At 30.5% G+C, this 288358-nt stretch overlaps 1 protein-coding gene across 3 annotated transcripts; it reads right to left on the bottom strand.

Moving 5' to 3' along the window:
* Positions 1–61646: 61646 nt before the first annotated feature.
* Positions 61647–284115, bottom strand: LOC142331813 (neprilysin-11-like). Of its 3 annotated transcripts, XM_075377944.1 has the most exons (21): positions 283812–284115; positions 241398–241600; positions 175201–175297; positions 159008–159095; positions 123367–123467; positions 120293–120352; positions 119260–119421; positions 118055–118138; positions 110004–110476; positions 104316–104432; positions 100230–100374; positions 94136–94253; positions 86811–86907; positions 85420–85596; positions 84572–84675; positions 79989–80047; positions 77156–77204; positions 75605–75672; positions 71657–71787; positions 68971–69138; positions 61647–65423 (listed from the first exon to the last, which is right to left on the bottom strand). In XM_075377944.1, the coding sequence occupies exons 3-21, from the start codon at positions 175223–175225 to the stop codon at positions 65250–65252; spliced, it is 2400 nt and encodes a 799-aa protein (XP_075234059.1). In that variant the 5' UTR covers positions 175226–175297; positions 241398–241600; positions 283812–284115; the 3' UTR covers positions 61647–65249. The 3 variants fall into 3 exon arrangements, with proteins under 3 accessions (XP_075234059.1, XP_075234058.1, XP_075234061.1); XM_075377943.1 differs by lacking the exon at positions 241398–241600; XM_075377946.1 differs by lacking the exons at positions 175201–175297; positions 241398–241600; positions 283812–284115 and adding an exon at positions 162973–163222.
* Between the last annotated feature and the right edge of the window lie 4243 nt (positions 284116–288358).

Raw genomic sequence — 288358 nt, 5'->3', positions numbered from 1 at the left:
GCAGTATACATATTTTATTTTATAATGTAAATCTATGCGTGCATAAACTTACTCTCAATTATTTGCAGAGTTTCAAATATTAAAAAAACCATTGTTCTTTCATACAGGATAATTGAAAGAGCATGCAGGTGACAATTTTGTACATCGTATAATTTTTTTCAAGTTTTTTGAAACATAAACATATAAATGTATAGCCTATGACACTCAGAAACGTAAGGATAACAATGTGGGCACATATATAAACCAGTTCAACTGTTGAGCTTCAACAGTGCTAAAAATCAGAGGATTGCACTGTTAACTGTTTTTTGAAAATACTATCTGCCTTCAAAAAACTACACAATATGTAAGGAAAGTTCATATATTGACTAATGAATCTTGTGCTCTAAAGAGAACAAAGGAGTCAGTCAACAGGAACTCTGAGGTCTGTAGCGATAGAAACAAACCTGCAAATCTACTTAATATTTTACATTAATCATGTTTCCAATTTGATATTTATGCTTAACAATAAACCTGAAGAATAAGCGTTCTAGCCATTTTCAATAGAACTACAAATATCAAAGTAATGATCTTTTTTGATGAACAATTGTAATATAAATTCTAAAAATGCTGGACTACTTAGTAAGCGGTATACTATGATTTATTTTATAATGTTGTAAATCTACTCCAAGGATAAATTTTCATCAAAGAATTAACTGTTACAATAGGCAGAAAATAACTGGAATCAAAAGATACGAGTGTGCAAGAGGAGTTTAGTTCTACTAGATCAAATTATCATTAGAGCTGATAATTATTTTACCCTAACAATTTATCTAGGGGCTAATTTATCATAAGCCCTAACAATTTGTTTTGCATATTCCAAACGTGGCCTGCCTATACAATTTTTTCCTTCCACCTGTCCTTCCAATATTAAAGCGACTATTCCAGGATACCTTAGTATGTGGCCTTATAAGTCTGTCTCTTCTTTTAACTATATTTTTCCAAATGCTTCTTTCTTCATCTATTTGTCGCAATACCTCTTCATTTGTCACTTTATCCACCCGTCTGATTTCTAACATTCTCCTATAGCACCGCATTTCAAAAGCTTCTAATCTTTTCTTCTCAGGTACTCCGATCGTCCAAGTTCCAATATTACGATAAAGTTTATCCGTTTTGTAAAGTAATTTAAAAAAAAAAAGATTCTAATATTGCTAATAGCAGATAAAATTTGTCCAGTTATATTTATTCTCTCCCCCCCACCAAAATAACACATCGTAATTGAAACTGGACATTGATATAGTTGCTAGCTATTTTAAAATCAGAATGTCTATTTAAACATTTCTATCAGTATAATTATCTTCTATTACTAAATAGTTTTCTTCATTAAAATCTTTTTCTTTTCTTATTTTTCTGCTTGTGATTGGACCTCCTAAAGATTACTCCATCCTGTCCTGACTTCTTTTTTTTCTAAAATTCTTTCATTCTTTCCTTGTTAGGTTCATCCACTCTTTCCTTTTCTGTTTCATTGAAAATTTAGATTCATCTACTAATTTTATTTGTCAAAAATTATTTCATCAGAAATATTTAATAATTTTAGATCTTTTCCAGTTTCTTTGAACTAGCTTATTTTGTACTTTTCATAAAGTAATTTTTTACTTTTACTAGATTTTTCCTAAGAAATTCTGTAGGCTTTCCGAACTACATAAGACTTCAGGCAAAGCTATTTGCTTTTTAGTGTCTTAATTTTGCTTTTTTGGATAATGATGTTTTATTGTATCTGTTTCTTTAAAATGATAAGCCGCTTCCATTTTTTTTTTTTTGCTTTTATTCCTTCTTTTTGTATGAATGGCTTTTTGACATTGTGTCAAGAAATCACTAGTACAATTTTCTTTTTAACTAATAACTTTCAAAATGCTGTTGTAAGTGATAATCGAAATTTAGTGATGTTTTGTTACAGTTTTATTCTTAAGTCATTCCCTAATAGTTTTAGACTAATTTAAACAATAAGAAATTACAAATTATTTTAAAAATCATGTAAAACATGTTTAAATAATACTTTCTTCACCTACCTAACTTTACTTCACCTAATTTGATTAAATCATATTTAATTAAAAACCAAAAGAAAATTTCAGTTATTTATGATATAAAAATCTCATGAAATTAATTATACAGAATTTTAATGGGAAAATTATAATAGTACTCCTGATAATAGTAGCTTTTCATTGCTATGAAAAGGATAAGTTGAGTTACAACAATAATATAGTAGAAACATTAGGTTGGATTTATATATTAATCATTGGTACTACATTTTTTAATGTTAATACTCAAATGGATTCGTCAACAGGATAAATAAACAAACCATTAACAATAAACAAACTGGAATTATTAATAAAACTGTTAGCTCAATATTTTGATCGGTTTAAAAACCAAAGGTTGAGTGAATATGTCAATCAACTTGAACTATTTGGAGTAGTTGTATTAGAATTTTTTTTTTTTGTCTTCAGTCATTTGACTGGTTTGATGCAGCTCTCCAAAATTCCCTATCTAGTGCTAGTCGTTTCATTTCAGTATACCCTCTACATCCTACATCCCTAACCAAAAAAATTACATCCCTATCCAAAAAAATTTGGATTTTTTGGCCACTTTTGGTCCGGTCAATTGCAATAAAAATGGGAGGTGCACAACTAGATGTTACAACAGTCCTAAATTCAAAATTTCAACACACTACGGCTAATCGTTTTTGAGTTATGAAAGACACCAAATATCTTTACAAAAAAATCTGATCTGAGCACCACATGACTTCCTTGTACGCTTACTAAATTACATATGCACATTTTTTTTTTTTAAATAAAAGTACATTAATTTTTATTTCATTCATAACTGCTAATATCTTTTTTTTATTACTATTATTGAATTATTATTTATCGTAATTTTTTTACAATCGGAGGTTAATAATTATTATAAATCAAAATATTTAAATTAAAAAAAAGTTTAAATATATATATATATATGTGTGTGTAAAGTGGGATTCGTCCCGATCTGCCTTCCCCTTGTAAGATCCAAATATGTCATTAATAAAAAATTTATTTGACTATAACTGTAGAACCAATAAAAATAAGTACCACTTATGATATATCGTTGAAAGGCTCTCAATGAGGGCTTATTACTGGTTCAGTCGATTGCAATCAAAATGAAAGGTGCACAACTAGATGTTACAACAGTCCTAAATCCAAAATTTCAACATCCTACGACTAATCGTTTTTGAGTTATGCAAGAAACATACATACGTACAGACTTCACGCGGTAACTAGTCAAAATGGATTCAAGGATGATCAAAATAGATATTTCCGTTAAAATCTGAAAACCGAAATTTTTCGCGATCACAATACTACCTTTACTTTGTACAAGGAAATAAAAAAAGGAAAAATGTGGTACCCCCTTACCGAAAAAGGATCGATATTTCAACTTAACATACTACAAACTTAACGAACACTCGCTTTGCACGCTAACCTTGACTAATTAACAGTAATGTTTTGATTATCATAAATAATTCCAATATTTACTGAATTTATTATTTAAATACACAAAACATTACTGTTAATTAGTCAAGGTTAGCAAGTGAAGCACGCGTAGGTTAACTTTGTTAGATTATATTTATAAAATAAATGGTTATATTGGGTTTTTTCTTCTACCAGGTTGTTAATATCAATATTTCCTTTTATTTTGAGTTATTTCCAGGTGAAAAAATGTGGAAACTTTTTTTGGGGAGGGAGAGAAACGAAAAAGTACCCAAAAAACGAATAATACTTCTTTTACTGGTGTTTCACATTTTTCTATCTCCGCCTTTGTTTTCTAAGATTTCTTCACGTTTTTAAAAACTTATTTACAACAATTTAGTAATTCGTAACCGCATTTAAAAATCTTTGTTGACGTATCATTAACTTTTTAGCTGTCTGAATGAGATTTTAACTGTAAACTGCTTACCTTGGTACTGTTAATTCTTAAGCCTTCGCCTTTTTAAGGGAAGAATAGAATTTAGAAAAATAATATAAATCCTGAAATTTCCGAACATTATCTTTACCAATAATCGTGCATTGAAAGGCATCGTGCTGCGATTACATGTAAGAAATCGTGGCAGTCCTTTCGCATCTGTAAGAGAAAAAATTAAACGGTCTTTAATATGATCAGTAACATTGTAAAGTATTACTAAAAGTAAGTATTTCATTGTAACTTAAAAAATTACAAAAGTAAATTGGCACTTGCGCACTTTCGGTGGTACCGCAGTTTGAAAAAATTTTCAAATCTATAATTGATCGAATCTAGACCTATTTTAACATTTGAATGTATTTAAAATCTATTCAGATATTAAAAACCAATATAACCTATACTCTTTTTCTTTTCTTTCTTTTTCCTGTTTAGCCTCCGGTAACTACCGTTTAGATAATACTTCAGAGGATGATATGTATATGAGTGTAAATGAAGTGTAGTCTTGTACATTCTCAGTTCGACCATTCCTGAGATGTGTGGTTAATTAAAACCCAACCACCAAAGAACACCGATATCCACGATCTAGTATTCAAATCCGTGTAAAAATAACCGGCTTTACTAGGACTTGAACGCTGGAACTCTCGACTTCCAAATCAGCTGATTTGGGAAGACGCGTTCACCACTAGACCAACCCGGTGGGTAATAATAACCTATACTATAATTTTTGTTTAAATACTCAAAACATTACTCTGTTAATTAGTCAAGGTTAGCGAGCAAAGCGAGCGTAGGTTAAATTTGGTTAAATTATGAGTATATTTGTATAATAAATAAATGTAAATGGTAATATCGGGTGATATTAATAATAACAAAAACGTTTGCCGCTTATAATTATAAATACAAATTAACCAACTTACCCTACGCACTAACTCCACGACTAATTAATGATTAGTCGTGGAGGAACCCCATTTACGGACGCCTAAGCAGTGTCGGGCTCGCTAACAGGTTCCGCCAGTTATAACCAAGGGCGTATGTATACCTGCGCACTACCGACTAAACCTCCTCTCCTGGCTTCCCCCTTCCTGGGACTGCTTATAGAAACATTTCAACAAAAGAAAGGGGAATAGTCCACAAACACAGTCGTAACAAATCGACAAATGTCACACACCACACAAACAACACTACTTGAAGCAACACATACAGCACGTCAGCTACAAACACCGACAACATCACACAAGAACCCTGCAGAAAACAGGACAAAGCTTCTAACACCCACAGCAGTCAAGACAAATATCTCAAATAGTCACACCACTTATCAGTGGCCACCATCAGACGCACGAGCAGAATGTGCCCGGCCTCATCCCACCCAGGCGACCCCCTAGGCACTCAGCCGAGAACTTTTCCGCCCCTGCGCCATTCTCCTCTGCGGAACTCTTCATATAATTGCAGCTTCCTCATGACCGTCCTGACGAATCTTTCCACAGTCTTTCACTGTGCCTCACCTTCTAATAAGATTCGTAGGGTATCTTCAGGGCGGAACATGTGCTCACATGTCTCAGGTTGCCGAGCATCTCTCTACGCTCTATGGCGAATCGTGGACAAAAAACAACACATGTTGGGTGGTCTCTTCCACCTCGCACTCCGGACAATTTTCAGATAGATCGAGCAAAACAGAATAAAACTTTGTAAACCTCATCGTGGAAATTGAATTCTTACATAAAGTTACCGACCCGCCATGCAAATCCTAACTTTAGCTTTAAATAAGGTTAAAGTTTGTGCGATCCACTTCTCAGTAAGAAATAATATGCTAATTACATAAATATTATTCCTTTTAATAGTAACATTTTCTGTTGTACATTATGTAAAATGTTTGGACCGTCTAATTACGTAGCAAATTTTCATGAAATGACTAAACCGATTTCATTTACAATCGAGTCAAATCACACTGTATTGCTCTTTCAAGTGTTTTAATAAAATGCTAATCTTGTATCATCGTTATCATTTATTACGTTTATGTATACCTTGTCTAAAATATAATACTACAGTATGTTTTGTGATTACTTGAAAAAGTAAAAAAAAATATACTAAAATGGGCTACCAGAACTTTGTTTTGTACCGGTAAATGAGATTCGTGTAAATTGGTTAGTAAATTAAATATTCTGATGTTTCCATGCATTTATTTATGAATATATAACATTTGTTAAGAAGTAAACGTTATTTTAATAAAAATTAAAAATTGTAATTATCTGGTAACAGATTTCTCCCTTTGCGCGTGCATGTACGTGTACGTGTGAATTCTTGGATTACTGATGAAGACAGTACACGTATAGTTCTATCCAGATGAAACATTACATTTGATTAAATAATAGAAAGCTTCATCACTCTTGTGTACCGTCGGTATATTAGTTTAATCTAGTTTTGAAGGTAGAATTTTATTTAATTTATTGAAAATACATTATTTGCGCTAATTTAAAAAAAATAATAAGATTGTGATTAAAACAAATTGTTTGATGATAAATAAATGTAATAAAATATTTTTTTATAGTAATAAATATTTTAATAAATACAAAAAAAAATAGTTCAATAGCCGATGATAAATATTATAATTTATAAAATTGTATAGATCATACGCTGATGGGAGGAGTATTTTGTAAAGACGAATTTTAGGGGTAATTATTATTTTTTTTGTTTAATTTTTTGTGGTATGTCAAGTGAAAAGATTTGTCAGTCGATGACTAATGCGAAGATGGTGTGAGTCTAGAGAGGGGGGATGATGGTGAACAGAACGGCCAGCTGTCTTTCTTCGCATCTGGCTGGTGGCTAGCGTCGGACATCACGCGTGATACAATTCAAATATAACCCTAAACATAACGGTCATTATTGGTATGCGAGGTAAAAATTATAGTCCTTTTCTTATATATACATCTGACATAATTAAATTAAATAAAGATTAGTCCATTATTTTATTCGAATTACATTTTATTAAAATACTAATTAATTTCCTTTAATTTCAATAGGTATAATAAAAATATTAGGATAACGTTTATCCGTTTTGTAAAGTAATATATAAACAAACATAATATTAAATAATAACAGATCTATTTTTTCCAACGTTATTTACAATACGACCTCGTATTATCCTACACGTGTATTTTAACGAGCGAGAAATATGAGGTAGATAATATTAGTGAGATACTTTAAAAAAAGCCAAATTCTTACCTAGAATCAAACCCGAGACCAGCAGATTTAGAAGCTACAAATATATCGACTGATCGGCCAGTTTTTAATATGATAGAATGTTGTAAACTAATTTATATAAAATGAAATAAAGCAATAAGGATAAAAAAAAACCTGAAAATTCGTAATTAATTCGATTACATTTAAGGTTCTAGTAAATAAAAGTATCAGACGGCCAGATAAATACAAAATATTGCGTCGAAACGGAAATGAAGTTCAGTCGTACAAATGACACCTTCACTTCTTTCACCGCAGCGAAGGCTGTATATCTACAGAAGCTGTAGTTCTATTCGTAATGAATATCCGAGTATCACTATTAAAAACAGCTTAAGTGAAAGATCCTGGGTTCGACTTTCATAACATGATCACATTTCAAAACACAATTGCATTTGTAATATTTATAAAATACTTCGTTTAGAATCAATTTGGTCTCCAAACAGTTAAATTTATTTAAACCTACTTAAAAAAAAAAAAAACATATTGAAGAACCAAGGTTCGAAATTATCGGCTTCGACCCATCTTACACATGCATGCTGCTTATACGTGTATTTAAAATATAAAATAAATAAAAAAATAAATAAATAAAAATTAATTAAAAACAAAAATAAATAAAAATTAAAAAAATAAATAAATAAAAATTAAAAAAATAAATAAATAAAAATTAAAAAAATAAATAAATAAAAAGTCGGTGTATGAGAAAGAAATGAATCGAACGGTTTATTTTATTCAGCGTTATAAACTCGTAAATAATTATTATAGTTAAAATGTGCTTTACGCAGTGGTGTAAGGGACGGCATTGTAGTTTAACCTTGAACTCAGTTTAACCTTGTACGTGTCATAACAAGGCGGGAATTGTAGCAGCGCGTCGGCGAGCAGTTCTGTCTATGATTGCAGTATGATTTAAAAAGTTATCTCACACTAAATTAAACGAATATTTACAACTAGTTTTTTTTTTTTAATTAATTTATTTTACTCGTATTGACAACATACAAAGTATACATTTTTTTTTCGTTTACTCAGGGCATCAGTTATGTATTGCTTCACAGGATGAGATCAAATGGCAATTTTGTAGCGTGTGAAAATGACATGCCTAACCGGGATTCGAACCCGGGACCTCCGGATAAAAGGCCGAGACACGATCACTACGGAGGCCGACAAACGTCAGTTACTATCACGCATTTTTTACATTGTTTTTTTTTTTTATTTTTTCATGTTATGAATTTTGATAATAAATGCCAAGCGTAACCGGAAATCGAACCTAGAATTATTTACTGTATAAAAAGAACGGAATTCAGACGAATTTCAGATGCAACGTCACCCATTTTAACAATAAATACGAGTAAGTGTTAAATAAAAATATTGTGTGTGTGCGCGTGCGCACACACACAATATTTTTATTTAACTCCATTATTCCTTAATTACACAACAGACTCAAAATTTAACAAAATACTTGTACATCACAGATCCATTCTTTGATTTCACCGACCCAAAAAATGTACGGGAAGAGTACTTTTTTTGGAGAAAATTTACTGCATTAGAAATTGTCAGGTCAATTGACATGCTTACCTAACAGTCAACGCATAATACATATTGAAATGGCAGCAGGACTCAATTTTCTGGGTTTTTTTATTACTACCGTTCTGGTTGACAAAACAATGTACATTTCATTTTACTTTATCAGATTAAATATATCACGAAATTGACTTATATCCAAAAGGTACTGGATCCGAATCCAGTTAATTTTTACGTACGAAAATATTAAACCACCTCGCTGTCAATTTAAAAAAGAAATCTGATGTGGACACAACATGACTTCCTTTCACGTCTATTAAATTACATATACACATTTTTTGCTGCACTTTATTTAAACTTATTTCATTTGAAAGTGAGATACGATCCTCTAATTCTTAAATAAAGATTTTTTTGATATTTTTTCATATAAATATATATATTTTTTGTTATTATTGAATTATTTATTGTAATTTTTTTTATAATCACAATCATAGTGGTTAATAATTATTAATAAATCAATATATTTAAATAAAAAGAAGTTAAAAAAAAGGGAGATGATGTCTGATTCGAACCGATGTGCCTTCCCCTTGTAAGATCCAAATATTTCACTAATTAAACCTTTATTTAACTATAACTCTGGAACTAATAAAAATAAGTACCACTTATGATATGTCATTGAAAAGCTCTCAATGAGGGCTTATTATTACAGTTAAAAAAATGTCCAAAATCCAAATTTCTTTGAATTTTGGGCTTTTTTGGACACTTTCGGTTCAGTTGTTTGCAATCAAAAGGGTAAGTGATGTTACAAAAGTCCTAAATCCAAAATTTCAACATCCTACGGCTAATCGTTTTTGAGTTAGCCAGATATATATGTACGTTCAGACGTCACGATGAAACTAGTCAAAATGGATTCAGGGACGGTCAGAATGGATATTTCCGTTTAAATCTGAAAACTGAAATTTTTGTGATTACAATACTTCCTTTACTTTGTACAAGGAAGTAAAAAGGTCTGTAATACTCCTTTCCTGCGCATGCGTTCCCGCGCTCGGTATGAGGTAAAAAAGGCAGTAACATTATTTTTTGTTTAAGATGCAGTCTAATACAATTAGTTACCGTCCTAACTTCGCACGGCTTGGTCAATTTTCAACCCTGCGGCACATTTATGCCTAATCATAACTTGGATAAATATAGAGATAAAAAATAATGCGATTAAGTACAATTTATTATTTTTATTATTTCAAATGAAAATAATAAAAAGCTATTGACGGAGGCGATAATTAATTAGTAAAATGCCTATAAAACCTTTATGACTTCAAATTACTTTCCTATAATCTTACTTTTATTAAGGAGCAGTCTATGGGGATAAATTCAGAAAAAACATTTGTGAACGGAACAGTAGAGGAATCGATAAGTATTTTAATTAACCGGTTTGCTGATTAGCTTTATTTTTTGACGAGTTAATAATTAGTAGATGAATAAAACAATGAAAAAATGTGAGCCTATACCAAGCGCAAATATAAAACAGAATAATAACACTTCCCGAACGAAGTTGAGCAAACACATTCGACGGAGAGTGGTAGCGTAAGTCAAATGCTAGCGCAATACGTCATTATTTACCGTAGACTGTGAAATTACATAACTAATAATTTCGTTATAAATACACGCTTGCTTAAATCTGAGTGTTGGTTCAACAAACGATATTTTTTTCAGTATTCTAATAATTATTTTTTACTTAGATTTGTCACCGCTTTTAAGCTGCAAAATTTTTGAAACATGGAGGTCCGAATAATCGACATTTTAATAAATATTAATCTCAGATTATATCTAATTTGAATCAGAATTAATTTCTGAATTTTTTTACAAGGAAATGTCTCTTATAATTTTAGTACTTAAAATAAGTAATAATTTATGTAAATTTTACGGATAAATGAAACACATAAGTCCGGTTAACTGAGAGATCGGATGTATAAAATAAGTAATTATTTTATTAACTGTACCGTACGACATAAAGATTAAAATAAAAAGAGATTAAGTAAAATTTCTAACACTACTACATAAACGACAAATATCACAAGTTCATTAATAGTTAGTTTAACGGTACTGTCAAATGAGAATATAACATCAATTTTAGATATTTTACGAAAATGGTAATCTTTTATTATCAGTAATAATAAAATTATAATATACTGAATCGTTATTAAATTAAAAAAAAAAAAAAAATTCACAAATATAATTTTTTTTTTATTCATCGTTCTTAATAGCTAGCTATACTTGACGGCAGATTTGTTCTATGTAGATGTATTGAATAAGACAAACGCAACGCAGCGATTTACCTGATACCGTAACGGGGCCAAGTGGGAAGAAAAAATCAGGTTAAATGGCAACATAGTATGTCAATCACGAAATGTTAGATCTGTGTTCATATGCAATCTCCCTATTAAGAATAGTATATACTGTATATTAAAAGAAGCGAACGGTTGTCAATTTTGAAGTAGTTTTCAGTTTCAGTAAACTTATCTGTTAATAAATAATACATTAATTTATTTATCTATTTACTTGTATACACACGTGCGCACGCAAAATTTTATTATATATATATATATAATTTTTTTTCTCACTCGAAGTCTGTTTTAGCAAAACCTTTGTAATATAAAAATAAAGACTGATAAAATTTTCTCATCTTTTTTTATAAACTTCCTTAAAATTTTATTGGTAGCTCTGCTCTTTTCCTACTGAAAAATTAAAATTCTCTACAATTAAGAAAAATATATATTAATAAAAAAAGTAAAGGCTTTACCATCATGAAGTGGAAAAAATTATTTTTATTCTCTCTCTCTCTATATATATATATAACATGTGTGTGTGGGGGGGGTATACGGAGAGAGAGAGAGAGTGAGTGAGAGAGAGAGAGAGAGAGTGAGAGAGAGCGAGAGATAGAGAGAGTGTGAGGTATACGTAGATATAGCTAAAAATTGTAAATGATACATGTACATTAATATAAATCATTTTTAATGAGTCTGATTAGGATTCGGATCTGATATCTTTGGATTAATAACCCAAGATCTGCAACTACACACAAAAACATTTATCTGGACAAAAATTATTTTTTTTAAATGCCAAACTTCAGACATCGTATTAACCAAAATTTCGTTTAAATGTTTGGATGGAAGTAATTATTTTGGAAATAAATATATATTTTATAATCGATTATTCAAACATTCGCGATTCGTTTAATTTTAAAGCAATGACCTGAACATTTTAATTTAATTCACTTATTTCTAGAAAATAGTTATCTGATTCAGAAATGCAGTACCTTAAAATTTATTTATTATAGTATACCCTTTTTTAGTGATCCTACGCTTTCTACAGGCTTTTTCATAATAACATAATGACTTTGAGTAGTTAATAAACACAAGCTGAATTCGAACCCAGGACCCGGTCTCTAATTTTCTTTTTGCGAAAAACATACCTTCTTTTTAATCGAAAATTATTCTTTAATTTTTTTTTTTTTTTAAATAAAGATAATCTATTTCTAATATCGGAATTTCAGTATTCTGCAAATATTATTTTTCTGTAAATCCCCTTCAGTGATCTAAGCTTTTTTATACCCATTTATTATTAAAAAAAAAATTAAGATGACAAATTTTATTTCTGCGTAGTTAATGATATCCAATGTGATAAATAGCCACAAAAAAAGAACACCACAAGCTGGGAATCGAACCGAAAACAAGGTCTCCAATCCTCTGTTGAAATTACGTACTTTTTAAATTTATAACTCCTGCGCAAGTATTTACTTACGCGTAATTATTTATATGGATCTTGATTTGCTGAGGAAAGGCAAACCTATGCTTGGAATCAAACCGAGAATCTTCAGTATTTTAGTCGGTTTTCTAGCAATTGAACTACCACTGTAATCGTCCTTTTCGCTTAAATTTTTTTTTAAGGAGAAAAATCGTTTTTAGTAATAAAAAATTAAACATATAGAATTTTATTTAGAAAATACGAGTACATCGATAAATTTTGCTACTTTGCTATTTTGCTAAAGAAACATAGTTTTTTGTAATTTCTTTATTTCGCGTCGTTTATTATTGTACGTAATGAATGAGATGAAATGGTGATCATATAAAATTGCCTAACCCAAGTTCAGAATCGAACCAAGACCTTCAGTAGATCAGTCGATCGTTATAGAACCCAACTATGTACTAATGTGATTTTTTTCTCTGTTAGATTAATTTAAAAAATAATAACGAACAAGTATAATGAAAAAAAATTCAGTCTACATAGATTTAAATTTAATTTACACCATTATGTAAGTTATATGAAGACACAATTAGTTTATCCTGGATAATCTCAAGATCTAACGGGCCGATCTCACAGAATCCATCATAATTTTAGATTTTCTACAAAACCTAACAGTGCGGTCGTAATGCCTCAAAATGAAAAACAGTTTTTTCATATATATTTGCGATGTATAATTCCTTCTTAAACACATAATTAACTAGATGAATCACGGCTGATAAGAAGAATTATTGAACCCGTGCCTGGAATCAAAGCAGAACCTTCGACATGTTAGCAGGTTGTTTGATCCAGACAACCTACTGAAGCGATTTTTTCGTGCCTTGTAATACACTTTAAAACGAAAATTCAATCAAAAAAATTATAGGTAAATATTTTTTAAATGTTACGAATAAAATTTAAAATATTTTAACGCTCGTTCCGAATATTTTCAAGGAAAAATTAATCTTCGTATAATTTACGAGTAATTTCTGTTTACATTATTACTTATGAGTAGTTATGAGATATTTTGTGACTGATAAGGAATGCCGAATGATGCTAGGATTCCAACCCAGAATTATCGGTATATCAGTCGATTAATTTACCAACCGATCGATCTAAGGAAGGTCATTAAATTTTTGTTAAAAATCATTTTCCTCTAAAAAAAATGATGGATATACATTTCCAACAATTTTATGATTTTCTTTTTAATTCTTAAAAACAGATAAATTAAATATGGAAAATGATACAATATAAAAACTCATAATGAATTATTTGTTGTATATATCTCATTGTACAAATGAGTGTAAACTGGGTTCTAACATTTTTAATCTAATAAATATTTTAAAATTAGAATATTTGAGTAGACATTAATTCAGTAAGTACAATGACATGCAGTTTATTTATTGTGTGTAAAGAACGGAATAAATACGGTTTTCGGATGTAATATTGCACTTAATAAAATCTTGGGTGTCTGAAATTTTATTTAAGGTAGCTTGAATTACATTTACGTTATACTGAAGTACGTTTCTTTTCAGTAATTCTAATCTTTTTACTAAAGAATTTCTGTTAAAAAGATTATTTAATTTACTCGTATTTTATTTGAATAATACAAACAAAGGATAAAACAAATGCAAATTATAGTATAAAAAATTGTAATAATATAAAAATTAATAATATTAAAAATATAAAATAAAACTCACCCTTAAACAGCAATAACAAATATCTCTATAGAAATATGCAAATTCGACGACGTTACAAGTGGGTTAGGTTAAACAAGTGTTCCATCGATGCACTAATTGTTCCTGGATTAAGTAATCTACCATGACTTCCCGCCGACAAGTACAACAGTGTTGCCAGATTTCATCAATTTTTTTTCTCTCATTATGCCTCGCCACACTACGGCAACGATCGTCAGCGGCAGACTTCCACCACTACTTTTATACAACAAAATTATCATGAAAAATTATTCCATTTAAAATTTGGTTCGCAAACTGTTTCATTCACCATTATTTTTACTTTATTGTACGAAGTAAAGGAAGTATTGTAATTGAGATACGTTTCGGTTTTCAGATTTCAACGGACATATCCTTTTTAACCATCCCTGAATCCATTTTGACTAGTTTCGTCGTGACGTCTGTACGAGTACGTATGTATGTGCGATTGTATATCGCATAACTCAAAAACGATTAGTCGTAGAATGTTGAAATTTTGGATTTAGCACTGTTGTAACAACTAGTTGTGCACCTCCCTTTTTGATTGCCATCGAAATTAAAAATAAAATTTTAATTAATAAAATATTTTGATCTTAAAGGGAAGGCACATCGGTTTGAATCAGACTTCATCTCCATTTGTTTTTTTTACCTTTTCTTTTTTTTAATTTAAATATATTGATTTAATATATAATTAACCCGTGATTGTAAAAAAAATTACAATACATAATAATTCAGTGATAATAAAAAAAGTGACAAAAATTATTAGTGAAATAAATGTTATGTACTTTAAAAATGTGTAAATATAATTTAATAGGAATTACATACGATATATATACATGTATACGTATACGTACATATACACAATACTCGTATTTGTATATGAATAGATATTGGTGAAACATCTGATTATTTAATATTAATTGAAAATATAATTTAAAATCGTATTATTTTTTGGATTTTCTAGTTTAATTTCTGTTTAATTATTCTGGAATTTTCTGTTTAATTTTATCCACATTAAAGTTAACTACAGAGTGACTGAAAAATAGTCCCTCACAAGAACAACATATACACTGAGGCATACATACCCGATCTTTAGTAGATTGCAAAAAATTCTTATCTCTTAGTTCATTGCTCCTCTGATATTATCGGACAATATTCTTCTTAAGTCGGAGTTGATCATCATTTCGTTTAATTGTTTTTGTTGCCAATCATTTAATCGCTCTATCGTTTTATATAATTTTTCCGCTCTTAATTAGTTCTCTATTTTTCAAATTTTCTCTCTATATTCATCATCCCTCTTAATATTTTTATTCTTTCCTTGTCTTAACGTTTTCTTTCTCTTCATATTTACCATCTCTCAATATTTTTTTTTTTTTTATTGTTTATTTGGTTTTAACATTTTCTTCCTCTTTATATCTTTCATCTTCTCCTAATTTTTCTTATTCTTACCGTATTCTAAACATTTTCTTCCCCTTCATATTCATTTTCTTCCTCTTTTTTTGAAATATATTTCTTCATGTTATCTTTCTTTTTCCTGTATGATTATTTCTTTTTTATTTTTGATTATTCAGCAAATAATCCAATAATAAAATGTGAATAATTTACACAGCTAGGTCGAAATTAACATTTGTAACCAGTATACAGGAGTTCACTAAACGGAATAGTTTAATTATTATTAACTTTTGTTTATACGACACAACAGAAATCTAAAACTTTTGTTAATCAGCAACTCACGAAGATACGAATAATACTGATCTAGTAATACGAATAATAAAAGGAATTTTACTCTGTTCTATTATTTCATGTAAGATTGTTGAATTAATAATTGTATAAATATTTTATGTGAATAAAAACTAATATTTCAGCAATTGTGTAACACTTTATTAATAAATTAGAGGATCGTACTCACTTTCAAATGAAATAAGTTTATATGAAGTGCAGCAAAAAATATGTATATGTAATTTAATAGGCGTACAAGGAAATCATGTGGTGTCCACATCAGATTTTTTAAATTTATTATTAATTTTGCACAAATTATATTATATATGCGCGCGCATATACAATTGTGTAATTATTACTCTATTTGTTTAAAGATCAAATCAGGGATTAAAAAGTTATATATTAATTTTTTTAGATGTAACATGACCTCCACGCTGTTACAGAGGTAGCTTCTTACCTGCCAGACTAAAAGTTTCGAATTCGCTACCCGGTTAGGATCTGGAAAATTTTGTAACAACGCAGTCCCTTATGACTTTAATAGTCATCAGTTGAAAAAGGTAAATAACAGAGCCACCCACATTTTTTATGATATAGTTTATAGAAACCAGGAATAGTACGTAAGGAGGTAATGATTAGTATTATATCTAAATTTCAAAGTTATATCTAGTCGACCTCCATATTTTAAGCCCGTCTACAATATTCAAATAAATGTATGTTGTACGCGCGTACATACACTCACAGATCTATTTATTAATACACTTTATTATAGATGTAAAGCCTAATTTAATTTTATTTAGATCTTTTACAATATATTTCGTTGTTTTTAAATAATACTTGGCTCTCAATGAATGAAACAATTTAATCCAAAAATTATATTGAAAGTCATTAAGTGACATGGAATTAAATTTTGTCGGATCTCGGATTTTTTTGGTTTTTTTAATCTATTTTGTCACCTCCGTAATAGAACAACCGAATGATATACTGAGGGTTTTGGGTTCGATTCTTGGCTTGGACGCTAGCTCATATGTTAAATGCTTATTTGGATATTGTCAATTAAAAAACGTTAATCATAGTCAGAAGAGTTTTACTCAGCTTGGAGAAAGGTCGCAGCTTTGTAGCATAATATGGTTACGCGAGTATCATTTTAGAATGTTCATAACGTTAAGACTGTGATTGACTCTTAGTTGACGCACAGAATTACTTGCGTAATGCTTCTGTTTCAGATCGCTTATATTCATATAAATACTAGATACGGAATCGATTTATTCTTCACACAGTTAAATTTTACTTACGTAAGAATCATCTGTAAATAAGTTGATAATAACAATTTTTAAAAAGAACCAATTGGATACGCTGGAAGTCTGGGGCTCGTTTCTCAGTTTAGACGTAATCTTATAAATCTACAGGTTAACCAGCCTCATTGTCGGCCTCCGTGGCGCGAGTGGTAGCGTCTCCGCCTTTCATCTGGAGGTCCCGGGTTCGAATCCCGGTCAGGCATGCCGTTTTCACACACGCTGCAAATCATTCGTTTCATCCTCTAAAGAAATACCTGACGGTAGTCCCGGAGGTTAAACAAAAAAATTAAAAGGTTAATCAGATTAAAGAAACTGAAGATACTGGGTTCCGCTTTGAATTAGAGGGTTTTTTAATATTTCATTCTTAGTTTGCACATAAAAATAATTCTTAAGGCGACAACAAATTCAAAAATAAATAAATAAAAACCATCAGGGTGAGAAAGTGAAAGTACAGTGTAAAGTTGCATGCTTTATTTTATATTTTTGACTTTATTTAATTTGTTTTATAAGATAACAGTCAATCGTGCTACTGCGTAAGGGATCTATAAAAGTGATAGACTCTGTTAACCTTGAACGTCGTAGTCGGTTGGAGTGAGGAATGTTTACAAAATAACTGTGTCAGCAAAGACACGCTGGCTAGATAGTGCGGCAACAACTTTTATCTTCATCACGCATTAAAACAAGTATTCTTTATGTATTTTATCTTAAATAATTTAATTATTTGAACTAGCAGACTCGCATGCTTCACTATGCTAGATTTGAGTAAATATAGATTAAATGAACACAATTGAAAGTTACATAAAGCATTACAGAAAGTTAAAATGACCATTACGGAACTTCACAAAATTTAACCTTTCCATTTTATCCTTTTCCCCTTCTCTTCCCCATTTCCTTTTCCCCATTTTCATTTTATCACGTTCTTTTTCCATTTTCCCCGTTTCTCTTTCCCTTATTTCCTTTTCTTTTACTCCTTTCAATTTTCTTTTCCCGTTTTCCCCTTTTTTTGATTTTTTCCTTTTCCGATTTTCCCTTTTCCTATTCTTCTCTTTCTCCCTTTTTCCCCGCGCATAAATCGGTCCAGTAGCTTTTTTAGTTTATATCGGACTACATATCGGAAACACTGAAATGGAATTGTAAAATATTTAGTACAGCGTAAACGATGGTAGATTGTCATTATTTAAGTAATCTTTTTACTACAGAATAAATTAAATATGGATAGGTTTTGTTTACTGAGAAATTTAACATTTTGTTTTTCAACAAATTTTGAAAAAGTTTCAGAACCAATTAATTTTTTTTTTAGCTCCCGATTCATCGAGGATATTTACTTATTATGTGAAATTATATATTTTCAAATAAGGTTATAAAGAGTTCCTAGACTACAAAATCATTAAACGCTACTTAATTCCAGTCAAGGTGGCAGTTAACAGCTTGTAACTTGTAAAGCAACAAAGTTAAGTATACCTGATTACTTTTTTAATTGTCATAATTTCTTTTCCTCAGAAAACCATTAAAATTTATTTAAGATAATGCAATTCTAATAGATAAAGATTAAAAGCGAACCAAATCGAACTGTCAGTTATAAATCCTATTATTTTTTTTGTTTTTGTGTGATAAAATTATTAATTACATTTAAAAAATACATTTTTAAATATATTATATTGAAAATAGTTTAAAAATATTTTAATATAAAAACTATTAACTTGAAAATTAAAACTAATTAATTCAGATTAATAAGGTAATAATAGTTAAAAAACCTAACAGTATAAAATAGCTTCTGAACGATACAGTGAAAAAAAATTGAAACTGTGGTACTTTGTACGTAGTGGTGATTGTGAACAGAGAATGGAACAGATAGCGTAATTGCTGTATGTATTCGATTTACTCGTCCATCCACCTGGTTCGCGCCGAAATCGTCAAAACAACTATGTGGGTAAGTTTTGCAGTCAACGAGTTGATTTCTAAATCTTTGCTTAACCATGATATAATCTATCTGATACCTTGCAGTATCGCCTGGCTTTTTCCAAGTGTATATTCTTCTATTATGATTTTTAAATTGGGTGTTGGCAATTACTAAATTATACTTTATACTCTTTCTTGCAAAATGCCTTATGTAGCTAATTACTGTCTCATTACTATTTACTCCACGAAGGTGCCAATTAGCTACAAATGCCTTGGAAGAAAAATTACATTAATCTGAAACTCAGTTATTAATAACTTTAGTTTTATGTTATTTTTTGTCATTCTGTTGATGAATAAATGGACTATGTATTTCACAATAGCATTATTACAAATTTGAGTTTCTAAACAAAATTTTTGAGGCTTACATTTAAATCATTTGTGTGAGGAAGTAAATCTTTAAGCACAAGTATTAAACATTTTAAACAAATCATAAAATAGATATATAGGATGGGTAAATCATTACTGAAACTTCTTATTCAGCAGCAATAATCAGTATCCCTTAATAATATTAAAAATAATTAACATGAAAATTAGAACTAACAACAAGCATCAATAATAAACCATAACTTTGTTCACGAACACAAAATATAATATTAAAACAGTAAAAGTTTCAGATATAATAAACACCAAAAAGTTAGGTCTAAATTAATTATAAACATAACATCTTAAAAGTTACTTATAGTTTTATATTACCTAGATAACACAATTAGTATGAAGTACAACTGTAAATAATTAATGTAAAGCCGGTTCAGAAACATTCACATAACGTACAATTAAGAAAATTAATTACAAGTTATTACTTTCTTTTAGTAGAAGACCATGACGCAAAATAGTATTTCATTATTCGCAGAAAACAATCAGTAGAGCTATCTAATTATTTCTATTAGTAAGCACTCGACTAAGATTATTTGGACAACAAATTAATCTACATAGGTAAATCGAATAGCCGTTAACAATAAAAGGACGCCAACAGTATACAACTATGTGCATTGATGTATTTAACGCGTTCTCTAGTTGCTTACGAGAAAACAATTTTAATCTGCCGCCATTTTGATGCATTTTTTAAAATCTACGCGGAAAAACTCAAAAGTTTTAAAAGTTCAAAAGTTTTATAAATGTACTAAAAACAATGTTATTCTGAAACTAATCAAAACCTAATAAAGAAGTTAGAAAAATGTAATTGTACTAGAAGTAACCAAATGTACTAGAGTAACATCTGCAAAATATATATAGCTTTTTCTTACCATAAAATTTACGTGAAATAGCAGCTCATTTTAACTAGAATAGGTCCTTAATAACCAGTACCTGGGAATTATACAATTCACCTTAAGGTTATTGCTTACACAATCTCCCACAATTATGCACTTACTTCTGTCTTCCAGATAATATGCAAACCATTGTAAAGCTAAGCCTCTAACTTCAGTACTATACCTTTTAAATAAATATAAATTTGATGACCAACTGTACCAAATGCTCACTCCCCTGTAACTCAAATTGACATGATTAAAAAATTTATTTTTGGATAACTAACCAACTTTTTTTAATTGCTTTAAATAGCAATTTAAAAAACTGAAAGTAGTAAAATGGACTGATAGTTGCCAACCACATCTAAAGATCCTGATTTATGAACTGGAATAACTTCTGCCGATTTCAGGGTGGAAGGAAATTTACCCATAGCAAGACTATTATTGTATATAGTAAATAAGATAGGGATTTCTTGAACAGAAATTCCAACACGAGCAGAAGAGATCTTATTGATACCTGGACATTTACCTGGTTTTAGAGACTATATATACATATAGCTAGCTTATAATATTTAATAGGATTTAAAAAATGGATTTAAGTGAAATGGGAGAATTAAAGTGATCATGATAATTCTGCATCGTTCTATCATTCTCATTACCAGCACTACTGATAACTTCATAATTATTCAACAATTCAACAAAGTATTTATTAAAAAAATATTAACAATTTCACCTTCATCAAAATCATTACCATTTATACATATTTTTGATAGTTTATTTGCAATTTAGACATACCAGTCTAAATATAGACTTATATATGTATAAGAGATTATACATCTCTTTAGCAAGGTTTATTTTTATTTTTTGCAAGTTATATCTTTCTCGGTTTTCCAGATATTAAAATTTTCTTAAATTAAATATTTAACAGATTTTCCTTCCATTTTCATATTCATTAAGCCTGTGTCACATCTCACATCAGCTGACTCTGACTTTCTTCATCCAACTTTTATATCTTCTAACGCTTAATTTAACTTTTTCTATTATCCTATATGTGTCACTTTTTCATCAGTCGACAACCAATATTATATTTTTTTTAAATTCATTATCATCTTAACAGCCGTGGGTTTTGTGTGGCATAGTGGTAGTATCTACCTTTTGTCTGGAGTTTCCAGATACAAGTCTTGGTCAGGCATGCCAGTTTTCACATGCTACAAAATTCATTACATCGATCATAGTGAAGATCTTATTAGGCCTGGACCTGGTACCTGTTTTTGCTGATCAAATAAAAGATGATTGCTGTATCACATTGTTTTTTTTAAAAAGTAATTTATTGAAAATATAATTTAGTTGCAATAACCTTAGTCTAGAGAACATAATTGTTTAAAGTAACAGAAAAATGCTTAACTGGTATAGATACTTTGTTTTTTAAATGTGCTTCTGTTGTAAAATGACTCATTCCAGTTAACAGAACAAATTTATCTGGTAAACTGTTTTGATTCTATGGTCAGATTTGTTTGTAATGTCATTTAAAATTATCCTGTTAAAGAGTAAATGATTCACTACCTGATTTTTTTTATACTGGAGTCCTTTTTACACAAATAGCAAGTATAAGAGGTAGAAAAAAGAACTCTAAAAGCTCTACAATTAGGGACTAGCCTATGTATATTTCTAAATTTTGCTAAATAGCCCAAAATTGATAAATATATGATCTTCCCTATTACCAGACGTTGAAGCTCATTGAATTTTTATATTGATTTGTTCTGTTAATAATTGGAAAGAAATATCTTTATATCTTCTTAAATTTTGAACTTTTCAATCACTCTTTGTGAATGATTTAAATAATGTAAAAGAGACTAAACATTCTCAAAGAAAAAATATGTTGGTCTGTTGTTATGCTATCATATGCAAATGTGAGTATTTTCTGTATTTGTCAAAACTTAAAAGATTCGCAGGCAAATGAACACTATCTAACAGTATGAAATCAACAGTTAATACAAAAAATCAAACAAAAACAAATCTTTAGTTAATACAAACTAATTTCTCCTCTACCACAATCAAAATGTTTACCTGGTGACCTGATTCGCAATTAAAAAATGAGCACGACTCACTAGTCTGAGAGAAAGGCATGTTTTCAACTAACAAAATCAAATTTTTTTTAAACATAAGTTCATAAATTTCTGCCTTACAGAAGTAATCTGTATTACTATTGGAAAGCAGAAATTTGCTATCGTTTGTTTTTGTAGAACACAATTAACTGTGAAGTATTACAAGTTTTACATTTATTTACAGTTTCTTTAATTATTACCATATACCATAGAACTTGCAATTATAATATGTATTGTATACATTTTATATTCAAATTTAACTACAGCTGAAATAAAAAAATCTGATGTGGATACCACATGATTTTCCTTGTACGCCTATTAAATTACATATATACATTTTTAAAAGAATGTAAAATTTTATTTCGCTAATAACTAATGATTTTTTCATATTTTTTTTTTAATTGTTATTATTTATTGTATTTTCTTTACAATCACAGGTAATAATTATTAATAAAGCAATATATTTAATTTAAAAAAAAAAATGTAAAAAAGAAAATGAAGTAGAATTCAAACCTATGTCCCTTCCCCTTTCATTAATTAAAATTTAATTGGCTATAACTCTGGAACCAAGGAAAATAAGTACCACCTATGGTATATCGTTGAAAAGCTTTCAATGAGGGCTTATTACTACAGTTAACGAAAAAGTCCAAAATCCAATTTTTTTTTTTATTTGGGGCTTTTTTGGTTCAGTCGACTGCAATCAATCAAAAGTGTACAACTAGATGTAGCAACAGCCCTAATTCAAAAATGTTAATATTCTACGGCTAATCGTTTTCGAGTTACGCGAGATACGTACGTACAGACGTCATGATGAAACTGGTCAAAATGGATTCAGGGATGGTGCTAATTTATATTCCTGTTGAAATCTAGGAACTGATCACAATACTTCCTTTACTTTGTACAAGGAAGTAAAAATAAATCCACCGGGTTGGTTAGGTAAATCAGCTGATTTCAAAGTTGAGAATTTTAAGGTTCAAATCCTAGTAAATGCAGTTACTTTTATTACAGATTTGAATACTAGATTGGGTATCCCGGTGTTCTTTGGTGGCTGGGTTTCAATTAACCATACATCTCAGGAACAGTTGACCTGAGACTGTACAAGACTACACTTCATTCACATTCATACATATCATCCTCTTAAGTAATATCTTATGGTGGTTCCAGAGGCTAAACAGAAAATGAAAGGTCCCTGTATCCTGGGGCTTTTTAAGCGATTTAAAAATATTCTGTTTGAATTTGGTACTTGCAATAGGTGAATGATGTGAACATGTTTAGAAAGAGAACAAAATGCAGTGTATGTTAATATATTATTGAAATACTTATTTTAGCTACTTAAAAAATTATGATGTTCTAAAAATATATAAACATGAACAAAATAAAGAATTGTGAACTACTTCACTAAACATAATTAGCTTTATTGTAGTAAATTTTGAAACAGTTAAGTGTACACAACGCTATTGCACACTCAGAACACCACCAAGTAGTTTCCTTCCTTCTAGCTTTCCCTAAGGCTGCCCTTGTTTATTCAGACCAGAGTTTACACATCTTTGCAGGGTGCACTTTTTTTTCTTTTGGGGTATATTCTAAGTGAAGTGATGACCTGCAAGTCTTTGTTTTTACTGCTGTTTATGTGGATTCCTGTGCAATAACTCCTGCCTTTTATCTTAAAGCCATTCCAATGAATATAATACATTTTTCTAAATGACAATTATGACTCAAGGGTAATGGTTGTGATTCCAACTATAAAATAAAGGCATTGGCAATAGACATCATAAATAAATGGAAAAATAATTTTCCCCACTATTTCATTTGCTTACATTTGAATGGTTAATATGAAATAATCTGGTCATTTCTATACACCCGTTTTATTTTTATTATAATTATATCAGGGTTTTTGTTTTTTAAAACAAAAATTAACATGTATCCCCAAAAGAGCACAGATGTACTTCACTTTCCGTTATTCTGTGAACTGAAGATAAGGATAATACATCTCTTGTGTCTTTTCATTTGACACACAGAAGATGATTTCTTATCATGTAAACATACTTTTAGTTTTTTGTTTACTAACTTTATTTTTGGCAGTTCTTTCCGATAGGACTTCCAGCTTTAGTATGTCACTACCATTAAAAATCAAAAACAGCTGGTGAGCTATAAAACCGGTCTGTGAATATATGTCCCTTGTCAAGATAATCAGAAAGAAGTCTTTGGAAATGAGAAATTATAGAATTTTTGTTATTTTTACCCGAGTAAATTTCAGATTGAAATTTACTTCCGCTACAACTGCAAACAATATATAGTTTTATGCCATAAACACGAAATCTTATCCTGCCTCTAAATCCACGTACCCCTTCATCAACTGTCAAATTTTCCCTTTATGAAAAGCATACTGGATATTCAGAGATCAAATGGTTAAAAAAAGACCTTGGTTCAGAGATTATTACTTGGTGTTCTTAATGTTTTAGGGTCGTGAATATCCATATTTGAACAGAAAACGATATAACTTGGCAATAAAATATACACCAATAATTATTATTTTTACTTACAAAAAAAAAAGAAATTATACAAAAATAAATCATAAATAATTACCTTGTTTACAACAAATTCAACACGACACAAACAGCAATTCTAACCTCAACACGGAAACAACGCCGTTACTCAACTTTATACTCCAAATTTAAAAAAATATCCGTCAGAGTGCGAGATAAAACAAACGAATCATTCAAAATAAACTAAGGAACGAACCGATGAAACCTAACACCGAATGCGATCTGTACGAAATTAAATACGAATGCCCGTGGATTTCATGTGCTCAAATCATTACGAAAATGTCGATAGCCCATTAAATCCATAGGCTTAGCATTGAAAGTGTAAAGATAGAATAAATTCTGACAGGATTTGAATTCAGACAATGGTTAATTTTGTAGTAGTAGTTTAATTTTGTTATTGGTGTTAAATTAACGACTATCTCGAGAGTGATCTGCAACAAGTAAACTGTATAAATGTGTGACTAGCATACATATATTTTTTCCTGGTAGAATTTTCACAAACAAAAATAAACAGAATGGCACATCACTGTAACGGTCAACATTCAAAGTAATCGGAAGATTGCTGGTTCAGTTGACAGCTGTCGGTTTACCTTTCTTTCTTTTTCTATTTAGCCTCCTGAATCACCATAAGGTATTAATTCGCAGGATGATATGTATAAGCGTAAATGAAGTTGTAGTCTTGTACAGTAGCAGATTGACCATCCCTGACATGTATGGTTAGTTGAAACCCAACCACCAAAGAACATCACAATCCACAATCTAGTGTTCAAATCCGTAAAAAAGTAACTGCCTTTACTAGGATTTGAACCTTACAACTCTTGACTTCGAATCAGCTGATTTGAAATGACGAGTTCACCACTTGGCCAGTCCAGTGGGCTAGGATACAGGGACCAGCCCAACCCCCATAGAGGAAGACACCCCCCTTGTGACGATTCCGGTCGCCACACCAACCCCTCCTTGTGATGCTAAAATGGACTGTAACAGAGGTCGTCTTTTGACCCTTTAACTGATTATATCTTCTGCGTATAAACTTACATTTGTAGTATAAATATGTGTTAATAAGTATTAACATATGTTAATATTTATAGTGTGAGATATAAACAATTACAAAACAATACATTGAAATACATAGCAAGTATTTAGATTTTCACACATATTATAAAGTAAAATATAGCAAGAGATGTTTTAAATCTTTAAGGACAAAGAGCAGTGATATTTTGTATAACTTCCTCATTAGTATTAACAGCATTAAACTGAACAAGAACGATTTCATAAGTAACAATTGTTCCAGCAACCTGAAATGAATAAAATTGTATTACTGAATCAGCCTAACTGGCTTGTAATAATTAAAATTATAAACTAAATTCTAAAATTATAATTAAAATTAAAAATGTTCAGGTACTATATGACATTTATTTTACTTTGGCAAGTACAACTTGTCTCTCTAGCTTCTTGACACATTAAAAAATAATATTAATTAAATGTTGTTTAAATTTTGTTTAAAATTAAGTAATTATTACTTAATAAAACTTAATAATATTATTTAATAATAAGTAATATTAGACTTAATAAAACATTATATATTATTTTTTAATAAAGAACATTTCTTCTTTGATATTTTTGCTTTATTAGAAATGACATAGAGGTTATGTATGTATGTATGTGTAATACAAAACATCTGATAATTGAACACCTGGCCTTGACTGCACATATTCTCTTTTTGGGGTACATAATTTTTCTTCTTTGGAGTCCTCAGTTGCTTGTTGTTCATTGATGTACTCTTTCAAAGGGTAATTGTAACCACCTATCCTTTGATATGTTAATTTTAGCTATAATGAAGACCCGTTATCTCAGATTGTAAATTGCAGATGAAGTAATGTTACAGGTTTAAAATTTTTTTTAGATACTAAGTAGATTAGCTGCATCTAGAATTATAAACCACTAAACTAATGTAATAATAAACTTTTTCTATTTTTCAGGAATTATTTTTTTCTTAATGGATATTTGTTCATGTATTTTCATAATTCTAGGTGTATTGAAAGATGAACAGAGAATGACAAAAAAAGTTATCTTCAGTAGTTAAAAATATAGAATTAGAAAACTGGATTTAAAAATTAAACAGGTTAAGCTTTGATCTTCTAGCTTTAGCTTTTTATTTCTGTCTTTTCGACTTTTTTTACACAACTTTTTCCACCTTGGTTAACTTGTTTACTTGTCAATCGTCAGTCTTTGTTAAATTTTTGTGATATTAAGAACCAGATTGATAACTAGAAGCTGCAGAACTTCACAATAGCTAATGTATCCATTTTTATATCATTGAATCATGCAGTCAGAAGTAAATGTAGTCAGATGACTCAGAAAATATTGAAAAATAAACACTAGAAATTGCAAAAAATGATTTAACTTATAATTAATTTTAGGCCATAAAAAGTTTGGAATCATCTCACCAACTCCATTGGTGGAGTTTTGTTTATTGGAATTTCGTTTTATTTTGGAATTTTGTTTATTGTGAATTCTGGTAAGAACAAAATACCGTATTGTTATTTTTTTTTGAAAACTCATACTGTTAAGATTCTATGCGTGTTCAAGCGTGTCCATTTCCATAATTCAATGTGCTATAATATAATATTTTTACAATAAACTAAGAAAGGGATTCACAGTGAAGAAATACATAGTGTACGTGGAAGAAATAAAAAAAAATACCTCAGACAGCACATGAACAAAAAATTAAAATTGAAAAAAATCATTGTTGACATTATTTTTCCTGAAGTTAGTGATGAATAGAAGTAATTAAATTGATTTGCATTTATTATATTGTAAGTAATACAACTGATGGATAATCCTTGTTTATATTTATAAATGTTCAATCATTGCTAAAAATTATGGTGATTGATTCTTTAAAATTAATAAAATTAATATTCACCTTTAAAAACCAGACAACTGAACTATTTCAATATCTCACAACTCAATACAATTCTTTGGCTTATGAAAAAAAAACCTTATTATTCTTAACAATACCAAAAAAATAGTGTCAAAAATAGGAGAATGTCAATCTTGAGGATTGTAAAGTGTTACATTGAAAAGTATCTGAATTAGAAATAATGAATTAAAAATAAATTAATTTGATTTGAGGCATTCAGGATTACTGTATCAGAGGACCACAAATTCAAACATGTAATAGAGGATACAGAGTGGAATGAGGTTATACGACAAAATATACAGTAATGAAGTGCTTCAAATCAAAGAACAATCAAATTTCTTATCAAAACAAACAAATATGTTTGTATCTTTATTGCTATGCATATGTGTTGTATTTTTAAAACATTAATGTAACATTCACTGCATACGTGAATGTTTGTTGATAAAATTGTTTGTGTTTGTTTTTAATTACATTTTGTTATACATTTTTATGAAAATTTGTATAATACTCGCTCCTACACCTAATAAAAAACTTATAAAATGTTTTATATTAGTTAACTTATATTAAGTTATGATAAATGTGTATTTATAAATTTTGAGAACTTTTTAAAGATAAAAAGATAAGAGGCTCCCATTGTTTATTTGTTTCAGTTTATTAACTAGTGTTTTTTTCCTGTTTTTGATTAAAGGACATTAGTGTTTAATGTCATTTGTCATTGTCATTAAGTAGTTGGAAAATACTGCCTCTTAATTTTATTTTGTTTTCATGTTTGATTTTTGAAAGCAATTTTGAATTGCTGACTACAGAAAAAGTTGAAATCCAAAGAAATGAAACATTTTTATTTATAACCCAATGAGAGTCTGTAAAGTCTTGTACAGATTCAGGTCGACCAAATCTCAGAACCTTAGACTTAGAGTTAATAATAGACAACCCACTGAGCTTGAAATATAATTTATCAAAAGTTTTTTTATGCTATATTTAGTTTTTGTCAGTAGTGACCAGATTAAGCCATCAGTTAAGATATATATCTGCAAAGTACTTTTGAATCTGTATATGGCTGCAATAATATAAATTTTTAGCTCTAAACCAGTTGTTTAGATTTTTGCTTTTAATAAGTGTAATGAGCTTGATGAGCTTATACCAAGGTTTAAATCATACTAAGGTACATTTTGATGTACATTAAATTTTCATTGAATGATAAACTATTTCAGCTGGACCAGCACTTCAGTAGAGATAGAATCCAGCTCATCAGCTGCGGAAAGTGCATTGCTTGCTAGTTTAGATTCCATAGCAACGATGCTAACAGCACCATTGCTGTTTTCATCACCTGATGTAAGCTTTCATCACCTGATGTAAGCCGGCGAATGTCATTGGCATCAGAAAGAGAAGAAGATGCCATGTCCGAGGCCTCAGACATGGAAAAGGCCTTCAGACATGTCATCGGAAGTTGAGGCCGTTCGCAGAATGGAAAAACGGTGCATGAAAGGAAAGCCTAGGAAGTAATCTTTTGGATTTGAAGTTATAGAAGAATGTTAAATTTTGAACTTTTTGATTCATGAGAATGTGAATCATTGAACCTTTTTTTTTGTTTTTTTTTTTTTGAAGTGGGGCGGGGCTAATGACCAAACTAGTCGATGCCCCTAAAAACCTCAAAAAAAAAAAAACAAAATTAATGTTATTTATTATTATTATTTATTATTTTATATTGATTGAATCAAAAAATGATATAGGTATTTCTTTTAATTTGTTTTAATCATAATGATTTTTTTAAATAAAAAGACAACACATAAAAAGGTAGCTTTATGTTGTATTATTTTTCATCAGAAATTTTGCTTGTAAAAACATCTTTATATATAAGATATATCAGAATGTATTTCATGGTAATTTATTATTACTTTATTTACTTACCTTAGAGATATATTTCAGTTATAAATTTAAACAGATAACTTCAATATTGATAGATTATACAAACTGGTGTGTAATATTTATGAAAAAGGAGAAGTTCCGTCAGACTTCAAAAAAAGTGTTATAGTCATGATATCAAAGAAAGCAGGAGCAGATAAATGTGAAGAATACAGAACAATTAGTTTAACTAGTCGTGCTTCAAAAATCTTAACTAGAATTCTATACAGAAGAATTGAGAGTAGAGTGGAAGAAGTGTTAGGAGAAGACCAATTAGGTTTCAGGAAAAGTATAGGGACAAGGGAAGCAATATTAGGCCTCAGATTAATAGTAGAAGGAAGATTAAAGAAAAACAAACCAACATACTTGGCATTTATAGACCTAGAAAAGGCATTCGATAACATAGACTGGAATAAAATGTTCAGTATTTTAAAAAAATTAAGGTTCAAATACAAAGGTAGAAGAACAATTGCTAACATTTACAGGAACCAGACAGCAACAGTAACAATTGAAGAACATAAGAAAGAAGCCGTAATAAGAAAGGGAGTCCAACAAGGATGTTCCCTATCCCCATTACTTTTTAATCTTTACATAGAACTAGCAGTTAATGATGTTAAAGAACAATTTAGATTCAGAGTAACAGAACAAGGTGAAAAGATAAAGATGCTACGATTTCCTGATGATATAGTAATTCTAGCTGAGAGTAAAAGGGATTTAGAAAAAACAATGAGCACACAAGAAAATTAAAATAAACAAGAACAAAACGAAAGTAATGAAATGTAGTAAAAACAACAAAGATGGACCACCAAATGTGAAAATAGTAGAAGAAAAGATTATGGAGGTAGAGGAATTTTGTTATTTGGGAAGTAGAATTACTAAAGATGGACGAAGCAGGAGCGATATAAAATGCCGAATAGCACAGACGAAACAAGCCTTCAGTCAGAAATATAATTTATTTACATCAAAAATTAACTTAAATGTCAGGAAAAGATTGTTGAAAGTATATGTTTGGAGCGTCGCTTTATATGGAAGTGAAACTTGGACGATCGTAGTACCTGAAAAGAAAAGATTAGAAGCTTTTGAAATGCAGTGCTATAGGAGAATGTTAAAAATCAGATGGGTGTATAAAGTGACAAATGAAGAGGTGTTGCTGCAAATAGATGAAGAAATAAGCATTTGGAAAAATATAATTAAAAGAAGAGACAGACTTATAGGCCACATATTAAGGCATCCTGGAATAATCGCTTTAATATTGGAGGGACAGGTAGAAGGGAAAAATTGTGCAGGCAGGCAACATTTGGAATATGTAAAACAAATTGTTAGGGATGTAGGATGTAGGGGGTATACCGAAATGAAATGACTAGCACTAGATAGGGAATCTTGGAGACCTGCATCAAACCAGTCAAATGACTGAAGACAAAAAAACCTCAATATTGGGTGAGTGTGAAGGCTTTAATTGCTGATGTATTTTAATGAATAATATTTTATACAGTGATATTTTGAGTAGGTGATTAAAATGGTCTTTACAAATAGTTGCATGGTTTCTCTAGATGGATTTTGATTTTTAACAGGTTGACCGCCACAACCTAAAGTTATGTTAGTGAAGTTTTTGCATGAGGGGTTATTATCATACCCTTCATGTAAAAGTGCCTCTACTGCTGTAAAGGGTGATACAATCCCTCACATCACCCAATAAGAGAAATGGACTGGGTATGTCCAGTATTCATATTGCACCAGCACATCAAACTGCATAAAAAACTCCAATGAATCTGAAAATGGCCTTACCATTAGAAAAGCAAGATTTTAGTAAATTTTACAACCCACTAAATCAAAGTAATAAAATTTTACTTAATCTCTAGGAATAACTTATTATACACAATAATGTTTTCATAAGTTTTTATCTTGTTGGTTAAGGACAATATAATTTTAATTTATAACATTTGTAACCTGTCAAAATGTATATTTTCTGTTGTGTTTTACGAGTTATTATTTATTTGATGCAGTTACAAAGTAGGGTTATAAACAAACATTTATGGTACTATAAGTTTTAGTAATTTAATTACTAATATGCTTTATCAAAACACATGTTGCAAAAACCTAAATAAATACAAAAATAAAACTAAATGAGTGATGCGCTATACTGTATTTTATATTTAATGTTCTACTGTATTCTTTTAGTGAAATTGTAGACTGGGATATAAGAAAGTATTTTAAATATAGTAAGAGCAGATTCAGTTATATATTGATGAACTGATCAGCAGATGCAAATTTATAATGATAATGCTGCTTACTAATGTAAATACATAATATTACGATGCTTATAGGCTTAAAAAATGGTGTACTGAATTTAATTTCTTATTTTTTAAATATCAAGTGTGCTTTGTCAACTCCGTCACTGTAAGGGATCTGTTAACCCCTCATATATTTTTAGTCATTACTGCTTAGTTATGTAAAATTTTGTATCTCTGGATGCTTTCCCATAAAGTAACATCATAACACATTTAACAACAGCAAAAAGAAAACTGCTAGTAAAATTAGCCTTCCAGATGATATTTCTCTCAGCGGTTTAAGATAATACAGTGGGGGTTGCTTGTCTACCTTTTAATTTATTAAAGCTGATCTATCTTTTTTAAATATATTAGAGATTTAATAAAATATGTTTCTGATTTTTAATCTCTTTTGTGGGCAAGTGTAGCGAGCATTTTCTATAAACTGAATTAAAGGTTTATATTTATGTAGCTAGGATTTTATTTTTTATTTTCATGTTATTTTCTGTATCAGTCATACAAAAATAACTAATCATAAAAATAATTATATATAAAATTAACTAAAAGCCCATTATTTGAATTTATTCCCTTAAAATGTTATTTTCTGTCTTGATTGTGCCTATTTTTGTAATGGATTAGTCATGGATAATGTTTGTCAATTGGTTTTAAACAACAGGAATCTACATGACTGAAATCTTAGCAATGTCTAATATTACTTTGCTTGAAATATTTACCTATGATTAAGTGGCCCCGTTTTGATAAAAATAAAGACTTTTGGCATTTACTTTCTCAGAAATGTGGTTTACAAAAATATACTTTAACAAATAATTTCAACTGATGAAAACAAAATTTCAGATTTCTTTCCTCTGAGTTTGTCTTTCATTCTGAATGGGAAATGGGAGTTCTACTATTTTTTTAGCAAATGTATTTTTTATGATTTACCGTCTGAGAATACATTTTAGTAAAAAATTTTAATTAATGAAATTAATTAAAGCAAACATTTTAATAACCTTCATAAAATATTCTTTTTCAAATTTCAGATAGAAGTTCCTACACTAATATTGCAGAAATATTTTTAAGATACTTACTTGTTGGAGATGTAATTTAGTTAAAAATTTCAGGGGATCAAGAATTAAAGAAACAATTCTTGAGAAAAAACATTAAAGAAACATTCCTTTTGTTGGAATTTTGATTAAAGATACTGTTCTGGTTAATAGAAAACCAATATTTGCTGAGGAACACAGGGTATTTCAACTAATCATTGTGTAATTTTTTTTTTAAATTTCTTCATTAAAAATATTTGACAAAGTGAATGAAAACATCAGAAATTTTTAGATTATTTATAGATTATTTTAGAGTTGGAAGAAAACAATAAATAATTCATTTGAATAAAAATAAATTATATAATCTGATAATCTGAAATATTCATTAGTAATTTAAATTCCATGAATTACTTAGAAAGTTTTAAATATACTTACAGTATTTAAAATATTTTAACAAAAGTAGCATTTCCTAATATTGAATTTAGCATATATAACTTTACATGTAAACAGTAATGTAATCATTTTATGAAGAAAAAATTACTCATTATAAACATTTTACTTAACATTTATAAGTAGAAATACAAAGAAAATAATGAGATGGTTGTGTTTGTTTTTCATTTAAAAGTTTCTCTATACATCGATCTATGTTAGAAATTAAGAAAAGCAAATTGTTTTTCAAGTGATAAAAGACGATTACTATATTTAGTTTTTAGCACAACCTTAGATAAAAACCCCTTTTCATGGAGGTAAGATGTGACAAAAGGGATTGATATTTTCAATGCTTCTGTGACTAAATTTCCATCACTTTGATGAGCAAGCTAAAATGTATCTAAATCTTATTGGCAGACATTTTGATGAGCTGGTCGTGAATATCAACTGGTAATTTAACAGCTGCTACAATATTTTAACTATTTCGATTTAATACTCATCTCTTTGAGAAATCATTAATACTCTGCCAATTGAATTTTTTTATGTTTGAACATGGCACTCTTACAGCAGATATAACGCAAGCAGACCAAATTACAAGGAACACATACACATCAAGTTGGTTAAATTGCTGTTTGGTAAATGTTTGTACACTTCATATATGCATATTCTTACCCATCGCATCAATGTAGCTAAATGGTTTAATTAGGTTTCATTGGATTGGGGTCGTAAAATATTTATTAAATATTTGTTTACTTTTTGGGGGTCGTGGTGCTAAAAATGTTGAGGATCATTTTGTTAAAGTAATGCTTGTAAAAGATCTTTTTGGAACTTATTATGCTGTTAATTATAATTTGTTTTGAAAATGTCATTAAATTTTAAAAAAATATATATTTTAAAAAGAGTAGTCATATTTTATAATGTTTATTAACAAGTAATTAGATTAATCCCATACAGAATACAGATAATATCTTCTATAATACACCACTTTGAGAAAAAAAAATCATATTAAGCTGTGAATTTACACTGTCTGCTACAAGTAATCTCTTAGTGACTATAATGTATGTAAAAGATACCAATGAAATTGCGTTTTCAGAGATTATTAACATTCAATAAAGAGTTACAGTGAACAGAGTAAAGAAGTACTACATTTGTATTAGATTGATATATTGTTATGAACTATCTGATAGACTCAGTGAAGAAGGTAATGAGGGACTGCTTTACTGTCCACTTCACAAAATATATCTAGCATGGATTTGCTCTTGAGCATATTTATAGCTTACGTAAGAATTGCTCCAGCTATAATGATTACAATACTAACAGACTAGTTATAAAGAAATTAGTAGTTATTTACTTTTGTGCGTTGTTATTAAATATATACATTTTTTTTTAGATTATAATGCCTTACAACACTACTGGAAGGAGATATGAAATAAATATAGAAAAAACCAAAGTAATGGAAGTAAGCAACCAAAAAGATTTAGCAAAAAGGACAAATGAAGAAAGAATAGAAAAAGTAAAAAAATTATTTGAGAACAATGTGTCCCCATAGGTGATAGAGGACTAAAGAGTACAATGGAAATAAAAGAAAGCTTAGCAATGACAATGGAAGCTTTCAGTAAGAAAAAGAAATCACTATGTAGTAAAAGTTTGGATTTAGAGGTAAGGAAAAGATTAATCAAACCTGTATAAACTATCTTGTTGCATGAAAGTGAAGCATGAAGCATACGTGGATGACAATGAAGAGGAAGAGGGACTGGATTGAGGTTTTTCAGATATAAAATTAGGAATAAGGAAGTGAGATAATAAAGCGAGGAATGAGGAAGTATTAAACAGAATTATGGAAGAAAGAGCACTTATGCAGAAAGTATACAAAAAAAAACCGGTTAGATCATGTGGTCAGGAGAAGTAGTATGTTGACAACTTCATCTGAAGCATCTGGATAAGCAGAATTGAAGCAAAGAAAAGGAGAGAAGTCAATAGGTGAGGTGAAGTTGGAAACTACAAGGGGATGAAGGAGAAGGATTAGGAAAGGAGTGGATGGAGAGCAGTGATGTAATGGACCTACCACCAGCAAAATATCAGAAGATGAAGATAATGACAACAGGTTTTAAATCAGATTAAACAATCTGTTAAGCATACATATACAATTTTATTTTACCTGTACTTAGAAAAGAAATTCCAGTATTGACTGTTCGCAGAATTGAAAGTGCCACAATTGTTGCTGAACCAACAAAAGAAGCAAATGTGTAAAACACACGTCCGCTTAACCAATAGAACCTGAAACAATTTTACACTAAATATATTTAAGATAAAAATTATCTTTTTTTTCTTAAAATCAAATTGATTTTTTTTTTTAGTGTATAAAAAATGTTAGCTGCTTATGAATGAACAATTCCTCAGAAGAGTGTCATGAACACTGTATAAGTTTAAACTTTTAAATAAAACAATACAGTAATGGAATTTATTGATATATATTCTATTGACATAATGATTTTTATAAATATTCAGGTCGTAGAATTGATCTGCGACATAAATGTTGGCTAAAACTCTCCCTAGAATTCTTACCTGAAACAATTTTACACTAAATATATTTAAGATAAAAATTATCTTTTTTTTCTTAAAATCGAATTGATTTTTTTTTTTAGTGTATAAAAAATGTTAGCTGCTTATGAATGAACAATTCCTCAGAAGAGTATCATGAACACTGTATAAGTTTAGACTTTTAAATAAAACAATACAGTAATGGAATTTATTGATATATGATTTTTATAAATATTCAGGTCGTAGAATTGATCTGCGACATAAATGTTGGAAGACAATGAGGAAGAACTCCATTCTGCTACCTCCACAACTGATCAAAAAGGTCTCTTTGTTGGAGTAAAGGATAAACAGTGTTCTGAGCTCCAGGTAATTCTCACCGCTGATGCCATTTTCAAAGAAGGAAGGGGCCAATGACTCCTTAGTACGTTACACCTTCCCAGACCATGATGCTGAGACTTTTATCATTATACTTGACTAGCACATTTGGATTAAGTGTACACCAGTAAACACAATTATATCTGTTTTCACTAATGGACAGGTGAAATTTGGCTTCATCAGTCCACACCACGCTCTGTTCCAACTGTGTGTCCTATTTCAACTTGGTGAGCAAACTCAACTCAACTCAACTCTTCAGCAAACTGCAGGCAGCAATCAGTAATAAAAAAACCCTTTTGGAACACTGGGATATGACACCTCTATCGCTACCATGTTAGTATAACTGGCTATATATTAAAAGTTAAACCCATCACAAAGTGCACTTTCACTAGACGTTACGGCGATTCAAACTGTCTACTACTTAGGCCACCCCATAGAAGGATGGGAGTAAAAAGTATGAGAGGTAATAAATGTTATAATTCCATGAACAGGACTGTTTATATGCTTTAAGAATGTAGTTTTAGAAATGCTAGTTAGCAGATGAAAAGAAGAGACAGAATTTGATATAATTATTGCTAATTATATGGATAAAATTTTGTTCAATCCATAAAATACATTATAATAAATATAATACTTATGTTTGCAAAACATTAAATGAATAACTCTATAAAGCAATTAAAAAAAAAACAAAATTTACCTTACTGATTTTGAATTTGGTGCTCTTACACCATGTACTGGTAATAAAGCAAAACACTGTGCCAGTATTAATAATGGTCTTAGTGTTACATGTAATGAATCTGGCACGCGACCTTCATCGTAATCATTTGCAAACAATTTTGGTATCATCAAATCTTGCATTTCTAAATAATCTCCTGGAATTTTACAGATTATTATATTTAACAAGATTAAATAATTAAAATACCATGGTAGGCTAGAAGTCAGTTTTCCCTGCCCTGCTGAATTAAATTCTGTAATCGGCAGGAAATTTTGACTTTGTAGTCGGTAACAATCAGTTGATATAACAGTAATTCAATTTTTGTATCTGTATTGAGAATAAGAACACAAAACAAGAACAAATTGTTTTAGGGAAAAACAAATTGATTTCCATAAAGAATTTCATATGAGATTAATTAATTTTCCTACTGATCTGTCAACATTCGTGCAAGTTGAACATAAGATTTGAAAATACTTTAGGCAAGGTTGTTCCACAATCTAATAGCCCTGGAACTTATTTAAAAGAAACTTATTTAAAGAAACCAACATTCTTCATATAAAAATGGTAAAAAATATCAAGTTTACAAAAAATTGTAAATGAAATAAAGTTTAATTGTTATCAGCTGAGTTTATTTCATGTACTTTGAAAAATTATTTGAAAAGAGTTAGAAGTTTGTGAAGAATTTATTCTAATATGAAGCAGGTGTTTATTTCTTTAGCTCATTAATATGGTCTGATAAATCACAAGTCAAATTAAATGGTTAAGTAAACTGTCATAATTTTTTTTTTTTTTTGTCTTCAGTCATTTGACTGGTTTGATGCAGCTCTCCAAGATTCCCTATCTAGTGCTAGTCGTTTCATTTCAGTATACCCTCTACATCCTACATCCCCAACAATTTGTTTTATATACTCCAAACGTGGCCTGCCTACACAATTTTTCCCTTCTACCTGTCCTTCCAATATTAAAGCGACTATTCCAGGATGCCTTAGTATGTGGCCTATAAGTCTGTCTCTTCTTTTAACTATATTTTTCCAAATGCTTCTTTCTTCATCTATTTGCCGCAATACCTCTTCATTTGTCACTTTATCCACCCATCTGATTTTTAACATTCTCCTATAGCACCACATTTCAAAAGCTTCTAATCTTTTCTTCTCAGATACTCCGATCGTCCAAGTTTCACTTCCATATAAAGCGACACTCCAAACATACACTTTCAAAAATCTTTTTCTGACATTTAAATTAATTTTTGCAGTAAACAAATAATATTTCTTACTGAAGGCTCGTTTAGCTTGTGCTATTCGGCATTTTATATCGCTCCTGCTTCGTCCATCTTTAGTAATTCTACTTCCCAAATAACAAAACTCTTCTACTTCCATAATCTTTTCTCCTCCTATTTTCACATTCAGTGGTCCATCTTTGTTATTTCTACTACATTTCATTACTTTTGTTTTCTTCTTGTTTATTTTCATGCGATAGTTCTTGCGTAGGACTTCATCTATGCCGTTCATTGTTTCTTCTAAATCCTTTTTGTTCTCGGCTAGAATTACTATATCATCAGCAAATCGTAGCATCTTTATCTTTTCACCTTGTACTGTTACTCCGAATCTAAATTGTTCTTTAACATCATTAACTGCTAGATCCATGTAAAGATTAAAAAGTAACGGAGATAGGGAACATCCTTGTCGGACTCACTTTCTTATTACGGCTTCTTTCTTATGTTCTTCAATTATTACTGTTGCTGTTTGGTTCCTGTACATGTTAGCAATTGTTCTTCTATCTTTGTATTTGAACCCTAACTTTTTTAAAATGATGAACATTTTATTCCAGTCTACGTTATCGAATGCCTTTTCTAGGTCTATAAACGCCAAGTATGTTGGTTTGTTGTTCTTTAATCTTCCTTCTACTATTAATCTGAAGCCTAAAATTGCTTCCCTTGACCCTATACTTTTCCTGAAACCAAATTGATCTTCTCCTAACACTTCTTCCACTCTCCTCTCAATTCTTATGTATAGAATTCTAGTTTAGATTTTTAATGCAAGGCTAGTAAAGCTAATTGTTCTGTATTCTTCACATTTATCTGCTATTGCTTTCTTTAAGTTCTTTTCTTTAATAAGTTCCTTTTACTTTCTTCATCACTATCATTCTTATATTTTCTACGTTCACCCATCAGCTGCAATATATCGTCTGAAACCCAAGGTTTTCTACCAGTTCTCTTTATAACGCCTAAGTTGGCTTTTGCTGATTTAAGAATTTCCTTTTTAACATTCTCCCATTCTTCTTCTACATTTTCTACGTTATCTTTTTTACTCAGACCTCTTGCGATGTCCTCCTCAAAAATCTTCTTTACGTCCTCTTCCTCAAGCTTCTCTAAATTTCACCGATTCATCTGACACCTTTTCTTCAGGTTTTTAAACCCCAATCTACATTTCATTATCACCAAATTATGGTCGCTATCAATGTCTGCTCCAGGGTAAGTTTTGCAGTCAACGAGTTGATTTCTAAATCTTTGCTTAACCATGATATATAATCTATCTGATCTGATACCTTGCAGTATCACCTGACTTTTTCCAAATGTATATTCTTCTATGATTTTTAAATTGGGTGTTGGCAATTACTAAATTATACTTCGTGCAAAACTCTATAAGTCGGTCCCCTCTTTCATTCCTTTTGCCCAGCCCGTATTCACCCACTATATTTCCTTCCTTGCCTTTTCCAATGCTTTCATTCCAATCTCCAACCATCATTAAATTTTCATCTCCTTTTACGTGTTTAATTGCTTTATCAATCTCTTCGTATACACACTCTACCTCATCATCATCATGGGCGCTTGTAGGCATATAGACGTTAACAATCGTTGTCGGTTTAGGTTTTGATTTTATCATTATTACAACGATTCTATCACTGTGCGTTTTGAAGTACTCTACTCTCTTCCCTATCTTCTTGTTCATTATGAACCCTACTCCTGCCTGCCCATTATTTGAAGCTGAGTTAATTAATCTAAAATTGCCTGACCAAAAGTCGCCTTCCTCTTCCCACCAAACCTCAATAATTCCTCACTCACTAGACTAATATTGGTGATTTTTTTAGATAGATCACCAACCATCATAGGATTTTTCTGTTGATTACTAATTTTGGTCCGATGAGTATTGGGAAAATACAAAACCACCTTTGCAGAGCCCATGCGTACAGAGGCTAAAGCTACATACAACTAGGTTCGTCCAGATGCCCAGATGACATCATTTGAGACTCAATACGTAGAGCCATCGGCCCATCGGCGGATGTTAATTTCCACCTTGTGTTACGGTTGCGTTTCGTAAGGTGTCCCAAGTGTAAGTGTAAAAAAAAAAATAGTGTAAGATGTTGTATAATTGTGTAAGGGTATATGTTGTAATGTTCTTGATGTGTAATGCATGTGTTTTGTGTAAAGTGTTCTCCAGCTCAGTGAGAAGAAAAGCTGTATAGGCTAAAGCCGTGGGAACACCAACCCCCAAAGTTTTAAAGAATAAAACACCCCGTCGTGGGTTATTTTCCAATAACAATAAATGTAATCTCAAGTTTCGCCTCCAAAGGATCAGTACCTTTTAGACAATTTGATACACACTCGCTCAAGCGCATGCGTACACACACACACACACAAAAGAAAGATTTAAAAAAGTCTTACCATATATAGATATAGCTGCACCATCATCAGTTTTTAAGTTAAATTTTGTTTCTGGTAATAATGTTGGCACAGAATCACCATTATGAGAATTATTATTATTACCACGATAATTACCAGTATTATTATTATTCGTTTGTTGATTTCTCCGTCGATTTTGATCAGGAATATAACCTCCATTCATATTTATATTTTGTCTATTATTGAAAAATATATTATCACGATTATTTATCATTTCTCGAATATTATTTACCATTTTTTATTTTATTTATTTTACATTGATTTATTGTGTTTAAAAAATATTTATTTTATTTAATGTTCGTATAACAGATAATTCTGTTTTGTAAATAATGATGTATAGAAATTGAATTAATAATATTACCGTTTTTTTTTTACAGAAAAGTCTTTTTAGGTAAATATTAACAATTTAATGTTATGTATTTGAAAAATCCTGAAAATAAAGCGAAAATGTTAAAACCAAGAAACCCACTCACAAATATACGTATATAAAGCGATTCAAGAGAAAAGGGAATTAATTTGGAAACTGATTCTACAGTTTGAAATAAGAAAAAAATTTCATAGACACAAATGTCTGAAAACGTTTTGTCATCGAGTTACAGCTAGCGAAAAATTTTGCCTGGATTTCAATTCCCCGGTAAAATGAGGTCATACTGAAATTTTTAAGGTGTTATATAACGAGTAAACCTGAATGTTTCTTATTTTTACCTGAAAAATAGAATAAAACTGTTCTCAGAACAATATCGCCCATTTTTTTTTTTTAGGTTTGAAGTAAAGTAGCTGCCAAGTAACGACGACGAGCTATGAGTGACGACGGTTACTAGCCAACGTATCTTGCACCAACCCACCGGGTTGGACTAGTGGTGAACAAGTCTTCCCAAATCAGCTGATTTCGAAGTCGAGAGTTCCAGCGTTCAAGACCTACTAGTTATTTTTACACGGATTTGAATAATAGATCGTGGATTCCGGTGTTCTTTGGTGGTTGGGTTTCAATTAACCACTCATCTCAGGAGTGGTCGAACTGAGACTGTACTAGACTACACTTCATTTACACTCATACATATCATTCTCTGAAGTAATATCTGAAAGGTAATTACCGGAGGCTAAACAGGAAAAAGAAAAGAAAATGTATGTTACTAAGAAATGATTAATCATGGTGTGCCATTGTTTCAGAGAACAATATTATAGCAGGGCTGATCATCAAGCTCGCTGTTATGTGACAGTCACTGTACAATAAATTGGTTAAATGACTAACAAATACGTATATATTTAATATTTAACATCGAAAAAATTTGATTATCAACATATGTCCGGAAACGCTTACTTTACCGGCTACCCGTCACTTTGTATTTTTAGCATAAAAATTTATTTCTCAGGAATGGTTAATCGTATCGAGCCGAAATTTCGTAAAATACTAGGATATCTAGAGGTTTACTTGTATAAAAATAATGGACACGATTTCTCAATCCACTTCAAAATAGCAGCCATGTAAACGATTTAATTATTAATATATTTGCAACCGCTGGTTTATTTAACTATTGTTTACACAAAAAAAATGTTAAGCATTTTATGAAAAAGAAAATTACACCTAATTTATTCATAAATAATAAAGTTATGGTTGAAGTGAGTCTAGATTTAAAAAAAAAAAACAGTTTTCATTTCCTCCCGAATAAAATTAAATAATTCAACACGATCTCAACTGGAATAATTTTATATAAATACTCTGTATGTAATTTAACAGTATGTACAAATGTTTCTAATCCACTCTCAATTTTGTTGATTGTCAGTTTCAGTATTAATAAACAGTTCAATTTAATAAAAAAAATTTAATCTAGCATCGTTTAATATTTGAATGTTTTTGTTCTTAATTTTTAAGTAATTTAATAAACGATTAATGTTGTTAGTATTAATGCTGATTATAGTGCTTATATTACAGTATATATATATATAGTGTACCATGAAAAAACGGAGAAACTTTCAGGACATGTTCTACTGGTGAAAATAATGAAAAAGGTTCATACAAAACATGTCTGACAACGCTTTGTTTTCGAATTACGGCAAGCGAAAGATTTCGCTCGGATTTCATTTCTTCTAATAAAAAGGAGCCCTACTGTAATTTTTGGGAATCAAATTAAGGAAAGTAAAATTGATGGTTTCTTATGTAATCTAAGCTGGGTAAAAAGAGAAAACGGTCCCACAACTGTAACTTCAGTAGTTTTTAACATGTCCGACGTAAAACACAAAATTCGTGTCAAAAAACAATTTTTCTTTTGAAATCTGTAATACAATAGCATTGTTAAATACTAATAAATTCGGAAGATTTAGTACAAAACTTGTAGAGAATTTAATTCTGAGGAGATTAATGTGAATACTTTTTAATATCTGAGGAGATTAATGTAAATACTTTTAAATATCTTTTTTTTTTATTGAAAGAAAATAGGTGAAAAATAAACAGAAAATCATATTCTTTATGTATCTAATAAAAATTCATCGGCGTGTCAGCATTTATGAACGAAAGGGTAATTTCCAACTCGTTCGTTTCCTATTGAACGCCAAGTAAATCATCATGTTAATGATGAACATCGTATGATTCAGCGTGGTCCGGGCACAAGTACAAAGCAAATTTCATGTCGCCCCGGTTTATAAAAAAACAAAGTGTGGCGCATCAAAAAAATCTTTATTCTTAACGCCTGCAGAAGGTTGAAAATTTGCGGCCACATCAAAGTACTGACCGCGCCCGATGTTGCTTAACTTCGGTGGTCAGACGACAACCGGTATATTCAATATGGTATGGCCGTTGGCTAAAATTTGCGGTTAAACGTCCCTAAACAACGCTGATAAGGTAAATTCAATTTTATTTGTTGATGAAGCCACTTTTACGAGAAACGGAGTCTTCAATTTTAAAAATAGTCATTTATGAAGCGAAGACAATCCACATGGTACTGTGGAAGCTAGTTTCCAACATAATTTCACATTAATGTTTGGTGTGGCATTATTTACGGCAAAATTCTGGACCATTTATTTTTAATGGAAACCATACGGGAAAAAATAATTTATCGGTGTTTTTTGGAGAATGTACCTTTACAAATTAGATTGTAAATGATTTTCCAGCACTATGGTTCAGAGCCTTATTTTTCTTCAGTAACTAGAAATCACTTGAATGCTAATTTCTTAAATTGGATTGGATACGGTGGACCAATCAATCGGTCACTACGGTCACTACGGTCACCTGACAACGCCACTAGGTTATTTCATTTGGGGCCATATGGAAACTGAAGTTACCAACAAAATATTTAAAACTAAAGAAGAGTTATTCATTAAAGTACTATTGAATTGGTACGAAACGATGATACGGAAAGCCACCGGAAATATTTTACGTCGGGCAGAGGGCTGTGTACATTGTAAAGAAGGGAATTTCGAACAATTAATATAACTGAGGTTTGTTATTCTGTTACCGTTTATCATTTCATATATTTTTTTTTGCTACATTGTATAATGTTTATTAGGTACAGAAAGTATAGTACGATTCTCTGTGTATTTTTCGTCTCTTTTGCCTCAATAAAAAAACTATTTTAAACGTTTTTTTTTTTACTTTTTATCGGCTATATTTACATTAATTTTCTCAGAATTAAATTCTCTACAAGTTTTATTACTAAATCTTCCGCATTTAATAGTCATTTAACATAGCTATTGTACTACAAACCTAAACAAAAACTTTTTTCGACACGGAATTTTATGTTTTACGTCGGATATCTTAAAAACTACTGGAGTTACAGTTCCGGGAACTGTTTTAACCTATTTCCCAACTAAAATTACATAAAAAACTTACAACTTTAGTTTAGGTCCCAAAAATTACACTTATTTTTATTAGAAGAGCTGAATTCGAGCGAAATCTTTCGCTAGTTGTATCTTGAAAAGAAGTGTTTCTTGTTTATATGAACGTTTTTCAATATTTTCACTAGCACAACCTGTCTTGAAAGTTTCTCTGTTTCTTCATGTATATATAGATATATACGAGGTGTGTGAGAAAAGTAATGAGATTTGTAACACTGCGAGCCATCTGGCATCGCTGTGTCTACCGGTCTATGCTAGACCGGTTTGTTCATCCCTTCCACATGCTCAGTACGAGTTTCAACTCCGTTCAACCAACACGTTATTTTTGACAGTGCCATTAGTGAAATTGTGTTTTTTTGTGTGTTACGAAAATGAAGCATCGGAATTTAGAGCGACGTGTGCAATCAAGTTTTGTGTTAAACTTGGGGAATCCGCGAGGATGACCTTTGAAAAGTTGAAATAGGCGTATGGGGGACATTGTTTATCAAGAGCACAAGTTTTCTGCCGGCACAAATTATTTTTGGAAGAGAATTTTGGAATTATTTCAACCTTCCTGAGCGGTTGAAGATCAATCCCCTCCGGAAAACCTTCAACTTCAAAAGCTGACGAAAACGTTGAGCGTGTGAGGGTTCTTGTGAGATCAGACCGTCGTTTGACAATAAGGATGATGAGTGAACAGTTAAATTTAAACACTTTCACTGTACGTCAAACTTTGACAGATGATTTGGACGTCCGAAATCGGTGCCGAAAAACCTCACAACGGAACAGAAGGACAATCGAAGAAACGTGTGTGTTGACCTTCTTGAGAGGATTGACAATCACCAAGAATTCTTCAATTGTGTGATCACAGGTGATGAATCCTGGATATTTGAGTACGATCCTGAAACAAAGCGGCAAAGCGAAGAGCGGCACACTCCGTCATCTCCTCGACTGAAAAAATGTCGAATGAGCAAATCAAAGATCAAAACCATGCTGATTTGCTTTTTTGACAGTAGGGGTATCGTGCATAAAGAATTTCTTCCTCCATGACAAACTGTCAACCAAGTGTTTTACAAAGGTGTGCTTGAAAGGCTCAGAAAAAGATTGATTCGCGTGAGACCAGACATTGCAGACAAGTATATGCTTCATCATGACAATGCCCCTTGTCACACGGCCATTTCCATCAGGGAATTTTTGACCTCAAAACGCATTCCTACGGTTCCTCAAGCCCCTATTTACCTAATTTGTGTCCTTGTGACTTTTTTTCCCCCGAAATTGAAACATGTCTTAAAAGGACGTCATTTTGGAACTCTGGAGAACATTCAAAAGACTGTAACCGACCAGTTAATAAAAGCCCTACCAGTTGAAACCTTCCAGCGCTACTACCAGGAGTGGGAACAACGACTTCACCGGTAGCTGCCCAAGGGAACTACTTTGAAGGGGATAATATTGTTGTTTGAAAAAAATAAAAACTTTGGTAAGTAAAAAGTCAGTCTCATTACTTTTCTCACACACCTTGTATTCAAATCTGTTAAAATGTATAACCAAAAATGTCTTAAATATATCAGAATATACTAGTGGCAACAGAGTATTTTTTTTTTTTTATTTTAAACATTCTTAAATTTTTTTAGGGAGGTTTTACCTTGGGCAAAAAAAATTTACTAGAAAGAGTTGTTTCTTCAGAAGAGAATTATGTCCATTATATGGTGAGTCACTTTGGTGATGCAAAGAAAAGTGCCACTTGTAAGACTGAAATATCATCTCAATTTCAATTTACTTTGTGAACTGATACACAGAAGTGTATTTGATTCAATAAAGTAATACAAAACCACTTTAGTAATATAATATTTACTATATATTACAATACTAATCTTAACATACTTACAATACTGATAATAAAAAACACTAGTTGAAGTAACTAGGCAAAGTAACGTGAATTTATTACAATATTCTTACGTAATTATTGAAATTTAATTTTAATTTTTTATAATTTAATTGAAATCAATATTCTTGTTTACTTTACATACATATATTGCGTTTTTCTTTATGAATGTATGTGTATACTTTTCTGTAATGAATAAATCTTGTTAATCAAATTAAATTTGTCATCAATAAAACCAAGCCGTCCCTATCACTTAAAAACATCTAAATAGAATGGTAAGCTGGTCATCATTATTAAATATTTATTCTGTGATAGAGTAGTAGTGTCTCAGACATTCATCTGGATGTCCTGGGTTTTAAACCCTGGTCAGGGATGGCATTTTTTGCATGCTACAAAATTCATTGTCATCCATCAATGACTGTAAATGGGCGTAAGTGTTGCTGTATAAACAAATAATTGAATTATGTCTGTATGTCTTCCTTTTTGAAATATTTATGTCAGAACAAGTTTTTAAAATATGAAAAGGGGCTCAAAAAAGTAAATAAAATGCAAATTTGTCATTTTTTCCTTAATAACATCCTAACCCCAATAGGGGAAGACAATCCTGATTGCCAAACCAACCCCTCCGTTCCTAGCCATAATGGGTTTTACCGGAGGTCATCTTCTAAATCCTCTAGACTTGATAACACAACAGTCCCGGTTTGACCTCTGTCATGATGCCACAGATGCAAATGGCTCAGTAGACATTTCTATCAGTGTATTATGCAACTTACAATCGCCTTCGTGTGCCCTCTTCCAACCATGACCACTTACTGTAACCTACAATCCTCAATTATCAAATTAACTGATTTGCGGAATTGCGATCCCTGCACCTTCCTCTAAAACACCAAAGGTTTCACACAAAAACTCTTCCCATATTTTTACTTCAATTAAACTATGCACTCAAATCATTACTTGACAGAGTCTGTAAACACCAAAAATATTATCCTCATACCAACAAACAAGTTTTGATTGCAACAATGACAATTTGGTCCTGCAATTCAGTTTGCTCAAAGAGCTCTTGATTTACTTAAAAACACAAGAAATAGATTAATAAATTTAATAAGCCTTTTATGAAAACACCCTATCTCTCTCTGCTCTGGTCTACCTTCATGAGCGAAGTCAATACCTACACCATACCGCACTACAGCTCCATCATAGAGTTCTCCACACATCCATTCTAATCCAAAATACTGAAAAGGCCCATGTCCAGAAAGAAACTGTGTAATATGCTGATTGGGAAATTCACCTAAATACCTGCACACTTCTCACATCAGGAAAAATACCATGCGTGTAATGGCCATCAGACTGATTAACACCTGATCTGCCATAAACAGAAACATTGGTTGTCTATTTCTTTTATGCACCAGAAGTAAGTTGGTCTACCTTCTTGGCATCATAACATAATTGGTGCTCACTTGCAAGAATATCAATGTGTTTAATATCAGAAATAACAACGGCCTGAAGAAAATGGTCCTGTAGGCATCAATCACAGATAAAAATAGGAGATCTCAACAAAATATTCAATAATATTTGTACCTCATTGGATGAGTCCAGACAGATGTAGTGTACAGCATTATAGCTTTGCATACACCTTTATATAAAACACATATGGTTTTGAAATTAAGCCCCCAATTGGGGTGAACTGCTCTCCAAATACCAAAGAAAGCAGAACAAGCTTTTTTGGCAGTGTATTCAAAAGTGCTCCTTGAATCGAAGATTCTCATCAAGGACATTCTACAGTAGGACATATCTAATTTGACAACTATTTTTGTGTCACACAGCACAGCACTTTGACATTAAAAAAGACCAAATGTCTTAAATTGTTATTTTTAAATAAATCACAAACTCATTTAAAAGATTTTCCTTTTAATTTATTTAAAATACTTTCTTTTACAGTATTTTTCAAAAGATGAGGATTTTAATAATACTAATTAAAAAAATCCTTGAATTTCCCAATTCTTTACATCTCATTTAATTTGAAAAAAATAATATGTACTTAAATAATTTCCGTTAACAACTACTAAATTACTAAATTGTTAATAATTTTGCTCTGATTTTGTTTATTTAGTATTTTCACATATATTTTCCTATTATTTTATATATTTAATGTATAAAAATAAAGTACTATTAATATATTAACTTGAAAAACTTTTACTATTTACTTGTAGTTTTGTTTTCTTTCCTTTAAGCCATCATGGGAAATTCTGAGACAGTTCCCTTATTACATCTAAGGAAGCATAAATATCTATTCCTGATATGATGTATGAAGCATGATATTAATTATGTACCGATCTGAAAATTAATTTTTTATTTGAACCCTGAATTTTCTGGATGAAAAACAGATAAAGTTTATCATTTATACTATAAATATATTTTACAACAATTTTTCTTTATGAAAGTTATATTTTATTTTTATACATATATTTTTTTTAAAGAAAGAAAAATTTGATTTACACATACCTTTACTAGTTTCTTCACATACGAGTAACATGATTTTAATAATTACCATATTTTCACACATTGTATCTTTATTATTTTTTAATAACTGATGTCAAAATATGTATTATAACATGAAGACAAAAAGTTATTAAATAATCAATAAAAAAAAAATACTCATCCAGTTTTATAGTTTTATCAAAATGAGGAAATAGATAACATGTTTACAAAACTGAAATTGATAAAAAATGTTTATATTTTTCTTTATGAAATAATAATAATATTCCTACAAGAAAAAGTTGCATAGAACCTAATCCAAAGACTAATTAATTCTTACGTGTTTTTTAAAGTATTATATACAGAATGAAGTGTTTATAATAAAAAAAATATGTTTATATGAATATGAAAAATTCTTGATTATCCACCTAATCTCCTGGATATCTGCTCATTAATTGGAGCTCAATAACAAATGGCAGCTGGGTAAGAAAATTAGGAATTGAAAGCATTAAAATTTAGTTGCATTCAGTTTGATCAACCTTCAGAATAATGACATAACTGCTGCATTTTTCTAACAATTGGTAGATTATCCTTTCTAAGATGTACTCCTATTGTAAAATTTAGATATCACTCTATAGCTTGGATCTTGCGATAGTTCATTAATGGTCCCTACAAACTTATATTTCAGAGTAGTTTTGTAATCTGTGTAGACAAGTCATATTCTTGTTTTATTGCTGTTAACAGAGTCTCTAAACTTGTCGCAATATTTATATATCCTATATCATGGTTTCATGTTTAAATATATATCTTTCAGACAAATTAAGTTGATCGTGTTAAGAAGACTGTTAAGAGTAGGGGTGCATAATTATAATTATCATCGCATGTATTTACATGCGATGATAATTATAAAGACTAATGGACAAAAAGCTGACAATGTAGTTGTAGGACTTTCCCGTCATGCAGCTAAAGTTGCATTCTAACTGTCCTAAAACTGTGGTTTGTTTCTGATATGCTTACCTATAAAGTTTTGCTTACATATAAAACTTAATTACAATTTTATTCATTTTATTTAGATATAATATTTTTACGTTCATTTAATTTAATGAATCTAACTAAAGCGCGCACACATACTTTATTTAATTTGCATGGTGTACCAGTGCTAGGAGTCAGCACTAACTAATGGTCAGCACTAATTAAATTAATGCAATTTCACTACTTACATAGAACAAATTTCACTTGTACAGTCGGCAGACTGGTGTAGCTGCAAGGCTTAACACACCAGCTACTAAGTTGACCAGGAGATTCCCGGTAGTTGAGACCCAGCCAGACCAAGTTACTTTTTTAAACTTATTTATTTATTATTATATAATAAATTATTATTATTTATTTTTACTTATTTATTTATTTATTTAATTCTATCGCTCACCTGTGATGTCACAATTTTAGCAGATGACTACAACAGCATTTTTTGGGGTGAGGGTGTGATTTTGCTAAATGTTTTTTTGCAAATATTGTAATTTTTTTAATTGTTAATAAATGTGCCTAAGAAAAATATGACATTAATTAGGCAAAATTTTGAGATAATGAGGGTGACCTTTTAAGTTGAAAATCTAATGGCATCAGTGACCCATATATAGAATAATCTGACCAAGTTTGGTCAAAATCGGTCTGGTAGTTCTGGAGATATAAGATGATTTAAAGGCCAATACCAAATACACTTACATTAACATCTGGAAATTTTTCATCCAGTGTTTTGGGTTTCTTAGGTGTCAAATGTCAAGATCTGGTGAATACCGCATATCCCCAAATTGGATCAATTACAATACTTTCCTTTCTAGATCTATAGCGTTATTTTGACACTAGTGCTATTTGGTTCTGCTATAGTACTGTCTAGACAGGAAATTAAAAGTGAATCGAAGCAGGAAAAAAACTTTTTTTACACATAGTCTTTAAAATGTTATATTATTGTATTTATTGAAGGTACGTGAAGAAATTTATTTAAAACTGTGAACTTGTTAAATGAAAAATTGAGGGTTTATAATAAATATAACACTTCTAAAACTTATGTCATAAGATTTTTTAGTCACTCACGTTGAAATCTTCAGTAAATGGTATTGTTCTCATCCATGCATCAGATTGCAAATCTCCTTTGAAAATACTGAAATAATGTCCATCACCAATAATAAACTGAATCACATTACGCTTAACAACCAACAAGTAATAAAGACAATAAATTTAATACCTTGGAGAAATAATACCAAGAAATAGAAATGAAAAACCAACAATCCGAAATAGAATCAATAAACTCTGACTTGCACAAAAACTAACATGGCTCACATACAAAAATAAATTCTCAATTAAGACAAGAATTAGGCAGTACAATACAGTAAAATAACCAGAAGTAATGTATGCATGTGAAACATTATTCAATCATAGAAGCAAAAATAGAACAGAAGAACTTCAGAAAGTGGAAAGAACAATTATTAACAAAAAATATATAGCAGATGGAAAATATTGACTTCTCCCTAATGAAATCATATATCAAAAGAACAAACCCTTACTGAACATCATGAGGAAAGGAATAGTAGTCATAGTAGCCTTCTGTAGTCATTTAGCAAGGCTCCTAGAAGAAAGGCTAACCAAGAAATATTAACCTACCGACAAAAAAATAAGTTAAAAGCAACTGGCTAAAAGAAATAGAAGATCTTAAGGAACTTAAAATTATAAAAGAACAGATTTTGAACAGGAAAGAAAAAATTATCCTTAAAAGTATGAAAACAAAATTAAAAATCAAAATTCCAAAACAAAGAAATTACAATATCACAAACGAACAGAGATTCCAGAAGTCTAAAAGAAAGAGAGCGTATTGGGCAAAGAAGAAAAATTCTCAGAAATGATTTCCAACATTGACTAGAATTGCTCCAATGAGGGCCTAACCATAAAAAAAAATATTAATAAAAAAATACTTTCCTAAAAAATTTCAGAGAGATATTTTGCTGATGTTCATACAAATATGTTTTTGTAATATAGAATTAAATATAGATTTACCTTCCTTAATATCTAGCACTGATAACTTCATTCTATACTTCCAGCTCACTTTTTAAATGCTAGAAAATTTTATACATTTTTTGAAGATAAGACAGAATGTTATAAAAAATAACATTAATTAAAATTTAATTTTTAAATAATCTAAAGGTATTACTTTTAAATAACAAAGTTTTATATAATTTATAAAATGATCTCCATTTAAAAAAAAACACTGCAATATTATGTTCAAATGACCTTTAGCTTTTGTGTAATTTTATATGCAAAATTGTATATATATTTATTTATAAATAATGTTTTTTTTGTTTTTTTTTATGATTATATATAACAATTATAATTATATGAAATATTAAACATTTTCATTGTAATATAAAATATTTTACCTCTTCAGTGTACGAATAAGTTTATGAAAATTAAAAATATGTAACAACACAACTGTAGCCGATTTGTAATTTGTAGAAATAAAGAAGGAAAAGGGACATATTTTAATTTGTTTACCGTAAATTGAATTTATTTATCTTCTATTTAAATCTTGACAGTTGTTTTACTTCACACAAAACTAACTAAATGTATTCGATAGATTTATTTATATTAGACATGATAAAAAGATTGGTGTATTGTTTATTACTATTATTATTAACAAAACACGCTAATGTCAATTTGTCGTTCTTATATATAATTTTGCATATATAACTGTTTCAATAAATATTTAATGTTTGTCGCATTACAAAGTGATAAATACTACTTTTACATGCATTTTTAAATTGTACTGTAATTTTATAGACATCAAAATGTATATTTATCATGTTACTGTTTTTTATTTTGACTTTTGTGGAGAAGTGATATCATCTGCACCTAATATCATAAAGGTTCTGCTTTAAATCCCAATCAGGTATAGCAGCTTTCGTATTCTATAAATCTCTACATAATATTTACTGTATCCTTCTTACTAGCTATTGATATAAGAACGTTACCATGTTTTAAAACCCATACATATTCTTTCCATCTAACCCTCAAAGAAACTGTAGGAGAATGTTTATTGAAAATCAATGCAAGGTTAAGTAATAAATAGTGTACTATGAAATGCTCAGTGACATACAGTTATAGGAGAATTAGCATCAAAGAAAAATATTAAGCTTAAAGACAGAGTAAATCAGTACGTGAATATATAACATCTAGTGTTGAGAACCAAAATTTTAATGGCAATGATGTCAGAGTAGCGCAGTTAGTATTGTAAGGGAGACAACATGTTGGGCTGATGATGTAAACTTCCCCCTACCAAAGCTTTCCACTGCTAAAGCAAAATTGTTCTAGTCTAAAAAGAGAGAGGAGTTACTGGTACTTGTACCACCATCTAATCTGACATTGCTAGAAATCAATGTGAAAATGAAGCAGATGATGTAGAGAATATTGAAGAATTTCTTCCTGTATATGATGAGAAATCCCTTCATTTAATTCAACAACGTAAACTTATTGATTCAGTTTGTGATTTTAAAGTTTACAAAGCAGCAAACTGAACTTCTGGGGTCTAGACTACAACAGTGGAATCTTTTAGCAGAAAAAACAAAAGTTACTATGTTTAGAGCACAAAATTAAACTCTTCCAACTTAATTTAATATGAGAAATTTTATTTTGTACAAATTGAATGTAACTTGTTTTTTATAAATTATTAGCAGCATATAATTATTTGTACTATGCAAGATTTAAGTTGTTATTTGAACAAAAATAATTTTGTAATAATGTAAATTTTTAATAAAAATATAACTGACTTTTATCACAATCTTTATAGGTAATTTTATTTATTACATATTAGCTAGAATTTGTTTAATTAACAACATCATTTAGTAGTACATATCCTATAGGTATCCATACTACAAGTAGTGAATTTAATTCTTCAGGAACTAAAAAAGTATTTGCAATCTTTTGAAAGATAAAACTTACTACTTCGTTACAAATTGTTAAGCAACATCTGGCTCATTAATGTTACAATTTAATTGTTCTAATGTAATCAAAACTTCAAAATATAATTTTATATTGTAATTTATTGTTTACACATGGTTTTGGATTTTCATTCAATACTTAAACTTGGTAAAAAAAAAGTTCTCATCCTATTAGTCTACTTAATCAATCCTTAACTGTGATAACTAAAATTCATTAAAAAAATATATATACAAATGGTTCTGAGTACATAAACATGCACTTAAAGAAATAAGCGCATAGCACCAATAGACTTGTATTCTAGGTTACAGGGTGGTAAACTAGGGAATTTGGACACTGCAGTTGTGAAAAATTACGTAAGAAAGTATTAATGAGTAGATACTTTTAAAGGTAAGATACTGTATGTATGATAGCGCTGTAACTACTTATTTGGGTCTACCAAAAATTAAAATATGTTTATATACAACAAGCATTTCAAGTCAGGCTTACATGAGTGAACCAAAAATATGGTTGCTAATATTTGGTAACATATCAGGCAGGTACAATGGGCAAAAACATGAAGTGAAAAACTTGCCAATTCAAAATATGAGAATGAAAAAGCAAGCATTGAATATAAATATGTCAAGTCCACTTATGGAACAGGAACTGAGTTTCGGAGATTACATAATAGTTTCCAGCTTTAGGGTTAACATCATTAAAAACTGTACTCCTAATAAAACTTAAGATGATGAAAACCAATCCCTGTATTGAAATGGATCATTGGATAATGTAGTGATCGATTCACCAGTAAAAATTGTAAATTCAGGCGAACAACTGAGGTATGAGAAAGAAAGAAATAACTAAATAGGTTAAAAGATGAGAGGTGGCGGAAATGTAATCCACAGTCGCTCATAACTCTCAGTATAACAATCGTTATTTAAAATACCGATTTCATTTTCAAATGATCAGATTTCAAATCCAAGCGGACTCCAAAACAGTGCAACTGGTTATTCTACTTTAGCAGATTTATCATCTAGTGGTGGAAGTCAAAAGGAATTATCCTTCTTTGACAACTGATACTATAATGAGATTCACAGTACTGTAATTCTCAATATTCTCCTGTAGTCGCTAGTTCTAGTGGTTCTGGATTTTCTTCTAGTTTGTCAAATAAGAGCAGTGGAACCGGTTTATATGGTAATGTTGGTTCATCAAACAGTAGCCCACAATATTCTAGTTTAATTGGTACTTCATCATTTAATTCACAAAACACAAATAGTGCGTCGTACATACGTTTGGTCTAATCCATCTTCTGCATCTAATCCTCAAAATACTATTGGCATTTCACAATATTCAAGTATGATTGGTTCTGGTTCAAGTACATCAAGCAAATCAGAATTGCTTTCTCTGAAAATAATGATGTTCATTATATTACCATCCCCTATGGTGAACTGGGTGAAAGTGACATTTATAGTGTTGATTGTCAATTTATATTTTGGGTGGCTTAGCGAGTTAATGCAGTAACGTATTAATCTCAGTTAACAAAGGAATAATTTATTTCATTTAATTATAGATTAATTTATTCTTATATGTACAATTTTTTATTAAAAAATTATAATATTTTATTTTTGTGTCAGTTTATTGTTTTTAATCCTTGACCTGGTACACTTCTCTATTTTTCTGATAATTGATCTTTGCAAACCATCAATGTTTATTAAATATATAAGAATAGGTACCAACATTTTTGTCAAATCCCAGAAAATTCAACCAATTTCTTCTAAATCAAAAGAAATGAAAGTTCCTAATGCATATTCTGTTTTTTCATTGTTAGTCAACTGTACTACCAACATTGTCAGAATATGTTAGTTAAAAGGTTTCAAATATTTAGCAACTTTATGTCATTAATATTCTTATAATTTAAGTTGAAATTACATTTCAATTCACTTAGTGTGAATTGTAATGAACGCAGTGATTACGTTCAGCTGTAATCATTGTGTCTATCTAGATTTAACAAGACAAGTTCTTCAAAACATTTTTGAGTTATACAGACTGGTCAAAACAAAGAAAAGTTTATTATTTTTCAAAAGGCTATTGGTGCGGTAGTACTGTGCATCATTTTTTAAATTCTGAAGAAGGGCAATGAAGACAGTGAGAGTGGAACTGATGTAAGTAAGAGCATATGTTATGGATATTCCTCCACCAAACACTGATACTACTAATTCATATCTTCAGCTGCCACATTTATAAAGTGAAAAAAATACTGATATTTTGCTATAATCATTATTTTCACGTAAAATTATCCATTTATAACCATGTATCTTTAATTCAAGGTAGGATCAATCAGGGAAGTGGATAATCAGATTTCCATACTATTGTTAATTTATAAACTAGTACACTTATCTTTACAACGAATCTTCATTATTTATCTTTTGTAGTCTCTCTCTATTTATCTACCTCTGTGTGTGTGTGTGTGTGTGTGTGTGTGTGTGTGTGTTGTGTGCGTGTATGTGTGTGTGAGCGTGTATAGTAGTATTAGTAGTCATTTTATATTGTGTACACATACACATGTGATCATCATATATATATCAAAAAAGAATTTAACTACCCTACACAGTAAGAGAAAAACTAATACCAATAGTTCACTTTGATGGGATCCCACATCATCAGTCGATACATAATTCTACAAAAACATCAACAAATAACAAAAACAAAAAAGAAATAAAAATTTAGAAAACATAAACACTAACAACCATAAAATTTGTAACAACACAACTCATTGCCATCCTGGAATGATGTCAACTACTGGTGTTAGTTTTTTTTTAGGTTTTTCCTTACTGTGTTTGGTGGTTAAGTTGTTGTTTTTGAATTTAATTCACACAGTGGTCAGTATGTTGGATTATTTGAATTTTCAGATATATATATATATATATATATATATAAAACTCATGTTAATCCAAGTTTCTATAAACTTAATTTCCAAGCACAACTACAATTAAAATAAAGGTATTCAAACACAAAATAAATATGCATATTTGAGTGCAGTAACTAACTAGTTACACACATTCACAATGATAAAAATGTTTTTTATATCACACAATTATTTTTATTTTTAAAGTATATTGTATACATTATTATAAAAACAGAAAGGAGAAAATAAACATATGAATATAAGTAAAATATTTTTAATATTCTATTACTGTACTACAGAGTAGCAAGGCCTTTCAACAGGAAAGGAGTTACAAGAATTTAGACTGTAAATCATAAACTTATGTTCACGTAAAAATGTTCTTTTTTGCAGTCCTACTTGGATACAATAGTGATATTCTTTCTTTTATTTTACAGTAAATTTACAAACAAAATCTTTAACAAAAACAATTTATTATTGTTCATTGTTTTAAGTACTACATTGTTTATTATTTTTTGGTGTTGAAAATTATTAGAATTTTAAATAATGTGCACAATCATCCTAGTACAGGTATTGTAATTAACTGCATTTATTATTTATAGTGTGTTAGTAAATTATCTGGTTACCTAGTTTGAAGGATTTTTTAACTCTAATTTTTTATTTTTATAAATTAATTTCCTACCTTTAAACCTGACTTTAGATATGGTCTTGCTGTCTAGTAAACTAACTGTTAAGAAGAATATATACTATACCACTAAGTGTTAAATTAAAAGCTCCAGTCATATTGACTAAGATGAGATTCTTGAGCCAAGGATCTCAGACTATGTGCACTTTCTGTAGGTAAACAGAAATGAGATGAATTAAAAACTAAATCAAAATTAGATATTTTTTGTTACAACTTAATTATCTTTATTAATTTTATAAAATCATAAGTTTTTTTTTTATTCTCCAAAAGACTCTTAGTCCGTATTACCTCAGTATAGAAAAACTGTACTGTATACACATATCAAGTAATGTGATTAACTTTCTCTTTAGAACAATTAGCTTCAATAATTTATACTGAGCACTTTGTCCATTAAGGTGGTAATTATGTTTACTTGGCTTGCAGTAGTCAACACAAAATTTGTATTTAACATGTTACACAACTTTTCTCACTGTAATTTGGGTGCTGATTTCATATATGCTATTGAAATTGTATTAGTAGGTAAAGGTTTTGTGGAAATCATAAATTTGTAAAAATTTTTATAATTAACACATTTTAATCAACTATTTATTGGTTACAATTAAAAATCTGTAAGGTTAATCAATTAAGGTTTCTGCATTTTTACTTTTAAACAATATGCATATATGCTTAATAAAGAAAAAATAAATAAATATATATACTGTATCATGATAAGTAGACGTGTCCAAACATGTGTGTATGATCACATCATACAGATATCTGTTGTTGCCTACTACAGAGCTAAAAATCTTACACAGTCTAGCTTCACTTGCCTATTCTGTGTGTTGTTTTTCAAAGAGTTATTGGAGTGTTTTGTTATATTTTCATCAGAAATAGATAGTTATTGTCAGGAATACAAAGTTCATGCTCAGCTCTAAAGCTGGTAACACACAGAGAGGAGTTACTTGTACTTGTACCACCATCTAATCTGACATTGCTAGAAGATCAATCTGAAAATGAAGCAGATGATGTAGAGGATATTGAAGAATTTCTTCCTGTATATTATGAGAAATCTCCTCATTTAATTCAACAACGTAAACTTATTGATATAGTTTGTGATTTAAAGTTATCAAAGCAGCAAACTGAACTTCTGGGGTCTAGACTGTAACAGTGGAATCTTTTAGCAGAAAAAAACAAAAGTTACTATGTTTAGAGCACAAAATTAAACTCTTCCAACTTAATTTACGATGAAAATTTCATTGTGCATTTGTATTCATGTCAATGGCCTGATGTAAGGGTTTGGAATTCCGCATATTTCCAAAGAATGGCGTCTTTTTATTGACTCTTCTAAAGTTAGCATGAAAACAGTTTTATTGCAAAATTGTAAAAAACAACCCTTGCAGTTATTAGTTTGTGAAGTCGACATGAAAGAAACATATGAAACTATTGCATCAATGTTAGAAGCAATAAAACACAAAGAGCTTACGTGGCAAGTTTGCAGTGATCTGAAGATTGTTGTGTTACTTATCTTGGTTTACAAGATGGATTTACAAAATATTGTTGTTTTCTTTGTCTTTAGGATAGTTGTGATACAAAAAGTCATTACCAAGTGAAGAACTGACCATCGTGGCAGAACTTTGTGGCTGGTTAAAAACAATGTAAAACATTTATCATTAATTGAGAGTGGTAAAATCATATGGCCTCCATTTCACATAAAACTCGGACTCAAAAAAAATTTTATAAATGCACTAGACAAAGACAGACCAGGATTTAATTATTTAAAAATAATTTTTCCTAAATCAAGTGATGGTAAGCTGAAGGAGGGTATATTTATCAATCGGCAAATCAAGAAACTCAACTTTTGAAATAAATTTAGGGAATGTAAAGTAGCTGCATGGAAGTCCTTTAAAGATGTTGTTGGTGGTCTTTTAGGCAATAGTAGAAAAGATATAAACTATTTTTCTTTGGCTAATAAGCTGTTAGAAAACTACTAACGATAGGATGTAGCATGTCATTAATTTTCCCACTTTGATTTTTTCCCTGAAAATTTGGGCTCTGTCAGCGATGAGCAAGGAGAACCATTCCATCAAAAAATTCTAACCTCAGAGCATCGTTACCAAGGAAGATAGGATCTTGGAATGACGCGTGACTATTGTTGGTTTTTGTTTAGAGATACTGATCAAACATTGTACAAGCAAAAAAGTTTGTCGACATATTTAAAAAATTAAAGATAAGACAATTCCAATGATTTAAACTTTAAAACCTTATATTTTAAAGACATTTTCAATGATTTAGACCTTTAGAAATTGTTATTTTAAAATTATATTAATGTATTTCAATTTATTTATATTTGAATAGATGAAAATTTAGTTGATTTAATCAAATTTTAAATGAATACAAATAAATAATTTTTTTTTAAATATTGATTTCACAGTGATTATGCATTTATTGGTAAATAAATTATATGTATCTAAAATGTGTGACCTATTGCATAAATTCTAATAACAGTTTTGAATTCAGCACCCCAAAGTTAGTTAAAATCACCATGTATGATTCCAGATACATAAAAAAAAAGTTTTTTTGTTGAATAGTGTTATTAGCCACGTTATTTGATTTTACACCTGTGATCTAATCTTCCCTTCCTTGCATTATTTCTAAAGAGAATGTTTACAGTACTCTTTTTAATAAAAATACTGCCATACATAATTCTTCACTAACAAACTAGTCTTTGAATTATAAAACTTTTAAATAATTTACTCCAAAAATTTAAAGTTTATGCCGCACTTTGTACATATAAAGTGCTGTGGATGTGCTAATATTTCTTGATTAAAACACATTACAGTTATAATAAAAGTATTACTAAACTTATTTATGATCTTATACAAAAGTTTATAACAGCTGTATTTTTATACCAACAAATAATATTTCACAGTTAAAATACTCTTTTAAAGACTACATCTCCTTCCAGTTCTTTACAATTTTTTTTTTTAAATCTTGATGTTATAATGATTCCAGATTAAGTTTAGATTTCTTTGTTTAAATAGATTAATACCCAGATTACAAGATTTTGGTCAACTGAGATCCTGCATTTGATCAGAGATTTCCATGTACTATAAATAAGGGTATGAAATGGACATCTTTCAGAAGAATTTTAGGACTAGGGCATTCATTAAGGGTGTAATAGCAGATATTATTCTGAAATTCTCATGGATTTTATTAGTCACTTAACAGAATTTAGAGATCAATAAATACATTTCGATGGGACACCATGTCATCAAAGCTAAAAGATCAATGGCATATTTTTATCATATCTTTAGAGGTTGAATCACATTGAAGGCCTTTCAGAACCCTCTTCAAATAAAGGATTTGAAATTAACAGATTAATTTGTAAGTTAAGTTAAGCAATTCTACTGAAAGAGCTTGAACAATTTAATACTCAGATGATTAGATGATTGGGAGGTACATATGAAGATTTTTATGAAATTTACTGATTAAAAATTTCAAGATAACTGAAATAAGTAATCCTGTATAAGGGTGTATAAGCTAACTTTTAACATTTATTTTTAAGTTGTTCTAAAAATATGTAATAAATCTAATTATTCTGTACATATCTATTATTTGTAAAGTCAAAGGCACAGTGATTTTTGAACATAGTTTATGACATTTTGTCAATATAGTTACACTTAATAAGTTCAACATAATAAAAGAATAAGGCACACACAAGCCAAATTAGGTTGTATAAAACAGAGATTTTCAAAAATATATTAACATATCAAAAGCTATAAACTCATAAATAAATATAAGCTATAATTTGTGATATGATATTAAATACACAGGTTACATAAAGTAACATAAACATGGTAACTAAATATGGAAAATATTATCATTAAAATAATACAGTTTATTCATACATATGGATATACAATTTTTTTTAAACTTGTTTTGGACATGTATGGTTTTAAGTACATAAATGCATCGCCACACATTTACATGCGAATAATTTTTAAAAGGCACAAATAAAGTCACTTATGATAATTCTTTTATTACATTTAAGAGCTCTAGAGCAAACATACAAACAAGAAATAATTTTTCTATTATTCTATGTATTGCTAAATCATTTTATTTTATTTTTAAAATAAAAAATTATTTTAAAAATAATAATATTTAAAAATAATGTTATTTAAATAATAATTTGTTATTAATTTGCTTACTGTAGTAATTTTAATAACGAATGAAAAATAAAACTAATTTGTTTCTTAATGACTAGGAAAACTATGTTCGTAGAAATAAAACTAACAAAAGCACAACAAAAATTGGTTGAATCAATCATTTCAAAAAAATTGTATTTTATATTTTAATAACTACTGTATATTTGATTTCTATTATTTAAAAAAATAATTGTTTCTTGCAAATTGTACATTACTTATCCTATCTACAAACAATTTAGTTAATTCAAAAAGTTTTTACACCCAATTATTTTGGTTGTTACTAATAATGTTAGTTTTTGTTTTCTTTTTTATAAAACATTTTATTACAGCACAGATAACACTTGAATATTATTTAAGTTTGTAACAATGAAATCATACAGAATTTTAAACACCAATGATGATTTAGATTCAGGCAAAAGTAACCACTTACAATTAGATTAGAATACATTTATTATTGTTCTACTACAATCAGTGCGTGTCAATTAGCAACACCGTCTCAGATATGGCACTGTCTCAAAATAAAATAAAAATACTTAAAGTTAATATAAGCTGGGGGTTAAGTATTTTTTTCAAAAAATTTCAATCGTTAATTATTTTTTTGTGTATAAAATAAAAACAAAATAATTGGAAATAGTATTGAAAAAACTTTATTTATAAAAATATTTTCTTTTTATCTCTCAAGGTAAATAATAAGTTTTTTCAGTTCTTTTTGGGGATAAATCTTTCTGCCTAATGCAATTGCATATGATATTTTGTGGAATAGAATTATTTTTAAAAATAATATCTTTTTAAAATGACCGATTCAATAATATCAAATATTTATTTATACGTGCTATGCATAATTACTCTAAGCGATCAAAATTTTATCTGTATTATATATAAATCTTAATGGGTATGCTGTACATGTAATTACCTAATATATTTATTTAACTATAATATGGCTTTTACATTGTAAACATTATAGATTATGTTACATGTCTTCAGAGAGCTATATACACAGAATATAATCAAATTATCTCTATATTAAGTAACTGAAATGCAATGTTTTAAATATTTCTAGCTATTATTTTTTTTTTACAACTATCAGTTTTAATTAATCAAGTTCAACTCACTAATTGAATTTGATTCAATTAAAACTGAATCGAATCACTCACTATTCGAATCAATTAGAATCATCAGTTTCAGTTTTAGATCTATTCCAATGATAAAAATTGTTGCTGGATTCAGACATGTTTTTTCAATATTTATTTTTTATTTTTATAATTAAAATAATATCTTCCTTACAATAGGACATGGCAATTATCAATCTTTTTTTATATGTATTTATGGATACAAAATGAGTTGAAAATGTAGATAAGAAACATTCAATTATTACTAGGAAGTGAACTAAAAGTTTAGTTAATTTACAAACCAATATTTTTTGACTGTTTACCAGGCCAGATTGTACATAATTATGGTAATGGTGATATTTAATATTACATTATGTAAATAATACTCTAATAACTAATTCACTTGCCATATTTTTATTTCTCAACTCCATTTTTTAAATTGTCTTACAACATTATGAAATGAAAGTAAAAGTAAATGCTACAACAATATTTTTCACAAAAAGATTTTTAACAACAAAAAAATACCTTTATTTTGTTAAAGTTGAACATGCTTCAATTTTATTTTACCTTTAGAACAAGCCACCATGATAAACGTATTCAATATTGAAGCTCATTTTGTGCCATGCATTTTTTTTCATTTATGGTGAATGTATTATCCATAAAAGACTGGATAATAAATTTAAATAAAAGATCATAATAATAGATGCTAATTTAGTTACTATAATCTAAAGGAAATAGCTAATACAAGAATGCATTTATTTGCAGCCAATGTGGGTAGACTGACCAAGATAGTTTTCCATAAATAAGCAGGTATTTGTTGAAACATTTTGTTAGTAATCTAAAACTAGTTCATTACTTTGTTTAATGAACTAACAGTAGAAGACGTAATACATCATGGAACTCATCATCACCACATTTTCGTAAAACAAAAACAGGTGAAATTACTACACAAATGCATGGTAATAATAAGTAATGTGTGAATGAAGAAATTGAAAGAGTTGTGAAATAGCTATATATACTTTCTCACATACACTCTCTCTGACTCTCTCTCTCTCTCCCGCTCTCATGCATTTGTGCATAAATTTCTCACTGGCTTATTAACGGTCTGCTTATCAATTCTTATTACTCAAAGAACAGTATTCAAATTCCCTTCCTAAATTATTACAAGAATAAAGACAGGGTTTTTTGGTTTTCTTTGTGCTTACTTATCACACATTTTATTATCATACAAATACTATATTTACATTGATTTAAAAATACTTTTATAAAATGGGTGTAATAATTACATTAAAATTTACAGATGTTATTAGCATACATTTCTCTGACACTAAAAAATGATTAAAAAGGGGGAAAATACACACACACATCTTAAAAAATTTAAGGCATACCTATGCCATGATAACTCATGTGGATCTTCTACAGTACCATTTACCATATAGATTAGGCTACACTTCACTTTAATTATGTTTCCAATAAAACATACAAGAAGCAAAAATTTCAAAACACCACAATCCAGTATATAATAATATATACACCACAACTACCAAAATATTAATGAGAACTATAGGAACACAAAAAAAAATTCTATAATTTATTAAATGCTCTATTTACTAAACACAACTAACTATAAGAATATTAGATAAAATTATTTACTTCAATAAAACAGTTTAAGTAGTACTTTAAAAGTAAAGCAAGTTGTTTTAAAAAATGCTGTTAACTAGTTTTAGAATCGCATAGAGATCAACTATCACATTGTTTAGTTTTTGATAAGCTGCAAAATTTAATGGTAATACAAAAAACCTACCTTGAATGAGAAATACATAATTTAATGTTAAATAATAATATTACTAAAAATGTTATACATTTATACATTACTTAGATTAAATAATAGTATTACTAAAAATGTTATAGATTTATACATTACTTAGAAAATACATTCTCAAACATCCACATTATCCATCTTACATACTTTTTTTGCATAACTACATTTGTTAAAGTTTTCTCCAGGGTTTATTACATTACAGATTAGGAACAATAAGACATTAACATTTAAAAAATGTTTAACTACAAAACTTCAAACTTGACTAGTTGTTTAATTATAATTTTTTTAAATTAATTATAATTAAAAATTAATATTAATTTGTTCCCTATTTTAATTAAGTTACATTATGAATTTAATATTATATTTAATAGATTTCACATTACACAGAATAAAATCTGGTCATTTATAAAATTATAATACAATCTTGTACTGATATTATTAAAATTTCAACAATAATTGCAAAAATTCAATAATAATATTATCACCACAAATTACATTTTTCTTCTGGATTCATTTCACTACCGACAGGACAATTCCAAACGTCTGAAAATTCTTTTGAATTTTTTGTTGTTGCTAAAACCCTTACATAATTAGGGCTATGTTCATCATTCAGTCCATAAGCTATTGATTTTGGTGTCCAATTTTCACACCATGCCTGCAAATAAAAACAATATAAATGAATTATAAACATTTTTTACACACTTACCGTTTAAAACCCCTGATATTGTACATATGTTACTCCTTCTCTTTCTGTCTTTCTCTTACATACATTACAAAATCATTAACAGCAAGATATAGTTTAGTCTGCAATAAAATTGAAATGGCCAACTGGAAATATTTCTTCTATCCTTTCCTCTTTTCAATAAGATTTCTTATAGTAATTGAGTTTTATGTTCATTTTTTTTTTATGTAGAGTTGTATGATTTTTTGTTTTTAAAATTTTTAATTTGAGATTTTAATGAAAGATGGATCCCTAAGAAAGACTGTCTAATTCAAATATTGGAGGAGTTCCAGATGATTTTTATCCTTTTTTCCTGAATTGATTGCAGCAAATTTATATATTGTATATATCCATGTACTTTCTTTTGTTTTCTTTGCTTTCTTTGGATTTTATTGATGACCAAAATAATGCAGAGATTATAACAGAAACAATACTTTATTTGCAGATGAGACTTATAGATTCAGTGAAAGAATGTATAATAAAAAGATTTCTAATTTTAATAAATTCTTGATCTTTGTTTTAGTGTTGTTTCTGATCTATGAAGTGAAACTGAATGAAAGAAAATTAAGCAAATACAATGTTATTTAAGATAACTGGTCTAACGTTCACTTAACTTTGAGAATGAATTCAGTGTTGTTAATGTGTATTCCTTTTAAGTTTAAAATAAATATCATTGCTGGCCTGATCATGATGGAGATATCACTGAAAAGGTTTAATAAATCTCTCTCAATTAGAGATCTACAGGTATTAGTTTTCTACTACAAATAGTTTTATTCTGTGACATTATTTGTCACATTATTTATTTTGGTATTTTTTTTATTTTTTTGGTAGTAACTCTGCAAGTGGTAAAGTTTTTAAAATCCAAAAGCAAGTTGTTGGCTCATGTGTGTATGTGTGCTGTTTTCGATACTCTCTTTTCTCTGTTTAGCCTCCACTGTAACCACCGAACTACTGTAAGATATTACTTCAGAGGATGAATGAGAATGATGAGATGTATGACTGTAAATGAAGTGTAGTCTTCTACAGTTTCAGGTCAACCACTCCTGAGATGTTTGGTTAATTGAAACCCAACCACCAAAAAACAGCAGCATCCACAGTCCAGCATTCAAATCCATATAAAAGCAACTGCCTTTACAAGGACTCGAACCTTAGAACTCTTGACTTCAAATGATCAGCTGATATTGCGATGAGTTTAACCACTAGACTAACCTGGCAGGTTTGCTTTATATACTGCTCTCATCTTAATATACAAGAGATGTGTTAATATACTCTTCCCCTTCCATGTGTTTAAATTTATGAGCTCTAACTTTTGTTCACTTAAATGAAAAATAATTTTGTAAAGTTTATGTTAACACAATTATAAAAATTAGAGAAGGAAAATTTATTTCAACTAAGCAAAGGCTTATACTATATTGATAAGGTCTAATCTTTAAGAAATTTAAATAATAACATTTTATTGATATTTCACTTAAATACCTTAACTGTAAACTTTACAAGAGTTATTTCAAGTATCCTCTGTTATCTCAAGTATCTTTTGTTAACTTCTTGAGAAAATTGTTGTGATGAAAATAAGGAACTTTAAAATATATGAATAAAGATTTAGGAGGTATACTGAGAAGTTAGCACATCATTTCAATATTATAACTGTTGACAGAAAATATATTTATAAACACATTACATACTCTTGACTAAATGACATATTACTAACTGACTGAAATAAACTGATAAATAGAAGAAATTCTTAAATCCCATTTACAAATAAATAAAATTCCACAACTAGATTATGGGATTTGATTGTTAAATAATCACCATTAGTAGATAATAAATATTAGCTAAAATAATGTATATGGAATAATTTTTACAATTGTATATTTACAGCAAAAATAATCACACTGATCAATATATATTACCTGTGATTATTTTCATTCTTCACAGTATAAAATGGCATTTTTAATGCAATGATTTTCATGAGAAACAAGATAACACTTATGCTAGAATCATACTGCAGAGAATTTAATTAGAATTTTAACAAAAATTCAATAATAAAAAGGAACTAGTTTGGAAATTTACTTTATTTACAATGAAAGAGAGTATTCATTACAAAATAATAATAGGGTACCAATACCTGGTAGCCTTTTAGAATTTATTATAAGTTTTGATTGTAAAAGGTTCATGTGGTCTTTGTTTTTCTTGAGATATGCAAGTATCAGTCCAAGTAGCAAGATTGAACAGTTTAGACTTTTTAATTAGATTTTCCATTATGATAATTATTTAACAATTGAAATACGCACGTGGGTTTAGATTTTTGTTTTTTTTAAATATTCAGTGTACTAAATAAAATTTGAACATCTGCCAATCAGTTGCAAAATCAAAATCAGCTCATTGCAATACTGTATGTTACTTGGACTGTCTAGGTACAAGCAACTCTACAAAGATTACCTGTACTGTATAATATGTCCCTTAAAGAGCTCTGCTCTTACTTCCTCTATTACTTCCCTTTACTACCTAAATGAGACAATTACTTAAAAAAAAGATATTCATGTTTACATCTAAGCGTTTATATAACACTATAATTAAGAGGATTTATAACATTATAATCAACAATGAACAGCATAGATGAAGTCCTACGCAAGAACTATCGCATGAAAATAAACAAGAACAAAACAAAAGTAATGAAATGTAGTAGAAATAACAAAGATGGACCACTGAATGTGAAAATAGGAGGAGAAAAGATTATGGAGGTAGAAGAATTTTGTTATCTGGGAAGTAGAATTACTACAGATGGACGAAGCAGGAGCGATATAAAATGCCGAATAGCACAAGCTAAACGAGCCTTCAGTAAGAAATATAATTTGTTTACATCAAAAATTAATTTAAATGTCAGGAAAAGATTTTTGAAAGTGTATGTTTGGAGTGTCGCTTTATATGGAAGTTAAACTTGGACAATCGGAGTATCTGAGAAGAAAAGATTAGAAGCTTTTGAAATGCGGTGCTATAGGAGAATGTTAAAAATCAGACGGGAGGATAAAGTGACAAACGAAGAGGTATTGCGGCTAATAGATGAAGAAAGAAGCATTTGGAAAAATATAGTTAAAAGAAGAGACAGACTTATAAGCCACATACTAAGGCATCCTGTAATAGTCGCTTTAATATTGGAAGGACAGGTAGAAGGGAAAAATTGTGTAGGCAGGCCACGTTTGGAATATGTAAAACAAATTGTTAGGGATGTAGGATGTAGAGGGTATACTGAAATGAAACGACTAGCACTAGATAGGGAATCTTGGAGAGCTTGCATCAAACCAGTCAAATGACTGAAGACAAAAAAAGAAAATTATTAAGAGGGGCAACTCTCAATAATAATAGACAACCATGTTTAAACAGTCTTCTTAATTTTTTTTATCAAATCTTAGTGAAAGTGGATAGCAAAACATTTACAATATTTAAAAATTATATGTTAAAAAAAATATATGTATATACTTACATGAGCAAATCCAATATAGAAAAGTTGATCACTTGTAAATTCTTCTAGCCCTGGTAACTTACGTTCAGTTTCAGGTTTTTCTTGTTTAAGTTTTTGAAAACCATAAAATGCATCTTTAAGGCCACCATTATCAGCTAAATTTTCACCTAATGTTAAGTTACCATCAACCTGAAATAATTCATTCAAAATAAAAAATAAAATGGAGTAATTATAGTTATAAGTATATTAATTTATAGTTAATTTTACTATTTGTTATGTTAATTATACTTCTAATTGTTAATGTTACGGAGATTAATGGTTTTTAATGTAAATTACAATTTTTAAATCTAACAGAAAGAAAAACTAGCAAAAATTATTAGAAAAGCATGCTAAATCATGTACTAGTATAATCACTAATTAAAATACTAAAATCATTAAGAAAAATAATGATTTAGTTATTGGTAATGAGTTGTAAATGCAATGTATGATGATATATAGTTACTGTTAAGTATTTCATTTTTATCTATGAATTCATTGATTTTGATCAAGGAAAATAATTATTTAATATAATATTCAGTAGATAATAGTTTTGTATTTTAACAGAATCAAACTAAACAGATTTTTAAATTGCTGTCATACTACTTCATATTTGTAAATTATTAAATTCACCAAATATGCTTAGAACTTATGAATAGAAATGTGGAATTAAAGTTTTTAGAGTATGAAAAATGCCCAAGCCTGACCAGAATTAAAACATGGGACCATCTGAATTGTCGACTCTCTCTTGTGAAAGTTGGCAAACAAATCTGTTAGTCTAAGTACAATTGCGTTTATGATAATAATCATGGTCAGTTGACTTACACTACTTGGTTAGTGTATTGTTTACTTGTTATTGTTTTAAGTCTTTTGAAGTTCCTTTAAAAGACCTTTTGTAAGGTTTTTTAGGTCTTACAAAAACTCTTACAAGAAATGCCTTTTATCACTGATTCTCACATTGCAAGTATCAGTAAATATTCTTTGACTGGCTAAGATACGTGTCTTTTTCTCAAAGAAATGAAACATTTCAGTCAAATGTAATAGACTAGGTAGACACAACCATTTGCTTAACACACTAGCTCCAATTCTATTGGGTAAATTTGTATTCTTGCTACAGTAAATAAACTTTGCCTTCTAATTCTTTACTTCTAAAAAGGAATATATGTGTAATGTTTACTGATGCAAACTGCAGAAGTGAAAAGTGAAATACTACTTAATCATTGTAACTTTGAAAAAAAACATTGGAGCATTCATGAAGTAGAGCTAAAATTCTAACCATAAAATTATCTAGACCTAGGTAATATTAAAATCATAAAGAAAGATTTTAATATTTCAAACGGAACAAAAAAGGAAATGATTTATAACTGACTACTCCATAGTAACATAAAATACCCTGACAAACCCCAATCTGTGGCTCTCTGTGGGTTGACTGCCTGGCACAATTATCCTCCTTTATTCTTCTTTGTCTAAATGATGCGGCAGATAGGTCAACTGCCCTACTTCCAGCCATGGTATCACGCTGGCAGATTATGGAAGACTGCAGGACAGCTGTTGTTACTGGACTCTAGTTATAATTACCCTATGAGCCAGTGCAAGTATTCACAGACTTGTTTCAAATCTGGGGATTCATAAATAGTATTGCCTTTGGCTGAGGTGCCCTTTCGTTAAAGTTAGGCTTCCTGTTTCTAATTTATTATCATGTATTTGTATATATATATTATAGATTGTAGCCGAATGGCTTAAACAGCATGTGGCACTTAATAACGTTATGGTAGCCCTGAGAAGGGCTATTGTTGTCAAATGGCTTTGACAGCTCGTAATTCATAACCTTGTGGTGGTCGTCGATGTATTGATAATTCACTCTTGTGACTGCGCTTTTATTGGAATTTTGAGAGTGGTGGGGCCACAGCGTCACTATGGTGCGAGAACTGCATGGTCATCTGCGTGGTGAGAGTGATGATTATACCAGCACATATGTATACTGTGAGTCAGCTCACATCTGAGTTGCTACCGTGTTCGTCTACCGATATTAAATTAGGCATATATGTGGTAACAATATATATGCATGTATGTATGTATACATATATATACATACACATATATATATGTATACATATATATACATATATATATGTATACATATATATACATATATATGTATATATATATATGTATATATATACATATATATATATGTATACATATATATATATATATATATGTTTTGATCATTGTAGGTCAGTCCCTGACTGACCTACAGAATAAAACTGGAAAAATTACAAAGCTAAAAGATAAAAGCATTAGATTTAAACAAAAGACAGACAAACGACAAAATACAACGAAGAGGGTGTTTACGGATGAAGAAAAGAAAGCAAGATCTGAACGGATGAAGAAATACTGGGCAGCTCGAAAGAGTAAAATAACACGCTTTTCTCAGAAAAGATCCAACTAAAATTGACTTAAGTGGTCCCATGTTGGCCGTAAAAGCATAATAATAATAATAATATGTTTTGATAAATGCATATATGCATATATGTTTTGATAAATGCAAGGCAAGACGGCATATAAATCATAAATGAAAAAAATAGTAAATAAACTGGTTAAAGCATATCAATCAAAGTAATTGCTTTAGTTATTATTAGTTATATCATTAAAACTGTCAACAACTTACCGACTGCTCTGCTTCTTCAACATAGAAGTCATCATATAGACTTATAAAACAACCCACTCTTTCATTGTAATTATATATAGTTTCGTTCGTCCACCAATCCTTTACATTTCCACATTTATCATATTTTCTGCCTAAAAATCATTTAAATTGAAATTTATTAGTTCACAGTAAAATATAATTAAATCATGATAATCTAAGTTTTGTGGTAGACTGATAAAGGCTTGGTTGTTTTCATATTACTCTTGATGCAACTCTCCAGGATCATGAACACAAGAGGCTCTCATATCTTATTTTCTTTCTTTATTATGACACCTCTGGAGAGTTAACAGCAAGTAAAATAACGTGTAGATAATAAAGAACAATTAACAAAATGAATATTTTGAGTCTGCTGAAATAATATAGATTTCCAATAAAGAAGAAAGGGGGAAAAATTTGAACACAGAAATGTTTATTAAATTAAAATTACTCTTACTGTTTTCTCTCCCACTTCAAATAAAAGAAAATAAATTTAAACATTTCTTTCTAAGATATAGAGTTTTTAAAATTATTACTTGTACAATGGAAACTTTAAAAAACCAGGTATATGTCAGGATTTTTTTTTTAAACCAGGTCAGGTTCTTTCATCCGGAGGTCCCAGGTTCAAATCCTGGTCAGACATGGCATTCTCACACACGCTACAAATAATCAAATGATTCATCTCATCCTCTGAGGTTAATCAAAATAAAAAAGAAGATATATGTCAGGATCTTCACTACAGATAGCAAGGCTGCAAATTAGCTATAAAACCAAAGAGCATGACATAGGTTATAAATCAATTACTTTACTGACTGGAATTCTGAAAATACTGGCTTAATCATATGTTAAAATTACTGACTTAAGTATATCAGTATAACAAACCTAATTGCATAATAAATATATTTTTTTTAAATTATATATATATTACTTTTTTTTAATTGGCCATCTTCTTCCAACTGAGCCACTGTAAAACTTGTGACAAAATAAAAACAATCTAAGTACTGTAAATGTACAATGTATAATTTTATTGAACTGCTACAAAAATAACATGATTAAAATAAAAAATACATACTACCATTGCATGAAAGTATATGGAAATGGATATATATATAAATACAAACATCTCACACAATTACAAAAAGCTTTGGTCTTAATAATATATATGGTAATGAGTTTGTGCATAACACTATTTAGAATATGAACATCACATATTTCAAGTAGAAAAAACTTTGGTCTCCAATACATATGTGAAATAACATAATGTCATATGATAGATATGTGTGCAATACTACATGCAGTATGAACATTTCATACTTATACTACAAACAGGATTTTAATAGCTTTGGTCTTAAAAACATACAAAATGTAAAGTCAATAGGTTTAAAAGAAGTTCAACAATTTTACTTCTGTTTGGATTTCTTATTAAAAAAGGTTGTAAATCAATACAGATCTCCTTTTTCCCAAATTTTTCTCAACTTTATTTGCATGATATTTCTTTTTGTCAGCTTGTTCTTTCATTCAACATTGTCAAACATTACTAGGGGAAAATTAGCTTCATCAAGATCCTTGTTGTTAATGGATTGTTTAAATCTTTCATTTGGTTTCTTCATTACCTGTTAGAAATATGTCTCTTTTCTTCTTCATTCCTCAGTTTGGGCAGATACTCTCTCTTCAATTCTACCTCCTTTTCAGTTAAGAGTTCTCTCTCCAATTATTTTTCAGCCACTTGTTGATTTTTCTCGTCTTCTCTTTCTTTTTGTTCTTGCACTTTATCCTTTGCTCTTCTTCACAATATAATGAATGGGCAAATGCATTGTGAGCAAGACCTAAGAATTCCTTGAATAAGATATGCCTTATCATCATACAGTTACTGCAAAGCCCCTTTCACATCCAAATGAGCATCAAGAGGCCTCTCCAACAGCCCTACTTGAAGTTATTATGAGCAGGAGCTTGAAAATCTCCTCACCATATTTGCTGAATCATGTAACAGTGAGAGGACTGCTTTTACTGTACAATCTTAGAAAGATTCAGCTACTTGAACTCTCCAGAAAATTTTGTCTTTTTAAAAAAAATGGTTCTAGTAGACATCAAAAGATTCTTTACGTTTAGGTTCTTCAGCTTCCAAACTTAGTAGTTTTCATTTATATATAAGAGAGATTCCTTCAAAATCTACAGGTAAAGTTTTAGTTATTTCAATTATGTATTTCCAGCTGTCTTATTTAATTCTTTCCATTTGTTGGATTCAGACTCCAAAGATACTTCAGTAAAGGTTTTGATATCACAGAAGCCTTATTGAAAATGTGATTACAAAAGTTTATTTACACGATAGTAAGTACTGTTTTGCTTGATGATGTTTGAATCATCTCAGAGTTCTTTCATACTACTTCTAGAAGCAATGTCTAAGATGGGAAAGTTATAGGTACTACGGTTTTCTTCTTAACAATGTAATAGATCCATTCATTAACCATATTACACTTTATTTATACTAGGGCTATTGTAACTCAGTACAAGCAAATAAAATGTAGTAATTTAGCATTATGTAATTTAGCCTTCCACAACTTTGCATACAAATCATCAATATTTGTTGAACTAATAAATGTTTCTAGCATTCGTGTTACTATCATTTCTTTAAATGCTAAACAGTACTTAACTGAATCTATAGTTTTTATAAGGTGCAGCTCTAGTGATTTCATTGAATCATAAAGTAAACATTTTCAATTTCACCTAACTTTTTCACCAATCTTTTTCTTGAAAGACGGTCCAAAAGCATCAGTTATAAGATATTGTGCTTTGATCCCAGAAAATGAAAAGTCTTTTGGAACATTACAACTGAACATAAAATCAAATGTTTCATGTGATTTTTACAAGAGGACAAGATGAAGAAATCATGGTAACAACAATCTTCATGATCTGAATAAGTTCTGCTTTACTGGCAATATCTTTAACATTGTACAACTGAAAAGTTTTTAACATCAGAAGAAGTGAATTCTTCTGAAACTGCAATATCTGGGTGAAGTGATGTTAAATAAAGCTGTAAAGAAATTTCCTGTTTGCAGTCATCTTTATGCTTTCACAAACAAGCATGCTATTCTGCAACTTCATAAAACATGATATATTGAATGTTTTTACACATAAACTATAAAGAACATATAGTCACTTTCTTTATAACTTCTTCCCAAAATATATCTAGTTTTATGAGCATTTTCAGCACAGTTCACTAGAAAAGTACACTTACCCATTTTTCAATTCTGTAATTAAAATGAATTTTTTTTTGTTACAAAAATTGTTAATTACAAGCATAGTTTTTAAACAGCATTTAAAATATTACTACCACCTGGAATTTAGATAATTCAGTTATAATATAATTTTTTAAAACTTAATTATTACTGTTTGAATGCTGCCAAGCTTCTGTTATCAAACAACATATTGAGCACCTAATGGGCTCTCAATTATGCTTAACTGCGTCGACAGTACACAGAAAACTTTATGTACCATAATTTTGTTAACAGACTACCATTTCAGCAAAAAGAGGTTGTGATTATTAATACTGTTTTGGTAGTCTCCGATACTCTCACTACTTATTCTTATTGTCCTTTGATTACACATTCATACATCAATGGCACCTTTTATTAAAACAGTATAAATAATCATCATCATAACTTGTTTTTCCATAACTGTTAGTTCACAAAGTAATAATAAATGAAGTTTTTCCATGAACATTTCAAAAATTGCACAGCAAAAAAATTTTAAGGCATAGTGCAAATTAAAAAAAAAATTAATCAACACCTAAAATAATGACTTCACTGAACAATTTAGTAAAATAATGACTTTGCTGACTAGTTTGCAGCTTAATATATAGCTTAAAAAATATATATATATATATAAATAAGCACTAGAAAAATATCATTAAAAGACTGAAAATTTTCTAATTACCTGTTATATCAAATGCATGAGTTAGTTCATGTCCAATGATCACACCAAGCGCACCATAATTTAATGCACTAAAACAAAATAAAAAGCCACATCAGTTTGAACAATATTAATATTATTGTACATAATTCATGGAATTGTTATTAAGTCCACAGACAAATTTGAGCTACTATGAACAGCAGTTACATCATATTAACAAACTAGAGTTAAAAGTTACTATAATAAAACTTTATAGGACCACTAGCACTTATCTGGGCTTCAAGTTAATCATTGACATCTACAATTAATTTGGCTAGACTAATCTAAATTAATTAATTATAATTTCTATGTTGTGTAATGCTTACCTTTCTTAGCTTCTTTCTTTTATCATTTGTTGACACATTTTAGAACCACTCCATTGTCAAAACTTATTGTACGCTTGAATACAATAACTTCTGACAAACTTACTGTGACTGATTTGACAAACTAAGTTTGTCAATTATTCTGTAAGTTTTGTAAAACTTCTTATAACTTGAGTACAGTAAGTTTTGACAATGGAGTGGTTCCAATACGCATCAAGTGATAAAAGAAAGGTAAGCAATATACTCAACATAGAGACTGCAGTGATCTTAGCAGAAAAGATAATAGTAATTACTATATTAACAACAACAATTAATTATAAATTGGTCTTTATACAACTCCTGCATTGTTGAGTAAACCGGGTAATTGTAAAATAGATATTTTTTCTTAGAACATTAATTTTGGTATCAACTTCTGTTGCATACATTCACTGCATCACTTGCTACTTTATATTTTATAATTTTAGACAATTTAAGGTTATCCATCACTATTAGCATTAATTACTAATATAAACTCCCACACAAAAAAATAATGTGACGTCAATCAACAGACTGATGTCACATTAAAAGGTTAGAAAGCAAAGAAATCATTTAACTCCTACATATTAATATACCGAGGAGTTAATGAATAATTTCATAGCATTACTGGTCTCGTATCTTCAGTAGTTTTCATAATATCTGATGTAAAACAGAAAAATTTATTGTCTAAAAACACATCTTTTACGTTTGTAATACAAAAAACCTTTGTTAAATGCTAATAAATGCATACAATTTATTTAAAAAACTTGTAAAGAATTTAATTCGTCTATAAAAGTAGCTGATATACAAAAAAGTTCTATATACTGAAAAGTTTGTAATACAAAAAACCTTTGTTAAATGCTAATAAATGCATACAATTTATTTAAAAAACTTGTAAAGAATTTAATTCGTCTATAAAAGTAGCTGATATAGAGTAGCCCAATAAAAAACAAGTTCAAGTTTAAGAAATTTGATTTTATTACTAACACTTACCGTATAAAAATTTTTAAATGTTATTAACTACAGAAAATTAATACGTGCAATTAATTCAATGTTAAAAAATGTAATTGACACACACAATAAAGTTTACAGAAAATAATGGCATTATTTTTTTTTTCTATTACTTTTATATAGCTTAAAACAAGTATCACCAAATGGCATATATGAGCGTATAAACTGAAAAACATTGTATACTTACTCAAGGCCCAAATTATAGAATGGAAATTGTAATATTCCAAGTGGTATAGCTGGAAAGAATAAAAAAAACATAATTCATGGGGAAAATCAAAGACTGAAAGAAAAGGTTAAATAATTATGACAAGTTATAAAAATTAAAAATTTCATTTCATTATTTGGTTTCATTTAATTGTTTTTTTAATTAACAAAGAGAAAGTAATAACACTAAGAAAAAAATAAATAAATAAAATAAAAATGTAAAATACAAAATAAATATTTAATAATGCAATAACAAGAATTTAGTAATACCAAAGTAAATTTTTAATATCTAATTGATAATATAAAATATTTATCTTTTCAAAAAATATTTAAGTTTCCTATTAAATATTTATTTTGAAAACTGCATGTATACATCAAGTAAATATCACATGAGATTTCCTTCTCTTAACACACACAATAAATAATATTGTAAATTTAACCCAAACTCATTGTCAACAGACCTGTTAATAGGGGACACTAAACATAAACAAAGCTTTTCATAATAGGTACATTAAAAAATGTTTCTGCAACTTGGAGTCATGACATTGCAAATGATGAACATTATTAGTGCTGTAAAATTCAATACAAATTATGGATACATAAAGCAACTTAATTTTTTAGAGCCTATGTTTGTAAAAAACAATAATTTTAATTAGTCCCAAAGTCATCATTACCTTTTTTTTTTTTACTATATCCGACACATTAGTATGAAAAGAAAGTTAAGCATTAAAGGTAGGGTTCTGAATTTCATTTAATCTTCTTTATATTAGCTTAATCCTGTCATCTAAACAGGATTACCAATTATAGTAATTAATTTTACAATTGATAGATACAATCAAATGTGAAAAACGTCATAAGAAGTTTTATTTCAGGAGTACACTTGAATGATATGAATTTTGCATCAGCAAAAAGTAGTCTTAAATTCAAGCCTGGCGAAGAATGGAGAAACTTATGTGGGTGGACGCATGAAGTAAAAAAGAAATAAATAATATTTCACACCATATTTTACAACTCTATTAACAATAACCAGAAATATTTTCTCAGTTCATTAATACATCAACAGGAGAGCTGAAACTATTGCTTTTCTGAAACTATTTGCTATTTGTCATTAAAAGACAAATACATTGATATAAATTACTTTTTACAGAATAATAGTGTATAACATGCTGATTTATTTATAACAAGCAGATTCAGCAATGGTTCGCTATTGCTAGATTTGAGTATATATATATATACATATATATATATACAGATTAAATGAACACAACTGAAAGTTTGATAAAACATTAAAAAACTGAACATTACAGAATTTCACAAATTTAACCTTTCACTTATAAAAGTCGGAATGTAAATAAATCCAAATGTGAAAACAGCACTACCTATCGGATTTAATTCAAACTACTCTCTAACACAGTAGTCTGTTCAAAATATCCCTAACTTTCTTTCTACTAGTCAGATCGAAGATTTCAATAGCTTTAAACCTTCTCCAGACAACATGGATCATTTTGCAAAAACCCGCACGTAAATCGGTCCAGTAGTTTTTTAGTTTATAGTGGACACACATACAAATATTGCCTTTTATATGTATATATATATATATAGAAGAAGAAAGTCTGTTTATGTATTAGTTTCATAAATATCTCGACACCTGTACCACCTAGCGAGTACAAACTAATTCAGAAACCTTGATGGGTGTGCACACAACAACTACTAAAGTTTCATAGCAATCAGATGAATGGTATAGGAATGCATACGGGTCAAACAAACAAACATTCATTTCTATATATATATAAAAGATAAAATAATATTATTTGTAAAGAACTATTAAACTTTTATTAGGGTGTTAAATTTTTTTATACATTAGTTTGTATCAACAATAAGTTTAAATAGAATTTGTAAAACCATGTTATTCTTATTTCTACCACGCAGGTGTGTGCAAGTTGGGCTCTATATTAAATTGTTTATGATTAAATTAATTTATATTAAATTAAGTTAAAAAATGTTGAATTATCAACAAAAGAAAAATTAATAAACATGTCTTATTTATTGGCTGATCTATAAATTCATATTACAGTTTTATGATAGTTTATAGAATTTATAAACAATTAAACAATCTCTTAAACAATTCTCTTTCAAAATTGTTATTTGTAAAATCCAGTAAAATGAAGATAATCATATAAACAATTTTTTCATTCATATACACATCATAGCCTACTTAATTATTCCCACACAAGTACTCTTGTAATGTATACTCATAATTACTTAAATTCTTCATCACTCATTGACTAATATGAAGAGAAGTAAAATAAGCAACGAGTCTTACTTATTGTTATCTCTGAAGAATTCTGGTATTTTGCTTTTCTGTAAACATCAATTTTTTTCCTGTAAACACATTGAAATGTAAAATATGTATTTTATAAACATATGAATACTATGGCAAGAGGGATACTGAATTTAAAACAGCCAAATTAGACTGGTTTTCTAAAAGAAAACCAGGAATAAGATACTTCTTATTCCGGTTTTTTTCTTAATTGCATTATTTTGGATAATACAGTTCCAATAAGAAATTCTTAATGAATAGATTATATCAGTAGGTTTTATTATTGAACAATTATTAGAAAGATTGGTGGAATAGGAAAAAGAAGATATTAATGAATTTCTAATTAAAACTGGGTAGGCTAAGGGATGAAGGAAATAATTAATAATTTTTCTTAATGAGTTTCAATTTAAATTTTCAACATAAGGCAAGTGCATACTATTACTAAGATATTTCAAATCCAAATTACTAATCTATTTATATTTTATGTTTTACTTACCCATGGAATTTTCCTGTGGTAAATAAATAGCATTTACTTCTCTTGGATCAAATTCAATACTAAAATTAAGAAAAAAAATTTGAAAATAAAAATCAGTAAGTAGAGATGTTTCTTAAATTTAATTTTTTTTATTATTTAATTTTAGGGGACATCAGTTGTTAAAATTAGCCATTAATGAGTGCACTTAAAACTGCCATCAGCATGGTTGATCTCTAAACTTCAATTATCTAAAGAAACAAGGTTATTAACTGTGTTTTCAACTAAAAGCAGTTACCTTTGCTATACATACTTTCAGCTTTAAGAATCCAAACTCTTTTTCAAGCATTTTGAAACCTTGAGGTTGCAATGATATCTTAGCATCCCTTAGTATGAAAAAGATTTGTGATAAGAAAAAGGAAACTTAGAAAAGCCATTGCTTAATTTAAAAATTACTTTAAAAATTGTCAACAATTTTCTAATGTGCAATTAGTGCTCAGAAAACATGGATATTAAAAAAAAAAAGTAATGAATATCAGAATATAATGTTACAATCTACTATCGGTCATTGTGAAATTCATCATTTCACTAAAGAAAAGAAATACCATAACTTGAGTCTAGGTTCCATCAAGGAACCCAGACTCAAGTTATGGTAAGACTCCATGCACGAGTTAGGGCGTAACCCCCAGCAACTCGCAAACTCATGTTACCGGCCAAAGTCATTGCACGTGCTGTCAAGTGTTCGATGCGGGTTTGGTGGTCGTGATCACACTTTAACATCTGTAGTGACTTACCAGGCGTTCCTGGATACTCTGTTTCCAGATGCTCCGGAGGGTGAGGCAGAGGTCAGCGTTAGGGCGGGGGCTATGCCGTTCCCTGGCGTACGGGCTGTGGACCCCGTTGATATAGACCGAGTGGTTTCTCGAATGGCACTGAAAAAGGCACTGGGTATTGACCAACTTGAACCGGGTATATTATTCCATCTGCTGCCTATCATAAGAGAGCCGCTTGGCAGGCTGTTCTCGGGGTGCCTAAGATGGGGCTGCTTCCCAACTTGTTGGAAAGTGGCTTTGGTGAGTGCTCTTAAAACCAGGAAAGGATCCTAGTGTGGCCGGTAGTTATCGACCCAGCAGCCTCTTGCCGATAATTACCAAGTTGCTTGAAAGGCTGGTTGTGGAACGGCTCTGGGAAAGCACTGAGGTGAACAGTTTTCTAAATCGAGGCCAGTATGGTTTCTCGAAAGGGGTTGGCACCAAAGATTGCATCTTAAATGCACTTGCCGAGGTGGAAAGTGCCGACTGTAAATATGTTTTGGCAATTTTTATAGACATAGAGGCAGCATTTCCTTCCTTGTGTTGGAGTTCTGTTCTCTATGAGTTGGAACGCAGCAATGTTCCCATAGCCCTACAGGCCGTGGTATGTGACTACTTGTCTAATCGTACGGTTCTGTTTAAGGATGCGCACCTAGTTGTGTGCAAAAATCAGTTACCAGGCGAAGCCCTGCGGGCTTCCCCTGGTAACTGATCTGGGGAACTTCCCCGGGGAACTGGGAACTGGGAATCACAGCCCAGGCTTTCGACGATGACTGTCTCCTTTTAGTTCGTGGTAATTCACGACCACAACTAAAAGACCGGGCGCAGGTGGCCTTGTCAACCGCAGAGGGCTGGATGGACATTCAAAATTTAAATATTTCTGTGCGTAAGACGAAGTTTATGCTTCTCAAGGGTGCAGACAAATTATCGTTCAGTCGTAACCTCCATATCAAATATAAAGGCTGTGTAATCAGCCGAGTTAAGAGTTCATAATTACCTAGGTGTTTTGTTTGATAAAAACTTGCTGTTTATCAACCCTATTAGGCAAGTAGCGGCGGTCGCCGTCTCAGTTATGCACAAACTTAGAATGATTGCTCGAAAAAACTATGGGTTGTCGGGCGGTCAAATGTAGATTGTGAGCAAAGATGTCTTCGAAAACATGACCTCTTACGCGGCGCCCGTTTGGGCGCATAGGTTGGATATGAATAGAGCACTTCTTCAAAATTTAAAGAGTGTCCAGCGCAGAGCCTTAACTGTATGCACTGATGTTTTTAAAACAACCTCCTTCTAAGCTACCACCGTATTGGTAAAGGCTCTCCCAATCGATTTAGTGGTGAAAGTTTGGGCAGACATGTAGAGATTCTGAAGAGGCCGGAAGGTTGAGGTATTTGGGATGCGGTTTCGAACCGGGCCAGTACCGGATCGGAACAGTGATCACAATTCACCGGATCTAAATTTCGTTCAGTTGCCCATCTCCCGCCTGCGGAAGAGGCTGCGAGCCTCGCAATGGAAGCATGGCAGTTGGAATGGGACACCATGACTAAGGAAAGATCCATGTATAAGTTTATACAGGATTTGGGGGGATGGTATGCCTCGAACTCGGTTTTAAGGGCAATGGGTGCACAGGTGCTCACCAACCACGCTAACTTGAATCAATATCTGTTTCGGTTCCGCATGGCAGCTGATGAGCTGTGCGTCTGCAGGGAGGTCCAGTCAAATGAACACCTGATATTTGACTGCCCTGCTCTTGAGGAGGCCAGAGACCGGACCACCCTGGAATTTAGAGGTAAAGGGAAAAATTGGTCACTTAGAAGCGGCGAGTCAATGTGGTGAGAGCTGCATTGCTGGACCGAGTGGGAGTTCCTAGATGCAATTGCTTTGTTCAACCGGCATCCATAGTTTGCTTAAGGGAAAGACTCTTACCACATTGCCGTGGGAAGCTAACCCTGAGTTTGGCTGACCACCAGCCAATTATTATGGCTCCAACTGCTATAAAATGGTGAACAGGTACTTGCTGGCATTCAGCGACCTAGGCGTGGCAGCGAATCACTGCCTTGATGAAATAAATTTTATTATGGATGTCATATATATTTTTAGTAGTTGACAGGGTGTGCCTACCAATTTTAGGAAATATATGACAAGTAAGCCGATGGTGTATGGCACCGCACTTAGTCCACTCATGCTGTTAGGGAAGCTCTAGGAGCTATGTTAAGGTACTGGTCACTAAATTGTTCGAAGCTGTTTCCATTTGTGGCACAGACATTCGGTCTTATGCTTTAGGACGACTGAATGGAGTGGTGGCGGTAGAAATGCCAAGCAAACCAAAAGTGAAAAATAAACGTTATCATTTTCTAACACACAGTAATAAAATTTACTTTTTGTGTAAGTTATATATACACACACACACATACACACACACACAACTTTAGATTGAACAAATTGCCTCTGGAGTATGACAAGGTACCTCCATTATACTTTATTATCATAAACTATAAAAGTAAAAAATGAAAGAGAAGAAGAATAAAAACTTACAAGAAAGAAAAGAATATAAGTTGATCGTTATTAGCAAATGATGCTGTCATGTATGGAAGAGTGCAAGATCTGATTAATGAATGGAAATAGAAGATAAAAAGGAATTTGTTATGAGGTTCATTGAGGAATAAAACAAAGTATTAATATAGAATGAGGGGAAAAAAGATAAAATTAATATTTTATTGCATCAATAAGTTTACGGCATCCAAAATTTTACATGTCTGCAAGCAATGATTTCTGATTTGAAGACAAAATAGTCCACATTGTAAGTAGTATGGAGTGGAAAAAGAATGCAATCAAAAACTTCAAGCTATATATGTTGTTCCTATCTAGACAATTTTTTTCTAGATGATCAATTCTATTAATTTTATATATAGTAAATTAAGGTAAATAAAAAAAACTGAATTAATGTTAGTGTTTGATGAAGTAATACAAATAATTTCAGAATATTTCTACAAGTGAAAACTAACCAAAAACGACTGTAAACATAGTCCAAAAATGCTTTGATTTCAAATTAGTTAGCAAAATTTTTCCTTGATTTTTGCTCTGCTGGTAAAATGAGACTATACGGACTGCAATTTAAAAAAAATAAATTTGCATTAAACCTAAAAAAGGGTTTTATAGCAATAATATTTTGGGGTTATCAACAATTATCTCAGAAATTACTGGAAATGCAGTTCTGGGATCTGCTTAAAATATTTTAAAACCATCAAATATAAATATATAAAATACACCAGAAATATATAAACTATAAAACCACCAATTTTGCATTCTCGCAAAATCCTGAAAATTCAACGTAGTCTCATTTTATTGATGAAACAGAAATCACAACAAAATATTTTGCTAACTATAACTCAAAGATAAAGTATTACCAAACCTACATTCATATGAACATTTTTGTATATTCACTAGCGGACATGTCGAAAATACTTCCATTTCTTTTTGAGACATTTTATATACAATTGTATTATTTATAATGATTAATTTGCAACATAATTTCAAAGATTTGCATGGCAATGTGATATTATCATTTTTTATCATAGGAAAAATGCTAAGCCTGACTCAGATTCATTCCCAGGACCTTCCAAATATAAGGCTGAGATAATACCACTCTGCCACAGGTAGGCTGACTGTACTTCTACTATTTATGTGTACTGACTCTCAACATTATCCAAACAGGAATATTGTAAGATGATACCAGTACAACCATTATAATAACATAAACTTACTGTAATAATAAACGTAACTTAACAATATACTTACAATGAAAAATCATGGCTCATGTATAAATCTTTATACATGTTAGTTATAGTAACTTTAGCAAAATTAATAAAGTTTTCCATATGATGGTCTGTAGTGACATTCAACTGTAACAAAGATATCAAATCATAATTATTAATATTTTAGTTTATTCTATATTATTTATGAGAATTACCTACACATCACTAGAAACTCACAGATGTCTATGGTACAGTTTACAACTCTGATCAGTTTAGAAGTAATGACAGGTCTGCTAAGCTATGAAATTTAGGCCCCTTGGATGGGAAAATACTGGGAAATTACTGAAGACACAGGAAAGAAATTAACACCAGAACTGCTATAGTCTAGAAGCCAATCATGAGGTAAAAGTTAATATTGCACAATAAGGTAGGTCAAATTTTGTGAATGAGATCAATTACATGCTGCATTAGGATGTTTTAATGTAGTATTAAAAATTGTGTATCCTAAATAAAAGAAATAGGAAAGAATTAAAGTTTCTGAAGTGAGGATGTGGAGAAAAATGAAAAGATATGATGGACAATTTATAAAACAAATCAGATGTGCTGCAAAGTTTAAATGAAGAAAGGCAAATTCTTCAGGTCACCATTAAAGGGAAGAATAATTGGGTCGGTTGTATAATTAAACGGAAAGGTTTGATTAGTGTTTTGTTGGAAGAACAAACAGAATGAAAGAAGATGGTAAGAAAGAAGGAAGGAAAGAAGATGGTAAGAACAAGTCACAGAGGTCTAATAGACTAGACATACAGAATCTCATCACTGGTAATGACTATTTCTTATTAAAGTGGTTTATGACTAAGAATTGAATTAATGTATAGAAACAAATTAACTTACTTCAGAATAAAATAAATTTATTTCATCATTATCCAGAACCCAATCAGGAATTCCAATATTTTTTCGTACTGAATTAGATTTATCCAATATCGCAGTTTTGGTTTCAGCATCAATCCAATCTGCTTTATTTAAAGATTCTGTGAATGAAGATTGTATATAATCTATCATTTGACCAATCTGTAAAATAAAAATGAAAAATATAACTTTAAGCAATAACTTATGATTCTGTTAATTAAAGAAAAAGAATCATAATTTAAATGGGAAAAACATCTTATTAATCATTTACATACTTTTTTGTAACCAGTCAAATCAGAAAATAAATAATCAGTTATAATCAGCAAATTCTAATTAAATTATAAACAATCCCTAATTATCTTAACTGTATCCATTACATAATAACTTAACTGGAGGAAAAACAAACAAATCCACTATTTTTTCCTGGTTGTTTTAAAAGTTTGGTCAGCCAAGTTTAACTGAATATTTCTAAGAGACTTCAATAAAAGGATGAAGTTCTCAATTCAATCATTCTGTTTTTTTGTTTCGTTTCTTACTCTTACCAAATTATTATTATTTGTTTTAAAAAGTCTTCCCAGATAACAAAATGGAAGAGTTTTAAAATAAAAAATTATATTGCTAGTAAAAGTAACTAATTTAAAGACATTTTTCCCTCTTTTTATCATTATAACTTTTGAATTATTATTGTGCAATTATACAAAGGTTCCAAGACGTACACTTGAAGTCCCAGGCTTCAAGCTTATGTGGCGATGTCATCAAGCCCAAAAAAAAGAAGTAGGAGCGAATGCAAACTATATTGAAGGACACAAACATAAGAACTGTAATACATAGAAAGAAAGGTAAGTTGATGTACTTAATTGATACACCTTGTAATATCAGTAGAAAATGGTGTGAGAACAGCAGCATCATGGAGCAATGTGGATCCAACAGTTAATGAGAGATATGAATTTCAATCTGTATTTAACAAATCTGGTTCAGTTTGTCATTTTAAAAGTTTACTGTTCTAAATAATAGTTATCATTCATTAACCATCATGGCAAAAAACATTTAAAATAATAACATATTAATTTCCTGCTGCATATAATTTTGAAATCATAATTTTCCTTATTTTTTGTGGATTTCTGTTAGACATTTTTCAAAGTTAAAAAAACACAGACTATATTTATCAGGCTGTATAAGTTCATCTTTTGATGAATGAGTGCAGCCAAAGTGGATCAAAGTATTAGTATTTTGATTTTTACTTACAGACCTATAAAATTAAAAACATTATTTTTCTAAACCCATCAATATGAAGAAAGATATTATAGGTTCTAAGGTTTAGTAATTTTTTTTAGATATTCAAAATATTCTTAAAAAAATAATTAATTTATACCAACATCTGATTTTATGCTTTCAAGATCAACTCCTTCCACTGAACCAGCAGCTAATGCAAAATCCATTGTAATCCATATTATTTGCGAACATTGACTCTCTCTGTATGTTAAAATAAAAAAATTAAATCAATTCATAATTTTTAATATTTACCACACAACATACAAGAAATGATTAGTAAACATATAAATATTTATTTTCTGTTTAGCCTCCAGAACCATCGTTAAGATATTACTTCAGAGGATGAATGAAAATGACATGTATGAATGTAAATGAAGTGTAGTCTTGTACAGTCTCAGGCTGATCATCCCTGACATGTATGGTTAACTGAAACATAATATAAACATTAATCTTTAATATGGTATTATAAAATCAATTTCTTTTGTTAACTGCTGATTTTTTTTTTGGCAATATTATTTTTTTTAACATAAACATAAGAATTATTAAATGAAACTTCTGAACATTTTCCCTGTTTAGAGTTATATATTTAAGTACAGTAGGTACATCATTCAAAAACATTCAATTTGCAGACACGGAGTTAAGTATTGATAGCTAGATGAGATTTATTAAATAGATGCTGTAAAAATGTTTGCTCTTAATCAACGTATGTAATGGATGCAGTCTATTCCCTCAATTAATAGACTGCAACCACTACATTGTACCAACCTCAATTAATTGTACCAGTTAAACATGGATACTGAGAAAAACTTCTGTTTTTACATCAGTCACAAAGGGAAAACAAATTTCATTACACAACAACAAAAAAATAATTTGATATGTGACAACACTATCTGCAAAATTATTTCAATTACAGATTTTGAATTGTTGTGTTCAAAGAGATTTATATATCTCATCTCAATAGTTGTAAGTGACTGAAATAAGATTGGGATACCAGTCACTCTCAAAAGTTGCTAATATTTCAAGAACTAATAGCATATCATGCCAGACTTAAAGGTGAGAATGGTGTTTACCTTTTTTATTTGAACCTAAAAATACAAGTACAAACACATAAGTTGTTAGTATTCTCTGGCTATGGTTGTATGAAAATAACTATATCAAAAGCATTCTGCATTAATGCTTGTATAATTCTGTTCCATTGTAGAGCAGCTAGATGCTGCATAAATTAATTCATTTATATTAAATAACACTGGTTTCACAACTGATCAGCGACATGGAGTAATTTTAATACAGCTCACTTTAATGCACATATATCCTTAAGCTGTCTTTACTTTTATTCATGTTAAACAAACATTACGGTAGATTAACATAATATATAAAAGGATGGTTTCATTATTAAAAATTGTTTTGCAATGTCATCTGAAATATATAAAAAATAAACTGTTAGGTCATCCAGGTAATTCTTTTTCACCTCAAAAAAGGATAGTAGAGATGAACAACTTCTTGTAGCCGGGCTAAGTTTTTTGAATATTGATATATATCAATAGATTTACTTAAATATCTTATATTTTATATTATACAAAGATTTCTTCAGTAGCTGTGCAGACACACTCATCCAAGTATCTAATTTTGTATTTCAATTTCTCAAATTCTAATTTTTGACATTACTTACACAAAATAATTTACTATTTATGTTTTAATAAATGTTTAATTAATTAAAATATGTTAAGTAATTAATTTATGTAACATTTACACTGAATAAACCACCTTTTTTTCCTGGGCACACAACGTGTTGTTATCAGTGCCCAGGTACAAAATTACAGTAGTGAATTAACTATACTTAACTCTTCTTCCAACAAATTGGAGAATGACCAGTAAAAAGCATTTCATTAAAAACGGTAGTAAAAACACGAACACTGACATTTATCGAACAAACAAAGAGTTTCACTATTATTCCATCAAAGCCAAGAGCTTTGCCTCTACCAAAGTTACAAATTACTTCACGCAACCTAGCTTCAGTAACTTCTGAAGACAAAATATCCAAACGATGAGAAGTTACATCGTCCTGAACACGACTTTAGCAGTCTCAACCGCTAAATCAACAACAACAAATCATTCAATACAGCACGTAAGCACATGTTGGCAGCTTACGAGAAGTATTAAATACCTCTAAATCATATGAGCAAGAAACGCTTCGACCACCTCACTACTCTCTTCAGTACAATCACTATGTCATATCAAAGATTTAGCATTAACATCGGCACCAATAACAATTGAACCATGCTCAGACCGAAGAAGTTTTTCCCAAGGCTCAAGATGACTTTCATCAATATATGATAGAGGATCAAACTTCTTGGGATAATCCTCACGCCTGTGCCCCTCCTTACCATAGTGAGCACAAATGGAAGACTGATCACAGAACTTGGCCCTGTTGCCAAACTTGCAACACTTAAAATACCACTGGACATCGATGTACTCCCTGACATGACAAAATGCAAAATCGATGAACAGCCTATTCTCAATAATAAAAGCCCTCATCATAGAAGGGCCCACCTCAAACATTCATGGTAGCGCTCTGCATCGCACCTACCCATTTTAAACAAAAATCGACAATCTGACTTAAAGGCAGTTCTGTCCAACCTGATATTCTGCTATCTAATAAGAGTTAATACTGCTTCCTCTGCCAGATGACGGTTAATATCAAAAACTATTATCCTAGGGCGCCGCTTCCTTTTAGGATCGGCTCTTATATCAGATTTTTCAACATTTAGAGTCCAAAATTATTTTAGCTGTCTCCTTATCATCAGCTACAAGACCCTTCTTTGTCTCCTTCATATTCCAAATTCTCAAGTTCAACCTCTTCGAACGCAGGACAACTTTCAAGTCATCCCTCATCTCCTTACAGGATTTAGTAACACCCTCATTCATGTTGACGAACAAAATCTCTGGTTACTTTTGAGATAAATTATCATCTCTCTTGTCCTTTATAATGTTGGCATAACGCCTCTTCTGAATCTTATGGGGTTCAACGACCGACGTAAGAACAGTTTCTTTGACTATCAGTTCCTTTACTTAAACGGGTTTATTGGCCAACGCCTCAAACCTTTCTGCAAGGCCAGACATAAAAACCTTGAATTCCCTCATTTTTTGGAGTTACACTTGCTGAGGCACTTTTCGGTTTCTCCAAGAAGGCCATCAGCTGTTTAAACTGTTCCTCGAACACTCTCATCAAGAGCAGGGAGCCACCATATTTGCCGGTCGACTTTAAAAAATCGACAACAACATCCTCTTTCACACGTATGGAATTCCCTGTCTGGCTTCCATCCTCACTGGATGTACGAATTATCAATCCGCGTCTCCCGGATTTCAGTAGCCTTTATCCGCTTGAGCTTAGGTTTCTTTTCACTTTCGGACATGTCGCCAATTCAAACCTATCTGCATCACGCTATCTATATCAGAAATTGGGCAAGTGTACAACGCGTCAACTGTCCGCATCGAGCCATGGACAGCCGGAGGCCTATAAATCCTCCTGCTACTCGCCCACCTCTTAGCCTTTGTTGGATCGACTGCGCAAGAACTTGGCCAATTAAGCAATCACTCAATACCACAGATTACTGTAACACCAAGAAGAGTAGACAGATAAACAGTCGTTGCTACTCCTTCGCTACGCACCCTTTAGAACCTGAACAAATAATTTTAAAGAGCACTCGATGAGGTGGGTGCACGTCTAAATCAGACACAGATGTGATTGCACAAAAAGATACAAATGATGAATTTTGTTCAAATGTAAATTTTATTATGTGGATGTTACAAAAATTCTAAAATAACCAATCCACAAGTGTGTTGTGTACCGTTAAATGTCAGTCGCCGCGAACACAAACAGGTTCATCGATCCGCGTCATGAGATGTCAGTGAGTGAGTCTAGTGTAACCTATTCACAAACGACAAATAATAGCTTCTTCTCAACGGCAACTACTGAATGAAAAGCATCACGGTGATATAGTGTTCTTAAACAGACAAAGTTTATTGTCAATGGTAGCAGTCTGTTCATTTGCCACTCATCACAAATGAACTCATTTCGCGAATCTCCAATCACAAACGCGATATTTTCAACCGGCAATTTATACCTCATAAACTCAGGGCAGTATGATGATGATGATGTAAGTGAAACTGACCTAAACGAGTTTCAAAACGTGTTCGCTACATCAATTGGCGCGGTGACGAGGAAGCTGTTGCTTTCCAGTTTAATTGGCGCAGTGTTGTTCTGATCCACACATAGTCCGAATTTTTCTCCAAATAACCGATAATGGAGTTGTCCGAGAAATGGTACTGACATAATTGAGCCACGATTTCCGTTTAGCACACCGAAAAACTCATCGACATACAGCTCTCATATTGCGAATGGCGAAGAGCATTTCTGTCGTAGGCCTTCGATTTAAATTACGTAGTGCCCTGCGACGATCCCTTAATAAACTTCTGCAGTCTTCGTCCCACCAAGGAACAGCAAGCAGGATGCATTAGTTTTCCTGATGTTAGTGGGATAAATTCATCGAGTATCAGGTGTGTAAACATAGCTAGTTACCAATCCTGTCGTATTGAACAAAGAATCTTTGTATCCGCTCCAATCAGCTTTCTCAACCACCAATTTGAGAAGAAGATTCGGGCAAATCTCTGTTACCGTCTGAAAAAAACAATTGGTCTGTGATTGCTTCCAAAGAAGTTTCCGGACACACGGCAGGTAAGACATGGAAGTAAGAATGCTGAACACAAGGATTGATGACATAAACCTAGTGAAGATGTCATAAACGTGTACGATTCATCATTCAATAAACAAAGATCCAAGTTCTGCCTCGGTTGATCAACTATAGTACCTCAAGAAAAGCTTGATGATGAGCCCCACGATGGGCATTGAAATCCCCAATTGTATTAGACAGGTTATAAGAATCCGAAAAAACAGACTGGAAAGAACATCTTCATTGATATCGGAATTTGGTAGAATATATAAGATGCAGATGTTCAGATTAAATGGCGCTTTACTGAGATTGCAGGAATGTTTGTATCCAGCGGAATCCGCATGGCCAATATGATCTTTAGTAAGACAGTCACACCTTCTCGTCCTCTACCCTCAGCTGGATGGTCGCATCTCTCGCACACGTATCCGTGAAAATACAGAGGCGAGTCTTCATCCTGGAGATGGAGGTAAGTTTCTTGCAGACACAGTATTAGAAGATTTTCTTCTTTTAGCAGGATTTTGATATCCTCACATTGAGAACAGACACTGGAAGCAGCGTCGGGGTTTGGTATGTATATTTGTACACACACAGGTGGGGAGCCCCTTTTTTTTATTTGCTCAGGGACCGTCAGAGTAGAAAAAGTTATAATAAGTGAGGATGTTGGCACATCAATACCATTATCTTTCCTCATCATCCTCTGCACAGAACTGACTGACTGGGGGACAGTTCTTCTGATATCTCTTATGGTTCAATACCAACCAAGTCATGGCAGAAGATCCCTTGGCACTCCCTTGCTGGAATTTAGGGTATATATGACTTTGTCCTTCCCTGCGAACCTAAGGACTAGTAGCTTCTGACTCTGCTCATCATCATTCATTTCATTCAACAGGGTGCCACTATTTGTTTAATTGACTTTGCAGAGACACTCTCTAACTACACACTTATGAATTAAGAAAAATGAAACTTTTGCAAATAATTTACCTTCTTCCTTACATTTGACTACACAAACCATGTTATTGATAATTTAGCAGTCTTGTTTTATCTCTCGTTTCATCATCACCAGACACATCTTCGGCTGACAAGGTTGGTTAAAGCCTTTTTAAGCTCCCGGGTTTGTTGGGTTTTTCAAGTGAACCAGCATCCACCAAAGAAGTATTTAATGGAACAGACATATGGTTTCCACAAGTATGGCAATATAATGGACCACTCCAGCAGAGCATGTGCATACTGGAGCTAAGGCTGGATACAACTCGGTTCATCCTGGTGCACAGAGGAAATCGTTTGAGACTCACTACATACAGACATCCACCTATTGGCATAATAGTTTCCACCTAGGGTTACGGCTGCGTTTTGTAAGTTTTGCAACATCATCAAGTGTTACTGCAAGAAGAAATAGTGTAAGATGTTATGTACTTGTGTAAAGGTATATGTTGTAATTTGTGTAATGAATATGTATAGTGTAAAGTGTTTTGCAGCTCTGAGTGTTGTAGGAAGAAAAGTTACAGAGACTAGGGTCATGGGTATGCCAATCCTCAAAGTCTTAAAGAGTAAGATTCCCCATTAGGGAATAAATCAACTGATCCTCATTGTGAATACTAATATTTGTTCAATGAAGATGAATTAAAATAAGTCTGAACACAATATACACAACAATTAGTAATGCAGATGAAAGTAGTACACTTAGATCATTTATTTATTGATGAATGGGTCCTGATTCATTCCTCTTTATTATCATCTGAAGAACAAAGGGTTTTACTTTTGTTCAGTAATTTCAATTACTTCTCTTTCTTTCAATTACCTGCTATCTAATAATTGTAATTCACATATTTTCTACATTATTTAAACAATGTTTTTGAGTTGGACTTAAATTAATATTCTTATGACTTAATGACTTTGTATCAGAGTGAAAAGTTAATCTATAATCTAAGCTTTAAGAATTTTTACTTAATTATATCACTGAAACTTTCGTGTTTTATCTCTATGATAACTTGCAAAAAATTATTAAAGCCCAAGATTAAGATTAACATTTCAGAATCAAAATTTTAAATATTGAAAATGAGTTAATATCATTTGAAGTAAAATTTACAAAGTAATAAAAACTGATGGGACAGACAACAGGAAATGATGACTTGAATAATACTGTTCCTGATTCATACCACTGGAACCGTGATTATATGTTAAGGTAACTTGAAAAAATCTTTCACCAAGGATTACTACTGTGTTTAAGAATTCGGTATCAATAGACCACTCTACTTTTAGATTCAGTGATTTTATCTTTTTGTATTAAAATAAAAATAAAATAATATTATGCTATTATCAATAATGAATGTACTTTATGCGTCTTCATTACAAATTATAATAGTAATAATAAGTACATAACATATTTCTTCAAATATAGATTTTAAACAACACTGCAGTAGTTATTATCCAAAAAATAAATGTCAACAGGATAAAGTGCTATGGAAAATATTCTTTAACATTTAGTGATCAGCAGAAACCAGTTTAATAGCCATGGTTTTGATTACTGGAATTTAATACTTATTTTGAATCCTTTAATTTCTGGTATTTCATTTCTTGTGACAGTTTCTCCGTACTAATGAATTGTCCATTTTATAATACAACAAAATGGAGTCATAAGGTTGTAAGGATGCAGTTAAAAACTTATCATTAAAATTTATTTTCAAAACAGTTTTAAATACCTTGGCAAAGGCATTGATTCTCCAAGAGATTCAGTCAAAAATGTTCTCCTAATTGAACGAAGTTCTTCATTTGAATATGGCATTAGTGCAAACATAACATCCCACCATATATGCAACACTGAAAAAATGATTAACTATTGTCATTTTAAATTATTAATCACATTATTATTATTATTATTATTTAATTCACAATACAATTCACATAGTCTCTAGCACAACTTTAATGTAAAAGGGCAACATTTTTTTCATTAGCATTTATTGTTCATATCACTAATATTTTCTATCATCAACTATAACATGCAAGATATTTTTGTACTTTTTATTTTAGAAAGGCTACCATCAGACACTTAGTCAACTTAGATTTACAGGTTATGGAATCCTCAACACTGTCCTACCATATTTCACCAAGAATGTACTGACTACACTGAATATCCAAGAAATGTACTGTACATCCTGGTATCATCAACACAAAGCTAGCAAAGTTAGATCTACACCCACAGTACAAAAATATGGAAGGGTTCAAGAACAAGGAGAAGAGGTGAAAGGTGAGAAAGGTTCCTAGGAGTAGGCACCCATCCTAACCATATCTCCCCAATAGATCAGGATATTTTCATTCATCCTGACCCCATAGGAGAAGACAGGAAAGCTAAAGAGTTAAAACTATATTTGATGCTCTGGCTGCAGGTTACAAGAGGTTGGCCGCTGAGCTACCTGAGGTTAGAGAGGTGTTGGTGAGGGAGACTGTTCCCGCCCCTCTTCCAGTTCTACAGTTGGCAGTGCCTCAGTGTAAATGGTACACTGAGGTATTAAAAGAAAAGCAGGAGGCTAATTTGTCTGGCAGACAACCTGAGGTTTTGTTTGTTAACTTAAAACAGGGGGCAGGTACTAAGACTACTTTATGAGGGCATGGACAGGGTAGATGCCACTAATCTCTTGCTACAAGAATGGCAAGAGAAGTAGAATGCCGCTGCAACTAGGGTGAGGACAAAGAAACTTATTCCTGAGGTAAGACTCTGGCTGGGGAGGAAACACGGCGATGTGGGGTACTACCCATCACAATTCCTCTCCAGTCATGAAGGATTTGGTGTTTACTTACACAGGTTTAGAAGAAGGGAGCTCCCAAATTGTGTGAACTGCAGTTAAGAGGGCATCCCCTGGCACACCTTTTTCGAATGTGCATGATGGTAGGATCAAAGTAAGATATAACATACAAGAGATTACCGCAGAATCTACATCAAAGTTTATGCTGAGAGGTAAAGAGGAATGGCTGATAATAGAGAGATTCGTGGCTGAGATTATACAAGCAAAGAAGTCGGAGTAGTTACTTAAGATAAAAGAACATAACGACCGAGACACGGCTGCTTGAGCAGGGTTCGGGAACGGCATAGCCGGGTCCGGTATCCCTGGCCATAGTGGTTGCAGGTAGAGGCAAGAAGAAAATAAGCAAAAGATCCAGAACCGGTGAGCCGACCTCCCATGTCGGATGAAGGACGAGTTTCAGGCCATCTTTAAACAAAAGAAGTCGAACCTGAAAATTCGAAATATTAAAGAAACAAATAAGGGGTTAGTCGTCTTCAGATCATCTCAGAATCGCTCAAGGTCGGTAGTCCCGACATTAAAAGTCGACCCTAAACATAAGAGCTGCTCAAGGATTATTGTGTATGACATAGCTTGACGGTTATCTAAGGAATAGTTAATTCTTATCCGATAGCAAAAAACTCAAGATGACTGAGGATATATCCAAGTCCGAATGTCGACTATTATTCAAATCGGGTAGGAGCGAGTCTGAGCGCTACCACGGAATTTTCGAGGTTAGTCCGACTCTTTTTCACAGTTTCGTCGACAAAGGCAGATTGATTGTGGATTTTTCTTCATGTAAAATCAAGGAGTTTTTAGATGTCCAACAGTGCTTTAAATGCTGCAGGTATGGTCACAGGGCTAAGTTCTGTAATCATTCTGCAGTCTGTGCTCATTATAGTGACGAGGGTCATAAGCGGGGCGAGTGTCTGAAGAAGTCGGAGGATCCGAATTGTGCTAATTGCAAGCGTGTTAAGAAGTAGTCCAAACACTCTGTAAATAGAAGAATGTGGTTTTTATCAGAGGGCTGTTACTACGTACTTGAATTCTTCAGAGTTAAATGGTTATATTCGGGCAGTATATATTGTTCAGATTGAGCTCGGTGAAGTCGCTCTTCGTAGAGGGTTGGATGTTGTTTTATTGCAGCATCCATATATTATGTTCGGAGAACTGCCAGGTTTTTCTTATTGGAAGCGATTCTATCGTGGTTCTTGGAGCACGTCTGCTGTTGTGTGCAGAAGGGAAATAGATTGTATCTTCATTCAACAGCTCTCTAATAATTATTATGTTGTTCTTGCGGGTGTTCGGAACTTGCATCTATATGTTGCAAGTTCATACCTTCAGTATAGAGACCCTGTTGATCGTTATCTTTAGATCTGCGATAAAATCCTACGATTATCTGGTACCAGTCCAATTCTTACTGGTGCAGATGTGAACGCTAAGTCACTACGGTGGTATAGCGGCTTCACCGATGATGATGGTGAATTAATAGAGAGGTTTTTAGCCCAATACGATAAGCAGGTATTCAATGTACCTGATAAGTTGCTCACCTACGCGGGTAATGTAAATGGGTGTTGGTTGTTTAGTGGAACGAATATCGATGTTACCGTTGGTGGATTTATTCCTGCCAATGTCTGTAACAGGAAGGTGGTGGATGATTGCTCGAGTGATCATCTATTGATTATCTAAGAGATTTTTGGTGGCTTTAATGAGCGCTACCGATGTAACGTTCCAGTTCAGCGTGGTCGCTTCCTGTACAGGCAAGAGGACTGGAGAAATTTATTGACTTTCTTTCGGCCAGACTTCGAATTTTGGATCGGGGTCTGGAGTCATTGGAATTGGAGTACCTGACAGAGAGTTTGTCGACGGTTTTCATCGACGCCGCTGACTGTTCGATTCTCCGCAGTTCAGCTCGAGAGAGGCTTGCTCCATGGCGGATAATTGTCAGCCTTGAAACTGACTGCCTTGAGGCTCTCTGTCTGTAAGGAGAGCGTCTCCACGTGAGGGTGATACTGAGCGGCGGGCAGTCCTTGTTCCTGCAAATCGGGACCGCAGATCTCACTACATTCATAAGGTTCGTACGGCGAAGAGGGATTCCTGGCGTTCCTTTGTGCATGAGCAAGGGAACAAAGGTCCCTGGGAGTCGTATATAGAGTTTTGGGAAACAAACGAAGGAAGGATGTTCATCTGTCTGTCTTTACACCAGGCTTGGTGTGATTTCAGATATGTCTGGAATCTTGTACAAATTACTTGTCGATTTACTGCCTGATGAAGACGAAGCTGGGGAGACCGCATACCATCTGCGGGTACGGCGTGAGGTTGCTCATTTTTGTGGGAGAGTATTGTCTTTGGAGATTACTGAAGCTGAATTGCGTCAAGCCATCTGTAGTTGAGGTAGGGGTAAGGCACCGGGCTTCGATGGAATAACGGCAGAGCTCCTTGTTCGCTCGGTAGGGGTAAGCGTGAGAATTATCAACCGTATTTTCAATAAATTGTTGTTTGACGGATGCTTCCCGGTTGCTGGAAGAAGGGGATTGTTAAATAATTGTTTAAAGGTGGTGACAAGGATACAACTGTTAGTTCGTCATATAGACACTTACGTTACTACCGGTTATTGTTAAGGTCTTTGAGAAGGTTCTGTACCTTCACATAAATGAGAGGTTAACCTCGCATGGCTTATTGATGGAGAACCAGTACGGGTTTCGTCCCGGAAAAGGTACTGAAGACGCCATACTACGTGTGATGAGTGTGATGACGACCAGACAGATGGACTATGTCCTAGAAATTTTCCTAGACATTTCAGGCCATTTATCAGCTGCAAAAATGAGAATGCAGTGTGAATGAATTGCAGGTAATGCAAAATTAATTCAGTGATCGGGATGTTCTGCTTCGCTAGGGCAGCGATGAGGTAGGCAGCACGCTGTCCAAGGAGCTTTGTTTTGGGTGGTGGAGTTTGATTCTCTTCTGCGGCTGAGGTTGTCACATCGTGACTTATGTTGATGAATGATGCTTGAGGAGGAGGTTGAGTTCCGAGCCACTCAAACTTGCAGGATACTTGAGCTGTGGAGTCATCAACATAAGATGACTTTCAGCCCGAAGAAGACCACTGTGATGCTCCTCAAAAGTCGTTTGGCAGTGAGGCGGCAGATTCGTGTTTCGATGGCAAGTCGTGCATAAAATACACTCAGGCTCAAAAGTTTCTCGGGGTGTTTCTCGATGAGAAAGTGCAATTCAAGAAGTACCTTTAATACGTCGCGTGAAGGCCTGTAGTGCCTTCTTTGGTATTCGGCGTTTGGTCAATCCTGATTGGGTTAATTTTAAGATCATGAGTATCCTGTGTAAGTCTGTGAGGCAATTATGCTATATGCGGCTATATAACTTTCTGTATGTTTGTTCAAAGTATGAGTTGATACTCAGGCTCGATATTATCAGGTCGGCGCTGAACTGTCGAAATCAGTCCAAATGAATAATAGTTGAGAATTTCATACACTATTTGGCAAAAAAAAAAGGACTGCCATGGGCATTTAGAGTGCTGCCTTGGCTTTCCCGCGTTCTTCTTTTGTTTGTTTTGTAGTTGCTAAGGTTTTATTGTTGGTTTCTTTTATTGTAATTGCATGTTGAACTCACTTCTTTTACCTTGAGGTAGGTAATGGATTCCAGTTCCTTTCCTTATTTTGTTTACTCAGTCTTGTTTGAGATAACATAAGATGTGTTTTGTTTTTAGTCTCTTGTTTTTTTTTTTGTTTTTTTTTGGAGAGGGATAGTGGTACACCGAGGAGAATATCACATGTGGCATTCACATCGGTGGCATCCTGGCTAAGGCAAGAACAAGGCTGAGAGATGCCTTTCACCGAGGTTTCAAAGATGACCTCCGGTAAAGCCCATAAGGGCTAGGTACAGAGGGGGTGGTGTGTCAACCGCAACTGCAACATGGTGGGGTTTTTTTTTTACCATTAATTTCTTTGTCCCTTCATTTTACAAATTTATGCAACAGCACAAAATTGTTAGCAATCTCTAAAGCAGTTGGTAAAGATATGATCAGATATTCTTCCCAAGTTCCTTCCATTTCTACTAATACCAATATCTAGTGGTAAGATTATTTTCTACATCAGTTTAATACATTATCTAAAGAAGAGAATAATCATTTGTATAATAGGGTATACAATTAACAAAATTAAATAATTCTTATAACTATTCACTAAAAGGAAGGTGTTAAATTATAATTTCTGCAAATTTTGCTAACAACAAAACAATCATATTTTACAGTAACACAATTACATTTTTAACATACAAAATTATGTTTCTTTTTACTTTTTATGTTTCATAATAAAATAAAATCAGAGCTATTTAAAATGCTGCTTAACTTTCCAAGAATATAAATACAGGCTTAAAAATGTATTTCCTCACTGGACAAAAAATGCTAAATAGTACTTTTAACTTTTTTTAATGAAATTTTAAAAAAATCATAAATTCGTATTTTGGTGTTGGGAGTTACTGCTACATCTTCCTAGACATATACATTAACATCTGTTTTTATCCTGATAATGCCTCATTTAAAAAAGTTTGTTTTTTTAATTTACAGCCAAAAAATTAAGGGTAATACTAATATTATCCTATAATTTGTTTGATAATTCCAATGTTTGTTGCAAAAATAAAATTTTATGCAAAATATATTAAAGACATACACATTTATAAGAGAACTCAATGCATAAAAAAATTATTTTATGTAAAAGATTTTTTCACGTTTATTTCCCACATTTTATTTAACTAAACAATTCATTATACGCATATAACAAGACAGACAACCAGCCATAAAAATTGCTTCAAATCCCTTCCACCTAACCAAAGAAAAAGGAGAAAATGAGCAGCAAAAAGCTAATTCCTGCTTATTGTTCCCATATGTTTTTAATGATCATTACAGCCATTAGCAAACAACATTAAAAATAATTATAATTAGCAAAATCAACAAAAATATCTTAACTGATAACAGTAAATAGATATACCAGATGAATCTTACCAATATCATATTTTGTTTCATTAGCTAATACTTTTGATATTGCTTTGTAATACTCAAGACTGTACACAGACAGTTCTTCAGTATTAAAATCAACTGTAGTATTTACAAACGAATATATGGTGTCAAAATACTCTTGCCATTCTAGCTAAAATTAAAAAAAATTGATTTCATTAAAATGCAAATAATACATACAAAAAATAATGTATGTGAACAATGTGGGAAAAGGTAAAAGGAACTATAAATAAATGATGAAATAAGTGTAAGAAGTGGATTGAATCTAGAAGTATTGTTATACTGCTCTGGAACGAGAAATTATATTATTAATATTATAAGGCTAGTACAATCAATTCTATGCAACAATATTATTAATAACAAGAAAAAGGGTCTAGATAAGACAGTAAATTACAACCTTAGCATGAAGATAGGTCCACAGCTCCTTTTTTTTTTTCTAGAGGGGAGGAATATAATTTATGTACAGTGTCAGATACGCTAACAGGTTCCACAAAATGTTGTTGAGTGCGTATGTGTGCCTGTACCCTACCGACTAAACCTTCACCTCTAATAGTCCTTCCACTTTCTGGATACTGCTGTGTGGCATTACTTCAGAAAGAGGGAGCTTACCTTCCAGCATCAGGCATCAGAGTGACCATGGATTCACCGCATCCAGGCGACTACCACAGTTCAGGAGGCCCCTTCGACACTCACCTGGATCTCAATTTCCCCCCCCCCCCACCGAGGGTAGAAGATCCCACCTAGTAGTGTGTCTGGTCGCTACACCACCCCCTTCCGTTCCTAGCCAAGATTGGCTTAATCGGAGGTCATCTTTTCGCCCTCAAACTGATCACATTCCACAGTGTTCAGTCCGGACTCGTGAGATGCCACATGTGATGTTTAATCAAGTTTGCCTTCAAAGAAGACATCAGACACCAAACACTACCACGTAGCCCTCAGGAACTAACCTATAAGCCTACATGCGAAAGATTAAAGACTCCCCACCTATCACTACAAAACAAGCCCTAAAACCGTACGTACCCACAGTACAAACGAATGCAACAAGTAATGCCACGACAGCATATCAAACAGCCAAAATATTCCACGACGGCATACCGTTAAATTAAGCGATTGGAGTGCAGCCAGCGTGAAAAGAACAAATGTCCCAGAGGATCTCAAGTCTGGTCCGTTCGCGAGCGGAGTATAACCTCTAGTTTCCCACTTCAGCTCCAACTTTGAGGATCGCTTGGATTTTGCACTAGGTTGATTGCAACCAATATTAACTTATTAGCCCCATAATAAGTGTTCACTCCAATTCGACCAATCACCATGCTAAAATTAGTAATCACAACCGGGAGAGTGAAACACACCCGTCGGGCACGACCTCCATTGAAACTTAGCTAATCTAACCGTGGCACGGCGCCTAGCACGCTTACCTCTGGCCAATTCAACTGCTTGAGTGGAGCCCTAGCCACCCGAGATCCTAAACAGGACAAAGTACCCACAGACGCCGGCGCAAGTTAGAGGAGAAGTAAGCTAGTCAAGTACAAATACACAGCGGTAGAAACCTCAGGGAAAGCTAAAATTCTACCAGGTCCCACAATCAAAAACTATGGCACTCAGTCGAAGACTGAGACTAACGAAGATAAAAGAGCAGATCCACTCGATTTCGACGCGGAAGCGACTCTGCGAACAGAGTCTAAACCCGCTAGAAAGCCCACAGCCATCACCTAACTGTCGCCAAAGAAGCGATTTAGCATCGCAAAAGATAAAACCTTCAGCCCTCCGCATGGAAGAGGAAATGGATCATGATAACACAGAACAAATAGCAAATGGCCTGGCAGATCACCCAGCTTGTGATGGGTGCTGCGAAAAACAACCCCGAGACTCACAACACCAATAGAGCTAACTCTGCGCACAAAACACCAAGCTTCAAAGAGGGACTAACTATCCAAGGAATTGAAATACAATTCTACCGTACGTAAGTAATAGTCACAGTCCTTACTGTTGACCGAATGTTTGCACTCTTTGCGCAACCTTTTACAGTTGACGCAGGATGGAGCCTCGGCTTTCTGCGGACAGTCGTCGCGCTTGTGACCACAATGCGCGCAGATCGACGCATACTTTCAGAATTTGGCTCCGTGGCCAAAACGACAGCACTTAAAGTACTTTTGTACATCCACGTACTCCTTAACCCGACAGGACATTAAATCGACATACAACCTACCCACGGACACAAACTTCTTAACGAGACCAGCACAAAGTTCGAACACACCGTGATACCGCTACGCATTACGCTTACCAGTCTTGAAGAGTAGCCTACACTTTCCTGAAGTCGGCCTCATCCAGTTCGGTATTCTGCTCTCTGATGAGAGGCAGAACCTCCTCATCGGATAGCCGTTGGTCAATGTCATAAAAAATGACCCGGGGCCTACGCTTTCGCTTCGGGTCAACGTTAACCTCGAGCTTCTTTACCTCAGGAGACTCCGAGATGACTTGGACTGTCTCCTTGTCATTTGTAACCACTACCAGACTCTTACTGGTCTCTTTAATTTCCCTAATTCCGCGTTTTTTCCGATCACTACGAAGAGCGACCTGAAAATCCTCATTGAGTTGCCTACTAGTTTTAGTAGACCCCTCAGGCTTATTCACGAAGATAACCTCAAGAAAATCAAGAAGGTTGTCTAAACTTTGCTGCGCCGCAGCCAATATCGCAACAGAACTGCCACGTCTGCCCTGTGCAGCCTTGAATTCTTCGGCCGTTCGAAGAATTCAAGGCTGACATTAAAGTTTTTTTTTATTTTACTGTTCATAAAAAGCAATCAATCATTACTGTATTTTGTACCTTTATTTTGTTTACCGATCGTTTTATTTTCTTTTAATTACGTAAGATTACAAAAACTATTCAGTAATGCATTATACCAGAACAGTAGTTCTTTTTAAATGTAATAAGCCTGTTTTTATACGTAACTATGTAATTTAAAAGGATAGTAAATAATGCACTGTATTTTATTAGATACGTATTGTACGGTAGAGTATTTAAATTTGTATTATGCTGTATTTATAATACTGTTCATGTAATCTTAATATTAGAATAAAATTCAGAATAGTAAATCGCTTATTCCAGTTTAATAACTAAAATACACCCGTACACCGTATTTGTGTATAGCTCCAAATATTTAGTTAATGTCGCTTAATTCTTCGACCGTTCGAAGAATTCAAGGCTGCACAGCCTTGAACTTCCCGGGTGGGAATCCCTTCGTCTAAATCGGAGACCTCACTCTCTGAACATGCTTCCTTAGGTCATGTGCCAGCTTCTCGATCCTTCTCACTAGATCAATATATGGAATTTATAAGAAAATTAGTAAGAAAAATTAAGATAGTCAGAGTTGATCAAGCAGCAGCAGTAATGAATAGTGTGATTTCTTCAGGATTATCTGTTAAAGTAGTTCAGACAAGCAAGAATGAAATAATGAGAGTGGCATGGTGAAATAATTCTTAGAAGTGACACTACAGTGGAGAAGTTACACAGCTGAAGGAAGCCATGATGACAATGAAAATATATCATGATTGAATTATCTTTGATGAAACAGAGGCAGAATAAACATCATCAAGTATACCGAGGTGTGTATTGACAAGTAGATAAGGCAAAATCATAAAACATCGCAAAATCAAATAAATCTTTGTTAAAATAAACAGCGTCTAACTATAGTGAATGGTACTTCAGAGCACAAAATTTCTATATGAAAAGTAAAAGGTTTGAAGGCAAATCAGATCAATTTTATTTTAAAATGCTATCTCGTAGTGAGGAAATTCGGTCAAATAACAATCTACATGAACGTGATTCATAGTTGCCTACACATCTCAAATCAATAAAACTGAATGACATATCTGAAGACTTCTGGAATATTACACAAATCACACTTCAAAAAATGATGATCAATTCGCCTTTTTTTTTACATAATTTGTTAATGAATATCAATTAACTGCAATAACAAGTTAAACACTAAAATTCTACAAAATTTACATTTAACTGTGTACTAATAATTAAAATAATTTAAAAAGTTAAGGGTTAAGAGTAAATAGAATACATACTTTTGATGTTCGATTGACAGATTTAGCAGCCTCGTCTGTCTCATTCTGTAACTGTCTTACTATAATTTTACGAGGCTTTTCAATGTTTCCTCTTGTTATATTTTCATTGTTGGCAATCTGCAATCATTTAAAAATTAAAAAAAACAGTTTATTAAGAGATACAAATGAAATGTACATATACAGAGAAACAACAAATAACAAATCACTTGTGGAATTGAATATTTAGTATATTTCAGTGGGCTTGGCATGCTGATGATATCCATGGCATATCTGACAGACACACGCGCACACACACCTAGAGAGAGAGAGACACACACACACACACATATATATATAATATATATTGGTGGATTCCTGTTAATAGGATCACCAGTTATTCGGGCAGCCGTTTAATTGGGACAATTTTGTTAAAACAGAGACATATCGGTATAATTCACGTAAAATTACGCCGATTTAACGGTCCAAAATGCCGCTTATAAGACCCATTAGCTCGTTCGTTTCTTTCTTTTACTCCTAAAATACCACAATTTTATTAGTGATTTAAATCGCTTGACTGTTGTTGAATGTTGCATAGAGGGAGGTAACTTCCTTCTGTCACTGGTCATAAGAGAATATAGTGCGTGGTGGCATAGATGATCGTCATGCAGGTATGACGAAGCAAATTTTATTTTCTTCATTGCGAGTCCGTTGTTCATTGTGTATGGTGTTGTTGTTATCGTTTTTCCGTAATTAATGGGTCTCTTTGTTACAAACAAATCGCGTTATCCGGCTCAAAAATCCAATGGATCGAATTACTGTGCTTTATTGCACCAATATGTCTGGCAGTGACAAGTAAACTTTTTGTTATCGGTAAAGTAGGTAAACCACGATTTTTTATGCGGGTTAGAATGGAGAGTTTACCTGTGCATTACTATTTTAATAAAAAAGCCTGGATGATAAGTCTAAACTTTAGCGACTGGTTGAGTGCTTGGGACAACGAGTTACAGAAAAAAAAACCAAGAAAGATTTGCCTGTATTGATAACTGTGCTGCTGCCCATCCTAATGTAGATTTACGAAACATTCAAATTGAGTTTCTGCCACCGAATACAACGAATTTAATTCAACCGCTTAACATTGGACCAATAAAAAATTAATTACCGAAGTAAACTAATAAGTTATATTTTACAAGAAATTGAAGGAAATACGTTGACTTCCTCGGCTATGGCTAAAGATGTTAGTGCTAGTGTAAATTTGTTGCAGGCAATTCAGTTCGTAGCAGATAGTTAGAATGAAATGAAAAGGAGCACTATCAGAAATTGCTTTACAAAAAGTGGTTTAAAAGTCAATGTCCGTCGATGATGCCGATGACAATAATTACGTTCTTTTGCAGCACCAGGTTCAAAATTTTGAAGAGTTTTCAAATATAGACGGAAAAAACAATGCTTTGATGAGAATGAAACCGATGATATATAATAATTAAAAACAATACTGGTACTCAGTAACTGGATGAGAATGAAGAAGATGAAGACGAACCCTATTTCAAACGCTTATCTACACAAAATTCATTGACGGACTCAGCAGAATTTTATAAAAGAAGGCAGTGAAGGAAGCCCGCTTGAGATCTACGAATCTGTGCGAAATCTGTAGAACGGCAAGTATTAAAAGGGAGACGAAAAATTAAAAGAATCCTTTCAAAATATTTAAACAAGTAAGAGACATTAAAGTTTTTATTTTACTGTTCATAAATAGCAATAATTATTTTGTATTTTGTACCTCGATTTTGTTTATCGATCGTTTTATTTTCTTTTAATAACGTAAGATTACAAAAACTATTCAGTAATGCATTATACCAGAACAGTAGTTCTTTTTAAATTTAATAGGCCTGTTTTTGTACTAATTATATAATGTAAAAGGACAGTAAACAATGTACTGTATTTTATTAGATTCATATTGTACAATAGAGTATTTCAATTTGTATTATGCTGTATTTATAATATTGTTCATGTAATCTTAATATTAGAATAAAATTCAGAATAGTAAATCGCTTATTCCAGTTTAATAATTAAAATACACACGTTCATCGTATTTGTGCATAGCTCCTCATATTTAGTTAATGTCGCTTAATAGGACCAGCCGTTTATAGGGTCATTTAGCCCAGGTCCCGAAGTGGTCCGATTATACGGAATCTACTTTATATATATATTTTCCACCCATCTGATTTTTAACATTCTCCTATACCATCGCATTTCAAAAGCTTCTAATCTTTTCTTCTCAAGTATTCCGATCATCCAAGTTCCACTTCAATATAAAGCTATGCTGCAAACATATAATTTCAGAAATATTTTCCTGACGTTTAAATTAATTTTTGATGTAAACAAATTATATTTCTGAATGAAGGCTCATTTCACCTGTCCTATTCTGCATTTCATATCGCTCCTGCTTTGTCCATCTTTAGTAATTCTACCTCCCAATTAACAAAATATTTCTACCTAAATAATCTATTCTGTTTCTATTTTTATATTCGGTGGCTCATCTACACTATTTCTACTACATTTCATTACTTTTGTTTTGTTCTTGTTTATTTTCTTGCTGTAGTTCTTGGATAAGACTTCATCCATGCCATTCATTGTTTCTTCTAAATCTTTTTTACTCTCAGCTAGAATTACTATATCATCTGCAAATCATAGCATCTTTATCTTTTCACCCTGTACTGTTACTTCGGGTCTAAATTGTTCTTTAACATCATTAACTGCTACCTCTATGCAAAGATTAAAAAGTAATGGGGATAGGGAACATTCTTGTCAGACTCCCTTTTTGATTTCACTTCTTTCTTATTTTCTTTAATTATTACTGTTGCTGTTTGGTTCCTGTAAAATGTTAGCAATTGTTCCCTGTTATTGAATCCCTGTACTTGAACCCTACTTTTTTTTAAAATGCTCAACATTTTATTGATATATATAATAAAAATCATAAATAAAAAATTCTTTGTATACACAAGTATATGAAAAAAGCAAAAGTTTTCATAACTGATTTCATGAAATAAAAACAAAATATAAATTTCAGTAGAAATTTAGTTTATTTTGAAACTGTATTCTCAAAACACCAAATAAGTAATTTTCTCATAGTAAAACCCAAAAAATGAGAGTTTATTTACAGGGTAAAAGAAATATAACTGTTCAACTGAAGAAGAAATGTCTAGGTAACATCTTAGATGATTGGTCAAATGTTAAATTATGTTTATTATTCTTAAGCAATAATTTTCAGATATTTTGCAGAGTTCATTATAAAATAAACAGACTGCTTGTCAGACTGTATCTGTGTGGGTAATCTTAGTTGGTTTTCAGAAACAATTACATTATTTTTTATTTTTTATAAGTATTTATCTAATTATGATTGCTATTTATACATTATTTTTCAATTGAAATTATTTAGTTAAAAGCTTTTTTATTAGTAAAACAAGAAACTCTATATATATATATATATATATATATTTTATATCTGCCCACATACAATTATATCTATCTAAATTATAAAAATAAATTTAAACTGGATGATAAGATAATTTTTTCAATTTTTGAAGGATCTCATTGAAAAATTCAATTTTTTTTTAGTTACCGCACCTGTATTTATCAAAACAATCTGTGTACTATTATCAGCTCTTAGGATATTGCAAAACTGGGGTAGGTATAATATTGGCAGAAAGGAAATAGTACTTTTATCATCATCATCTATCACTGTTATGATAGTGTTGTTTTATAATTTTGTAGAATTCAAGTTCAAATCTCAGAAAAGTTATCACAACTCTCGACTGGATTGTAATAGCTAATTACCAGTATACATGTGATTAAGGTTTAACTAATAATACTCTCAGAAATTTTTCACTTGAGAAATCAAAGATCAACAATATAAAACATATTAATACTAGTTTCATTACCTAAAGAAAAAAATATAACATTCAAACTCAATTGAGTTTGAATATACATATTTATATATATTTGAAAGACAAAAGTATAAAACAAGACAAAACAATCAAGAGTACAAATTCAATAATGCTTTTTACCTAATGCTTATTGTTATTTCATAAAAGTGCTTTCAAGGGTTTCCCACATCAACAGTTAATAAAACTTTTTCTTTTTTTAAAAAATCACACATTAAACTTAAAACATTAACATAGTAAACATGTAAAAAATATGTAGTTATAAAAATTAAAAAAAAATTTTTTTGTGTGTAGCCACACATACAGTACTATAGAGTGGCTTAGAACCTACGCTCGCTTCGCTCACTAACCTTGACTAATTACCACCATAGGTTAAGTTTGGTTAAATTATATTTATAAAATAAATATTTATTTATTTATGTTAAACTCTATATCGGCCCATTTTCCACCGAAATCCGATTGACTACTTTGTTTTTAAATAAAGCTGTAGCTGCGGTGGCGTTAATACATAAGTACTCAGAAGAGAATATGGACAAATACAATAACGAAAAAAGAATTGATCTACAAGAATTGAACGAAAAGAATAAGAAATTACAGAAATTATACAGAAAGTCTTAACTTTCGTATGCATAGTTTTCACCCAGGTTTAAAGGTGAATTTTAGGCTTGTATGAGGAAACTATAATGTTGAAACATACACATGTGCTCACCAGAGTATGTGCATTCATGCATCTCTAGGCAGGCAGAGATATGTGATGCAAAGAGTACTTATTGTACATGATTTTTTTGTCGCTTTCTCTTTGGTATATATAATTTCCAGATGTGTAACTTTGATAAAACAATTTTTTTTTTAATTTTATTCATATATATATATATATATATATATATATATATATTTTATTATCTTTTATGACCACATAAGATCACTTTAGTCAGTCCATTATCCAACTCTCTTTGATGGGACTGTTTGGGCTTTGTGGTCCTCCCAGTAATTTTACATTCCAATCTTTGTGCCCTTTATAATGCTGAAAATGTTCATGTTGTAAATTTTTCGTGTGACTGAGAAATCAGTGTTTTTGTTATTGATTTACTTTTTTAATTTTATTTTGTCTATAGTGTCTTCTGGTATAAGGCCAATTTCCTTCAGATCATCTCTTATTTCTCTGATCCATTTGCATCCTTTCTTGGTGTTTTTCAAGTCAAGATTGTATTGTAGTAGCTGTTTCACACTTGCATCGTCATGATTATTAGCATTCACACATGTTGACAAGAAAAAATTTATGACAAAAACTATTTGTATTACAAAAACTTGTTATCATAGTTCTAATATCATTTCTGGATACCAACCAATCACGAAACACTACAAAGGTTAAAAATTTGTGGCAAAATTTTGCAATGATATAATAGGTCATGGGTCATACATTAACACATCCAAATTTGTTTACTTTGGCATTAGAGGGGTAAGAAGTAGATGGTAAAAACGATAGAGAAAACAAAAATTAAAATATAAATCAAATTATTGAGGAAATCAGGTGTAATAAATAAGTTGAAAATAAGAGCCATACTGAATGCCCTCAAACCTGTCAAACAATTGATGATTAAAAAATAGATTTTTTAACAGATTTTAACAAAATTGTGACAGCTCAATTTTCATTTTTAGCCAAACAGTTAATATTTTCTTACTCCAGAACTAAGTAAAGAAATCATGTATTTGTTCATAAAATCATAAGAGATATGTACTTAACATAAATTACCATTACTTAACTTATTACCTCTTGTATTTTGGAAGATAACTTATAAATTCTATCTGAAGTTTGTTGTATATTTTCTTCTGATAGACCTGTTGTTGCATTAGTTTTCTTTACAAAATATTTTATAACTATAGTAATAAAATTTTTCCAAGCTTTGATTGCATGTTCATCTTCATTTAATAATGATCTCTTAATTCTAGACTCCAGAGAATTAGATTTTATGCTTCTAAATATACCATGAATAGGTAAAATGTTGTCTTCATCAGGCGATGTAATGGTGATTCTATTTGTACTCCTGTTATAGACATCAGGAAAAATACCATTATAAATAAAAATATTTCTACCAGTGTTCAGCTTAACATCTGCAATTAATTTATTTATATTTATACGATTATCAGTATCAAAGTCTTTTTCACTCAAAGGTGGTACGAGCGGTAAACCAATGTCATCCAACACTGAAATCAGTGGATCTAAATCTAATTCTTCCATTGCTTCTGTAATTAAACAAAAAAAAATACAAATAGCAACATATAAATACACACATGCATGCACATGCATGAATGCACACACAAACACATTTAAATATAAAAATGATATTTCTAACATCCTCAAAAATGAATGAATAAATTAAAATAGCCAGATATCACTTCTTTCTAAAATTCCTCTTTGAGCATACTTTTTTTAAATCTCTGGAACCACAGTTAGGTATTGCTTCAGAGAATGAGAAGAAATATCAATTTTGTAGCATGTGAAAATGCCATGCCTGACTGGTATTGAAACTCTTAACTTCTGAATGAAGGGCCAAGACGCTACCACTTGCACAACGGAGGCCAGCCTCTTTGAACGTACCTACATAATTACATAAACTTATGTAATAAGTTTTATTTTGGTGATTTCTCTTAATGCACGTTTCTCATACATTTGTGTTTCATTTAAAATGAGGAAAAAAATTTCCATTTTCTGTTTATTTTATATTTATCTAGGCGAAACACAAGAAAAGACAAATCAATTCTAATTGAACTTGCAAGATGAACTTTCTTTAAATCTGATTAAAATTTTATTATCTTAACTTAAAATGTTTATAAAGAGCTCACACATCCACCATTATTTTACATAGTATTCCCAATCCTTTATAAAAAAAAGCATAGAATATGAGCTTGTTTGTTTGCAATATGTGCTCATGTTTTTACTTTGAAAACCAACGCGTACAACTTATGCTGTAAATAGAAGGGACATGAGGCTATTTGCAAGATACTGCTTATCTTTTTTTAACACTTAATTATTGTTTTGGTTAAACGAAAGGTTTGTGTTGAATAAATGCTCCTGAATAATCATATCAGCTTTGTTTCCGTAATTATATTATTTTTTAAATTTACTAATATATTTAAATAAACTGGACAGATACAAATAAAACATTTATACAGGGCAGACTTTAGCAATTTGCAGCTTTATACCTTAGAGATTTGGTCATTATCCTAAATTAGAATTATCACGATATTCCTAACCAAGGTTAAGATATTAAAGATATTCATTAAAGAAAAAAATTAATCCTTTTACTTCTTTTATTTCTGTTAGCATGATAGCAGAAAAAGATCTTCAAGTTCAGATGTATACACAAATCATGTAACCTAATCTGTAAAATATTTAATATTTTTATTAGTTTATTATTATTATTATTATTACTGTTTTAATTAGCTTAAAATAGCATATTCAGAGAACTTTTATGGGTTTTGATTGTTTAGTTTGTTTTACCGGATTGCCAAAAATTAAAAAATATGACTTCAAAAAAAGAAGTAACCTTTTTTATTATTCAAAATCTGCTAAAAGAATGAGAGTATCACAATCCTCTAAAACAGCTGAACAATTGAAATACTTGTTTCTTTAACTTTTGGTACCACCAAAATTGTATTGCTTCAGAGGATGAGAGGAATGATTTGTAATGTGTAAAAATGCCATGCCTGACTGGGATTCGAACCCGGGAGCTCCGGGTGAAAGACCGAGATGCCACCACTAGCGCCATGGAGGCCGGCTTATCGGTTAGCTGCTGACTGGGAGCGCTACGCCCAGACTCAAGTCATAGCTTCATCTACAGGAGGCGCATATCAAAGCTTCTACGTTATGAACGCGGGAAACGTTGGAGAATAGTTGTTATTTATCAGTATTATTTACATAACCATGAGAATAACGAACGCAGTGGGGAGGTAGGAGGCAGGGCCCCCCTTGGCTAGATGGGATGGGCAAGCGAATAGAGGCCTGACCGGCTTAGTCTCTCCATCTCCAATAAAAACACATGGTGCATTGGTTTGTTTGTTGTATGCGCTCACATTTTATTTTAGCTGCTATTGACACAGAGCAAACCACGTGGTGCGCTGTGCGGCTGTGCGCAGCCGTTGTTGAGCGCCACCACCTAAAGGAAAAAATTGAATTAACAACTGTATAATAAATTGTACGAGAAACAATTTATAATAAGTGTACTATAAACACTAAGATGTTTACATTAACATTTATTATACTTATTTTACATTTTGTTAAAAAAAGCTATTGTAGACTTAAGTTTTTGAAATTTTTTTATAAAAATATATAAGTATAGAAGCACCATGGTTCTTGATACGAACGATGTATATACACGTAAATAATATGTAAATATATTAATTCTTTTACTCAATTATATTTTTGTCACCATGGCAACTGAAGTATTATAAGTAAAATTACTGATCTTTTTTTTTCTTTAATGAATATCTGTAAAATATTCTCACAATATTCTCACAAACATGAGGATACAAACTCGTCAATGGTTCACAGGGCCGACCAACCACCTTTCTTGGCTAGACGGTCGGGCAAGCAAAGCGAGCCCTGACCAGGTGGTAATAATAATAAAAGTTATTATTTCTACTATTTGTAGCACAAAATCTTTGGAAAAAACTTTATGAAATGTTCAAACTGATGTTTGAAATAACATCAAACCACACTGTTTCATTTAGAAGTATTTTTAGCACTTCAATTGCAAAATCCACCATCTGTATGGTAATTAGTAATGGTGTTCAAGTGAGGCTAATTATGTACAAGTATAAAGTCCAAACCCACTGGGTTGGTCTAGTGGTGAATGCTTTTACCCAAATCAGCTGATCTGGAATTCGAGAGTTCCAGCATTGAAGTCCTAGAAAAAGCAGTTACTTATATACGGATTTGAATACTAGATCGTGGATTCTTTGGTGGTTGGGTTTCAATTAACCACACATCTCAGGAATGATTGACCTGAGACTGTACAAGACTGCACTTTATTTACACTCATACATATCATCCTCATTTATCCTCTGAAGTAATATCTGAATGGTAATTCCCAGAGGCTAAACAGGAAAAAGAAAAAAGTAAAAAATCCAGGTCTAGCACGTTTTAATACTGCAAGAGCAAGTATCCTACTTGTTAATATTTGTTTCTACATCGAATGACAGTACAGTTGATTCTATTCTGTACTTAAACCTATCATTCCCAATGACATCTAATGTAATGTACTTAAACTTAACGCAATTACTTTACAGTAATTAAAAGTAAAAAACTGTTCAGAAAAGCCCAGAATCCAAAAAGTTTGGATATTGGACCTGTTTTTAACTGCAGTAATAATCCCTCATTGAGAGCTTTTCAACAATATATCAAAAGTGGTACTTATTTTTATTGGTTCCAGAGTTATAACCATAAAATTGTAATTAATGAAATATTTGGATCTTACAAGGGGAAGGCACACTGTTTCAAATCAGACTTCATCTCCTTTTTTTTAACTTGTTTTTTTTTTAATTTAAATATATTGATTTAATAATAATTATTAACCTCTAATTGTAATAAATTTTTACAGTAAATAATAATTTAATAACAATAAAAAAATATTAGAATATATTAATGAAATAAAATTTTATGTACTTTTCATTAAAAAAAAAATGAGTAATGTAATTTAATAGGCATACAAGGAAGTCATGTTGTATCCACATCAGATTTTTTATTTATTTTATGAATTGAAGATTGAGGCAAAATGTAGCCAATCTCTGAACAATTCATTTTCTATATAGATGAAGTACTGCAAAAATATATAAAACATTTGTGTTGTAATTTGGACTCCAGAATTTATAGGAACACCCATACCTTGTTTTACACAATTCAGGTTATTAAACCTAATAATGAAAACCCTCTGCAATATCTTATTCAAATGGTTGCTAGGAGAAACAAATTTAAATTTTAATTGAAAAAGAACCTGAATAACTGAGTTGGGATATTTCCATTAAGTTAAAAAAAAATTATCATAAAAGCGCTTAAAAAAGCATTTTCAGTAAAAGAAATAGTTAAATTTAAAAACAGAATAATCAAACAAGTTTTATTATTCAACTGTCACTGTTATAATACATTATAAATTGGTGAAGTGGATGGTTGTAGTAAAACTGAACATTTTAATAAGCTAAATAGCACTATCAAATGGCTGTAAAGAGTCAGAAAGAAGAATTATTTTCTATAAGGTGATGTGGGTTCCAATTATATTTGTTAGATATTGTCAGTATTTAGTCTTATGTATGTTTCTTATGTATGTACCCAGCCATTCAATGAGCTAGATACAGAAATCAATGGCTGAATTCTCCAAATAAACCGAAAAGAGAAATGTTGATGTACATCAAAGGAATGTACTATTTAAATGATTAAGTGAAAGAACAAAAGAGAGTTTAGTTTGACTACATAAAACTGGTAAATTAAAAAAGAATATAGGTGTAATTTGGTGAAGATTAGAATAAATTCAGGTTGAGTCAGAGGGAGATGAAGACTTATTTTTTAATTAATTGGATGGCATAAGAAGCTTTGTTACAGGCTTTTAGTTATTAAAAATAAGAATAGGAAGGAGAAAACATAAATTGTAGTAATATCAGAAAGCAAATGAACTCAAAAAAGAAAAAGAAATCTTTAGGCATTTATGAATTTGGTCCCACAATCATTGTGTTAATCAATTTGGGTGTTTCAAAAAGGACGCAACCTCTTTGACGACGTGAATTTATTACAAAAATATTAATCTTAATAAAATACTTACACAACAACATCCAAATTACCTTTTATAACTCTACAATAGATATTCATAATGATTTCCTGTGATCCTGTGATGCACTGTTCGTACACGTTCCATAACATTTGCAGCCACTTTTGGTAATGTTTGAAATCTCACTTTAAATGTTAGCCTTCAATTCGTCCAAGTGTATAAGTATTGCTTTTAAAAACTATACATTTTAAATTCTTCCAAAGGAAAAAGTCTGCTGGTGTAAGATCTGGGGATCTTGGAGGCCATAATCCTTTTGATATTAAATGATAGCCTAAAAATTCCTATATATATCCAGCGTTTTATTGGCAGTATGACATGTTGCATTATCCTGCTGGAACCAACATTCTTTTAAATTTAACATGGCAATAAACTGTTCAATTAAGTTGCGATAAACCACACCACTTACACCTTCAAAAAATAAAGGTCCTGTTCCACGACGCTGGGAGATCGCACACTAAATACCAATTTTACACGCATATAATGTCGTTCATGAAACACGTGAGGATTTTCAGTGCTTCACTGTCGTGGCTGTTAGTGTGGCCATCCAAGTGAAACCGTGCCTCGTCGCTGAAATAAACATGATCCAAAATTTCAATACCGTTATCATCAACAAGAGAACGAAACCAAAGACAATGCTGTAAACATTTTCCATAGTCTACTTCTTCTTGTTCTTGAACGACTCTGATGCGATTGTAATTTTTTAGTTCCCCTGAAAGCTGTAGATAGTGAGAGCCCAGCCTGTGAAGATAAATTTCTGAGCAATTTTCTGGGTGGGCGAGTCAAATGTACTTTCACATCCTCCAGAATTTGTACTGTTAACAGTGATGGTCGACCTGTGTTTTTCTGATTGTGTACACATCTAGTCACATGAAATTTATTAATCAAATGCAATATTGTCGGCTTATTAGAAACTGAAGAATTGGGAAATTTTATCCGAAAATCTTCTTTCACTCGTTCATAAGATTTATAAGCGCAGTAAAACTCAATAATAAGCACACATTCATCCTTGGAAAACAAAATAGTTAACATAATAGAGACGAATTTATACCGGTATAGCACTAATGCATAAGGACATTTCACCTGTTATAAGTGTTGTAACCCTGTACCCTGAGTACATCTAACAAATAGGGAGAAACAAAATTTACTTATGCGTAACTTTTACACCATTAATAAGCCTATGTGTACTACTATATAAAATTTGCTATTTCATCTTCAAGCTACTTATGTTAAAAAACAGGCTCTTTTAGATTTTCTGACCTATTTATATAAAATTAAATTTATTTTACTTTAGACATCATATTATATCGTTACGCAGTACTAATTAGATTAACCTTAATTTCCTGCATATTCATTAATGTTCACTTAAATGTGTTCAAAATTGTCATTTATTTTGTACCAATTTAATTTATTTATCTATTATCTTATACAATAATTACTTTTATGCATTAATTTGGACTGTAACAACTTCTGTTTTTATTCATCAATTTTGCACTTTATAATGTTGCTCATCAAGGTTATTCAGTAGTTTCTCTTGATCTTTCCAGGCAAATACAGAACCACTTAATATTAGTTTTTAATCTGTAGTATAGAATAGCTAAAATCCCTGATGTCTATGTAATATATAACTAATAGTTCTGTGAACAATGACCTCACTCATTTTTTATTGGGTTTAACAAATTTAGTTCTACAATCATAACTAATAGTGAAGGTTAAGCCAAGAATAATATTACTAAATTATTGATAAAACCATAAACACTGCTTTCCAAAACACTTGTTACTGTTGCAGTGAGTAGATAATTCCAAATATATTTCACTGTTTTTATAATTTTTTTCATTTAAAAAATTTTTTTATTACAGAATACACAATAAATATTTACTAAGTAATATTACAAGGAGCAATATTTAGGCGATAACTCATTGACTAAAGCTAACAGTCACCACTGTTATCATCAGCTGTACTAGGCACCATTTTGAAACAAAACATTTTTTGCAAAAAAAAAAGAAACATATGACATACTGTATGTTCCACCTAATAACAAGGAACTTTACATTAATATTTAATAAAATTAAAAAAAAAAGATCTGTTCAGTTCATAACTGCATCACAGACAGAAAAATTGCCAAAGGTTGTTAGTAAGCTGTTAGAATAGACCCGCACTTAATCGGCCAATTCTGTTCTGATCTGAGTAAAATATCTGTCCTTTTATTTGTTGGTATTATGGCATTTACCCATTTCACAATAAACTTTTCAAAAAACAAATTACAACAAATGTTCAGCAGATTTTTTTTAAACTTTAATCAAGATTTCTGATCATCTAGTAGGATTTTTTTGGCAATTTATTAAAAGGCTTCAAAGAAAAATGATTTAAGTAAATAAAAGTAAAAATTAATTTTTTAATAAACCATTTTACCTTTTCATTAGAGATTTTCTCAGGCAGTTAAAGAAACTTATACGCTAGAAATTTCTGTAAATAAACTATATTGGTAATAACAAGATTATTAAGAATATATATATACTGTATGTATAATAATGTATAAGATGAACAGTTTTTTTACAATGAAAAGAACACAAATAAATTGAAGAAAAATACTGTAAATAAATAAAACATTTTATTCATTGCAATTATAATACAGAATACACTATAATATGATAAATGCATAATAAAAACCTTTGTAACATTTTATATTGTAATTATGCTTACGTGCCTGCTAATTATTATTTAAATGAGTACTTTTCCATTGAATAAATATTTTTTGTCAATGTATCATCTTCTAACATTATATGTACTATACACAATACATTACTTCTAACAATAAAAATGCATCACATCACATGCAATGGATCGGCTCAGAATTGATCGAAAACAGAGATTTACAGATTAGTTTCCAAATATCAAAAAAGGAAGACATGTAGAACACTTTTCAAGGGAAGGGTGGACTTACAAAGAAGGACTGTCCTCCTAAAGGAGGTCAGTTGACCAACTTAATAATATACACTTACATACCTGTATCCAAACAAGCCTGATACATCTTTCTTGCTTTCTGAAGTGCTAAAGAATCAGTATCAGAATTATTTCTCTCTAAAAATTCTGTAAAACAAAACACACAACAAATTATTTTAGTAATTTATTGTTACTTTATTTACCTTAATTTAATTATTTTTTAATAGATTTTAAAGGAAACAAGCATGTTTTATTTTCCAACTTATCCGATAGATTCAAAGACCATAAAAAAAAACTTTATATACTCGAATCTAACTATAAATTTATCTCATTTTATTATTTATTATCAGAGTACTATAAATTTTATCATATGAAACTAAACTATAATTTTTATCTTACCTTAACTGAACTACACGATCAGCTATTAAATAAAAAATTTTATTTTTTTACTTTAAAATAAAAGTACTATTCCGGTTTAAAAATTATCATTGTTAAGACCACTCATTTCCTCATTTTTATCATCTAAACAATTTTTTATATTAGATTCAATGTTTTAAACATATCTTACATCCAGACCAATAAAACATTCCATATTTCACGGTTGTAGGTCTATAAGTACAGTAATAGCCAATAAAATTACATCGTCACACCCAAAAATTTACTCAGAAAGCCAAAAGAATTCTCTCTTAATTAATATGGTAATGTACCATATTAAAGCAAATACCAAAGTAATTAAATTAAAATTCAACTCAACTGTGAAGATTTCAGGACAGTACTTTACTTGAAGAAGCTTAGTACACTCTACAATCATATGTATGTGACAGAAAGATAAGATTTATTCTTCCAAAGGAGGCCATTCTCTATAGTAGAGTGATGGCATCTTTTATCTTGAATATTCTGTGTTCAAATCCCAGTCAGACTTTGTATTTTTCATGTGGTTTAAACATTTCATATCATATTCCCTCTACCACAAATTTCGATGTTACGTGGTGAACTAACAATCTAACAAAAAAGGACCTTTTGGAACTAATTATATAGTTTCTTTTCTCAGACGTTAATAGTGGTCCCCAGTTATTCAACTGAACAAGAAAAGGTATAATTAACTCTGAAAAAATCTTTTGGAAGAATATCTAAAAGGTTTTGTGTTCAGTTAGTCTTAATCACAACTTATTAAAAAAATAAATAAATTTTAAAAAATAATCTGCAACATGAGACAAAAGTAATAACAATAACAATATTAAATAAACAATATTAATAATAATATTTACCAGTCACTTTGCCGAGTACTCTTTCACTTCTTTCTGAAAACCAATCAATGCTGGCACTACTAAAGGGTATTGGATGTTCATCATTATATTTACCACAAGCAAAATGATAAAAATCAGTGCATGGATCAATTGATTTATCTATTGACAATAATATGCTTGATGCTAAAAAGAAAATAAAACAGGAATTAATTAGAAAATATTCATACAAATATATTTCTAAAATTTATTAACGTAATCAATCATTTTCACATCCGCAGGTCTAGTATTCAGTCAAAAGATTTCTCAATACCCAACCACCTTAATTTACAATATTTTTTGACTTCCATAAAACATAATAATTTTTTTTCAAACCTCTTAGAAATTTGCTCAGAGTATCAATTCATAAGTTAAAATGATTTATTTTTTGTATAACTACATCTGACAACTTGCCATTATAAATTGTGTTTTATATCAACAAACTATTAATTATTTTTAACCAAAGGAATTAAAAATACTGTTATCAAATAAACATTACACGAATTGAACTTAACTTAATACTGAATATTTAAATCATCTTGGTTGTAGAAAGTATGATAAACCAATCCCTTCATAGGCAATACAACTGCAGTTGTTTATCCTCTTCCACAACCCTCTCGCTTTCATAATATTTTATCCCCTTTTCGTTGCATTGTTACTATAGGAATTATGCTAGTGCTTCCCTGGTTCCAATTGTGATCCCATGCTTACACCTTCTAGTACCCTGTTGGTAGCTACTTTCTTTGTTAGGACTTAACATTAAGACAACTCTCAATGTGTGTGGAACTAATTATGTCCTAGCCATGAGTTGGGTTGCATAAAAAGCTAAATCAGTCACAGAAGTGTTTATATATGGAAAAATCAAACTTCTGTTCCTTTTTAAATTAAAAGTTTAAATATAGTTGTTCATGTAGTTTTATGATAATTCTACTAAAAGTTGTTCAATATAATCGTTTAATAAATATTTAATTGATAAATAAAATAAATTAACGAAGTTAAATAAAATATGCATATTTACCTGAGTGAATACATTCTGGTGAATTACATAAATTATCTATGACACGTTGGACTCTGAAATCTGAAAAAATGAGGTTTTAAGAAAATGATCAGTATGTAATAAAAAAAATATCAATGAATAAACTATGTATTTCTTTATGTAATGTCAAAATGCTCCTATTTAACTTAACTATTATCAGTTAATCTTTATATTTAATTAATTTTTACTACTTGTACATGAAATTACTCTCATGTATTGTGAACTGAGTTGAGCATTATTGTAATTTAATGCAAACATGATATTTAGCTTAAGAATATATCCTGACACTCAATAACTGAAGTTTGTCGTCAATCAATTACGTTTTTAAGTTCATAGCAACTGAAGTTTATTAGCCCAGAGGGTAGAGAGATATTAAAAAAATTTTAAAGACCTTTTTCTGTCTCATACGCTTCTCAAAAGTTGTGTAATCATTTATAATTTTTTTATATTAATATTTAGATTTCATCTTTAAAAAGTGTTTGAATCTGAAATCTTCAACAGTTCTTAGCTAATTTGAACTTAAGCATTTTGGTCAAAAACAACAACGGTGAAATTGGGTGAATGTGAATAAGCATTTTGGTCAAAAACAACAACGATGAAATTCGGTTAATGTGAATATCATTCCTTTTGACAGGCATGATTTGTTACTACAAATTCAGCAGTAGCTTGAAAAAAAATAATAAGCTTATTAAATTTAGATTTCTTACTGTTTCAGTATTGATTCTGTTTTTATTTTCTTACTGAATTCGGCAATAACTTGCATATTTTTTACTTTCTCAAGTATTTCTTTGCTCAGTTCTTCATCTTCAAAATGTAATTGTTATAAGCTTCATTATCTTATATCTCTTACTCTTCCAAACAATCTAAATCAGATTCACAGGCATCTTATTCAAAAATTTTCCTGATGTATTTATTCTTTAGTCCCTCAATGTTAATCCTAAAAGTTAACTAAACAAATTTATTGCATATAATAAAAATTGTACAGTGTAAATCACAATGTGGAAACACAAACTTGAGAAAATCCATATATTAAAAATTACTACTCATCCCATATATTCACCCTGAGGTATGTCTCTTGAACCATGCCCATGTCCATACTTGATTATTTTCAGCTAATGTTTCCTGACAACTTCCATTTCACACTTTAGATGGTCTATAATTTTTAATTTTTTTCAATCTCTTTTCTTTGCATCTTCTATCAATGATTTAACCGTCCTTCTCTTCTCATGACATATCTCAGCCAGTTAACTTTCTTATTCTGAACTGTTCTGATTACACTTCTATTCCATTCTCTTCTCATTATTTCTTCATTTCTTGCTGTATTTTCAAGTAATCATTTCTAATTCTTTCATGCCCATAGCTTAACTTTTTTCCTCTTACTCTTAGCATCCATGATTTACTACTACATAGAATTATAGTCTAAACATAACACTTCACAAGATACTCTTTCAAGTCTAACTCCATCTTAATACATAACTGTTTTCTTTTTTCCCAGTAAAACTTTCTTAGGCATTGCTATTCTTGTTTTTATCTCATTTTTACTTTTCTGTTTACAAATTTCTGTTAACATGGTATCTAAGTTCCTATTAACTTACCTGTTCTAACTTTTGCCTTCCTAATTTCATTAGAAAGGTTAATTTCTTGCAGATTCTTCATTTTTTTAAAGTATTTTGAAGTAGTTGGCACGTTGACTTGAGTTTCTTCTTGTTTTCTTTTTAGATTTTCATAGATTTCTTCTTCTGTTTTGTCATAGTGCCTTGTTTGTGGTAGTTGTATGTTGTGTTCTCATCAGTATACTACTAAATTCTATCATAGTGACTTATAATTTTGAAACCATCTGTTGAATGTCCTATCAATTATCTCTTAAAAAACACAATCTTTACTCTTCTGTGAATGTTACAGAAATAATAACCTTCTATGAGTATATACTAATGCTAAGCATTCATGAATTTCACATGGTATTGATATGTTGATCTCTTATAAAGAAATTAATGAAAAAAATCATTTTTAAACTTCACCTTTTATTGAGATTTAGTGATCTTCAAAAATCAGATTTTTTTATCATGAAATAATGGGAAAATTTCTAATGACAAGGGATATTGAAATCTAAAAGTGAAATTAATGGAAATTTTTTTTAGGATGTACAAAAATTATGAAAGTTAGTGATGAAGGGTAATTAAGAAAATATTTTTTCTTAAGTAAACCTAAAAAAGTAAAGTTTCATACAAACCTAAAAAGTATGTTTTGAATTCTTAATTATTTGGATTCCATAACAATTTTTTCATAAACTGGTAAAGACAGTGTGCAGAAACCTACTTACCTACTTACTTTATTTTTTCAGATAAAAACATATGAAACCATCAACTTTGCTCTCTAATTTGTGTTATAAGAATTTCACTATAGTCTTATTCTACTACTTGGATTTAAATTGGGCCAAAATGTTTTGCTAGCCATAACTCAAAAATAAAATGTTTCCAAACCAGTGTTGAACATAAAAATTTTAATTATTTTTTTCTAATAGAACATATCCTAAAATTAATTCTGTTTCTTCATGAGGCACTCTGTAGCAATGCATTGTTTCTCAAAACATAAGAGGTACATTAATTTATTGCTGTGAAATATCTGTCCTAGTCTTTCTAATGGTTGTAAAATGTGTAAAGCACCTGAGGTACAAAAATCATTAATTAGACTTGCTTTGTGTGAGAGTAATAATAGTCACTATACAACTAATCTTTGTGGTTAACAGAATAAAGTTATCATTTGTGAAGTAGAATACCTCTTGTATTTCAGGGGCATGGCATGCTGATGTGCGTCAGTATGTTTTGTTCAGTGAAGAAAGGTATAAGGGATTGTTTAATCCTCTTTTTTCTTAATAAGAATGGCACAATTCTGTAATATTGAAAATACTATTGCAGTTTTGACAGTTATTAGCATTTCATGGCAGGTTGCCTAAAATCTTTATAGTTATGCCACATAACTATAAATCCTAACAATACTAATTACTTATTGAAAATATACTAAGTGAAAATTTATTAAAAATATGATGCAATACTTACAGTTTATAGACACCGTTATTAACATAGCTAATAAAATAATAGATAATACAACACTAGCAACTAAAATCACTTCTAATTTTCTTCTTGAAGGTCTCTTATAACTGAAACAAAAATAAATAAAAAGTAGAATTAATTTTACAAAGTAAAATATAAATTCTTTATACCTAAAATATGTATGAGGTCTGTTCAAAAAATAACTGAACTTTATTTTTTTAACCTTTATTATTAATTTTACAGATTACTGGTCCTTGTCCCCTTCACAGTACTTCCCTCCACTATTCACACACATTTCCCAGTGATGTTCCCACTTTGCAAAGCAGTCTTGTATACCTTCATTTGAAATTGCCTTTAAGATCCGTGACGAATTTGCTTTAATGTCACCAATAGTCTCAAAATGGCATCCTTTAATCACTGACTTTAATCTCAGAAATAAGCTAAAATCCAAAGGAGCCAGGTCTGGAGAGTAGGGAGGCTGAGGGAGAACAGTCATCTGAATTTTGGTACAAAACTGATGAATTGACAAAGCTGAGTGTGCGGGCACATTGTCGTGGTGAAGGAACCATGAGTTGTCTCGGCACAACTCGGATCTCTTTTTGTGGATTTTTTCACGAAATTGTTGTAAAACACCTTGATAGTAGACACAGTTCACCGTTTCACCTTGAGATAAGAATTCAAAATGTGCAATTCCATTAAAATCAAAAAAACATGGAGCATCACTTCGACATTGCATATAAACTTATGTGCTTTCTTAGGGCGTGGAGATCCTTTGCGGATACATTGTGATGATAGAACTTTTGCTCAATGTCATAGCCGTAAACCAGCTTTCGACATCGGCTTGTTTAAGAAGTTGCTGACAAACGTTCAGTCAATGTTGTTTCTGTTGTTCAGTCATCAAACGAGGAACAAACTTTGCTGTAAATCGATGCATGTTCAATTTTCCACTCAAAATGTCATGGCATGATCCAATCGAGATGCTAACCTCTTCTGCAAGTTCTCTGACAGTCAATTGGTGATTTGCACGCACGAGATCGGGCAGGTGTCATCAGTTGAAATTGAAGGCCTTCCTGGTCGAGGGCAATCTTCAATTGACTAATCACCACTTTTAAATCGTGAAAACCATTCATAACATTGCATACGACCCATCTTCAATAACTTGTTTCAGAAGTTTAAACGTTTCTTTGGAAGTTTTCCCCAGTTTCATACAAAATTTTATGTTGTATCGTTGCTCGTGAACCTAATGTAATGTAACGAATGTAATGTAATCATAGATTATGAAAATCGCTACTAACAGTTAAACAGGTCGCACTAAAATGACAATAACACAAAAACTAAACTTAATATGAACAATTCATGAACATGTGGTTATAGAGAAAATTATGCGGAACATAATGCTGCCAATCGCACGTACTAAATATTTCCATTAACGCTTAATTAAAAATGTTTGGTTGTTTTCTGAACAGATCTCGTACATAAATATAATCTGCATAAAAATTAGTAATTATTTACAATTTTTTTTTGTCCTCATATAAATTAACATTTCAAAAAGACTATCTAAATAGCTTAAGCAAAATATTTATCACCCTCAAAAATTAGATATAAGATAATTTGTGTGAAAGCATAACAATAACATTTCAATTAATATCAAGAGGTAGAAAGAGAGTAAAATTATTTCTGTCTTTAATCTATAAGGTTCAGGGTTCAGGTTTAGGATTGGCATTATTACTGAACATCAGCCAGTAGTTATTTCAAGAAATGATTAATCAATTAATTAGGCGATGATACAAGTAGTAAGTTTTTTTTTTGTTTTTTTTTAATATTCATTTGTTATTAAAACACTAAAAACAATAATAAACAGCTAAATAAATAATAAAAATTTTATTTGGCCAATAAATAACTTCAATTTTTTTTTAAATATATTTTTAAAAGAATGTAAAAACAAAGGATGAAAACAAAACAAAAAATAGAACATAACATAGAACGATCTCACCAGTTTGATTTGAAAAGCCTTTTTTATATATTTTTCATACAAATATATACCATACAACAATTATTTATAATAATAAACAATACTTATACTGTAAAAAATATCTTTTTTTAGATAAGAAATAAATAAAGGTCTGTTACACAATAACAAAAAAAAAAAATGCGGTCTACTCGTAATAAAATTTAATTCAATGAAAAAAAATTTTTAAATGGTCAAAATCTTGAGCCATGAAGTCAAAAAATATTAATTCACTAAAAGGAATTAATATTCTGTTCAAGTTATTTCAAATTTGTTAGGGCTAAAAAAAGCATTATCTCAAAGAGTATCTTTTAAAACTTTTTAATTATATTACACCCTGAATTACTATAAAGATTAATTCATTCATAATTTAAGTTTAATTAAAACTCGATGGTTCAAAAAAGGAATGACGTTTTTATAGGTAATAAGATATAAGAAAAATCTGTAATAGGAATAAATTTTTAAAAATCATAGAGTTTAATTTACATCTGAAGACAGTTAAAAGTACAGAAAATAGTCATTAAACAAATATCATTTTTATCATAAGTTATTGATGAATGATGCAATACTTTATGACATATTGATACATCAAGCTTAGATTTTTGTATATTGGATGCCAATGCAGCATTGACACTAAGTTGTCCACTTTTAGATGTCGCTATATCATTTATAAGGACACTAAAGAAAAGGTACAGAAAAGGATTGGTAACATTTGAAATATTGATGAGGAAAAGATCAAAGAAACTATGGAAATGGAAATTCAGGGTTAAAAGTGAAGAAGGGATGAAAAAATTAACAAGAATAAGTTTAAATTATGGTACCAACGATATACTGTTTAAAAATGTAGCTCAGTTTTTTTAAAAGGGTTCTGTAGACACACGTTCAGAAGCAGAAAACATATTTTATACGTTCCCAAACATCACCACTACTGATTTCTATGAAATAAAAATTATTTTATAAAAAAGTGATTAGCTTACTAGATTTGCTTTTTGAAATTTCATTAACTATATTAAGAATATTAACTCTACTTTATTAACTATACACAATAAACATTCTATATTTCATTATATAATATTTACTATACCAAAATCATTCATTTATTATCATACTTTAATAAATTTGAGTCTAACTTATGTTAGACAATAAAAATATTGAAATTTGGAAAACTAAGCTTTTATTCATTATTTTTATTTATTAATATTTAAAATCTATACTGGTTTATCATCAGTATGAGGTACAGGAGGAAGAACACTTGACAGCGTTTCATAAAAAAAGATCCAGGAATTACTTTTATAATTGCCAGGGATGAATATAATTAAATGTTACTGCAATATTCAGTATTCATTGTACTTTGGCAGTTTGCCACTGCACTCCCAGGAATACAAAAATATTCTAAGTGCAGAATTTCTAATCGATTAGAAAACACTTTATTTCAAGGTAAAAGTTATAAGCTAATTCAAAATAAGATAAAGTTTTATAAATTTCAGCTTAATGTAAAACATACTGTAATCATCAAAGATGAGTGGAAGGAGCAAAGAAGAGAAAATAAAAGGAGTAAATTTTACAGACGTCTAAAAGGAAAATGAGATATCAGAAACTCAAAAGTTTAACTAGAAATAAAAAAGAACAGAGATGAACATGATAGGGTTCTCCTAAAAGTATATGATATGATGATACAAACCTTTCACCTTGTCAGCAAAATGGAATGTATTTTTTTGTGAAAAATTTTATTTTGTTTAATATTAATTTTATTTTTTTTACAATTAAAAATCAAGCTGTCAGACTTACTATAAAATATTAAAAAAATAAAAAGAAAGTTGATGCTATTTCTAAAGGTTGCTATGATATAAACACTTTTGTAACTCTTCATAAGTGTTCGTCACATAAAAAAGTTAATGAAATCTTTCTTTTTAGTGTATATCAGTATACCATGTGCTATTTTTATTTACCAAATTTTTATATAAAAAACATGACAAAATATTTATTTTACACCAATATTGGAGTATTAATTAATTTTTTATGATTTGGATGCGGGGAATTTCCACAACCAAACATAGAATATTTATTTTTCATGAATCAAAAATCAAAATTAATTTGTAGAAACTAATAAATACTTCTTACAAACATTTATTTTCAAAGTAGTGATATTTTTATTTAAAATTTTAAAACGATTAAAAACAAATTCTATTTTGATCATAAACATGGGAAAACAGATGAATTTTAAATCCAATAGTAGTGATGACAATGATATCATGACATTACAAGATAATATTTTTATGTAATAGAATAAAAAATGGATTTTTTTGAAGAATGATGTATAATTTAATGAATTTTTTTATTTTTTTATCAGTCCAAACCACATAAAATGACTCGCTTTACAATTATATGATACTAAATATCTTGTAATAATAAAATTGTTATTGAATGCGATGCATGTAAGATGTGGTTTCACTACTCTTAAAAGATGAGTCAATAAACAAATAGATAAATGACTGTAATCAACTTTTTTTTAACTGTAATCACTTTATTTTAGGTTATAATATAAAACAATCTATTCTGAATGATGCAAATTTATGAAACTTTGGTTTTAATAAATAATAATTATACTGCACAATATATATTATCACATGCAATTACAATCCTTTTAAAATTCATAATCTGTTAAAAAAACAAGATAAAAAATAATACTGTATAACATAACACTGACAATAGTCTGTTACATAAACAACTTATGAAAAAACTATCTTGTGAGATTTAGAATACTTAACATATAATTTTATTTTGGCCATATTTAATAAAGGTACATTGTTATAGAAAAAAATATATACATGCAATATAACAATGGAATATTCTTCATATAAAATTTATTAAAAAGGTTTTTAAGGATATTTACAGTAAAAGCAACAATAAAATAGGAAATTACATATAAGAAAATGACAGGTCAGAAAATCGCTGAAGGATCTGATGAAATTTGGTTAATTCTCTACCATTTACAGCCTGAGGCAGTTCCTTGCACAGTATATCTGTTTTCATTCCACTTTATACCAAGTTTAACTTTTGAGTTCCTAGTAGCTCACTTTTCCTTAAAGATCATTTACAATTTAAAATTATTTTTGGCCTCTCTGCACCTTTTGGTATTGTTACAATTACCTTTTTCCTCTCATAATATATTCTATTCGTGTAATTAAGCTACTATTTATGTCTAGTCTACTCATTAGTTAATTTTTCACTCTTTCACCATTAATCATCTCCAATTTTCTTTATGTTCAAAGGCCTCCAGCCTTTCTTTTTTCCTCTTTTCTTAGTCCATATTTCTCATAAATATTTTATGACTATTTTGGGTTTTCCTGCCTGTATTTTTAGCCTTTCTTAGTCTCTTTTCTTACTCCATATTTCACATCCATACAAAAATACATTCTGTACATATAGTTCACAAGTCTAACTCCAATCTATTGCACAGTAATAAAAATAATAATAATTGTTTCCATAAAGCACTTACTTAGGTAATGCTTGCTATTCTAGTTTTTGCCATTTTTATTTTTGCAATTATCCTGAGATTCTTCTAAAAACACAATATCGTCTGCAAACCTTATTCAATTTATTTGTTTTCACCAAGACTGACCACCCCTTCATCCTCTTATAGTGGATTTTTTTAATTTTCAACAAATACAATAACGAAGGTTGAAGGTTAGTAGAACTTTCTTTTCTTCCTTGGAATACCATTCAATCTTGTGAAACTATGTAATCTATCCATCTCATATTTTAATAGCTTTCTTATTCAGATACAATTCTCAATATGCTACAGAACAGTGTGTATATCACTTCATATATTTATTAAAATATTACGCAACTGTATGTAATCATTCCTCACTCTTAATATATTCCTGGAGAAAATGTTTTCCCGTAATACTGAATCAGCTGTCTAGTATTTTTTGTTAAAATAAACACTGATCTCAACACAGTCTGGGATGTTCTACATCCATGCATGGCTTATTTGGTAAATAATTTTTTAAACACATTTCATTTCTCACTATCTAATTAATGCTTGTTTTTAACTAATTTATTAGATATAATCTATTTTAAATACAATTTATTGTATTAAGATACATTTACAGACCTCTATGAATATAGTGCCTGTAGTAGATAATATAAAATGATGGTTAGTATATAAAATTAGTAGATAAACAAAATAAAACCTGATGAATAGATGCTTATTCTAATCATGAGGGTGAAATTACATAATATTCAAATCATGACTCTGAATTTCAAAGTATTGGTTATAAAATAATCTATTTTTGTCAAAATTGCAGAAGTCTGATTTTACGTTTCAAGATTAAACAATATTTATAGTTTTCATTTCAGTAAGTTACTGGAAGGAGTTCAATTAATCTGATAACCCTAGAAGTCAAAGCGTTAAGTAGTTTTATTCGCAACAATTAGTTACTTTAGTTGTTAGTTATTATTAATTTTTAACAGATTATGAGTTTGTAATAATTATCTCTCTTTGTTTTGTTTACTTAAATTTAACCACAGGAATCTAAACCATGTAGTAACCAATCGGTTATTGACTAAAAAGTTTTGCTATTTTGTATTGAATACAAAAGGTAAATATTGAGAATAAAATTCTAAATTGGAACGAGAAGGAGATAGATAAATCACAGTACAAAATTTACAGAAAATCTATGAAAACATCATAGCAGAAACTGGACATTTTTAAAGACAAATGGAAGAGTAAATGGTGTAACTAAAAAACCATTTAATCATTCAACCAAATTGTAACTAAAAATGTATTTGTGAGATATGCTAAGTATTAAATACACTGGAAAATATTTAAGATGAATTAACTAACCAAAGAGATATTTTATTTTATTTATATTTTTATTTAATAAATAAAAAAAAAACAGAAAAAAACTGTAATAAAAAAATAAAAATTATGATAGAGAGAGGAAAAGAGAGAATCATCAGATTCTTCAGGAGAAACATAATCTGATTTTTCAATCAATTATAACTACAGCTTATTTACATGATTTTGATCCTGCAGTAACACAAAATAGCTGTAGACAGTTTGTAAAACCTTATTCCTGATTAGTACTAAGTAAAAATGCTATGTAAATTTAATGACTTACTAATAACATTTTTATTAGAGGAATAATAAGGAATAAATGGCACTTCTAAATTAATGTGTTCATTTAGGAAGTAATTTTTAACCACAAAAAGTTTTTGTTTACAATAAAAACCTTAAAATACTCAAGGTTTCCTGAGATAAAAAATAAAATGATAAAATTTAACAAATGATAAAATGATATGATAAAATACATACTTATGATTATACACATAAAATGATAACACTTATTATTTTAGGTTTATTTTAACCTAATATATTATACCATAATATTACTATTGCATAGAGATTATCATTTCATAATATTTCCCATTACTGTGACTGTTTACATTCAAATAGATGTAAAAAGCAATTTGCAACTCAATATTAATTAAAATAGATTACAATTGAAAATTGCATGTAAATAATAATAATGTTAGTTACTTTAATTAATTATTAATGAGAAATTATTATTGTTGTCAATTATGGTTATATAACCATTAATAATAGCATTGCAAGAACTATGTATTACAACTAATATTTATGAGAGGAGATGTTCAGAAATGATAGCAAGTCATGTAGGGAGTCTAAAATCAAACAAAATGTTGTATAATTTAATTTCTGTCTTTTATAACTTCATATATTTTCTTATTTATTAGTGGCTCCATGGTATATTCAAGACAGAATAAAATATAAATTTTAATACCTTACAATTAGGTTAAATTGCATGGAATCTTGAGAAAACATGATCTATTCAATGGAGCAAAAAATGACATGTTGTTGGTTACAGCAATTGAGAATCTTTTAAGATGTTTTACAGTTACTATTCTAGGAATTAAAACTTCAACACAAACAACAATAGTATCAAAAATGCAGATAACTATGCTGATAGAAACAGGTAGTAAAGTAAAAAAAAATAAGTACAGGAGTCCTTTAGACAAAGGCTTGTGATGTAAAATGTAGAGGAGTCCTTTAGATAAAGGCTTGTGATGTAAAATGTAGGTTCTTCTTCAAGATAAGAACACAGAGTGCCACAGAGAAGTATCATTGGTCTCTTGTTTTTCTTACTGTTGTTAATAATTTACCTCAAAATTTTGAACCGTTTATTACCATCTTTGCAGGTGATACAACTCTTTATCTGAAGGTAATTATTTAGAAGTAATTGAAAATCTATGATAGTTGTTCAAAAAATTATTCACTGTAAGGCAGATGTAACAGATAGTTGCAAGTTGATGGCATTAAAGTAACTGCCATTAATGATAATGATAGTATTTCTTTTGCCCGTAAAGCAAAATTTCTAAATGTTTTATAAGATGAGAAATTGATTTAGTTTGTAACAAAATTAAACCAATCTTAATCTTTGCTTTTTTTGTAAATGTATTTTTTTGTAAATTGTAAAAATTCATATTAGAAATACTGAAAATATTACAGAAACTTTTCGCAAATGTCGTACTTTTTTTGGTCATCATAACGCATTTTCTCGTAACACCATGGTAAATTTAATCAATAAATTTGGGTCAACCGGTTCAGTTATAAACAAAAAATGCAGTGGCCGTACGCGTACAGCTCGTCTGATTGAAATCATAGCCGGTTTTAATGAAAGTATTGAATAAGATCCTTCTAAAACAATCTATTCCGTTCCACGTTGAGCCGACCGGTGCTGCGATCTACTGGGTGCTAGTCCTAACCAGAAGGTGAGGGTCGTACAATTATTCTAAGTTAGAATCCCGCCCAGTGCGATCGCATTCTTCATTTCGATCGGATAGACAATCAGCGATAGTTATATTCTACGAAAGAATCCCGCACAGTGCGGTCGTGTTTTCATTTCAGTCCACAGGGACTCAAAGTTTCTTGATAATGTTCAAGTTCAATTATGACTACAGTGTCATACATTCTTAAGTTTAATGTAACTATTGTAATTCAATCAAAATGTCAGTTAAATATAACGATTCAAGAAGAACATAGCGTTGCTTCATTTCATCTCATTAAAAAAATACAGTCCACACCAGCTCCTAATTCTACCATAATCCGTCATCGCAGCCAGTAATTAAAATATCCAGAAGCTCTCTTCAACGAATTTTGATGAAAGATTTGCATTTGCTCGTTTATAAGGTTCAACTGACTTAAGCACTGAAACCACAGAATCATGCAAGTCGTCAGGCGTTCGCAAGTTGGGTTTTGTAAAATTAAAAAGTTGATAACGAGTTTTCGGGAAAAAGTCTTTAGCGATGAGGTGCATTTTATTTTTACAAAATTTGTCAATAAACAAAGTTGTCAAATTTGGGGATCACAAAATCCAAAAAAAAATATTGAAGCACTTCCTATGCATCCTCGACGGGTCACGGTTTGGTACGGATTTTGGGCTGGAGGATTGATTGAACCTTACTTCTTCGAAAATGAAAATGCCGTTACCATTAATAGAGTTCGATTTCATTAGATGATTTCAAACTTTTTATGGCCTAAAATTAATGATATCGACGTAGAAGACATGTGGTTTCAACAAGACAGTGCAATATGGCACACTGTCGATGAAACTATCCAGTTATTGCAAGAAAAATTTAATGATCTGAAATGGCACCATGATGATATGGCTTGACACCATTGGACTTTTTCTTTGGGATTATCTTAAGGATAAAGTGTACATCGATAAACCACAAATAACTGAGGATCTCAACAACAAAAAAATTCGAAACAACATTGCCGACATTTTCCAGCAATTAACCAAGATTAAATCAATATGTTTTGGAAAATTTTGTCAAAAGTGACATGTGAAGCCAAAGCCGGTCTCTTATTTGTCAGATGACATAACCTTCACATCAATAATTTCTAAAAGAACAAAGATATAAAGCACTTTTCAAGAAGATGCCCGCAGCCGATCTGTATTTGGTCAATTAGTTGTTAAATGGCGCCCCTGAAAGGAGTAAATAAATAAATAGCACATATTTTTACTTCCTTGTACGAAGTAAAGAAAGTATTGTGATAGCGAAAAATTTCAGATTTCAATGGAATTATCCATTTTGATAATCCCTGAATCCATTTTGACTAGTTTCAGCGTGACGTCTGTACGTATACCTAAAAAACGATTAGCCGTAGGATGTTGAAATTTGGATTTAGGACTGTTGTAACATTTAGTGGGGCATCTCCTCTTCTGATTACAATCGACTGAACCAAAAGTGTCCAAAAAAGTTCAAAAAACCAAAAAAAATTGAATTTTTGACTTTTTATTAACTACAGTAATAAGCCTTCATCGAGAGCTTTTCAACGATATATCATAAGTAGTACTTATTTTCATTGGTTCTAGAGTTATAGCCAAATTTTAATTAATGAATTATTTGGATCTTACAAGGGGAAGGCACATCGGTCTGAATTCGACTTCTTCATTTGTTTTATTTAAATATATTGATTTATTAATAATTATTAACCTCTGATTGTAAAAAAATGTTTACAATAAATAATACAATAATAAAAATTTTAAAAAAATACGAAAAAATATCAGAAGTTATTAATGAAATAAAAGTTTATGTACTTTTTATTTTTTTTAAATGTGTATATGTAATTTAATAGGCGTACAAGGAAGTCATGTGGAGCCTACATCAGATCTTTTCTCTTTAATTACATACATTGTACTGTAATACCATTCAAATAATACAATAATACTGTAATAATAAAATAGTAAAATAAAGTACAGCATTTTTTGGGAATAGTAATTTACGGATATCATTTACTGTATTACTTAACAAGAACCTAACTTGTATTTCTGCATTAAATGTGAGTCTCAATTTATGCAATTTCATTATACGCGGAAATCTTTCGGAACGTTAACACCCGCGTAAATTGAAGGTGCACTTTATAATCTATATATATAAAAATGAATGTTTGTCTGTCTGTATGTCTCTTATGCCTTCCTAAACCGTTCATCCGATAGCGAAGTGGTGCTGGGGTCGAGATATTTCGAAAAAATTTATTTAAGGTCCGATTTAGCTCATATTCAAAATATATATTAGTTACGTGAAAAGAAAAATTTTCCCAAAACCTATACCCGCTAGGTGGCGCCGGTGTCGAGATATTTACGAAAAAAACAAAAAAATATACAAACAGACTTTTTTCTTCTATGCATATAAAAAAGGCAATGTTCGTGTATGTGTGTCCGCTACAAATTAAGAAATTACTGGACCTATTTACGCTCGGATTTTTGCAAAATGGTCCATACAAAGATATGAACCGTTAATTTTGTATACTTTGCAAAAAAATTTTAATTTTACTTAAAGTACAGTAAACAACGATGTAAGAATCCCAATAGGGCACTAGTTGAATGAAAATTAATGTAAGCAAAAAAAAAGTTATTAGTATGGGTAAAGAGATAGAGATTTCATCTATCAAATGTTTAAATCTTAAATTATATTATTTAATGTAATACTGCATTCGATTTGAAATTAAAAAAAAGGAAATATTAGTACGTCTCCTACGCGAATAAACAAATTATTATTAAAAAATGAATGATATTCATATTAATTATTAATTCAATGTCATTTGTATGTAATAAATATTAACGAATGTACGAGTGAATTTCATAAATTCTAATATACATACTTTCACTATGTAACCTTTATGTAGGTCAAAACAACAGTTTCTGATGTCAACAACGCTATAAGAACAAAGCGGCAACCAGCTGTTGATATGGCCTTGAACTTGACCGCAAACGTTAGCCGTCTGTAACAACATATTACTATTGTCGCTTATTATGATGTCTATTTAAAGAAATTAAAACTGTCGCTCCACTTCACTGAACCGCTTCGCATACAGAAAATGTGTATTTATTTTATATACGTCATTTTATTATTATTTTTTCATGAAAGAGCGGGCATCAACAGGTATGGGTTATTAGCTCTGTGGAAATTGGTAGCGTATAAAAAGATCCCGTGCCTGACCGGAATTCGAACCCGGGACCTCCGCACGAAATATCGAAACGCTACCTACTCAGCCACAGAGGTCGGCATTATTATTATTATTATTATTACTATTTTTCGTTTGACTATAAATGCCTACCTTATTTGAACTCTATCATATTTGTTAAAAATAATTACGATAAATTAAACCTAAATAAATTTCCAATTTTGTTTATAATTTAATAAAATATTACAATAAACAAGCAGTCGTAATGCAAGATTTCTTCTGTTTCTTTTACAATTTTACTTTGTACAAGCTGGGTTGTATGATAATTCTGTGTTCAAATTTTGACTATCAAAATAACTAATGTTAAATATACAAATTATGTATAATTATTCTTCGATATTGGAGGCGATTAATTAAATTCATCGCGTTTGTAAAAAAAAAAATTAACAAATTTTCAGCATTTTATAAATTCAAAGAGCCAGTTAGGATAAAATATGTTAACTGCATGGATGAACGATAATGACACAAATAAATGGTCAGATGATTAGCCCTTTATTCAATTTTTAAAAAAAATATTTTTTTCAACTTTCACCATCAGTGCTTGTCGAATGTCAACATATACCGGCGAAAGTTCGAATAAGAAAATATTTCGGTCTTTCACCACGTATTTGGTATTGTCGATATTCACCGAAGAATGTCGGCATTTACCAGATATCGATCTTGAACGGTGATATATATATATATATATATATATATAAATGAAAAATCATGACAAATTTAACGCAAAACAACTTTTATTAATAGAGAAAGCTTATTTATTAAACACTTCAGGAGCAACAGACATCCGCCGTAAGGCGTTACATCAGTTGCCCCCGAATGTCGTGGCACGGGAATGTCGTTCCGCACGGGAACCGCCCATCGTGATCTCTCCTGGATCGTAAGAGCATCCCGACGACCTCCTCTTCTGGGTGGCCTAGATGCTCCTCCCCAGGAGAGCTACCCTTCCCGGCCCTAACCTAACCGGGATCCGGGCATGGGTTGCACGTACTCGTCCACCATCGCGCGCGCCTTTCCCTCATACCATGAGGATCCTTAATGCGTCATCGGAAGCGTCCCGACCCAGCCACTCTTGCGTGTGGTTGAGCCAAGACGTCCTCAGCAGAAAGGCAACCTTCCTGGCCCTACACGAAGCCACGCTTCGTGTAGCAGGCGTCAATATATTTTACGCCTTGATATATAATCTTTTTTTTGTATTAACGTTAACCACCTCCTTCTTATTTATTGCTCCTTGTCCTTGCTTTATCAGCAAATGCAAGGAGCTTCAAGCCGTTGGACACCTGTTCTCCTGTTCGCAGTAGGGAGAAGTTAACCTACTTCCCCTTATTGCGGGGGGTTGCACCCAGCACCTGCTGGAAGGCGTCCGAGTCCTCTGGCAGATTAACATTACAATCCAAAATCCACGAATAATCCTAAGTCTAACAACGACTATGATACAATTTTACACTGTACACTATTCGCTTCTTTTATCCTTGAGACGTCCGCCATGAATACTGCTGGCTAACGATCTTTACCCCACTCCCTGCTCTCTTTGTCTTTAATATACCGGCGACCATCCTGCCCACCGATTCCCACTCTCTCTTCCCACGGAGCATATATGCGATGGTATCCTCTGGCGTGAGCCGCTCCAATCTGAATCTCCTCCTGACTTCATCCTTCTGTGCTCTGGGGAGTCCTCCGGTCCGCAGTATAACAGAGAAAGCTTAACCTGCGTGAACGTTAACTTCTAAAGCTTTGAGTTATAATTTTTACAAAAATTAATCTCTATAATTACAGCACAAGCTGTAAAAATACAAAATTATTAACAATTTCTTGCCTTATTAAATATGGATTGTAAAATTTTCCTTTCCTGATCTTGTTTTAATATGGTGTCCATTTGAAACGAGTACCGTGAAAATGTGCTCGTGATCTAATACGGTTTAGATTGACCAGTGATACTGCAAAGTTAAATTCACTTCTTTTAGTTGCATTTCTTTATTACAATTCAGTATTGCCAATACATCTCCCCACTCAAAAAAATAAAAATAAAAAAGGAATTTCATATTGAGAACAGAACTGTGAAAAATAGATTTAAAGTTTAGCTAATGTAAAAGAGTTGTTGAAAAGATTACATTTCCGATATTTCTTTAAACAACAAAACATTTTACGTGTAGGCAGATAAAAACGAAATATTACAGTAGAAATAGATTTTGATTAAACTGATATTTAGGCCTCTGAGTTTTTTTTATATATTTAGTTTTATTCACTTCAGATTTTACAAAATAGACTGAGTTACAAACGACTGGTAGGAGGAAAGCGAACTAAAATGAGATTTTATGAAAATATTTCAACTGTCGATTTTTAACGTTAAAAATTATAATTAGATGTTTTTAATATTTTTTAATTCCTTAACGTCCGATTTTTTTTTAATTCTCGCTGTAAGATTTTTTAAAAACTTTTTTACTAATTCAAAACTGAAAAATTGTTTCGCTAGTATTTGGCGATTAATCTAATTTTATTTAAAGAATCTAAGAAAAACATTAGATGCACGCCGGAAGGCGTGGTTCTAATTATTACTCAACGCCGGAAGGCGGAAGTAGATTTCACCGGTGCTAAGTAGGGGAAAACTTCAAATTTACTCAATACGACAACGGTTGCATGTGAAAAAAGTTTCACATGTTTAACATACGACAATACCAGTTTCTTACAATTCCAGCAACATTTTGGTCATCCCTTGCCGTAAGGGTTGGTCATATCAAAAATTGTTACAGACAAAGGTTTTAGGTAATGTTTATAGGACTAACGATCACTTTAAACCGATTCGATACTTTGCCTATTAAGGGAGGTATGATGTTTTTGTCTTCAAAACCCTATTTTTTCCACCCGCTGGGCTTATGGTTGGTGATATCAAAAAACTTTACAGAAATAGGTTATAAGCCCTTATTGAAAGAATAGTAGGAACTTTAAACAAATTCGATATTTTACTTAAGAAAGTTATAGCGATATTTTGTTTTTTCGCAAAAGCCCTCCCATTTCCATTCCCATGCTCTGATTTTGGCCGTTAACGAACTCGACCGAGATTTTCGGACGAGTTATTTTTAAGGAACAATTTGAAAGTGATTGGCGCCAAATTATGGCAGTTAATGTGTACAAGAAAGTGAAATAAATATATGTACAGAGTGTTTTGTAAAATGGTGGGCTAGCCATACTTTTTCGGATTCTATTTGTAAAATTAAACTTAAAGTATCCTTACGAAAAATGGCAATTTCTCCTTCATTCTCCCCCTGTCCGCCATTTTGTTATTTTTATATAGAAATTTATATCTCAACTTCGGATAGAGGAATCACATTAATATTTGGTAAGCCTCTTGATAATAAAGTCTTAAAATTAGCAAAAAATCAGGAATTAAATGCCTTCGCAAGTTACAAAACCACGTTTATTTTTCAGTCCGTTATATCTCAGTAAATATTATTTTTATAAAAATTAATGTAACTTTCTAAAATATTAATCCTTTTATTTTGAACAATATGACTTTAATTTTTTTTTTTTAAATCGGTTAATGGCCGAGTTTTGGCAGAAAATTGATGTAATTTTCTGTCTGTTTTCATGTCCTCCACTTTACGTTCAGTAATAATAGACCTAATAATTATTATTTAATATTAAATTTTGTTGTGAGAATATTATTACTTAATCTGATAGTAATCTACAATTCTAGAGTTAACAATAAATAAGAACAATTAATATTTAATCGAATTGAACGTAAAGTGGAGGACATGAAAACAGACACAAAATTACATCAATTTTCCTCCATGACTCGGCTATTTGTTAATTGATTTTAAAAAATAAAAGTAAATTTGTTCAAAATAAATGGCTTAACATTTTAGCAAATAACAAAATTTTTATAAAACTAATATTTACGGAGATATAACTGATTGAAAAATAAACTTGGCCGCCATTTTGTAACTTGCGAAGGTATTTAATTCCTGATATTTTGCTAATTTTAAGACTTTATTACCAAGACTCTTGCCAAATTAAATTAAATTGTGATTCCTCTATCCGAAGTTGAGATATAAATTTCTATATAAGAATAATAAAATGGCGGATAGCGGAAGAACGAATGAGAAATTGCCATTTTTCGTAAGGATACTTTATGTTTAATTTTACAAATAGAATCTGAAAAATCATCGCCAGCCCACAATTTTAGAAATATCATATATATATATATATATATATATATATATATATATATATATATATATATATATATATATAAATGTATAAACATTTGATCTGACGGTGGTTTTGGGGTCTGGGGGATGTGAAACGCGAAGATATGTCGAAATTTTCCGGAAGTCGAATCATAGTACCCATTACAATAGCCTTCTTATGAAATCTACCTAAAACATTAATTGTCAAAAAATATAATGAAATAAACTAATTTATAATTTGGGGGTACAATCCCTTAAAACTGGATAATTCATTCGGTTTGAAAAATAGCTATTTTACGTAAAATAAAAACAATAATTTATTTTTAATTATTAAAAATCTTTTACTGATTTTAAATAAAAGTCCATTTTAAACCATGACCTCGTTTATATTATAGTAAACATCGGACCTTTTATTAAATATCACGTCATTATTTAAAAGTCATTTAAATATAAAGTGATGCGTTGATATTAAAGTGTAAGCTGCCCTATCCTATTCGTATTGTATTATAATAAAATATAATATTAAATTTAAACTTTATTTTTCATATTATAATTTATTATAATAGCCATTACACATGTATTATTCGTTTTTTTTTTATAAATTTTGATTTTATAAGATAGGCATTTTTAATATCATTACGTTCTATTAAATGAAATGTTTTATCTCTTTAATTTTTAAATAGCCAATGTAATAATATTTTATATTACTTCAGACGGGAACACTCGTTTATAATTCTATTTTGTAATATGTCGACAATAGAATATAAACAACAACAAATATATATATACGTAACCTTTTATTTCAGGATTATTATCTTTTTCCTGTCTACCTCCGGAACTACCGTAAGGTATTACTTCAGAGGGTGAATGAAGATATGTATCAATGTAAATGAAGTGTAGTCTTCTACAGTCTCTGGTCGACTATTCTTGATATGTGTAGTTAATTGAATCCCAACCACCAAAGAACACCGGTATCCACTATATAGTATTCAAATCCGTAAAAAATTTGTTCTTGCCTTTGCTTGGATTTGAACCTTAGAACTCTCGACTTAGAAATCAGCTGATTTGCGATGACGAGTTAACCACTAGACTAACCCGCTGGGTTTACCAATTAAGCCTGCTACTCTTCAAGATCTGCGAAATCGAATTGTTACAGGAATGAATTCAATAACCAGGGACCAGTTACCAATAAAAATAATTTGGTACCAAATAAAATAATTAACTGTTATTTATAAATCTCGATTTTTACATCCTTGTACGAAGTAAAGTAAGTATTGTAGTAGTATAGAAACCTTACATACAAACGTAATGCCGACCAGTCCTGAGCACAAGCCGTTACGTTTGATGTAAAGTTTTTTTCACGATAGCTGATTAGTCAATAACCTGAGGTTATTTTCCACGAGAGCGACCCCTCTTTCTAGTTAAATTTTCACCACAAAAGAGTGTATTTACAACAAAAAGCACAGCAAAACACGACTCTGTCTCATTTCAATAAATCAATACATTAAAGACTGGCCTAGAACCTACCTCATATATATATATAAGATAACGTCATTAGCTATCTCAAAAATAAAAAAAATAAACAATCTACAACCTTTATCATCCCGCTTTCGATGAAAGTAATGATGCCCGATGTTTTTTCGAAATATTGTTATAAATTTAAAAGTGATCAAAACTGCTAAAAAAAGAAAAGATTAAGCCTTTCAAAATCGCGTTAGAATTGACCTAGGACGCACCGTTTTCGAGATACGCCCTTTTTTTTATTTATGATGTGATGAATAGTTAATAAAGAACTAATAATGATTTTGAAGTTTAAACTGACATTATAGACATTAAATAATCATTATTATTTACATTAAGAAATAATCAGTGATATATTACACTATCTCTGAAAGTATTGATGACCAAACATTATAAAATTTACACTTAATCATGATGACTGCAGTTAAATTTTTATTTTTATATAGAGACAAAATAATTTTAATAGATGTGTGTTATGAACATATAAATGACAACTATTCGTATGGTATCTTCGGTGATTTTAAGCTAATTATTGATACAACTATAATAAATAATTTATATATATTAAACCTTTTGTGAAATAATCTTTTATAATTTTATAACATTTTTTATAGAAATCTTTAGAGATCCAACAAGCTAAATCTAAAATTAATTCGTCCCTTAAATAAATTACTAAATCTAGTGGATTTGTACCCTTTGAAACGAGTTTATATGAATTATTTGGTTCCGTAGATCTGCGGGAGCAAAATACTCTATCAATTTTTTAGATTCTTTATTACGAAACCAATCTTCATATCGTTTCCCACCATCTTCACATAATTTTGTTGCATATAAATTTAATAATTTTTAACAACAATAAAATATTAATTTCAAATATTTTGAATTATTATATAAAATTGCAAAAATGTTTAATATTTTCGATAAATTGAAAAATTTAATTATTTTAATAATATTAATAAATAAATAAAATAAAGAAAGTACTGCATAATATTATATTTACATTAAATAGGGATCAAAAGTCAATGCTATTATTAATATCTATCTTTCATTGAAAATAAAAAAAAGACAAGTATTATAATAAATTATTGACAGCCATATACAATGAGAAGAATTCCCTGACATCATTAAAAAAGAAGGTATGTTTTTTCGCAAAAAAAAAAAAAAGGTTAGAGACCGGGTCCTGGTTTCGAATTCAGTTTGTGTTCATTAACTACAGAAAGTCATTATGTTACTATGAAAAAGTTTGTGTAAAGCGTAGGATCACTAAAGAAGAGTATACTATAATAATTAAATTTTAAGATACTGCATTTCTGAATGAGATAATGAATTATTTTCTAGATATAAGCGAATTATATTAAAATGTTCAGTCAATTGCCTTAAAATTAAACGAATCGTGAAGGTTCGTGAACCACCTAATTAAATATTATAATTAATTGAATCTTACGGATTAAAAGTGATTAAATACAATGTCTGAAGTTTGGAATTTTTTTTAAAATATTTTTTGTCCAGACAAATGTGTTTTATTATTATATTCTCATCAAATCCAATCTTTCATTTTGAAATTTAATTGCAATCATCATGATTAAGTGTAAATTTTAGGTAGGTTCTAGGCCAATCCTTAATGTATTGATTTATTGCAATGATACAGAGTCGTGTTTTACTGTGCTTTTTGTAGTAAATACCCGTTTTCGTGGTGAAAAAGAGGGGGGTCCCTCACGTAAAAAATATCCTCAGGTTATTGACTAATCAGCTATCGTGAAAAAACCTTTCATATAAACGTAATGACTTGTGCTCAGGACTGGTCGGCATTACGGCTATACTACTTATTATGATAGCAAAAAATTTCAGTATTTCATGTTTCAATGGAAATTTCCATTTGATCATCCCTGAATCTATTTCGACTATTTTCGGAGAGACATCTGTACGTACGTTTGTGAGTACGTTCGTATCTCGCAAAATTCAAAAAAAAATTAGCCGTCGGATGCTGAAATTTTGTATTTAAGTCTGCTGTAACATCTAGATGTGCACCTCCCTTTTGATTGCAATCGACTGAACCAAAAGTGTCCAAAAAAGCCCAAAATCAAAAGAATTAGGATTTTGGACTTATTCTTAACTGCCGTAATAAACTCTTATTGAGAGATTATCAACTATGTATCATAAGTGGTACTTATTTTCATTGGTTATTTATAAAGTTATAGCCAAATAAAACTTTAATTAATGAAATATTTGGCTCTTACAAGGGGAAGGTACATCGGTTCGAAACCGACTTCATTTCCTTTTTTTTTTTAAATGAAAAGAATATAAAATTCTATATCACTAATAACGTCTGATTTATTCAATTTTTTTTTTATTGTTATTATTCAATTATTTATTGTAAAACCTTTTTTACAATCAGAGGTTAATAAATCAATATAGTTAAATTTAAAAAAAAAAAGTTGAAAAAAGATTTCACCGGTGCTAAGGAGGGGATAAGAAAAATTTCCACTTTAAAGTTAAGAAAACTTCAAATTTACTCAATACGAAAATGCTTGCATGTGAAAAGAGTTTTACGTGTTTAAAATACGACAAGCCCCATCTTACAATTCCAGCAACATTTTGGTCTTCCTTTGCCTTAAGGGTTGGTTATACCAAAAATTATTACAAACAAAAGTTTTAGGTAATGTTTAAAGGACTAACGACTACTTTAAACCGAATCGATACTGTACCTATTAAGGAAAGTATAATTTTTTGTCTTTAAAACCAATTTTTTCCACCCCCTGAGCCAATGGTTATGATATCAAAAAAATTTACTTAGATAAGTTTTAGGCCCTTATCCAAAGAATAGCAGAAACTTTAAACGAATTCGATTTTGTACTTAATAGGAAAGTTACAGCGATGTTTTCTTTTTTTCTAAAACGTTCTCCATTTCCACTCCCGTCGTCAGATTTTGCCCATTAACGAATTCGACCGAGATTTTGGGTCGTTATATTTTATGTATCTATTTGAAAGTTATTACCTCAAAATTACGGCATTTATCATTTACAAATAAATGAAATATATATATATATATAAATGTTAAGTTCGTTTGTGTACGGCTTCAAAAACTCAAAATGTTCTGCACCGATTGAGCACAAATTTTAGCACGATATATAAATGAAAGAAATGTAAACAAAGGAAAACCAATCAGATCAATGCAAGATGGCCGCTGTCAAACACAACGACCAATCACAAAGAGCCCGTATGGCCGTTGCCAATGTAAACAAAATCACAACTGATTAAGTAACAAATTTCTTTGAATTATATTTAACAGCTAAAACATCTGTATTTTATTTAAAAAAAAAAAACACCAAAACAAAAAGAAAAGCCACCAAGAAGGATGACTTACAGTAAATAAATTAAAACACCCAACTTTCTTATAGCCCAGATAGACTTAAGACTATGCAAACAAAAAAAGTCGAAATAACCAAATACACAGAAAAGAATATCCCTACATAATGACAAAAAAATCCTTTGTTAGGTTTTTTTTTTCATATATATGACCAAACAATCGTTTTTGGTCATTTTGCGTTCTTTGCTACGTAAAAGCAAAGAACAAAATTCACAAATAGTAACACTGAAACCACACAACTAAGTATTCGTTTTTTTTGTTTTTTCTAACCTCCGAAACACCGTTATGCATTGCTTCAGATGATGATATGAATGATTTATAGCGTATGAAAATGCCATACCTGACCGGGATTCCAACTCGGAACCACCGGATTAAAGTCAGAGACGTTACCATTCGCCCCACGGAGGCCGGTAAACATATTCGTTTGGAGCCGAATAAAAACACGACTTACCAATAAGGCGTTGTGTGTCAAACCAATTTTATACGGACTATAATTACTTTTAATACGCGAAACCCTTTGCAATGATTGAACATTAACTTAAACCTCTTCAAAAATTATTCATTTTGAACTAAGCCGCATTTTGATATCATTGTTTTTCTATAACACGGCTGGAATTCTTTTCGTTTAATGATAAGAAGCGTTGTCGAAGACAATAACCGAATTCTCTTCCAAAGGACATAATACATCGCTAAACTATTTCTAAATAATTCAAATTCGTGTAATTTTTTTACGAATCGCGTTTTTATCAAAATCTCACACCTTTTTCTCAATTGACCTGCGGGGTTTTGTTTTCTTTGGAGACCGTAATTCATTAGTAGATTCATACTCTAGAATCACGTTGTACACTGAAGCAGCACAACTTCTACTTACCTTAGCAGTTTATTAACATCTGAAATCAACGCCGTTTGATTATTCTGTAATTTGTAAGCATTACTCTGCTTTTGTAAGCATTTAAAATGATATGTTTTTACGCACGACTTAGGGGCTTTTTTTCGCAGCCCAAAAATCTTTATATATAAAAATGTTAAGTTCGTTTGTGTACGCTTCAAAAACTCAAAGTGTTCTGCACCGATTGAGCTCAAATTTTAGCACGATATATAACCCGCATCAATGATTGCTTTTATCTATTTTTCGCATCAGTCACATACCCGCGACCGCGAGAAAACAGTTTTTTTTACGGTCAGCTGTGTACCAGTGACCGCGCCATCTGCCGGAAGCGAGGGGAACACTCGCCATACTAGCTAACGACAACCGCAGTCACAAGTGAAACAATACCTGTTCCCAATTACATTGTTTATTAACAAAAAAAAAAAAACGTATCCACTTGGCTCTGATTCAGATTATTATACAATCTGAATTAGATATTCACTTTAATCGAGGTACTTTTGTGTGATCGTGTCGTGATTGAGCTGCGCCTTTCACCAAGCTCTGAATTTATTAGAAAACGACCAACAGTGGGATATATGTATTAATGACGCGTGCAACACTGCACATCCAAACCAAATTCGCGCGTTATTCGCAATTATATTGACCGCTTGCTTCCCTTTATCTCCCATAGAATTATGGGAAAGATATCGATCGCATATGGCTGAGGATATTTGGCATAGAGTACGTCTAGAAAATACCAATATGACCATGGAATTTACAGAATGCATTTACAACGAAGCATTGATAAATATTGAAGACAAGTGCTTGGCTATTGCAAATAAAGTTCTTAGTCAATCGGGAATGCCAGCACCCACCCGAGCTGCGATTGCTTTATTTGATGTGGATTTACGCCATGAACAGAGTTACAACATCGGTAATCTTCAGTTATATGTCCGATCAAATTAACGCGTGAACAGAAAGGCATTTATGATCGCATAATGCAAATGATAAATGACGGAGTTGGGGTGACCTTCTTCTTGGATGCGCCAGGAGGAACTGGGAAAACATTCCTCATTAGATTGATTCTAGCAACGGTTCGATCAAAAAATGACAATTATCCTGTTGCGGAATATTAATCAGCCAAAACTCTGTAACGGCACGCGACTTGCAGTTAAGAAATTGATGAATAATGTAGTGGAAGCAACGATTTTAACGGGGCCTTTCAAAGGTGAAGATGTCCTCTTTCCTCGAATACCCATAATCCCAATACACCATTTTAATTTAAAAGATTGCAATTCCCAATTCGATTGGCATTTGCAATCACAATCAATAAAGCTCAAGGTCAATCTTTAGAATTGTGTGGTTTAGATTTAGATGCGGATTGCTTCTCACATGGGCAACTGTATGTTGCGTGTTCCCGAGTCGGCAAACCAGATAGCCTTTATATCTACACCAGACAGTGGAAAAACAAAAAAAAATATTGTATATCCACAAGTATTGCAAAATTAAACTTCTATGAAACGTATGCTTTGTTTTGTTTCTCATTTCTCATCCATGCAACCACAATGTACCATAGCGAAGCGTGGCGGGTAGAGCTAGTATATATATATATATATATATATATATATATATTTCATTTATTGAAAACCATTGTCCGCTCAACTGTTGATCTGACAGTGATTTTGGGTTTGGGGCATGTGAAACGCGATGATATGTCGAAACTTTCCGGAAGTCGAATTATGGTAACCATTACAATAGATAGCTTTCTCATGAAAATCTACCTAAAAATAATTTTTTCAATTTATTGACTAGAATATATTTTCTCATTTTATTTTAGTTTCAAAATTGGCAAAGTTATGGATAAAATACAAACAAAAAATCAATTTCTGCTAATTATTTTTTTTCGAGAATAATCAGTTGTGTTTTTTTTTAATCTAGATTTATTCTATATTTATTTATTGAAAGAATAATTTTGTATATTTTTTATTCATTTTTTAATTAATTTTTTTAATACGTTAAATTTTTAATATACTACTAATATTATATTAAAAATTGATATTTTTTTAATAATAAAGGTTCCTCATAAATTACAAACATTAAAAATGGCCCGTTCAAAGTTAGAAACAGAATATGTAAAAAGTAAATTAAAAAAAATAACAACAATAATGTTTGGGACAAAATTTACCGAAAGATCTACACAACTCCAAAGAATGATCTAAAAGTGTAAAGTTAAATAAAAATACAACACAAAGAAATTTTGTACAAATCAGTGTCACTAAAGTCATACGAAAACTAAAATTAAGAATACATTTATAAAAAAAGAAAAATTATCTGAAAAATTTTAATAACAAAAATTAGTATAAAATTAAAGAAAATTAAAAAAAAATTTACAAAACATTTCAAAAATCTCAAATGAAATTAGAAAGAGATCCTATTTTATGGGTATCTAATTGGAATTAATTTCGAAAGATTAACAAAAAGGATCTTTGGAAAGCTACTGGAAACCAGTAGCTTAGAGAAATCTAAAAAGTTACAAATGATATTTATAATGAAAAGTTTATCGGTAATATAAACTTTATTTATTATAACTTGATTATTAATGAATTTTAAGAAAAAAAAAAATTATTCAATATAATAACCAATGGACAAAAAATACACCAAATGAATAAAAATATGAAGGAATGATGAGGAAAAAAGCGAAGCGAAACTTAAAAAAAATTTTAATCGCGATTGTTGTACTGCAGTAACGAGAAAAAAGGTTTCTCTTTGTTATTAAGAAATATCCTTTTATAATTATAAATATATCAGCTTAGAGATTGTAAAATCATCTTAATTTCTCTTTCGAACAACGGTTCTATTATACAAACACTATCAAAATATCGCATGTTTTTTTTAAAGTATTGTATTACGAACAACGTAATCAAATACCAGAAAAATTACTTGGAAAAGCTGCTATAAGGTAATTAACTTTTAAATAATGAATAATAATAATTCCATAACTCTGTGAGAAATAAAATTGAAAAAATATATATATATATATATATATATATATATTTATATTTAAACACAGAATTTAATATCAAATGAAAATGCACGTACGGAAGTTGTAACATTGTTACTGAATAACTGCAACTGTTATCTGGCATCACGTTTTTTTTATATTGAAATCTATTAAAAATGTATTTAAAAAAATAATAATGGTACAATAAAATTTTCGTAAGTATGATTTAAGTTCTGTTTCATCCGATTTTATAATAAAAATAAAAAAAATATAAAAGGAAAAAACTACTTCATATGATGTTTATCCAAAATCACAACACTTCACTGACTAAAAATTATAAAAACTTTGTTTCGTCATCAAAAAACAAATATAGATAGGTTTCAACGTAATAGTTTAAAAATAAACTAAAATTATAAGGATTTAGTAACAAACTCTTTAACCGGAAGGGTGTACAGTAAATGTTGTAAAGCATAAAGAAATTTATTTATTTGATAGAGTATTGTGCAAATAATAACACAATTAACAGTTTAAAAAAGAACACATAGTAATAATAATAAAACGATAGCAATATTTAACAATAAAATTTTCATTTACAAGGCAGGGCGTGAAATTTACCGCCGACTATTGTTTACATATTCTGCAGATCAGCATGTCGGAAATTATTCATGCTACACAGAAGATATCCAATGTTATATTATGAACATTAAGAATTCACTCGATTGATGTTTATTAACAAAAAATACAAATAACTAAAAGAAAAAACGTATTAGTTCTTTTTTAAATTTCCAGATTTTGAAGCCTATTCTAAACTAAAAACAAATAATTTGGCACTACTAGATCTCAAAAACTCTAAATTTAAAAAAGAAATTTTTTTAGTTTTATTTTCAGCGCGTTTTTTGAAATCAATACTATATATATTTTTTTCTTTTTATGAAAGATCGGGTATCAAAAGCTATAGGTTTATCCCACTGCATGAAATGCCGAGACGCTACCTATTTTTAAATTTAGTTTGTTTTAAAATGATATTTTAAGATACAACCCCGCCTGTATAAAAAGAAACCTCGTAAAAAATATACTGTTGAAACGGAAAACACAGTTGCTGATAAAAATTAAAAAAAATATTCAAAGAAATAATAACTTAATATTGATTGTAAGTTAATCGCATATCTCAGGAATGGTCGACCTGAGACTGTACAAGAGTACAATTCATTTACATTCATACATATCATCCTCATTCATCCTCTGAAGTAATACCTTACGGTGGTTCCTGAGGATAAACAGAAATAGAAGAGAAGTATAAGTTAAAACCAACTGGAATACAAAATACTATTTAATCATAGTGTTCTGCCATTAGGACAGACCCTGTCACGGCTGCTGTTCTCCACCTTGTTCAATCCTTTACTAACCTCTTTTTTCAGCATATTTTCCCTTTTCCATAATCCTATTCATAAATTGAAATCTCTTCCTTCCTCTTGGTTTCCTTTCATTTATTAAGCCTTCCATCGCATCCACTAATAAACACCTTCTTCTCATACAATGTCCTAGCCATTTCCTACATTTCCTAGCCTTTAGCAACTTTTTTCCTTGGTTCCCAGTCTTTTCCTACATTCAATCACATTTAGCATGTTCCTTTTCTCATCCGTTCTCGTTAATATTTCTTCATTTGTTACATGGTCTTGCCATCTGACGCTTATCATTCTGCGCCACACATATATCTCAAAAGCCTCAATCGGTTTTCTGTTTCTCATCGTCCACATTTCAGCTCCATAGAGCATAACACTCCAGTTAAAACAATTAATCAATGCCTGATTATTTCCTCATATTATTGTTTTAATTTCTACTGTGAAAGTCAGGTAATAAATTTTAAAGCTCCATAAGTACTGAAATTTCTTCACCTACTCTAAAACTTCATTTCCTACCTTAATCTCAATCCTCTCCTCTTTTCCACCAAATTCCATACATTTAGCCTTCTTTTTCTTTATCCTCACACCCTGACTTTCGTGAGCTTTCATTTAAGTCATCAAGCATTTCATATAGTTAACTTGGAATCTCCATCTGTACCCCCACGTCATCTGTAAAATATATACATTCTATTCTTCTTCTCCCGATCTTTATTCCTCTTTTATCATTCTGACAGTATTTAATTATTTTTTCCAGATATATACTAAATATATTACATAGGTGACATGCAGAATTCCTGCCTCTCTCCCCTTCCAATCCCTTTTCTTCCTGTCATTTCATCTCCTACACTCACTTTTATTCTCTGGTTATAGTACAGCTCTTTTATTAGGCGCCTTTCTTGCCAGTCAACTCCCTTCATTTCCGACTCCGTCTTCACTACTAGGCCTCCTGGTGCTAACGGGCTTCATGCTGGACCGGCCAGGTCTCTTGAAACCCGGCAAGTTGGGTCGGGAAGATAGTATTCGTGCCCAGCGACTTCGTAGGCGGCCCAGCCAGGCCTGCTGCTCCGGCAGGGATGTTGGCATTCGCCGGGAGTCCCACGTTGGGCCGGCCAGCGAACTTCTTCCTCCTTCTTCTTCTTCTGCAGGAGGTTCGTAACGAAATGTCTCCGCTGAAACACAAAGATGTCGGAGGGTGCAATACCTTACTACTTTTCTCAGTATGCGGACTCGCGTCTTGATTCTATTATACTGGCGGTTTATTAATAGTAAGGGGCGTTGATTCGTTTGGTGAAGTTTGGATTGCGTTCCGATCCAACGGAGGGTTTATCGGTAGGGACCTGACGGAAGGATGTGCTAATAAGCTTATCTTACGTGACGCGCTCCCTTTCAGCCTAGAGTGGGCTGAAATCCTTTGTTTAAGGGGTCATCCTATCATAAGGAAAGGACGCCGGAGGTGATTTTTGGCATGTACTTTAACATTTAATTTAATTTGGTTTATAATTAAAGAAAATGAGTTTAGCTGAATTGTTCTGGGACGTTGTGCCCCAGAGCTATCTCGGTCGATAGGAAAGTGGATTCGGGATGGTTGGTATGGAATATGATGCTTGTTGTCGTATCTGTCTCTCAAATCTTCATATTAACCTTGTTAGAAGCCAGTGAGTTCTGGAGAGAACTAGACTGGCGAGAGACAGAGAATTGTCTTCTGTTCTTCTTTTTCTTCTTCTTCTTTTCTTCTTTAGTCGCTTTGTTCTTCAGTGGATAGAAGGGAAGCGAGAAGGTTTCTTGGGATCATGGTACCAGCGGTTTTGGCGCGGGTGTTAGCATTGTTTGGTTAGATTAATCTAAGCGCGATACATCTCTATTAAGGGTTATGTGTCTGCTCGTCATAAGGACTGGCAGAAGAGATGTATTTAATGCAGGTTGTTTTCGAGCGTCCGTGCGCCGGGGTGGCGACAATTTTGAATAAGACGGCCCCCTATTATTTGAAAAATTTGATTTGTTGCGAATGTTTGTCTCCGCTGTGCTGGCTCCGGTTTTATATAGGCGCCTGAGAGTGGTGGAGCCGCAGCGCCGCTGTTGTGCGGTCAACTGACTTGGTGGGGGAGGAATGTGCGTGCAGGCGCGTAAATGGGCTGTAAGTCTCCTGACACCTTTTTGTTTTTTATGTTTTTTTTCCCCCTACTTCCCCGGGCTGGGTATCCATTCAAGTATGCGCAGCCCGGGAAAGTGTCCTTTAAACTCAAAGGAGGCCTCCCCCCACCCGCCGGCTGTACGTCACAGGTCAGCCTCCCCGGTTGGATCTTTTGTTTTAATGTGCCTGCCTCAAGCTCCCCCCCCCCCCCCCCCCGACAGAGAACCAGGCCCGAAAAAGCCGTCCCTAGCCCCCGCCGAGGGAACCGGGTCTCGGTCTTTTCATTACCCAGTTGTTATGATCCCCAAACGAAGGAATGATCTTCTCCTCATAGCTGCTTGCCTTAACGAAAATATTAAACTACTAAGTTACCACGGGGCCTCAATGGCCTCTTAAAAGAGCTACATCATCTTTAGCCTTTAGCACTATCTTGGCAAACTCATCCATTTTGTTCCAATTGTCAGCGGATCGCAGAAGAAAAAGAAGCAGATTCTCCGGATTTAATTCTTACAGCCCTGCACATCGTCTATGTATAGTCCATCTATTACAGTGGAACAGAGTACGTTCCGCAGTATCCGTATCCTGGCAGAACATGCAAATAGGTGCTGGTCTTCTACCGAATCGATGTAAATAATATTCGAAGCTACCATGCCCAGAAAGTATTTGAGTAAGATAATAACCAACCTCCCCATGTCCTCTATCAAACCACATGCCCAAGTCGGGTATCAATCTCCTGGTCCAGGTAGCTTTAGCGGAAAGATTCTATCTGTCCTGCCATATACACCTACCGGCTAGCGTCGCGCTCGCCGATAGTAAGCACAGCATATAGCAATACTCTAAAGGGAAAATACTGTATTATATAAGTATTTCGGAAGGTCCAAAATTTTCGCGTCAGGTTTTTTTTCAAATGACGTTTCACGATCAGTTCAAAACACGTAAAATTCCCTAAGATGAATCGTACGTATGGTTGGCCTGTATTCTGATTAATATCTCCGGACTGGTACAACAGCTTTCTATCTACTAAATTCAGCTTTCTATGTACTGTACAGCTTCTATGTATTAAATTTTGGAAAAATAATTTAAAAAAGGAGAGATGGTAACATTTGTCATTTTAAATTTTTGACTTTTTATATAGAAAATTGAGTGTTTGTACAATGAGAGAATTTATTAAGCTATCTAAATTTCCAAAGTTTTAATTCAATCGGATTTAAGGGTGGTGAGGAATATTCAACATTATTTATAAAGAGTTTTAATCTCAATTTCGAAAACCCATAGACCAAAAAGTTGAAATTTTAGCACAAATTTTGAATACACATACACACACGCGCGCGCGCCAGTTTTGACCTGATTTTTCACCCCATCGGAGAAGGGGGCATCACAATACTCATATTTTTATCCCCATGCCCGTAACAGCTACACACAGTGTCCCGAGAGGTGATGGCCAAACTTAAGCGACTGATTCAGGACATCGAAATAAAAAAGTTCATGCGGACAAATGACCTATTTTGCTTCTTTTTTCGTCTGTCCGCCATTATATATATATATATATATATATATATATATATATATATATATATATAATGTAGTAATATATATTTATTATACATATATAGTAGATTTAAATACTAGTCTTTAATATAGAATAATTACTACTCAAAGCTCTTTAATATAGAGCAATTACTACTAATCAGAGTCCCCCGAATGCATTTAAATATTTCGTTGAAGGACAAAATTTTCTTATCGATGTAAGACCTGGTGAGAACTTAGTGATTAGATAACCTTAAATGCCTGCTATTTGTACAACATGAAACATGTATTTAAACAAATTAAAACTCTCTGAAAGTTGATCGGTAACAAATTATTTAATTTTATTAAATACTGCATTACGATGTTTGTTCGTTTATACCTTGTTTCCTTTTTTCAGTTTGATTTGTTGTCGTTTTTTTAGCTCAATTATTTATTTTTTGGTAGTCGTATTGTTTTAAATTTTTATATATTGGGCAGTCACGTAAAAAATGTGAACTTTTTTACATTTAAAATAAACTTTTTTTTTTTTAACTTCCGAGATCACCGTTAGGTATTGCTTCAGAGGATGAGATTAATGATTTGTACGTATGTAAAAATGTCATGCCTGACCGGGATTCGAACCCGGGACCTCCGGATGAAAGGCCGAGACGCTACCACTCGCGCCACGGAGGCCAACAAAATAAATAAACTGGTTTGCTTTAACTCTACTTTCTGTAGTATTTTTTTATTTAATCACAAGTTGTACAATATAATAATAATATAATTGTCTAGAATTCTTTCTTCCTAAACGATTGCATTGCTGCTGTTATGCAACTATTCGGTCCACATATAAGTTTACACCGGAAAACGTAAATTATGTTACTAATGTGAAAATATAAAAGCTTGTCTGTGTAAATTAAGTATAACTTATCATAAAGCAATGATATTAAAAGTAAACATTTCCTTTACTAAAATAACCACGCTACCATAAACACGATTTAAGATTAAAAGTTCATCAAGGATTCTTCGAACTACATATAACATAGATTGTTTTGCGCAACAATTAACATTTTGTTTCCTGTTTACGGTCATTAGCATATGTTAACTATTTTAATACTAGGCATATTTTTCTCATATAAAAAATATATTGCTAAAGTAATTTTTTGTTTTTCAATATTTAATATTATTTTTAGCGTATTAAAAAAAGTTATAATATTCGCCTATGCCCGCTTATAATTCTATTTCAATCTGACAATGAACAAAATTTGTGAAAAAGTTTTCACGTGAAACATAAGAATCGCTAGACCGATTTGAATGATGCTTTTATCGACGTTCTTATCAAAATTTTATGATTATTTGGAGCGTTATCTGTGAACAGAAATGTTAAATAAAAAGCGAGTTGGATTTTACATTTTCATTTCGTATATTTTGGATCTATAAATAAATTAAGACCGATCAGAGATACCAATATATAAATCGTAGATGTGCGTTTACCAATTTTGTGGTACGATTATTTTCTTCGGTAAAGAATGATTTTTTTATTTTTGTAACAGTGCATATATATAATTAACGCTACTTCTGTAAATAGTTGATAAGATTGGTTTAATTTGAATGATTTTTTGGTCTCATATAATACTATTGCAAAGAACCTTTTGTTTCAGAGGTTTTGTTGATCTCAAATTAGTTGTTCTCATCATCTCGATTTGTTAATTTTAATATTTGTACGGGAAAACGCAAGAAGCCATTTAATTTAATATTTTTAAGAACGTAACCCGAGGAAATTTATTTCAACTAATTATAGAAATTTACAGGATAGAATTTTTAACAACATCTGTTACTCTTTAACTTGAAATATTTATCAATACGTCACTCCCAATTAAAAGAACAATACATTTTTACTAATCTCTTTCGTTCATGATGAAATACAAAAAAAGTATACTTTTTCGAGAGCAAAAAATTAGCCGTCTCGCTTAAGATACACTTTTTTAAACTTAAAAATATTAGGAGAATGTCATTCACAAAGAATGTAACCAACTTCAGGACATGTTCAACTGGACCTAAAATAACGAAGAAACTTCTTATAAACAAATTCAAAAATGTTTCATTAGCGAGTGTCAGCTGGCGAAAGATTTCGCCCTGATTTCTGCGCCTTTGTTTAAATTAAGCAAGGCTTCATGGTACCCAAATTAAGGAGTAAATTTAATGGTTTTATATGAAATATGACCTGAAAAAATAAGTTAAAGAATTATATTTTTAGGGTTTTCGAGAAATCTGGGGAAAAAGATAAAAAATTGGGGTGAAGAACAGCCTATTTTATGTTTGGCATAAACGAATTTTGTTAAATGGGTAAACATAATAGTTTTAACTAATTATTATTAATAGTTTTAAACATAATAGTTTTAAAAATAAACTTGTTGCGAGTTTGATTCGGAGTAACATGAAATTAATAAATTCCATAGAAACTAAATTCAAAAACAAGAATTTCGATGTTTATTAACAACAAAACATAAAAATGTGGCAGATTTTAGGTATTAAAATGAAACAAAAATATTCAATATTGCAAAACAAAAGAATTAAATATTTAGTAAAATAACAAATAAAAATGGAAAGATTAAAACAAAATTATAAAAAATTAAATAAATCACTGAAAATGTCCTTCGCCGCAGTGGATACAGCACTCTGCCGGACAAACAATGTCTTTGGTTTTTTTACAGATTTTATATGAAACCACTAAATTTATTCCTTAATTTGAGTCCCAAGGATTACAGTCTGGCTTAATTTTACCAAAGGTCCTGAAAGTTTGTTACATTCTTCATGTATCACTCTGTATGTCTAAAAGGAATTACATTTTAATCAGTTTTGGAAGTTTTGGATGCTGTTTCAGTCTACAATATAGTAAAACATAGTTAAAGTTTATTGTGTACTATAAAGTACTTTGAACAAATATTTTACTTTATTCTTTAGTAAAGTTAGAAAATCTTATGAAAGAGTATATTTGGATACGTATTATCTTTAAATTTATATTAAATTCTGATATAGTTATCAAAAAATAATCATAACTAAATTTCGTATTCACATTTGTAAATGGCGATCGTTTCTTAACTGATAGTTAAGAGACTGATAGGCTAAAGAGAAACAATTAAAATGTCAATCAACAGAATATGTACAATTTTTTTTAATTAAAAAAAAAAAAAAAAAACTGCTAAAAGTTTAATTTAAAATGAACGATACAGTATCAAACAGCTTTTCGTTATTAATAAAAAATAAACCATCGTAATTATATTGTTTGAATACCTACACATTCCATCTTTACACAAATTTATACATGAAATTGTTTCATGTTTTACGATAATATTCTAGTGGATAAACAATTTTTTTTTTAATTTTCTAAATTAGAAAATAAAATAAATTCTTTTACCTTACCTTACGTCAGAAGTGGGAAAATTTGCCTCAACCAAACGCCCAGTAACCCGTACATACTGGTATTATAGGATTTACCGCCTATTGCAGTGGGACCCACTAAAAAACCACTCGCAACGTGATGCTGGAATTCCCGCCGATGGCATAACCTGAGCACCACGCGCGTTACAGGCACACCTCACATTCATACAAATATGTACACCTCTCATTTGCACTCTATTTATAAAAATATATATACGAGGTGTGTGAGAAATGTAATGAGATTGGTGACACTGCGAGCGATCTGGCAATGCTGTGTCTACCGGTCTGTGCTAAACCGGTTTGTTCATCTCTTCCACATGCTCTGTACGAGTTTCAACTCCGTTCAGCCAACACATAATTTTTGACAGCACCATCAGTGAAGTTGTGTTTTTGTTGTACGTTACGAAAATGGAGCACCGGAATTTAGAGCGACGTTGTGCAATCAAGTTTTGTGTCAAACTTGGGGAATCTGCGCGTGTGACCTTTGAAAAGTTGAAACAGGCCTATGGAGAACATTGCTTATCAAGAGCACAAGTTTTCCGCTCGCACAAATCATTTTTGGAAGGCCGAGAACACGTTGAAGATCAACCTCGATCAGGGAGACCTTCAACTTCAAAATCAGACGAAAACGTTGAGCGTGTGAGGGTTATTGTAAGAACAGACCGTCGTTTAACAATAAGGATGATTAGTGAACATTTAAATTTAAACGCTTTCACCGTACATCAAATTTTTACAGACGATTTGGACATGCGAAAAGATTTGTGCGAAATGGGTGCCGAAAAACCTCACAACGGAACGGAAGGACAATCGAAGAAACGTGTGCGTTGATCTTCTTGAGAGGATTGACAATGACCAAGAATTCTTCAATCGTGTGATCACAAGTGATGAATCCTGGATATTTGACTACGATCCTGAAACAAAGCGGCAAAGCGGAGAGAGGAGATGACACTCCGTCATTTCCTCGACCGAAAAAAAGTCGAATGAGCAAATCAAAGATCAAAATCATGCCGATTTGTTTATTTGAGTGGGGTATCGTGCATAAAGAATTTTTTCGTCAAGGACAAACTGTCAACCAAGTGTTTTACAAAGGTGTCCTTGAAAGGCGCAGGAAAAGAGTGATTCGCGTGAGACCGGACATTGCAGACAAGTGAATGCTTCATCATGACAATGCTCCGTGTCACATGGCCATTTCCATCAGGGAATTTTTTACCTCAAAACGCATTCCTACGGTTCCTCAACCCCCCTATTCATCTGATTTGAGTCCTTGCGACTTTTTCCTTTGAAAATTGAAACATGCCCTTAAAAGGATGTCATTTTGGAACTCTGGAGAACATTCAAAAGACTGGGACCGACCAGTTAAAAGCCCAACCAGTTGAAGCCTTCCAGCTCTGCTACCAACAGTGAGAACAACGACTCTGCCGGTATACAGCTGCCCAAGTGAACTACTTAGAAGGGGATAATATTGTTGTTTGAAAAAAATAAAAACTTTGGAAAGTAAAAAGTCAGTCTCATTACTTTTCTCACACACCTCGTATATACACTATACACATAACTTTGGCATCAATGTTATATGTATTGTGTATACATATATTTGTGTGAATAGGGTGTAAATGAGAGGTATAAATATTTGTATGAATGTGAGGTGTGCCTGTAACGCGTGTGGTGCTCAGGTTATGCCATCGGCGGGAATTCCAGCATCATATTGTGTGAGGCTTTTTTAGTGGGTGCATTACGCGGTGAACCCCACACACCCAGTACGTACGAGCTACTGGACCTTTGGTTGAGGCAAATTTTCCCACTTAAGGTAAAAGAATCTAATGTAAAGGTCCGTATGCTACCGTTTGGTTTGTGAGGTTCATAAAAGGAAAAAAGCGTAAATGTTTTTAGGCGATAACCGCATAAAATGTGCAGTGAATTCTCAAATACTACAAACATACATGCATGTACGCACTAATTCTAAAATGGATAAAATAATATATTTTTATTTTTATCGACAGAAAAATAAGGAATTTATTATTATGGGGGGGGTCTTAAAATTTTATTTTTATATTGTTTGTTTAAAAAAGTAAGTTAAGGGAAAAAAATAAATTCAAAGAATGAAAGATTTTTTTTTTACAAATTAATAAACATAATGTACTTAAAAAACAAAAAATAAATACTTACAAAGCTTTTTTAGTTGTAACTTCTACTAATTGTTGATTATTTTTATCTTCTGTTGTACTCCATACATTTTGAGTATTGGCTCTGGGGCCTAAAAAAATCAAATAAATAAATGAATGTCATAAATATTTGAAAAACATTTCATTAAAAAAATATAATAAATTTGAATGTGCAACGGATTTTCTCCAGCAAATTTTTTGTTATAGTGAAAGAAAGTATAAATTAAAATTTAACACAATTAGTAAAATATATTGTTTCAGGGCAGAACAGACACATTAATTTATTAATTTACACTAATTGTCCCACTCTTTGTTAAAGTTGTAACGCGTATAAAGCAGTTGATGTAGAGAGTATTTAGTCAGAATTGTTTTCCTTGAGAATAATCATGTTCATTATACTGCTCCTGTGATCCACAGAATGAAGGTATCCACAAAACTGAACATATCGGAGGAGTTTGACATGCTTCGACTCAGTGAAGACGGCAACAAGAAACTTCTGACTTCTTAAGCCTGGCATGAGATGCTTGTTGTATTAGGTTATACCGATTTCAGATATATCTTATACTTCATATCAGATCGCCTACGACTTTTTAATTTTGCTGTTTTATATACATATAGAAAAATACGTATATAAACCTTTACACCGTGACCTTGGCCTTTCAAAATTTATTGTCATATTATTTATAAATAATTTTCCAATTTATTTTTAGGTAATTAACCTTTATTTTTTTAAAAAGATTATAATTATCATAAACGCAGTTATTAATTCTTACTATTTAAATAGTTATTTTGTAGGACAAATCATAGGTCATGTTTTCTATACGTTCATTGTGATTGTTTATTGTTTTTTAAATATTTAATTATTATGTTCTGTAATAATGAACATATTATTCGTTTAACACTAAGTTTGGCGTAAAATAAAAGTTATTTTAATTTAGTAAAAATTTTCCACATTTTGATGTTTTTTTTTATCAACTTCTAAATTCTTACATTTATATTTAGTTTCCGTAAACTTTATCCACACAATTTTACTCAGAATCAAATTCACTATAAATTTCGTTTATAACATTTACTATTAACTATTTACAATTTATTATAACTAGTTACAATTTTATTTATAACATTATTAACTATTTACAAAGTTATTTTACGCCAAACATCTTTCAAACCCAGTTATCTCTTTAACTCCAGATTTTTCGAAAACTACCAAAAACACAGTTCGGGGACCTATTTTTTTTCTTCAATTTTTCACATCAGATTTTATACAAAACCACAAAATTTACCCCTTAATTTGGATCCCAGGAATTACAGTCTGGCTTAATTTTAGGTGTAGAAATCAGGGCAAAATCTTCTTCTATCTAACATTCGCTAACAAACCACTTCCAAATCTATGTTAATAGGAATTTTCTTCTGTATTTTCACTAATATAATACGTCCTGAAATTTTCTTACATTCTTCGTAAATCGCTCTGTATGAGTGTTGTGTTAGTGTAAAATTTTTATACCTTGAAGTATCTCAAGACAGTGCAAACCTAATTCTTTTAATTGAATGAAAAACATCATTACATCTGTTATACAGACATTTTAAATCGTTCTTTAATAAATTGCTTATAACTAAAAATAGTTTGTTGTGCTTCAAGACGCTCAAAGTACACATTTCAAGCATCAAAATAGAAGATATACGAAACAAAACTGACAATATAAAAATACTAAAAGAAGCAAACTCCAGATTTAAAATTAAAAAAATAAAATAACAACGAGGGTTTGTTCAGAAGAACTCAAAAAAGCAAGATCTGACAGAATGAAGAAGTATTGGGAAGCAATCAATAAGAAAAAGAAAAAGAAAAGACGAACCAGAGTTGACTAAAGTGGCCCACTGTGACCTCAAAATTCACAAAAAAAAATAATGAAGTAATTAATTTATTTTTTCTGTAAATAAAGAAAAATTAAAATATTAACGTTTTCAATATATTATTTATTATTCTTTACGATGTACCTTAGCCAGAAATATAGACGGATCGCTTTTAAATGAATGAACCGCTCTGTAGTTAAAAACTAGTTTTTTCATACACGTATTAAAATTGAACATTTGAATCAGTTTACTCTTAAGTATTATTTATAGTAACAAGATTATTTTTAAATCAGAATTTAGAACAGTATTGTTATAAATATATATATATATATATATATATATATATATATATATATATATATATATATATGTAAATATATTTAAATTTCAAGCTAAATTTAATATATATATATATATATATATATATAGCTTGAAATTTAAATATATTTTTTTATAAATTAAACTACGTTTAGTACATACATTTAATTTTGTAGTAATCTTCCATTACCATCCATTATAAAATATGTTTTAAAATAAGTTATTATTATTAAAAAAAAAAATATATATATATATATATATATAAAACATACACATGCAATAAAATTTTAATTTAATTCATTCAATAAATATGTCCGAAATACCGTTAAAAATTTACAGTGAATAAAAATAAAACAATTAAAATAATATCTAACCTTAAAAATAATAAGCATATTTATTATATTTTTCTTAACGCTAAGATTATTCTACTATAAAAATGATCACTCGTAAAAATCACAATAAATAACCACTGTTCAATTCTACAAATCGACTTAAAAAAATTTACTTAATAAACGACATACACATTAAACAAAGGTTTTTTACTTTATTTCACTTCACTTTCAGTAAAGCCAACCAAATTAAAAAAAGTAAAATTATATCAAATATTAACTATAATACGTAATCAATTGATAATTTAAGTAAACAATAAACAACTAACAGTTAATGAAAATTAAACTAAACTTTATTGTATTAGTAGTACACATGCGTACGCCAACACACACACACACACACACACACACACACACACACACACACACACACACACACACACACACACACACACACACACACACACACACATACACACACACACACACAGAGAGAGAGAGAGAGAAAGAGAGAGATAGCTGAATCATTAGTTTAAAAAAGGAGGGATAACACAAGTGCAATCATATAAAGATAGTATAAAATTTCTCTGATAAATTCAGAGGTGAGATATGGTACAGTGCGATAATGAGGAACTGAGAAAGAAAAACGTGGGTGTTAGCATGTGTGGATACACCTGTCCACCTCCACAAACGGCAAAAATCTATTAAGTGCTTATCCAAAGCATGCAATGCATTTTTGAGATATCAAAATACACTGAAAGTCTATTTAATGATTTTTATCTCAAAGAGACAATACGGAAATACTATTAATATACCATTCAGTCAGTTAAGGAAACAAACAAAATTAAATAATATTATAACCTATTAAACAAATAATTAGTAGCCATTGTTTTACACACAAACACACACACACACACACACACAACACATATATACACACACAGTAAAATGAATTAGAAAATGGTGTTATAGAGGAAGAAGAAGAAGTTGAGCAGGATGAAATGGGAGAAACAATACTGAGATCTGAATTTGAGAAAGCATTAAAAGATTTGAATAGCAGAAAGGCTCATGGAATAGGCGGAATACCTGCAGAATTACTACGCAGTGCAGGTGAGGAAGCGATTGATAGATTATACAAACTGGTGTGTAATATTTACGAAAAAGGGGAAGTTCCGTCAGAAGTAGATATGGCTGACCGCCTCTAGTACAAGCCAATCAGAGAGCAGCATTCAGATCAAGCCGTGCACACCCTATTTTAGAGAAAAAGTTACACATATCATGCAGCATTTACAGGCAAAATTCACATATTTCGCACTCTTTTGCAAACACAATTTTCTCATTAGTGATTCTAATAATTATTTAATTATCTAATTAAATAATAATCATGCAGAATAAACTAACTAGCAGACTTAAAACTAAACTAACATGCAGAATTAACTAATAATCAATGGAGAATACACGATTACGTTACCATCTCGTATATGAACATTTTATACCGCTTGCAATCAAATACAATATCGAAGCGATTTAGCAAAACAACATTTACAGGCAAAATTCACATATTTCACACTCTTTTGCAAACACAATTTTCTCATTAACGATTCTAATAATTATTATTATTAATCAATTTACTTAAGGCGTGCACACTCTATTTTAGACAAAAGTTACATATCATGTAGCATTTACAAGCAAAATTCACATATTTCGCACTCTTTTGCAAACACTATTTTCTTATTAATGATTCTTTACTGAACAGTTGCAAAAACGAAAAAAATTAAATATATTTATCGTTTTATATAAATAAACATTATATTCATTATTGATGTTAAATTATCTAACAGCGCGGCCTTTGATGATAAATTTATTTGTACGTAGTTCATTCATACGAATTAAGTAACAGATTATTGTCTCAGACCAGTCGACCAAAGCCCTTATCATTCGTTCGGTTCCATCTAATGTTTCGCTTTCCGTCCACGATATGCGTTTGTATTTCGATATTACCAATTGAGCGATTCTCATTCCCCTTTGCACCGTAAATTCTTTATCGCCCAAATTTATAAGACCGATTTTAATTTCACCACGATAATCAGCATCGACCGTGCCCGGTGAATTCACACCTGTAATGCCATAGCTCATCGCCATACCTGATCTAGGTCTTATTTGCGCTTCATACTTTTTAGGTAGCGATACAGCAATGCAAAAATCTTTAGGTTTTGAAATCGTCGAAAGGAAACTTAAAAGCACCATTACGTTACTGAAATAAAAAATTAAACTTTGTCTATAGAGATGAATTATTTAACAGTTAATAAGATGCGCTATCTTATTAACTGTAAAATAATTCAGATGAGTTCCTAACATATAATCAATTTCACAATCATTATTCCTTAGCGAATAAAATCGAAAAGGAGATTAAAATCCCTATAAATCAACCGGACGTGTATACCGTTCCGGGTATTCTTGCTTTATCACTTTACCCGTCAGCGGAGAATACGCGATTACATTATCGTATATCAATAAACAATATGCTACTGTATTTGGTTTAAAATTCTCTTCCGCTTCAACTTTAATCTTCAAATCGATTACACCAATCTTTACGGAATCATTTTGACGCGAACAGTCGATCACATATAAAGGATATTTGATTTTGTAATCGGAAAACGTGTTCGGCGAATATATATATTTTTATAATATGATTTTTGAAAATTAATAAACATTCTATACATCATCGCTTGGTTCCCTCGTAAATCTTCATACGGATATTTATTCGAATTAATCATTACACAAATATTTTTAACGTTACACGAATCGAATTCTGACGCGTCCTTCACGGCTTTATCTTTCCTATCGGTTTGAAAACCTACAATAACATTGCGTGGTTTATCTATTTGCGACAACGTTGTCACATTCCATATAAAAGAATTCGTTTGAGGAACCGCCGTATTTTCATGAAGGTCCCACGCTCTGAACGCCATACGCACATCTTTATTTTGATCTCTTATTTTAGCTAATTCTAATTCATATTCGGGTGCCACCTTGAGCACCCGAATCAATGATTTTTAGCGTATGTGAAATACCTGACCGGGGATTCGAACCCGGGACCTCCAAGACTCGTGTATACTGCGCAATTTGTTGACAAAATTTTGGGGTCAATTTCTCCAGGTGAGGTATATACATTTTTGGAATTTATATTAAGTCAGTACATGCGTGTATGTTTATCTTACGATTTAAAAAAAAGGTTTCCCCCAAAATTTCGCCTTCTCCAAAAATCGCAAAAATTCATAAGTCTTCCTAACCATAGTAATGGAGTAGATGACCGCAAAAAATATATTGGGGGCAATATTGTGCGTAGAGGAGCCGATCAAAGATTAAAAATATCGATTTTTTTTTATTTAAATATTTTGGTTTATTAAAATTTTTTAAATTAATAAAAGTATAAATTGTAAACTTAAATAATAATATTACAATAAAATTTCACCGTAATTCATCCAACCCCTACTACGAAAAAACAAATCTTAGGTAACTTTTTATTGGTTGTTTGTTTTCTAGTTAAATTTTTTTATTTAACATAATAAATGTAATAAAATCAACAAAAAAAATCTTGGAAAGTGATTTTGGAGGTGGGTGTCTAATAATTTGTCGCCTAGGTATTACCTCGGGTTTAAATTATGCTAAATATTATTTTATTCGCTGGTTCGTTGAAATAAATAAAAATCTTTCTTTTGATTATATCCCAGATTATTTTTATTATAATATTCATACTTATGCTTCATATACGTAACGTTGTTATAAATTAATTATACGTGACTTAAATACATGTTGAGTCTCTGATGGCTGATGCTAGAATGACCAACAAGGGCGTTATACCATACTTAAAAATTCATTTACAAAGGAGTAACAAATAAGTGAAAGATTTAAAAATGAGTAAGAGAAAAAATAAAAATTAAAAAAAATTAAATAACAAAAAATCATTTAAAAATTAAATACCCTGAAAAAATAAATACAGGTGTTTTAATTTTTTTAAATCTGCTTTTGATCTATTTAAACATATAATGATAATTTTACGAGAAAAACTTCATTGTAAATTACCCCCAACTCCAATAAAGAAATCTTATTGTAAATTTTTTTATGTATAATTATTTTTCCATTATATAAGAATAAATAACCAATGCCGGGTAAGTATTATAATTCTGTTGTCGGCTTTTTTTTTATACAGTTGAATTTTAATATTCAAGTAATTTTTCTCCTAAGCAGCAGTCAGTCGTGGACAAAGCCCTCGGTAGCCAGAGTTGCATTACCAGAATTTTACTTAACCAGATAAAAAAAATGAAACTGCAGGAAATCTATACGCTATTTTTTTAAAGAAAAAAACTGATTTCAATGTTTATAAAGTCAAATTTTTGAGATATTTGAAAAAAAAAACTTTTCCTTATACCCTTTTATCACATCATATTTCTATAGAATATCCTATTGGCTAAGATTACTTAAAATCTTAAGCGAGTAAAACTAAACAAGTCATACAATAAAGTCAATGACCCTTAATTATTTCTGTTTTACACATATCATGGTTAATTTTTACTGTACTATATATAGAATATATAATTGATGTTGATGCAGCTGCCACGGCATGAAATTCAGAATATGTGCTTTTTTTCAAGAACATCGTCCTTGAAAAAAGAAATGAGTAAAATAAAAATAACAATGTGATCGTGTGAGAATGGTGAAAAGTTGATAACGGTTTAGAATACAGACAGATAAAAAGAGAGCGCAATCGTCTGGGAGAGAGAAAGAAACCGAGGAAGTACTACAACTACATTAGAAGTTATGTAATTTTATAACAGAATAATTTTCTACTTCACCAGACGTTTTCTACGTATTTGTTCGCAATCCGTGTATCAGTTAAACGCTCCTTGTATTTAGTCAATTTGCAACACGTCATTATAATAATTTTCTTCATATCATATAATTATTATAAAAATTTGTTTCAAATTCAATATAATTCAGCATTATCTATTATTTAATAAAAATAAAAAAATAATTTTTTGACCTGATTTTGATTGATGTTGCAATTTTTTTTCATATACTCATGGAAGTGGTAAATAATAATATTAGGTATTATTTAGAAAGATGGCGAGTATTCAAAAGTCAATAATCTTGACATATGTTATTACGGTAATCGTGTTAATTATCAATAAACAAGAAAAGTATACCTCTAGCAAAATTTTTAAATTTTAATATCATTCTATTGTAATAATAATCATGGATTTTTTTTTACTTCTTTCAGTTTCTTTTTCTGTTTAGCCTCCAGACCATTATCATCCTTCAGAGGATGACTGAGGAAGATATGTATGAATGTAAATGAAGTGTATTCTTATACAGTCTCAGGTCGACCGTTCCTGAGATGTGTGGTTTTAATTGAAATCCAATTGAAAAGTAACTGCCTAAAGGGAGTTAAGTTACTTTTATCGTAGTAAACTACGATGTGAACTTTAAAACTCTCGACATCGAAATCAGCTGATTTGCGACGACCACTTCACCACTCGATCAACCCGGTGGGGTTTTTTACTTCTTTTAAGGTATGACGGAAATAAAAGTCAATTATGCCACAAACGTTAGAATTTAAATAACTACATTTTCATACGTTCTATTCTAACAGAAATAACCGGATCAGCATAAAAAAAAGCGGCACTACGACACCTTTCACCAGAGTTACGTCTCTCCAAAGTTACACAGTACCCTCACTAAAAATTTCGTAATTCAGTAATTCCGTAAAATTGTAATCTACATTATTTTTGGACTGATTATTACATAAAATTATTGACTAGGCCAATTTAATATTTAAAGTTAATTAAACAAAGTTACCAAGCAAAGCGAGTGTTAGTTTATTTTTGCTGATATCGTACGAAGTTCATAAACTCGTTTAATTTTTTTTTTTATAATTTAATCTTGTTAACATTTCATTACAATTTATCAATAACTGAAATCGGTCAACTCAAATTTCAGTAAAGTATATTTAAGAACGAATAATAAACGTTCGGATTATACGAAAAAGAATAATGTAAACATAAAATTGTTGATAAAAATTCAAAACATTACTCTCACCGCTACGGGAAAAAAATACTTTGTGATTTTCATTTTAAATTCTTTACAAGTCAAAAACTACAATAAATCAACACTTATTTGTATATTGACAATCGGCGCGGCGAAATGAACATATGCCAAGATTATTGACTTTTGAATGTACGACATCTTTCTAAATAATTTATTAATTTTTTTTAATCTTTATTCATTTGACTGGTTTGATGGAGCTCTCCAAGATTCCCTATCTAGTGCTAGTCGTTTCATTTCGGTATACCACTACATCCTACAACCCTAATAATTTGTTTTATATATTCCAAATGTTGCCTGCATGCACAATTTTTCTATCTACTGTCCCTCCAATATTAAATGGGCTATTCCAGGATGCCTTAATATGTGGCCTATGTGGCCATAAGTCTCTCTCTTATATATTTTTCCAAACGCTTCTTTCTTCATCAATTTGCCGCAAAACCTCTTCATTTGTTATCCACCCGTATAATTTTTAACATTTTCCTATAGCACCACATTTCAAAAGCTTCTAATAATTTCTTCTCAGATAGTCCGATCGTCCAAGATTCACTTTCATATAAAGGTATGCTCTAAACATATACTTTCAAAAATCTTTTCCTGACGTTTAAATTAAGTTTTTATGTAAGCAAATTATACTTCTGACCGAAAGCTTCGTTTGTGCTATTCGGCATTTTATATCGCTCCTGCTTCATCTATCTTTAGTAGTAGTTTGACTTCCCAAATAACAGAGTTCTTCTACGTCCGTAATCTTTTTTCTTCCTATTTTTATATTCAGTGGTCCACCTGCATTATTTCTGCTACACTTCATTACTTTCGTTTTGTTCTTGTTTATTTTCACGCGATAGTTCTTGCGTAGGACTTCATCTATGCCGTTCATTGTTTCTTCTAAATCCTTTTTACTCTCGGCTAGAATTACTATATCATCAGCAAATCGTAGCATCATTATCTTTTCACCCTGCACTGTTACTTCGGAACTAAATTGTTCTTTAACATCATTAACTGCTAGTTCTATGTAAAGATTAAAAAGTAACGCTTCGATTATTACTGTTGCATTTTAGTTCCTGTAAATGTTTGCAAATGTTCTATCTCTATACTTGGACCCTAAATTTATTAAAATTCTTAACATTTTATTTCATTCTACGTTATCAAATGCCTTTTCTAAGTCTATAAATGCTATGTATGTTGGTTTGTTTTTCTTTAAATCATCTTTCTACTATTAATCTGAGGGCTAAAATTGCTTCTCTTGTCCGTATACTTTTCCTGAAACCAAATTGTTGTATTCCTAACACTTCTTCCACTCTCCTCTCAATTGAACACTACAGGTTTCTAGTTAAGATTTTTGATGCGTTAGTACTTAAGCTAATTCTGTATTCTTTACATTTATCTCTCCTGTTTTCTTGGGTGTCATAGCAGTAACACTATTTTTGAAGTATGACAGAACTTCCCCTTTTTCGTATATATCACACCAATTTGTATCTATCTACCGCATCCCCACCTGCACTACGCAGTAATTCTGCAGGTATCCCCCATCTGCCCCAGGAGTCTTTCTGCCATATAATCTTTTATGTTATATTAAATTCAGAACTCTCTTTTCATCCTCTTCCTCTTTAAGAATTTCATTGGTTTTTTCAGTAGAAATGGTTGTTGTCATAGAAAATTCTTATATTTTGTATACAGGAAGGATTAGATCGTAGTAAACAAAATACAATAGGTTGCTATAAATATCATTTTTTAATGGAATAAAGATTATTTGAAAATTTGTATGAAAATGAATTTCCTTTCCTAATACCACAAATAAATAAAATATCAATATTTTATTCGTAATTAGATAATGAAAATTGTCTAATATATCCAAAAAATAAATAAAACAGTAGGATTAGAATTTTTACTTTTTCACAATGTAATTTTTAGTGAAAAATTTCGAAAACGTGGTGGGCGGAAAACAAAAAAGTACCAATATTTGTAGCGTATGTAAAAATACTAAGCCTTACACAGATTCGAACCCAGAACTTCAGGGTAAAAACATAATGTTGACTCTATCACTTTTCGCCACTGTGGTATGTTCGATTTACACTACATTATTACATTTTTGAAGCTTTAACTTTAAGTAGCACCCACAAATCATTCATTTATTCATTTTTTAAATGTTTAATGAAACAAATTCTATACAAAGATTACATTTTAAAAGAAATGTAACTACGTTCAAATTCTTTAATTAAATACTACATAATTAATATATTTTCTTTTAGTTAACTGGAATGTAATAATTTTACTACAACTATTATGAAAAGGACGTATTGTATTTTTAAGATATTTTTACCCAATAAATAATTGTTCTAAAAAATAAATTTATTTAAATAAATGTTTGATTTGAAATCTAATCTAACGCAATTTACTGTAAAATTTATTTATTCTCTGCATCACTTTAAAATAAATTTAAACCAAACGAATTTATATTCCAATTCCACCGAGATGTTTTGAAATACTACTTTTGTTGCACGCATTAAATTTCTTATTGCTTAAATCTAAAAGATAATTTAAAACAAGTTTATTTATTTATTTTTTAAAATAAGATCGTATTTATTTATTTACACATATTTTTATTATATTAATTACACTCGCTAGAAACATAGATTCGATCTTCTCCAAGACAACCAATTCAAACACTAACAATTTTCAATAATTTATCAAACGATTTAAAATTAAACACATTTGCATTATTTTATTTTATTACCACAATAACCCACAAACATACGTCACGTATGCCACCAATATATTCTTCATCAATATAGGCCCCTGTATTTCTTCTTTATTTACAATTTTAATTTTAAGGATATAAATAAAAAACTTATTTTTATTTTAATCCTTTGAATTAATTTTAAAATAAAAAAATAAATAAATTATTTGCCGACTTTTAACATATCAATATATTTTATTAACTTTTTCTTTATTTTAATATTTTTGTTAATATACAAAAAAGACTTATTATATATCTAACAATTATATCCAAAAAAATTACAATGAAATTGTAAACCGCACAGTAAGAGTCTCGCAGATATCATTTCTGCCGGCCTCCGTGGCGCGAGTGGTAGCGTCTCGGCCTTTCACCCGGAGGTCCCGGGTTCGAATCCCGGTCAGGCATGGCATTTTTCACACACGCTACAAATCATTCATCTCATCCTCTGTACAGTAATGCTTAACTGCGGCCCCAGAGGTTAAACAGAAAAAAAAAAATATCATTTCTTCCACTAAAAAAACAAAAATTTCTGTTATAAATAAAACTGTTTTTAACAAAACGATACTGGTATCAAATGAGGTAATACACTACATTTCTGTTATCAAAATCTGTTATTAATTCAGAATTTTCTTTTTAAAAAAATAATTGTTAAATATATGTAATAGATAATAGATTACAAAAATAGATAATAAATAATGTTTAAGAGTTCCATATAATAAGCAAAAAAAGATTGTTACAAAACTGTTACCGGCCCGATTTTATTTGATACACAACGAATAATCATAAGAATTGTATTATTTCTGTAAATATGATATGTCTTTGATGACTCCTCTCACGCTGGCAACTAAAAAAAAACCTTTTTTTATGTTTGACGTACAATAACCTTGTTAAATGGATAATAAACGGATAAAACTTTTAACTTAACGGATAAAAGTTATAGAGAATTTAACTTTGAAAAAAATCTTTTAAGATAAGTTGTATAAAACAAAGAAAAAATTGAATTTTATTTAGAGACAGTATATTAGACCAAAGTGCATTCACGTACCAGTTTATAATAATTAGTGTTAAAAAATGAACCCGCCATTTTCAACACATTTCTTAACAGGCTACTATATTACTTTTGTTCTTTTTAGTTATTCAGAGCTGTCCTTAAATTCCTCAGCCGCATCCGTAATAAGGACAAATAATTCCTCACGAGAAAGTATTTTTGTTTTGTATACAATATTTTTCATCCATCCCCAGACGTAATAATCTAATGAGGATTTATTTCTCTCACGCATGCTCACTGCGTAAATTATTAACGTCACCTCGAGTGAAATTTTCCTCGTCGGTAAACAAAACATATTTGTAATTTCCAGTTTTTTTTTTTAAATTTTTAACGTAATTTTCTCTTTTTAAAAATTTTTTCACACCATCAAAAGAGAATTTTTTTTGTTTAAGTACTTCCTTAATGTAAGTACTTTTCTTACACATGTAGCAATGTACTATTTCTAAATAAAATTCGGATTTTTCTAACTTTACTTTATTTTATTCAACTTATCTTACACCATTTTGTTCAGACTTAAATTTTCTATAAGCTTTTTTAAAAGTTTTTTGTGTTTATTACTCATTTAACAAAGTTATTGTACGTCAATAATAAACAATCTTATGTGGAGACCACATGACTTACTTGTACGCCTACTAAATTACATATATACATTTTTTTTTTAAAATGAAAAATACATAAAATTTTATTTCATTAATAACGTTTGATATTTTTTCTTTTTTTTTTATTGTTATTGAATTATTATTTATCGAATTTTTTTTTACAATCTGAGGTTAATAATTATTAATAAATCAATATATTTAAATTTAAAAAAATGAAGAAGACGAATTCGGACCGATGTGCCTTCCCCTTGTAAGATCCAAATAATTCATTAATTAAAATTTCATTTGGCTATAACTCTAGAACCGATGAAAATAAGTACCACTTATGGTATATCGTTGAAAAGCTCTCAATGAGGGCTTATTACTGCAGTTAATAAAAAGTCCAAAATAAAATGTTTTGGTTTTTGGACTTTTTTGGACACTTTCGGTTCAGTCGATTGTAATCAAAAGAGGAGATGCACAACTAGATGTTACAACAGTCCTAAATCCAAAATTTCAACATCCTACGGCTAGTCGTTTTTGAGTTATGCGAGATACATACGTATGTACAGACGTCACGGTGAAACTAGTCAAAATGGATTCAGGGATGATCAAAATGGATATTTCCGTTAAAATCTGTAAACCAAAAGTTTTCGTTATCACAATAATTGCTTTACTTCGTACAAGAAAGTAAAAACAGGTTTTTATCCCCAATTTATTGGTTTTCATTCCAGATTTCTCAACAATTACTTCAGATACGGTTTTGAGACAAATTTTTTTCGATTTTCAGATTAAAAACCATAAGAAATTACTTATTCTGCTCCTTTATTAACGTCCTAAAGATTTTAGTACGATCTGATTTCATCGGAGTAGCTGAAATCAGAGGGAAATTTTTGATTTCCTTTCGTTTGAACTCGCGAACGAAGCATTTTAGGACATATATTTATATAGACTTTTTCCATTATTTTCACCAGCAAAATTTGTTATGAAAGTCTTGGAAGAACTTCGTGATACATTCTGTATTAACTAATAATAATTGTAATAACTGATTTTATAAGACTCTATTATTATTTGTTCGCATCTACAACAATACGTGTTTTAATAATAATAATAATAATAAATATTATTGATTATTTAGTAAAAACAATAAGTTTTGTGAAAGAAACAAATGAAAGTAATTGTAATAATACGTAATTTACATTTGTTACGATTTTCAACAAATCAAAATCCAAATGAACAAGACTCGACGGAGGGCATAGAACGTGCTCAGTTAAAGCGGTGTAAATTTACAAATTTAAAATAATAATATATCGTCGTAAAAATTGTAAAAGTATTTTATTTTGATTAGGATGTTAATGTTTTAAAAGTATATATTCAAAAATAACTCTTGCGCAAAGAGGAATTTTCAAACTAAGCAAGAAGATCTAATTTTCGTTATTTTAATGCTTAAAATAACGAAAATCTCGTTATGATAAAATATTAGCTCATTATAATTTTATTATTAAAAAAAACCCTTTGATCCAAAAAAAATAGTTACACGTCGAAAATGCAATATAATAAAAAAACTAAAAAAAAAAAATTTCAATACATGGAAAATATGACTAATCGACATAAAAAAATATGTAGGCTACATTTAACTCGTGCGTTAATCCCAAGTCAAAACATCATTATCCTGTTAGATAATCTTTTTACATAGACCTATAAATAAATATTTATATAAATTAATCTATACGGAAAACACAATTTAAATGAATGGTAATTTTGTACTCTTCATACATCAAAACGTAAAAAAAAATCCGTTTTCCACCCGCAACCCCCGATCATGCGACCGAAAGTAATACCGTAATATTCTTCGAAAAATCGGTAAAAATTTCGTTTCTAAAAGTATTGCCATTATTATTAATAACTGTTGCATAATACTGATATTTTAATAAGTTTTCAAGTAGTAAACTATAGCTGACTCAGACGCGGAGAGTATTTGATTCTCTGACGTATAAGATTAAATCTCGGAATCTAAACAAACATTTTTATTTATCTTTCTATTTTCTACAGAATTATGATTCTTCGTTTATCAACAGTTTTACTATTGAATTTCAGTCGTAAAACATTTTATTAACGTGAAAAAATCATTTCGATACTGTTACAGGATATTGAAGTAGCAATTTTTTTTTAAAGGTCCGATACTGCAAAAATACTGGTGAAACAATTTGAAACACGATAAGGCTTAATCCATATTTTAACTCCACATTATTTTAACTGCACATTCTATAAAAATTGTTCAACAAAGTTCTAAACGCCACAAAAATCTTATTTCCCGCGTTTTCCTTAGGAATCTAAAGGTGGCGTTTATCGATTGAATAAATTCTTTATAAAATAATATAGAAATTAAAAGCTTTGTTTTGTTCTATATTGCATTTATTACTGAGGTATTATTGCGGTATAAGTTCAGGTGCATTCTTTCATTTGTTAGAATACAGGCGAGTCGATAAGTTCCAAATGAAGAGGTCTTAACGAAAAGGAAAAAGGAAAGACAAACTTGTTGCAGAATCTTGTAAAAAGCGAACTAGGTTGACGTATCATTTATTAAGGATTTACTTAATTTCGTATTAGAGGAACGTGCAGAAGATAAAAATAGTAAAGAAATATAACTTGGATGAATCAAATGAGATTGGATATATTGAATGTGTAAAAGAGATTGTTGAGGTAGTTAGAATGTAGTAAATATGTGTCATCATTCAATCACCTGAATGATGAGTCAATAAAGAAAAACCCGCTTACTTTTTTTATACAATGATTTTACGCTTTGCATTGCTGCTGTGATCAAGGTTTTCCCACGAGGGTCTTTGATCTTTACTGAGAAATACTGAATCAGTTCTTCTGTTATTCGTAAAATAACCCACCTAACAATATTTGATGTGTTATGCACAATGAAATGAGAATTTCATTAGAATTTTCCGTATCATGTCAATTATATGGTGGGGGTAGCGAACTTTCCTTATCAGGCATACAGAATCCAGAGTTTATATTTTAAATTCTACTTCTGGTTACCTTATTTCTTTATTTTTACATGGATGAAAAATCAAACTGCAGTCATATCTTACCGTTAAACCTGATATACAGCGCGCGCGCGCGCGTATGTGTGTGTAAAATTATAACAGTTGACACGCCGTGTTCAATCGTGGCATAATCTAATTTATGTAACAATAAGAATGAAACACTATTTCAACTTACCTCCATCATTTAAATTAAACTCCATACCAAAATATGATAATAAATTTTCTTGTTAGTTCTTTCGCGTCTGATTTATTATCAAACGCTACAATTTCATCTGTAAAATAAAATAAATTAAATTAAATTATTTAAAATAAAATATGTAGTTAATATTAATTAATTTATATGTCTAATTTAACTTCATTAATCTTAACTTAAAATGCTTATCCTTCATACTTCTCTAGATAATTTTTGTTTGTTTAATATTTTCTCGTTTAGAATTGTTATAATTTATTACAAAATTATTGTATTTTAAGAGAAACTGTATTTATAAGAATTAAAATAAAACGCGTAAAATTTTTAATGAATAATCAACAGTAATCTTAGTTATTTTGATTAATGGTTTCGCTTTTCTGGAAAAATATAATGTAAATTTTAACAAAATTTTTACACTGTTTAAAACTAAAATAAAATCGTAGGTAGTGATTTTTATCGACTGTTCGAAAAAAGCACACTATTACTTTCGATTGCATGAAGTGAGTGCGAGGGGACTGAAAATGAATTCTCTTTACGTTTGGGAATATGAGAAGTCCGAAAATACCACTCACTTAAATTGGGATTTCCTTATATCTTTATATAAAGTTTTGTGATTCAAAAATTTCGAAAACTATTAGATCAGTTTCACTGAGATATTCTATAGCAGTATTCCGGAGTTTGTACACGTGAAAATTTAATGAAAATTAAGTTAATAAAATTATAAATTTGAAATTAAGTCGTTTTTGAGTTACACTCAATTTAATGTTGAAAATATTTGAGCTGGGCAATTTAGAGGTATGGTTCGTTATGATACTGCAAGTCAGAACGTAGACGTTTCTTTATCTGCGATATCAATTATTAGCATTATTAAACAAAATTAAAAAAATATTGAAACATTAAAACCAAATTAAATTAACGAAACGTCGGTCTTCTTGCGCAGAACTGGGTAACGTTTTTTTAATTAGATTTAGGGTCTATATATTTAGGTACTATATATTTAGGGGATATATATGCACGTAATAAGAAACAAATAAATATATTTTACAGTTTATTTTTTCGTAATTAGCGGATCTGAGTTAAGAAACAATTAAATGAAAAACACATACGACATAAATTATGATTGAGTAAAGCGGCTAGAAATAGCAGTTAACTGCTATTTCTATTACGACGGAGAGGAAGTTGATATTTGAAAGAAAAATATTTTCTAAAACAACTGCTGTAGAGAAAAAACTATTTTAACAATCTCATATTAAAATTATTTATGCATCTGTTATTGTGGTCTGATAATATGACAAAGCACTGGTTAATAATTTTCTTCTTGTAAAATTTATTGTACGTATATTGATTTTGTTTTTTTTTTTTATAGAAAAAATTGAATCATCCGAGATATAATTACTACAGTAATTAATTATTAATATTAAAATTTTCCTGTTCAGCTTATCAAAATAAACAAACACAAGTTATTTTAATTTTTTAAAATAATTATTTCCTATTAGAAATAGTTATTTAAAAAAATAACTCATAAGTGGAAAACAGTTAATGTAACAAGAGATAAATATTAAAAATTAAAAAACACCATTTCCAAAAAAAAAATTGCTTACAAACATTGCTCTTTTATATAGGATAATTAAAGAGCGCGCGAGTGACAATTTTGTACAAACTATAATTTTTTTCTAATTTTGTAAATCTATTTAAACATAAATATATATAATGTACATATTTATGTAAACTACAGCTTTCCCGGTAACGTAAGGATTCCAACACGGGGTCATATATTTAAATCGGTTCAGCCGTTCAGCTGCTACGTTGGAACATACAAACACCCTAAATACGTTACATTCTTTGGGCAATCATGTGAAAAGTTCTAAACTTGGCGAGGACAATGAGCAAAGATTCAATTTTAGGTACTTAACAGGCTATATTTTTAGAATTTTGTTACGTTTCACACGGGTAAAAAAAGTTCCAAGTTAGGTTAAAAAATTAATTTTAAAAATTTTAACTAATTTTCTTTAGTTTTTTTCAGTATTTTAAATAAAAATTTCAGCAATGTAATAAAATAAGTGATTGGGAAGTAATAAAAGATCACCATTAATTTTTTTATCGTCACTATAAAGCGAATTATAAAACTTCATACTCATCGGTAAAGACATACGGCGCTAAATATGTAGGTAGCAGATGGATAAAAAATTGATTTTATTTTATGCTATAAATATTAATCTTTAAATATATACTGAATTTTAATAATACGGAAATATTCCTCCTTCGTAAGAGAAACAATTATTGCTTCTTTTTGCACATACATATTTCATTTAACACGCGTATATGGTCAACGCAATCGTGAACGGTGTACTTGAATACCTTTATTAATTTGTTTATTTTTATACATTCTATCTTCCTCAGCTTATCAGTCATTAGTTCTTGCATAAACTATTCACAAATATGTCTCTTGAGGGTGATGATATAACAGCAATACATTTAATAAATCATCTTTTGTGGTAACATTTTTATCATTGTCACGTACATTTTGAATACATTTATGAACACCCGAAGGTTTTAGTTGAACTTATACGTGTATAATCGCGGCTATATCAACAGTAATTGATCATTTTGTCCAATGTTGACACATATATAGTAGTAATTTAAGTTAATGAACGTGGACTGAGTTGTAACCAGTAAAACATTTTTTTAAATTCTTATTTTATCCCTTTATTTCAATCATATCATTTCTCCATTATTTTAATATTTATCATACAAGTAAAATTAATATCATTAATAGTTAAAAACATCAAACTGTTATTATAAGAATCATTTCACTATACTACAATTTTTACTTCCCGTCTAGCGCTATAGCTTTAGAAGAGAAAATATTGTAATCGGTCCAATTTGGGCATATACCGTTTTCACTGGATCTTGACGTTCTGACACCTAAGAAACCCAAAAACCGGATGGAAATTTTCCGGATATGTGTATGTGTGTATGTGTTCGGTGTCGTATCCTAAATTACCTTATACCTCCAGAACTAGGCGACCGATTTTAACCAGATTTTGTCAGATTTGGTCTACAAATGTACCATTGTTGCCGTTAAATTTTCAACTTAAAAGGTCAAGGGGTGAGGCAAAGTCACCCCTAGTATCTCGAGATTTCAACTAATTCAGGTTATATTTTTCTTAAGCACACTTGTTAACAATTAAAAAGTAATGATATTTCCAAAAACAATTTTTGCAACATTTCACCTCCCCAAAAATGCTGTAAATAAACTAGTGGTAAGTAAGTGGTTATACTGTAAGTGGTAAGTGGGTATTCCTCTCCGGTCACGGAGGATTTTATGTATACTTACACAGGTTTAGAAGAAGGGAATTCCCAAATTGTGAGTACTGTGTTCAAGAGGACCCTGCCACACCTTTTTTGAATGTGATCGTTGGGAGGAGCTAAAATCAAGATATAACATATAAGAGATTACCCTGGAAACTACAACAAGTATATGCTGAGAGGTAAAAAGGAATGGCTGACAATAGATAAATCTGTGGCTGAGGTTTTACGAGCAAAGAAAGTGGATTACAAGAAGTAGCAGGAATTATTTTAAAAAACCTAACGACTAAGACCCAGCAGCTGCGGCAGAAACCGGGAACGGCATAACTGGGCCTTGTGTTCCTGGCCTTAGCGGTTGCTAAGGCCAGGAACATTTATTTTCTTTTATTCCGCTTAGAGGCAGAGGCAAGATGAGCATAAGGAAAAGATCCGGAACCTACCATGCCGGACGTACTGCCGGTAGGCGGAGAGGCTCATTAAAGTCGCAAGGACACTCCCCTGGGCTGAACAATACTTGATTGTTAAGCTGGCCCAGGGAAGCAGGAAAAAAAAGAAAAAAAAAGTGGGTATACTGTGTCATTAGTACCTTGTCTTACCACACGAAGCGCTAGCGTAACACTGACGTACATCCCAACCCAGTAGGGGGAACACACCCACCTCGTGACGTTACCGGTCGCCACACCACCCCCTCCGATCCGAGGCCTGAGCGGCTTTACCGGAGGTCGTCTTTAGACCCTCTCACTGATTACATCTCACAGTCATCAGCCAGGCCTCGGTCGGGTTGCCACCGATGTAAACGCCTCGGCAGACATTTGCATAAGTAAAATAGTCGTACATATCAAATTTCGCCTTCACGTAGGCCTCAAACTGACATCTTCACATCCAACTTAACATGATTCCTTCAAACTAACTGACCAAAAACACGGAAGCGCGAACCCCGCACCTGGTTTAGATTTGACAGTACCGTTCGTGACTGTGAATGCCTCAGAAAATGAACGGGTTTAAAGTTAAATCAGTGCTACACTCGTACCGATCAAAATTATATCTTACGTGACATAGAAATTCAGATCTGCAGCCAAATAAGTCGACCAATTTAGTTCATCTAACAAGAGGAACGTAACGTCATTCCGTCCGCGCAGGAGCCGGGGACAAATCCCGTATCCCCACCCGGTCCCATCATGGTGTCTCGCGTGGCATTACCAAGTCTTGAACAGGACCGCCACCGGCGGAGGTAAGCCACGCCTCCGGTCGCAAAGGTTACTAACGGAAACGCTTGCTTAATTGAAACCCAACCACCAAAGAACACCGGTATCTACGATCTATATTCAAATCCGAATAAAAGCAACAACCTTTATTAGGTTTCGAATCTGAGAAGTCTCTACTTCAAAATCACCTGATTTACTATGACCAGTTTAACCAACCCGGCGGGTTGGTCAAGTAGTTTGTTATAGAAATATTTCAAGAGAGCTTTAGTATCCTTCCTCCATCCACTTGGTTTAAAAGCTTGAAGTAATTTTCTTTTTCTCATTGAATTTTCCATTATTTTTATTTCTATGCTTTTTTTTTACTTTTTTAAACGTATTTTCTTTATATTTATCCTTTCTCTTTACAGACGATTGTTGTTTAACAACTGAAATAGCCATCTATGGTAAAACTTTAAAATAAGTTTTTGAAAACGATTTTTAGAATGTAATATTATTTTCCGATTTATTTCAATGATCGTTTAACAGTTTAGTTTGCTGATCATTTGTAATTTTGCTAACAGTATTAAACATGGAATTTTCTGTAATTTCGGCAGGGATATTTGGTCATTTTAGAAAATGGTCAACTTATATACTTAGATGATCAATTAATAACTTCCACTCTACTTTCCAATGATATCGTCAATTCCAGATTATACAAAATGTTTGCAAAATGGTAGGCTGGCTATACTTTGTCGGATTCTATTTGTAAAACTAAACAAAAAATATCGTTAGGAAAAATGACAATTTTTCCTTCGTTCTTCCCCTGTCCGTCATTTTGTTATTTTTATATAAAAATATATATCTCAAGTTCGGATGGACGAATCACCTTAATACAGGTCCCATATAAAACGCAACCCATCAATCACTCCTCCATGAAATTTCAAAAGTCAAGCTTACTCCCTTACTCGTTACTGAAATGGACTCGTCCAACATCTAAACATCGCGGCGACGCAATAGAACACTACCGATAGTAACAACAATGCAATCATAACGTTCAGTGTATTGCTAGAAACACGATGGTGTTTTCGCTAGATGAACGTGTTTGTTTTCATTGTCGAGTCGTACTTCAGTACGAAATCAGTGGTTGCAGTGCAAGATTTGTTTCGCCATAAGTACTCTGATAAACCAGCTCCTAACAAAACATCAGTATTAAGGTTAGTTGCAAACTTTAGAGAGACCGGTTCTGTTAATAACAAGGAATACAAAAGATCTGCATCGGTGTTGAATACAGATACAGTCACTGAAATCAAAGACCGATTACTCGCCTCGCCAAATAAATCGATCAGACGTTTGTCTGCTGAAATTAATTTGTCTAAATCGACTGTTCATCGGGCGACCAAACAAATTACAATTACGACCTTATCGCATTCAAACGGTTCATCGACTTCTTGAGCCCGACAAAGAAAAACGGCTACAATATTATCAACGGTTCCGTCGATTTCTGCGTGAGGGAATTAATGTTATGGATTCGTTATTTTTCACAGATGAAGCACGGTTTCATTCGGATGGCTACGTAAACAGCTAAAACAGTAGAATTTGGAGCGCTGAAAATCTCCACGTTTATCACGAAAAACAATTACACCCGCAGAAGGGCGTGTGGTGCGCGATATCGCGGAAGAAAATAATCGGTCCTATTTTTTTCTAGTACACCATTAATGCAGAACGATATCAGGATATTTTATTTCAGTTCATCGCACTCTTGGAAGAGGAAGACAGACACTGCTGGCTACAACATGACGGTGCGACATCGCAGTACGCAGGTTCAACTTCTGATTTTGTTGAGAAATTCTTTGGTAATCGTGCAGCCTTGTGGCCACTAAGATCCCCAGATTTAACTGCGGCGGATTTTTTCTACGGGGTTACCTCGAAGAAAAGGCCTACAGCAGCAAACCACGAACACTTGAACAATTGAAAGTCAATATTGAACAAGCTGTATTAAATATCCAGCCACAAACTTTGAAAAAAGTTGCAAGAAACGCTGTAAAAAGAATCGAAGCTTGTATTCAAGAAGATGGCGGCCACTTCCAACATTTACTCTAAATGTAAGGTAATGAATGGTAATAATAAAAATTACATTTACATTTACACATGCCTTTTTATTATTTCAATACCTACCAATATAAGGTTGGGTTGTGTTTTATATGGGACGCCCTGTATTTGGTAAGCGTCTTTGTAGTACAGTTCTAAAATTAGCAAAAAATCAGGACTTAAATACCTTTGAAAATTACAAAATGGCGGCCATGTTTATTTTTAAGTCCGTTATATCTTCATAAATATTAGTTTTATCAAAATTTATGTTATTTGTTAAAATATTGTCTTTTATTTTGAAAAAAAAATGGTATTTTATTTTTTTAAATCGGTTAACAAATAGCCGAGTTATGGCAGAAAGTTTTTGTTGTAATTATGTGTCTGTTTTCATGTCCTCCACTTTACGTTCAATTCGATGAAATATTAACTGTTTTTATTTATCGTTAATTCTAGAATTGTAAATTAGTATCAAATTAAGTTATAATTTTCTCACAGTAATAGACCTAATAATTATGACTCAAAATTACAACATCAATTTTCTCCCATAACTCAACTATTTGTTAACCGATTTAAAAAAATAAAATGTCATTTTGTTCAAACTAAAAGACTTAATATTTTATCAAATAACGTAAATTTTTATAAAACTAATATTTATGAAGATATAAAAGATTGAAAAATAAACATGGCCGCCATTTTGTAATTTGCGTAGGTATTTAAGACCTGATTTTTTGCTAATTTTAAAACTTTATACCAAGACGCTTACCAAATATTAATGTGATTCTTCTCTCCGAACTTGAGATATAAAATTTTATATAAAAATAACAAAATGGCGGACAGTGGGAGAATGAAGGAGAAATTGCCATTTTTCCTAACGATATTTTTTGTTTAGTTTTACAAGTAGAATGCACCATTTTAGAAACACTCTGTATAATTATACAACCAAAAATTATAATAATTATGATTACTTTTATTTATTCTTTTACAGTATTTTAGTAGCTCTTTCTATAGGTTTTTAGAAATTTTTGCAATTTTTTTTGGACTGTTTTGATTTTTATTATTTTTAATGTTTGTATTACGTAGTGGGTTTAATTTTTATAGTTTTTTATCATTATAGAAAAATTTATTAAAAAAAAAATTAAATGTCAGAATTGAAAATCATATTTTTCCATAGGAAAAATAAATTTATTACCTTTTGGGAAATCGCAACTCTAAGAATTATGCAGTAAACAATATCTAGATAAAATCAGCTATTAATTAAAAATTATTTATGTTTCTTAGGGAAATAATAAGAAAGAAATTATAGAAGGTCGTCGATAATAAAACAAAAAAATACGTAACTGATTTTGGTGTGCGTACAAATACAAATAAACAACAGAGATACAGACGTACGAAATCGTGAGAACGTGACTTGAATACTGTTAATATATTTTTTATTACTAATAGGTGTTTTGTACTCCTGATGGTTTGGAGCAAATCCAATTATTTTTTCTGAGAATGAAAAATACTTTTTTCCTGTTTAAGTTTAGCTTTTATTCATAAGCAATGGTCAATTTATTATGTATGTTCGCCTAGACTTAGAGTTTTATTTGCTATGTAAAATAATTTTTTTCTAACATCACCTGTTCACTTCTTTTAGTAGCTGCGATAAATGTTAGACTCATAAGATACAAGAGTGTTCAGTCAATATTGCTTTCTCTGAAATTAATAATGTTTACTGTATAAATAGAAAAACAATTGCTAACATGTACAGGAACCAAACAGCAACAGTAACAATTGAAGAACATAAGAAAGAAGCCGTAATAAGAAAGGGAGTCCGAGAAGGATGTTCCCTATCTCCGTTACTTTTTAATCTTTACATGGAACTAGCAGTTAATGATGTTAAAGAACAATTTAGATTCGGGGTAACAGTACAAGGTGAAAAGATAAAGTTGCTACGATTTGCTGATGATATAGTAATTCTAGCCGAAAATAAAAAGGATTTAGAAGAAACAATGAACGGCATAGATGAAGTCCTACGCAAGAACTATCGCATGAAAATAAACAAGAACAAAACAAAAGTAACGAAATATAGTAGAAATAACAAAGATGGACCACTGAATGTGAAAATAGGAGGAGAAAAGATTACGGAGGTAGAAGAATTTTGTTATTTGGGAAGTAGAATTACTAAAGATGGACGAAGCAGGAGCGATATAAAATGCCGAATAGCACAAGCTAAACGAACCTTCAGTAAAAAATATAATTTGTTTACATCAAAAATTAATTTAAATGTCAGGAAAAGATTTTTGAAAGTGTATGTTTGGAGCGTCGCTTTATATGGAAGTGAAACTTGGACGATCGGAGTATCTGAGAAGAAAAGATTAGAAGCTTTTGAAATGCGGTGCTATAGGAGAATGTTAAAAATCAGACGGGTGGATAAAGTGACAAATTAAGAGGTATTGCGGCAAATAGATGAAGAAAGAAGCGTTTGGAAAAATATAGTTAAAAGAAGAGACAGACTTATAGGCCACATAATAAGGCATCCTGGAATAGTCACTTTAATATTGGAAGGACAGGTAGAAGGGAAAAATTGTGTAGGCAGGCCACGTTTGGAATATGTAAAACAAATTGTTAGGGATGTAGGATGTAGAGGGTATACTGAAATGAATCGACTAGCACTAGATAGCGAATCTTGAAGAGCTGCATCAAACCAGTCAAATGACTGAAGACAAAAAAAAAAGTATAAATATTGCCTTTGATGAACGAAATGAGACTGAAATCCATGCTTTTTGATGGGGTGGAAATTCTAATATACTGTAACAGTAAATTCAGAACAATAAAGAATGCAATGAAAAGTTTTTCATTGCTTTCCAAAAATATTTTACACTAAATTTTGTTATACCAAACACTTGATTATGGCTAATCAATTGGTTTAAACGTGTGATTTATGAGTCGTATCATACTGCCTGCAATATTTTCGGTAATGGCGCAAAACAAATGAACAGATACGTAAAGAATAAGTTTCTCATATTTATGAAAAACATTAAATAGAATTATTTAATTAATTTTCACATGCTTTTACCTGCTGATAATTTTTTTTTATTTGTTGAAAAATATAAAAAACATGCTTACGGCAAAAGAGTAAATAATTCTATATTTTCAAACCAAATGAATTCTGTTTTTTTTTTTTTGACGAATGATTTCCTTCAATAATCCAGGAATTTTTCCAAGAAATTTAAATATGAGACTTTTTATACGAAAAATATTATTATTTATATAGATCATTTGAAAATGAAGGCATTTTTTTTGTTGTCATTACTTGCAATTATATTGTTGTACCAATCTGGGATTTAGGCACAGACGTCATTCTAATACTCAAAATATTTTCTCAAAAATATTAAATAGAAACTTCGTGAAAAATACATATACGTATTCCCTGTTCCCTGTTGTTTTCTTTCTACTTTGCATTTCTTTTCTTATTTTTATTAAAAAACGCAAATTAATCACCTTTTTAATTTCCCGAAACGGAAATTTTTGCAAACGAAAAGTTTTTCTTTATACATTCTTGAGCTGTATTTGTTTTTTATTGGACTATTTTACATCTATTTTCTCAGAATTAATTTCTCTACAAGTTTTGATAGAAAATTTTACACAATTATCAGTCATATAACAGTTTTTTTTATTACAAACGTAAAAGACGTGTTTTAAAACAACAATTTTTTCTATTTTACGTCGGATCTTATAAAAAATACTAAAGATGTGCGGAAATCTGTTTTATTCAATTTTTCAGATGAAAAACCATAAGATATCATCAAGTTTATCCCTTAATTTGGGTTCTTATTATTTCAGTATGGTTTTATTTCACTATTTGGCCAGGAATCATGGCGAAATAGTGCGCTAGCCATAACTCGCTCAAGAGTGTTTCTGGACCCATGTTTATATTAAACTTTTCATTAGTATTGCTAATAGAATGAAATTATAAAGCTCCTCATTCACTACATGAATCATTCTATAGATAGTGGTGACGTGATATACCACTATTGATTCATTCTGTGAATCACGCTTATCAATATTTAGAATAAGCAAATAAAATAATATTTTATAAAACTTAAAAAATCTGATATGGACACCAGATGACTTCCTTGAACGCCTGTAAAAAAAATTATATTTACACATTTTTTGCTGAACTTCATTTAAACCTATTTCATTTGAAAGTACGATACGATCCTTCAATTCTGTAATAAACTGGACAGTTTCACAATTGCTGAAATTAGAGAACGTGTACACAAATTAAGATCAGAAGAATTATATCAAACCAAAGAGCGATTACATGATTGGCAACAAAAAACAAATAAACGAAATGATCATCAACTCCGACTTAGGGAGAATATTGCCCGACAATATCACAAGAGTAATGAACTAAAAAATAAGAATTTACAATTTATTAAAGATGAGGCATCTATGCTTCGGTGAATATGTTGTTCTTGTAAAGGTCTATTTTTCAGTCACTCTGTAGTTAACTTTAATGTAGACAAAAGTAAAAGAAATTCCAAAATAATTAAATAAAATAAGACAGAAATTAAACTAGAAAATCTAAAAATAATATGATTCTAAATTATAATTTTCAATTAATATTAAATAATCAGATTTTTCACCAAATCTATTACATACACCCATATATAATAATGCCTATTAAATAACATATATGCATTTTTAAAAGTACATAAAACTTTATTACACTAATAACTTCTGATTATTTTTATTTTTATTTTTTTTTTTATTCTTATTATTGAATTATTAGTTATTGTAACATTTTTTTACAATCACGGGTTAATAATTATTAATAAATCAATAAATTTTAATTTAAAAAAAATCCCTCTCGTCACACCGGAAATCAGAGGCAGATTTTACCGGTGCTAAGTAGGGGATGAAAAAGATTTCCACCTTAAATTTAAGAAAAACTTCAAATTTACTCAATACAACAATGGTTGCATGTGAAAATAGTTTCATATGTTTAGCATACGACACGCCCAGTCTTTTTACAATTCCAGCAAAATTTTGGTCTTCCCTTGCCGTAAGGGTTAGTCGTATCAGAAATCGTTTTAGGTAATGTTTAGAGGACTAACGGACCACTTTAAACCGATTCGATGCTGTGTCTATTAAGAAATGTATGATTTTTTTTTTGTCTATGAAACCCCATTTTTTCCACCCCCTAGGCCAATGGTTGGTTATATCAAATGACTTTACCTAGATAAGTGTTAGCCCCTTATTCAAAGAATAGTAGAAACTTTAAACGTGTTCGATATTTTACTTAATAAGAAAGTTGTAACGATATTTTGTTTTTTCAAAAATTCCCCCCCCCCAATTTCCACCCCCATGGTCCATTTTGCCCATTAACGAACTCGACCAAGATTTTGGGTCGTTATATATTATGTATCCATTTGAAAGTGATTGACGCAAATTACGGCAGTTACCTTGTCCACAAGAAAATGAAATATATATATATATAAACGTTTGACTGACGATGGTTTTGGGGTCTGGGGGATATGAAACGCGAAGATATGTCGAAATTTTCCGGAAGTCGAATCATAGTACCCATTACAATAGATAGCTTTCTTAAGAAATCTACCTAAAAAAGTTTAAAAAAAAGACTTAAGTTTAATTCGAACAGATGGCCTTCCCTTGTATGATTCAAATATTTCATTAATTAAATTTTTATTTGGCTATAACTCTGGAACCGATAAAAATAACTACTACTTATTACATATCGTTGAAAAACTCTTAATGAGGGCTTATTATTACTGTAGTTAAGAAAAAGTCTAAAATAAAATGTTTTGGTTTTTTGGGGTTTTTGGACACTTTTGGTTCAATCGATTGTAATCAAAAGAGGAGATGCACAACTAGATGTTACAACAGTCCTAAATCCAAAATTTCAATGTCCTACGACTAATCGTTTTTGAGTTATACATACGTACTCGTACAGACGTCACGCTGAAAATAGACAAAATGGATTCAGGGATGGTTAAAATGGGTATTTTCGTTGAAATCTGAAAACTTAAATTTTTCGCGATCAGTATAATACTTCCTTTACTTCGTACAAGGAAATAAAAACTCTAAAATACATACAAATAAAAATAAAATAATTATTCAATTCTTCTTTAACTTTCAATGTTTTGAAGTTCGGAGTCAATTAAAGAGATAGCGATTTGCTAGTTTTTTTAAAAAAATCTTTTGTGTTTACTTCTGAAAGTAAAAATTAAAAAAAAAATTGAAATGTATATACTCTTTAGTGTCCGGACTTTTACTAAATTGGTTTTGTTTCTTTTTAATTTTATTTTATTAAACAATCCGTTCAGAAGAATTATAAAAACATATATTTATGAATAGATCATAAAAAATGTATTTATAAGATACATTTGGTATTGAGTCCGATAACTTCTCAGCTATTATTGCAATGTTTGTATATTATTTCTCCAGCTCTCAGCCCACATTCTCACTCACTCTCTCTCTCTCTCTCTCTCTCTCTGTGTGTGTGTGTGTGTGTGAGATAGATTTTATTTTCTAAGAACATATTTTTAATGTACCATGCATTGAAATTACTGCATACCCTATAATTGTACGTTAACTTACAGTTTTGATATTGAGCCAAAATTTATTTTTAACTTCTGGTAAATGAGTTTTTATCTCAATTTAAAATGTTCAATAATTCAGACATAACAATAAATACAATACAATAACATTTTTTTTTATGAAAGTAAAATTTCACTTTTAATCATTTGAAAAAAAAACGTAATTTTTTTTAAATATTTAAATTCTGGCATATGTTAGCAATTTAAAATGTGAACTATTTCCAAAACTAAAGCCGTTTGTGATTTAGTTTTCATTAAACTGCTAATTATATGGGGCAAGAAAACACCATTAAAATATATACTGGTATTCTTAAAATACGACACTACATTATTTTATGTTTATTTTCTGATTCAATTTTACTTTCTTGGCATCATAGCTCCACAGCTATGCTGTAAGAAGGAGAGCATGATAATCAGTCAAAAACCTAGGTATGGCTTTATTTGCATATCTCGACGTTTTATGATCTAAGGATTCCAAAAACCAAAAAAAAGTAGGGCTAATGTACGTACATACGTGTGTTGAAGTTTGAAACTAAATAACTTTTGACTGAATAAACCGATTTTGATGAAATTTTGTTTAGAAACTCGTCGTGTATATGAGACAATTTGTAAATAAACTTTTGGAATCAATAAATCCAGGGGAAGTTTTGGGGATCAATTTTCTCAAACTTTAGCAAACATAACCCCACGTTAGTTTAGTACATGCGTGCACGCTATCTTACCATTTTGTTTTTAATTTTACCCCAAAATACCTTCTTCCCAAAAAATCGAAATTAGCTTACTTTTTATTTATTGCATATTTTTCAACCTTGTTTTTTTTTTTTAACGTCTTCCTAGGCAGTAATAACCCACCGGGTAGGTCCAGTGGTTAAACTCGTCAACGCAAATCGGCTGATTTCAAAGTCGAAAGTTCTAAGATTCAAATCCTAGTAAAGGCAGTTTATTTTATACGAATTTAAATACTAGATCGTGGATACCGGTGTTCCTCGATGGTTGGGTTTCAATTAACCACACAGATTTCAGGAATATTCGACCTGAGACTGTACAAGACTACGCGTAATTTACGTTTCATCCTACATCATACATATCATTCTCATTCATCCTCTGAAGTATTACCTTATGGTGGTTCCGGAGGCTAAACGGAAAAAGAGAGAGGTATGGTTGTAATGCAAGTAACCCCAAAAAAATACTTTTGGAACAATATTGTGGGTGAGGGTTCAAAGATTTTTAATAAATCAAACCTTTTTAATAAACATAAACTAAAAATATTATAAAATTAAAATAAATTTATATAAATATTGCACATGAATTTCTTATGTAGTTATAATTATCGTAACTTAATTCGATAAAAAAAATTATTTCAATTTAGTAATTATAGGTGTTCACTCCAGCAATGCAAATAAACTGTCAGTGTTCTGTTAATTCAAATACAAAACTTCTCCTATTTGTAATATAAATATTCATAATAGATAAATTGTAATATTTTTATTTAATATATTAAATATTTTGGAACTATTTGTACGAAAAACGATACTAAAATAATAAATAGCATAAATTCTATAATTCTGTAGAATTTTCTTTACTACATATGTTATCGTATTTATCATTTAGCATTATTGTGCTCGTAAAGGTTTACGTACTTTTCAATCTAAACATTTAAGACGTTTAAAGGCAATCAAATACGTTATTAAAAATGCATCCTCCCATGGTATACCGTTAATTTTTAATATAAGATAGATTTCTGAAATTATATCGTGTTATATTCATAAACTGGTTCAACAATTTTCAGCAACTTTTCTGTTTAAGACAGTCAGAAAAAAATACAGAATATGTTAGTAATTAAAATATGTATTAGTAAATAACAATTTTAGGTGATCTAATATGAAACACGAATCATTTGTGGTCTACAACTGTGTTCATCAGCGAGCCAAATAATACTCGAATGTTGTACGATTATCGTGCTTTATCCACCGAATTGAAATAGAAATTTTACTCTTTTATATCACATACTGGTTTGTAGAGTGAACATAATTCCTTTTACAGGAAGAAATTCTAACTACCAATAATAATGAAACGATTAAAAAAAGTTATAATTCCGAGTTAGTATTATTTCTTAAAAACGTAAATTATAAAAATACAGAGTGATTCAAAGAAACGGGAAATTTTGAAAGTTGTGTTGGTAGCCGTGGGCGATTGGTACACTTGATAAGTGGCGCCAGCCTCTCTAACTTAACCTGCCATTTAGTTGTCATGGATCCTTGGAGTGGTGCGCAACGTGCATTTGCTATCAAAGCGTTTTACAAAAACAATGACAGTGTGGAGGGAGCGCGTAGAGAATTTCTCTGTCATTTTAATCTGGGACGGCGGAGCCGTGTGATGGAACACGACCGTGTTCCATCACCACATGCAATTAAAACAGGGATATCTAATTTTGAGGAAACCGGTTCGGCAATGAAAAAGAAACCTCCAGGCCGTGAGCGAACTGTCCGTACACCACAGAATGTTCAAGCTTTACAAGATGCTGTCACACGAAGTCCACATCGGTCAATCCGTCGTCTCTAAGCATCTTTACAATTGCATAGTTCAAGTGTTCGAAGAATGTTAGCAAAAGACTTGCAATTCCATCCGTACAAGTTGCAGATCGTCCAGGAACTGAAACCGAACGATGCAGTTGTGCGAGCAAAATTCTGTAATGTAATGCTTCAGAAGATAAATGATAACGAAGAGTTTGTTCACACGAACTGTGGATGTCAGACGAAGCGCATTTCCACCTCAGTGGATTTGTTAACAAGCAAAATTTCAGATACCGGGCACAAGAAATTCCTACGCAGCTACACCAGCGTCCGTTGCACAGCCAGAAAGCGACCGTGTGGTGTGCTATGTCATCTTACGGTGTTATAGGCCCTTATTTTTTTGAGGATGACAACGGTCTTGCGATTACAGTGACGTCGACTCGTTACGTAGCCGTGCTTGAAACCTTTGTTGTGGAACAACAAAAGAGATTTCCAACAAGACGGAGCAACGTCACATACTGCACGAATATCGATGGCAGCTGTACACCGATTGTTTGGACAACGTGTCATTTCACGAAACGGTGACATTAGATGGCCTCCCAGATCGTCTGATCTCTCAGCTTGCGATTACTTTTTGCGGGGTCACGTTAAAAGCAAAGTGTTCCACAGTAGACCTGCTACAACGGAAGAACTGAAGGCAAAGATCCGAGAAGCGATTGCGGAAATTCCAGTTGAGATGTTACGTCAAACCGTGAACAATTTAACGAAGAGACTTCGTGAGTGTTTACGTAGAAGAGGAGGTCACCTGGAAGATGTCATCTTTAAAAAATAAACTAAAATGTATGTATCCTAAAATGGCAACATTTGTACAATTACATGAAATAAAATTCATTTTCTAAAAAAATATTTTCATTAACGTTATTTAATTTTTAAAATTTCCCGTCGTTTCTTTGAATCACTCTGTACAATTAAGTATTTAAAATTTTTTAGATAAATAAAAAAAAATCCCTTTTGGCTCGTCGGAGGTAGATTTTACCGGTGCTAAGAAGGGAATAAAAAATATTTCCATCTTAAAGTTAAGAAAACTTCAAATTTGCTCAATACGACAATGATTGCATGTGAAAAATGTTTCACATGTTTAGCATACGACAAGCCCAATCTTTTTACAATTTCAGCAAGCTTTTGGTCATCCCTTGCCGTAAGGGTTGGTCACATCAAAAATTGTTTCAGACAAACGTTTTACGTAATGTTTAAAGAACTAACGACCACTTTAAACCGATTCGATACTGTACCTATTAATGGAGGTATGATTTTTTTCAACCCCCTGTGCCAGTGGTTGTGATATCAAAAAAATTTACTTACATAAGTTTTAGGCCATTATCCAAAGAGTCGTAGGAACTTTAAACAAATTCGATATTTTACTTAATAAGAAAGTTATATAGATTTTTTCAAAAAAGCCGCCCCCCATTTCCACCCCCAAGGTCAAATTCGACTTTATTAACAAACTCTACCATGATTTTGGGACGAGTTATTTTTAAGGAACAATTTGCAAATGATTAGCGCAAAGTTACAGCATTTATCGTATCCACAAGAAAGTAATATATATAAATGTATAAATAAACTTTTGAGCTGACGGTAGTTTGGGGTCTGGGAATGTGAAACGCGAAGATATGTCGAAATTTTCTGGAAGTCGAATCATATCATTACAATAGGTAGCTTTCTTATGAAATCTACATAAAACTGACATCAAAATTTTAATACTTTCCTAGAATTGATTATTTATTCTTATATAGTGAAATAATAATGGTATATTAAAAGGAATTTTTTTTTTTGAGGGTGGGAGTGAATTACAATTAAAATTTATAGTAATATTTTATTAAAAGTTTAAATAAACCATAAAAAGGTTTTAAAAAAATTTTTAAATCGATATTTTTAAACTTTGATTGACTCCCCCACCACAAATATTTCCCCTAAGGTACTTTATTTGGATCTTAATTATGAAAGTACTTTGGATACTTTACCTGCGTCTTTCATTACTATGTCTAACAAGACGTAAAAAAAAAATTGGTTAAAAATTATGTAATAAATAAACGATACCTTTTTTCAGTTTTTGGGGAAGGAGGAATTTTGAGGAAAAATTTTTATAAAATTGGTAATTAAAGCATGCACGCAGATAATGAGCTTAATATAAAGACGGGTTATATTTGCAAAATTTTGAAAAAATTGATCTCCAAAACTGTTCACTAAATAGGGGATGACGTATCCCCTAGAGATATTGACCCTATAATTTTTCCAACAAATTGCCCAATACACATGAGTCTGTGTATAAAATTTCATCAAAATCAATTTATCCAATTAAAAGTTATTAAGCTTGAAACACGCCAACACACGCATATGATATACATATGAACATTACCCCTACTTTGTTTTTGTTTTTTGTGGTCTACGGATGAGAAACGTAGAGAAATTTTTAAAAAACCCATAGTCCATTTTTTTTTATTTACTTGTATTATCATATTTTTTTTATATCACAGTTCTAATGCCGGGAAAGTAAAACTAAGACAACTTTTCAAAATTTAAAGGGATTCTATTTGTAAATTCACCAGTAACAATCAGACAGAGTCTTAATTAATTGTAACTCTAAAACTGGGTCCGTTTCTTAAAATTATCTCATTTAAATAAAAACAATTTTAAGCATAAAATTTAAGGTCACTGTAAATCCTGTATAACTTTATTAATTTACTTTATTTATTTATTAGTTTTTTGTCAAGTTTTATGTTACTTCATTTATTTTATTAATCTGATATAAATGAAAAATAATATAATATGAATCATTTAAAAAATTTTACCATTTATTATTTTTTTTAATATTATATTTTCTTCATTTATTTTTACTTTCATTTTTCAATTTCTTTTGTTTAACAAACAAATTATCATTATATTATGTCAACCTTTAAACTTCACAGGGTTAGTAATCAGAATTACGTAAGCGAGTTACATAAATTGCAAAAAAAAAGTACATTACATACTACAAACAAATAATAACTAAATAAAAAACAACACTGGCCTCTATTATATGTTATAAATAATAATATGTTACGTTATAAATAAATACCTCTATTTAATACAATTAGGTACGCCTTAAGGATTTCCTATTTTTAAGAGCCAGTACGTAAAAATGTTTCTGAAATTAGTTTAACTGATTTCTCTGATAAAGGAGGGCAATCTGTTAAAAAACATTACATCGTTCATTTTGTAGCTTTATGAGGTTTTCCCCATAGACAAAATTAGGTATATTAAAGTTTGATTTTGAACGGGTGAAATAATTATATACAGACCGCTGTAAAACCGAATGGAATTCATCATTTAATAATTAAAATTATTCGCTGAATTATGTATAAACTTAGAAGACCCGAGAATTTCAAGGTCTCTTAAGGAAGGCCTATAAAGTTAACTCCCAGAGAAACTAGAGATCAGTCTCACCATTTCTTTCTTACCAGGAAAATGCAACTGAATCCCCAACTGAAATTGCACCGTAATGTAATAAAATCTATTTTTTTTTCTTTTTATATGATCTGACACATTTTTCTCTCTATTTTCCCTTTTAAAATAAATACATATGTAAATTTACACATACATAATTATAAACAGAAAAGTAAGAGTTAGAAGAAGGAAAATAATTGCTTAATTAGAAATTATTTTATTTGTTATCTCGTTAAACTCTATACAAAATAAAATAAAAAATTACAATGAAACTGTAAGCCGTACGGTCTTGCAGATTCTTCCGCTCAAAAAACAAAAATTTCTGTAATATAAATAAAACTGTTTTTAACAAAACGATATTGATATCAAAAAAGAAAAGACTGCATTTCTATTATCAAAATCTGTTATTAATTTAGAAATTTCTTTAAAAAAAATACATGTTAAATATATGTAATAGAAAATATATATACAATAATAGATAATAAACAATGTTTACGTGTTTCATATAATAATAAATAAAAGAGAAATTTGTTACAAAACTCTTACCGTCCCGATTTCATTTATTAAACAACGAATAATCATAAGAATTGTATTATTTCTGTAAATGTGATATGTATTACATATATAAATGAAATCCGGCTGGTAATAGTTTTGTAACAAATTTTTCTTTTTTTTTATTATTATATGGTACGCTTCAACATTGTTTATTACCTATTATTGTATATCTATAAACTATTACATATATTTAACATGTATTTTTTTTTTTTACGAAAATTCTAAATTAAAAACAGATTTTAATAATAGCAATGCAGTGTCTTACCTTATTTAATATCACTATCGTTCTGTTAAAAACAGTTTTATTTATGTTACAGAAATTTTTGTTTTTTGAGCGGAAGAAATATCTGCGAGAGAATCTTACCGTACAGTTTACAATTTCATTTTAATTTTTTCTGGATATGACTGCGTTTTGTTAGATTATTCTTTTATTTTTTTATGAATTAATGATTGTTATCTAATGGATTTATTATTAAAATTTATTGACCTAGAGCAAACAAATTGAATTTCACGGCCAATTTTTTTTCTTGATAGTCATATCATTCACTTCATACCATATTTTTCCTTCTTTAATAAAACTAGTATACTCACCTTTACGAATCGAAAATCCATGATGAAATATTTCACTTATTACTTTGTAAGTGTAACCTTCGATTTTTATCGTTAAATTCGATTGGTAAAATCGAATTTATTTCTGTTTTATTTATTCCTTTTTTAATAAAATTAGTATAATTTCTTGTAAACTAATACTTTTATTTTTTTTAAAGAAGTGATGGGAATTAAAAAAAATTGTTTCATCTTCAGTACTTATATTTACATAACAACATTTACTGTTAAAACAAGCTATAGTATATTTTCTTTTAAATTTTATTATTTCAAGTACATTATCAAGTTTTTGTACGCTACCTAGTACTACCAAGTACTGCTACCTAGCGGCGCAATTTGTAAAGGGACATTAAAAAATGAATGAAATGACATATTCGAGTTCCCCGGTTCAGGAAACGGAAAAACAAACGTTGTCTAACAAAATTCCAGGTATTTTTTGAAAGTATTCTTTATTACAAATGTAACCGAATTGAAATATAATGTTTTCACGTTTATTTCATTTTTCCCCCATTTTCATTTCACTGTTAGGTTTGGTCATGTTTAGAACTGTAAACGTAGTTCGTTCACTTCGTCGCCTCCTACCGACGAAGTTCTAACCAACTCCGTGATAAAAAAAATTAATTAAACGAATGTATCGCGGTGCGTGGACACACGACGGAAGCGAAGTTTCTTACGAAATACGATATGAATTATTAATGGTGTAAAATAACGTATATGCATACACACAAATGATAACATTTTTTATTAATAAGAAATACGAAGTAACAATGAAATACACATATTATAAAAAGATATTTATTAACATAAAACACAGAAAAATTTAAACATAACATTCAAATTTAATATTATTAGAATATTATTATTGCCTCCTCTATGAATCATGAGACCTTGCCGTTGGTGAGGGGGCTTGAGTTCTCAGGGATACAGAGTAGCTGGACCGAAGGTGCAACCATATCGGAGAGGTATCTGTTGAGAGCCAGACTAAGGAATGATTCCTGAAAGAGGGCAGCAGCTCTTTCAGTAGTTGTTAGGGGCGTGAGTCAGGACGACTTAAACGGCCGTATCAACATCACTCAGTCCTCTGAGTACTGCGCAGCTGAAAGCAATGGAAAACTACAGCTGCTTTTTTTCCAAGAAAATGTGGCTCTCTGCATTTTCACATAGCAATAATGGAGGCGCCTTCCTTGGTAAAATATTCCGGAGGTAAAATAGTCCCCCGTTCGGATCTCCGGGTGGGGACTACTAAGGAAGGGGTCACCAGAAAATTAAAAAATAACATTCTACGAGTCGGAGCGTGGAATGTTAGAAGCTTGATGTAAAACAAATTGTTGGGGATGTAGGATGTAGAGGGTATACTGAAATGAAACGACTAGCACTAGATAGGGAATCTTGGAGAGCTGCATCAAACCAGTCAAATGACTGAAGACAAAAAAAAAAGAATGTTATTATTTATTATTAGAAGTTGATGCACGTTTTTTCTATATTATATGGTCAGTTGTATTGTGTCACACGCGGTAAGTATATCAACAAGGAATCAACTGGCGCGTGACGCTTTTTCGTGACGCTCGTTTTTTCTCAGTTAACTCCTTATCCCGAAAACTACTTTAAGAAGCTTTGCTTCAAAAACTACTTCTCAGATAACTTTAATTATTTTGGTTGGCGTTAGTATTTCAATTTATCGTAAAGGAATTATTTATTTAATCTTAACGGTTGGATGAATTCCCCGATCAAAATTTAAAATAAAATAATTGTAGAAAAAATGTTCAGTCAGGTAGATCATAAATAAAATCAATGAGTTTAAAATTTCTTCAAACTGCATATTTGTATGCGATATACGTACTGTTGTGTTTTTTATACTAAAAAAAAAATTATTCGATAAAGATTCTGATACTGATCTGTTTGGACTTTTTTTAAATAATTTAATATTAGCAATTTTTGTATAATTGTATAATGGTAAAATAAATACAAAACAAATACTAGTACTTTATTATTATTTTAATTATTTTTTATTTTTTTTGTAATTTTGTTAGTTGTTAGGCATTTATATCAGATATGATGAAACAGAGAGGAAGAGAATGAAAGGACGAGAGAATTGAGAGAGTGAGAGAGAGAAAGAAATCAGTTATTAAACTAATGAGGGTAGAGTTAAAAACCACAAATTAATAAACAAGAACATCGGTACGGTCTATTAATCAACCTATTGTATCGATTTTAAAGTACACTGAACTTGAGGTTAAACGTATATATATCAGTACAAATCCAATGAGGTATTTAAATATTAAAATCCATCGCGCTCATTTCCATAAAAATAATGAAATAAATAACAATACGATATTGTAGTCTGACGTAATATTCATAATTTTTTAGGTTACGTTTTTATTAAACGCAAATTTTATTATAACGTTTAATTAAAATTAAAGAATTATAATTTATATTAAAACTTTTATTACAAATGTCGTAAATTAATTCAAATATTTTTTTTTTTGTCTTCAGTCATTTAACTGGTTTGATGCAGCTCTCCAAGATTCCCTATCTAGTGCTAGTCGTTTCATTTCAGTATACCCTCTACATCCTACATCCCTAACAATTTATTTTACATATTCCAAACGTGGCCTGCCTACACAATTTTTCCCTTCTACCTGTCCTTCCAATATTAAAGCGACTATTCCAGGATACCTTAGTATGTGGCCTATAAGTCTGTCTCTTCTTTTAACTATATTTTTCCAAATGCTTCTTTCTTCATCTATTTGCCGCAATACCTCTTCGTTTGTCACTTTATCCACCCATCTGATTTTTAACATTCTCCTATAGCACCGCATTTCAAAAGCTTCTAATCTTTTCTTCTCAGATACTCCGATCGTCCAAGTTTCACTTCCATATAAAGCGACACTCCAAACATACACTTTCAAAAATCTTTTCCTGACATTTAAATTAATTTTTGATGTAAACAAATTATATTTCTTACTGAAGGCTCGTTTAGCTTGTGCTATTCGGCATTTTATATCGCTCCTGCTTCGTCCATCTTTAGTAATTCTACTTCCCAAATAACAAAATTCTTCTACCTCCGTAATCTTTTCTCCTCCTATTTTCACATTCAGTGGTCCATCTTTGTTATTTCTACTACATTTCATTACTTTTGTTTTGTTCTTGTTTATTTTAATGCGATAATTCTTGCGTAGGACTTCATCTATGCCTTCATTGTTTCTTCTAAATCCTTTTTACTCTCGGCTAGAATTACTATATCATCAGCAAATCGTAGCATCTTTATCTTTTCACCTTGTACTGTTACTCCGAATCTAAATTGTTCTTTAACATCATTAACTGCTAGTTCCATGTAAAGATTAAAAAGTAACGGAGATAGGGAACATCCTTGTCGGACTCCCTTTCTTATTACGGCTTCTTTCTTATGTTCTTCAATTATTACTGTTGCTGTTGGGTTCCTGTACATGTTAGCAATTGTTCTTCTATCTCTGTATTTGAACCCTAATTTTTTTAAAATGCTGAACATTTTATTCCAGTCTACGTTATCGAATGCCTTTTTTAGGTCTATAAACGCCAAGTATGTTGGTTTGTTTTTCTTTAATCTTCCTTCTACTATTAATCTGAGGCCTAAAATTGCTTCCCTTGTCCCTATATTTTTCCTGAAACCAAATTGGTCTTCTCCTAACACTTCCTCCACTCTCCTCTCAAAAATTTTAATAAAATTAATTAACTTTTGCGTGATACATACCCAAAAATCGACTACATAGGTTGAGAAAATGGAATAATTTACCTATTACATAAAATTACTGTACACTGCAATAAATCCTTTTTATGACAACGGTTCAAAAAATAAAATATTTATTTTAAAAAAAATTCATATCTACATTTTTTATAAATATTGGTTACAAATACATACACGATATACGTTAGTCTGATTATCTATTTTATGAAATTCTATGTAATTTTTTTTTTTGAATTAAAGGAGCATAGATAAATAAAGTTAATACTTAAATAAAAATCGTTATTTTCCTGGTATAGTCAGATAAAAATTAACAAAAAAGAGATTTATTTAGTAATTTACTTTTCCGAATTTAAAATAATTGAAGAAAGTAAAACGTAATATCAGTGTAATCATTAACGTGAATCGTGAAGTCGGTCACAAAGATTAATAAATAGAATTAAATTTAAAAAAAGAAAATGGGTCAGCTAAATTTTAATCTAAATATTATATAGGTTAATGATTGCATTATTGATCGGTGTTAAGCATTTATATAACCTGAAAATTTATTTAACTAAATATTTTCTATTAATTCTTCTTTAGTCAAGGGTAAAATAAGTATGAATAATGTATTAAAAAAAAGAAAAGAAATACTAATTGTTAAATAATTCCAGTCAAGTACTGTAATGTTAAAAAAAAGTTATAAATAAATGGAACGCATTGATTTTTATTAAAATATATATATACATATATTGTACCCGAAATTAAATTCACATAAACACGTACGTTTGTTCTCATTTATATTAAACGGTCGTGCGTTGTTTGATTTTGCATTTACATGAAAAGTCAATAACAAATAATGACAAATGTCTATATGTTCGTTCTGCATTTATAAAAGTAGTTTCCCTTCATGACTAATCTAATACTTTACATTACTATTTTAGTTAACGTAATATGCTAATAATATTGTGAACTCTCTCATTCTACACTGAATGTATCAAATTGAGCTCAACAACAGATTGAATTAATAAAGTGATAATTAAAATTAAAACCGTAACTGAATTGATATTTTTGTGGAAGATAATGGCCAAAAATAATCCTACTAAAAAAAAAATCTGACAAAAATAAAACGTCATGCGTCGGCACTAAATAAACTGATGTAATTTCACAACTTATTTAGAACAAATTTTGCTTGTACGGTCGGCAGATTTTGCTTGTAGCCGTGAGGCTAAACGCACCAGGTATTGATTCAACTGGGAGATCAAGTTCAAGACCCGGTCAGACCGAGTTACTTTTTTACAGTTTAAATATTATTCATTTATTTAATTCTACTGCTCACCTGTGACGTCATAACGTAGCAATAGTTTAGAGAATTTTTTGGGGTAGGGGTGCGATTTTGCAAAAACATTATTTACAAAATAAAAAATAATAATAATTGTTAACAAATGCGCCTAACAAAAATATGATCTTAATTAGGCGAAATTTCGAGATACTGAGGATGACCTTGCTCTGCAGCCTCACCCCCCTGATTTTTTATGTTGAAAATATAATGGTATCTATGCCCCATATATAGAAGTAATCTGATCAAGTTTGGTCAAAATCGGTCAAGTAGGTCATATAAGGTGATTTAGAGGCCGACACCGAACATACAAACGTACATACGAACATTAACATCCGGAAAATTTCCATCTGGTTTTTTGGGTTCCTTAGGTGTCAAAAGTCAAGATCCGGTGAAAACCGCATGTGCCGAAATTGGGTTTACAATACTTTCTCTTTAAATAAATGTAGTCATTAAAATTATAGTTCTTCTTTATTGATTGTAGTTGGGAAAAATTCGTATGATGGGTGTGAAATTTTAATTCAAAATGTTTTCAACTATTTATTGTTTAAAATTTTATTTTATTTTATTTATTTTTTATTCTTTTATTTTTTAAGAATTTTTTTATAGATTACGCATAAAAAAAAGAAGAAATTTTTTCAAATACAATGCCTTTTTTAGATCTATAAACGCAAAGTATGTTAGTATGTCTTAGATATAAATTTCAAATAAGATAAATTAAAAAAAAAAAGCTGGCAAAGTATTGCATGACTTTCCCAGCTGCGTTGGTAAAAAAGTAGTACAGTAAAATCGTAAAAAATTCTACAAATTTGTAAAGAATAGTAAAGTAAAAAAAGGAAAACAAACTTGTAAAAAAATAAAATCGTTAAAAATGATAAAAAATTTAAAAAACACGTTAAAAATTTTCTTAATTTTTTAAAATTTCCTAAGTATCAAGGTTTTTTTTATCGATTTTGATGATTAACAAAATAAGATTTAAGAATCAAAAACTCCAAATTACAAATAAAAAAATTATTGTTTTTGGGAGCTTCCTTACATCGTGGAGACAATTTAGTTAGAAATTTATATAAAGAATAATCTTTAAAAAAATATATATTTAAATTTTTTTTACAAATGTTGAAAAAATAAAGTGTAATTTTTATGATAGTAATGAAAAATATTACTTCTTATTTTGGGTCCGGAATATAATAAGGTTCCAAAGCTATTTTAATTTTAATAGTCTTTTAAAAGATGAAGTAAACTACAAAAATACAATTTAATAATAATTAAAAGAGTTAACTCCCTTCCCCTGGAAAAAAAACACAATATATATTTTTAAAGGTGGGGAAATACATTTTTTTAAATATTTCTAAAAATATTCATATATATAGGTTAAGCTTAACAAATTTTATTTAGTAAAGTTTTCTCTAAATCTAACACCCCCTCCAACGAAGGCCAAAACAAGAATGTAAATATTTTCAAAAAAATTTTTTTTTATAATATTGAAAAAAGGTAGAGACATTTTTTGTTAGCCCTAATATGATGTATAAGATATAAAAAATAATAATGTATTAAACGAAATATTCACTCGATTTGGGCTTGCAACTGCTTTACAGATAAATATGTAAAAACTGTTTTCGGATTTTTTAAACTTCGAATTTTTAAAGGGGTGCGACGGTGTACAGCGCAGTGGCTCAACCAACACAGCCGCTGTTATTGTATATGTGACCCGCGACTGGTTGTACCTATCTCCCAGTTACTTGAATAAAAAACATATAATAAAAACTTTTTTTTAAAACCGAGAAACGAAGTACGGTCACCTCCTAGTGATGTTTCTCGGGTAATGCTAAGTAATATATTTTTACCTTACAAAGTACAAGTAACCAGTTATAATTAATATTTTTAAAATGGAGGCCGACTGCTCTCAAACCCTCATTCTTAGATCACTCAAAGTTAATGCCTGTACTGACCAACTGTTGAGAATAAATTACAATACACTGATAGTTTTTATAATTTGAACAGACTTTAATTTTTATCTATCATTATTATTTTCACTAGCATAAGTTTAGTGAACACAGATGGTCCAGGGTTCAAAGCCAGGAGGGCTGTGTCCCGTGGCAGTTCCCCTTTTTTCCCGCTTAGCCCCCTTTCCCGTCTAGCCAGGTGGCTAGGCGGGAAAGGCGAGTGAACTATGACCGTACAATTTATATATATATATATATAACCTACCGGGTTGATCTGGTGGTGAACGCGTCTTCGCAAATTAGTTGATTTCGAAGTCGATTTCCAACGTTCAAATCCTAGTAAAACTACTTACTTTTATACGGATTTGAATACTAGATCGCGGATACCGGTGTTCTTTGGTGGTTGGGTTTCAATTAACCACACATCTCAAAAATGGTTGACCTAAGACTGTACAAGACTACATTTCACTTACATTCATACATATCATCTTCATTCATTCTCTGATATAATACCTGACGGTGATTCCCGGAGGGTAAACAGGAAAAAAAAGGATAGTTTATACATACAAGAAAAAGTCTCACTCGCACACTTATCTCTGTTTCCTTAACTTCCTGAACAACGAGAAATTTGAAATTTGGTACTCATTTATGAGAAGTTTAATAGAAAAACTAAACATAAAATTTTCTGATTATTCAATTTTAAGAAGTGGAGAAGGGGTGTGACCTGAATAACAACATTATTAATTTTATATATATTTTTTTACATTTTGTCACATTGTATTTTTTCTTATTATCCGTGAAGATAAAATAAATAATTATTGATTAACCAAAACTTCTGTGATGAAAAGAGGATAAACATGAATTTGATTAGGATCTCTGGCTTTTATCCGTAGATTCCGGGTTTGAGCCCAAGTCAGGCAATTCTGTTTCCACACGCTAGAATATTCATTATCATCCACCACATTGATTGAACCGAATTCCTGTTGTTAAATTATTAAAATTTACGTATATAACAATTAAAATATCTTGCAATTCATAACCAAGCGCAGAAATTTTCCTGGTTATATATATAAAACTTCGAGTAGTATTTTTAATTGTTATCCGTAAATTTCCTGCTTTTTTTAAGGATTTACCTATTTAATTGTATTATATTGTTATATTATTCAGTGCGTTGGGTAAGATAAAAAATTATCTTTCGATAGCCTAATCTTTAAAAATTATATTGTATTATTGGGTCAATTTTAGAAATCAATTTTTTCTTCCAGTTATTGATAAACTTTTTATCAAGTAATCTATTCTCATTTCATTTTTTTTTTAACCTCCGGAACCACCATTCAGATATTGCTTCACAGGTTAAAATGAATGACAATTTTTGAAGGGTGTGAAAAATGCACGCCTGACCGGGATTCGAACCCGGGACCTCCAATAAAAGGCCGAGATGCTACCACTCGCGCCATGGAGGCCTCATTTCATCTTAAAAATTGACTTTTAAAATTTTTCTGCAACCAAGGATACCGTCATTGCACTCTCCAGTATTACGATATATTTTCTACTAACGATAATGAGAAAATTGATATAATAGTAAATTATATTACGGTGGTACAATTTTAAACGATCGTATGTTAAATAAATGGTATTAAAATAACTAATTAGTAATGGAATTTTGCCTGTTTATTACTAACATACCGTTGATATAATGGTGTTGCAAGTAGCTAATAGTACTGTGCAATTGTTTTCTGAAACCTTCAAATGAATATGGGTTCGAAAATAGCAGTAGGCTGGAATAAATACGCGCGTAAGATTTATTTGATGTTACTTTTTCAAAACATCCTGTCCGAAAATTAAGAGGTCAGTGTAGTTTTTGTAATAAAGGATATGTGAAGATTAATTAAAATTAATTATTTAAAATTATACCTTTTTCACCATGTTGTAGATAAAATATATATTTACATCATAATTCTTGTTACACGATGTCGTTTCTCGATAGCAATCAATCTTTCTTTCTTTCTTTCTTGTTAGACGATGTTCGTTTCTATCAAGCATGAAAAATTTCTATGTTTATTCAATGTTTAATTTTTATACGTAAATAAATCTTTGAAAATTATTCCAAACGAAAGGTTTAAAAAGTGTACGAAAGTTATACTGACCGATAATTTGGTGAGTATGTCTATCTAAAGAACTAAAGTTTATCAATATATTTTAGAAACGAATTGTTAGTACCAATAATTTTTCATGGGAAATAAATAATTTTTCCAACATTAATTTCCAGTATATATACACAGTTTTTCACCGATGCGGATTTTTTCTGGCCTCCTTATTATAAAAAAACAAATTTTAATAAAACTTTTAACGAATTGCTTCTGAAATATTTTACAAAACTCATTAACATATTTGGGAAGTAGAATTACTAAAGATGGACGAAGCAGAAGCGATATAAAATGCCGAATAGCACAAGTTAAACGAGCCTTCAGTAAGAAATATAATTTGTTTAAATCAAAAATTAATTTAAATGTCAGGAAAAGATTTTTGAAAGTGTATGTTTGGAGTGTTGCTTTATATGGAAGTGAAACTTGGACGATCGGAGTATATGAGAAGAAAAGATTAGAAGCTTTTGAAATGCGGTGCTATAGGAGAATGTTAAAAATCAGATGGGTGGATAAAATGACAAATGAAGAGGTATTGCGGCAAATAGATGAAGAAAGAAGCATTTGGAAAAAATATAGTTAAAAGAAGAGACAGACTTATAGGCCACATACTAAGGCATCCTGGAATAGTCGCTTTAATATTGGAAGGACAGGTAGAAGGAAAAAATTGTGTAGGCAGGCCGCGTTTGGAATATCTAAAACATATTGTTAGGGATGTAGGATGTAGAGGGTATACTGAAATGAAACGACTAGCACTAGATAGGGAATCTTGGAGAGCTCCATCAAACCAGTCAAATGACTGAAGACAAAAAAAAAAAAAAACATTAACAAAATATTTTATTAAACCATTGAACATTGTTATATTTTAACAACAGTAAATTTATCAAATATTAAAATATCTTAACTCACTGGGTCGGTCTAGTGGTAAACTCATCGTAAATCAGCTGATTTCGAAGTCGAATCCTAAAAAAAGGTAGTTACTTTTATTCGGATTTTAATACAAGATCGTGGATACCGGTGTTCTTTGGTGGTCGGGTTTCAATTAAGCACACGTCTCAGGAACGGTCGAACTGAGACTGTATAAGACTACACTTCATTTACACTCATACATATCATCCTCATTCATCCTCTGAATGGTAATTCCCGAAGGCTAAACAGGAAAAAAAGTATAGTTTATATGTATAAGGAAAACTTTCACTCAATCACTTATCTCTGTTTCCCTAACTTCCTTAACACCGAGAAATCTGAAATTTGGCAACATAACAACAAATTAAACGGCTATATCAACTGGTATTATTTACTTTAAATATTACAATATTTATTTAAACATCTTAAATATATGTTTTAAATATATGTTTTAAATTTATGTTTCGAATGAAATCAATTTTGAAAGCATACCATTCTACGATAATTGTTAAAATACTTCCCCTCTATAATATTTCCTTTCCTTTCAAACATGTCAGTTTGTTCAAGACTATACATTTATTGGTACAGTTACATTACATTGATAATGCCTTTAATTGTTGATGCGACTATAAATAAACGTATTTAAAAAAAAATTTCGTTAATAAAAAATACTTTTTTAATATTTTTTCCATACTTTTTTAGTAGTGCAAAAGTTTTTTTCAAATTTAAGGTTTTTTTTTGGAACCAGATATATCTTTAAAAAACTTAATTTTATTTATTAATTGTTCATCGGGTAATCGTGAAAGATTAAATTACGTATTAAAATTACGGTAAAGAGTTGAGGGTTTCGTCAACAAAGTTATACCCGGATGTAATTTCCTTCTATAGCCCTCTGGTTTTCAAGGGTTTCACCCTCGATAGATACTAATTAAGAGGAAAATCAAGTGGAATATTAAAATATTTATTCCCAAATACAGAGTTATGTTAAAAAAATATATCTACTCTTGAGTAAAATTTTGAGATATGGGAGAGACAATTTTTCAAATGAGAGACAATATTTCCACCTCGTTGACCAGCTGTAACTAAACTTAAATGGCATCAATGTTCTATATACATACTCGTAAAAAATTTCATAAAAATCAATTAATTCAGTCTGAAGGTATCAAACAAAATAACTGACGGAAAAAATAGGTTTATCTCGTCCCTGAATGAAATTGCTCAAATAGATAACTCAAGTGATGTAATGAAATCATCTAATTGGTACAATAATGAGACTTGAGTTTAGAAGCAGAAAAAAAGTTTTTTTTGGCCCCCCCCCCTAATTAAGGGGATTTGAATACGTTTAAACACCATTAGAAAGTATCTCAACCCCAGAATACTAACGTAAGTAAGATTTATGTGCGGAAATTACTTTCTTGCTAGTAGTTGACTCACCCTTTTCCCTACTTTCTTCAGTCTTCTGCTTTGCTTTAATCCGTTATTGTGGTTACATTACCTTAGAGAGCGGATGTATAAATGTGTGCTTTTTTCTTTTAGAAGGACTGATTCTAATCAACTGCGGTATGTTCTACGCTTATTTTACGTATCATTAATATTAATAAAAAATAATTCATTCGTCAGTTTTACGTGTAGTTAGCAGTAAGCGATATTTAGAATATAGTTCTACCAATTTTTGCATAAAATGTATAATAATATATTTCTTTTTATTTATATTTTTGATTGTAGCGCCCAAAATAGGCTGAATTCCTTTTTTTAGAATATGGAAAACTTATATGTAAATCCCGTAAACAAATTCTTGCAGAACTGATTTACGATGAGAGTGGAGAAAAAGATTGTTTAGAAGAAGATTACCGTCGTAGAATTCTGACGATAGCGAAACAGACTCAAGGTTTATTCAATCTCAGGATGAATTTGACAGCGATCCCAGTACCAGGAGTGTCTGAAAATATCAATCTATTAAAAAGCCTGTTGAAACCGTTAGAAGTGACGTTAACTGATTCTTCAGTAGTTTCAGTTCCACGAACGCAAAATATATTTAAAGATAAATAATCATTTAAAGTCATCGGTTCTTCCGATAGAAAAACTGTGCTGGACAACCGACGAATAGATCTGAATTCATGCTAGATGTACATGAAAGACTTACTCAGCCGCGGCAAATGCAAAGAATTACCATTCCTCTTAGTCGACAATTAAAATTAGTAATTCAGAACATAACTAATTAAAAAAGTCTAGAATGAGCATTGTCAAGAGAACAAAAAGATTCACGAGAATATTTTTCCATCTTTGCAACTACTAGCTGAAGAGGATGACAACTTACTGTGTTAAACGTCAACAACCCGTCAGTGCAAAACAAAAATATGTTATAATTGTTAAAATTACTACGTAGATATAATTATTTTGGTTTTAATTAATCTTCTTTTAAACACTCTTTGTTTTACTTTGTAGATAATCATTTATATTAAAATTATTTACTTCAAAAAAAAAAAATTGTACGTTTGAAATTCTTAGTTGTTATCATTATTTTTCATTCTTTTAATTTTTTTTATTTTTATTTCCTTGTACGAAGTAAAGGAAGTATTGTGATCGCGAAAAATTCCGGTTTTCAGATTTCAACGGAAATATCCATTTTGACCATCCCTATATCCATTTTGACTAGTTCGGCATGACGTGAGTACATACGTATGTACTCTCATAACTGAAAAACGATTAGCCGTAGGATGATGAAATTTTGGATTTAGAACTGTCGTAACATCAAGTTATGCACCTCCTCTTTTCATAGAAATCAACTGAACCAAAAGTGTCCAAAAAGCCCAAAATCTCAAAAAATGTGGATTTTGGACTTTTTTTAACTGCAGTCATAAACCCTCATTGAGAGCTTTTTAACGATATATCATAAGTTGTACTTATTTTAATTGGTTCCTGAGTTATAGCCAAATAAAATTCTAATTAATGAAATATTTGGATCTTACAAGGGTACATCGGTTCGAATCTGACTTCATCTACCTTTTTTTAACTTCTTTTTTTATTTAAATATATGTATTTATTAATAATTATTAATCATCGATTGTAAAAAAATTTACGATAAATAATAATTCAATAATAACATTAAAAAAAATATATGAAAAAATATCAGAAGTTATTAGTGAAATAAAATTTTATGTACTTTTAAAAATGTGTATATGTAATTTAATAGGCGTACAAGGAAGTCATGTGGTGTCCACATCAGCTTTCTTAAAAATAAAATATATGATAGAAGTAGGTGTCTTTTTTTTCTTCTTTTTTTTGCTTTTTAACTTCCGAGTCCACAGTTAAGCATTACTTCAGAGGATGAGATGAATGATTTTTAGCGTGTGTGAGAATGCCATGCCTGACCGTGAAATAGGTGTTTATGTTAGGAAAATATTACGCTAATAAAGGAAATATGTAAAAAAAAAACCACTGAAGTATATTAAATTTAGAAACTAAACAGATACACGTCTAATTTACCTATACTTAGTGTTAACGCATAGAAATTAGTATTAACTTTAAGAAATTAAGTTAGTAATCTAGGGTTAGTTACCTAACGGTAAAAAAAAATAACCTAAGGGTAAAACCAATTGTGTATGGGTTAAATAAAATTTTGAGATAGGGGATCCACATGACCTCTATCTTCCTGCCCCTCCGTTCATCAATTATGGACAAAATTAATCATCAATGTCTTATGTACAGAAATAATTGTATCAAATTTCATCCGTAACAATCCATCTAGTCCGGAGTTATTAAGCAAAACATTAGGCCAACATACATATATGCGTGGATACACCCTTCTGAAATTTTTCATTGCTAAAATTGTATTGTTAAAGAGGGTGATGTGAAATGCCAAGTTCTAGAAAATCCCTAACACCCAATTAGCATATTTCTGTCATAATAAATATATATATATATTACTTATTTACACACAATCTTATATAGTATGAAGTTATTTTTCAATTTTTTTTATATATTTTTTATTATCTTTCATGATATATATATATACGTATATATATATATATATATATTACACGCGCGCGCGCACACACACACACACACACACACACACACACACACTTATTGCCAGGAAAGTAAAAATATATTACCTATATTACATTTTAATGAATTTTTTTTTTAAATTGTTTGTTAAAAAAAATTCAAATGTAATTTAATTTTTACTTTATTTATTAAAAATTATACTCATCAGAATTTAATTGTTATTTAAGACTTTAATTGCTATCTACACTAGTAACGTATTGTGCATCCACCTATGAATTTTACTATTAATTCGGATTCATTGGTACAGAGTGCATTCATTAACAGTGAGCAAATACCCTCCTCAAAAAAAAGAAGATAAACATAAAGAACAAATCGACTGTAAATTTGTCAGTAAATAAACACCGATTTCTATGGTAGAATGGTATAGAGCTTCAGCCTTTAATCTAAAAGTCCCCAGTTGCAATCTAGATCAGAGAATTAGACGTTTTTCAAAGCTAAAACATCGACACCAAAATTTACCCACACAACCTTATCTAATATTAAGTTATTCTTCAATTTTTATAAATTTATTTTTTATTATCAGCATTATTACCTGTTATGACAGCGTTAAAATATAAGTAACAATGACTAATATAGCATTACCAAAGAAACCAGACACACCTAGTGACGTTGAAGATGAATAATACATAATAATAATAATAGCCCTGACTATTCATAACCTTTAATCACAAAGGAAGTAAGATGATATAATCTTACAGCTGTACTCACTTTACCAAAAAAGAAATATTTTTATTGCAATGACACAGATACGTACAAAATCAAATATCAATGATATAACGTGATTAAGATAGCGTTAATAAAATGACAAAAATAGTCAAAGAATTTAACTTCTAAAATTTAGGATTTTTGTTGTGCCTTTGATCATCTCTACAAAAGCTGAAATTTTTAATTTAACAGTATTTAATTTAAAATTTTGATAAATATTAAAATAAAATGAGGTCGTATTGACATTTTTAGGACGTTAATTAAGAAGCAGAATTACTGATTAGAGTTTGCTTATGGTTATTGACCTGAAAAATCGAATAAAATAGGTCCTAGAACATTATCTGCAGTATTTTTTGAGAAATTTGTGATGAAAACCAATAAATTGGGGTAAAACCCCCTTTTTTATGTTTGACATACAATAATTTTGTTAAATGGGTAAACATAAAAATTTTAAACAAAACTTTGAACAAAATGTTTTAAGTAAGTTGAGTAAAACAAAAAAACATTAGAAAAATTCGAATTTTATTTAGAAACGGTACACTAGACCAAAGTGCATTGCACGTAGCAGTTTATAATCAATGTTCAAAAATGATCCCGAAATTTTGAATACACTTCTCGATACGCTTCTTTACTACTTTTGTTGTTTTTTTGGTTCTTCAGGACTTTCCTTAAGTTGCCCAACCGCATCCATAATACTTACAATTAATTCCTCACGAGAATTTATTATTATTGTTTTGTGTACAATATTTTTTCATCCAGCCCCAGACACAAAAATAAGGTATTAGATCTTGGTGACCAGGAATGTGTACCGATCCATTTCTAAGGGAAATGATGATTTAAGCGAGTGGAAATGGTACAACAGAAGAGGAGAGGCGCGCCATCGTGCTGGAAGTATACTTTGCGTCTCAGAGCTAGAGGAAGATATTCCAGCATCTGTGGCAATTCTTCTTGAAGAAAGTGTTAATAGACATAGCACTTAAGCAGCCAGGTAATATGAACGGTTCAAATAGCTGATTGTGTAGAAAGTCGAAACCTACACTGACGCTAAATTGGTGTTGAAAATCTCCTCTCACCGTTTCGTAAGGATTTATTTCTCCCCCTATGTACTCATTGCTTAAGTTGACTCCATCTGAGTGAGATTTGCTTCATCGGTAAACAAAACACAACTGTAGAGTTGTCGATTTGTATTCCAACAGTTGCAGAATTCCAAGCGAAGCGGCCCGTCTTGGCGGTGTAGATATTGAACTGGTTGTTTATAATAAGGATAAAACTTGTTTTAAGTGTCCTGCAAACTATAGAATGCGAAACTGTAATCCGCTTAGAAAGATGTCGTGTAATGACGCCTCTCTTTTTCCTGTTTAGCCTCCGGTAACTACCGTTTTAGATAATACTTCAGAGGATGAATGAGGATATGTATGAGTGTAAATGAAGTGTAGTCTTGTACATTCTCAGTTCGACTATTCCTGAGATGTGTGGTTAATTGAAACCCAACCACCAAAGAACACCGGTATCCACGATCTAGTATTCAAATCCGTGTAAAAATAACTGGCTTTACTAGGACTTGAACGCTGGAACTCTCGGCTTCCAAATCAGCTGATTTGGGAAGACGCGTTCACCACTATACCAATCCGGTGGGTTCGTGTAATGACGCCTGGACTGCGTTATACTGCAACGATAATAATTTTGTCAATAACAGCGTAGTATTAGACAGATCTTTCGAAACTGATGTGAACCTGTTTCCCGAAAACTGTGAAAAGTCATATTAATTGTTTTTGGATCTGGAATCCTGCAATTCGGAAAATTTATTTCATATTCTACTGTAACAGCTGTTGCATTACCATTACATAAAATTACACAAATCCAAAATGAATATCATATCATCGTATCATCGTTGTAAAAATACGTACGGCATTACTTCAAAGAAAACTAAAATACACAGAAAAACTTCGTTAACGACAGCACAGTTAACAGTACCGGATATACTTAATGTACCTTACAAAATGTTTTAAACACTAATACAGAATTACGCATTATTGATCAAGTGTTATTATTTTATTGCGAGCTTTGTAATAATAATTTTTCAAATATTTTATTGAATTTCTGTAATTAATAAAAAAAAAAATATTATTAAGTAATTTTTATTATTAGATTTATTTTACAATTGTTGGGTAATTTTCAGTTTTTTTAATTTTTTTAACAACAATTTTTAATACTAAATTTCGTTTTAAAAATTTTTACAAAAAATAATTTGTTTTATGTTTACATTAAATAAGTACTTTGCTGACAAATGTAGTAATGTACTGTTTCTAAATAAAATTTGGACTTTTTTAACTTTTCTTTCGTTTACGGGGTGTGTGAGAAAAGTAATGAGACTGACTTTTTACTTACCAAAGTTTTTATTTAAAAAAAAAAAAACAATATTATCCACTTCAAAGTAATTCCCTTGGGCAGGTATTCACCGGGGGGGGGGGGGGGTCGTTGTTCCCATTCCTGGTAACAGCGCTGGAAGGCTTCAACTGGTAGGGCTTTTAACTGGTCGGTCCCAGTCTTTTGAATGTTCTCCAGAGTTCCAAAATGACATCCTTTTAAGGGCATGTTTCAATTTCGGGAAAATGAAAAAGTCGCAAGGACTCAAATCAGATGAATAGGGGGGATTGAGGAACCGTAGGAATGCGTTTTGAAGTCAAAAATTCCGTGATGGAAATGGCCGTGTGATACGGGGCATTGTCGTAATGAAGCATCCACTTGTCTGCAATGTCTGGTCTCACTCTTTTCCTGAGCCTTTCAAGGACACTTACAAAGGTGTTGACAGTTTGTCCTGGAGGAACAAATTCTTTATGCACGATACTCCTACCGTCAAAAAAGCAAATCAGCATGGTTTTCATTTTTGATTTGCTCAATCGACATTTTTTCGGTCGAGGAAATGACGGAGTGTGCCACTCTTCACTTTGTTTCAGGATCGTACTTCAATACCCAGGATTCATCACCTGTGATCACACGATTGAAGAATTCTTGGTAATTGTCAATCCTCTAAAGAAGATCAACGCACACGTTTCTTCGATTGTCCTTCTGTTCCGTCGTGAGGTTTCTCGGCACCGATTTCGCACAAACTTTTCGCATATCCAAATCGTCTGTCAAAATTTGATGTACGGTGAAAGTGTTTAAATTTAACTTCTCATTTATCATCCTTATTATAACAAAAACAACTTCACTGATGGCGCTGTCAAAAATAACATGTTGACTGAACGCAGTTGTAACTCGTACTGAGCACGTAGAAGGGATGAACAAACCTGTCTGGCACAGACCGGTAGACACAGCGTTGCCAGATCGCTCGCAGTGTTAACAATCTCATTACTTTTCTCACACACCTCGTATGAAACTTATTTTGCTCCAACTTTTCTTTGTTTTATTCAACTTATTTTACATTATTTTGTACATAATTAAATTCGTTATTGTTTAAACGTTTTGTGTGTTAATTACCCATTTAACAAAGTTATTGTACGACAAACATAAAAAGGAGGGGTTTTAACCCAATTTATTAAATTTCACCCCAGACTTCTCTAAACCTATTGCAAATACGGTTCTGATTCAATTTTTAAGTTCAAAAACCATAATAAATCACTAATTTTGCCCTTTATTTAACATCCCAAAAATTTCAGTACAACCTCATTACACCATGGAAGCTGTAACATGTACCGTGTAGCCGGTGTTCCTAGCATATATCCTGACAAACAGACAGATTAAGATAATAAATTAACTAGTTCGTTTCTGTAAATAAAATTGAAGGTTGTTTTGAAATTTTTCCTGAACTCAAGTGTACAGGTTAGAATAATAAATGTTGATAATCAGCTTCTGGTATTCAATACTAATAAGTTAGAATACCAGAATGATACATTAAGAATACTTCATGTAAGGTAATATAATTATACAGCTGTACCATCATGATTCAATAATTTATGTAATTTTTATAAATACTGAATGAAAAAATATTTAAATTTTTAAAAATATATATTACACAGTATATAGCATAATATTATATTATATAGCATTATATATTATTCTCAATGTAGAATAATTCTTTTGGCATAGAGTAAATACCTTTGGCAACTCTTACAAATGTAGTCAGTTTAAAATGTGTCAGTTTATTTTAGTACAGATAAAATTATACTTTTTATAATGATAAATAGCTACTATATTTGAAATATTAAATATATTTAACATATTACACTCATGAAATAGTTTCTATATATGTAAACCATTCATCTGTAACCTTTCTTCACCCTAATGTGTGGATTGTCTGTGTCAAGTTATTTTAAAAACACTCATGATTAATTTTTATTAAAATTGAAATACTCAGTTTTACTTTTGTAATTTTCATCAGTTTTTTAAAAATTTAAAACTGATACAGTATTATGAAATATAATATTCTCCTACTACAAAAATCCTTTTATAATATATAATATCAAATCATTTCAAAAATATTTCTACCAATTTATTTAAAATATAATTAAAAGTTTTTCTTTTATGGAAATAAAATTTATGTTAATAAATAATATTAATTAAAAAGAAAAAAAACATGATTTATCTGTAACTCATTTAACATTTACATAAATATTACTCAAAATAATTTGCAATGTGGCTTCTGAATTGTGAATTATTTTTTAGTATTTTTTTAAAATTTGAAGTATTAACTTTAACGTTATTTGATTTGCTTGTATTTAAATAATTAATATGGATTTAAATCAGATCTATTTTTATCTTGTATTTTTTTTATTTATAATTTACCTTATACTGATGTGATCTGTATAATGTTATTATTATGTTCCAGTCACAATAAACGATTTATTTATTTATAATTTTTTGCTAAACCTTTATCATAATTTTTTTCTGAAAACTCTAAAACTAATACAGATGAAAAAATTCTAAAACCAAAATTAATTTATAATATTGGTAATACATTTTTTTACATTATACTAAATGGCAATAAATTGTTCTTGAAAAAGAAATAAAATATATACAAGGATGACTTTTATTCATAAGATAATTACTGTCAGTATAGGAATGAATGCAAAGGAATTGCTTTTAGTATAAATGTAGATACCAATAAATGTAATATGAAGATAATGGGTTAGAAGTAATCTGTGAAAAATTAGAAAAAATTATGGAAGAGGAAGGAGTATGATGAGCCATCATACTTGTGGAGGGAGTAACACTGGCGGACCTAGCGGTCTTAGCATTTTTTTTAATATTTCGTCTGTCTGTATTTCTCACACAGGTTCCAACCAATGGCAAAAGCTAGTTGGGAGACCAACCAACCGAGCAGTCGAGCGCGGGAGAAGCCAACTGCACACCAAACTGTCAGACACAGTCTAAACTCAAACACAGCTGATTCCCGCAGAACCAGATTACAGCCTACAGCGAAGTATGTTTGTTTATCAAATCTTCGCTTAGAGTTACGTCGCAGTGACGTCACTTTTTCGTTACAACCTGTAGAGTACTAAACTTTAAAATGAAATTGACTTACAGTAATATTAATATATTTATATTTATATAAGTATACATTTATATAAGTAATTCTATATTATTTATATTTAATATTAATATATTTATTGAAGGACCTAGAATAGTTCGTACAGATATTGTGTCTATTTCTCTCGCACTCGTCCAGACCTTAAAACAGCTTCAACCAATCACCCAAAATCATAAAAAAGCCAACAATCCGTAATCCAAAACTCGATAAAATAACGCAACGTCTCCACAAAACATTAAACACAATTTACAATGTCAAAAACCATCAAATCACCAGAAAAACGGTCCGAAACATATAATAACGCAGAGCGACTAATGAAATCTTCACCAATTGAGTTCAGCAACTCGACTAGATTTTAAAATATTTAAAAATAAAAATAAATAATTCTGAGAGACTAGTTGTAAAATAATGAATTAACAGAATTTATTTCTTTTCTACTCGTATTTTACTTGGCGTCGGGAACTGTAAGCTCTATCTTAATTTGTCTTCATAAAAGCGTAATAATACAAACTAAAATAATAATCGTATCAGAGGCGTTCACTCGTTAAATTTGGCAACTGAATCTCTTTTTTAGCATATGCCGGCTTAACTAATAAATTATTTTTTTCTTCATGTTTTATAAATAAAATATCTGCGTGAAATATAGAAATAAAGTTAACTTATATAAAAATGAATATTTGACAATCCGTTAGGTAATATTTCTGAGTAGATTATACGTATTTAATGGAAACTTCCTGATCGATTCGGTCTCGGGGCTTACTGTAGGTCGCGGTTGAGAAGTCACATGCCGGTAAAACACATTTAAAAGTGTTTAGTAATATTTTATACTGAAATAAATGTTTCAGCTTAATTTAAAATTACGGACACTGCTTTGGTATTCATAATTCTTTGGTGTAAGGATATCACAGTCGAAGACGTTATTTTAAGATTTTTTTTTTTGTAAAATCTATGTTAATGCAAAGAGAAATACACGAGAAAAGAAGCAGTAGTAGTTTATTTATTCAGTAATACTTTAAGAGTGTTTACATTTTAGTGGTGTATTTGTTAATTGAAAAGAAGTAGCAGAAGCTGGATTTCTGGACTTCAAAACAATCGGTTGAAATATGTGTATCACTGATATAACTGCCTTTTCCTAATACCGGAAGGAGCTATTTTGCTTATGAAAGACAGCCAATCATATTTAAGTTACCACAATAACTCGGACGTTCACCTTAGTGTGTGCCTGTCCGTTCAACAGTGCAATATATTCAAGTGATAACTATACGAACACTTTCAGTGTTTTCGCTGATGATCTAGACTTTGTGCTCATTTTGTGGATGATATTTTTTCTTGCTTTAACTTTAGTTGCCGTATTTTTCAACTAATCTTTGTATGAAACTGTTCCAAATTTTTTACTGGTGTGAACGAACTTTTATCTCAATTTCTTTAGTAAGATCGGTTGGTTATTCTTGGAAATGGATATTATTTAGATGAAAATTGTTTTCGACCTATGACTCCATGTTAGTTTGAAAAATACAAATAAATGGAAATAAATAAAATTACATAATGACTAGATTAGTTGTCCGACCCATCATGGATAACATCATTTTCACTCAGTTTTTACTTTCCCGTAAAATAGTATAACAGAGCTATAGCTCTAGAAAGCAAAGTGTTGTATTCGGTCAAAATTGGGCATATCTTGACGTTTTACACATGAGGAACCCAAAAAACCGGATGGAAATTTTCCGGATGATAATGTTCGTATGTACGCGCGCGCACGCGTGTATATATATATGTGTGTGTGTGTGTGTGTGTTCGGTTTCGACCTCTAAATCACCTTATATATCCAGAACTACTGGACCGATTTTAATCAAACTTTGTCAGATTACTTCTACATATGGGGCATTGATGCCACTAAAATTCCCACTTAAAAGGTCAAAGGTAATGCTGTAGAGCAAGAATTTTTTTGAAAAATCGCACCCTCATCCCAAAAATTATTGTACTTGTCTCCTATGTTGTGACGTTACATGTGAGCGGTAGAATTAAACAAATGAATAATATTTAAAGTGTAAAAAAGTAACTAGGTCTGGATCTGAGTCTTGACTCGATCGTCCGGTTGATGCGGTACCTGGTACGAGCTACAAGTCTGCCGATCGTTCAAGCGAAATGTGTTCTACTTAAGTTGTGAAATTACATTAGTTTAGTTAGTGATGCCGACCGTCGCTGCTAGTACCGCCAGACCCGCACGAATTAAATACGGTATGCATGCGCGCTTTAGTCAGAATCATTCCATTAAATAAACTAAAAAATATTATATTTAAAGAAAATGATAAATATTTTAAATTAAGTGGTGTGTGTAAACTGTGCATCAGAAACAAACCAAATTGTCACTTTTTATATAATATTTAATATGTCTGTCATTATGATATACGCTATGATACAGTTAGTTGAATAATATAATTATTGTATATTAAGGTTACGCAAGTCTTAATTTTTCTGTTTTAAAGTTCCCTTAGGTTACACGACCCATATTAGTTGCCGGATCAAATCAGTGCTAATATATTATGTTAATAATAATTTATAGTCTAATATGACATTGATTCTTTTTCAATATCCTTTACAATTAAAAATTTATATTTTTTTTTACTTCCTTGTACGAAGTAAAGGAATTATTGTGAACGCGAAAAATTTCGTTTTTCAGATTTCAACGAATATATCCATTTTTACCAACCCTGAATCCATTTTGACTAGTTTCGGCGTGACGTCAGTACGTACGTATATACATATTTATCTTGCATAATTCAAAAATGATTAGCCGGAGGATGTTGAAATTTTGGATTTAGAACTGTTGTAACATCTAGTTGTGCACCTCCCCTTTTAATTGCAATCTACTGAACCAAAAGTCTCCAAAGAAAACCCAAAATCCAAAAAAGATTGGATTTTGGATTTTTTCTTAACTGCAGTAATAAGCCCTCATTGAGAGTTTTTCAAGGACATATCATAAGTGATATTTATTTTCACTGGTTCCAGAGTTATAGCCAAATAAAATTTTAATTAACGAAATATTTGGATCTTACAAGAGGAAGGCACATCGGTTCGAATCAGTCTTTATCTCCTTTTTTTTAATTTTAATATATTGATTAATTAATAATTATTAACACGTGATTACAACAAAAAAATATTTACAATAAATAATAATAGTACTTCAATAATAATAAAAAAAAATATATATGAAAAAATATCAGAAGTTATTAGTGAAATAAAATTTTAAGAAATTTTAAAAATGTGTATATGTAATTTAATAGGCATTATTACATATGGGTGTATGTAACAGATTTGGTGAAAAATCTGATTATTTAATATTAATTGAAAATTATAATTTAGAATCGTATTATTTTTGGATTTTCTAGTTCAATTTCTGTTTAATTTTATTTAATTATTCTGGAATCTCCGTTTAATTTTATCTACATTAAACTTAACAAGTGTGATTGAAAATAGACCCTCACAAGAACAACTTGTACACTGAGGCATATATACCTGATCTTTAATAAATTGCAAAAAATTCTTACTTTTTAATTCATTTCTCCTCTGATATTGTCCGACAATATTCTCTGTAAGTCAGAGTTGATCATCATTTCTTTATTTGTTTTTTATTGCCAATCATTTAATCGCTGTTTAGTTTGAATAATTCTTCTGAACTTAATTTGTGTACACGTTCTCTAGTTTTTAAACTTTCTCTCTCTTTATATTCATCTTCTTTTAATCTTTTTATTCTTTCTTTGATTTTAACAGTTTCTTCCTGTTTATATTTATCATCTTCTCTTAATTTTATTTATTATTTCTTTGGTTTTAACATTTTCTTTCTCTTCATATTCATTTTCTTGTCGTTTTTTTTTAGATATATTTCTTCGTGTTAGCTTTCTTTTTCCTGAATCATTGTTTTTTTTTTTTCATTTTTGATTATTCACCAAATAATCCAATAAGAAAAACTGAATAATTTACACCGTAAGGTCGAAATTAACTTAACATTTGTAATCAGTATACGGTGTTCACTAAACGGAATAGTTTAATTATTATTAACTTTACGACACAACAGAAATATGAAAATAATAAACAACTTACGAAGATACGAATAATACTGATGTAGTATTACATGTAATAAAGGAACTTTTACTCTATCCTAATATTTCATGTAAGATTGTTGAATAAATAATTGTATAAATGTTTGATGTAAATAAAAACTAATATTTGAGCAATTGTGTAACTGTCCATTTTATTAAAGAATTGGAGGATAGTATCTCACTTTCAAATAAATAAGTTTAAATGAACTGTAGCAAAAATGTGTATATGTAATTTAAAAGGAGTATAAAGAAGTTATATAATGTTATGATTTTAATAAATTTCTATTGGGGTCCAACATAGGTCAATATAATTTATTTATTTCGTGTTTTGGCGTTTTTATGGCTATTTTTTTTTTTTTGAGTTATTAAAAAGTTAGTTTTTCCGCCATTTTTTAATTTAAAAGATTGATATTTATATTTCTAATTTATTTTAATAAAATTAGTGCGTTTTAACTATTTCATAACTTATTGCATAATGATTATTACAAAATTATAATTTATAATTATGGTGGCCGTTTTGAGGTGAACCCGCGAGCCGATTCGTTTATTTTTTAAATCTTCCAACAATGCTTAATCCGAATCTGAAATCAATATCCGAGACAAAAAACATTCATACATGCATATTGAATTCAATAACGAACTGTTTTTTTCATTGAAAATCTGGTGTAATTAAGTATTTAATGATACTGTAAACAAATTATACGAAAGAAGATTTATTGATCTAAAATTTATCATCGAAGTGACAATTAAATATAATTAAGCGACGACAGTAATTTGTCTATCTGAATTTTCTAATATCACATTATTCGAAGTGTAAATACCAGAAGCAATACATGATTATTTTAGAAAGCCTTTTTTTATTTTTATATAAAATTTGTTGTTAATAGTTTTAATAATGTTTGTTGTATTATAATTTTTTACCGATTTTTCTTACATTTAAAAGTATATTAATTAAGAAAATTAATTACTAAAGTTTTTTTTTTGATCATTTATAATATTATTAATAATAAATAAAAATATATATTCGTGAAATGAATTATTTCTCTAATATTTTCAGAAAATAAATATTGGTTATTTTGTACTAAACAACTTTACTTGTATATAGATCTTTAGATGTTATATTGTAAAGGATTAGTCACCCTAACAGCAAAACATAATGTATGGTAGGGGTGAGGCGTGGTAGTGTGGATGAGTAGTCAACATGCAACAGATGTTACGAGTATATTATAAAACGAGTTATGTCCATTCCATACTACATCAGTTTGGCTTTAAAAATGGCAGGTTCAATGACCTCTCTATTATTTACTCGAATCAGAAGATTGCTTTCTTCGTAGTACTATTTCTTTACCCGTTTTAAGTTGTTACATTTTTTTTTTGTCATATGTATCGTTCTACATTTAAATGTTTTAAAGTAGTAATTAATAGTCATAAATTAGTATAACAAACTAACGTTTAAAACATCAGAATCAGCTAGTGAATCAGAAAGTATTTTATTTTTAAATACTTTTCCTCTTCTGTTTTTTATTACATAATGGATCATAAACTTTTGTGGAATGATCAAATTGATTTTACTACATTACATTACATTGTTTTGTAATATATCAATCGACTGTTAAACTTGTGATCACTTTTAAATTATAATGCGTTTATTATTAAATAATGCATTAGTTATTATTTATTTAAATTTATACATCATGATAAATAAGTTATTAATTTTAAATCAGATTAAATTGTAATAATACCACGCATTTATTTGCGATTATAAAAAAATCTTTATTAGAAATAAAACTTATTCAATTACGATAAAAATGTTTATTAAAATTTATATATATTTTAAATAAATGAAATTACGCGAAAAAAAAATTGTTGTTTAATTGTTTTAATAATATTTTTATACATTTTTCATTTTAAGGAAAGCATTTTCAGCGAAATAGTATCATAAATTAATTTTTTTTTTAATACTGTATAATTAATTTTAAATATAATTAAACCAAATAAAATAAATAAACATCATCAATCATTCTGGATTATGCAAAAATTATTACGTTTTTATTTGTATTTACTAAACATATATAGTAAAGATAAATGTAAAAACTCCTAAATATATACCAATATGAAATAATAACTTCTAGATTCCTCGTTTGGAAGAGGAATGGAAATGTACAGGCAAACGAGTAAGGCAGATACAGAAGCTTCCCTTATCCGCAGGTGACAGGAGAGATCGGATAAATCGTCAAACGGCAGATTAATCCGTAGGTTTATCCCGGACATCCAGAGATGGCTGGATCGCAACACGGGGAATAGGATTACGAGTTATCTCACTTGCTTACCGGTCCGGGTGCTTCAAAGCACATCTAAGGGCGTAGACGTTGAGATCCTCTGCGGAATGTAACTGTTGCGAGGTCTGATAATTAAATAATGGCGTTATTGTCAATAAGGCAGTAACGCCATATTTGTAAGATGTTTGAGACTATTATTTATTATACGTACGAATTAATTTTATTCTTGACGACCGACTATTATGAACATAACAGTTTAATTTAAAAACGATTATTGATTTGAATTTAAATTAACATCTTTTAGAAAATCCCTGAAGATGGAGTAACAGCTCTGAAAGTACTAGTATTTACACTTTTTAAATTGTTGGTAAGTGGAAATTTAATTTACACAATATCAAAAAAAATTCGTCGTTTTTTCCCCAGATAGTACCATGGAGGGACTATGCTGCGGATCGAACTGTCGTGGCGCGCGGTATCGACGATGTTGGTCAAGATTATCCGTGCGAAGATAGTGGAAGAAGTGAAGGGATGAATAATTCCCCGTAATTTACCTTTGGAGCTATGTTCATATTAAGCAGGTCCGCCTCCAAGGTGGAGGTAGCAAAAAAAAAGTATGAAGTGATAAAAGGTTTCATAAATTTGAAAAAATTTTAATAAATTTAGTGCGCTGTTTTCAACATACACATCCACACACACACACACACACACATATCATTCATATGTTCACCTTAATGAGTTGATCCAAATGTTAAATTTATTATTATTAACTTCGAATTGAATTTGAACACAAAGTTAGAAATTAACAAAACTCTTTCGCAGTAAGTGCGTCCAAAGGGCAGATTTCCTTGAAAACATACCCAAAGATCCAGTTTTTCAACTCTACCCCGGTTATAGAAAACCGATTCGCTTGGAAATCAATAGTATTCTACTTCTATAAGGTTTACATTTTCCTAACAAGTTTCATCAAAATCGGTTTAAAATCGCGCCCAATAGAAAGTAATAAAGCTGTAAATTTACCCGAAACCCCCGTTTTTTGGTTCTAACTCCGGTACGATAGGGGAAAGCGGGTAGATAATATTTATTTTGTTTATCAAAAGACATTTAATACTGCCCGAAACAGTATATCAATGAATAAATTAAATCGTATAGAAGAAGCACTGATTAATTGAATCTAATTGATTAATTGGATCCAATTGATTAATTGGTTCAAATAAAGATACGTATAAAAAAGATTATAGATTTAATATTTTAAGTTCATATATGTAAATAATTTAGAATGATAAATTAATTTTCAGCCATTTCTAATCTTGTATAGTACGTACTACGTACTCCATTTAAACATTAAACGAATTAAAAATTCACGGTATCCAATGTTTAAAGCATAAATGTAAAGTGCATTCAATTTAATAAATAATGTAACAATAAAAATAACCGGTAAGTAATGATTTTACTTAAAAACAAAAAGACCAGCACGTTTTATAAAACTGATGATAAACATTTTATAAATTACATCATTTTAAAAACATTTAAAAAAATAAATAACTTACGAAATAAAATTACCACTTATTTAGATTAAAGTCCTACGCATTTTAGTCCTACGCAAGAACTATCGCATGAAAATAAACAAGAACAAAACAAAAGTAATGAAATGTAGTAGAAATAACAAAGATGGACCACTGAATGTGAAAATAGGAGGAGAAAAGATTATGGAGGTAGAAGAATTTTGTTATTTGGGAAGTAGAATTACTAAAGATGGACGAAGCAGGAGCGATATAAAATACCGAATAGCACAAGCTAAACGAGCCTTCAGTAAGAAATATAATTTGTTTACATCAAAAATTAATTTAAATGTCAGGAAAAGATTTTTGAAAGTATATGTTTGGAGTGTCGCTTTATATGGAAGTGAAACTTGGACGATCGGAGTATCTGAGAAGAAAAGATTAGAAGCTTTTGAAATGCGGTGCTATATGAGAATGTTAAAAATCAGGTGGGTGGATAAAGTGACAAATGAAGAGGTATTGCGGCAAATAGATGAAGAAAGAAGCATTTGGAAAAACATAGTTAAAAGAAGAGACAGACTTATAGGCCACATACTAAGGCATCCTGGAATAGTCGCTTTAATATTGGAAGGACAGGTAGAAGGAAAAAATTGTGTAGGCAGGCCACGTTTGGAATATGTAAAACAAATTGTTAGGGATGTAAGATGTAGAGGGTATACTGAAATGAAACGACTAGCACTAGATAGGGAATCTTGGAGAGCTGCATCAAACCAGTCAAATGACTGAAGACAAAAAAAAATTTAGATTAAATTATAATTATCAGTCTGAATACATGTATAGTATGTGTTAGTATCTGTGTTTATGTAAATACAAATTTAGATTATGTATGTAAGGTTCCATACAGGTTTGCCTTTGAAACAGAGGCAAACCGCCTTCATACAAAGAGGTTAAACGTTAATTTAGCGATATATGAAAAATCTGTAATTTAATATGATGACAAAATAATTGTGTAATGAAAAGGAACTAGGAAAGATTTGCAATATAACTATATTTTTAAACATTTTTAAAAATAATTTCCATCACATATTATACACCTCTCCATCCTTTGAAACCAATCTTTAAAGACACCCTTCCATGTTTCGTCAGAGATCTGAGCGCGTACATCATCCCAAGCCCTTAGGAGGTCATCATCGTTCATAAAATGTCTCCCTTTTAGTCTGTTCTTCACTGGGAGGTCAGGACTGCAGGGAAGGTGCTCCAGCACTTTTAATCCAGTGCTAATTAAGTACTGGGAGAAAAACTCTAGAGCGATACGCTGAAGGTTATCATGGTGGAGAAACCATGAATGATAACATAGAACATAAAGTAAAGTTTGGTCACAGCTTCTTGAGGAATTTGACAACTGTTGGCTGGCATTCGTCATTGTATCACTCCTCTGTAACTACCGTCTGAGTTTTCAACATAACTCGCTCTAAAACTCCACTCACACTAAAAAATACTGCCAATAATCTCTTATTTACAATCATTTTCTTTCTATATAGCCTCCGGAACCAGCGTAAGTTATTACTTTAAAGGATGAATGAGGATGATATGTATGAATGAAAATGAATTGTAGTCTTGTACAGTCTCAGGTCGACCATTACTGAGATGTGTGCTTAATTGAAACCCAATCACCAATGATGGTAGGTGATGGAGGGTTTCAATTAACTACACATCTCAGGAATGGTCGACCTGAGACTGTACAAGACTACACTTTATTACATTCGTACATGTCATCTTCATTCATCCTCTGAAGTAATACTTATGGCGGTTCCAAAGGCTAAACAGAAAAAAATAAGAACCACCAAAGAAAGCCGGTATGCAAGATCTAGTATACAAATCCGTACAAAAGTGATTGCCTTTACTAGGATTTGAACCTTAGAACTCTTAAATTCAAAATCAGCTGATTTGCGATGACGAATTCACCATTAGACCAATCAGGTAGGTTTTATTCACTGAACAGCTACGGAAGTCTCCTCATCTTCGAACACCCACGCTTTGTTTTGAGCCTTGTTCGGGAAGTCATAATAGTACAGCCAAGTTTCTTCACCTGCCACAATACTGTTCACATAAGGACATTACTCATTTTCAATCTTTTTCAGGATTTGACGGCACCATGAAATACGACGTGCCATCTGATTGTCGGTCAGGTTATGCGTCACCCAAAAGATACAAAACTTTCTAACTTGAAGGTGAATTCTTAGAATAGCTCGATCTGCTATCACATTAATGTCCAATGGATCTTTTGATGGTAGATCACACGCCTGTTTGTTTTAAACATTTTTAGTACTGCAGCAATGTTTTCCTCAGCCACAAACGAAGACGAATGACGTGAACTTGGAGCGTTCTCAAGACCAGGACGTCCTCTTTCAAACTCTGAGTACCACCTAAATATTGTCTGTTTTAGATGCCAAAAATAGTGTTAGATTATTATCCTGGAACAAGAAGGAAGAGAGGTAGACCCAGAAAGACGTGGAAAGAAGGGGTGCAAAGGATGATAGAAGAGAGAGGAATGGTTGGGGTTGACTAGAATGACAAGAAAGTATGGTGATCGAGCAGTGGGGGCGGAGCAATCTGTATGAACCCTGCATAAAGTAAGTAAAATTCTTAAGTACATTCATAAAAAAAAAAATATATATTTTTTTTAATGTTGTAAATGGTCTTCTTTTAGTGTAAAATAGTTACAATCAGAATAGTAAAATATTCCTCTCATTCATTATTAAAAGATAAATAAAATTTTGATTTTGAGAATTTTCGAACAATTCTTTTTCCTTTTCTTAATTAATTTCGTTCCTTCAAAAACCAATCTCTTAAAATACTACCGATAATTTTTTTTTTTTTAAATACTTTTATTTATAGTTGCATCAACAATTAAAGCCATTAGCGGCTACCGATAATATTATTAATACACATAATTTAAATCTAAATTAATCTCACTACTATATAAAGTGATAACGTCTTATTTATTTGTTACCGATAACCCTCGAAAACTACTGAACTAATCATCACGAAATTTTAACTGTAGCTTTTTTATAACCCTTCCCCCACCCCGGAATGTTTACCACAGTTCAAACCCCACCAATTTCGTTACTACATAAATAATAAATAAGACAATGTATAAGTAAATATCTTAGAACTTCTTTCTAAATTAATTGAAATTAATCTAAATTAATTGTCACTTTCTGTATCGATATTGTCTATATCAAATCGACTTCTTCAGAAAGTTATTGTGTATTTTATTAGATCTGTCATTGTCTAATCTGGTGGCGATCCTTTCTTTCTTTTTCCTGTTTAACCACCGGGAATTACCGTTCAGGTATTACTTCAAAGGATGAATGAGGATGATATGCATGAGTGTAAATGAAGTGTAGTCTTGTACAGTCTTAGCTCGACCATTCCTGAGATGTGTGGTAAATTGAAACCCAACCAACAAAGAATACCGGTATCAACAAAATCTAGTATTCAAATTCGTATAAAAGTAACTGCCTTTACTAGGACTTGAACGCTGGAACTATCTACATCCAAATCAGCTGATTTGGGAAGACGCGTTCACCCGCGGGCTGGAGACCCTTTACCTTTTCTTTTTCCTGTTTAGCCTCCGGTAACTACCGTTTAGATAATACTTCAGTGGATGATATGTATGAGTGTAAATGAAGTGTAGTCTTGTACATTCTCAGTTCGACCATTCCTGAGATGTGTGGTTAATTGAAACCCAACCACCAAAGAACACCGGTATCCACGATCTAGCATTCGCGGGCTGGAGACCCGCGAGGGCTCATCCTCACGCTAATATACTAACTGAGCTGAAGGTTTGCCTCTGTCTTTGTCAGCCGAACTGTCGGCTGGCGTAGACGGAACGGGTGAGCGGGATTGTTGTATTATCTCACCAGATGACTAATAACATGACACATTTGTATATAAAATGCAAACACAACAGATTAGTATAATATAATGACTAGTACACTAGACACGGCTGTTGGCAAGAGGAAAATATTTAGGTCACGTATTGTAAAGTACCTCTCAATAGATTTTTATATCCTGAACTAAAAAGTTCTATTATGGCCAAGTCATACACATAATTGGCATAGATTCGACTTTTATATTTAGTATTAATATTTTTATATTGCCTACGTCGGTGAGGTCACAAATAGGAAGAAAAACTTCTAAGGCTAGCAGAATCTATGATTGTAGACAATGTGAAACTATGCCAGAGCGTTCTCTTAGTTTTATAGTTCTGTAATTTATTATGTTTCATGAAAACTTATTTTACTGAAAAGTTGTTATTCAACTAAATTATCTATTTCATTCGATAAGTTGTGAATAGCAATAACTCAAACAATTACTAAAAAGCTATTTCCAATTTTTTAAGTTCAATACGCATACAACGTGAGCGAAGCCGCGACAGGTAATTCTAGTTTCTATATAAAGTAACAATCTCTATTTACTAAATTTAAAATATACCCATTTTGGTGTGTGTGTGCGCGCGCGCGCACGTGCACATGCCTGCGTGTACGTAAAAATATCCCGGTCATTTCTAATTAACTTTTTTTTTTCAAGAATACTTTATTGTTTTATTTTATCAGTTTATATACTATAAAAGGAACAATTATATTTCATAAAATTGAAATGACGTACAGCATGTCCACCGTGCTTACAACAGACATATATTGTATTCACATAAAGTAAAATATATCAAATTGGCTGTGTTTAATTGCTCTGAAACGTCGTAAAATCTAAATGAACAATAATTATTAAAGATTACAATAAATTGTAATTTATGATTTCGTGTTACATTTATATTTCTTTATCGTATTAAATCGATGATAATTATTATTTAAATTAGACATGAATAGAATTCAGTGTAAACTCTGTATAAAAATAGACTTCTCTTCAAATCAAGGATAATAATAATAATAATAATAATATTATATTACCAAGAAATTTTAGCCACGCTAATTTTTACAATTAAAAATACTTCGTTCTTTTAATTAATTGTAACGAATTAAAATAATTATTGTTATTATCTGCTTTTTAATTATTTAAACTTTAATTAATTGATTTGTGCTAATTTATAAAGATAATTTATATTAATTAGGAAAAATTATATAAAAATGATAAATATTATCAGAAATATATTAATAATGCTGCTGCATTATAACAATTATCATTTTTAATACTTACGGCGTAAAACTTATTACTGCACCGATTCTGCTACGATCTAAGAATATTTAGAAAAGATAATACAGAAATTTTATGGTACTCATTTAGCTGTTATTTAACCCTTTATTTATAATTCAAAATATTAATTTTTTTTTTTATCATATATTATTAATCAAAGTTGACTAATAAGAAGTAATTAAGATTTAAAAAAAAATAATGTCAGTATCATAAAAAAATTGCATCATAAAATGTAGTTAAAAGCATCTTCAATAATAATATTTTGGTCTATTTAAAATTTACCAAAAAAGCCGAGGAATGACAAATGAAACGCAATCGTTTAACCTTAATGAATATATATTTTGATATAAAAAGTATTTTTACGCAAAATTTCAAGAAAATAGTCTGAATAATTAAATAATTACAAGGAGGTTGCGCTCCATCTCCCCGATTCACGGCCCTTGATTGACTTGATTCTCCGAATATTTTTTAAACCATTGCTCGCTCCAGTAGACCAATTAGGACTCCAATTATTACAATCTTCGTATATTCACCATTTTTCTTACTATGTTTTAATATAAGGAGAACCAGTTATTGTTATTATATATCAACTTACATCTCAGCTCAGAGTTGAGGAAAAATTTTGGGTGAATTCCATTATGTGTGACTTGTTTCTCCGAGTGTTTTAACCCATTGGCCGTCCCAGTAGATCAACTAGGTATCGAGTTATAACAAGTTTTGTGTTTTCAGAATTTTGTTTACCATTTTATAAATAGGAAGGATAATTAATTAAATAAATAATAAAATTGTTTTCGTTTGTAACAAAATTAAGCAGTTCATTTCTGCTATGAAGTCTTAATAAACCGCTAAGATTTGAATAATTATTAAATGTTTATTATGCCTACATTACATCTCTTGTAGTTCCCTCAAAAAGTCAGAACGAGTTCTTAATGGGAAGTCAGATCATTGTCTGGCGCTCATAAGAATGAGTGGTATAGACTGATATTTTAAAATTAAATATATTGACTTACCTTGTGTATATGATTATGAATGTCCAATTTTTGTTAAAAAGAATGGTAAATTTCTTAAAAAAATAGCAGTACCGTGGAGTTCGGTAAGAGGTGACGAAGTCAACGAACTACGTCTACAGTTCTTAACATGACTTAACCTAACAGTGAAATGAAAATGGGAGGGGGGACAAAATAAGCATGAAAACATTATTCAATTAGATTCAACATTCAATTACATGAGTAATAAAGAATACTATAAAAAATACCTCGAATTTTATTAGACAACGTTTTTTTTTTCCATTTGATGAACGGCGGAACTCGGAATATGTCATTTTATTCATTTTTTTAATGTGCCTTTACGAATCTCGCCGCTAGATGGCAGTACTTGATACTACTAGGTAGCGTACAAAAACTTGATAATGTGCTTGAACTTAAAAAATTTAAAAGAAAATGTACTACAGCTCGTTTTAATAGTAAATGCTGTTATGTAAATGAAAGTACTGAGATGAAACAATTCGTTTAATTCCCATCACTTCTTTATTAAAAAAAGTGTTAATTTATAAGAGATTATACTACTTTTATTAAAAAAGGGAAAAATAAACCACAAATAAATTCGATTTTCCCAATCGAATTTAACGATAAAAATCGATGGTTTCACTTACAAAGTAATAAGAAATATTACATCACGGATTTTCGATTCGTAAGGTCATTATACAAAATTTATTAAAAAAGGAAAAATATGGTATGAAGTGAATGATATGACGTATCAACAAAAAAAATTGGCCGTGAAATTCAATTTGTTTGTTCTAAGGCAATAAATTTTAATAATAAATCAATAAGATAACAATCATTAATTCATAAAAAAATAAAAGAATAATCTAACAAAACGTAGTGATTCCAAAAAAAAATCACGTGAAATTGCAAACCGTACGGTAAGAGTCTCGCAGATATCATTCTTCTGCTCAAAAAACATAAATTATGTATTAAGAAACTATTAATAAGTATCAGATTTACAGAAATAATACAATTTTTATGATTATTCATTGTTTAATAAATGAAATCGGGCCGGTAAGAGTTTTGTAACAAATTTTTCTTTTTTTATTATTATATGGAACGCGTAAACATTGTTTATATTATCCATTATTGTATAGAAGAACATAAGAAAGAAGCCGTAATAAGAAAGGGAGTCCGACAAGGATGTTCCCTATCTCCGTTACTTTTTAATCTTTACATGGAACTAGCAGTTAATGATGTTAAAGAACAATTTAGATTCGGAGTAACAGTACAAGGTGAAAAGATAAAGATGCTACGATTTGCTGATGATGTAGTAATTCTAGCTGAGAGTAAAAAGGATTTAGAAGAAACAATGAACGGCATAGATGAAGTCCTACGCAAGAACTATCGCATGAAAATAAACAAGAACAAAACAAAAGTAATGAAATGTAGTAGAAATAACAAAGATGGACGGAAGAAATGATATCTGCAAGACTTTTACGGTACAGTTTACAATTTCATTGTAATTCTTTTGGATTAATCTTTATCAAACCAGATAAAAAACTGTTTTCGTAAAACTCAACACAATACTTCAGCTTACGAGAAAGGAGCCTATCATGCTTCCGTTACAATTTTTAATAAATTGCCGAAAAATTTGAAAAATCTTCCCACAAATTCAGTTAAAATACAATTAAAGATTTTCTTTTACAATTAAAAAATACCCTGTTGAATTTTTTACACGATTTATCTGCATCCCGTTTAGTATATGTACATAAATATGTTCTCAAAATAATTTTACTTCTGAATTGCAAAATATTTATACAATTAACTTAATTGTTATTTAACTTTTTAAACAATCTATTTTTTATTTTATATTCTGTTTTTATACGTAAATTTATTTATTTTTTCTTCTGTTTAGCCTCCGGGAATCACCGTCAGGTATTACTTCAGAGGATAAATGAGGATGATATGTGTGAGTGTAAGAACTGTGTAGTCTTGTACGGTCACAGGTCGACCATTCCTGAGATGTGTAATTAATTGAAACCCAACCACCAAAGAACACCGGTATCCACGATCTGGTATTCAAATCCGTATTAAAGTAACTGCCTTTACTAGGATTTGAACTTGGAAGTCCCGACTTCGAAATCAGTGATTTCGAAGACCAGGCGTTCACCAGTAGAATAACCCAGTGGATTACGTTAATTTATCTTATATTGATGTAATGTACATAATATAGTTTTATGTTTCGAACAGAATAAATCTTTTATTTCTTTTTTATACGTATTCTCTTATTTCAGAGAGCCTTAGCTCACAATAGATAAATATTTCTTACCTCATTTTCCCATATTTCTTATATTTATGTTTATTTACAAGGCTTTTCTTTGCACAGGCAAAGGGTTTTGGTAGACCTACTAATATTTTTAATAAAATTTAACATTAAAGGAGGAATAGACGCGTACGAAGATTTTTATATTTCTTCTTTTTTTTTTAAAGTTCATTAAGTGAATCAATATAAATGATTAATTTTTATTTTGTATAAAACCTCATCTATAAATGTTTAAATTTTACAAATACCACAAATATAGAATTTTTTTCAAACAAAAAATTACATCATTTACAAGATTTGATCATATTTTTTGTCATCATTTTGCTCATTAGCCTACTTAAGAAAATTTATTTATTAATTTCAATCCGTTAACTACAAGTTTACGCCCAATTAACTTGTAATAGGTTTTGCCCAATCAAAGCCATTAAAATATTTTTATTTTCTTTATTTAAGTCAAGGCTGAAGTTCTGTCATATAGTCAAACCATAAATATATGTATATATAAAAGATATGTCGTAACTGATTAATAATCAACGCTCAGTAAACACTACTGAAGATAAATCAATCAAAATTGACCAATTTCTTATGATGTAAATGCAAACTAAAAAAGGAATTTTTAAAATCCTATTTTAAAGAGTTAAAATAGGTAACATTAAATTTTACTTTTTTTTAACCACGACGGAACGGAGCGGTATTTGCTTTTGAGATAAAAGGTTGTGTGTGTGTGTGTGTGTGTGTGTGTGTGTGTGTGTGTGTGTGTGTGTGTGTGTGTGTGTGTGTGTTACCTTTTTCTCAAAAACTATTGGACCTATTTCGATGCGATTTTTTGCATTGTGTAGGTATCACTTGAGAGCAGGTTCTTAGAATAGTGTTATGGGTAGGGTGCAACATTAGATTAACCGCCAGAGGGCGCTCAAGTAGATATTTTTCTTCAAAACGGCTTTTGAATATTTCTAAGTCTTTCTAATTAATATTTAATTATCCAATTTAATTTCGTAGTGGGTTTTTTTTAATTTTTAATTTTATTTACTTGTTTAAATTCTCGGTAACAAATGAAGATAACAACTTGATTTTGGTGTGTGTAAATCATCTTCATGTTAATATCTAAAACCAATTTCTAGATTATTTGAAGTTCGACCTTGAAGGAGTGAAGAAAGGTAAAAAAAATTTCGAACAGTTATTGCAAAATTTTCCACTATACTAGACAAGATATTCACTCGATTTGGGCTTGTAAATACTCTTCAGATAAATATCTAAAAATCATTTTTGAATTTTAGTATTTTAAAGGGTAAAAACGAATTGTCTTTATACATTTTTGTCATTTTATGCTACTGCTATTTAATTAATCTTTATGAGATTTAACATTGTAATGGTAATTTATGTTAGGAATTCTGATTACGACTTTCGTGAGCGAAGCCGCGACGGGAAATCTAGAAACCAAACTGTTGCTCTAAAGGTGTTACAATATACTGACAGTTTTTTTATAAATTGAACAGGCTTTAATTTTTATTTACCATTATTATTCTCACAAGCATGAGTTTAATGAACACAGGGGGGTCCAAGGGGAGAACCTCTTGGCTAGTTGGAAAGGGATGACGAAGCATACCCTGACCGGCTAAACATCTTCTGATTGCAACGGGAAACGCAAGTAACCCTATAGTACAGGTGAAGCCGCGAAGGGATGTTATTATATACGCACAAAAACATCTATTATTAGTTTTTTTTTAAATTATTTTTTAAAATCCACATTGCCAAACTTCGTGGAAATAGATAACATTCACAAATAAATTAGAAACATAGCTAATCATTCCATTGAATGATTAGCTATTATCTCATTTTTATCATCTTTGCACATTTCTAATATTTGTGTTCATTATTTATAAGATATTTTGTATTTTTGAATAATTACTCGTGTTTTTGTAATCCAAAAAATAAAACAAGCTTGGCGTTGAAGAACTAATTTTCATTCACGTTAAAATTCTGATTATTTATTTCGCAAGCGAAGCCATTAGAGGAAATGGTACCAATATATAAACAGTTTGAATTTTTTACGTTAATTGTCATATTTTGAGTTAATTATGAATAATAATTATTACATCCTTTAAGGTCGTCGACATTTTGCTGAGATTTTATACCTAAGACGAATTAATTGCGAGGAAGTAAGTGATTCAGTCGCTATTGAATGGTTGAAAATTTATGTTGCAGATTATTTTAACCGCTCTAGGGATTTTTTCTATAGTAAATGGGATATAAACAATTCTTTTCATCGTGCTACAGAACGGATATTCAATATAATTTGATAGCTCCAGTAGTACTTGAGTTGGATTCTTTTCACTAAAATATCCGGGTATTTTGATAAGCTATTTTGTTCACGTCGGCAGTTAATTGTTTGTCTATTTTTTATATTTAATAATTTAGCTATTTTATGATCGTCTTATTTCATCAACTAAACTAATGCTAGTCTTTTTCTAATTTTATGTTTAATTATATTTTATTTTATTTTAACTAATATATAATACTTTATTTTGCAAAAAAAAACTGTTTATTATTTATTATTATATACATTTCATTTACTTAAAATGTTTTATCCGTGTCCTCAAATCTTGCAACCTTAATTAAACTCATCTCTCGACTACATAAAATGGTGAAATTTTACGCAGCGACGTAAGTAAGATGATAATAGAGTATTCCATTGTTAATTTAATATATTTCTATATTTTATTTATATATAAGCTGTCGTGATACAAGGAGAATATCTTGAGGAAGAGAGCTGAATCGATAAGGTGTAGCTATCGATCCGATTGGTTTTGACTGTCGATTCATTATGAGTAAAAAAGGTGACTGTTGAAGTGGATTTTAATATAAATCCACTGAATATAATAAATAAATATAAATCTGCAATGTAATATAAATCTGATGTAATATAATGTGATATAAATCTGCAATGTAAATCTAGTGTAGATTTACATTGCAGAATTTATGTACGTCTGATTAGTTATTAATAAATGGTATCATTTATAGTAAAAAAAAGTAAATCTCTTAAGTTATAGAATAATCTGCGTATAATTTTTTTTTTTTTTTTGCTAAAGAATTAAAACAACTAAAAGTAAAAACTTACTTGTCAGTTTAAAACGCAAAAAAAAAAAATTGTGGTAAAATGAACAATTACGAAGAAATTTTATAACTTCGAGAATTTAATTTGTTCTAGTATGACTTCCAACAACTTAGTTCTGCGGAGGAAATAAACAAAAAAAAAAAAATTTAACATGCCTTACTTAACAAAAAAAAAAAAAAAAAATGTAAAACATAATTTTCGTTTTCAAGAAAACTACTTTTAAAAAAATTACTTTCATGAAAATTACTTTTAAAAAGTTTTCTATTTATGCATGACTACAAAATAAAACCGTAGGACATGCAATTATATACAACCACTTCATAATTTATTAGCCCACCGGGTTGGTCTAGTGGTTAAAATCGTTATCGCAAATCAGCTGATTTCGAAGTCGAGAGTTCTAAGGTTCCAATCCTACTAAAGGCAGTTACTTTTATTCGGATTTGAATACTAAATCGCGGATACCGGTCTCCTTTGGCGGTAAGGTTTCAATTAACCACACATCTCAGGAATGGTCGACCTGAGAGTGTTCATTTACATTCCTACATATCATCCTCTGAAGTAATACCTTACGGTGGTTCCGGAGGCTAAACAGAAAAAAAAAACACTTTAATTTAATGTACTCCACTTTTTTTTCTTTCTACTTAGGTTTAATCTATTTTCTCCGTGTTATAATACAAAATAAAACTCCATGTATATATTTTTTTGTTTACTAAAGAATTAAAACAACTAAAAGTAAAGACTTAATTATCAGTTTAAATACTTATACAATTAAAAATAATAACTAAAAAAACATACATTTTAAAGAAAATTACTTTTACAAAAAGGTTCTATTTTTGTATGACTATAAAGAAAAGCGTGGAGCGTGCTCTAGTTATAATACGTTGTAGATGAGAGCGCAGTCTACGCTTTTCTTTTTAGTCATGCAAAAAAATTAAATAATTTTCTTGATGGTAATTTTCTTGAAAAGAAATCATGTTTTAATTTTTTTGTTATTACAATTTTTTCACTCTCAAATTATTGTATATTGTAACTAGATCGTATTAAGTGATGTGATGTGTGGAATACAAATAATTAAATTATGCCAATTTTTTTATGATGAGAAATTTTTAGCGTGTAATTTAAATACCAAATCTATCTGATTCACAAATTCTGAGAGATAGAAATTCTATCATTCTACATATTAGCAGAAATCATTAGAAAATTTAGCGCAAAAATTAACTAATATATCCAAAAAATTAAGAATGATATTGCACGTCCGGTGGTAATCATTACACATAAATCTAAAAAATTTTAAAAAGAATTAAAAAAGCATAATCTTTTACGTTTGGATTTTTTGTTTAATTCGGTAATTTTTTAAAACTTTTTATCTTAAAATTAACGAGCAAAAATAAAATAAAAAAGTTAAAAAAATTTTTTTTTAAATTAAAAAAATAATACGATGAATACAGAGTTATAAAAAAAATGTTTGATTCAAGCCAAATTTTGAATTAACGAATCTTGATTTTAAGGTAACTGAGATACGACTACTGGAAAAGAAATGTTTTTGTATTGTATAATATCATCATTTTGAATAACTTATGAAAAGTATTTACGAAAATGAATTATTAATGGATGAAACAAAGGATGAAAAACTTCCTCGGCAGGACCGGAAATAAAAATGAGATTATCAAATTAATAAAAATCCCTTTCGGCACGCCGGAAGGTGGAGGTAGATTTTACCGGTGCTAAGTAGAGGATAAAAAAGATTTCCACCTTAAAGTTAAGAAAACTTCAAATTTACTCAATATGGAAACGGTTGGATTTGAAAAAAGTTTAGCATACGAGAAGCTACATAGTACAGTTCCAGCAACATTTTGGTCATCCCTTGCCGTAAGGATTGGTCAAATCAAAATTTGTTTCAGACAAAAGTTTTAGGTAATGTTTAGAGGACTAACTTCCATTTTAAACCGATTCGATACTGTGCCTATTAAGGGAGGTATGATTTTTGTTGTTTTCGAAACCCCATTTTTTTCACCTTCTGAACCAATGGTTGGTGATATTAAAAAAACTTTTCCTATATAAATTTTAGGTCCTCATCCAAAGAATAGTAGAAACTTTAAACGAATTCGATATTTTACTTAATAAGAAACTTAGCGATATTTTGTTTTTTCGATAAAGCCTTCCCCTTTCTCTCGCCATGATCCGATTTTGCCCGTTAACAAACTCGACCGACATTTTAGGTCGTTATATTTTATTTTTGAAAATGATTGGCAGAAAATTACGGCAGTTATCGTGTCCACAAGAAAAAAAAAAAAATATATATATATATAAACCTTTGAACTGATAGTGGTTTTGGGGTCTGGGGGATGTGAAACGCGAAGATATGTCGAAATTTTCCGGAAGTCGAATCATGGTACCCATTACAATAGGTAGCCTACATTACAAAAGGGCCTACATTAAAGTCAATATTTTTTAACAGGACGTTCAAAGTTCTGTACGCATATTTTCTTAAGAAAAAAACAATGTTTCGTGATTATGTGTTTTCTAAAAAAAAAAAATACACAAATCACGAAATAAAGAGAAACGGAATAAATTCTTGTTTGTGTACTATAGTACATACGCAAAGATACATTAAATTGACTATAATGTAATAATGAATATTATTAATTCATTAAAAAATATAAATACAAAAATAAAAGCCGTGTAATACAAAAAAAGTATGTACCTTGTTGAATTTAGTACGTACGTAAACATCTACGTTCACTGAAATTTAGATTAAAATATTGCATAATATTTTCATCAAGCAAGGGCTTAAGGATTATAGTTACATAGCTTATACATATTAAAGATAAAATGTTATTTTACTTACGTAAGGTATATATTTACGTGAACTCAGTACAAGAATGATTGTGAAGTATAGATATCACAAAGTATAGTGGTTTAAATTGTCTTTTTTTAAATAGGTTTCACATTTTTTTTTTTTTTTTTTATTACGTAATATTATATTTACATCATAAGTCGGTATTCCCGGCGGCTTCTGTCTAGTTCTGCATACTATACGAATAATTTTGTAACTACTGCAATTGCTAATCGGCCGAATAAAATAAAAAATTCCTAAGCAACTAATTATTATGATCAAATATAATCACAATTTAATTTTTAAAGGACAGTGTAATTATCTATACAAATCACTTATAATTAAATTATAACCAAAGAAATTAAACTATTTTTCACTAAACATACAGTGAAGACACCTGGTAAAAGATTCGATTAACAATAATTTAGTCAATCGTCACATAAAATGGTAGGATTTATTTATTTCCTTTAATTTTCTATAAAAAAAATGCAAGAAAAGAAACCATTTAATGGTTAATGAAATTTTTTAAAAAATTACAAAAATATATTTGATTACATATAAAAAATTATTTTTTAAAAAAAGTTTTATTTAATTAACATTAATATTAAAATTAATAAAAAAAAGGAAACAGATTAGAAAAACCCTCTGAAAAGTAAAAAATAAGAATTAAATCAAATTTAAAATTTTAAACAAAAAAATATAATATATTAATAAATATAAAAATGCACTGAAAAATAAAAAATAAATTATATAAATATCTAATAAATAACCAATAAATAAAAAATAAATAAATGTAATAATTATTAAATTTTAAAATTAAAAGTAATGGAAATATTTAGTTAAATAAAAGCGTGGCGCAGTTTTTATAACAATCTTTTCGAATAACTATTTGTAGACATTTGCTGTATTTTAAAATATATTTTTTTGTTTGATGAGGTTGTTTAGTATATGTATATACTTTATTTATCTGTAATAAAATAACTCAAGTTTTAATTCTTTGATGGTTCAAATTTGCACCGAGATGACCTTTAAGGGTTAATAAGATTAAAAATTAAAATTAAATTTATAAATCTAGCACAAAGTTATTACATTTTGACGGTAATCTGAAAAATTATTAATTATTATCATTATTATAATTGTAACCGTAATTATGAATTCATTAAATAAAAATTCATAATTAATTAAAATGAAACCTTTAGCGGAGAGTGCGCTCAATTTGGCTTAGATTAAAATCAGAATTCGAAGATGAACTTCAACTATGTGAGAACGCGTACAAAGAAAGCGAGTGGGTGCATTTTCCCAGATTGTTACTTGTAGCTAGTCAGTCTCAACTGGAGAGGTTCCAGCAGATCTTTCAGCCTTCTCGCGTCGTTATTGAAAATGAAAATGAAGATTAATTGTTATAAAAATAAATGTTGTGTTGTTTTAAATAAATTATAAAAACTGCGCCACGCTTTTAACTAAATATTTTCATTACTTTTAATTTTAAAATTCAATAATTAATTACATTTATTTTTTTTTATTTATTGGTTGTTTATTAGATATTTATATAATTATAAATTAGATAATTATAATTAGATATTTATATTTTTTACTTTTCAGTGCATTTTTATATTTGTTAATATATTATATTTTTTTGTTTAAAATTCTCAATTTTATTTAATTCTTATTTTTTTAATTTTTAGAGGGGTTTTCTAATTTGTTTCCTTTTTTATTAATGTTAATATTAATATTAGTTAAATAAAAGCTTTTTTAAAAAATAATTTTTATATGTAATCAAATATATTTTGTATTTTTTTTTGTATTTTTTAAGACAAAAAAGGTAAAAATATTTATTTTTAAACATCGAAGTTACATACGTGTATCAAATTTCAATCATTTTTATACGATAGTTCATGAGAAATTAAAATTTTCAACTAAATGCATGAATTTAGCGTAGGGGTAGCTCATGGGGGTGGGTCATATCGAATTCCGACACCGTAGTGTTGTATTGTCAACGAAGTTACATACGTGTACCAAATTTCATTGATTTTCATACGATAGATCAAAAGATATAGCAGTTGCAAGATTTGATTATTCCTAAAGCGAGTTAAATAAAAGCTTTTAAAAAAGATAAAAGTATTTGCTGTACCAAAGCGTATAAAAAATATTATTATTAAGAAATTCTTGTTTTGTATAAATTAAATTTCCACACTTGCCAACAATTTAAAAAGTGTAAATCCTAGTACTTTCGGAGCTGTTACTCATCTTCAGCGATTTTCAGGGATGTTAATTTAAATTCAAATCAATAATAGTTTTTAAATTAAACTGTTATGTTCATAATAGTCGGTCGTCAAGAATAAAATTAATTCGTACGTCAATAAGACAATAACGTCATGTTTGTAAGATGTTTGCGACTATTACGCGTATTTACTATTATAATATAATCATATATATATATATATATGTGTGTGTGTGTGTGTGTGTGTGCGCGCGCGCGTGTGTGTGTGTGTGTGTGTGTGACCTGATGAAATTCATATGCATACCTCCACTCAAGATTTTCTTTCACCTTTATGCCAGTTACCGAATTATAAGACGTATACATATACATATGGATGTAATATTTTCAATACCAAGAGTAATTAAACTTGATTTTTCGTTAACTTCATATATAATTAAACTGTTAAATTTTTATTAAGCAAAAAAATAGAAAATTTTAAATAATAAAATATTTTTTACGAAGACTCAAACGTTATAATTTACATTTTATATTCAATCTACGGAGTAAAGAAAAATTTCAACCGCTTTGTAGGTGGCAAGAAAACGATGGAGAGTGAGTGACATATCAAAATAAAAATGAGAAATTTTCCCTAAGGAGAATTTTTTTCTATTTTATATTATTATATTTTAATGTTTGTTTCTTTAATTATACTACACTAATCAATTATTTCTTTCTTACAATTTAAGATTGTATTTATATGATTTTATTACATTTATTACATTATTGTGAATCTGTGGGTGTGTAAAGGGAGGTTTATATGTGCACAATAAACTGGTTGTCAAGTAGAAAAATATGATTAAAAACATTTATAATTTTTTTTTAAATTTATTATAAATAATAAGATTTATTTAATCCAACCATAAATTATTTAATGATATTTTCAACTTACCATTATGAGCTGATGTTTTCTGAATTAGTGTTTTTGAAAAATGTATGTTATAGAGAAAGACAACGGTGTGCAGAACTGTGTATAAAAGTTAAGCTGTATTCATTTAGTCCAAAAATAGCAACGTGGAAGGTTTGAATATCCACTTCATTAGTTATGTTGGTTACGTAGTCTATCTGTATTCTAGCGAACGCGTTTCTTTTTTTCTACAATAAAAATATAATAAACTTAATTATTTTTAAAAGTATTTTTGCCTTAACTATAATTTTAGCAAGAAATCGACTAAATATCAGTACAGATTAATGAGTTATTACTTATAATTTATGTCGATTAATTTATAGAATCTACGTTAATTTCATTATTTAAATCTATTTTCAAAAAATTGAATAAGAGCTTTAAAAACACACCCAGTTACATAAACATACTATTTTGAAACCTAACTAAATGTTATTTATACCTTTATAAAAGACGTAAAGATATAAATAACTCTAAAATTATGTTCTATAAGTTGTCTGAAAAATTTCTCTTCAACAAATTTATGATTATCGGCCATTTTTCAAATACAAATTTTATAAGTCAGGAATAATTATTTCTAAGGATAAATAATTTAAATAAAAATAAAATTTTAAAAATTAAAATAAAATAACATATAATGTTTATTTTAATAAATAAATAAATGAGACTTCGAAATTAAAAAAAAAACAAAAATTTATTGAATACAATTCAAATACAATGGAATAAAAAAAAATAGATATGAATATTAGACGTATTAGTATGTAATCATTCGACCATCTGAAAAATGGCAACAATATTACAAGAAATTAAAATCCCAAGAAGATAGTTAAATACCAAAATTAAGTACTTGCAATACAAAAATGTAATACAAACATCTATTACAATAGCATCAACCGGTGTTAAAAATTTAATTAAATGTTTATTTATAAATATCACTTCATTTCAACCTTAATTAACTCATCTCCCGACGCTATGCAATGGTAAAATTTTGCACATGACAATAAAATATTCCATTGCTAATTTCATATACAGTGTAACCCCGCTAAAACACGGTTATCGGGGGACCCGCGTTATAGAATAACCGCGTTATTTCGAGAAGTAAATTTTAAATCACTAAGGGGATCAATAAAAAAATAGGAAAAATCAAGCAATAATGGTTTAATAGAAAAAGCCAATACAGTATAATGTGTACTTACATAGCATCAAGTTAAGTGCGGAAGATACAATAGTTTTTCAGATATTCAGATATTTTTTGGGGGACAGATTATACTCCGCGTTATATCCGTATCCGCGGTATATCGATCCCGTTATAGCGGAGATGTACTGTATTTCTATATTTTATGCATATGTGTATAAGAATATGTCTGTATGTAATACGTGGTTAACATCTTGAGGAAGGGAATCGTAAGATATAGCTGTCGATCCGATTTATTTCGACTATCGATTCAGTATGAGTAGATCAAGTGGCTATTGAAGCGGGGATTCTCTTTCTCCATATTTTTTTAAAAATATTTGTTTGATGTATGTGCTCACATTTTTATTTCAGCTGCTATTGGCGCAGAGCGAGCCACGTGGTGGGACGGGCGGCTGCGCGCAACGCACGAACGATTCATTCCTTCAAATGATTTATACTTCTTTATACGATCGATCTATCTAAAATTATATTTGTGTTTTGGGGATAAAAAAGGAAAACATTGGGGTTAGAGCTGTATTAAAAAATCTCAACTCAAGAAACAGTTAAAAATGTTAAGCATTTTGAAAGCTTTTCGTTGTAAAAGTTTTGTTGTTTTTAGTACGCTAAATTCATGAAAGTTATTTAGTTACAATTGCCACAAACATTTAACAAAATCATGTGTAATGAAACAAAAATTATGTAACATTTTCGTGGTGGGCCTTAGGCTCGCCTTTTTTCTACTTTAATATGACTAGTGTAAATTTGCCACTCTACTCATTTGATTTAGTTATGAATAACTGATGTTATTCATAGTAATGGAAACTAACTCTCCACATTATAATATGGTAGAATAAAACTGCAAATTCTTTTGTTTGCTAACGAATTAAAATATAAAAAATTAGAAACTTACTTATCTGTTTAAACACTTATTCAAAAAAAATAATGGTAAAATTAACATTTTACAAAAGATTTTGTAAGTTAGGAGAATTTAATTTTTTCATATATGGTTTTAAATAACTCAGTTCTATATATTATATAACCAATGTAAAATTTGATAATTTCATTATCAGTAAAAAGTAGAAAATCATTTTTTTATTTATTTAAAAACATGCTTTTCTTTAAAAAAATAAATAACAAAAACAATATAAAAAGGTGACTACAGAGTTGCAGGACTTTCTCGCCACGTGGCTATTTATAAAAAAATATAATTAACATATTAATGACATATTTAAAAATCCCACGTTATAATTACAAGATAATAATATTGGTTTGAGATTAAAACCGCAAATTTCAAATCCGGTATTACTAAAAAAAAGCTTCTATTTCAACAACATTAAACATTAAAATCGTTATCAATGCCCTTGAAAATGTATAAATTGATATATCACACGACCATGTTTGTTACTTTTCGCGCGAACCCCAAAGCGGGAGTCAAAGTTCAATTCTATAAATAATCTTTTTTTTAAAAGTCTTGATTACAATAAAACAAGGGAAAGAAGAAAAATGTTTAAAAATGCATGAATTTTGATCGGGTCCGGCCGCTCGGTGGAGTCTGGGGCTCCCAATTTAGAACAGATTAATTTATATGCGTAATTAGACGACAACAGAAGAAACCGCAATGGAAAACAAGCATCATAGCGATCACAACAAAGTTTCAAAGTTCAGAACATTTTTTGGGGTGAGGGTGCGATTTTGAGATATTTTTGCAAATATTGTTATTTTTTAATTGTTAACAAATGTGCCTAAGATAAATATGACCTTAATTAAGCGAAATTTTGAGATATTGAGGGTAACCTTGCTCTACAGTTTCAACTTTTAAACTGAAAATTTAATGGCATCAATGCCCCATATATAGAATTAATCTTACAAATTTTGGTCAAAATCGGTCCGGTAGTTCTGGAGATATATGGTGATTTAGAGACTGATACCGAACACACACTCGTACATACGAACATTAACATCCTGAAAATTTTCATCCGGTTTATGGATTCGTTACGTGTAATTGGGTTCAAGATCCGGTGATATTGGACCTTTTAGAGTTATAGCTCTGCTATAACCCTATCTAGACGGGAAAGTAACAGGAAGAAAAAAATAATTTTGTTTTCAAAAAAATTACTTTTAAAATATTAGTTTCAAGATAATTATAAAAAATTCTCTTATTTGAATGTCATATATGAGAGCGTGCCCCACGTTATTCTTTTTAGTCATGAATAAATGGAAAATTTTTTTGTTAATTAACTTTTTTTAAAGTAATTTTCTTGAAAACGAAATTATTTTTTACTTTTTACTAAGACATTTTTTTTAAATTTAAAAATATAATAATCATTAGTGATTTGAATGAATCATTCAGATTAAAAAATAAAAAATAAACGATAACTAGAAAAGTTTTTGTCGATTCAAAAAATTCCTAACGAGGTAGTTAAAGAAAATATTAGTTGTTACACAGTCATTATGTTATATTATCGCGATTCACTTGAGCGTGAAATAAAGTCTGGTTAAAAAATAATTTAAAAAATTATTTTTTTTCTTTTTTTTTTGACAATCTTTTATAATAAAATAAAATTTGCCTAGATAATGAGAAGAAAAAAGAACGATTAGGAAATAGAATTAGATCACCCTCCATATTTTTAATCGCATTATGAAGCGGTTAAATTTATTAAGCTATAAATCATCGGTAAAGATATAATATGACTAATATAAAACTTATTACCCTAAAAAAAAGCCTCTATTTCATAAGATATGTAATTTGCTTTAAAATATTATAAAAAAGATACCACGAAATAATTTATTGTTACACCATAAAATATTTAAGATAATTTTTTAAAAAATGTATTTTTTCATTAGTAAAATTATAAATCTACACAAACATAAAAGTTTAGATAAGACTGGTATTTATTAGAAAAATGGAACATAAAAAACAAATTTAATATTTACCTGCAATCGTCAAATCGTGCTTAAATAATTCTTTTTACTATGTAAATTCTTTTGTTGTTTTATTCAAAGGAATCAATAACCGCAATTAATAATCAATCGATGGCAAAAATAGTTTCGATACAATAATTTTTCGTTTTTTAATAATAAAGAACATGTTATTTCATTTATATTTTTTTAATGATAGTTGTGTTTCATATATATATATGCGCGAGTGTGTGTCTCTCTCTCTTTCTCTCTCTCACTCTCTCTCTCTCTCTCTCTCTCTCTCTCTCTCTCTCTCTCTCTCTCTCTCTGTGTGTGTGTGTGTGTGTGTGTGTGTGTGTGTGTGTGTGTGTGTGTGTGTGTGTAAGTGTGTGTGGATGTGTATTTGTTTAACACGTACATTTGCTCATAATATATTGTAATTTAAAATACTTCTAAAAAATTAACGTCACAATTAAACTGTGACATTTACGGTACACCTGCTATTTTAGTAATTCATTGTTAAAAAAAAATTATACTTTACAATTATAATTATTCATTTATCATAATGTAATTTTACTCACATTGGATAAATACAAATAATTTTTTCTCTATCTCTCACTAATTACTCATTTTTATTCTTTTAAAAATACTTGACAATATTTTTATAAAATTATTTAAAAGGTACTGATCGGGTATAATTTTTCTAAGTAATGTTTTTAACTTAGAAAATAAATATATAAAAATTATATAATGTATACCACATTTAACTCTACGAATATATTGCATAACAAATTATCATCACTTTTTTATTGGGCCAGCTACTTCGTAAATTGTGGTCGTTTATTATTATTTAATCCGACATGAGAGCGGAATCAACAATGTAGGTGTTGTTTACCGCGTATAGAGGAACCACTCCTTAAGAGTGTTTTGTATTTACACAAACAGAAGCAAAAAACATATTTCGCAGGTTCCCAAATATCTCCATAATTTTATATCCCGATTTCCGCGTATGAACAAAACTGCTCGTGCCATTCGTAGAAAAATATTCTGAACTACTCTGACTTCTTGCGAAGGATGGCTAAAGTTATATTCTTCTCTCCGGTATACGGTATCCATTTTACTTTGGCGTAAAAATATTTTTGATGCAAACCCCTTTTAAGCCTACTTCCTGTTTTTTTTTTTTTTTTTTATTAATAAAAGTCTAAAATAGTTAAACCATATAGATTAGTGGTACGCCGATTATTCGAATGTCAATTTTCTGAATGACTAACTATTCGGACTGCTTATATCTGTACATCTCGATTCCCCCCGAGGGGAGAAGATCCCGCCTCGTAGCGTGTCCGGTCGCTACACCACCCCCTCCGTTCCTAGCCAGCAGTGGCTTTAACGGAGGATTATATCTGTACAGGAAAATATTAAAAAACTCAATAAAAAAATTAAAAATACTATTCAAATAAAGCTTTGCTTCACCTGGAAGAAGTCAACTGGAGCCGTCTGTTAGACGCAGCATCCGCTTGCGTCTAACAGACGGCTCCCCGGAAGCGGAGGTCATACTGTTCCAGGCACTCGCAGATCAGCGGACTGGCTACTACCCAAGGGTCCGTTCATTGGCCAAGGCCGCCGTAGGACTCTATCGCAGCCAGTCTTGATGGCCCGGCCGAGTTGTTCAGCCATCAATTTCCACCTCCTTCCTGTGCTCCAAGCACCATTCCAACCCCTATAAGGCAGCCGCACACTCGCGCCGCAGCCTGTCCTTATCCAAGCCCCTTAGGTTATAGCGACCTCAATCGGGAGCTCTTAGACCACCTCCATAAGCGATCTCATAGGTTATAAGCCTATGATCACTCAAACTGGACTCGGGCCAGACAGTCCAACTACTTGCACTCCTAACTAAATCGTCGTCACCAAGGTGACGTCGACGTAACTTTCCACCAGTTCGGAAGAGAAATTCGGCGGTTATTCTGCCTCGTTAAGCAAGTAGAGGTTCCTAGCTTCTACGAACTGTGCGAGACCAGCATCTCTGGGGTCAGTGAGTGGTGAACCTCAGGCGGAAGACTTGGCGGTAGCGTCTAGAGCAACCAGCATTCTGATGTCCGGGAAACCGTCCAGGATCCGTCCAAACCTCGCCAGCAAGCCGTCGATACTTCATCCAAATAGGAAGTATCCTGACACTAGTACGACACCGAGCGTACCCATTGTGACTCGCACGACAGTGAATTCCTCATCAGAAAACTGGGGCATCCAGAAGACACCCAACGAGACCGAGCCGAACACGATCGCAGAGAACAGCCACCCCCCACGAGAGTGAATAACATCAACTCTGTGGAAGCCAATCACCCTATCCCCGACCGTGTACGGCTCCTGGACCAAGAGAACCTCGAGGTTATACTCCTCAAGGATCCTCGTGGCTTCATTGGTGGCCGCCCGGGAACGATGCAGGTTTAACTGTTCCAGACACTAGCGTTCGATTTGGTGACGACCCTCCTCGAAAGCTTCTCCCAATTTAGGCTCGCCATACGCTGTGTTATTCACAATCTTCGCCCGGGCTATGTTGTGCGACCTAAATTGCTTGCCCCTGACCCGGTGTCCAGTAACAAAGCCTTTCGCCAAAGCACAGGGAGCGCACTTCGCAGGCGCGGTCTTATTAGGGCAGTTAGCTGCCCTGTGCCCAGCAAGGGTGCAATGACCACACATCTCCGACTGTGCTCTAAAGCGGAGAGGGGTGTGACCAAAGCCCTGACAATTGAAGCACCGGGGTATATGGTCGACAGCCCTGCAAGAGGTCCACCCAAGGTCTCAATTATCCATTGGCTCTTTGGGGCCTATTTCCGCTTCAACTGCCGGACCACCCTAGTCCCCTTGAGAAAGTCCTCGACAGCCATATCCAACACAGGATTTTGGCTGTGTATGGCCCTGAAGATTTCGGGCTCCTCTACTCTCGTTGTCCTCGGTAAATCGTAGACCAATATTTACGGCCTCCGCTCGACCAGCAACTGAGCCATCAGCCCGTTCTTCTTAAGAACGTCGGCCTCCAGCAGCCGCTTCACCTGCTGTTCATTTACAACCTCCAGCACAACGCCATTGTCCCTTGATCTCGTGACCCGGGATATCTGGAACTTTTCTTTCCTCGGGTCCAGGACCTTTTTCAGGATTAGCTCCGTCATTGCTGACGAAGCTCCCGAACTAGGTGTGATCGGGACCACCTTGGCAGTGGTCCTCTTAATTTTTGTAGCCGAAGACTACACTTCACTTACACTCATACATATCATCCTCATTCATCCTCTGAAGTAATACTGAACGGTAATTCCCGGAACCTAAACAGGAAAAAAAGAGAAAAGGTAGGCAGTAGGTGGTTAGACAGCCATTGAGGTTATGTTGCCACGACGCTAACGCTGAATGATATGTTCAGTACATATGTTAAAGCTTTTTTAGTTTTCCAATTATTCGGATTCTGCCTGAAAAAGGTCCATCCGGATAATCAGTGTTCCACTGTACATTTTTGGAAATAAATTAACATCCTGTTCATTTAATTCCAAAAACTATTTGTATAAAAATTGATATAGCGTAAAACATTATAACATTACTAAAAAAAAACAGAAATTTTTATCATTTAAATCTGGATAAATTGTAAAAGTAAATATGTTATTGTTCGGACGCCTTGCCTATATTACCGCTGTTTAGCATTAATCTTCTTTTTTTTGTTTATGAATATACGAGTACTTTCAGCTGGTAAGGGACAAGGATGAAAATTTTAAAAATATATTTATTATACACGGTATTGATTAAGAAGGTATTGACATATTTTTATGCAATAATGCAAGGCCGAACTCATGTTAACAACAGATAATTTCATATTTATGATAATAGTCAAACTGTCAATTACTGCGGCCGTCACCACGCATATATACAAAGGACACTGATATAATAATAATTTATGATTGACAACCAACTCTTGAAAATTAAAAAAAAAAAAATATTCATTTAATAATCACCACTGAACCAACCATGCATTAAACGGTATTCACTGAACTAGGCCTTTCTTTTTCCTGTTTAGCCTCCGGTAACTACCGTTTTAGATAATACTTCAGAGGATGAATGAGGATGATATGTATGAGTGTAAATGAAGTGTAGTCTTGTACATTCTCAGTTCGACCATTCCTGAGATGTGTGTGGTTAATTGAAACCCAACCACCAAAGAACACCGGTATCCACGATCTAGTATTCAAATCCGTGTAAAAATAACTGGCTTTACTAGGACTTGAACGCTGTAACTCTCGACTTCCAAATCAGCTGATTTGGGAAGACGCGTTAACCATTAGACCAACCCGGTGGGTTACACTGAACTAGGCCTATTTTGTTTTTATTTATATTCTACCCGGTGCCCAGCGGTTAACACTGCTTGATGCTACAGTGCGTTCGGAATGTTGCTGTGCACTGGAATTATGGAAGTGTAATGATGAAACTTTCTTAATTATTTATATTTGTATTTAATTATTTTATATAAATGGATATTACAATAATTGGAATAGTTTATAGAAAGTGTTGAAAATAACCTCTTCCAATATTGCATACCTTTTAATTTGTTTCCAAACTATTTAACCAGCTATGTACTGGAATGTTTCGTACGTATGCCGTTATTACGGTTTTTAGTTCGTCAATCGTGTGTGTTCTGTTGTGATACATTGTTTGTTTCGCTGCTCCCATAGAAAGTAATCTGGGGGAATCAGATCGGGAGATCGTCTAAATCCCACGAAATGATTCCTCCATGATTTCGTAAAATACTCATTGACTTGGTGTGCGCTGTGACACCATCTTTTTTTAACCAACCGTCATTTATTTCCATTTCTGTTAACCGATTAATGAAGTTTATTACGATAATACTATTAATTGTATTATCCAAAAACAATTTGGCCCATAATGCGCGTTCTATTCATACCGACCCAAATCCAATTTTCGTTTCGTGTAAAGATTGTTCGTATAATTCATGAGGGTTAGTTGTCGATGAATTAATATACCCTTGTAACGTACAACAAAAACTCGTTTCACGAAAAATTTGTTTACGTCTCACTTGGCAAAAATAGACTAAAAATATTAATACATAATATAAATCAGCTGTTTATATAACCGTATGTTTACTAGTAACTTTGCAGTGTTGCCACTTTGGCTGCCAAAAAAAAAACTAGTCACATTACTTTATTTACAGGCCTCGTACTTGTCACCTTCACGAAAGACGTGTTAAACGTGAAAATGTGTTCCTCTACTGAAAGAACCAATTCGTTTCTCGCAACTGTCGATTCCGATTAACAAGATGAAACGAAAGATGTTCAATTAAACTCAACGACTGATGTCTTTTACTGTCGTCTATTACTGAGCAATGCCCAACGAACCCACAGAGCCACCAACCTAACGCAGAAAGAACAGAATACACCACATATTTCTAAAGCATACTGCACTGCGACTTTCCGAACGATGTATTTTACGGACCTAGACATTCAATAAAAGGTCAAATACCCAGCAGTGTATTTCATTCATACTTGTTATTAACATCAAACTGAAAACAAATCCGTCCTTTTCTACTCAGTAGTTAGAAAAATTAATTATTTTTAATTGCTTCTTCTGAATTATTATTCTTTTTTTTATACAATTTATGTTACTATATTTTTCGTTACTTTAATTTCATTCTATTCAGTTACAATATTACAATTGCATTTATGCTTTTTTTGTAATTACCAATTCATGTTTTGTCTCCCACACTGAGCAATAAATAGCATACTTAGTACCCATTCGAAGTTAATTTTTATTACTATTTTAATTCTTTCCGTAGAGGAGTATTCCTTTCTTCCGGAGGTTTCGATTTCAAGTTCCGGTTAGGAACGGTATTCTTTTTTTAACGTACCATAAAATTTATTATTATCCATCAGTAATTATTAGTAAGCGTCACTGCATAAGGAAAATCAATGAAAAATTATAACATTTCTACAAATCATGTTTATTTCGAAGTGTATATTTAGAAGATACTTCTATATTCTACGCAATTAATTTTTTTTAAATATAGAATTAATTTGAAATTTTCTTCCCTCATTTAATCTTATAAAAACATTTCCTTTATTATAAACACTCCTTTGTTTAAACATGATTTAATAAAACAATATATGTATATATACACCGCATTTAAATGGACACAATTATAGTTTAATTATCGTAGCCTGATGTTTTCAAATTCAAATTTTTGTTTTAAATTCTCTTTAAAATGATTTGCACAATCTTTCTATACAAACGTTTTTAGTTATCCCCATGTATGCTTGGAGAGTATGGTTGTCTCATACCGGAAAATAAATCGTTTGAGGTAGGAACATCTGCTAAATTTTAATTTTGTAGTGATTTTTTTATAGTGATACTCAGGACGAGGTCTTCTTAAGTTTGCTCAACTTAAGAAGACCTTACAGTATTAATATTGAATAAATACTGTAACTATTTAAATTAATTTTTTACTAAAGTAGAAATTTTTTATTTAATTACGATGATTAGCCACGGTTTCGATGGCTAGCCATCGTTATCAGAATAGTCGGAAGTAACCAATAATTATTAAAAGACTTATTAATGTTTATGATCATCTATGTTTCTAATATTATTTATTCTTTTTGTTATTATTTTTATTTTTGGTTTTATTCATAGTATTAGGCGTTACTATGATTTCTAGTTCACTAATGGGTGGACTTTATCAAAGCTTATGTTACCTTTGATTTACTATTAGTATCTAGAATGTATTTAGCGTTTCAAGGAAAACTCCTTTGTAACTTGATTATAGTCATGAAATTTACTTATGATTTCTAATCTAAAAAACCTATTATAAATATAATTTGAAAAAAAAATAACAATACAAAAAATTAATTAAAATTAATACAGTTTGGAGCTCTATTAATCATAATAAAGTAATTCATTATTTATTAATTGTTTGGATGTATTGATTTACTTACTGCAAATTACTGTTACTAACAATATTGGCTTTTGATACATAATTAGTTTTTATTTATTTTTATATATACGATTATTTATTATCGAGATCGTATAATTTTTTTTACGACTTATATTATCTTTTATGATTGAAATATTAAACATATAACTTTAACGTTTTAATTAAATATTTAATTATTTCTTTATAAAAGTAAATTTTTCTGATCAACAGAATCTTAGAAAAGTTCTTAAGAACACGCATGCGCAGGTGTGAATTTATATTTTTTATTTAATAATATTTACCGGAAGTAATATTGAATAAATACTGTTAAATATTTAAATTAATTTATTACTAAAGTAGAAATATTTTATTTAATTACGATGATTAGCCACGGTTTCGATGGCTAGCCATCGTTATCAGAACAGTCGGAAGTAACCAATAATTATTAAAAGACTTAAAAATTCAATTTAATAGTGAATGATTTTAAATAAATATATTACAATTATTGAATAAAATCTAATATTTTTATTGTTTATGAATTTATTTTTACGTAATAAAAAAAATTATATAAAAATTCATATTTTATCTTCACCAACTATATAAATAACTAACTATAACTAAATTTGGAAAGAGGAGGAAATTCTCAATTTAATATTTTTAATTATTTATTATTATTGTTAGTTTTTTTAAGTTTATTTATATATGTTACATTTCAGCCAAACATACTATTATTTTTTCTTTTTTTTTTTTTAGGAAAGGAAATTCCACTAGTAAGTTTTGTAGGATTTCCTTCTTAAAAATAATTACTTTACGTAGACGATTTGAATTTTTTTACCATAATCATTTTCTTGTCATTGACTATATTTATATATATATATATATATATATATTTTTTTTTTTTCAAACATAATAATTATTTAATTTATATATAAAATTTTTGGCAAAGTAATCACGGAGTTCATCAGAACTCTGAAGTCAACCAACTACGTTTACAGTTCGAAACATGACCTAAGCTAAAAGTGAAATGAAAATGGAAAAAAATAACCGTGAAAACATTCTATTTCAGTTCAATTAGAACAGTAATCCTTTCAAAAAATACCTCGAATTTTATTAGATAACATTTTTTTTCCATTTGATTAACCGCGGGACTCGAATATATTTAATGTACCTTTATGAATCGCGCCGCTAGATGACAGTGCTTGATAGTATTAGGTGGCGCACAAAAACCTGATAATGTAAGTGAAATAATAAAACTTAAAACAAAATATACTATAGCTTGTTTTAATATTAAATGCTGTTATGTAAATGAAAGTACTGAAGATGAAACAATTTTTTAATTCCCACCACTTCTTTAAAAAAATAAAGGTATTAGTTTACATATTATACTAGTTTTATTAAAAAAGGAATGAATAAAACACAAATAAATTCGATTGGTAACATCGAATTTAACGATAAAAATCGAGGGTTACACTTACAGAGTAATAAGTAAAATATTACATCACGGATCTTAAATTCGTAAAGGTCGTTATACTAGTTTTATTAAAAAAGGAAAAATATGGTGTGAAGTGAATGATATGATTATCAACAAAAGAAATTGTCCGTGAAATTCATTTTTTTTGTTCTAGAAAGACAATAAATTTTAATAATAAATCAATAACATAACAATCAGTAATTCATATAAAAAATAAAAGAATAATCTAATAAAACGCAGTGATATCAAAAAAAAAAAAAAAATTAAAATGAAATTGTAAACCGTATAGTAAGAGCTCGCAGATATCATTTCATCCACTTAAAAAAAAATTTCTGTAATATAAATAAAACTGTTTTTAACAAAACGATACTGATATCAAAAGAGGTAAGACACTACATTTCTATTATCAAAATCTGTTATTAATTTAGGATTTTCTTGAAAAAAAAAATACATATTAAATATATGTAATAGACAATAGATAAACAATAGATAATAAACAATATTTAACTGTTCCCATATAACAAGAAAAAAAATTGTTACAAAACCCTTACCGGTCCGATTTCATTTCTATGTAATACATATCACATTTACAGAAATAATACAATTCTTATGATTTTTCGTTGTTTAATAAATGAAATCGGGACGGTAAGAGTTTTGTAACAAATTTTTATTTTTTTTGCTTATTACATTGTTTATTATCAATTATTGAATATCTATATATTGTCTATTACATATATTTAACATGTATTTTTTTAACCAAAATTCTAAATTAATAACAGATTTTGATAATAGAAATATACTGTCTTACCTTTTTGAATATCAGTATTATTTATTTAAAAACAGTTTTATTTGTAAAACAGAAATTTTTGTTCTTTGAGGGGAAGAAATGATATCTGCGGGACTCTTACGGTTCGGTTTACATTTTCATTGTATTTTTTTTGCTTCAATTTCTTTTAAACAATTCCAAAAACGCTTTTCAAAGGGACTTCCGAGTTTTCTTCTATTTAAAATAAAAATGAAACATTAAGGTAAGAATATCTCCTTAAACTTTTACTATTTAGGTGTACTGATTTATTTGTATAATATTATTAAGAAATATCAATGATATTTACAAAAAAATATTTAACGAAGTTATACAAACCGAGTATATGTCATACAGTTTTTTTATTTTCATATTTTTTATTATTATTTTTTAATAGAATTAAATACTTTCTTATTTATTATAAAAATAAAAAATAAATAATAAGAAATATTTTTGTAAGGTTCATCTATTTTCGCAATCGTGAATGAAATTAAGAATAGCAAATGAAATTTTTCAATTAGAAATCGTGACTAATACATCTATCTTATAATAACTTCGAGTCTATTTTTAAATTAGTTAACGGGGTAAGCCGTTCTAACACCGTCAAACTATGATTGAATATTTAGTTTATATTTCACTAATCTATATAGTGAGAGCGACAGACAAAAATAAATAAACATATATATATATATATATTTCTCTCTCTCTTTATGGTATGTTTATAGTTAATAAAAATTAAAATAAAAAACCTTGTAGTACGAATTTATCATTCATTATACTGATTAAAACCTACGTTTGTTTATTAAAGTTTAATATATTTAGACTGAAAAGTTATTTTTATTCGTTCAGTATGGATTAAAAGAAGTTCAAGCTGAATCTATATCTTAAAAACGGTTGAAATTTAATATATTTATCCTAACATGAACGACTACTACATTTCTAGCAGTTCTTTGATATCTGGAGGAAATTTATTTTTATGACAGCGTATATTATAGCTGGTTTAGGCAATTAGTTGATAAGAAATAATCTTTCCCCATTTTAGTTAAACTATCCTGATCTTCAGAGGCATTTTAGGTTGTACTGTGAATCAGTTATATAGAGATATTATGTTTAAATGTTGGTTGCGATCAACCTAGCTCTAATCCGAGCAGTCCTCAAAGTTGGAGGCTGAAGTGGGAGACTAGAGGTTATACTCAGCTCCCGAACGGACCAGACCTAAGGTCCTCTGGGACTTTAGTTTATACTAGGTACACTCCAATCGCTTAATTTATCGACATGTCGTTGTGGCAATTTAGGCTGAATTTGCTATGTTTGATACGCTGTCGCGGCATACTTGTTGCATTTGTGTGTACTGTTGGTACTTACAGTTTATGGCTTATTAGTAGTGATAGACGCGGGGTCTTCGATCTTCCGCGTGTCGGCTTGTAGCTTAGTTCCTGAGGGCTACGTGGTAGTATTAGGTGTCTGACGTCTTCTTTGAAGGAAAACTTGACTGGGACGAAATTACCGATGTAGATGTCCCTCGGGGCATTTGCATCGGTGGCATCTTACGAGGCCGGACCGAGCACTGTGGAATGTGATCGGTTTGAGGGCAAAAAGATGACCTCCGATTAAGCCACTCTTGGCTAGGAACGAAGGGTGTGGTGTAGCGACCGGACACGCTACGAGGAGGGATCTTCTTCCCTCGGGGTGGGGGGGGGGGGATCGAGATGTGAATCGGCTATCCTCTTGATAGGATTCTTCCACAGATAAATCATTCAACTACCCTATTGTTTTTCTTATTCTTGATTTGTTATTCCCCTTCAGTGAATGTAGGTCAAATTCTGCTTGCTTTAAGCTTAGAATGCCAGGATATGTAGGGCCCAGTAGATCCCACCTGGGAGCCTCCGTGGCGCGAGTGGTACTGTCTCGGGCTTTCATCCGGAGGTTCAGGGTTTGAATCCCGATTAGGCGTGGAATTTTTCACACGCTCAAAAATTGCCATTTCATTTCATCCTCCAAAACAATAGATATCCGAGGATTCTCTTTCCTACTTCGAGGCCAGCGTGTTAAATTTTTTGGCTCAAATATCACCGGACAATTTTCACTTTCTTATGCTTTAAACTGATTGTCATTTTAAAAATACCATTTGAAACAAAACATGTTACCTTATTAGAACAATTTATTAAAAAGGTATATGTAAATTAGTCTAAAACAGTTTTTATATGAGTATTACATACATGCGCGCGCAAATAAACACGGATTCACAAACGGATGTTCCATAATTAAAGGAAGTACTAAATCATTTGAACTTTTTTTGTTAGGCCTAACTGAAAATTTTCTAGGAAATTCAATTACTTTTTATAACAAAATACGACCACTATGATTCATTTCTGACATCCTGACCCCCGTAAGGGAAGACACCCGCCTTGTGACAATCCCGGTCGCCACACTACCCCTTCCATTCCTAGCCCTGATGGGCTTTACTGCAGTCCGTCTTTTAGACCCGCTAAACTTGATAACACAACACAGTTGTCAGTTTGGTCAGACCACCGACGCAAATCCCTCGGCAGACATTTCCATCAGTGCATTTACACAATCTACTAATGCCTTCGTATGGCCTTTTCCAACCACTACCACCTATCACTAATTACAACCCTCAACTACCAAATTAACCGATTCGCGGAAGCGCGATCTCCGCGCCTTCCTCCATCACCAAAGGTTTCACACAAAAAATCTTCCTATGTCTAACTTCAATTAGACTATGCACTCAGATCATTACTTGATTGAGTCTTCAAACACCAAAAATACTATCCTCATATTAACAAAACAAGTTTTGATCGCAACAATTACAATTTTGTACTACAACAATCAATTTACTCAAAGTCCTCTTGAGTTACTTAAAAATCAAGAAATAGATTCACCGATTTATTAAGCCTCTAATGAAAACATACCCTATATCTCTCTGCTCCGATCTGCTTTCGGGAGCAAAATCAATTCCAACAACCTCCCGCACCGAAGCTCCATCACAGAGTTCTCCTCCTATCCATTCTCATCCTAATATCTGCTAACCGGGGCTCGATGTCAAAATGCCTATCGTGGCGAAGCAAACACCTAGGTGGGCCCGTAGCCACCCGCGTTTCTATTCTATTTATACATTTTTAATAGCATCAGAATCTTTCAGCCATCCTGCGAATCTAGAAGGATCTAAGGAGAATTTAAGGAAGCCAGCGACTATGTTCCATTCCCTTTTCCATTCATTGACAATTTAAGTGTTAGATTTTGTACAAAGATTTGTTGAATTTGTAAAAAAAATTCAAAAACGTTTTTGAAGAGTTCCTTTTCTTAGAGGAACTAGTGTTTTTTTTTTGTTTTTTGGAGTTTATAAGGTCATAGTAAATTTTGATGAAAAATTTCAACTAAAAAAAAAAAATAAATTTCATTTTCATTATTGGTTTAAAATTTTATTTTGAAATCCTCATTTCATTTTCACAAAACTTCCTTTTTGATCAAAAATTTTATCAATGAATTGTGTTTTCGGAAAAAGATATTTGGGGAGAATGAAAATTGCTATTAATTTTTAAAAAAATCGTGAATATATTTAAAAATTTGATCGGGTGGGTGGATTACTATTTTATTCCGTTTTTAATATGCTATTAATTAAAAAAAATATATATACTTTTTCGTGATTATATTTCAGAATTTTTAATTAAAGTGGAAGTAGAAAATAACTATCGTAATGACTGGAGAAAAAATGATAATTTGGTAATGTAAGATTTTTTTCATTACTAAATTGGCTGGCTATCAAATACCACCAACTAAGTGATCCTTTATCACAAAAAATATAATATAATAAATAGAATATATGACAATTTTTTTCTATGTCATGTTTAGTGACTTAATTAGAAACAATTATTCATTACGTAATTTCTCACTTGTTCTCTGACCCACATCAATGACTCTCTTTTATATTCTGTATGGCGTATTTTAATTTATGTATACGCGCAAATACATGATTAATTTTTTATTCCTTTGTTGTATTTATAAATTGTAGGAATAAATAATGAATTTCAATTATGTAAAAAGAAATAAATTATGCTGACAGTGAAAAAGGAAACGTAGCCTCCTTGTAAATGTGATACGTTCATTGTCATTGTCGTTAAGTCATTTTATTTGACCGTCAGCGTCTACTGAGTAACGATTCAAGTCCGTAGTATGATACCACAATAGAATAAAAAATAACATCGATGAAAAATAATAATTAACCATGAGCATCGTTAAATTGTAAAAGATTTATTTTATTTGTTAGTTTATTAATTTATACTTCTCTATTATTCTAGTATTTTTCATATCTACATACTGTACTGTTGAAAATTACTAAATTTTAAAACTAGAATTTCTTAATGACATTCCCTTTGTTGTGCTACATATTACTTCTAAGTCTTCTTCTTGGAGTTTCTTTCTCCATGGAACGATCGCATGAACAACTACTGGTGAACAATATTTATATTGTTACCATCACATTAATAATTATTTTCTTTTTTTCCCTGTTTAGCCTCCTAAAATTACCGTTTAGATAATACTTCAGAGGATGAATGAGGATGATATGTATGAGTGTAAATGAAGTGTAGTCTTGTACAATCTCAGTTCGACCAATCCTGAGATGTACGGTTAATTGAAACCCAACCACCAAAGATACCGGTATTCACGATCTAGTATTCAAATCCGTATAAAAGTAACTACCTTTACTAGGACTTGAACGCTGGAACTCCGACTTCAAATCAACTGATTTGGGAAGACGCGTTCACCACTAGATCAACCAATAATAATTGGGGTTGGATTAATAATTCTACCAGTCTAACTTCAGTCGGCGAGATATTCCCAGTTCATTCGATATGATGCACCGTCATGTAACACTATTCTTTTCTTCTTCCTAAAGGATCATTTTTGGTGATATTCGTCTTAAATATTCTCTCCATCCATCTGTCATCTAAAGCCAGAATTTAATTTTTTTATTTGGTGATCTCTGCCAGAAAATCTCCATGAATCCTTTACTCGATCTCTCGGCGTAAGTGATCTTTTACTTACTGCCTTAAAACAGAAACTATTTGGAAAGGTATGGAAAACCCGGCAGAAGAGTTCTTCAGATTTAGGGTTTTACGGGAAGGCAATATCCTGCCTATATAAAAATGTAACTTTATCATTTTTCATGGCATAGCATGGAAATCGGATCGGAAATAATAGGAAAAATAATTAGTGCTATAAAAATTATTTTTTTCTTTTTTTTGCATTAAAATTAAAAACTGTCGAGAATCTGTGTTTAGTACAAAACTAACAGCTCGATCTGGATGTGCTGTAAGGGAGGAAAATACCACTTGAATGTTAAATATAGTTATCTAGAATCAAGCAAGACCCATAGTGCAGATGTTTTCAAAATATTCGAGCAGTTTACTAGGAAGCAGTTAGCTAGGAATTTACATTCCTAGCTAATTCAGGTAGTGCAGTCAACGACAGAGTTAAAATATCAAAACTCTAAAAGTTCTGTAACTTTGTTAAATCTTTTAATCTAACTATACATTCCGTTAAATCTTTTTTTATCTCTAAAATTTGGACAAACCATGTTAGTTAATTTTTTTCGTTCGTTTACTTTAATAAATAACTCTCTGTACAGAAAAAACTTGGTACAATTTCGATACGATTTTTAACGCTTACGTCATTATCTGCATACTGAGTTACAATGTAGCAAGACAAAACGAAATAGGTTCTTAGACTGGTTTATGACCGACTTTCTGTATTCTGATAGACGTTGTTCAGCTCCCAAATGATTAAGAGCCTTTTCATCTGTTCCACCATCTGAGCTTCGATATTCCAAGCAGCATTTTCTCCTCTGACTTCATCCTACGTACTATTTTCTGCTTGATGCCTATTCAGTCTTCTAATTATACGATATTCTCAAAGTAATCGTCCGCTTCTACGATAGTTATAATATTTTGTTCTTTACATAAATAATTCTTTCATTTTTTTATTTTTTTCCCGTTCTGTTAAGTTGAATATTTTCCGTAGAATTTATAATTGAATATGATATAAAGTGTTTTTCCAAGTTCCACGGCTATAGTATTAGAATAGGCTGGATTACTTCTTTCTATATTTGTATTTATGTGTTATGTGCAGGCCGTATCTAACAGCTCTCTCATGGGATTATAAGCACTTGAAATTTGAGAAAAATTTGTAATTTAACCATTTTATCAAATTTCGATTGAAGATTAAATGGTCAAACAGATTGAAAAATGAAAAAGTAGTGAAGGAAGTAAATGAAAATTAGAAGCTTTATCAGAACAATTCAAAATAGGAAAGATAATTTATTGGAACATATCAAAAGAGAAGAATTAATTAAAATAAAGTCTTAAGACTAACGGAAAAGGACAAAAACGATCGGATATAAAAGAAGATAAGAGAAAATTAAAAACTCAAAACTTTAGCCAGGAATAAAAGAGAATGGCGGTGGATGCGGTGACAAGAAAGCTATCTAAGGCCAGATATAACAATATGAACACGTATTCGGAAAAAAAATTAACTTTAATTCCAAGAGGAAAATAAAACGTTTAGGATAAATACTTGTTCGACATTCAGTAACTCTAGAATGACTGCATCAATTACTTACAATAGATCTAAACCGGTTCTACTAAAATGTTTTTATATAGATAATAAGAAAAAATAATTGAAATAAAGTAACAAACTTTAAATTTAACATTTATTCCAAGCCAATAAACGAAGATTATTTGAAATTTAAAATAATTAAGTAAAAGAGTTTGATAAGTGAATTTCTAAAATATATATAATATTGACAGATTGGATAATTATGTTAACGAATATTTTTTATAAATTAAATATACGCTACATAAATCATTCGTAAAACAAAAAAATAATCATAAAAATATTAATAAAGATAATTTTTTTTTTTTAACTAATGATAAATTAAAAAATCATAAAAATATGAAAGATAATAAAAATAATTTAGCTGGTAAATAAATCATTAGAGAAGTACTAATAAATTGATATTAAATTAAAATAAAAAATTATAAATTAGATTAAATATTTAATTAAGTTTGATTATTGATTTTATATCACTATTACTAATCTACGAATCAAAAAAAAAAAATACTAAAGTATTTGGAAAAAAAGATTTATAAATTTAATAATTATACAAATAACTTAAATAATTGTAGCTATTTCTGGGCCAGAGGTCGCGTAATCGCAAGTCATGCGGTTTTTATTTCTTGTTAAATCAATTTTTATTTAAATAAAAAAAAATTTAGAAAAACTAAAGAAAAGTATTCCGTTTTAGTAAACACTTATATAAACTCAATTTGTATCCCAAATTATTATACTCGATTTCATGCATGTGTAAAATGAGGTATGGTTAAACATTTTCTCAAAGTAATTATAGTACTGACGAAAAATATTTGATTACATTTTTTTTTACTAATATCCATAACATAATTTTTTTGGGGGAAGCTTAACCCGAAAAACAAAAAGTTAAGTACGGACAATTACAATATTAATTTTTAAAAAAGAATCAAGATTGAGGTTCACTCTGACACTCGTTTTTATAAGGCCCTTAAACGTAAAAAAAAGAGGTTAAATTAATGGAATTTATAAATACAAAATGTTCATAAATATGAAAGCCTTAAATAATTTTTCAAACATTAAATATTAAAAAATTAAATGTAGCAAATGCTTCTACTTCTAAACGATATATATTTTAGAGGATTTTACAAAGAATTTTTAGAACTCGCTACTGGGCCCGATCAAATTTTCTAAAGGGGCGCCGGTAGAAGGGAAGACCTACTTTTCTTTACGATTTGGAGTGTCCTGAACAAGATTCTGCAATGATTATATAAATATGTATAAAATTTTTTCTACTACTTTAACGAACGCAAATCTTAACCGATTTTGTCAAAACTTGGTAATTTGATGTAAACCTAAATAGAAATAAGAGGCTTATTAATTTTCAAGAATCGGTTCACAGGATCCGAAGTAAGAGCTAATAAACGAGGTTTTGGGTACACATTTTTAGACTTTTTTAGTCCTATTGGGCGCAATCTTTAACCGATTTTGATGAAACTTGGTAAGTTAATGTAAATCTAGTAGAAGTAGAATGCTATTGATTATAAAGCGAATCGGTTCACAGGAACGGAAGTTAGAACCAAAAAACTGGGTTTTGGATACGTTTTCAAGGTTTTCGTGTCGTAACTTGAAGAATGATATGTAAGAAAATCAAAATTAGATTTTTGCGAGCACCACCAGGTGAAAATTGGTTTCACAATGAGCCCAAAACGTAAAGTTTGTAGCACAAATCATAATTTTTTATAATGTTTTTATTGAAAAATACACAATATCTCGCAGTGTTATAAACGAAACACATGATAATACAGTCAAAATCCGTTATATACCCACAAAGCTTCCGTTAGTTAGTTCTTAGATTGCACTGAAATAAGAAAATAAATAAATCAAATTATAAATATAATCTAACCAAACGTATCCTGTGCTCGCTAGTCAAAGTTTTCGCGAGCTAGGTTAACTTTGGTTAGATTACATTTATAAGTTCCAGCGTTCAAGTCCTAGTAAAGCCAGCTTTTTTTACACGACTTGAATACTAGATCGTGGATACCGGTGTTCTTTGGTGGTTGGGTTTCAATTAACCACACATCTCAGGTATGGTCGAACTGAGAATGTACAAGACTACACTTCATTCACGCTCATACATATCATCCTCTGAAGTATTATCTAAACGGTAGTTACCGGAGGCTAAACAGGAAAAAGAAAGAAAGATTACATTTATAATTCTATCTATTTATTTTCTTATTTCAATATAGCGTTTCAGTGGCGCTATCTAAGAACTAACTAACTAACGGGAGCGTTGTCGGCATATAACGGATTTTGACCGATAATACTTTAATATGAAATACAAAAAATATACCATTATTTTCAAAAATCATTACAGCAGTGCAACATCCTTCTTTCTTAACTAAAACCGGAAATTCGACTTTCTGGCACCCTTACTGCGACAGTATTTTTCGGTATAAGGTCACCATAGCCTAAGCACACCGAGGATATAAATGGAGGGAACAACTCATACATTTTAAATAAAATAGCTAGGATTGTGATTTATGCCATTACAAAGTGCATTAAAAAAACATCAATTTTGGTAAAAAAAATCTCTAATCAACAACTCTAATCAAAATGACATCCATTTAATATTTTTCTAAACTAGTTACAAAATTGGCTAATCGTACTCTTCTCCAAGTATTGTCTCACCAAAAAATAGATCGTTTTAAGGTAGAATTTGATAAATTCTATTTTTTTATTATTTCTTTCTTGAGAGTTCAAGTCGTTCGGTAGAATGACTCCGGCGAGAGTTTGTCCGACGGTGGAAACACCGAAAACTTATTTACTCTGACCAACTCGCAAATCGACATTTCAAAATCTTTAAACTTGTTTAAAATATAAAAAAATAATAATTTTTATGAAATAAAACGACATATCATCGCAGAACTAGATGTTTTTAATGAATATAGTTTTTTTTTATTATAAAATATGATAATCTTTGTAATTTCACGTTTTTTAATTTGAAAATGTGAAATTTTTGTTCTCTAACCCTGAGTTTTTTACCTAACCCGTTTACGAATCGCGTCGCTAGATAGCAGTACTTGATAGTAGTAGGTAGCGTATGCTTGAAATAATAAAATTTTAAAGATATTATACTAGTTTTATATTTTTTAAATAAAATCATAAATATTTTAAATTCAGTTGTGCGTGTATGTGTGTAAGCCGTACATAAAAACAACCCACAGTTGTTAGATTATTTATTTTATTATATTTCATTAATTAATCCTTTAGTGCAATCACTTTATTTTAACAATTTATATTAAATAAAATTAATTGGAAAGAACTGAAATATTACAGTTTTTCATGATGAAATTTATCAATGAGGTAAATAAATATAGATTATTGGATGTGGGAAAGGAAATAAAAGAGGAAATTATGCAAAATAATAAGATAAATTTGCATCTGACGATAAAAGTTCATTATCCTCTAAAGGCAGCACAGCATTTAGGTTAAAAATTGTTACACATTACTATACGTATGATTTGTCCTTTTTTTTGTCTTCAGTCATTTGACTGGTTTGATGCAGCTCTCCAAGATTCCCTATATAGTGCTAGTCATTTCATTTCAGTATACCCTCTACATCCTACATCCCTAACAATTTGTTTTACATATTCCAAACGTGGCCTGCCTACACAATTTTTTCCTTCTACCTGTCCTTCCAATATTAAAGCGACTATTCCAGGATGCATTAGCATGTGGCCTATAAGTCTGTCTCTTCTTTTAACTATATTTTTCCAAATGCTTCTTTCTTCATCTATTTGCCGTAATACCTCTTCACTTGTCCATCTTAGAAATAACAAGATGGACCACATTCAGTGGTCCATCTTTGTTATTTCTACTACATTTCATTACTTTTGTTTTGTTCTTGTTTATTTTCATGCGATAGTTCTTGCGTAGGACTTCATCTATGCCGTTCATTGTTTCTTCTAAATCCTTTTTACTCTCGGCTAGAATTACTGTATCATCGGGAAATCGTAGCATCTTTATCTTTTCACCATGTACTGTTACTCCGAATCTAAATTGTTCTTTAACATCATTAACTGCTAGTTCCATGTAAAAATTAAAAAGTAACGGAGATAGGGAACATCCTTGTCGGACTCCCTTTCTTATTACGGCTTCTTTCTTATGTTCTTCAATTATTACTGTTGCTGTTTGGTTCCTGTACATGTTAGCAATTGTTCTTCTATCTCTGTATTTGAACCCTAATTTTTTAAAAATGCTGAACATTTTATTCCAGTCTACGTTATCGAATGCCTTTTCTAGGTTTATAAACGCCAAGTATGTTGGTTTGTTTTTCTTTAATCTTCCTTCTGATATTAATCTGAGCCCTAAAATTGCTTCCCTTGTCCATAGGGACAAGGGAAGCAATTTTAGGACTTTTCCTGAAACTAAATTGGTCTTCTCCTAACATTTCTTCCACCCTCCTCTGTCCAACTTCCATTATGTTTTGACTAACTCAAATTATCTTACCGGTTATTTTTTTTAACTTTTTTCATTTTTAAAAACATCTGATTGAAATACTACCCAATAGTTAAAAAAATAAGAAGAAAAAATATACAGATACTCGTGAACCGTTGTTAAAGAAATTGCTAGATTTGGTGAGAGTAATGAGTAAACACTAATTATTAAACAGATAATATATTTTTAATTTAGATTATTTTTTTGTGATTCACATGGGCACAAATTTGAGTTACGTTAAAAAAGAGTAATAACCAGAAAAGAGTACTTTTTTTTTAGTTTTTATTCGTTTTTGCGAAGAAAAATCTAAGTAATAAAACATAATTATATAGGTTAATTATAAAAATAAAAGAAGAGAAATGAAATAAAATCACCCTAAATTTTTTATTGTTATTATGAAGAGAGGTATTAAATTTAAAACTCATCGATAAAGATATAATATGATTAGTATATTTCTTTGTGAAAATTTATATTCTGCATAGTACACAAATGTTGGATTTTTATTTATTTATTATTATTATTGTGTACAATATATTATTTTTTGTAGCATAATAATTTAAAACCGACAAAATAGTTTATTATTAATTCAGGTTTTTTTTGTAAATATGTATATAAATATATACTTTGTGGTTAAAGCAAATGATTACAGCAAAAATAGGCGCTGCTATTAAAATATAATGCTGATAGCAAAATTAACTATCTGTTAATGTAGTTTACTTTTATTATAACATTTCCTCCTACGGTTTATTTATGGTTATTATAAATTCGTATTTCTTCGATTTTGTTAAAAACATTACTATACTCGTATATGAATCGATTTATTTACACATAATTTTAGCTTAATTATTAAAAAAATAATAAAAAAAGGATTCCAAAAAGACTAGTTACAAAATTAAAAATCAAATAATGAATATGTACTAACTAAATTCTACGATAAAAACGTCACTTCTTATTCATATAATAATGCAATTTATTGCAATCATGAAAAAATTATAAATAAAGAAAACATATTACTCATTAGTAATATGTTGGTTATTTATGTTATTTCATTAATATATTTTTATTTATTTAGCTATTTAAATTTTATTTCGAGTGAATAATCTAGTAGTAGGCCAACATTGTTTTGTTTTACATAAAAGTATTATTTTATAGTTTTTAATACGGTTTTCTTCAAGTTAAAGCTTCGATGAAATTTCTTCGAAACGATTAATTTCTTTTAAACCGAAACGAGAGAGAAGTTTTGATAATAGTGTATAGAATAAATTATCAAAATTTACAGTCGGTATAAAAAAAAAGATCGTCGAGTAGTTTTCGAAAATTTAAAAAAAAAAAGTTTCTTTTAAAAGCACAAAGTAAACTATAACGCTGCATTGTTTTATCTTATAAGATAAAAGGCAGGATATCCATTGCAGTATAGGACCTATACAATATCAAACACAGTTATCAAACACAGTCATTATACAAGCTTATAAATAATGTATACATAATTTACTACCATAAAGGCCAGTACACAACGTACAAAATGAATATATCTATTATAATTTTAAACCGTAACACAAATAAAAAAAGATGGGAATGAAATTTCCATGAATAGTGTACAAGGAGGGGTAAAACAACGAACGTCACAGTACCTGCCTTGCTGGCTGTAGTACATTAAAAGCTAAAAAAAAAGAAATCGGTTTGTTTAAACCAATGATTCCCGAACGTACTCGCCTCGGCGCTACGAAGAGCCGCGACTTCCTATAAAGTATTAACAAGTAAACTTTTTTTGTATTATTATTATTATTATAATGCCACAGCAACTTTACAATCTGTTCAGTAAGTTAATTGAACAAGTATCTAAGAATCTAAGTTAAGAAGTAAATAAGATCTACTTGAACCAACATTAAGTAACCACAGACCCAGTGGTTTGTGATTTAATAACGAACAATAGATCCAAATCTAGTTTCTCATCAGACAACTCGTTAGCATTCTAGCTTGCTAATCTGAAAGTTGTTGATTTTTTCTCAAGATGACTCAGGAAAAGTCCGAACATTCTGTTCATCATAATTCCCATCATTCGCTCAAATTTTTGAAACGTATGGTCTGAGATATACATGAGCCCGTGAAAATTCTGGTTATCAGTAGTTTGCTGACCATAGGAACCACTCATCTTAACTCGTTCATCTTTGAAAGACCTAAAAAATTCAGCCTATTTTTATACCCATTATCATTGTTATCAGAGGGTCCACACATTGTAACTTTCTCAGCATAGCTAGGACAGCCTATTAACAAAGTCAGTATTATTGTTATCATTAATATTATTACTATTATAAACAAGTATTAAAAAAAAAAAATATTTATTTTCTATTTTCTCAAAAAAAAATCCTATAAATATGTCAAATTTTAATTTATTTAATTTAAATTACTTGAAATATTTTCCTGTTCCTAAAAAATAGATTAATTATTTAAATTCATATATACCAAGGGAAAGTAAAGGACATCCATTATAAAAACAGTTTTTTTTTTTTTTAATAAAAAATTGTTCTACTGTGAGTGAAACTATACTCTATTTAATTTGTAAATTATATATCTAAACAATACTGAATTTTTATTAGAAACATAAAATGTAATTTATCTATTTATTTATGTATACCAGGTTACAAAGTAACAGCAGAATGACATGATGTTAACAGTATTCTATATAGATGCCAAGGCATCTGTGCGCAGTTTGGCAAGTAATTGTTAAAGTACCGGTAAATGAAGTGTAGTCTTAAACAGACTGAGGCCGACTGCTCCTGAGAAATAAGGTTAATTAAAACCCAACCACCAGAGAACACCTGTATCCACAGTCTAGCAATCAAATCCATATAAAAGCAACTGCCTTTACAAGGATTCGAAACTTAAAAATTTTCGACTTCGAAAATTAAATGTTTACCTTTCTTTTTTCCCTGTTTAACCTCTGGAAATTATCGTTCAGGTATTACTTCAGAGGATGAATGAGGATGGTATGTATGAGTGTAAATGAAGTGTAGTCTTGTACAGTTTCAGTTCAACCATTCCTGAGATGTGTGGTTAATTGAAACCCAACCACCAAAGAATACCGGTACCCACGATCTAGTATTCAAATCCGTATAAAAGTAACTAACTATCTTTACTAGGACTTGCCTAACTGTACAAATTTCTACGGATTGTCCGCCCGCTGAGTTTTCCGCTATCGTTTTGCATTCTAATAATTTCCCATAAATAATTGTTAAAAAACTAAATTTTATACAATAACGTAAAGTAAGATTTAAATAATAATAAAACTGAATTTAAAAATTCTTAATTTGATACCTGTTAAAAAAAAAATGGATTTACACTTTCCTCGCTGTAGCTCTTTTCTGCTTCAACAGCATAGCTATAAAAGAAAGTATAGCGATCGACCAAATTTTTGGGTGTCGAGGTTTTTGAAAATATCGATGCTTCAATAGTCATTAGTTCAAGAAAAAACAAAAAAAGTTACAAAAAGGTGTATGTAAGTAAATTGGCCTGTACTTTGATTAAAATCTCCGAAATTAATTCGACATAAATTCTTTTAAAATGGTTCAAAGTATTTTTGTATATGGAACAGTGACCGGTTTAAATTTTGGGAAAAGTTAAAAAGTGAGAGGTATTTTCCATTTTTAATTTTTTTTATAGTCGTAGAAAATTGATTTCAGAACGATGAAACGAATATTAAGTTATTTAAAATTTAAAGTTTTAATTCAATTAGATTTAGGGATGGGAGGCTGCTCAACATTATTTCTAAACAATCATTGCGTCATATTCAAGAGCATTTAATAGAATTATTAACTTCGTGGCAGTAAATATTGTTTGATTTTAGCATTCGTAAAGGCAGAATAATAATAATAATTTACAATTCTTCTTTTAAAATTTGAGATTTGGCATAAATATACAGCTATAATAAATTGTAGCTTGGGCTGATTTTTGAATCCATCGGGCAAAGCGGTGGTATCACGACACCAATATTTTGAATATAATTCTTTTAACTAATTTTTTTGCCTTTTTGAAAAATAATGCACCAAACCAGGCCTACTTTTGAAACAAATAATTGCTCAAACGTTTAAGCCGCCAAAAACCTAGGAGGTTGAATTGGACCCGTATTGCAAATATCAATCTTTTTTAAACTATAATTTCTAAGACGGAAAATCCAACTGGATTCAAGTATTAATCCAGTCAGTAGACGTCATTGGAACTTTTGTAAAAAAGGGATTCCGTGGGACCCAGTTTAAAAATTTGTTAATTTTTTTTTATAATTTCTGATACTTATTTTCATTTTTAAAGTTATTAAAAATGTTATATGAGGTATACAATAACCCGCTGGGTTAGTCTAGCGGTTAAACTCATCATCGCAAAATCAGCTAATTTTCGATACCGAGAGTTCTAAGGTTCGAGTCCTTGTAAAGGTAGTTTCTTTTACATGGATTTGAATGCTAAATTGGAAACCGGTGTTCTTTGGTGGTTGAGTTTCAATTAACCGAGCGGTCGACCTGAATCTGTTCCTGAATACATGTTTACCAGTGTCTGTAAACTTACATTGCATTACATCTGCGGCTACGTCAGGCTTGGCAAGTCGATATCGGTAATTGCATATTCCTATAGACTATACATACACCCAGACCCGGCAGTAGCTGGAAATCTGGTTGGATTAAACGAATATGACGTATAAAATAGTGTAATGATTTATAATAGTATAATACAATGATGTAAGATTGAGTAAACAAATCAAGTAGGTCCCAAATGTTTTTACTAATTTTTTTTTAACAATATATTGTGTAAATAAAGTATAATTTTGTTGATCAGTAATTTTATCAAGGAGGAAAATGGAACCTAAACCTTTTTACTAAGAATCTCTTTTCTGTAATTTATATTTTTAATATTGCATCTTTATCCTAGTAGCTGTAGATCAAATATCAGCTTTCTGTAACCGTCAGACCAAAAAAAAAAAACCACTATTTTTACTAATAATAATAATATTATTATGAAATTACGGGGTCAACTGCTACAGCATTAACCCATCGGCAATTTGTAGCGAATGAAAAATTCCATGCCAAAATCAAGATTCGCACTCGGGACCTCCGGATGGATTAAAGTCGAGACCCAACCACTCCACCACTAATTATTAAACAAAGTCATGAGTAACTTATGTTTAATAATATGTTTAAAATAATATTATTAAAATTATATATAAACATATAACTTATATTTAATAAAATTATTAACTTCATGACACTAAATATTCCTGAATTTTTGTATTCGTAAAATCCGAATGATTGTAATAATAGTATTTATAGTTTGTATTTAAAATTAAATAAATTTTACTTTATTTAAATCTTGTATTAGAAAATATTTTTCTGAACATAAGGAATAGCGCAGGAAAAGTTCTGCAACCTTTCGCCCATTATTTGTACTTTGTATTATTGTTCTTTAAGTCGGGTATATTTTTCATTTAATCTAATTTTTTCTTTATTTTTTAGTTTTATATTTATTTAAGATAATAATAATAACCTATAGAAAAGTTGTACAAATAAAACAGCATTTTATAAAATAAGAAATGCAATGAGGAAAACCCTATTCATTAAACAAATTTACAAAAATTTTAAACTGATTGCTTGTATGAAGCAGAGTGTGAACTAAATCTCTCCGATTGTGGAAATAACTTATGATAATTTTTTTTCGCCAAAGTTTTCACCAAATTTTCAGGAATTTTTACGCGAAAATAATTTGAATATCAGACTATCAATCAGTCTGCATAAAAAATCTAATACTAAGCAATAAAAGATTTTAAAAATATGTACCTTTGTCAATTTTTATTTTTTCGTAAAAATATATTCTACTTAAATTACCTACACCAAAAAAAACTTTCAACGGAATGATTAAAAAACCTCTCTCCCCAAAAAAAAGTACAACAAATCTTTCTAGATCATTGAAATTCGTCAATTTGGCGAAAATTAAGCTTTAAATGTTATAAATAGAAATAAATAAATACGACTCTAAACCTCTTTCATAGAACTTAAAAAAAAATACGCGATTGACCAACAACACTCATACCTGTACCCTAAAATTACTCTAATGATAAAATTAAATTACTTTAACAATTTACTGACCCTTGAAATAAATCTAATTTTCTTAATAAAAATTAAATTCTCCTGAAACGAAAAATTCGTTTCGGGAGATAATGTAATAATGTAAATAATTACGGTGATAATGTAATGAATGAAAGAAACATCCGGAAATGGTGTGAAAGATTTAGAAATAACAGAATTAGTTTGCGTGATGAACGTTCGGTGAGGCTTTCGGTAATCACCGAGGATTTGCTGAAACGCGTCGATTATGAGATCAGAAAAGATCGTCGTTCAACGATTTACGACCTGGCCCTTCTTTTTCCTGATGTTTCAAGAGCTGTTATCGGTCACTTTTCATGACCGTTTAGTCTTCAGAAAGGTTTGTGCACATCGGAGGCCGCACGTCTTAACGTAACGTCACAAAAAATTTCGAATTGGATCTGCTTCGGAATTTTTATGCGCTATTCAGAAAAAGGCGATGAGTTCCTTAATTGTTACAGGCGATAAAACACGGATTTCGTATTACACGCTAGAGAGAAAACGGCAGTCAAGTGAATGGCGTCATCCTCAATCACCAACCAGACTGACCAAGATCAAGCCACAGCCAGTTGGACGCAAACTGATGGCTATAGTCTTTTAGGATCCGTTTGGCATACGGCTGATTGACTTCATGCCACGTGGAACGAATACAAATGCAGAAGCCTAGTGCGAAATTCTACCTAAATTACGGCGCGCCATTCAAAATCAGCGACGTGGGCGGCTGACCGATGGCATCGTCCTACTGAACAATAACGCACGTTCACATATTGCGGGCCCGACATGTAATTTACTGAGAACATTTGGATGGGAAATTTACGATCATCCACTATATACTCCGGACTTAACTCCTTCTGATTATCATTTGTTTTGGAAATTGAAAGAATTTTTGTATAGTAAGCGATTCGCGGGTAAAGTTGAACTTAAAAATGCTGTTAATCAGTGACTAAATGGACTGGCGGCAGAAGAATACGACGAGGGTATATTGAAGCTGGTGTATCGCTACGATAAATGTCTTTATTCATGGGCCAATTATATCGAGAATTAGTATAAGATATGTAGTTTAAGAGAAATAAAAAATATTTTTAAAGTTTTTAGACTAAATTTTTTTACAAAGAAACGGTCTTTAGAGATAACCTTTCGTATATTCAATAAATTGTAAAAAAAGGTAGAAACTGGATGATAAATTGGCTGCTGATAAATAAGAAATAGAAGAGTGATTTCAAGCAAGTAATTAGATGTCAATATAAACACAGTGTTACCAGATGCCAGATTAGACTAAAATAATAACAGTTTTAATTTAATGAATTCAATGTTGTTGATAAAAATAAATTTAAATATTAAAATTTTCAATGTTTAATAAATGAATATTGTATTTTTTTTTAGGTTAGAATGAATGAAAAATAAAATATATCAATTTGTTATGACAAGCGCTTTTCTGTATATAATATACACGTCAATATATTGATATAACGCAGATTGTTTTTCTTTCTGGCCTTCAACAAAGACAAGGTCAACATTTTTTAAAAGATCTGTTAATAGCTAATACCTATTATTATTACTATTATTACTTTAAGTATACCCATAGCTGTGTGTGTGTGTGTGTGTTTTATTGTATGTACATTTGGATTTGAATCTAATTATTAAACTATTACTTAATATTTCTAGAAACATGGATTTCATCATTCCATTTCCCATACAAGTTACGAACAATTGAAAGGTGGATCGTTCCAATACGTAAATTACATATTATATAACAAGTGACTCGTTAAATCACGACGGGGTTTGAAGCGGTAATAACTTTTTGATTAATAATTTTTTTCTTTCTTTTTTAAATTTGTAGTCAATATTTTGAAAATTTGCCATAGAAAAGCTCACAACCCACAACGCAAAATCTTCCAAATTGAATTTGAAAGCAAACATTCGATTTTTAGACCGCATCGAGCATATTATCAACATTTTAATGTTAGACTAGCGCCCTCGGAATCAATGATTCGTCGCTTAATTCGTCGTTTCATTTCCAGAAATAGGATTTAATAACTAACCTTCTTCCTTTCAGGAGATCAGCATCAGCTTACAGGAGCCGGAAATGGAATTTGTGTGAGAAATGTCGAGGAAGAACCAGAATCGTCGATCCAGAAACGAACTCAACTTCGCATAACTCGTTTGTCGTCGCAGCGCATTTTTTATTTTAAATTCTGCAGCACATTTAAAAAGTTTACTAATTTTTCCATACAATATTCAGTAGGACAGGAAATAAAACCTGCAGATTATCGGCGACGGCTGGATTACGCAATCCCGATTTCAAAAATTGGCAAGAGAATAAAACGGATTTATTCACCATCTGAATGCATCCGATAAGGCTCAGTTCTGCCTCAACGGTTTTTTTTAATAGATAGAATTGTAAAATTTGGAACTCCGAAAATCCAAGAGTTATACAGAAGCATGAATTCAGTCTCTCGAATGCACGGTTTGGTGTGGAGTAATATAGCAGGGCAAAATGATAATGGTGATACTATAACGATCAATAGAAAACGATATTGGGAAACGCTTCAAAGTTTCGTAAGACATGCAGTGGAAAACGTACCTGGAATGTGGTTTCAGCAAAATAGGACCACTTACCATACATCTGAATATACAGAGCAAATTTTACGAAACATTTTTGGCAAACGAAAGATCTGTAGTGGATTGGCTTCTACGGTCTTCAGATATCACGGTACCTGACTTCTTTTTATCAGGACATCTAAAAAATAAGTATTTTTGTGAACAAACCCCAAACAATTCCAAGACTGCAAGAAAACATTCGCACAGAAATTAGGGCGCTACAGCCACAGATACTAACAGCTGTTATGGAACTTGCCGTAGAAAGAGCTCGTCTGCGTCGAAAATAGAAGACCTTTAAAAGACGTAATTTTCTCTTCATAATGTTACGCAATCTTCATGATATGTTTTTTATTATAATCATGAAGAAATATCACAATAAAATTAACAGTTTCAACCCCGTCTTGACTTACGCGGCACCCAGAATATTTATATATATATAATTGTTTTTAATATTTAATTACATTATATAAGTAATAATTTATTTATTAATAATTTTATTTAAAGCTGTACATACAGAATTCTGTACGTAATACTATTTTTTTGTAATATTTTAAATGTATATTTACAATAAATTTTATGTTTCAGAAGCCTTACCATTTTAAAAATCATTATTTTATATATATATATATATATATATATATATATATATATATATATATATATATATATATATATATAAATTAAAAAAGAAAGTAAATAGGAATCTATTTTCTTCCTGTTAGTAACAAAATTACTACCCTTAATTACAGTGACATATTTTATTTTAATAAAATGAAACGAACTGAAATTTTTAAACATATGAAAATATTTCAAGACTAATCGGGATTCGATCTCAGCAATCTTCTAAATGAAAGCAAAGCGCTACCGCTAAATTAATGAGGTTAGAAATAATAATATTAAATAAATTTAAAAAAAGTTAATAAAATAGAATACAGTTTCATAACAATTCATAAGACATTATTTTAATCAGTTCTACTGAAATTTATGTCAAGAACAATATATAAACACGAAATAAAGCAATTTTAATAAATTTATACATAACGTTATTCTGGATTGGTCAAGGGTCCGAAAGTAGATCAAACAAGGGAAAATAAAAATAAAAATTATTTATTTATTTTTTTTTTTTTTTTTATGAAATAATTAATTATGAATTAAATCAGTCGGAATAAAGAATAGTTTTATTAAAGTGCAGCAATATAATATTATATTTTCTATTTAACATATCAATATTATGAATTACAAAATATATTTTTATGAGTTTTTATTTTACTACTTTATAATTAAGAGGCTTAAATTTACTTGATATAAATAATTAAAAGATTTATGCAGATTAGGATGCAATAATTTTATACAAACCGTATTAGAAATGAATGATAAGTACGTGATTCCAAGGATAACAACAAAGAATTATTATTTTAATGGATCTACAAAAGCCGTGAATCGGCTTTAATCAGATTAGCAAACGTAATAAAAAATTATTAAATAAACATATACGGTCATAATGCATATTAATACATAAAAATAAGAAAATTAAAAGAATTATTGCCGGCAGTCGCGTGGAGTGTGAAAAAATCGCTCCCACGGTTTACTCGTGTGCCACTTCCTCCTCCAAGATTACCGCGCGAACACGCTCTTTTTTCGAAGTTTACAACTATCTCACATTAATATTTGGTCTAAAAGTTTTCTCTGCTTAAAAGTACAAGTCTTGAAAAATAGATAAACCGCTTTAAAGGACACGAAAAGGTCCCTAAAAGCTATAATAATTACTGTTGCCGAAGAATCTTTTTATAAACAAATTACAATATCTCAGGAATGAGTAAACTAATTTTTTGTGTAACCACTTATTGAATTCGGAATTCCAAGAGTTAACTTTTAGAACAATAAAAAAAGCTATTTTTGCAATAAATATTGGCTTTTCATAAAACGGCCATTTGTGACAGTTTTTCGGCTTTTTTACAATAACTAATTAACGGAATTCAATGTTTAAGGACTTAAATTGTAGGTACTTCAAATCCCCACAACCGAAATCCGTAGAGGGAAGACACCCACATTGTGACGTTACCGGTCGCCACACCACCCCCTCCGTTCCGAGCCCTGAGAGGATGTCGTCTTTAGATGCTCTAACTGACCAGGCCTCGGTCGGGATACCACCGATGTAAATGCCTCGGCAGACATTTGCATCAGTAAAATACAAAACAAATTTTGCCTTCACGTAAACCTCAAACGGACATCTACACATCCAACCTAACATGATTCCCTTAGATTAACTGACCGAAACCGCGGAAACGCGAAACCCGCGCTTAATCCAGATTTGACAGCGCCGTTCGTGACCGTGAATGCTTCAGAAAACAAACAAGTTGAAGGTTAAATCAGTCGGCCAGTCTAGGTCACCTAACAAGAGGAACGTAACCTCATTCCGGTCCATGCAGGAACCGGGGACAAACCCCGCACCCCTACCCGGTCACATCATGGAATCTCGCGTGGCATTACCAAGTCACAACCAGCACCGCCACCGGCGAAGGGAAGCCACGCCGCCGGTCACACGGGCTACCATACCTCGGCAGCGCGGCCACCCCCACCAGTGCCCCAAATCGAATCACAAACACTTATATAACCATGACACGATGCCAATACGTCTACTTCCAACCAATCCAATGCCTGTAACTCCAAATCCCCACAATCTTTATTAGAACGTTTTCGCCTGTAAAGTTTACCTTGGACTACAAAATTGAAAAACCTATTTTCACCACTTTTGAACGGCCGCCATTTTGTCCAGTTAGTGAAAATTTTGTCCAGTCACATATAATCAAGTTATAGTTACCCTAATTTATAATCTCATGTACTTCCCTAAACTCTACAAATTTTCTTCAAAAATCTACCTTTTTCTTTCTTCCATTGACTGGACTATTTCTGTTAAATAATTTATACCCTTATATGACGTTGGTTTTTTTTTATATGTGATACAATTCAATACTTACACATTTTTTAATTTTTAAATTCTGCTGGCGGTGCAAATGAATTTATGATTTCAGTAAATTTCTATCCGGGTCTTATATAAACTAAATTAATGGAATTCATTATTTCATGTTTTGGCAGTTTTATGGCATTTTTTTTTTTTTTTAATTATTAAAAAGTTAATTTTTCCGCCGTTTTGGGGTCTTACACTTCATTTAAAAAAATTGATATTTATATATTTTTTTGTATTTTAATAAACCTTACATTGGTGGGAACCAACTTGGTAGTTTACACCGTTACTGCGTAATGATTATTACAACAATTTAATTTTGGCGGCCATTTTGCGGTGAACTCGATGGCCGTTCGCGACCATTCATGTGTTTTTATAATCCTTTTAACGATACTTAATTCGAATCCGAAATCAAAATCAAAGTCTGAGACAAAAAGTTACTCAAATGCATACAACATGAATTCAATAACGAACTGTTAATTCGTTGAAAATATTGGTAGAAAAATAGCACAGACCTTGTTTCATCAATTTTACTATACTTTTTCCATAGTATGTTAATGATGATTGTTTTACAAGTGAAATAGCCATATAGATTTAGATTTAAAATAAAATTATTTATAACCTATTGTTTTTTAGGGTAATCTGGTTTCACTATTTATCTAATTAACCGTTAAACATTGCTCTTTATTTTTATCGATATCCAAATTTCACGGCATAAGCCATTTTTATATCATAGAAACTTGCTTTGACGTTTCTTAAGAAACCTCAAGATGTAATATTATATTTTAGACAGGTTCATTGTATAGTTTGCTTATTGTTATTATTATACTGTTCAGACATTAGGTTTATTGTGTAGTTACCAAACAGAAAACAGTTCCGTATAGCTTCATCATCATTTGCCCCACATTTGATTACCTGTGGACACAACAGTTTTACAGGTCGTTAAAAACTAATTATGAGTCTAACTGGAACACGATGTGTATCTTTATAAATAAAAGTTAAGAATTAAGAATAAGAGAAAGCGGACGAATGTTAAGATGAATCAAATTTCAGCTAATCGATTGTAAAAAACAATTAAAAACCGTCCAGATGATAATTTTAAAACTCCCCACAATCAACAGAATTATAACTCCCTCACAATCTCTTTGGCAGAACGGTGCTTTTTTCCAGGACAGGGAATAGCACGTTTTATTGTGAAAAAAAGTTATGTACACAAATTTAAAAGTATTTTTTAACATTATTTACTTTCCGGTAAACCAAAAATAAACTATTTACAGCATAATCTCTTTCCGGTTTTAATCTGGTTGAGGTGTAGAGGTATTTCGAACTAATATAAATGTTAAGACTTATTTTTCAGTAATATATTCTATACATCAGGATAAAAAAAATAAAAATCAACATAAATATACGTCTTAAAACTTAATTACAAATTAATTATTTTAAAAACACAGTGAATTGTAGAAAAGACCGTAGTCCCGGCGAGAATGCTCTTGGGTGTTCTCGTTTGAGGCGAACAAGGCATAAAGACCGAGTCAAGGCTCCTAGGGGGGGGGGGACAGAAACGACATAGTCGGGCCTGGTAGCCCTACTCTGGCAGGCATTAATAGTTAAGATCCAGCCGGCTTATAAAAGGACACTCCCCAGGATTGTGTTATACTGTGGAATCCGATTCGGGGAAGAGGGGAAAAAAGACCTGTTAAAACATAAATTGTAACATTACAGAGTAATGATTAAAAAAAGCCCTTTAAACAAGGAAACTATTTTTCTTTTTATAAACAAAGAATTATTTTATTTTAATATTAAATTTTAACCTACTAATAAAAGAATTCCTTTAGGCCAGGGGTCGGCAACCTTTTGGGTCAGCAGAGTCAAAAATTACAATTTACAAAATTTCAAAGTTTTTAAAGAGCCACAAAATATTTTCGAAAATAGGTTTATTAAATAACAATTTATAGGTACTTACACTTATAATTATTATTTTAACTCTAATTTTTAAATAATAAAAGCTATAAAATAGATAAATAATAAAATAGGTAATTTATTAAATATATATTTTAATAAAAACACTTTCGCGGTAATATCCAACAGTAGTACTTTGTTTCTTTTTTGACAATTCTTATCGACTTCAAAAAAGTAGTTAGGTATCTTATTTGGAAAAAAATGATGTATAATATGTATTTTAAAAATATAATACTTATTATGTTACCTATCTTTACTTCGGTTTTTTTAATTATTATTATTATATATATGTACATACATAACTTTGAGAAGATAATTCGCTTTTAACTCTTTTACTTGAAACAACAAACTATGCGTCACAGCCAAAGCACTGGTGAAGACGCCAAGTTGTCTTGCGTCGAAAGCGAATTAAAACATACATAACAACATCCGACGAGGGCGTCATTCGAGAGCTTCTGACGGACTGACGACAGTGACGACGCGTGTCACGGGGGAGGGATGCGGTGAAAAGCGAGTGCAAGTGGCAAAGCGATAGAATCGGTGCCTAATCCTCGTTAATCGATTCAGAACGATTTTTAAATGTTTTTTTTTTTTTTTTTTTTTTTTTATAAAATAAATAATATTTACGTATGGAACGAAAGAGCCGCAGCGTCACATCCAAAGAGCCGCATGTGGCTCGCGAGCCGCAGGTTGCCGACCCCTGCTTTAGACGCATCAATTCGATTTGTACTTTTTTTTATAATTTTATATTTTTTTTTACGACTAAGCCTTCCTGTTCGACAAGTAGACTGCTCTCGATGACTTTTATTTATATATATATATTTTTTTTTTAGACGAATTAGTCTAGGGATGAACCTTTTGTTGCATATTTTTCGATCTAAATTAAATGGACTATTTTTTTATGAAGAATATCTTTTTGGTCATCATTAATAAAAATTCAAAAACATTTAATATAAAGAAATATTATTCCAAAGAATCATAATTCATTCTGAATACTAGCCGCTTATGTCGTTTCACTCGCACTTTTTTTTAATCAAAAATTATTTATGTTTCTCATCTTTCTCTTTCCTGTTTAACCTCCGGGAATTACGTTCAGGTATTACTTCAGAGGATGAATGAGGATGATATGTATGAGTGTAAATATAGTGTAGGCTTGTACAGTCTCAATTTGACCATTCTTGAGATGTATGGTTAATTGAAACCCAACCACCAAAGAACACCGGTATCCACGATCTAGTATTCAAATCCATATAAAAGTAACTGTCTTTATTAGGACTTGAACGCTGGAACTCTCGACTTCCAAATCAGCTGATTTGGGAAGACGCGTTCACCACTAGACCTACCCGGTGGGTATGTTCCTCGTCTTGCTTTTTCTTTTAAAACCGGGTTTTTTAACATAACTTTTTTGTTTTTTTGTTTTTTTTTTATCTTCAGTCATTTGACTGGTTTGATGCAGCTCTCCAAGATTCCCTATCTAGTGCTAGTTCGTTTCATTTCAGTATACCCTCTACATCCTACATCCCTAACAATTTGTTTTACATATTCCAAACGTGGCCTGCCTACACATTTTTTCCTTCTACCTGTCCTTCCAATATTAAAGCGACTATTCCAGGATGCCTTAGTTCCATAACAACTTTTTTAAATAAAAATAAAACTTAAAAAAATGGAAATAAGTAATCTTTTTAAAAAATAAATTAATTTTAAAAAACATAACAAAAAAAAACACTAAATATCAATTTTTAGAAATCGGTGCCAAATTAAGGAATAAAAAACTGATGTTATTAATTTTTAATCTGATTTATTTTAAAACTTGATGAACACTATTTTGTATTACATTGGTTTTGTGTAAACAGAATCTATAAATAATTTTAAAACTTCTCATCGGTTAAAAGTACAAATAATAAGGAATGTAGATTTTTTTGTTTACTTTAATAACATTTTATGCCATGTTTTGGCTTATTAACTTTAATAAATACAAAAGAATTTTTTTCTAAAAACTTATATTTATTTTTGACCGAATTATTTTCATTAATAAATAATTATGAATTTAATTCTGTGAAAAAAATTTTGAAAATTTCATAGAATTAATTTCTCTAAATTCTCTTTTTTCTGTTTATTATTTCTTGTGTTTGGTGTTTATTGTTTACTATTTATGACCGTTAGTTTTATTTATGTTGCTAATTATTATAATTGTTGATGCGACTATAAATAAACGATGGAAAAAAAATCTAAAATATTGTTGCAGAATTATATTTACTTATTTGTAATTTAAAAACTTAATCCACGCCAAACCATACAAACATATGATTTTTAATTCAAGATTATTGTGATTACAAGTTTTTCAGAATCTACTGAAAATATAACTCAAATTTTTTTCAAGATAAAAATAAAAAACAATAAATTTTGCCTTAAAATTTTTTTTTTCAAAACGTTTTAGCATAATTTTATCTGAAATATTTGTTTTAATTACAAGGAAACCATTTTTAAAAGGAAGATTTTTATTAATTTTCATCTATGAACGTGTTCTTAATGTATGTCTTACTAAATGTAAGGCACATGTGTGGGTTTATCTTAAAATTCATTATCAATTTTTTTATTTCATTAGTGTGATAATTTTCTTTAATGTAAAAAAAATTTCCTTATTCCATTTTTTTTCCTTATTTTTCCTTGTGTCTCGTTTATCTCATTCGACTTCTTTTCCCTTTATGGTGAGCTGAATGAGGGTTCTTTATATCTATTATGTCCTATTACGACCGAACGCCAACGTTAATTTTAAATAAAGATTATATCAGATACTTAATTCGGAAAGGATATGTTTATTACGTTTTTATTTTTATTTTTTTTAAATATAGACTATGTTAAAAGAAATTATAAACGAACAGATTTAATGACAAAAATTGATAGAAATATATTAGCCAAACGTTTAAAAAAATAAATAAATAAATAAAATTAACAATGCCTTGTTTTTTACTTCCTTGTACGAAGTAAAGAAAATAATGTGATCGCGAAAAATGTCAGTTTTCAGATTTCAACGGAAATATCTATTCTGACCATCCCTGAATTCATTTTTACTACTTTCGGCGTGACATCTGTGCGTACGTATGTATTTCGCAATAACTCAAAAACGATTAGCCGTATAATGTTGAAGTTTTGGATTTAGGACTGTTGTAACATCTAGTTGTACACCTCCCCTTTTGGTTGCAATCGACTTGATCAAAAACTTCCAAAAAAGCCCAAAATCAAAAATGTTTTTCTTAACTGCAGTAATAAGCCCTCATTGAGAGCTTTTCAACGGTAAATCATAAGTGGTACTTATTTTCATTGGTTCCAGAGTTGTAGTCAAATAAAATTTTAATCAATGAAATAATATTTGGATCTTACAAGGGAAAGGCACATCGGTTCGAATCCGACTTCATTTCCTTTTTTTTTATTTAAATTTATTGATTTATTAATAATTATTAAGTCTGTAAAAAAACTTTTACAATAAATAATAATTCAATAGTAATAATAAAAAAAAAATCAGAAGTTTTTAGTGAAATAAAACGTTATGTACTTTTCATTTAAAAAAATGTATATGTAATTTTAATAAGCGTAAAAGTCATGTGCTGTGCACACCAAATATTTTCTATGTAAAACAGCAATTTACATATTTTAACTCACAATTATATAATTATAAAGAATATATAACTGAAGCAGTCTTTAAATTAGTTAGATTATGCCTTCGCGAATAATAAAAAAATAAAAAAATAATTTTGTAAAACACAAAAATTCTTGACAATTCTAACGAAACTTGGATAAATTTATCATTATTCTGAACCGACCGAAAGATTTTAAAAGTTAAAATAACAACAAGTGAAAAAGGTTGGTAGGATAACAAATTAAGTTCAAATAAAAATTAGAACAAATTTCAAATAAAATCAGTTTTTAAAATTTTAACAGGGTAGTTCAGAGATCATCATGATAGGACACGTGGTTCAAGGTACTCTCAAGATTTTGTTTATAAATTGCCAATTTATATAGTTTTTTTTTTAATTTGATATTTTTAAAACAGAAAAGTCAATCTGTCAAATATATAATCATTATTATAAATTTATCTTTATAAATTACCTATATTTTTTTAAATTTAATTTACATTACATTAATATTTAAAATATAAATTTACACCAAATACACATTTTTATAAATAAAATATTACTTTACACAAAAAAATTCACGAATCTTTTGAAATAAATAGTATTTAAAAATCACACTATCAAAAAAGTACAATTTTAACAAATATTTTTTTTTTTAAATTACGTTTAAAAATGTACTGCAGAAATAATATTATATATAAAATTTTTACATACCTTAAAATTGTATTCTAAAAAAATTTTAAAATCCAGCCGAGTTACCCGGTAATTTTTATTAACCGTATTTAAATATAAATATAGAACAAAAACAATAATTAATATAAATATTTATTAAAAAAAGAAAATTTACTAGTGCACGATATTTATAAAATAATAAACCTAAATATAAAATTAAATTTCAAAGTATCAAACAATTCTACTCAACTCACAGTTAAACACTAACCGTTTTAAATTGAAGTGCGGTATAAATAAGTTTAGCTAGTGAACTTGCGCAGTTAACCTGCAAAAAGTTAATGTTATGCAAAGAGACGCTAGCAGAAGTAGTCTCTGTTAACTTATGGAAGGAGAAAACTATGAATGAATGAATCAGTACGCGAAGAGAGAATAAGAAGGGGGAAACGGAAGGAATAAGTAAACATTTTAGAGAGAGAATACGAATTGATAAAAAGAAAAGGTAAATAACGTCGAGCAAGGCAGAAGAATAATAACGTTGTTATATACGGTAACACCAAGTGACAACAATACTTTAAACAAATTCAAATATGTATTGGGAACTATGCGTCGCCTGTACTACGAAGTTACCGAACAGTTTTAAATATCGATTTCGAGTATTTAAACACGCAATGTCACCTAACAACCTAACGTTTGTTAGTTTTTTCTTTTAATTGTTAATAAATTAAATTTTGTTAAAATCATAATTATTGTTTATTTACAATTTTTTTTTATACACAGATTATTTACACTCTCGTCTTTTATCAGTATAAATAATAAATAAATTTAAAAATATATATATATATATATATATATATAGAGGACTAGTTTTTTTTTGGCAGTCAAAGTGGCAACACTGTAAAGTTACTTGTAAACATATGGTTATATGAACAGCTGATTTATATTAGGTATTAATATCTTTAGTTTACTGTCGCCATGTGAGACGCAAACAAACTTTTTGTGAAACGAGTTTTTGTTGTGGGTTACAAAAATGAGATACCAATTACGAACAACATTGTGCGATCAAGTTTTGTGTTAAATTCGGTGAGAATGCTACTGAAATTTTTTCAAAATTGAAAAGGGCGTATGGAGATGACGCTCTGTCACGAGCCCAAGTTTTTAGGTGGTTTAAAGCATTTTCAGATGTCCGGGAATCAGTTGCGGACAATCCACGTTCTGGAAGACTGTTAACGTCAGAATGACGACAGTAGTGAGGGAATCAGAGACTTGATATGGTACGACCGGCGATTAACTCTCAGAATGATTGCAGAGCAATTGAATTTGAACTGTACCACAATGTATCAAATTTTGACAAACGAATTTGACATGAAAAAAGTTGTGCAAAATTAATCCCAAAAAACCTCACTGTTGAACAGAAAAACAACATGGTGGAAGTGTGCCGCGATCTTCTAGGGTGAATTGTAACTAATCCCGATTTTCTTTAAATGTTATTACTGGTGATGAATCTTGGATATTTTGAGTACGATCCAGAAACAAAATTCCAGAGCAAGAATTGGCACACTTCAAACTCACCACGTCCCAAAAAAGCAAAAATGAGCAAATCAAAACCATGCTAATTTGTTTCTTCGATAGTAACGGCATTGCCCGTAAGGAGTTTTTGCCTACAGGACGGACTGTAAATTAATATGTAATATATTCATACCGAAAATTTCTTGAAAGATTGCGGAAAAGAGTTGTCCGCGTAAGACTAGCCATCAAAGAGAACTGGATGCTGCATCAAGACAATGCACCTTGTCAGACTGCACTCTCAATTAATGAATTTTTGACAAAGAAAAACGTTTCTGTAGTTCCTCAACCACCTTATTCACCTGACTTGAGTCCCTGCAACCTTTTCCTGTTCCCGACTTTAAAAAACCACCTCAAAGGAAACCATTTTGGAACAGTGGAAAACATTTTTAAAAAATGTAACCGACCACCTGAAGAATATTCCGGTTTCTGGGTTCCAACACTGTTATGAAGAGCGGGAAACCCGTTTGAAGCGTTGCGTGATTTACCAAGAGAACTACTCCGAAGGTGATAGAGTCCATGTTTAATTGGATTGTAGAGAAAAATTTTTTTGAACCAGTCTCATTACTTTATTTACAGACCTTGTATGTAAACACACACAAATTACAAAAAAATATTTATTTAATATTCATATAGCTATATCTTGCTTCAGAAAAGAAGTTACGAAAGTTTTTTGCACCTTATTTTCTACATAAATAGGCCTTCAAACCAAAAAAATTGTTTGCCCATCCTACTCCTGTGGTAACAAAAAATTTATTTTTTAATTTAAAATAATATTTGTTTTAAATTTAGATAAATTGTATAACGTGACAAAACCAAGCATGCAATATTATTACTAATGAATTATTATTATTATTATCTATTATTATTGATAATCTGTCTATAATTTTAATTCAAGATTAATTTTTTTCTGATCGCCAACTTTGTTCACCACTTCACTTCTCATTTACTTAACCATTTTATCTTCTCTATTATTTTTCATAACTACATCTCTAACGCTACCGGTGTTTATTCATTTTCTTTCTTCAGAGTTCGTATTTCTGCTCCATTTAATGCTACACTCAAGACGAAAAAATCGAATAATGTTTAAATTCAATAATAATAGATATATTTCATACATTTATTTAAAATTTAGTCGGCTATTTTAGACTCAAAATAGCAAAAATATTTTTAAAATTTCTACAAATTATTTATATCATATCTATTCCATAAGAAACACCTAAATGATGTAAAGGTTTTCTCTTATATCCTTTTGTACTTTTATTTTTTCTTTATCTTCTCCTTCTATCTCCTTATTCTTAAAATTATTTTTCGATTTCTTTTCTTCCTTCTCTTTTGATCTCTTTTTCTCCCCCTTCTTCTTCATCAAGTTCATTTCCTTTCTCCCTATTTCTCCTTCTCTCTTACTTCTCATCATATCATCATTACTCTCGTCCTTCCCTTTTCCAAAATTGCCCTTCCTGTTTAAATCATTATTAAGCGAATTTAATTAGTTTTTATTTTTATTAGACATAATATAAATGCTTTTACTATTAATGAAGTAATGAATTAAAAAGTAAGTTTTTATTATTTTTATTATCGTTGTAGTTACAACTTTATTAAAAACCGAATTCGTAATATAATAATAAAAAATATTACGGTCCGACTCTAATTGAGGTCAGTGTTTTAATTCTAAAGATCAGATATTGTCTGAGAGTCTTAATAATAATTCTCTAATGATATCCTGGGTACTATTATTATATATATATATATATATATATATATATATATATATATATATAAAATAATAATGATAATACACATCTTTAGATCAATGTAATACATACGCTGATTAATTGATATTAGTTAACAAGATATTGTAATGTCAAGTGAAAGTCTGGTTGTAATGTTTGACATTGCTCCAAAACGAAATAGCTATTCATAAAGTACAATTCCATCTCTACATTTCACGATTACATGAATCGACTATAATCTTTCATAACAGTCAAAGAAGGTTCATAACAATTTAAAATATTTCTTTGGAAAATCTTCTTTTTTTTCTTCAGAACGTTTTTGTATCCTGTTGTTAATCGAAATTATTTCTTAAAATGCAAAGTTCAGTAAAAAAATCTTGTCGCAGCAAGTACGTCAGAACAGCGGATTTCCGGATTTAATTAATCTTGAAAACGTATCTGAAAACCCAGTTTTTTTGCCTTAAAACTTGATAGGATCATGTAAAATAGTAGAAATAGAACCTTACTGATTTTCAAGGGAATCGATTCACAAAAACCTGAGTTAATCAAAACTGATTAAAAACTGCGCCCGATAAACCAAAAAACAAAATCTTAAAATGTATCCAAATAAATAGTTTTTTAATTCTAACTGCACTTCCTTTGAACCGATTCGCTTGAAAATGAATAGGACTATATTTCCAATAGATTTACTTCACTTTACCAAGTTTCGTCAAAATCGGTTGAGGTTTGCGTCCGGTAGAGCGTATGAAAAAATCTTGTAGATACATATGTACATAAACAATCCAGAATAGTGTTCAGGAAACCCCAACTAAAAAAAGTTGGCCTCCTTCTACGCGACAATCCCTTATAAAATCTGCCCGGCGCAGTAGCGATTTCTATAAGTTCTTTAAAAATCCGCTAAAATAAATAATATTTATTGTATTACTGTTTAAGTATTTAAGTCTCTCGGTTAGTATATCAAAACTTAACATAAAAATATTTCTACTGGCAGGTAACTTAGTATATGTTATCATTTATTTAAATATTACCTATGAGAATATAAATAAAAGTATTTTACATGCTTTACCAGTGTTACATAGGCTTTGTATAGAACAGTTGATAAGCATCAAACCAGTCTTATTTCTTAAAATTATTTATTCTTAAGAAAATGTAAATGTAAATGTTTATTCTTAAGAAAAGAAATGTAAAAAAAACCTGCCCAGCAGAATGAAAAAATTCTGAATTACTAACCAAAACGTTGTTTTTGGGTCTAACTCCGGTTCATGTGAACCGATTCACTTGAAAATCGATAGT

The sequence above is a fragment of the Lycorma delicatula genome, chromosome 10 (assembly GCF_047948215.1).
Source record: "Lycorma delicatula isolate Av1 chromosome 10, ASM4794821v1, whole genome shotgun sequence".
In the NCBI taxonomy this organism is placed as follows: domain Eukaryota; kingdom Metazoa; phylum Arthropoda; class Insecta; order Hemiptera; family Fulgoridae; genus Lycorma; species Lycorma delicatula.
The sequence above is the reverse complement of the archived record's forward strand: the minus strand, read 5'-3'. Positions and strand labels throughout refer to the sequence as shown.

Excerpts from the sequence above, each read along its gene's own strand:
- LOC142331813 (XM_075377944.1), bottom strand. The coding sequence starts at position 175,225 with ATGGAGTTTAATTTAAATGATGGAG. Across the intron at positions 104,433-110,003 it reads TATCTTCCAAAATACAAGAG|ATTGCCAACAATGAAAATAT; the intron begins GTAATAAGTTAA and ends AAATGATTGCAG. Across the intron at positions 69,139-71,656 it reads TTGAAGAAGCAGAGCAGTCG|GTTGATGGTAACTTAACATT; the intron begins GTAAGTTGTTGA and ends GAATTATTTCAG.